This window comes from Lichenostomus cassidix, chromosome 4 (assembly GCF_008360975.1).
Source record: "Lichenostomus cassidix isolate B80296 chromosome 4, HeHo_3.0, whole genome shotgun sequence".
In the NCBI taxonomy this organism is placed as follows: domain Eukaryota; kingdom Metazoa; phylum Chordata; class Aves; order Passeriformes; family Meliphagidae; genus Lichenostomus; species Lichenostomus cassidix.
This window is the reverse complement of record NC_139484.1, coordinates 23,111,496-23,357,862: the sequence shown is the minus strand read 5'-3', so window position 1 is coordinate 23,357,862 and position 246,367 is coordinate 23,111,496. Positions and strand designations below refer to the sequence as shown.

The window sequence follows — 246,367 nt, the reverse complement described above, 5'->3', positions numbered from 1 at the left end:
ATTCCTTTCCCTCACTGCATCTCCCATCACTGACTAAAAACATTGCCATTATCCTGGAGCAGGAGGAATATTGGGTTGGATCAGCCATTTCCCTGCCTGTGTGTGTCTGTGAGATAAGGACACAGTACTCAGTCTTTGAAAAGATGTTCTTCTGAGTAGCTTCTGTCTGTGTGTCTGTGCCTTTCATTTACTAACTCTTGCATGTGACACATGTGTCCAAAAGCCAATATGCTGCATTAGGGCTCAATCCCACACCAGTGACGTCAGTGAGAGTTTTATCAATTACTTTAACGAGCATAGGATTAGGCCTTTGTGATTACACCAAGAACCAATTATTGGATTTTTCTATGAACCCCCATTAAAACCTCCTTACAAATGGGACTTGCAGGGTGGGAATCAGAGAAAACATTGCTTTTCTGTTTCAGTTTAAGCTCTACTTCAGTACTAAGCATATACTGTTTAGGTTTGAAATGCAGTGCATTGGCAGAAACAGACATGCTTTGCCCTCTACTCCATCTCCCAATAATAAGGCATTGCATGGTTTAATCTCCTCTTAGGCATGTCTTGCTTAAGGACCTAGTATTTTCACAGTATCTATATTAAAAAAATTTAAATATTTTAAAACCAACATTTTTTACATTTTAACATTAAACATTTTAAAATCAACAAAACAAACAACAAAACAAGCAAACAAAAAACCCAAACAAAAAAACCTCCAAACCGCCCAAATCTAATCTAGAAAGAAGCCTGAGCCTGTGATTTGTTGGTCTTAGTTTTATTCACAGTCTGGCAAGTATGACAGCTGTGATGAAATGACCTGGCCTACATATTGCATAACACAGTGCTGCAGATCTTTTTATTTTCCTTTTGTTCCTAATCATTATTTATTACCTGAAATTATCAATCACTTCTTGTAAAGCTCCAAAGAGAGCAAGCACATCCTCCAAGTCTTCTTTTATATTTGAAGCGCAAAGAGTGCCTGACTTAATTTTAACTTTCTGAAAGTCATTAGTCCACTGTGCAGGTGAATGTAATTTTCATGTAACGATGGTCTCTGCATCAGTAATTTATGCTTAAAATCAGAAACACTGATAGTAAACAGCTGCCTCTCAGGCACAATCTGTGATGGAGTTAATGCCAAGCTCATGTTTTATCCTTTACCATAAATTCACCCTTGTATTTCACTATGTTCCTGCACATCCACATAAAAACATGGTTACAATAATTATTACTTTTGTCTTGTCTTTAGAAATATTCTGCAGAAGGTAGATAGAAGCTGCATCATGTTTTGTCTTGGAATAAAAGTTTATAGTGTTATTATGCTGGAGTGATTGGAACTGAACCTTCCTGGGGCAGGTTAGTTTTTATCGATTGGCATGATAGGAAAATACTATATGCAAGTTATAAAAGTCACTAAAAGATGCAGTAACAGAATCTTACTGTATGACACATACAAACTGGAAATAGTGTTGCATTCACCCTGGCAAAATACTATTTCCTAGAGCAGCCATTCTGTGCCTGAGCAGGAACATATAGATCTTATTTTAAACTGAGGAAACATTAAATAAAACAGGCTTTATATTTTGGGTCATTAGGATTCAGTGTAAAGCTCCAAAGTAATCTCATGAAAGTAGTGGTATGATCTAGGGGAGAGACAGTGGCTTAGGAATCAGGCAGCTTGTGTTTCATTCCCAGCTATCTGTCTCGCTTGATAGTTCTGGCCTGTTCATCTCAGCTCTTAGTAATGCCATTTTTCACTGGTTGTCTTTCTTCACTATTTAAACTGTAAAATTGTTGTGACTGGCATTATTCTTTGGTGGGCGTTTTTAAGGCGCTTATTGCAGTGGAGCTGTGTGGAATAGATGAGGCATTTTTAGATCTGTTCTACCATAAAAACAAAAGAGTCTCCTCTTTAATTGGACAAAAGGAACAACATGATGATGTCAGAAAAATGCAGGAAGGAAACTCATGCCTGAATTTCTGGTACAAATCTTAAACAGAACAAAGTTTTCTTTCTTAAATTGTATGGTTCAAATGGGGGAATTAGATAGAAGTTATTCATTAAGTGAATGAAGCCAATTTATCATAGCTCAGAATATCCATAAGTCTATTTGTGCTTTTCTCTAGCTGCTGAAATATGTTACTTAGATTAACACCAGTCATTCATCTATGGGTTAATGACAAATAAGCCCAAAAAATTTGGTTTGGCTGCAAGAGATCAGACAGGATTCCTGATAACACCTCAGTTCTTTTCTCCAGCAAGCCCACCAACCCCTCTGATGTGTATATGTTGTCCTTCACAAACAAAATCTAGTACCCTGAAACACCTCAAGTTGCAATTGAAGAAATGCTTTTTTATTCCTTTTCTAAAGGCAGTTCTGTGTAGCAAATAGTTTTGATCACATACATAAATGAGGCAGAAATGTAGCTGAAGGTGATTGACTTGAGACTGTAACTATTCAAATGAAAGCATTCTTCATTGTTTTGACACCTCTAGATTGAAGTTGGTTTCAGAAAATGTTGGCTGAAGAACTTACTCTGTTGACAGACAAGTAGAGTTATTTGTGTCCTACTGTGCATCTGCCTTAATGATGTCTTCTCCCTTCTCTTTAATTTTCAACTTTTTGTTGACTTGTTTGTTTTCTTATTGCCTTTGATTATCTCAGATTATTTTTATTTTTTTATTCTTTCAATTTCCCTTATAACATCTACTTGTGCATTTATAAATTTTAGCATTAATCTCTGGTCTTAAGGCATCATTCTTTTCCAGAAGGACAACAAGATCTACTTGTGCTTTTAGCTACTTTGTGCTGTTCAGCTGATGCAAAGCATCTATAAAGCCATCTTAATCAGTTAAGCCTGATTTATGATAATGAGAACTTGGCCTCTATGCTTCTTTTCTTGTTTCCCTTATTTTTAGTATTATTTTTTCTGTTTTTTCTTGAGAAGATTCCCTTATTCTTCCATAAAATGTAGCCAAGTGATTAAAGAGTATTCCTGAGTTTGAAATAATTTCTACAGTTAATCAATAATGTATTCAATTAACATTTCTCCTCATTACTCAAATAGCCAAATTTCTACTGTATTCTTTTCTCTTAGGTTCTCTTGTCATATTTCACAAATGATTTTCTTACCTTCTATCGCAACAATTTTCTTACTCTTTAAAGCCACTAATGTAGAAGCAAAAACTATCACAATAATCATAATCAAAGTAAGTCAGTATAGATACTCTATTTAGCAAATTAACAACTGATTTCTTACTCTTTGCAATATAGAAATACTTATGCCAGAAATCTTTGCTTCCTATTTAAAAACCAGTGCTAGCTAAATCTAGATCTTCAGAGCCTGAAGAGCTCACACATAATCTTGGAAGTGCCTAAATTTGCTCTCAGAATTTTGTCAGTGAGATCCTGCTGACAAAATTGAGTTGAGTGCCTGTGTGAGCATTTTGTGGGACTGAAGCCAGCAGGCACTGCAAAAGTCCCACTGGATGCCATGCAGCGCACATGTGGTGGAGATGTTGCCACCATAAGCTGATGCCACCTCAGTGATTCCTTCATTCCCAGCCCACAGAGCATTTAACCAACACTTGGGATACCTCCATGCAGTGCTCTCCAGGGGATCTCAGTCACCACAAAAACTATGTAAGGATGCTAATGTGCAAAGCATGTTGGGATGAAAGAAGAGAAGGGCTGCTCTTCTTCAAAAGGCTGTCAGGCTTCAGAATAATTGTACGGAGATACTGATGACAGTAAAAGCCTTATGGATTGAATACGTAATGTAGAAGGCAACGTGGGCTTCTAGCTCCACTCCACTGAGTATTTTTTTATTAGATTTTCAGCAGTGCAAGGAAAACCAAACCTTTTGTCTTCAGCTAAGCACTCCAACCTTTAATTATATCATAGCTCTTGTTCTACATTTATACTCAGTCCACGAGAGGTGGAATACCTTCAATAGGAATGTTAAAAATGGTTCTTTTCCCAACCTGGAATAACACACAATCTTATAGGAGGAATATTCCTGTGCAAACTGTAGGATTCAGCATACATCTAGTGAATCTAACCTTAATTATCTTAATTTTCAGTGGTACTTGATTTTAAGAATCACCAAGTTTAAAGAAGAAAGGATCCTAGCTCTACACTGTTCTGTGGATATAGGAACATCAAGAAGGAATCACCTTCACAGATCCTGAAGACTACTGGTGTCTTTGTCTTGGGACCAGTAAAATGAACATCAGTGGTTTCTGAATTACTACTTCAAGGATGTTTTCCTTAATGGTCAAGGTTGTATTCAGTAAAAATATATTTCATGGTGACTTTTTGAAAATGGGAATCTTTTCCATAGTGCATTGATAAACATTGCTCTTTGTATGGATAAAAGATGCCATTATAGGGACAATGATTCCATCATACTAATTTTTCTGCAACACCATCAGCTCTGGTATCTTTTTTCAGACACAGTTTATCAGCCTCTTAATTCCAAGTCAGTGATCTATATCTGGAACTATCTGTATGTTTCTTTTTATATTGTCTCTTTCTCATCTTGACTCATAAAAATCACCATTACCATTTCTTTCATTATCCACCTATGCTGTGCAGCTTGCACACAAGACTTTGATGTACAGTGCAACCTTTTCTTATTTTTTTTCTCTTTGTCCTTTCTGCACAGATCGCATCCAGCAATATTAACATTTCAGGTCTCTGATTTATCTCATTACACTTCTACATTACCAGCTAAGTCATAATTTCCTTCCTGTAATGTCACTTTGAGCTCATTTCCTATACACTCTGCATGTGTATATAGACAATTATGGGGTTTATTGCTTCCTTGCTACTGGTCTTGGCTTTTCTCCTTTGTCTTCATCTTCCAGCATTCAATATTTATAGAAAGAGCTCTGCACTGAATTATAACATCCCAGTCTAAGTTCACAGCTGCCTGAAATAGTAGCATGACAGCCCTAGTGTCCTGTATTTTCTTGTACTCAGGTGGATGGTTTTTTGATATGAACTGAACTGCCCACCCTTTACGCAAAGCTCAAGATTTGGCCATGCTTCCAGCCCCACGGGAGTCATATATGTGAAACTATGGCCCACCAGTTAAGGTCTCGCTCATTCTGCAAAGCAAGAATGAGGGCATTTGCACTGACTTTGCACTGATTGTTTGTGAGAAGAAACTCCTCATAAACAGTGACTTCCTAGTGGTTTGAAAGGAAATAGGTTGTGAGAAGGACTCCTCTCTCCCATGACAGCAAACCTTTCTCTTTCACAAACCACATGCACCACTGAGGCTTCCTGTGAGAAAACAGCCCTCAGCACCTTGTGACTAGAAGGGCAAATGTGGCCCAACACCAGCTGGAGGCAGTGCCTAAGGGAATGCACAACTCTCTCATGCCTGGAGGCCTGACATGTATGGACACACAGAAGGGAGACCAGGTTATACTGGAGGGCTCCATTTCTCTCCTACCTGGAGGCAATTCCAACCATGCAGCTGCAGGAACGCCCAGGTGTCTGGGCTGCCTGGAGAAGCATGGCCTTTTAACCCTTAGTTCTATACTTTGTCTCAATGCTCATATAAAAATTTGGGCCTTCATGTAGTCCCTATCCTCAGCTGAACTGCCCCCCAAAACTTCATTGCTGTAGCTCCACTCAATGAAAATAAAGGATGGAAGCTCTCTTGCAGACCATCTCTTTTCCAAAAAAAGTGGAGGTGCTGGCATGTATGTCTTTGTCCACTAGAGAGCAACATTGGCTTAAAAAAAAATCAGTGTCTTTCTCGCTTACACGGAAAAGATGAGTGAGGTGACACAGGCACACACAGGGAAAACACACAAGAAATGCCCAGGATTCATAAAATATAAAATAAAAATAAAATGTCTACTGCAATTATAAGGATGTATCTCAGACTGTAATAGAAATGCAATGGAGATGATAGAGGAAAAATAGTTTGTAGAAACATTCTTTTATTCTCTCTCTAGAAACCAGATTTAAGTGTGCTTTTAATTAATCTGAAGCAGGGCATTAGCTCTGTTGTCCTCAGTCAGACTAGACATTATATAGACAGTATTTTAGATATATAGTATGAAAGCTTTGCTGAAGGCTAAGGACTCAGAAATGGTTCCTGCCCTGGAAAAAGCCATTCATATCAAAGGGAAACTGTAGATGGGCCTCTTGGGAGGACCGAGAGGGAAAGGAGGGATGTGTGCTGGGCCCTGAAGAAGTGGATATTTGGGACAGGAACCTTAGAAATGGCATAGAAAGACTGTAGCAAAATGTGGTGGCAGGAAGAGCTAAACAAGAGTTTCTGTTAAGAAGAAAATTGCAGGTGTGATTAGACCCAGCAGTGGTCAAGAGTCCTCCTTGGACTGGTTCAACAACTAGCACAGAAGGGAATTTCTTCTGCTTTTGTCTGTCAGGTTTTGCATATCTTTTATCCCCGCTGAGAGAGACGGCTGCTCTTGGTTATTACCTGCACTGCCACAGTAGGATTGTTATCCCTCTCCCTCGTGATGGTGATGTAATGATGTCCCCAGAGAGCCATGCCTGCAGGCAGCAGTGTGAGCCTGCTGAGCCTCTCCCGGTTGGGCTGTGCGCTCCGCTGGCTGCAAACTGTGCTGCTGCCCACTAAGTACCTATTTCAGATATTCCTGCTGGGACCCACAGGGGCAACAACAGGCTGCATGCCCAGTTAGCAGCTGCATGCTGGTAAATGAATCGGTGTTAGAAGTACCTGAAGACTTTTGCTAACAATAACATGGTTTGTCAGAGGTATATAATTCAGTTTTATAATTGGATTTGGAAAAGGAGGCTAGATTCACACTGTGCTCTGTGGGGAGCATCCCTTTGTGCCAGTCTGGGTCGCTGAAGACGAGTGGGAAGTGTGTTCACCCTGGTTCAGGTGGCATTGGTTAGATAAGCAGCAGTTGTGGCTCATCTGCAGCCTCATTGACCCTGCTGCAGGGCTGCAGTGGCAGTGACAAACACTGCTCAGGTGCCCAGAGACAAGGCAAGTATGTCAAGTCTCACATATCCTGTGTGAAAATCCATACTTGGCCTCTGCCTCCCTGTGCCTTATCTTGCACCATTTCTCTCCCCTGCTAAAACCGGCAAGGCAGGCTGCAGCTGCTCAGAGCCTTCCCAGAGGTGGCGGTGCTGTGCCTGCTCTGCGAGGGCTGTGCGTGCAGGGTCCTCCTGGTGCTCCCCGACTGCTGCCTCCCTACTACACAGCCCTGTGCATGCCCTGTCTGCCACACTGCATTGCCAAACACCTCAAACAGCTCCCTGCGCACCCCCTGGCACTCGGAAATGGAAATGCTTGGGGTAGGGTGAAACTATAAACATTTCTGAGTGGGAAGCTGGCTTAGCTGCTAAGGTAACACTCCCATACACTTTGTCTGAAGAGCCCCTAATATCAGAAGTGCCAAAACCTTTCAAATCTGGAAAAGCCACCCTCTCCTTAAGAATATCTAGTCATAAATCCTTCCACAAACAGCTCAGAAATTCTGTGTTGGCAAGTGTTTTGCACCGTCAAAGCATGCCTTGTCCCATATAGAAACCAGAAAAGCCCCCCAAGATAATACAAATAAATATATCAAAATCTGACTATACCCTGTATTGACACTCTACTCCATCTGTAGTCCCTTGCATTCTTTATCCTTCATTTTGTGGACTGGAGAATGTAGAAATATATATCTTAAAGCTAAAAGCTCATGGTATTCCCACTGATGAGGCAAGATTAATCCACAAATCTAACAACAACCCTGCTGTGTTTGTTGTTCTGGAAATGCAAAGTGAGTGCATTGCTCCATTCTGCCAAGAGAGGTGTCAGGACTCAAGCGTGTGGGGACTGTAAAATCCATGAGTGGCAAATTTGATAGGAAAACATAGCAAAGAAACTGCTTTTGGGACAAACAGATTTGGTTCTTGAAAGGCTGAGTCCCCATTTGCTTGCCTGTTAGCAATTCACAACCTGTATAGGATTTTGAATACTAAATACCTGCTTATCATCTCAGGAATGCAAGATAGTCAGCCAATAAACACACCTGAATACAGACAGTCAGGACAGTTTCCCAGGCTAGCAAGCTTGTTGGAGGCTGCTGCTTGCTACAGCTGCCCATGGCCTTGTGCTCTGCAGAAATGTCATCTGAAGGGGCATCCTCAAAGGCAGGTTTGGCTTCTCCCACTGCCACCGAGGACTGGAGGTGCAAATGGTGCTGCCACAGAAGAAGTGGGACTGCTGTTGCACCTCGTCAAAAGCCCAGAGTTTGAGTGGCCAGTAACGCTGTCTTGTAAGGGACCCTGAGAAAAATAACACTTGTTCTGAGGCTTTTAAAAAGGAGGCAGTAGAGAAGCAATCCAAGGAGTTCCCCATATCCTGCTTGTAAGCAGTGTGGGAATGGCTTAATGTACACAACTGATTTATGCTATCTGCTGCCAAACTGTTGTGTTTATATCAAGCACTCTTGTGTAATATCAAGCACTTCCAGAGTATAATTTAGGGGTCAGATAACCTGTTTAATAGCCTATCCATAATGTTTGATCATGTCATTACTGCTTAGAGAAACTAATGCATAGGGATTTTGTTTCTGCAGCCAATATATTGGGCTCTTCAGATCTGCATGCATAATAATTCTCTGGGCTAATAGCTGCCACCATACATTTATTCCAATGATACTGCCAACTCCTTGTTCTGCAATTCCATTGCATTACGAAGATTGATCTGTTCAGCTACTGTGGTGATATCTTTAAAAATCATAGGCTTAAAAACATAAATGTTATCACAAACAGGGCCAGGATTGTTAGCTGATAGCAGGCTACTGTGAAATACCACCTTAATTTATTATAATTCTCCTCCATTTCTTCTTACTCATACTCTTTTGCTTATGGCTGACGTAGAACCATACCATCAGGAGCCTGAAATCTGCTCTTTTGCTCTCCTCAAACGCCAGTGCACATCAGGTAGTGCAAGTACCCATGAAGAGTTCCCAGAAGCTAACTGGAAATGAGTTCCAGGGGTGTCAGGGCCAGGAGTCATCTGCGGAGGAGGGAGCAGCTGGTGAGAAGCTCCCTCCACATCCCTCTTCCTCCCCACTTCTATCATCACTCTTCTCTCCAGCACAACCTTTTTGCTGTCTGCCTTGGATGTGGAAAAGCTTTGTAGTTTCAGTCAATGCTTTCAAGGGGGCTCAGGGGGACTGAAACCAGTGAAGCCAGGAGGGGAGCATAACCTATGGCAACCAAAGCGACAGCTGCCGCAGCCTTTCATGTCATGGTTTTACAGACTCCAGAGGGGAAACATCTCATAAAAGATAACCATGTATGTATATGTCCAGAAGGTTTGGGGGTGTTTGTGTTCCAGGCAAGATATTCTCATAATCTTCATTAACGGATGAAAACAGAATGAATTTACAGAAGCTGTAACAAAAAGAAAGTTATCTCATGCTTTGCTCTGGTGCCAAAATGAGTGACAAGGCCAGTAAAGGATAGAGACATGCACCCCTGTTCCTGAAGAAAGTTAGTTTCAATGAATACTGGTTCTTATTTCATGTCTGCAAAAATGCTTCATGAAATTTTATGTAATGCCTTTGAAATGTAGAATTTATGCTGCATGTGATCCAAAAAGTAAATAAAAAATGCTATGTGTGCTCTGGGAGGAACCTTATTCCTTACTTTCCATTTGAAATGTACTTCTGCCCAGTTCATATATGGTGGATGCAAGTCACTTACAGAAGAAAACCTGTTTCATTTTTATTTTTCACAGGAAAAATGACAAGGTTTTTTTAAGTGGGCATAGAGCTATTTTGTGTATTTATTTTACACAGAACAAAACTGTTTGCCATAATGCCTATCTTTTTTTTAATATAATTTATAACACAGTGGGACAACAATGACTGAAGTGTCCCCTACCTAAGGCAGAAGTTGACAAGGCATATATCTGCTGAAGCCAAGCAAAGAGTGATCCTAAAAAGTCCTCACTAGTATAAACACTGGTGTTATTGGCAATATTATCAATTACTGTACTTAAAACCAAACTCATACATTTTGTCAAATACCACACAGGAAGTCTCTTTAGCAGTTTTGTCTATAAGCCTCAGTTTCTAAGTGTAGCTTAGTCTGGGTGGTGTATTTAGGCTTTTTTTTTCTTTTAACCAATTGTTAAGTATTTAAGGCAAGACATATTAGGAAATTATTAAATTATAAATAAAACAAAATTAAATTTATAAATATTATAATAGTAACATTAAACTGATTGTGTCTTTCTAACATCCTGTGACTGTCACCAGTGATCCCAATGCTGAACCAGAGGGCTTTGAATCAATTCTGCACAACATACCACTGTGTGCCTGACACCTGTAGCAGGGATACCTAAGTGGGAATATGATATAGGTTGAAATATCTTTGCATTTCCAAGTGCACTGTCTCTTACAGAAAGTTCAACTGGCATTTCATCCCCAAGGTTACATGCAGGCAGAGGGAAAGCTTTGTGGGCAGCGCAGTACTGGCAAGGACACACTGTGTGACCTCCAAAGCTTTCCCGTTTACTTGTCTTGGAGTTCCTTTTGTGTAACTCTTTCCTTTATGAGTGAAATGAAACTAGTTCCTTTGTGAGAGCCAAAAAACATAGGTGAGGAACCAGGTTTGTGAAGAAGTATAAATTTCAAACATGCATTTCTGCAACAGCATCAGAGGAAAAGTAAAACATAAAAGCTGACTTTTTCTGAAACATCATTTTGCTGTGAAAGCCTCTGTTTAAAAAGTCAGTGCTAGGCTACACTCATATAGCAGGGAGGAGAGTTTGAGCATATTGTTTTCTGCTCCCTCAAACAGCATCTTTTTCTGTGATATGAGTAGGGTGATGGGTTTACAGAAGGTTTCTAGCTGCTCCTCCACTCCACTCTGTCTGAGCCTAGTGCCTTCATTGAAGACACCCCAGCTGTGCCAGATGTGGCCTTTCCAGTCCCACGCTCTCACTGCCACCCTGGCTTTGACACAGTCTGAAAAACTCAACCCTTCCCAGCCACCACGGGGATGTCCCTGAGCCTACACCCCACTCAGAGTGCCATCTCTCCCACAGCCTGTGGGGCAGGATAGCATGGGCACCCAGAGGCCAGGCAGTGGCACTCATTGCCCCAGAGAGCATCACTGAGGGGGGATGACATTTAGGAGCCAGGTGGATTGGTTCAGCCTGAGCTGGACACCCCATCACCACCATGGGCACATATTTTGCCTCTGTGGCAGCAGAAACTGCTTCCCAAAACGGGGTTGTGTGACTGTGCTGGGGGACACAGGCAGCAGGCAGAATTTAATGTGGATTGTTTGTGCCACACTTAATTTCCAAGAGCCACACCCAAGATCAGCAGTTGTAACACAAGAAAAACATGGCTTTCCATTTCTTTTGTCTCTCTGCAAGTGGTATGAACATGTCTAGATGGAGAAAATGCAAAAAAAAAAAAAATTACTCTGCTTACTCATAACTGGCCTGGAAAGCATTCACACCAATTTCTTCTCATTCTCATGTAACAAAGATGCACAGTGACATCTGTGATTCATTCAGTAAACCAACTATCTGGTGGAGATAAAGTCAATACAGCTGACATTATCAGCATGGGCCATCAGTAACTATTACTATTATCAGGATTTTGTCCTGCAAGGACCTCAACACCAATTAAACTCACATTTCTCCTACCTTACAGGACCAGCTCAGTGTAAACTGTGTAAATTTACCCATTGCTCTCAGCAGGAAAAGGTTTCTCAGCCTTTGAGCTCATGCTGCGTAATTAAACACAAGACACAGAAGAGCTGCTGTCCCATGGTTTTGGCAAGGGAAAGCAGAGAGATACACTGTGATGGCTTTCACAGAAAATTAACAGACCTGATAAATTTTGAAGCATGGCTACTGGGACCTCTGATCTTTACAATGTATCTTTTAAAATGCACCAGAGGAACTAAAATCTACCGGACAAGATCAGAAGTTTCCTTTACGTTTGCTTTCCCAGGCAAATACAGGCTGTTGAACCTCCCTATCAGCAGTGGCTTTACTGGAGCAATGACTTGACCATGATGGATTATTACAGAGTAATGGGATTGTACTGCTCCTCCAGAGAGCTCCATCTCACCTTTGTTGCTGATTTAGAACAAGTGGAACAAGATTTTCCTGGGCTGTAGCACACTCAGCACGAAATCACCCACCAAGTTCAGCAAGCAGCAGTCAGCCAGGCTTTCTGCACCCCTCATCAAAGCTCTTTCTGGTTCTTCATTGTCCAACAGCTTCTCCAGGTAGAATATAGTTAGTATTTTTTTGAACTAACTTTATTAAATTAAGCCCACTTACAAAAGACATTCACAGTACAAAACAAAACCCACCACAATGACCTATGTCAACTTATGATGCCTACTTTGTGCAAAGAAAAGCCCAAGAAGTAGAAGCTTTCCTCTTTGTCTCATTATTTTCTGTGCAAATGTTTAGTTAGGATAAAAACAAAAACAAACATTACAAAAAAAAAATAAATACAGTTTGGGGAAATACACTGATGTTTATCACTTCTAAGAACTTTCTGGATGCTGTGTGGGGAGTTTGTATGAAATTACCATTATCTTCCCCTCCCGAGACTAAAATTTTGAGTGACAAGTTTTGTGGTGCCCAGAGGAATGAAGGACATTTAGGCAGAAGTAGTAATGAAGCAGACTAATTCTATTCCCTCCATAAGTAATACACTCAGCTTTGAAATGACTGCTTATATTTTGTATTTCAGAGATTTGTGTTTCCCTCCCAAATGAGATCATTACTAGATTTTTAACAACAGAAATATATTTTCTTAAATGTTCAGCTATCATTGTAGCAACATTTTTTCAAAAGTGGCATTTAGTCATCAGCTGAATTCTGTTAGCAATATTAATTGAAAGTGTCACTGATTTTTCTCACTTACACAGTCAAATGACTGGAGTGAAAAAAACACCTAGGAGGCATCACAAGACTGAAGGTTAAAACAGATCAGAAATGATGGAAACACAACACTGGGATTTGACTTTCACTTTGCAAATGTTTGATGTACACTAAAATCTTGTTCAAAGCTAGACATCTAAAAGAAATACTGGTAATAGCTAAAGCAAAATATCTTCTGCAAATGCTTGTGCCGAAGTTTTGCACTGACTCTCAGAGCTGGTCTGTCAAGGGTTCAGGGTGAGCCAGTCTTGGTTTGACGGCTCCAGTTCACTGTGGGAGCCAACCACAGAACTTGAAATTAATTCCCTGAACTCAGGGCCCTCACTCAGGGCTTCATGATGCCAAACACACCCCCTGTTCTGTCACAAGAGAGATCCCCTTCCCCACACCAGGCTGGCTCCCCATCACTCCCACTGCTCCTTGCTTAGGAGTCGAGGCAGCACACCCTCGGCTAATGACAGCCCCAAGTCTCCACTGAGCATGGAGAAGCTGGAAAAAGACAGGAATGGATAAATGCCTGAAATCCAAGGGAACACAAACACTCTGCTTTCCTTGTTGACTGTAATTACTGCCATAGCTGTTCCTGACAGACACCAGGCTGCCTGCTCTGCAGAGCCCACATGCAGCCTGGCCAGAGCCCACATCTGCAGGGCCGGGGCTGCCTCAGGGCCATGGCCGTGCAGCCCAAAACGCAGGCCATTTCCTAAACCCTCTGTATTTTCACTGCTGCTGTGGTGCCATGTGAATGGGCTCAGGGTGAGCACAGGCAGCAATGCCTCTGCCTTCTGCCCACAGCAGTGGGCACAACCAGTGCCAGTGTTCTGCCTACAGGGCTGGGTTTTTTAAATCAGAGACAGTGAAGGCAAAGCAGGGGTGTAAATCAAAGTGTTTGATCTCTGTCTGCAGATTCCAGAAGTAATTTATGGTAACAAACATGGCCACAGAAGTTGCAATTTCTGAATATAATTTTTTAAAAATATTCACGGCTCTGTTCACAATGTATTCTTGCACCCACAGATCTTGAGCTGTACCAAAACGGGATTTTACTTTGCTTGTCATGTTGATGCAAGTGTGCAACCAGATAAAAAGCAAAAGGAGACTGAGATGTCAGTGAATGGCCAAATTTGTCCTTATTCAGAATTATAGGGGAGTATCTTGTGTTTAGAATGTTTTCATTACTTTTACTTGGCAGAAAACAAAAGTAGGAGACTTTAACTGCTTTGAAAGGCAAAAAGCAAGCCTTTAAGCACTGTGCTATATTTGCTAGGAAACTGTGTTGCTTGACATGAAATTATATACTCCTCCACTGTTTTCTTAGTTTTAGTCATAACATTAAGAAACATTTTTCCCAGACCTTATTAAATACATGTCAGTAGAGTAGGTCCCTGCACATGTTTGACAAGGATATAGGAATATTAAACTTACAGGACTTCTCTCTGGCTGTGCTTCCATCTCTCTTACTCCACTCATAACACTGGGTGCACTCAGTGTATTCCTCAGGCATTTCTTTCCTTAGGGCTCAGGCAGTACACAGCAGGACAATAATTCCTTCAGCAAGTGCTAGGATAGCTGTCATGTACAAATATGCATTTGCACTGGGCTGCAAAGTCCTTTTACTGGAGGAATTGCAGTCACTTAGTTTAGCATGAACCATTCAAGCAAGTGAATTCTGAATCGCTGGTGGCCCTTGCTCTGACCCAGTAGCTTTGTCTCTGCTGAGCTACAGATGCAGATCCCATTCCATAGAATCAGTGGTTAAAGTCACAGTAGAGGATTTTCAGTAAGAGCCATCCCTGCACCTGACCCCATCCCTGCTCCATGCCAACTCTGTTTATTTACTCCATAACTACTTCCACTGACTTCATTCCCTTGTAGCCAGGTGAGTGAGAACAGAACCAGACCCTGTAACAGCTTTTGTTACCATCAGCGAAGTAAATAAACAAGAAGTGTTTTGCCAAATCACTCTTTCTATCTTAATGTCACCTGAGATTCATTAAATTAGAACTACCCCTCTTCTACTGAAGCACCTAAGGACAAAAAATACTTAATTTGTTCCTGCCCTGTTGACTGTGAAAAGAGGAAAAACTTCAAGGGACTTAAATGGGAGGTATGGAGCAGTGACCTGTTGTTACGACAGATGAGATCTGTGATTTGTTTATAAACAGGCTAAAATATTATATGCATCATAGAAATGGAATGTATGAAATAAGCCGACTTGAAGGTTTGACTGTCTTTACTCTTTGAAAATAGTGCTAGTTTTTATTTTTGGAGCGGTTTTTTCCACCTTCCTTCTTTTGGTTCTGTTTTAAAAATTCAGTTCTTGAGAGTTTGAAAACCATGGGAAGCCTGTTAAAAGCCATACTGAACCACTCAGGAGGCTGGAGGACAAAAAAGAAAGGAAATGCTTCTAAAGTATGTAATCAAAATATATAGTTTTAAGCATTTAGTTAATTCCAACAAATAACAGACAATAGAAAGAGAATAAAACTTCAGTACATCAGTTAGGAGATCAATAATGCACATACTCAGAGGTATCCAAATGGTCTTCCAGAGAGAATCTGGAAATGACCAGCCAGCAATGATATTTTAATGTACAACAGGACAATGCAGGGACAAAAAAAAATTCCCTTTTTTTACATAAAGCAACTAATAAGTTGACAGGTTCAATTAATAAGGATTCTTTGCATATCAACTCACATTATACTTTTGCATCCATGGTCTTTGTTCAGCCACATCACCAAACAATTAGGACACGTAGAACAGAAGAGGTCCAGGCTTAGCCTCCTTTACTACATCTTACGCATTTTGAATTTTCCTTGGTAGGGAAAAAAGCAAATTGAATCGGTGGGCTTAAAAATACCAGAAAGAAGCATATGGATATAAAGTGACCAGAAATACATTTAAACTGGGAATTAGATAATTTCTAACTACAAGAACAGTGGAGTTATGGAACAATGTTTCAAGACAAGTAGAGAGGGTAAAGAGCCAAACTGTCTTACCGTGGCATTTAGCTGGTTTGTGAAAAGGATGATGTGTCAGGCTTGCCTGTTAGGACCAGGGACAGGACTTGATAATTAAGGAGATTCCTACAGTGAGTGATTATTGTCTTTGTGTCTCCCAGCCAGCTGTGTAGTCTGCTATCACCACCTGACAACTACTGCTAGAAACAGCCAGCTTCCTTTGGTGAGCAGAGGGGTGGGAAACATGGCAAGAGAGAGGACTTCAGGTGCTGGCCAGGTCCAGAAGAGCCCTGCTGAATTTTGCCATGAGAAATGATGTGAGGCTTGTCACAGACTGAAGTGCCCAAAACAAGGGAATAAATGGGAAAACACTAATTGCCTAATTTGGCCACACAACACTCTAAGATACCCAGAGAGGTTTGGAAAACACTCAGTGTCACAGCTCTTGTTCCAATAAACAGACTTTTCTTTCTGTAGGCCTGTTATTTTCAGCTTTCTTTGTGCTGAATAGCTCCTTAACTCCAACAGCTTGTGACCTTTTTACTGTATCTGAATATTACTTTTCTGCAGAAGCAGCTTTACCATGTCACTGAGCCTGCTTCTGCCCTGTGCAGACAGACCTAGGGAACACACACATTCTAATATCCAATTCAAAGACAAGTGTCAGAATGACCATCTAATATTTAATCTGCCAAAGATCAAAATCTGCCAAAATAAGTGCAGATGTACCAGTTTGCCTCAGAGGGAACAGAGCTGAGTGAGACTCTGAACCACAACAAAATTAATCTCAGAGTACTGTGCTAAGAGCAGCAGCAAGAGATAACACTGTCTGAAATATATCCCATATACTGTGAAATACTTCAGGATCAAATACTAAACAGTCTACTAAACTGGAATACACTATGATTTTGCCTGAGACAGATTATCTGCTAGTTGCATGCGATTGCAAAAGTCTGGTTTACCTCACAACCAGTCCTGGGGAGGTATTCAGCCATGAAAGCAGTGATTAAAAAATAGTTGGATAAAATGAACATGAATTTGTCAGGCCAGAAGCAATAATATATGCAACTTCCTTCATATCACTTAGTTAGGGCCTTAGTTTCCCTAATTCCCAAAGAAGTTGATGTAATTACTTCAGTCCAAGATTATGTCACGGGATCCTTGGTGTACCAAAGATGATGCAAAGGGACCATGAATCCTGATGGTTTGGGCTTGGCTAATTTACAAGCTTGGTTTCTGTTCATGAGGCTCTGTTTATAAGATCTGGATGCTAAAATGTCATTTTTCCTCTCCTGCCTCCTTAATTCATTGTCAAATTTGAGCACTTGAGGACTCAGGTCAGGAAAAGCTAATGACAAAGCTGAGCACACAACCTTATTTAGAGTTTGGTGTGGATCATAGTTCACACATACACTTCTCCAAAGGCACATTTTATATTCTAGTTCTGTAGCCCATAGTGTTTAGAGCTAGAAAGTTTCTTTAGTGTTACCCTGTTAGGCTTTAAGTCTAATGATGCCTCAGCTATGGATATTTGCCATAACATCCCACACTTCTATTCCAGCTCTTTTTAATTAGAAATGGATTATTTCTTCCAATGGAGCTACTGAGAGAAATATGTTTTCACTTAGCACTTGGGCCAGAAATGCTATTGTCAGTCCTGCTGTAATTGTCTGCTAGCCTCTATTAGTCTGTATCGATCTGATGATCCACATTTTTGGATGCTTTCTAAATCTTTCTGTTTGAATTCAGCCTAAAGTGAAGTAAATGAAGTAGATTTTATCCCATCTATTTTTTCTCCAATGCAGTCCTGAACCATATAAAAATAGCTTCAGCTCTTTTACAGTTCAGATTTCTCACTTTGACAGACTTAATATTAGTTCACTGCCACACACCTCCAGAACCAAGCCCCTGCAGCACAGCTCAACAGAATAATAAATACCAGGAGAGCAAAAAATAATCATAGTACAGCTACAACTGCTCATTACAAGTTTATCTCTGGTGCTGTTTATCTGCTGGTTCCAGCCTTCTGCCCCATCCCAGCCAAACCTTCTGCATGCATAGCAACAGAAATCACCCCAAACCCTTGTCTGCTGGGACTGCTGTGATGAGCTCTGAACCACACACCCCTATATCACGCCTCAGAAGGCAGTGGCTGCCTTGCTTTATAGACTGCTTGCTTTCCTCCCCATTAGTATTCAAGGGGATAAACGTGCAACTGGCTAACTGCAGGGCAGGTGGAGGCTGCGCTTGGTTATCAAATTCCTTTAGGCTTTTGACTACTGCTGCTTTGCCATCCTTTTCAGAGGTGTCAGTGGCATACCTCTGCAGGCACAGCTCAAGGCTGGAAACCAGGAAACATCAGCTTTGCCAGCAGTCTGCGGCATGACATTGGGGAGCCACTTCAGTTTATTCGACTTTCATTTCTACTCCTGCCCTTCGTTGATTCTGTTTTTGATGAAAATATAAATCTGGCACAGAGATAGCCTCTTACTATACTTACAAGTGGCATCAAGTACAACATGGCCAGCTCTTTTTTGTGTTTCTAGATGTTTAATGTAATATAAAAAAGGAGCAACTTAATTAATCTTCGGTCCTATCAATACCATTAGCTCCCTTAAATCAAGAAATAGTTGGTAGCCCAATGATGTTAAGGTGTGTGATATTCAGCCTAAGGTCATTACCCTCAGAATAGCCTAAACTGCACAGAATCATCTGAACTCAGAAGTACTTTTAACTTCTGGGGGCTTGAGGCAACAGAAGTCTCTTGGTGCATCTCAAAAGACCTTAGATGCTATGCAATGCCTGGCTCTCTCAAGAAGCATTACTGGACAAGAAGAAAATGACTTATGGCCTACCAGGAGAGAGGTATGGTTGAGCTTTCTGGAGCTATTTCATAGCACAGGATCTCACAGCCATCTGGGCTTTGACAGTGACAGATCAAACTTGACGATGCTGCCTTGCATAGCATTTCCCTTCTCACTTCCTTGCAGGGATGACTGATTGCCAAACCCATCTCTGAGGCATGATGGCTTCTTTGGCTCACCCAGAAAACAAGGGCATTGCATGAATTCTTGGCTACATTGGTTTTTATGGGAAGCATCTCATAATTTTGTCTCTTAACCCTCGAAGTGCCAAATGCTGAGGCCATCCACTCTGTAGGACTCAGTGGGTAACCCTAGGCAAACTGAGGGCTGTTAAATCATTTCCAGCTGAAAGACTTTTTCCAGCCAGTCAGGAAAGAAGCAGTACATGCTAATTTCTATCAGCAGGCTCCTGATATAGTTATCAGACCACCTGTGCATTTGCCCAGGGCTCACACATGCTGTGCTGTCTGTAGATTTCACATGGGCTTAGTTTTGTGCACATATAAGGTTGAAAATTATGTTATGGCTTGGTTTTTGTTCGTTTTTTTTCCTGAAAACTGGCTTTTTTTCTTTCATACTTGTTTCCGTTCAATCTAAACTGCCTTTGCTAATTGCAAGTGCACAATATGCATTATATCTGGGCTCATTTAGTTATAGGTTGAACTTTGATTCTTCTGTTCAGCAGCTTGTCACAGATTCTATGTATTTATGAAGGAGGCCAAAGACCACTGGCACACCACTGTCGATGCCTGAATCGCCTAAAATATATATTTTTCTTTTTAGAAAGAAACATCTTTCTAAGTGCCAGCATTTAAGGATATGTATTATCAAGTGTAACAGCTCATTCCTTCTGCAGAAAGGCTACTTGGTCCACAAGCACATCAATGACAAAAATGCTTTATGAAGCAGCTCCCCAGTAAAACTGGCTCATAAAGCCTCTCTGCCAGTCTCTTGCCATCAGCAGGTCCCCCAGCCTGTGCAGGGCTGATTTGCTCATTTGATGTGAGTTCTCTCCCCAGCCTCACACATTGTGTTTCAATGCTGGTGCATGAAGGCAAAGCAGAAGGCAGTGCTCCCTGGTTGTTTCTCCCAGCCTAATAGTAATGAGCTGCTGGATGCAGCTGTGAGAGTGGACCTGGGAGTTCACTCTGGACCTGGGAGCTGGCAGATGCTCCAGCCAAGCTGTAATCCAAAAGCAGCTGGGTACATATTTCACTGAAAGGAAGTTATTGTAAGAAAAAGCATCACAGATAATACTGAAGTGAGGTTTCTTACTTTTAAATTCTGCATTTGCCTGGGGGCCTTTTGTGTCAGAGAAGCACAATTCTTCATAAAAGCAACAACATATATAGAAGGTATTTTCAACTATTATGGCTTTACCACTGCAGAGGTGTCTTAGCAACATGCAAAAAGTTCTGAGCAAAATGTGCTGATGTCTCTCTGCCTTCTTTTGCTGCTGTATTTGCAGCTTAGTGGCTGAACTGCAATGTCCAGGCTCAGAAACCAGGGTGCTTTAGTTTTTCTGCCTGTTGAATGAGGATAAAGACTCGAGCTTTTTCTGTACATGTTTTCTCCACGTGGTGTTATTTAAAAATACTGGCATAATTTGTGTCATGTATGTAATAAACTAGAAAGGTTGACAGGACACAATGCAAGAGCACATATTTGCTTGGCTTATTTTAACTTGACAGTATCGGGGACTGACTCCAGGGGCCATTAGCCCTCATTGACCTAACACAAAAAATGTTGTTAATACACACTTCCACCCCTGAACTATGCTGAGCTCAATAGCAAAAACATGACCACTTCATGTTCAAGTCAACCAAAGCTGAGACAGAGGTTTTGCCAAATGAACTTACAGGGCACAGCAGAAAATGGAAACTGGCTGTGAGCTAGGAGCAGAGACAGAAACAAAAAATGAGGGGAGGAAATTAAGAGTGGATTCCTGACAACAGAGATCGATTTAGTGCTCTGCGAGCTCTGCAAGTGTAATTGCTTGTGTGCCATTTGGAACACCCCACCTCTGTTTAAAGAGGTCTTGTGTACACTGTAAACACATTATCCTAGAGTATGTGCTGGGTCATCTCTTAGGCCAAAGGTGAAAAGAACCATATGCCAAATGTCTTTTGCTTTGACAAAGGAGAGGTTTGTTTCTGCTACAGGTGGCAGTACATTATCCACAGTATTATTCCACAGTAATTAGGAATCCAGAAACAGCAGCTGAGGTGGAGCCCTATTGTGCTAGCTGTTTTCCAAAGCACAAACCAAGAGAAAGTGACCCTTTTGATGACTTTACATTAGTAAGTGCATCCTTGTGTTTGCAAAAAACCCCAAACAGTTAAAAGTCCCAGAAGTTCAGGCTGGATTTAAAAACAAACACCTCAGATAGAAAACCATCTAATCATCTTTCTCAGAGACACCCAGGCAAAGCAGTTAGAAACTGAAGACAGTCCCAGTGCAGTTCTTAACCCAAGGTCTTATTTCCTCACTTGTTTTGATAAACTTTTGGCTTAATTTGTACAAAGGAAATCTTTTACTGCCTCACCTCTATGGACAAGGCTGTAGACAATCACATGCCCTTTGCTGCGCCTTCTGCTTGCTGTCAGGAGCAGAGCTGGGACCTTGCTCTGGATTTTTATCCTCTGTGGGTATCATAGCAATTGAAGTGCTGCCTGCAAAACAAGCACACAAAATGCAAACTCCATTTCAGGCTACTGTCCTTTAACTTAACTTCAATCATGTATCTGGAACTTCAGAAACAGTTTCCAATTTCATCTGAGAAAACAAGGCAGCCAGAAAAATCCACTTTACAAAGTTGTAAGTGCACTGTGGTGGCACTTGCATTATTTTGCCTTTGGCTTCTTGTTTGCCTCTGCACTGTTGTTGTTAATTTTCTGTACTCACTATCTGAATTATACTTCCAAATCACTCCTTACTCCAGCTCACCCACAATTATAAGAATTATATATCACAACAAACCAAAGGTACGTGTAGTCTGGTGTTCAGTCTTCAGTGATGATCCACATCAGAAACCTGTGGCTGCATGCCAGAGGATGGACAACAGAGAGTGATATTTATATATTCTCCCAAATTTCTCTGCCAGATATAATGTCTTTATACATTTATAGCCCACACTAATATCTGGTGCTAGGAACTGCAAATAGAGGCAGAGCTTAATTTCACAGCTTCTGCGTGTGGGAAGGAGGTATTGACTTTTTTGTGACAAACCTTATCAGAAATAATATCGTCCTAAGTTTTTCAGTGGGCTGATTTTAAACATTATTTACTGACTTGCCCATCACCATTGGTTGCAGGTGGTAGGATTTTGATCCATAATTTATGGTGACTCTAACAAATACCTACCACTCTCCAGGAATCAGCTATTTCTTCTGTATTTTTTAGCTTACACAAATGCTGAACTCTGTACAGTTTACTTCTAAACCCATGTTTTCATTAGTCATCTGTTAGGAATAACAGTCCCACATAACCATTTCTACTCATATTCTCAATGTAGATGTCAAAATTATTGATGTTTTTATTATTATTTGATTAAAAGTATTTGCTTTACAAAACTTCTGAATTTTTATATGGTAAGGGTGATCTATATTCAAAAACTGAAATAGAATAACATAGGCTGCAAGTGTAAAATACAACAGCTATTGCTAAAGTAATCCATGTTGGGAAATTTTACTGCAGAATATCTTATCTGGTATAATTAGGAAGCAGATTGAACTAATTCAAACTGGGATGAAGAGCAAGAATTATGAAATAGAAGTGTGCATGCATGATGTGAGTTATTCAGGAATTTCTGCACAGCAGTTCCAAACTACTTCCAGTGCCCCTAGCCTGTGTCTAAACGAGCTCACTCACCAGGGCCCAAATAACACAGCTCATTAACCCATCTCAGCAGCAGAGCACTGTACTAGCATAGCAGTGCTGCTTTTAGCACCAAAGCAAGCTCGGGTATTTCTGTTTCTAGACATGAAAGGGATGTATCACTACATGAAGGGAAACGTTTCATAGAGTAGGAACCAAGATAAACTCAAGCATCAAAGCAGTAAAAAGCCTTAGGGGCGCCTCAGCTGGGAGGTTACTGTATCCATGGCTGAGGCATGGGAATTGGCTTTACTTGCATCTCTAGTCTGTTACAGGGCTGTTAGACAGGTGAGTATAAACACCATCACTCCAAAGAAAAGTTGTTTTGCTGCTGTTTGCGTGGCCCACCCTACATAAAGTTCCAGATGTCAAGCACTCTGCAACCTAACACCAGATTTTCTTCACGTGGCTCTTGCAAATCATCTATCACAGCCAGCTGTCAATTGTGTGAATCCATTCTGTTTTGCACTGCAACGGATTAAGGCTGAACACACACACAGTGAACTAACTTCCTGAGAGGAATATACAGCAGGATAATGAATTACTAATTTACCACAAAGAACTCCCTAGTGCTTAATAATCCTGGCATGTCTCTGCTGTGGATCCAAATACTTGGCAGAGGTTTTATATCAGAAATTAGCAACTTAAATGGCTTTTCTAGGTGATTTTTCAAGGGAAATTTTAAACACCTGCCAGTTTCTGGTGCTAAATGTCCTGCTCATATCTTCCTAATTAGCCATTAGTTGCAAAATATCACATTGGGTGATAAAATTATTTAGTGCTTAGATTCTGAACACTGACTAAGCAGTACTAGAATAAAATCTACTGTTTTCTTTTGAATTATAAACCCATAAACCTTTCATGTATCTATAACTTTCTGTTTAATATTTATTGTCCTGTTGTTCCATCAGCACAAATACTCTACCGCTTTTTTTATTTTTAGAAATAAGGAACTGATAATTGCCACTTTGGGTTCCTTTCACCACTAAAAAGACTCGCTTGTGATACAAAGGAACAAGAGGATGAGTATGGGGTGGGCAGGGTGTGTGGTGTATTAACCAGAACCCAGAAGAACCAAACATTTAGTGACCAGTTCTCAATGGTTACTGAATACCCATCTCAGATTTGATTCTATGAACTTTGCTCCATGAAGCCCAGAAGCTGTAACCCACAAACAACAGTGGAAGAAAAAGAGGAAACAAAATATATCCCATTTAAATTTTAATACCAGTAACAGCCCTTTAGATAAACAGGATGAGCTGTGAGAGTCAAAACACATAATATCCCATGGTTTCTGCAACATCACCTGTTGACAGACCAACCTAATTTTGCCGCTGAGCTGACCAAAGTTTGGAACATCAACTAGTGTTTTGAAGTATGAAAAATGCTTTAATACTCAATAGTTAGTGCTAGCAGTAATTTGTTCCAGTACAAAAGCTTAAAATTATTTGAGCCCAGCTTCTCTCCAGTTACTGAAAGCTTCAAGCATAGCTTAAATTCCTGCTAAAAAAAGTTTATTAACAGCTGCTCTCTAATTATATTTATTTCCTTTTGGAACTAATAGACTGTGGGTTTTGATGAACTGGTATTAATTAATCACACCTCATGAAAATCCCATGCAACATAGAATTTCCTCCTGATGTTTGGTTGGTAATAAATTAGACCAAGGCTGCCATCAATAAATTAATTAAATTAATTAGTCATCATCTAAAGTTCACAACAACAAATAAGTACTGTATGAGTTACAATTCAGTAACTTTGGGAAAAAACTCATAAATAGAAGTGCTAATTTAGAAATTAGCCTTTTATAAATGAACCCTCTTTATTAGCACAGTAAAAGGATTTCTGGTGGAAAAAGTGCCTAGGCTATAACACTATATGAAAAGTAAAGTACCTTACAGACACAACTAATTTTTTCTCAGATTCACAATTAATTCAACAGATTCTTGATAAACAGACTGCTGGCTACTCATACATTCAAAAGGCTTTAACGGGACCCAGTAATAAAGGTTAAGTTTATTAAACAAAGCCAACCAAAATTTTTGGCTAAGCAGCTTGCCTTTCTTGTAGTATAAACACTTCTGAAATGCGGTAGCTAATACAACTTTGAAAATTCTTTTCCTCAAATCATAACAGAAAAATAAAAAGTAAATTTCCAATGGTGTTAGACAGATAAACTAGCAATTTAGCATCCCAAAACACACAAACATTGGGTTGAGCTAACACTGCCTCCTCTGCTGTCACAGCACTTTGCAAAGCCTCAGGGAAAACAGCCCAGGCCAGGTAGAAAAACACTCCTCACATGGTAGTTACAGACAATCCACTTGTACAAAGGATGTACAACAGGTAGATATACTTTCAAACTTCCATATGCTGGCTAAAGAAGTAAAGGTTTGCATTCTCACAAAACAAAGCTGTTCAGCTGATTAGAAAGTAATGTTACAATTGGAGCTTTTAGTGGAGGCATATATTTCTGTATTTCCTCACTGACATTACTAGGCCCTCACAATGGGGTGTTTTCCTCTTCAAGTCCAATTTTCTCTCACAGAAGGAGAGGCCATTTCTATAAACCTTGTAATTGAGATGACAAAAAAAGGCAGCAGGATATTTTCTCCCTGATTGTAGATGACTGATGTACACTACCAAGAGCTGCTTGTCCTCTATCTTCTGAAGCTATAAATCAGCTGCAGAGATAACCCAGAAAACCTACATGAAAGGTTTAAGTAGGACAATAAATTTGCTCAGTTGCATTATTATGGAACATTCACCAGACCAAAGTGTCTGATTTAGGGCAGTGCTCTGCCTTTAAGAGCAGAATTACACTAGACACATACATAATTGCATTGACAATTGATAATTACAGTATAATTACTCTTTTGGCTTTTCAAATTACATTAAATTCTCATCAAGTGAGAAAATATTAGCAACCTAGTCCAATCTGGTCTGGTTTCTACTGACACAAAATTCACCTCAGCATTGTGTTTGTTCTGGTTTAACCCCATCCCTCAACTAAGCACCACACAGCCACTCCCTCACACCTCATTGCCAGTGGCTGGGGAGAAGAAGTAGATAAAAGGTGAAACCTGTGGGTTGAGATAAGAACAATTAAATAACTGAAATAAAGTAATAAATAAATAATATGACCAATAATGGGGGGAGATTGAATGAATAAAGGGGGGGGGGGAAAGAGGATCAAAGCCCAAGAAAGACTATTGATGCCCAATACAATTGCTCACCACCCACTCAGGTCAGCTGTCCTGATCATGCTCCCTCCCTGTTTCTTGGGCAGCTGCTCACTGCCAGAGCATCAGGAACTGAAAAGTCCTTGACTTAGGTTAAGCACTACTGAGCAACAGCCAAAACATCAGTGTGGTATCTACATTATTCTCGTACTAAACTCAATACACAGCACCATGCCAGCTATTAGGAAGAAAATTAATGCTATCCCAGGTGAAACCAGGATAATGACTGACCAAAAGAAAGGCCCATCTCATCACAAAATACACAGCACCATTCAGACCTAATTTTCCCACTTAGTAAAATGTCTTTCACCGATTGAAGTAGAATATATATCAAACAAACAAACAAACAAACAAACAAAGTGACATATTCAAAAGCGCTGGGTACATAAAATAATACTAAAAAATAAAAACCCCATATCTCGTTTTGCACAGCATTTCTTCAGTAGAGTTTATACTGTAACTTCCTAGGCATTTCTACCGCCATGATTGTATGTGCTTCAGGATTTGGCAAGCTCCAGGACTGGTAGCCCTTATAAGCTCTCAGCCTTGTCAGCAAGGAAAACAGTTTTCCACATGATGAGTTTAGGACTTAATGCAATTTCATTCATGCCTGAAGATGCCCCCACTATTGCCTCTCCCGCTCTTCTGTCTCACCCAACTCATGCCTCTTTCCAACTTTCTCCTGTTAAAACTTTACCTTGTGTATTTGAAATTGGTTTTTTTGGGTCTCTGATATGTTTGTCGATCTTTAAGGCAGATAAGCCCATTCTTCAATGCTCCTTGAGCTCCTAGTTTCAGATGGACAATCAGCTATTTGCTGCTACAGGGGTTGCATGAACTGTCAGCCAGGCAGGCACTGGCAGCAAGCAGGAGAGTTTTGGATGCTGTGGCCTATGACAGCATAGAGAAAATCAAGAGGCAAGGCCAAGCAAAAATACCTTTGAAGATATCATGCATGTAAATAGTCAAAGGGAAGCTGGCAGAGGGTGGCCAACCCTTTGGTGTTGCAGTCAATCACACCAGGAAATCCAGTTCTGTTCTAAACCTACTGCAAATTGTTGCTGGATTCACCCTGGGCATCAAATTTAGCTGCTTTAATGTTGGAAGACAGCTTCTGACTAAGTATAGTGAATTTATGCACATTTGCTGTTGTGATAGCATTATCTTTAATATACAGTGTTGTTCTTGCACTCCAGCAGTCATACAGGTCTCTTCTCAGCCACAGAAACAGATCTGCCCATCATTTCCAACAGATGGCACTTTTTAGCCTCTTCATGTGTGCAGGTGAGTGTGTGTGTGTGTACAAACATGTTTCCATAGCAACTGGAAACTGCTTTTTCAGAGCACTGAATACCATAAAGCAGAGAAATTGTAGCTGGGTTGAAATTACATCATCTTATATTTTATAGACACTTTTTTTTTTAAAGCCATAGTGAAAATAACATGATCATTTCACTTTCTTTATTACCTTGTAGTTAGAAAGGCATCCTCATGCAGAAAGAAAAACATTTAAGGGTAAATATAAAATCCATCAAGTATAGGGGGTTTGGTGGAGAAAAAAAATCAATACTACCTTTTTGATAGAATTCTATAGAAAGTCTTTATCATAGATGAATATAGCCTTCATACAAGTACAAATTGAAGTTATCAAAGGTCAATTCCTGGCTTCTTGGAAGGTACTATAAAGGGCTTATAGCCACAGTTCCCAGGTGACAGGCAGGGGAGTGCAGCAATGCTATGCAGTCCTTCCTCACAGCCTCCAAGACGGAAAGACCAAGACCTTTGCTTCTCTAATAAAGCTTCTGGAATGGAAAGGCTCTAAATTCAAGCCACTGGCTAATCAAGGTCTAAAATACATCTGGGTTCCAGAACATTTACTTCAGTTTCTTTTTCTGTTATGGAATTGCTGTCTCATCTTTGTGGATAATTTTGGGGGGTTTGTTTCCAGTGTTTTTATAGTTATATTAAGCTTGTTTTTCTTCTAAGGAAATGATCTTCTCTCTAATTAGAGGGTTTTGGTTGCTGTTTGTTATTCATTACCCATTGGTTCATTGGGCCACTATAGATTTCTCCAAGTTTTCTCCATGCACTGGGCATCAATTTTGTGGTAGTTCCAATTAGGTAGGCATAAAAAGGGACAGAATACAAGTTCTCTAGGGTTTTTTTTCACATTTTCTGCTGATGATATTCCCCAGCTACCCGTACCCCGACTTTGTCATTATCCTTGGTTTCTCCCTGTCGCTCAGATCCAAGCCAACATATCTTGTCTTCTAGTCTTTCCTGCTCTAAAAGATTACCATAGATGTCACTTCAACAGTAAGATATTACATATTAGCTCTGTTGTACTAATTTGTAAGCACGTTCATAAATGTACAAACAGTTTTTTAAAAAGATTTTTTTCTCATTAATTTTAATGACAGCACCACTTCATTTCTTGTTATAGGGAGGTGGCTGCTAGATTGAGTGTGAAGAGGCCAATAACATTACGATTTCCAGCATATCTCTAGCATCTGTTATGTCACAAAATGCCTAGGAGTATTTTGTAGGCGTATCTATTGGTTTCATACTTTACACAGAAAGAGAACAAAGCTGATCCTTCACCCAGTAGTCTTTCAGACTGCATAAGGATGTCCTTGTCAGTGGTGCCAACACTGGAATCTTGATGGACTCCAGGTTTAAGAGGCCTATCTCTAAAAAAGCACAGACAGGCAGATTAAGGCAGGCATCTTTCTTTGCCAATCGAGGTGTGGAGACAAAAAATTGGAAGGGTCAAAACACTTTGTCAACAGCATTTGAATGACAGCAGAGGGGTTGTTTCCCTGGTAACAGGCCTGTGGAGAGTCCACAGGCTGAGCTGCCAAGTTCCAGCTGTCCTGAGAGAGAGGAAGGCAACAGCAGGGCTGGAACTGAACCCTCCTGGCAGGAACCTGAGCCAGTTTCTGCCTCTGCAGGCTACAAGTGTTTTGCTTCAGTAGCAGTGCAACTATACCTGTTCAGCTTTGGGTTTTCCTGCAATTCCAATGGCAGTCAGCATGATACAAAGGGCATATGGATGCAGCTACCAGTTATTTCCCATAATTTGCAAGCACAAGGGTACATCAAACTATAATTGGGGTGCTGAGGGGACATAAATCCTACGAAGGTGTGATGAATGCACTCAATCCCCTTATCCAAACTAGCCATTCTGTGGTACAGGTTCCAAAGGAGATAAAGCTTGAGCTGTAGCTGGGCCAAGAACTCCTCCAGAAAACTCACAAAGGGGCAGAGTGACTCAGTGACCATCTATCTATATGAGCTTGGAATACCAATCAAGTGATTTATGAATAGCGTGTGTTTTTTCCAGGACTGATTTTTATGGACCTGAAGGTGGTCAGGATGGAAATTTATGGATGGCTAAACCAAATCATCCTGCACTTTTCATGCTCTATTTCCAAAACCTCATAAACTCTCACTTTTATGAAGTTAAGATGACCATTGCCAATATCTGACACTGGAGCCTGGGCTGTGATTTTAGTCATTAGACTCTAGATATTTCAAGTTCAAAAGAGTGAGTTTTGGAACAATTCCCCTTCAGTCACTCATCTCAAAATAGATGCACTGCTTTACCCTTTGATGTAGGTTCTCATAAGGAATTGAGAGTTACAGCATCTTCTGAGACCCCTGGCAATACATGTGGCAAGGAGCATTGACTATCTGGTGAATGTCTTTTGATGAAATTGAGGAAATATTAGGACTTGTCTAGTGCGTCCTACATGGAGGCTTCACAATTTTTGGAAGCCTTCCTTTGGCTCAAAAGCCATCCCCAGTGAGCGTATTCCCTGTGAAACTGCTGCAAATTTTTGCTCAAATATAGACTGCTCATCACTACTTCTGTTTCAATGCTTTACCTCTGGGTTGGACCAGAAAAGTAATTTTACATCAAAAAAGGTCTGCAGGAAAAGCAGATAGTGGAAGGAAAATATCACTTAGCCCTCATAAGAAGGAATCCAAGTACATATGGTACAATGGAGAATTACAATTTTTTAGATCAGTCTGCTTGAGAAGCAACTGGAGAGATCATTAAAATCACCTCTGTAGTTCTTTGATCGCTGGTCTTATTTGCATTTCAAAGGAGCAAGTTTGACAGAGTTTATGGCAATTCTCTACTCCTAACTTGTAGCAATCTGGTTCCCTGTTATTATACCGCCTCCTTCCTGATCCTTTCCAAAGCCATAAATTTCTCCTTTTGGACAATAAAAATTATCCTCCAAAGTGAAGCACATTTATAATTCAGGATTGCTTAAGAGCAAGCTGGCATGAGTTGGCTCAGTAAAAAAACACCGAAGTATCAGGCCCTTGTTGCACCCCAAACTGTATTTCAGTGCTGCCACTGCACTCTCCTAAGTTGAGCTGACCAACAATAAATACAGAGTTCAAGGCAAGATCATGATGTATAACTTGATGCTCTGTGTGCATCTTCCTCTCTCCCAAACACACCAAAATTTATTCCTAGGGCAGTGAGCAAGAGTTTAAATCTATCTGCTCACACTTGTACCTCTCTGGGCCTCCTGTTCTGTTATTAAAGAAAAAATAAAATCCAACAATCCAGTACTTTGCCTGCGAGTTCAAACAATTCTTGCATTTATTTCACTGCATTTCATGAACAGGTGGGGGGGCAGCTTATCGACAGCATTATGTTTCCTTCTCATACCTCTTGTTTCCCCTCTAGAACCTTATGGAAACAATGCTGATGGCACACTGTGAAAGAGGTCTTAGCCCAGGAATGGGACAGAAGGGAATGGGAAGATGCTCACACAAAGATTCAGGGCCACTGTGGTTCTCTCAGTCTCTCTGCTTCAGGATGCAAAAACTCCTAGTAAAGGAAAGGGTCAAGAGGGCTGACCTAGAGAAGGGCTGAAAGCCACTGTTAGCTGGACTCTGACAAGGAGATAAGCTAATGGGACCAACAAGAGCAATAGTTTTGGCCCTAAAATAACAGCTCCACCATCAGCAATACTTGAATGAGGTGGTGACTTATGGGGAACATGAGTGGGAGGGGAAGGAGTTTTGAATTATGAGTTAAACTGGGACCCAGAGCAGACAGATCTGGAATATCTGAGAGCTGCTACCAGCATGGTCCTTTCCCAAAACCAAGCAGAACATGGCTCTGCTTGTAGAGGCCAAGAAGGCTGCACCTTCAGCCAGTCTGCTACAGGAATAGCTGACATGCCCTGCTTTGTTTTCTTTCCTTACTATGGACACTGATTTCTGCCAAGGACACCCTCCCCACTCCATCCAGAGGTACATGGTATGCCCTAGAGTACCAGGACATTTAACTCCAGAAAAACCTCTGGGCTTTGCCCTAAGGTAGATGAACTCCAGACAGCAAGACCCACTAGGTTATAATAATGGCTAAGCTTTATCTCCCCAAAATGTTTAATCTGATGAATTGCTTTCTTAAGAGAGTAGCAAAGAGTGGGAGTCACAGCATTAACGACGACTTTCATACCAATGCAAGAGATAGCAACTAATGTTCTTAAGAGCAATTTTTTGAAGGTATCTTTTTCAAACCATGACTTTATTAATCAGATAATACATTGACAGATATATGAGAGAGCTCAGAGAATCACAAGTGTTACATGAAAGGTTCATCTCCAATAGCTTCCCTAGTTACAAGAGCAGTTGAATCATTCATCTTATTACATATAAGACTCTTGGTTTTTTAATGCTGCTGTAGGTAGGTGGGAGAGGGAGGAAAAAAGCTGAAGCAAGCTAGTTAAGCTTAAGTCCAAGTAAAATGGTGGGTTTAAAATTTATGTGCACTGTGTAGCTCAATTCTTTTATTCATAAAACTGCATATTTTCTCTAAATCTGCTGCTCAATGCCCTTAACTTTCAGCACTGTATTTCCATGGGGGTTCCTCCCGTATGGCTGGTTATTTAAAAGGACCTCAGCAGTAAATTGTCTTTTGTTGCTAATTTCTAACTGGGTTTTTACATCAAGCTGTCAGTGTCCTTCTGTACAATTAAATCTCACCCCAGGGGGTCCTGTAGATTCATTCCTAGTAATTCTGCAGAGCACTGAGGTGCCCAGATCAAGTTTCCCAATCTAACGAAAGCAGAATTTTCAAGACACACAGATATTTCAGCCTACTTCATAGCAGCATTTTAAGAGATGTAACACATTTTGCTAGAAGGGTGTGAATGGAGAAGTGTCATAAGGCTGAGAGATTTGCCCAAGGTCAGAGGACAACCTGGGCACAGAGTTGATCTGCAGGCTCTGACTGCCCAGATAAGTTAATCCCTGCCAAAGCTGTATTCACATGTGTGCTTCCCAAAGTGGCACTGCTCACATATATGAGGCCTCTACTGCACTTAGACTGGAGAGGCAGGAATGCTGGTGGCAGGATATTGAACTATTTCGGCCTGCCACAGTGCAAAGCTGTGATTACCCCCAGCAGCATAAGCAGAGCCAGGCCTCTTTCCTGAGAAAAACCCACAGAGAAAAGGAGCAGCCCTCCTAGTGCTAGTCTGGTCTAGAAGATGGATGCCCTTGTGCCTGGGGAAGGAGCTTGCCAGGCTCTTGCAAGGCACCCCTCTTCAGAGAAAACCTTGGCAGCCAAAGTTGATTGCTCTTCCTGTCTTGGAAAGGACCAAACCAGCTTTTTTTAAAATGCCAACTATCCCTCTATAATAAATTCCCATCTAGAAGCCAAGTTCTTTTTCCTGAGAGCCTCATTCATAGTGAACAACAGCACAGCAGCAGACAGAGGCCATTAGAGAGCTATTATATTTTACTGCTAGTCAATCACTGATTGCACACAGGAAAAACTAATATCAAATAAGTTCGTACCAACAGCTGTTGGAAGGAAATGTCATGGTCATTGTGTCTAGACATTGTCAGGCTGCCCTAAATCAGATTGCAAATGCAGGTCAGCACTATCCTAAGTCTTATCAAAGTGGCTGAAGTGTTGGCTTGTCATTAAAGGGGCTTCAGCAACAGCCAGTCTGCCATTGCTCCAAGCACAGTGGCACTCAGGTCACACCATTTTTGGGGATTGCCAGCAGAAAGGCAGACTGAAAAACTCAAGAGCAGAACAGGAACTCCATAGCTTTAGTGCTAGATGTCTTACTCTGGCCTTGGCATGGGCACAAAGAGGATAATCTGAAAGGCCAAGGGTTTGCCTCCTGGTTTATGTGAAACAAGGGCTTCCTCTGCAAGAGATCCTTGTGAAGGGGAACTACTGCTCCTCCAAGCAGGCTTCCACCCTTCCTCCCCATGGACCCTAAAGCAAATCGAGGAACACTCTGTTCAAAGGAGGGGTCAGCCCTGGCAACAGGTGCTGCTGAGCATGGGTAAGATCCACCAAGCTCTTTCCATGCCTGGTTACAGTAGGAGTCGTCCTGACTCACAAATCACCTTCATTAAATCTTATAAGGGTATTGGAAAGAGGCAAGGTGGCACTAGGACAGCACAAGTGAGAACAGCTGCTGTAAAAGACATGGATAAAGACAGAGGTTTAAAAGGTTTCCTGGGCTAATAACAGTGTACACAACTCCCTTTCTCTCCTGCTGTGCCACCAGTGGGGCTGCCAGATAAAGAGTGGTTCCCCAGGGGCTAAGAGCAAAGCACAGTGAGGCATGAGGATGGCTGCTGGCACCACATGGCTCAGCAGAGACCAGCCATCTGCACAGTGAGGCAGCAACTGGAAGCTTGTAATAGCTACCTGTAGGGAGGGATTTTCCTCCAGGGAATTTGTCTTGCAGTCTGCCTTACAAGACTTCCCTGCAGTACCAAGCAAACATACTGAAAGGTTGCAGAGAGCTGTGGAGAATTAATAAGGGTCAGAGTTTGCCAAGTCTTTGCTTACTACAGGATCAGCAGTGAGCTTTTCCCCCTCCCAAATGAAAGCATAAAGATGCTGAGCACTAGTGGTGCTTAGAAAGCACACCTACACATCTGCCCAGAGCCACACAAGGTGCTTTGAAAAGGTTTGAAGGTTCAACAGCACCTATGGACTCACTGCTTAACTCATTTTTCAACTACCATAACCATGTAAAACTGCACCCTGGTGCAGAGCAAAAGTCATTCTGTGCACAGCATGTCTTTTAAAATACAGCACTTGAGCACCATCCTGTTGTGCTAAGAGGACTACATAAACACAGACTAGAAGAAGCCAAAGGAAAACACTGGTACCTGCCAGAGGAGCTGTATGATGTATAAGCTCCTTTTCACATGTTACATGAATGTTATAAAAAAATGACAACACTTCTAATACCGGTAATCTTTAATCTAAGCCAAAAACCTACCTGCAGACTTCTAACACCTGCTCTCATTGTGCTATGTACCAGATCTGCAGATTAATGAAATTACCACATGACACTTCATATTAACAAATCTAAAGGAATTTTTGTTGTGTAGCTATATAGTTTTTCCTATTCCAGCACCCCCATCTTAATACTGGTTCAGTTTTCCTTCTGCTATTTAAATAAATAAATAACCCCCCTAAATTGCATTGGGTCAAATAAAAATAGGCTAGATCCAAACTTAACTGACAAGAATTACTTTGGCAGCCTGAAGTTCAACTGCAACAATAAATAAAAGACTGCTCCTGTCAGCTAAAATTTCTACAGGAGCTATGAAAACCATCAGCTGCTGTAGCTGCATTTCCAAAATACTGAAGTCCACAACTTCATCATAAATGAAATGTCACTGAATAGTGAAAGTCATCATAACCAACTCTGCTGGGCCTGTTGCTTATTTATTGTGCTTTTGCTGCATAATAAGCTTTTTTTCTCTGCTATGGATACACATAATTTGTACCCATCAGTCGAAGTTCCAGCATTAGCAAGGACTGCTATTTTCTACACCTGTGGAATCAGCCATTAAGAATTTCACTTATTTAGTCTCCTTGCATATCAGCATGACTTGGTTCTGAGTAGCTGTGAGGTTTCCTGACACAGGCCAAAACCATTATTTGTTACAGAAAAGGCATTCCAATGACAGCTCAAGGCCATAAACATAACTCAACAATAACTTCTCTATGAAAGTACCACACACTACAATAGTTAAAACTTATTGCACACAGAAGTTTTGGAAAATCTGGGTGGTGGGAAGAAGATCCCAAGGATTATTGTGTTTTATTACCATTCAGAGAGGAGAAGGAAGAAATTTTTTTGACAGGAATAAATAGAATTGCAAGAGGACGTTACAAGCCATGACAATTGAAAAACAGTTTGCCTCCCATCCCCATCAAGTCACCTGAGTAAGGCTTCTTTTTGCAATACAAACTTTTACTGTTAGTGGAATACTGCTGTTCTGGGAAGTCAGCCTCATGCATCACTATACCAGAAAAGCTGACAATAGTTATTCATGACAGAGAGCTGATGATCACTTGAAAAGAGAGAAGTGTTTTGGTTTTTTCCTATTTCTGAAGTGTCAAAATGGAACAGTTCAAGGACATTTCTGATGTTTTTTATCTTCTTCTGGTGAGGAAATTACCTATTTTCCTGTAATGACATTTTAATAAGAAGAAATGCAGTCAAGTATCAGCGGGAGTAGTGAACTGTGCTCTCTCTAAAGACATGCTGGCATCTGAAACTGTTTCTAAATACCTTAAAAATAAAGCTACTTTAGTTTTGCCATTAGATTGCCAGGTCAGGTGAGGAAATTTAAGCCTTTGCTAATAAAGTAGAATAAAAAGGGTTTAATGCTGTTTGATTAAATAAAATTCATTAATCAGAATGCTATCTGGTTACTTTTGAATAATCAGCCATATGTAATTGTAATTAAAAACTATAAACAAGTGGGATTGATTAAGGTCAAGGATCATTAGCATTTCCTAACTTCTGAGAATGTGATTTTTGTATGCTTAGTCATCTTTTATTTTGGGACATATATGTGTATATATATATATATATATATATAGCTATATGAACAGCAACAACAACAAAACAACAAACAAAACCCACCAACTTTAGAGAGCCAGAGTCAGTAGTAGGTAAATAACTGTGTCTCACTCGTTTTCTAAGTATCTTGTTCCATCCTCTATGCTCTTGCATACTCTTTCCATATATTAATGGTTCTTTTCTGTTCACAATTTTATCCTCTTTTTCTCTCTAGCTTTCTAATAAAGGCTTCTCATTTCTATTTCTACATATCCTATTTTCCTTTCCTCATTCAGTCTAAATTTCCCAGCCCTCTTCTCAAACATGCAGATTTCTTCACCTTTTCCACAGGGCCAGTTACCCAGGTTTAAGCAACAAAATTTAGGATTGTTCAAAACATGCTTTCTGGTTTTCACCAGATGGTACCACTGGATGTCTGATTGTATTGTGTGCCTATTATTTGCACAGTGACCTCATAATGCAGACTTCTTTTAATCTGTGGCATACATTGCTAAGACATTGGCAATATCAAGTTATTAGGAATGAAGTATTTACACAAAGAGAATTCCAGTAAAGAAAACAAATAGAAGTGTTTCTGCAGTAATACGTGTCTATAACTGATTCAAAACATAAACCCATTAATTAGAGCTTTAGTTAGGCTGCACAATGAAAGACAAGTTATTTCTTTTCTAGCTATACCTCCTCCTGAAGTGACTGCAACGTCCTCTACAAATACCATTTCAGCAGAAGTGGCAATTACACTTGAACATGAAGGCTCCAAAGCAGCAAAATTTGATCACTCACATACACAGACTGATAAATTTGCCATGGAATTTTGAAAAAATTCTACTCCATCTTATTAATTAAATTAATGCCGAAGGAGCTGGGCTGTGCAAGAGGTGACTACACAGTGGAAGACACAATGTACAACACTCATTACAATACCAGTAGGTTGAAACAACAGTACAGAAGGAAATACAGTTTACCCTTACAGTCACTATGTACACCAGAAAAACATGACAAGCAATGCTGATTACCAAAACAGTTAGAGACTGGCATGCTGCTATTTGAATTTTTAAAAAAACACCTTTACTTCCAAAAATCAGTCCATTATAGGATTCAGAAAGAGTTTGTGAAATAGAGAGCCAGCTTGAGACTTGCGTTTAGTCATTTGACTAAAGGCATTAGTCATTTGACACGTATTTGAGTTCAGACTGTAAAAGTAGTTATCAAGCAAAAAGACTTGGGGGAGATCAACTGCAAAGAGCTTGTCTCAATATGCTTTTTTTTCCACTAGTGACAGGAACTTGAAATGAGAAAAAAAGTTGGGGAACTAAGCAAGGATTGTCACAGGAAAGCTACTTCTGAAAATAGATAGTGCATTTTTACCTTCTTCTTTTTAAAAGGGTTGCTCAGTGTCTTCGTATTTATAGCTGCATTTTCCCTGGATCATCCCTGTATAAAAAGACATCTGAGCATAGTTCTGGGAATAAAGTCCTAATCAATAATCTCAGTTCTATGCTGATTTTCACTGCAAGAAGACATTTCTCCTGCAATGATTTTCTTACCCACAAAAAGCAGACAAAACACATAGATCCATGGGTAGGCAAAGCCTATTCCAGTGGTTCTTTAATTAGTGTTTGTGAAGTGCTCCAAAGGCAAGCTTTCAGAGGGAAAACCATTAGCAGCAGCAGCATCTTTCATTTGACATGCTCATTTCGCTCACTAGAAATTACAGAACAGCACCATTGCAGCTGACTCCAAAGGCAGGGCTGAGGGCAGATGCTCCTCAGCCCATCCATCTTTATCTCAATATAATTAATTGCCATCTGCTCTGATCTCAGTCAAGAGCCAGCAATGAGCTACTTGCACTAATCACAGTTAATACAATCATACCTGGATGATTAGAAAGTTAAAACAAGTACAAAGAAAAACAATATTTAACTTGTAAAGAGGCTTTATCATGCATTTTAATTGTCAAGCAGGCTGATCAGAAACAATCCAACGCCCCCAGTGAGTCAGTAGTGTACAAATCAGCCAAGCAGAGGATTTGCCAGTGTTCACTGCTCAGTAATTCTGTGTAGTTTGTATATATGTTCATTTACAGTGCAGAGAGATGGCAACAACAGTTAACAGCTTGGCAGGAGCAATGCTTCACACTTTCACATTTGTATCTTGGTCTGCTGAGGAGGCACTAAGAGCTAAACACCACAAGGAACTGGGATACTCCAACACCCTGTGGAACACTGAAAAAACCTGAAAGCGTGGTGTGATGTAAGGACTGGTATCTTTTGCCAAGAAGTCTAAAAACTTGATTATCAGTCGGTACTAATGACCAAACATATGAATAACACAAATTTAAGTGTGCATGACTCCTCCCCATCGCTCCTTGCTTTTGCATTCAGAGACCTTATGCCGGTTGTACCTTCCTAACTTTTCTTCATCCATGCTCAGACAACAAGTACTTTGTAAAACACTTCCTGAGGTTTGTTCTCATTAAGTTACCAACAGAAGTTATGCCTAAAGTGATGCCTTCTTCAGGCACCAGAAGCACCGACCAAAATGGAGCACTACAGTTTGTAGTTTTCATAACCACAGGTAGTGAAAGAAGTGAAACAAATATGTAGAGAACTTCAAAACACACTTTAACACTTTCCCCCCACACTTTGGCAGTATCCCTTTGCTGTTGCAAATACATTCTATTCACCTGCTCATGTATATTCATGTATGAATGACTATGTAGTTATTGCTAATAGTAAGAGAATTCCTTTTAAATGCCTTTTCATACTGTGCTGGCAGTCTCTGGCATCTGCACTTGAAGTCTGGAAAACCAAGTGTAAGGGTGAACTGAACAACGTTTAACATGGTCTAATCAAAACCGTGCTTTCTTCTCTTGCCACTGGACAGGAGTAGTCTGCAGTGATTTCAAACAATGCCTGTGTACCTCCCAAACATTTCAGATAAATGGAATTGTAATATTATTTCAGTATACTGGTCTCCAGTAGGTATCCTTTAGCTTAAAATTGGGTAAATTGCAGAGTTATTGGAAGTAGCAAATATACTGTCTGCTAGTATTTTTAAAACAATTTTTTATATCTATGAAGATATTTAGAACTGAAGTTTGGCAGATGTTCTGATTGATTCCATTTTGCATTTGTGCTCAAATCTTGCATTCCTAAAATAGTCACAGAAGATTTGAGTGAAATTTTGAATGCTGTAAATGTTTTCAACTTGATACACTGACAAGTTTACAAGACTCCCTGCGGGGTCTGAGCTTATTTTAGATGTAATCACAAAGATGTATTTAACTAATTGAGTATAATTAACACCAGAAGATATGATTGAAGCTTTTATAATACTGAATTCATGCAAGCTACTTTATGATTTTGTATAAATCTAAACCAACTTAATCCATCTGCAGTATCTCTAGATCAAGAGGATACTAAAAAGAAGTCATCTCTTAGTTGCATTTACTATTATATGAACCATTGTTCTACAAAGCATGAAACAAGCCCAATTGTGCTAATAATCTACACTGAAAAGTAACTTCAGAAACTGAATTTCATAGTAAGTTCATGAACTGTTTTTGTGCAATGCCTGCTAATGATCTTGTGAAATACACAAGCAAAAATACGTGTGCAAATACAGCTGTGCTCATGCTGGAGAGGGGCTCACCTTCTCACACTTTGAGGGGCAAAATGTTTCTGCAAACATTCTGACACATATTGACACCAAAGCACTTTACCAGTCATGCATAAACACTCTGGTCAGTCCTTTCCAGCTGCTTGCAAACTGTAGAAGACAAACTGTACAAAATACCAAACTAAGACTTTTTGTCCTCGTCAGCTCTGCAGTGCAATTCACCCATGCAACAGCAAATAGATATCTTGGGGAGGGGGATAAGGGAGTTTAGCAGGAAAACAAAAATTGGATACATTTGATACTGGCTGGTTTTGTTTCCTCTGATGTTTTGTTCATGCTTTTCCTTTATGTCTGGTTGGAAAACGGGGCACAGTATGGAATGACTGATAAGAGTCTGTGAGGTGTGAGTACAGGAACTGATATGATCAGAGCCTCAAGCTGCACTTAGCTAGTTCTTAACACTTTCGCAGAGTAATATCTTGAGTGCTGTCAGTGCTTCAGGTGCTAAACTTTATATTAATGCTTTGCTAACTTTTTCTCTGTGCCCTATTAGGCATAAGTCATGTGGTGCCAGGTATCAATAACAATAGCCAATTTTCAAACAAAAATAAAACAATCACAGAGCTAGCTAGTAGTAGAAGTGTCTCTCAGGAATGCTTGCTTAATGCAGGTCATGTAGCACAGGAGAGGAAGTACCTTACTCATGTGCAATCTTAGATATGCATGGGTAAAAACATATTGCCTGTTACAGAATAGGCTGCAAACAGATACTTTGCTCATTTAACTAGCTGTGGGCAGCAAGGACAATCTCACTTGATTCCAGGTATCTGAAAGCTGGATTTCTACATCTAAGCTGGTTGTCTAAGCTCCCTGTGCAGCCAAATCCGAGGAGTTCACACCTCCAGGCTGCTGTGCTTCAATGAAGCTGAATCATCCTCAAGAGGATCCTGTAGCTCCAGTAGGATTCCAGAGAATTTCAATGAGTGTCTTTGGAAATACCTGCAGTCAGGTGGGGAGTTAATGACCTGAGCTCAAATACACAGTACTGTTTGTATTCCTCTGAAAAAAGGGAATCTTCTACCTCACTGCTCAAGTTTGTAGTGTTGTCCTAGTCTTGCAATAACTCAGTCATGTGCATAATATCTATTTACATAATACCAAAGGGTTGTTGTTTTTTTTTAATTGTGGAACTTTAAATGTTGAATGCAGAGAGGAACAGTAGCAAGACCTATTAGCAAGATTATGCATTCTAGGCAATATAGGAAGGTCTAGAATGTGAAAGCAATTCTTTGTGGAAAAAGTATAATACTTTCCCTTTTTTTTAATAATAACTCAAGTGATTTATGTACCATTTATTACCAAAATAATAAAAAAGTACCTCATTCAGAGATAACCAGACCATATTCTTGCATTATTTTTTAAAAGCAATATAATTTCAATTGTTTTAATGATGAAAGTAACTGAGAGAACTAAAACTCCAGGTGATTTTTTAAAATTAGTTGATTGTGCTATTGATCATTCTTATTGCTTGCTTTGCCATTTTCATGTATTATTTATGTAAACATTCATAAATACTTGTGGATGGTTTTCATGTTGGCTATTTAATTTGCTAGAAATTGTTTGCTTTAGCATTCTCTTCTTTCATTTTGCATTTGTATCTGTAAACATGAAAGCTGCTCATAAGAAAAAGGAAGATTAATTTATTTGTGTGATGTAGCTTTAATTTGCAGCTACTTCTTTCTTTCCTCCTTCCCCTGTGTTGGTCCATTCTGCCATGTATAATGTAATCCGTCTTATAGTCTTACCTTGGAAGGAATTTTTTTTTTTTTTTTTTTTACATATCATGCAGTTTCTAAACTAGATTTTGCTGCTTTTGCTGATTTTTGAACACCTCTAGCTACAAAAGCAGCAAATCTGTACATGAGGGACTAAGCATGGCCACATTCTTAGTCAAGAGTATCTATTATTCCCATTACAGTTTACAGCTAGGCAGCAGGATTTATCAATGTCCAATGAAGGGAGAAGTTTAATTTCACTGTTTTAGATAGTTTAGGAAATAATTAACTTCAGTGTCAGGCTCTCTAGAAAGGAGGCTTCTGCACAGCTGACATTATCTCAGAGAGAGAGTCCATGCCAAAAGCTTTGTGTGCAAAGATGTAAAAGACACTGTAACTGAATTCTTTGCAAATGCCTTATTTATGTTCTCTCCTGGTTTGTTTTGCTTTACTTTAAAATATTCAGAGCTGGTAGAAATTATTTTTCTGGCCTGTAGTTGTCATATTTTCTTCTGTGACTTTTGTAATAATAATTGTGAATTAGAAAAGGCAGAGAGAAAAACTTTGAAATATAATGTGCTGTTTCATGTTTCCTCAGGTCTGTAATTTTGTTAATTTGGGGAGAAAAATAGTGGATTTAATCCAAATAGTTATGTAAAGACAGAACTAATTTATCTTGTGTAGTTTTTTCCACACTTATCTTTGCTCTGCTTTTAAATTGGGATGGATATGTTTCCAAATATAAAAGTTATTGTTGCATTTATAATGTAATTTAACTTGTCTGTCTCTGGGATAGGACTGAGAAATTGTGTGTGTGGGTGTACATGTAAGAAACACTAATTTATTTTTAAGAATGTAAAAATTAGTATTTAGCACTAGGACATACTGTGGCAGATTAGAATTTTTTTAAGCATCTAGTCTACCCCCCTGTGCAATCCAGGGCAAACTTGAAATTACAAGGGAAGTGCCCAGGGCTTTGTCTAGTTGAGTTTTGAATGCAGTTCCTCTGGGTTCTAATCCAGAGCCTGACCATCATCAAAGTGAATTTTGGTTTTCCATTCATGCAGGCAGAATTTCCCTTGCTTATGTGTTATACATTCCCCACTATATTTTCTTCATTTAATATCTAAAGTAATTGCCTTTTTAAAATATATCTTGTAGTAGATTTCTGACATATAATGATTAGAGTGTTTTAAGCTAGTTTTTCCCACTCTGACATGGTTTTATTTAGGGGTTATATTAAATTGTCCATTGCAAACACAAGAGGAGGGCAAACACAGAAATTCTTATGGGGTTTGTGTGTGTTTGTGTGAAAACAGACCCCAACTACACAACTGTTTGAACTGTTCTCAAAAGAAGTAAGGCTACATTCAGCTCAGGATTTTCTCATTTATTTTTTGGTACAAATTCTCTGAGGTCCAATCCTGCCCTGCAATTTTTTCTAGAGAAAGTTAATTTGCAAGTAGCCAGAGATGAGGCTTCTCTGCAGCTTGTCCCTGCACTATCCATTCAATAAATCCCCCCCCCCAAATATATCCTAAATGTCTCAGAGAGACAAGTCCAAACTGAGATCCAAGTCTCCTAACTATTTAGAAACAGATGGAATAATTTCAGTTCTCATCATAGTCTAGCCACATAAGTGGATTTTACCATAGCATGTCTGGCTTAGTCTAAATTGCTTTCTCTTGTTCTCCTTGAGCTGAAAATTACTTATTCAACAAATATGTTAGTGAGAGAAAGATTTACCATTCCTAAAGAAAAAAAGGCTTTTACCATACTTCCAATGAATAGAAGTAACTTTACAGCTCCTCCTTGAGAGGCAACTTGGTTTTTTACATAAAGTAAAATTGCATAAGGATAAAACCAGAGAAATGCAAAACCAGAAATTTACTTAACATCTTTAACCTCAGAAATACTGACAAAATCAGTGAAACCTATAACAATTTCTCCCCCAGGTACAAGAATGAGAGCTTAAATTGCTGGGGAATGTCAGCATTTTTGGATAACGTTGCAGAATATAAATGGCAATATAGTGGTGATAAAACAGTTTTTTATCTCAAAACAAATATGAAATATTGCTAATTAGTAATCATAGCCATTATCACATTTTGATGATGAAAAAATAAGACTGTGTACTTTTTAGTTACTCTTTGACATTTGCCAAAACGTCTTAATTTTAACCACTTCCTTAGGGAGAAAAATTAAAATATAAAAAGGTTTTGACTTGATTGCATGGGATTAAATCACTATGGTTTATGTAACTAGGAAGGTAAATGGATCACTGACTCACAGGAGTTTTGAAAAGCTGTCCTTGTTGCTGACTGGTGCCCCAGTTAAAGATGTATTGTGTTCTTTGGTAGCTGCTTAAGCTTCTTTTATGTCTTGGCCCCCCATTATGGATGACAATAGGTTCACCCACTTTTTCAGTGTGTTTTCCAATAGTACCTGCAGGTCCCAAGCACATGACACAGTAAAAAGTGACTGGGAAGCTGAAATGGATTCTACTCCCACTAAACTTGGTGAATGTTTGTGGCCAACTTAGAGAGAACAGAGAGCCTGAGTGAGAATTTACCTGTCAAAAAAACCCAACAGGGCAAGAGGGGAGGGAGCTTATCCTAAGGGTCTAAAGTTTTTTCCTTGGTTTGCTGTAACTTGTAGAACACTTCTGTTTCTTGCTTCATTTGCAGTCAACTCGAGCCTTTATTTTGATTGAACAGAAGCTAAATGCAAGCTTCATTTTTATTATTTCAGTTAATGTATTTTATCAAATAAGAATAATAATCAGCATTCTTAGAACCTATAGAATTTGTAAGTTACATTGTTAGAATGATTATTATATTACTAGAAGAGCTCTCAAAACTAACTCTTGAAATCTCTCAATTGCTGCATTCCTAATTCTAGTGAAATTCTAGTATTTTTCCATTAAGAAGACATCAATAATAGCAGTGTCATAATAGTAACATCAGTGTATACACAAATAAATTAAGTACTTATCAGCCAGGCAAGGCCTGTCATTGCTTCCTGGTAATCTTCACCTGAATGGTCTCCTCTGCCATCCCTTCTATTTGCAATTCTATTCACTAAATTAGTGTGCTGCACCTTGTTATCTTGGAGACAACCTCTTGTCTGCCTGTCTTTATCAGGAGAAGTTTCTCCCTCCTGTCAAATGAGAATTATAAGGTGCTCCCCAGCTTCTGGGCAATGGAAGGAGGAGGAGGTGGCCAGAGGGACAAGAACAGAGTGGAGGGAGATGTTGCAGTAGCACTGGGCAAGAGGCAAATGAGATTGACCCTGCAGGTTACAGCTCCACCTAGAGCCATGGTTCAGATGGGCTGTGCATGGCAGTGAGAGCAGCTGGTGTGGAACAAATCTGATGACAGCAACATTTCCTCCCTCCTAGGGTGGATTCTGGAAGGACAGGTGCATGCATGAACCTAGGCACTTATTTTCTTCACAGTCACAACATGTTTAAACTAACTGCCCCTTCTGCCACAGGGAGTGAGAAGAATGCTGTAAATTCTGACCAGCTCTGTCCTCCCAGACAGAGAGCTAGCTCTGACAACAAGAGTTACAGAAGTCAAATACATCCCTTTTTACCCTCCTGTGACCATAAATCAAGTGCAAACTGCTTCACCAAGCAGTCAGACATATTGCTGTGCTCATATTTGTGAGAAGAATGGGACAAAGTACACATAGATTTGACTTCCTTGTTACAGAAAATAAATATGTGATATTCCCATTTCTTTGGATAAAGATTTATGTAGGGATTTCAGGTCATTATCACAATTCTTTTAATATAATTGAGATTAAAAAACTTCGAAGACAGTATTTCCCCTCTGTGACAGTTACTGCATGATCTGATGGAAAAGCTTCCTAAATCAACAATGAAGTGACAAAAAGAACAAAAGCATTTGGCTTTCTGTCTGTTAGACTGCCCCAGAGCAGTAAAATATTTAAAGGATTTGCTGTCTATTTATAGTGCCATTTATATTCACTACTTTAGTAAGAAATGCAACTGTCTCCAAGCAGTGCCCAAGATAAATGACAATGGACTTTCTTAGATGCAACATCTCTTAGAGCCACCATCAGTACATAATAAGAAGTCAAACAATAAGAGGAGTAACAGACTTTGGAAAATGCAGAATGGTGATTAGTTGGAGGGAAGTTATTTTTAATTTCAGAAAAGGACAAAATGAATTTTTACTGGTTTCTATATGAAGAGTAATAATTGATCTTATGACATTTAATTCACATTTATTAAAAATCTAAATCATACATAATACACAGAATAAATTTGCAATGATAATTGATCAGTTAGGATGTCCATGTCTGAGGAAAAACAAATTGGCAAAGATTTGAATGACTGGAATACGCTCACATTTGGTGTGTTGGTTTGCAAATCAGAACGTGTCCTTCTGACATGCAGAGCATTCCTTGTCATGTGGCCAGAGCATCTGGAAGCACAGAGCTGTCATTTTAAGACGATATTGTTAACTGATAAGTTGCTTTTATGTGAAATTGAAAATTCTTGGGAATTGTATGTGGAACCAAATACAGAATAAACAGTAGGCCTAAGATAACTTTTACACACTGTTTTCAGTGCATTACTAGAGCATCCCTAGGCTGTTGTTTTTTTCCTCCGTGGACCTGGTGGGGCTGTCCATCACTGTGAAAGTCTACAATAAATAAAAAGCAGTCACCATGTCATTGTTGTGTATTTGTCAGCTACTGGTATGAAATGAGTGAATGTGGAAAGGTAAACTGGAATTATAGGGAGAAAAATACTGTATTTTGCTCTCGTTTTGTTCTTGATATCTAATATCATGTAAATGTCCTTTTTTTCCCTCTAACTTTGTTAAAGGTAAATATATGACTAAAAAATTAGTATATACCAAACTACTATATCAAGAGTAAGGTATAATAACGTGTTTAGGCTCCTCTGCTGAAGAAGTTGCTCAAACACAAAGTTGCTACCTTTGCACAAACACTGCCACCTCAGTGTTGAGACCTGCTTTGTCCCAGCCCAGAGTTAATTTGCTGTCTGAGAGAGAGGCAGCCATACAGAGCTCCTGTCAGCTCATTTATCTCAGCATTTCTCCCAGCTGTGGTGACTCCTGACATGTCAAAGTGTTCCCTAGTCCTTCAAAACCAAATCAGTGTATGTCCTGAGGATGTTGGAACTGTAGGACAGAGCACTGGAGTGGGACAGAGCACTTTGAGTTCTTGCTGTAGAGTAGCCTGTTGTTAAAAAATTTTGAAGAAGTGCCAAATGATTGTATGAGATTTATAAAAGTCAGGATAACTTCAACAGTTAGAACAGGGATATCCCTGCAAGCTGTTTCCATGGTGACCCTCCATAATAATGGCACACTGGGGCTGTGACAGGATGAAGGGAATGATGTGGAAGTGACAGTTAAATCTGAGGGACAAACAAACAATACTTGAGAAGACAAGCTTTCAAAAGCTTGTCTTGCTTTTGAAAGTGACCCAAAACCAGATGACATGCTTTGATCCAGTGGCAATGTGAAGAAGGGAAGAGAGGCATAGTACAAAATACAAACTACTGTTTTTCTGGAAGCTTCTCTTTAACCAAGGCCCTGTTGTATCATGTGAAACAGAAGCATTGAAAATCTAAATGCATCTGGATAGGATTGCGCTGGAGAAGAGAGGAGGTTAAGAGAGAAAGAAGACGAAAAGGAAAACTTTTAAGATCATCAGTTTCAAACTTAATCTCCTGAGTTTGAATTTTTATACAAGTTTCTCACTTACTATCTGGGTGACTGAGGACTGGAACAGATCACCCAGAGAGGTTGTGGAGTTTCCTTCACTGGCCCTTCTCAGTGGGGCCAAGCAATAGGACAAGAGGCAACAGACAGATACTGATGTGCAGGAAGTGCCATCTGAATATGAGTAACCAAACAGGAGAGGATAACTCTGCCATACATAGGGATCTCCTCTCACTGGAGATATTCAAGAATAATCTGGACATAATCCTGTGCCTTGTGCTCTGGGATGACCCTGCTTGAGCAGGGAGGTTGGACCACTGTGCTCCATTCCAACCTTACTGTGTGATTACATGATAGGTTTTACATCTGGGTGAGAAGCACCTCTTCAGACTATGTTAATTGAAACACTTGCAAATTCATTCGCTAGTAGTTTAATAATAAGATTAATAAATGAAGCCAATTCAGTTGAAATTCCCTTTTCTCTGTTTATGAAAAAATGTAATTCCTCAGTGCAATCTTAAAAGAAAAGAAAGAACATTCAAGGTAATGAAAATTTTGCAAGGAGTAGGGAATCTGACCTGAGCATTGTCAGCTCTGAGCTGGTAAAAACAGGAGCTTTATTTCAACGAAATCAAAAAGCATTCTCTCCTTTTTTATATTTAGCTTATTATGGACTTCAGTATAACACACTGTGCTGGCTGGTGATGATTCCAAGTAGAGGATGGAGAGCAGGATTAATAGCAATCTGGGCTGTGGGGGTGGAGGTTATTGGGTGCACCTGGAGGGACTGCTGCTGGGGTCAGTGGGATGGTCCTGAGAGGGGCAAAGGAGCAGGCATTGTGTGGTGGAGGGTGTATGGTTTAATTAACCTGCCTTGGGGTGCCAGCAGGGTAGCAAGTTGGTACTAAAAAGCTTGAAGGAGTAGGGATACTGTGCAAAGAAAATGCTTTCAATGCTCCATGAAAGAAGGATATGGAGAAAACAGACATGTTCCTATGTGGCACTAAGGGTTCTGAGTCAATATCGACCTTTTTATTTTCATTATTTCTTCTGACTACTGTGAAGGACTGCAGCAGCTCCCAACAGATTTCTTCCTCTCAATGGTAAGTGTGGCCTTGAAGGGGCATACCTTATCAAGTATTTAGAGGGTACAAATAACTGAAGTCGTGGCAGCTTGTTCTTCTCGATATTCTGGCTAATGAGAGCTTTTAAAGGAGCTTTAAAAAAAATAGGGTTCTTGAAGCATGTTATTCAGTAGTGAAAGCATAACTTTAGAATGGCGTGATCAGAAAAATTTTCTTCAAAGTTAACAGTTTTGACATTTGGAATAGACTCTTTGCACATGCTCTGTGATTCATGTCTGTTTGAATTGTACTGCATACATTGTTGGAAAATAGTGGTGAAGTTTTCCACGTACCAATAAAACTAACTTTACCCTCTGCATAACTAAATTCATTTAAAATACCAACTAGGAAAGAAGATTGTTAAAAACAATGAGAACTTGCAGTAAATTTTGTTCTATATTTTTGTATTTATATTACATCTAATTGTAATCCAAAGAGAAAACAAAATGGGAAAAACTGTCTATGCACAGGAAATTTGACTGTTCCAGTATAATGCTCTATTAAAGCTTATTTAAAAAAAAAAGAAAAAAAGCTTAGTTTTATTGGCTAAACTACTTCAGTTTGATACTAATCAACTATCACTGGTAATTAGAGAGCTTAAGAAAGATATTTGCTGAAAGGTCTTTGTAGCTCAGAATGTGGTTGCCATCAGGTCTAGAAATGTACAAGTTAAACCACCTGCAGCTGAATTCTTCTGTTCCCTTGAATAATGCCAGTGCTGCTGTGATGTCCCAGTGGACTTCATGACTTACAAATTATGCTATGGAGTCTTGATTGCACAGGTTTGGTGCCTAACCATGCTGTCTTCTACATGTTAAAATTTTAAGTTTTCCTACTGTTGTGATGGAGTGTTGTGGTGAATACATGCAAACACCATGTATCCATCTCCCTTATCTTCTCACCAGGCAACAGAAATTCTTTTCTAGCAGTGAGTGTGATCTGACTCTGAAGCAGTCACTGTATGACTAGAAAATAGCAGGGCTTAATAGCTTTTTTTTTTCTGGCTAACTTTAATAACAAAGATGGTACCAACAAGTATTAATTGGTTTACTCTTCAGTTGACTGTATACAAATTATTACTGTAGCTATCAGCTTCTATGACGATAAAGTTCACAAGCTTTGTTTTATTTTTTTCTTTTTTTTTACCCAAGGGTTGTATAGCTATTAGCAGAAATTCTTATGTGTAATTTATCAATGCCAGTTTGCCTTTGTATACCTAGATGAAATTATCATCACTGGAAATCATATATGGGAGTTCTCAGGGCTGCATCATAGAGTTCTTCAGGCTCAAAGTGTATTTGACCTTCAGAATGCAAAATAAGCAAATTTGACCTTAAGAAACAAATAAAATGTGTGTGCAGGAAGGAGAACTGTTAAGTGATTTTATTATTTATTCATATTACAGTATGTTTTGCTTCATGCCTAATACCAAGGTTAACTGTATTATTGAAATGTGTGCATGATTGCACATAACTGTCAGAAATGGACTGTGGCATACATTTTATAGGATGTGGCAGAAAAAGGAGAGGGGTAAGATAAACTATTTAGAGATCATAGGCATGACCAAAATTTGTGTGACAAATGTTCATCTGAGTTATCTAATTCCCTCCACTGTGTTTGTTTGAGAAATCTATCTTTACTTGATGTAAACATATGCAAGGCAGTTTGAAATTAAACTATTTCCTATTCCTTTGCATAGAAATGAAAACAGGAGGAAAATCTTCCTAATTCAAAGCTAGCAAGTGCTCTCAGCATTGCAACATAGTCAAGTTTAGAAGAAATGTAATGCCTAGAGTATCAACAGTACTGCTAAGGCATAGGTGGTAATCAGTTTTTCTAATAGGAAATCAATACAGCAGAAATCAAAATCAGATTTCTCCAATAATTAGCTGGAAAGCTGGTAGGTGTCTGTATGTGGTTTGTTTGCCACTTTTCTACTTAGGACATTGCATGTCTAATAAATACGCGCAATTAAAAGTTCATCAAAATATTTATCTAAAAAGAGAAGATGCTAACCTTGGAGGCTTTAGCCAGAAATTTTCCTGGCATCTTTCTAGAATCTTGATACATATGAATAAAGTCAAAACAGAGGAAAAAAAGCAACAGCTGAGCTTTCTGTTTAAACAGCAGCAAGGTTACTGACCTTGCAAAATGTCAGTAAATGCTGAGATGACTTCATGCACTAATAGTCCCATAATTTTGTTTTCACTCCCTCCTTGATAAAGTTCATATATTCTCTCTTAATGCACTCCCACGATCCCCCATGCATGATCTGAGGGGCTGCAGTCACAGACATGCCAAAGCAGAACTACAGCAACAGCCATGTCAAAGATCATGGAAACCGCAGTGAATATTCTCATTACATTTGTTACAGTGTAGAGATCTGAGTTCACCACATAGTAAATCTGTATCAGGGGAAGGGCTTTGCTGGCACAGTGACAGCCTCACCCAACATCCAACTGTTCTGACAGCAGGCAACAGCAAATGACTAGGCAACATTATAAGAAAACAAAGGTATTTATCCTTGCCCATAAAATCATCTAGTCACAAGTGATCTGTGGTGCAAGAAAGTCATACACTCATAGAAAGACTTGGGTTGGAAGTGACCTGAAAGATCATCTAGTGAGCTTCATTTATAAGTTTTGGGTTTGAGGTAGTATCATGATTTATCAGTTCTTGATAACAGACCAACAGCTCTTTTTCATATAGGAATCTTTCTAGTTGCTTTTCTGCATCCATGTAAACTGGTCTTTACAACACATTGCAGCAGAGCTCTCCAGTTTCACTATTTAAGGAACAAAGAAATTTCTCTGCTTTTTTATTCTATCATTTTGTAGTTTTGTTTTATAACCCTAATTTCTTAGAAGCAAAACGAATACTTGAATGACAAACACTGAAGTAATCATTCCCTCTTCATCTTTTCCATCCATTCTTATCACCTTTCCCTTCTGCTTTCCTTTTTCAAGCCAGAAAATTTCTTGCTCTTTCATTCCCATGGTACTTAAATGATCTTTGTATCCCAGATACATGGAGTGAGGAGGTCCTATCCATATTGCAGCACAGGATCCTTAGTTAAGATTATGAGCTCAGAGGAAAACAAGCACAATTTCACTAGCATCCTATGTCCTTTGGTTGGAAGTACCCCTAGGGTGTAACCCTTGATGGTTTGCTCAAATAAATTGTTCTGATTAAACAAACACTGGGCCTGCAGTACCTTCGGGGCTGGACAGTGTCTTTACCTGCCATGCAGGGCAAATTGTAACTTTTCAGCACAGACAGAAAGTATGTTTATGAATGGCAGGTGACCATCCCACAACAGTGCTGCTTGTTAGCTTTCTATGATTGTTCATTGAGACCAGTGGTGAAAGAAAATGCCTGGGATGATGTTTGTTCGTAAGCACAAAGAAACTAGTCAATCTTCATTTTCCCTCTGGCATATTCAGCTCTTCCCTGTGCTCCATCAGTGCACAAGATTCCCTGCAGGAGCAGAGCACAGTTCAGTCCACACCGAGGAATCCACTGCTCTGCACTCAGCAGGACCTACCTCCTGGGTCACCCACAGGGGGCATTCAAAAGTGTTTGCTTTCACAAGGGAGAGAGGAAAGAGTCTGACAATGAATGGAAAGAATAATTTCCTCTAACAGCTCAGCTGAGTGTGTTTCCTTATCACTAGCAATTCTCTATGAAATACACAACTCGCGGTGCAGTAGAGAACCATATTCTCTACTGACCACTACTATTGACTGGATTGAAAAGCTGTGGACAGAATGTACCCACCACATTCAGGGGGATCTCTTGGTGTTCTGACCAGAGTGGATTGTCCTTGAAAAACCAATTGGGTCTGCAGGGATTTTATTCCAATCTCCCCATGGATCTTTAATGGACACTTGAGATCTCTTTAGGCATTCAGACTCCATTAGAGAAACATTTCTCCCCTTTTCCACTACACCCAATCTTTGTTTGAACCACCTGACTGTAGAGATTTATTTTTGCAGTGTTTCAAAGGATTGGAATATCACCATCTCTGCTCCAGTACACAGCAATAAGCAGAAGGTGGGGGTGTAGAATGCCAGATCAGAATATTGATCACTCTAAAAATTCACTTTTTCTCTGATTAACATCAGATATTTGTTTGTCTCTGTGAAAACTTCCCTACCTGGATAGAAGTGATTCTTTTATCCACTAACTGGAAAGTGATGTACACCCCAACCAAACGCTGCCTATCATAAACAAAGAATATTTTCACCCTCAAATCTTTCAACCCTCTCACTACTGGACTGATTTTTAAATACATATTCTTTTATGTTTGACACTAGTATTCATTAATTTTCTGTCCACATACTTAATTCTAGATTTCAATTAAATTTAATTGCAGAGTATTGTGTAAAATGAGAATACTATTTTTTCCTGACGATTCTGGAAGTAATCCTACCACTAAGCTATCAAAAGTTAGTGAATCTCCTATTCAGATAAATGTTAACCTTGTAATAGAAAACAGTAAAATTTATCTCTTAAACCAAAACTATTCTGAGGCAATTACTGTTTCAGCAACATATTTCTTTTCAGAAAATTCAGTCTGATCATCAATTAAAATAGAGCTGATCACAGCCCTTTTTACCACCCCAAAAAAACCTTTTCATTCTTTCCATTTCAGAAAGAAACAGAAGCTTTGCAAACACGCAACAGTTTAGGCTAAGAAAACACACACACAAAAGGACATGAAATTTTAGCACAGAATTTCCAGTCTATCCATTTGCACCACTGAGCGTGCCATTTCTGTCAGTTGAGTCACCACTAACTGTTCAGTTCAGCTCACTTTAGCTCAGTTAATTTTTGTAAATGAAGATCACATTATATTAAGAAACCAGGAAGGCAGGTAGCTGGCAAGATCCCATATAATAATATTTCACATCATTTCAGGAAGGACCACCAGAGTTAACCTGAAGTTTGCCAGCTTTATTTTTTGTTCTGAAAGTCCTGGGGACATAATACCACAAGCTTTTCTCACTGCGGCAATGCAGATGGAATTGATGAAAAATAAGCTTATGAAATGTAACAAACTAAGTACTGTCTGTGCAATACTTCTGCCAGAGATTAAATGACACTTGCGCTCTACCACAGGACTAAAAAGAAATTAGTTTTCCCAGGAAATTGTCTACACCAGATGCTTTTAAATTCATCCAGAAAGCATAATGTTCTTTGCATGACAAGAATTCATAGGCATTTATCACAGCTATGCTATTGTATTCAAAATAAAGCATACTATTCCTCAAGCAATATTAAGGGCATATAAACCAGGAGCTTTTTTCTAAGTTTAATAATTACTAGAGCTAGTTCCAGTACAGCACTTTATGTCAATTTTAAGAGATCAGGAGCATAGGAAAATGGAAACCTGCAAGGAAGGGATGTGTGACATATTAGAATAATATATTCTTGCCCAATTTTTGCCAAAAAATGCATATTAAAGCAAGACTATTTTTGATTATCTGCAGTCACATTCTTCCCATAAAATGTCTTCATTTTAAATGAGACTATTTAATGAAAAAACAGTGTCTCGTTGTTTTATGGACCACATGGACTCAGTAACCACATTGATTAACCCTGGGAGGTAAAGAGGAAGATTTGCAATGGTGAGGATCACTTACTGGGTTTAAATAAGGTATAGCTTTACATTTAAAAAGATTCAGTGAGAAAATGGAACCAACCATGAAATGTCAGATGAAAGGTCTGTCTAGGTCAGTATGCTTTACTCAGTAACACCAGTAGATGATTCCTAGGGAGAAGTAGAAAGAAAATGAGAAATATATTTCCACAGAATTGATACGTAGGTTTTAGTTCTTTATTCTAAAATTTCCTGACCACTGTTGACATCTTTTTTTTAACAGCCTACATAATTTTTCCTTTTATTAATGTATCCAATAAGTTCTGAGCACTAGAAAATTTTAGCATCTGAAACAGCCTGTTGCAAGGAATTACATAGCTTAGCTCTGTATATGTTTCTTTTTCTTCATTTATTTTCAACCTGCCATAATCAATTTCAATACGTGCACATAAGTATTAGCATATCTATGGAGAACAATCCTGACAGCTTAATTTTTTTTTTTTGTTTGCCAAAATTCTTAAAATTCACCCCTATTTTATGCACTCTTGAATTTATCAGCACAGAATGGAGTGGCACAGGATGGTTTCCAGAGTCTTTGGAATGCCTACGTTCTATTACTTCTCTGGTAGTAAATTGTTCTGAGTTGTCACATCAGTGCCATACAAAGAGTTCCCTACCTTAGATGCTGTTGGATGGCAAGTCAGCTTTGAGTGGGTTATCTCTGAAGCATCAGTATAAACCATCATTGTTTTCTACCACATTTCTGTCACTTGAGTTCTCCTTTATTAAAACCACTTTAAATGTGTCTCTTCCCACTCACGTATGTGAGTTTTTGTAAGGCATTGCTGAGATCCTCCTCAGCTATATAAATTACCTTTTTTTTTTTGCCAACGTTCACCTTTTTATTTTCTCATATTATAAATTTGTATTTTCCTAAAATTAACATTATCTGCTTCAACTGCTGTGAGCACCTCTTTCATCATTTCAGTACTACCTTCAGATTTCATTAAACTAGTATCAATACCCTCTCTGAGTGCTTACATAAGGAGACATTTAATAAAACTGTTCCAAATACTAATTTCTAGACAGACTGATGTTACTTGTTGTCTGTTACACTAACTTGTCTGGCTATCTTAAGACATATTACTGCAGCCCTATTCAAGCTAGTTCATACTCAGTTTCAGCTAAGATTTTGTAGGAAATTCAATAAAATTCCAAGTGAATTTTTTTTTGTCCCTACTTTCTCTCCATCTTTTATATTCGTATCTAGAAGCAATAGAATTTCTATTGGCAAGGTACAATGCTATTTGTAAAAAGATGCAAAACAATGGTTATTTTTAGTTTACAGAGGAACTACTAGATATATCCAGTGATATTTTTCACAGGCTGAAACACGCTGAAAATCAGTACCTCAGAAAATCTTTTAGAGAGTAATGTATCATGCCTGTCACGGCCTTGACATGTCTTGCCTGACCCTAAATGTTAGACCAACTTAACCTAAACCAGCCCTAAAGCTGATTTAGTTGAATCAATGTATATTACTGACTAACAGCCTGAAGCATCAATTGCAAATGGATTGCAATTTCACATTTATCCCCTAACAAGTAAAATGATACAGAACAGAATTGAACCATAGTAGGTGACTCACATGGCTTTGAACCCATTTAATGACAATTCTTCAAAATTCTGTCGTAATTGTCATAATGTTATCAGGTACTCTTTCACCTTTCTCATCTCTATTGTACATAGATAGCTCTTCCTTCTTTTCCTCTCCTAGGATCAACCATCTGATTTTTGCACTCTTGGATCAGACACACACCAGCTGTCTGATGTCCATCTATCTGAGTTCTCTTCTTTCCTGGCAGATTGATTCAGTCAACCTGTTTAGTGGAAGGGAACCCACTGCCACTTACAAATCAACTAATTATCTTGTCAGTTTTGATCCCATATACCAAATTCCTCTGTCATTCCATACCTGGTTTCTTCATTTGTACATGGTCATATAAAACCTCTTGCTACCTTCAGAGTGGATGTTCACACAGAGGAGAATTTTCTACAGGGAATTTTGTGCAAAAAGGTTCCACTCACTGTTGATAGCTTGGAAGTCCTCAGGTCCCTTCAGAGCATCAAATTGATGATTCAGTGTCTGAGAAAAAAAAATTGTGGAGACTTGAGTCATCATGGTGATAGGGTGAGGCAGTGATTGCAGACCACTTCAGTTAGGCTTCAACCCTTATATCTAACCCTACACTCTGCAGTAGCCCCTTAAACCAATTATTTTCACTAATCCCTGAAGCAAGCCCCCTACACCTTGAAACTCCTAAACTGTATTCCCATGCATTAACCTCCTAGCTCTGACCCAATTCTGTAGCTCTGACTCTAGCTGGTTTGGACACTGGGAGGCAGAAGTGCAGGAATTTTGAGGTCAAGGGGAAATCCCTGCTGCCCAATTAATTCATAGCAGCAGGGCATACCATTTCTATGCAAAATGGCCTTATCCTCTTTGGATGTGTGAACAACTGCGATGTAGAGTTCAGGTCACTTCTCTTACATTGCAGAAAAAGTGGGATCCCAGCATTTAATTTCTCAAAATGAAGTGAATGTTTCCACATCCTTTAGCTTTCAGTCTGTCACATGGGACCATATTATCTCTACTTATTCAGTGTTGATGGAAAAGAAGGCATGACTGAGTTCAGTGTTACAGAAAAAGCAATTCTTTGGGAAATAGCTGCTAATCCCACTGTAATACAGTCAGCTTGCAGTAAGTGATTAACACTGCAATGTGTTAATGATGTGGATGAAGTGATTTATACAATAATGTTATACATTAAATTCACACAGCTTTTTTTTTTTAATCTTTATTACACCTATATATGGTCAGACTTTTGATGTAAAAATATTATAAAGCACTAGTTGTTCTTTCCAAACCCATGCATCTACTTCAATGCCAAAAAATATTCCTTTCCCCTTCTAAGGGATTTGGAAAATCCCAAAGCATAATTTCAAAATATAACTGAGGTAATGGAGAATGCTCTTAACATAGTGAGCTACCTAAGTCAAGAAATAGCCCAGTCATGGGAAATCTGCAAAGAGTGCAGGTCAAGAGTCCTCATAAAAAATTGATATTCTTGTTATTTAAAGTAATAAGCAAACTTCTCTTTGCTTTTTTTAATTTTTTTTTTAATCCACTGGGTCATTAATCTGAGCAGAATTTCTAATACTGTTCTTGTAACTCTAAGTATAATGTTTTTTCAATGGCTACAAATTTAAAAGACAAGAAAAATCTGAAGGGACATATGGGAGATATGCAGATATGGTGCTTAAGGACATGGTTTAGTGGTGAACCTGGAAGGTCTGGTTATATGGTTGGATTCAATAATCTTAGAGGTCTTTTCCAACCTAAACAATTCTATGTCCTCACTAGGAAACTTAGATTATTTTTATAGTAACTTTCATATTGATTTTGAGAGTTGCAGGGCTCACAGGGGAAATTTTCAAATGTTCTGTAGGAGATGGCTTTGGAAGATATATAATTTTGGCTAAGCCATTTACTAAAAACCTCTAGCATGTCATGATGTAGAACAATATCTTGAAATTTGGTGGTGTTTGTGGCTTGCTACAGCTCCTCAGGGTCATGGGTGTCACATGCTCCTAAAAGACTTGACTGAATTTGACAACAAATGTATCCAAATGTTGTCCCAGAACTTTTCAGGTGTTACTCCTGGCTGCATCAAGTTACTGAGACTGATAATACAAGATCTGAGAAGAAAGCTCTCATTTCTCATAGAGGAAACAACATGATGCAAAGTGAGCCATACAAGTAGAAGAGGCAATTGGACAGATGGAAACCAGGCTACAAGTCAGAAAAGAATCAAGGATTTCAGCCTAAACTAGTCTGAAAGGACTAAAGTCACTAAAATGTTTGAAAAATTGTGCACAGGCTTTGAGAACGGTAATTCTCAAAGCTTGATCATGCAGGGAACAAAAGCAAGGGCAAAAGGAGGGACATTAAGAAGGATGTTGAGGATTTAACAATCTCACAGATGACTGTTGGTTGAGAATACTAGAAATTGCAATCCTGACTGGAAGACATGAACAGAGCTTTTTGAGAGGGTGCACCTAGGTAATGGGAGCACCAATAGAAGTGGTCAAGGGAACAAATATTTGTATTAGGTTACCAGAGGATGCATTTGGGTTTCGAGTTATTGGAGTGAAACTGAGTATTTTTCAAAAACATGTGGTCCTGTCTGCTTAGAGAGAGACCCCCTCCTTTTCCTGAATGAATTCCTGGGTAGAACTCAGTGGTTTGAGATACTCCGAGAAAGAACAGACCAGTTAATCACAACTCTTCCATCTGGCCTACTGGGTATTAGGAAGTAAAAAAAATGAGTGAAAGTGACAGTAAGAATTTAGGGGATTTTTTCAAAGCATTACAAAGAACAACAAAAGGCTGAAGCATACTTATACTGAAAAAAAAATGCGGTAAATGGCTCATTAGGAAACATCAGTTAACACCACCCTTTGAACATGCTTTTGGCTGTATTTGTAAAAGTACCACCAATTAGATTTTAACAGCAATATGGAGAATTACCAAAATATTAACATCTAATAAATACTGATCACAGCAGGAATTTTCTATTGCCATAATTACTCAAGTAAAAACTATTAGCACTGCTTCTTCCCAGCTAAAACATCAAAGCATCTTTTACTTGATTTCATTTGCTTCAGACTCTAGTAAGTGTCAGCATCTTAATTAATTTTAATTTATCTTTTTCTTTGTCCAATTTTAAATTGTGGTTCCTTTCCACAAATTAATGCCATATCATCCTAACTCCATTTGTTGTTGTTAAATCTCAGAACAGTAATGCATGCAGCTATAGAGTGCTAAAGACAGAAAGCGGGGGAGAATACTAAAAGAAACTAGGAACACCAAAATTTCATTCCTTCACAGTCTCTCTGAGCCACCTGTCAGATACTCTGTCATTTTTCCCCCTTATACCAGGTCAGTTTTAGATCCAAAAATTGTTTTGATTCTTGAAGTCTTAAAGGCACAAATGTGTAGTTAGTATCAGTGTCATGGACTGAAGATTGAATTAAAGCTGTAGTTTATTTGAACTCCAGGCGGGGCAAAGTACTTTTTTTTTTTTTTTTTTTTTTTGTAAAAAACCTTTTTTTCATTTTATTGAAGATGGTGGTGCTAGTTTACTTCAGGAATAACCATGTAAATATGTTTTGAACTCTCCAAGTAACACCTTTAGAGGAATTATTCTGTGTATGAAATGTTTCAATCTTGACACTTGCAAGGGTTCACTTGTATGTTTACTTAAAAGAAAAATCGCTAGTGCTGCTACAGACCAGGCAAGAGGCAGGGGAGAAAAAGGATTACTGAGCAATGGTGCTTTTTTTACCCTTCCTATTCTAACACAAACTCATTTCTTTAAATTTTTTTGTTGTTTGTTTAAAATGTGTTATCAAACCTAAATACCTGGAAATGTGTGAAATGTCAGAAAGTGTTGCTAGTCTTTCAGGGCTTGTCAAGGGTAAGTAAAGACTTAGCTCTCTCAATAGTCATATACAAAGAATTACTGTCTACATATGGGATTACACAGAATAAAACAAGACATAAGCTAACTTTCTTGATTTGAAGGAAAGTCAGTTCTAACAAACTAGAATTATTTATTTATGAATTCTTTAAAATCCTTTTTGTCTTCAAGGTAGTGATCATGCACAGTAATGAGTTGAGAGCACACATAAGGCACATGAACAAAAAGGTGTCAGAAAAAATGAGGCGCATCTTTCATGAACTTGCATAGCTTTCTGTGCATCCACATCATTTTCTAGGACACCAGTATTCAGTTTTGCACAGAAATATGTATGTAACTACATGTTTTATCAAATCTTATCACATTCTGCTTCCTCCTCAATCATGCTCCAGTACTAGGGAACAACCACTTCAAAAGGTGTGATCTCCAACTACAAAAATATATATTCAACATGTCCAGAGCTGACCATTCTCTGTCATGACCCCAACACATGCCTGCTGTGTCACAGTAACTAGCCTGTTGCATTGCAACCTCTATCCCAGGCAATGCCTGTTTCTGTGATATGTATTAAATTGAGCATTGAATGAAATACAGAGATTAGCACTGATGTGTCTGACACAGATCATTCAAACAAGTGCTCTTATCTCTGGGCCACAAGCCCACCCTGTTCCAGCTCTGCTTTTTCTTCAGTCCTTCAGTGGACACTGGCCCAGTTTCAAAAGAAGAGTGCAAGTCCAGAGCAGCACCATGGTCCAGACTTTTAGGAAGCTGGAGACAGGCTCAATTCAATACAGCTCCCAGCAAGATATATGATTTCACAGCAATTGCACACTGTGCAGATTAGGACTCTTAGCCAGCTGGCTAGTACGTGATCAGCATTAACAGCAATGGGATTGACTGAAAAGCATAAATTCTGTTACAGAACAATTAGAAACATTGTTTATCATACACTAGTCCTCAGGATAACATTTTGGGTTGTAGATCCAAGTAGAAAAGATCATTTCTCATGTTATAAACTAGTTGTACACTTCCTACAGAGACACAATTCCACATACTCCCTACTTACAGTTCTTAGAATTACTCTGATGCACTCCCTGCTCTTATTAACAACTTTCTAGACCTATTTATAATTTTAACCACAAATCACGTTTGCATTTGATGCAAATGATATTTGTATCATACAACTGCCTTTGTTGACCCTTGCAATAGTGTCATGGAAATGCATAAGAAATTTTCAAAATTACACTGGCAGTAATTTTGCATGAGTTACAGTAGGAGTATCCTAGTCTTCCCAATTGGAGAAATGGTTGAAATAACTGCCTTAACTAGTATACAGAGCACTACAAATGCAATACCTTTTGTTACTGAAACTACTTCTGAATCTAGTCAATTCAATGTCAAATAATTGTAGAAATTACTAGACACACTCACTTTAAAAAGCTCACCATCTATTGCCTTTGACCCTTCAAAAATGAGTAAATAAAACTGAGATGCAGATGCAGACATAAATTAAGAGACCAATTAAACTTTTACAGTGCCCAAAAGGTGAGAGGGGATAAACTGAATTCAGATAACCTCTGAATGGAAAATAAAAATGTTCCCATTCAGAGACTATCTACATTCAGTAATTTTTAAGAATAAAACTCATAACTAAGCATCATAAATAGAATAGCAAGATATTATAAAGTAAACTAAACAGAAAGGTCTCAACACCAGAAAGGAGACACTTCCGGTGCAACATTTGCAGAAAAATCTGTAGAATAGGAAAGGATTCAGCTAATAATTTATATTTAAATGTCACTTAGTTTTTCCCCTTAAGAGACAAAAATTCAAGCACTGAGAAAACCAGCTAGTGTACATGAGCAGTTAGTTCATGTAGAGAATGACTTGGCTGCAGCAGGCATGGCAGTACAGTGCACATCACACATTGTTCTAGGGACTGTTACAATAGAGCCCCCATGCTCTCCTTTGAAAGGAAATCAAGACACATAAAGAGATGGTGCTGATGCAACTCTTTTAACAGAATACATAGAAAAAGCATTAGTTTTTTTTTTGGCAGTTCAGTTTTGATACTGGGCACAGATAAAGAAAAATGTCAAAGAGAAGTAACTGCCCATGCTCTGTGGGCAATCAAATGCCAAAGTTTTCAGTGCTACATTGGGCTCCCAGCCCCACCTAGTCTACAAATTTGGGGCTGCTCTACTCTCCTTGCATACTTGCTTAAAGTAGATTGTTTGTACTTTTGTCCCTCTTCCTGAATGCCAAGTTGCTCAGCTGATGCCCATTTACTTTCCTGGCACTTCTTACATTGCTCCTCCTTTTCCATTGGAGTCATTTTTTATCTCCATTTCTTATCTCCAAAGCAGAGCTAAGGACCTATAATGGCTTCAGCTGAAAAAAAACCCAACAAAACTCATCCTGACCTTTGCCAGAATAAGATCTGGATTCGAATTAACAGACAGTTATTCTGCTGTAGTTCATTCCAAAGGAACTACATGAAAAATGGTACTGAACAGAAAAGAAACTAGGTCTTATAATAACACTGTACTCTCAAGAGCTTAGTAAGGCACTCAGGAATCAGAAGAGCACTGATTGCTGCTATTTTTCTTTTCACTTATCCCTCACAACCATCTTCTAACCATCCTTATAGCTGTTCACAAGGCTGTGGTGTAGAGTGGGGATTGGTGCCAAGGGTTAAGCAGGACACATAAGGTAGCACCTCTAAATTATCTCCAGGCTGTGATTCTTTAACTCCTTGGCAGCACTGACAGCTGTTTTGTGCTGGGCTTTAAGTTCCCATACTCCTTGTTCAAGTTCCTATTTACCTGGAACTTTTCAGCCAATCAACTCAAGGAAAGAAAGCTGTGAAAAGCTGTCACTTCAGCTGTAACAGAGACACAACTGTGTTTTTTTCATTGGCCAACAATGACAGGGATGGAAATAAATTTGGGTTATTTTTTAAACTATAAAAAGGTATTTTATTGTTGGAAATTTTCATCTGAAGTTTCCAAATCCTGCCTCAGTACTTGTTGTTAGTTGTGTTTCTCTAAACATGTCTTACACAAATTTCTACAAGTAGTTGTGTAAGCTGTGTTTGCACAGATCCCTACCCAACAAACTAAACACAAGTGATCATCTTTGGTGCTGAAATAAGGGCCAATTCTAACAATGTATTTGGTAACTTATAACTTGTAGCACAACAGAAACAAGGTGAACAGCTACCATCTTTTCATCCCCTTGAAGAAAAGGAACTTCATAAATCATTCTTCAACTCTATCTTCAAACCAGGAAATTTTATTAATAATTTAAACAGCTGTGTATGGTTGCCATAGGTGGCAGTTCAGCATGACTTCATTATCAGATACTATTTTTTTTTCTGCCCAGTAGTTTGACTCATTGCTCTTCTGCAGTGCTCTTTATTCCTCCTTAATTATGTATCTGTGGAGACAGAAATGCAGCTCCCATTTGATCTTCTGTTATTCTGTATTTGGTCTGTAATATGTGGCTTTAAATGCAAGACATAAGCTCTTTTCTTTAAATACAAATGTATGTTCTGAATTTTTTTCTCTTGATCATGAAAGGGAGCAAAACCACTGCCCAAGCAATCAATGGCTGCTACAAGTCCTGTTATCTTGACTGGACACATATATGGATAGGTGCTATTCCGGAAAAGATGCTTCTTTTCAGAAATGTTGAAAGATTCTGTATTCTAAAAAATTACAAGAATTCTTTAAATGTTCAGTGAATAGCAAATATTTTTAGTCTATAAGAAATTACTATACATTTGAAAAATTTACATGTAAAAAAGAGGTTTCACTTTAATTTCCTGCCATTTTCTGTGGATTAAATTAAGAAAATGTAAAGCCCTACATATTCAGTGTCAAGCTTTTAATGGCCCAGAAATGAAGGGGTTTCAGTGTTCTTCCATGATCTTTGTTTAGAGCAAACTGAAGTAAAAACTAGGCTTTACAAACAATAGAGATAGAAGTTGATTCAGAGGCTGTATGGATCACATAATTGGAATTTTATGCCTTTCATGTTATGTATGGAGATGAGGAGAGATAAATGAATTGTACAATAACACATTAAAATTAATTTTCTAACAGCATTGCCACCAGCTTAAATCTGTGTTTTCCAAGCTGATGTTTCTGTCTACTCTCCCTAGAGCCTACAGCTGCAGGGACACTGGCATTGCAGGGACACAAGACATTGCAAGGGCATCATGGCAGGGTGCTGTCAGAGACTGGATGGTGCATGTTGTGAAACATCTTGCAGTGGCAGTGCCTGTGTCTGCTGGACACGGCTGGCCAGGCTTTGCTGAAGGTGAGCCTTTAGCACCTGCTGTGCCACAGAGCTGCCCCAAGGCCTGGCTGGGCTGTCAGTCATGGACTCTTGGGGTGGCCCAAGTGCTCCCCTGGGCCCTGGCTGGCCAAACCACCAGCAGTCCCACCTAAGGTGCAGCCTTCCCACATGAAGGCTGCAGGACTTAAAGCATGGAGCATAAGGTCAGCCCATGGTCACAGCCTAAAAGCGTGCATGGAGCTCCTCCTGTCCTGCCCCTGCTGCAATCCTAGCGAGTGGTAGCTTTAGGTGTGTCTTTCTAAATCTCTCCTCTCCTTCTGTTGTCCTCTCTGCCTCTCTTGCTTTTCCTGCTTCTCTTTGCCTGGAATTTTTGGGTAATATAGCATTTAGTAAGTTTCAAGGTTTTTCCTGGTTTATGGCTGAGTTTATGCTTGGTAAATGCTAAATTAATGCTGAGTACTGCTCTGATAAGTGGTTGAATGTTGAACGATATGTTGTATTTCATCCTTTTCCAGAGATGGTTGATTTTTGAGCCTTTGATTTTGATATTTTTGTCAGTAAGCTTTAGTGTAATTTTTGCTGCTTGACTGTATCTGGTGGGATTTCTCCTTTGGGCTAACAGCAAGAGCAATAGAACCTTGAGCTAAACCCCTGGATCTCAGGATGAAGGGCTTAAGCTGTGCCACCACTGTCATTTGCACAGGCCATGGGGGCCAAGCGTTGAATTTCACAGGGCCCAGGTCAGTGGTCAGGGTTCACTGGTCAAAGGTCAAGGGCCAAGTTGTCAACCCTCAGAGGTCAGGGTCAGGGATCAAAGGTAGTGTCAATGGTCAGTGGTCAAGGATCAAGGGCACCACACCTCTCACACTTTCACCTAGTCTCCTCAGACTGCCCCCCATGCCGCTGCCCACTCCTCACACTACCCTCAGTGCCACCTCTAACCACACCCTTGACCTCACCCCTAATAATGCCATTTTGGGTTTAGGCTTAGGGGTTAGGGGCTAGGGAGAGGCTTAGGACTCTGTCTGTGGAGAATTTCCTTTCATGAAAGGAAATAAATCTTGGAATCCGAGAAGAAAGTGTAACAAACACTCTGGAAAGGAGATATGATAAAATAAATTGCAATTAAATAAAAGAAGGTAATTTGAAAATGTAGTGAGTACAATGCAATGGATTGTGATGAAATTGGGTGCAGTGAAAAGACTGAAACTTGCCAAAATTTTACTCATTGAAATCTTGAAAGCAGGGAGCTAAGTCAAACAAAAAAGCTGGAGAAGAAGTTGATGAAATTAAATGCTAAAGAAAACCCCAACCATACCCTATACAAGTAATGTCTAACTGGGCTTGAGCTATCAATAGCTACTCCAGGCAGTGTTAATAAAATGGATTATTTAAGAACTTATTATTTTTCTCTTTGTTAATTTCAGTTTCCCTAAATATTTCTTCAATGATCCATTTTCTGTCACTCACTTCCAGCATGTATTAAATTTTCTTAAGTCATGATGCTTAAGATGGTTCTGTGTTCCCATCCGCTCTGTACTATTATAACAGCTGGCAGAAGAGATGAGAAACAAAGGAGGAAGTTTCCATAGCACTATTTCTGTTAGAGGAAGTTTCTATAGTACTATTTCTCACAACAGGAGCAGCTAAGAAATAGGGTGATGCAGCCTCCATATGCTGCCCTTTAAGCAGAACTGAAAATGGAGAAGCTTAAGAAATTGTAACCAAAAGTGCCAAATTGCAGGGATTTGTATTGTCTCTGTCAAGAAGCGATGGCTGTCAAAACTATTATTTCAGGTCTCTGAAACAACAATGTGAACTGGGTGATGGATTTACCTTTAAGCAGACATTGCCACTCCCAAACTGTTTCTCTGTACTAGAAAGACTGGATGTTCAGCTGTTTTTCCAAGACAAAAATATTATTTGTACCATTCAAACAATTAATACTTACAGGAACTGTTATTACACATAAAGAAAAAAGTGACAGGATTTCTATTAGAGTCTCTCTATATAATGAAAATATTGGCAAAAAGAATTGTTTTTCCTCCCTAAATGATATGAGAAAGTCAGCTACTTGGGCCTCCTCATTAGCCCAGAGGAAATGCATCCTATCAAACCCAGTGTGAGATGGACTGGGTCTATGCCTGAGACAAGTCATTGCTGTTGTTATTACAATGATTCATGTGTAATAATAACAGTGAGCACTTGCAGACTGTTTATATCCATATTTTCCAAAAAGCTTTATAAACATTAGTCATTTACTTTACAAAACAAGCACCCAAAGGAAGTGATTATTAAATAAATGCCTGAAGAACACAACCTAGAGGTATTTTCTTTAACCTTTTCTCATGCTTTGACTTTCACGTACTTCTAACATAAATCTTTGCTGGAAAATCATTCAGATAATTACTGTGAATTACTGTTTACAAGTTTATTTTTCTACTTCAGCTGTAGAAGTGAACCATTTAAAAGACAGTCTGTCATACCCCTTTTCAAAAAATCTTCCTATAAACTAGGGTCTTTGCATTTAAACAGCATAAAAGGACACGCAATGGGTGACTTTGTGAAAGGTGGCTGGTCTTCATTCTGAATGCTGTAGCTGTCCTAGATGGCCTGAGCATCTCCAAGCACGCCAATTAGACACCACGGCAAACTTCATTACCAGCAAAACAAGATTATTTCTGCTCTATGTTTCTCACTGCTCTCAGGCAGCTAATTATTTTTAAAATATTCATATTTAGAAAAAAACCTGCCAGCTTTTACAAAAGGGAATAAGTGGCTTGACTAACATTTAATAAACGTTTGACTATTATTAATAAGAGCTTGGTGGTGGAAGGTCCTTCTTTGAAATTAATTCTTCTACTTTTCCAGAGGCTTGCTTCAGTGAACAGCAGCTACACAGTGAGCTCTGTCCTTTGTGCTTCTGTATATCCATCATCTGCTTCTTCTTCAAGCCAAGAGCCTTTACATTTTCTCAGCTCCCCTCCTTCTCTCTAATTAGCACCAATCTTAGAGGTGTCTGGAAGGAGCTGGTAGTGCCACCTTCAGCAAGGAAGTGCCACACACAAGTCACTATAAAGCAAAGAGGAACCCTCCCAGACTGTACAATATATTCATGGATGTCCGTATCAGAAGCTTTGAAAGGAAGGACTGGGGTGTATTTTCACGAGGTGTAAAAACAGACTAACAAAACCAGAACATTTAATCACCAAAAATGCAGTACTCTCTTCCAAGAAGAGCCTCAATTAGATGCTTTTGAGATTATCTGAAAAACTGCTAATGATTTTGTTAACTCCAGTCTCATATACAAACAACAGCTCCTCAGCAGTTCCTTACACAGCTTTGTTACCTTCCTCTGGACTAGCTGGGCTGATAAAGGGCTCACAATTCTACTTAAGCTGCTCTAAATCAAAATTCACGCCCAAATGCCTGAAATGAATGCTATTACTGAACTGCAAATACTGTCACTCTCCTGAAAATACCGCTAACTCTTACTAATATTTGAAAATACATCATTTCCCCTCTTCAGTATTTTCCATTGACTCCCCCAACATCTCTTGCAAAATGTCAGCATTATTCTTCAATGAAAGTATATATTTTTTCCATGTTTGATGTCTTATTGCTGTATTACTTAATTTATTGGTTTTTTTTAAAAAGAAACTCTATTGACCTTTAAGAATTAGGTATGACAGACATAAATGTAAACAGCCTCCTGCCCTTCTGAAGCAAATGCTAGTTTCCCCCCTTGTCATTTAGGCTGTCTTCAGTTTTCTCTTGTCAGTGTAATTCTTAGATTCTTATCCCAAGAGAACAACGATTATGCAGTGAAGGTGTTTCTGGCACCTTTGTTTTCAGATACAAGACAAATTAGAATATGACATTAATCAACTAGCCTGATTATCATAGAATCATGAGGTTGGAAAATACCTCTAATATCATCAAGTCCAACCATTAACCCAGCACTACCAAGTTACCACTAAGCCATGTCCCCAAGTGCCACATCTACCAGTCTTGCAAATACCTCCAGGGTTAGCAGTTAGTGATTCCACCACTTCTCTGGGCAACCTTGTCCCAGTGCTTGAAGAAATTTTCTAAACCTCCCCTGTTTCAAGTTGAGGTCCTGTTCTCTTGTCAAATCTCTTGTTACTTGGGGGAAGAGAATGACCCACACCTATCTACAACCTCTTTCAGGCAGCTTTAGAGTGATAAGGTTACCTCTGCCCGAGTCTCCTTTTCTCCAGGCTAAAGACCCTCAGCAGCTCCTCATAGAACCTGTGCTCCAGAGCCTTCCCCAGCTCCATTGCCTTTCTCTGCACCACAATGTTCTTTCTGTACTGAGGGGCCCAGAACTGGACACAGAATTTGAAATGTGGCCTTCTGGCCACAGACACAAACCAGGATGCCCCTGGCCTTCTTGGCCACCTGCGCATAACTCTGGCTCATGTTCAGCTACTGCTGACCAGCACCCCCAGGTCCTTTTCCACAGGGCAGCTTTCCAGCCACTCTGTCCCCAGTCTGTAGCACTTCCTGGGCTTTCTGTATAAATAAAATCATTTTTGCTAGGTCTCATCATGACTATTAAGAATGGTACCCTAAATCTGATCTCCTGGATAAGTTCCCAGGACACCATAGAACAAAAAGTTAAATGGCACACTGGGGGAAAGTTCTTCAGTTCTTTATCTCTCTCTGCCTAGAAAGCTACAGCTGATCATAGTCATGTAGAGGGTTCAGCTTTGTCTGTCTTTGTACTGGAAAAGACCTGGTGGCCAGCTCTTCACCCAGAAGCCCACCTTTACTGAGTCATCCTGTACTTACCTGAACCATTGAGGCCTCTTTCATTGGATTAAAAAAGCCAGCAGCAGTAGCATCACTCTACTTGAAACCCTCAGTGCCTGTTGAATAACATTTTCATGGCAGTTGAAAATCAATGTAATTTACTTCACTGAGCTTCCTTTCTTTTAAAAATTGAAGGTTTTTATCTCTAAAGCTAATCTCACACATTCTGTGCTAACCAGGAAATACTATCTATAGACCTTAGAATTAGAACTTTTGGATACATGTACTTTTCAAGACTTAACATCATAGGATTGAAGGATAGATTTCTGCTTGACCAATTGCTCAGTGAACTCAATGGAAAAGATAGAAAAGCTTAAAAATAAATAAAAAAATATATATTTATAGTAGCACCTTTGCAAGGGATTTGGAGCTAGGGCTGGTAATAATTTATAACAATAAAATGTATGGTAGATGTATCTAAGAGTCTATGATTCCACCATAGATAAAAGATGCAGAGTATATGCAGCAGAAAAGATGATGTCAGTTTTCTATGCTAGGAGATGATTTCCTGGATTAGATGATTAACTGCATTAGCAAAGCATTTTACAAGAAACAAAGCCTGTGGGATGAAGAGCCATTCTGACAGGAAAGAGCTCGGCTCAAAGGTGACAACATCCATTGATTAGCATGTCAATATGAATTTGTCAGTCATATAAACCTGGAATGCCAGGTTGCACTTTGCTTTACAAAAGGAACAGTTTGCTCTTTTCAAATAAGAGGTGACAGCAGTGAAAAACACATTTGATTGCTGCAGATTGATGGCAGTTGCTGTGAGGGAGCTGCAACTGGATAAAGAAAACCCTTAAGTGAAACATACCATTTTATGTCCATATTATCAAAATGCAATTTCCTGACATTATGACTTTGGGCTGCCAGTAAAGAGATGCCACAAGCTGGATAGTATGCAAAAAATCAGCCATGAGAAATTCCAATATGTATTTTGGTCCTGAATCAAGACAAAAATATCGACATAGAGCTGGAGATTTTTTTCCCATGTGAAAAATCTCAAACGTTTAGATTTAAAAAAACCAAAACCAAACTTTAAAAACCCCACCCCCATGCAAAATGCTTCACTGTATTTCATGAAAGAAACAATTTCCACAGTCTGCAAGTCAAATGCTTTCCTTTGACGTTTGAAGACATGAGAAACATCAGGACTCTGCAGTAATGGAGGATGAATGAAATTCTGCTGCTGAAGGACAGGGATCTAAACAAAGCTGCTCTGTGTTGACAGATAAAACTGCATCCATCATTATGGATGCCTGTCAAAATTCATCATTATACAAACCTTAATATAACCACAGACAAAAGCAGTGTTTCAGTCCTTCCTCCTCCCCCTCATCCTCCCAAACAATTCGGTTCAGTTTCCAATTATCTTCAGTGCTTTCTTTCCAATCACCCGCTTTTCTCCTATTCAGTGATTTTTCTTCTACCCTTTAGTCCTTTCTTTGGATTCCTTCTCTCCAGTTTTCTCTCTTTTTGCAGTGAATGTAAATTGGTTTTAGTAGCTGTCATTGTCTGCTTCCACAGGTTCAGACTCCAATTGCCCCTTGCTTTTCCTTTTAGGGCTTCCCACACATTACCTCAGTAAAGAACAAGAACATGAAGGAAAAACACTGCTTTACAGCAGGGAACATTAGTTCATCTTTCTAAGACAGCAGTGTTTCATCACGGCAATGCTGGAATTTGTATGCCAGCCCAAGATTCTGCTATCTTTATCATTCATAAAAGAAAATGTGTGTTCTACAGCAAGAAAGATGGATGGCCCTTTCTCCAACAGATAAATCTGGAAATAAATCCATTAGATAACACTCTGAATACATGAAGTCAGACACAAGAAATTCGTTTTTTCAGCCTACAAATGCTACCTCTACACATAATTCCTACCACTCAATAAAATGAAATTATCTGAACAATTTAGGGAGACAACAAACATTTTATCAACACCCACCATCTGGTTTTAAAAGAGCAAAAGATTTATAAAATAGCATCAATCCCCAGTGTTTGCTACATGAGAACAAATTATTTTCAGACAATAGCCTGAAAGGAATGTAAGAGATTCAATTGAAAGATTTTTTTTTTCTGTCTGCCTCAGGAAAGGTAAGGAAGACTCACATTTTAATTTTTACAATTCCAGTTCCCTGACCTCCTTTTATAGTCTTTTTATCAGCTACTCTCTTACAAGAGCCATTGCACCAGGCAAGGGTTGTTATATCTGTTTTTCTACAGTGAGGCTTAGTTGGTAAGTTCATAATTCCATAGAACTCGTTTTCATTTGTCACTTGTTGGAGCCAAACGTCTCATTCAACCATAAGACACAAAAATTATCTTCAAAACATCCTTGTCTGTATTTGTTTATGTCTTTGAACAGGGGTGTACGCATGTGTGAAAAATTCAGGCTGTGAGCCTCTTCCTTTGCTGTTTACCTGGACAGAAAAGGCTGTTCATCTTTATTTTAAAAGACATCCAGTAAAGCTAGAAGGCAGTTTTAGTAAGATATTTCTACCTGGTGCCAACCCTAGATGAATGGTATTCTTTAAAGAGAACAATGTTGCTGGCAGATTAATACGGTTAGAGAGATTGCCAGAGGATCAAATCCCATCACTGTTAACACAATTACATATTACAGGTATAGAAATGCTGTCAATCCACCTGCCTTGACTCTGGGATCAGGAAAGCAGTAGCAAGGCTATCTACTGATTTTTTTTAACATTTCCACATAAAAGTTGTTTTCTTGTTCCAAAACCAGCAATAGGATCAGAAGTGGCTTGTTACTTGAGAATTAATAAAAATAATTTTAAAATAACATTATGATAAAAATCTAAGTACCTTTTACGATGTTCAAAACTTGTTACCAAATCTAAATGCCAATGTTTGTAGTCAAATTAATAAGATGCAATCTTTACAAATTATATTTAGTTACTACATTTTGCTTTCATGCTTCTCCCTCCCTCTTTGCTACTGCTTGTTCAAAACTCATCTAGTGATATACGTCATATCCATAAAAAAAATTGATCTAAATCATTTCACCTCAGAAAATTAATTGCCTTCCTTTCTGTAGCCTTACAATGCCTCTGGAACTTGCTGAATTATTGAGAAAGGTTAGGTCACTTGAACTCTTGTTCTTACTTAAATAAGAGATTATTTATCTCTTTCAACATGAATATAGAAAATTGAATTAATAGGAACTCCTTTGTAAATACATGTCATAGCAGAAATAAGATAGTGTAATAATTTGCAGAAAAGGTACAAGAGACTGACCGACTTCTTGAAGTCACAAATTGAATTTCACTGATATGGCAGTAGTTGCTTTTCCTTTCATTCCAATTCCAAAGGAAGAAGAAAGGTCACACAACAGAGAAACAGAACCTTAACATTAGGGAAAAGAAAAAAAATACATTTAGCAACAGATAAACTTCCAGTGAAAAATACTAGTTCTTAAGACATGATAATTTCAATAATTGACTCCATGAAATCTACATAGGTGGCTCATATGGGGTTTTGGACAAATAAATGAATTATTTTGCTGAAAACCAACAATCTAGCAGAACTTTTGGCTTAAGAAACTCTATAGTTTAGAAATACGATATCTGTGATAAAATGTTATAAGAATATCATAATCCTTGCGCATCGGTTTTGACAGTCATTTCCACTGACAGTCACACTGGCAAAAGCACAAGATATGACAAGACATTATCAGCATTTAGGCCACAACAGTGGTTTAGACTGTGGAAAAGCCAAGTTCAGATCTCCTTTGCACCTGCATCTCAGATGGTAAAACTGGATTCTGAAAAAGGCAGGGCACAAATCTTAGAATCCAAAATGTAGAACAGGAAAACAAAGTGTTTTTCACATTTGAGAGAGAATAGCTGAGAATATTTTCATTTTATCCTTTACTTCCCATGCAAAAGAGATATATTTCAAGACACAAAGTTTGCTATGTTGCCAATAGGCTCCCTCCTATATTTATTACACATTGGCAGATAAAGCTTTTCTAAGTCATCATACACCTACCACATAAGCAATTACAAAGTCCACTTTACTCTGGTCCTGCTCTAGCACTTAATTTTTTGTCAAAAGTCATAAGAACATAGTAATATCATGTGTAAATTTATAATTTTTTTCCGTTATTTTTTCTTGTACAAAAAAGAGCAACAAACTATTTCTATGCTGACAGAATACAATCTCATACAAACATTCCAATTAGTCTTCTGAAGTAGATGTCATACTATTTTTTTAGAAATACTTTGTAGCTGCTATTTTAAATCTGTGAATTGCCTGCTTTATATGAAGGCCAATCCATAAAACTTATTGTAGTTAAGGAAGCAAATAGTATAGAATATTATCTTCGTACTACAACGACAGTAAGATAAAATTTCCTGTTATTAAAAAAACAAGTCAAGAAGCCTATGTGTTTCACTTTTCAGGTAACAGTGGAACACAGATGTGTCACTAAGGCTCTGTAAATAACATGGGCAAAGCTACCGGAAAATCTTATTTACTGATTTTACTCAGCACTGAATTGCTGCAGTTCCACTCATGCCTTTTCAACTTGCTCAAGGCCTTAAAATACGCATTTTATAATGTAAGTATGTGTATGTACATTTTTTTATTTGCAACATTTGTATATAACTGAATAAGTAGCTCCAAGAGTCAAAAAGTCACCAATAAAATCCCCCTTAATTTGGATGTTTGTAAGGAAACAAATTGCTGGGAAGAGCCCTGTAGGAGAAGGAGGAAATGGTTTTGCCAGTAGATGTCTTTTCGATTGACTTCAGAGGACTTGCAAACAGGCCCACAGAAATTTCAGGCGGCTACAGCAGCTACCCATTAGTTTCAAGATTGTAAGTTCTGAACCTACAAGATCCAGTAGAACACATTCTGACTTATGTATAATTCTGTTAATTGTAACTTTAAGAAAAGTTATTAAAGCAATTTAAAATATGGGGAAATACATATTGAGTGCACACGCAGAAGTCAGTTACTAATTTATCTCACCTATGACATTAAACAGGCACTTGAGAGGTTGGGGAAAGATGACAAGGAAGAGGTGCCTGGATTTACAACTGCAAATGAATTGTCTCCCACTAGAGAAAATAAAGAATGTCCAGCAGTTAGGGAAAAAAAATATCAGTGAAGGTTTCCCACTGATTTGCGCCAAGGAATGTAAAGAAGAAAACAATAATAGCAGGAAAGAAGACTAATCACAATAACCCAAGGACATGTTTATTATACCATGGCCCATTTCACTTTGCCTTTGCCCTCTCCAAATATACTGTTGGCAGGTAGAAGAACCACTTGAGTCAATCCACTTAATTTCTTCCAGAAAATTGCTACTATCACACTTTGTATAATGTATTTTCCTCTAAAAGTCCTAGCTGACCAGGATAGCAAATGAATAAGAATTACTTTTCACAGAACAACTGTGCCCTAAAAATTACATTTCGGCACAGGCACGTCACTGTACCAGCTATTTAGCACAGGCAGTCATGTCCTATGTGTAGCAGCTAAAGAACAGAGGGCTAAGCTGTGCTGATGACAATGAAAAACACATATATTTAGCCTTTTAGGAGGATCAGAAGATCAAACTCTCAATGGCTGAAGAAATCTTTCTTCAAAGAAGAAAAAAGTTTTCTCATACAAAATAATTTGTGAATATTATCTGAAATTCAAAATAGTCTTAATTTCTATTTACTGTTCATTGCTCATAACTCATCTCTAGACAGATTGAGTTTTAATTTATTCTAAAAGTAGTTCCAGTGAAGTTTCATCTCAGCATCATATTCCAGAAGAAAATTTGTCGCTAATCAGTTCTTTGGCTCTGATTTTTTTCACCCTTCAGCCCCCTCTAGCCATGATAAAGAGCCACAAACAATATTTCTGGTTTTGATCTTCCCCTTTGCTGCAACTTCCTTATTTGCATGCTTGTGAAGCTGTTAAATATCCTACTGAGTAATTTGCAGTTGGTGACAGGAATAAGACTTTTGCATTCATAAACAATTATCAGAAACCACATTCAAACGGAGTTTTCCAGCTGTGTTTTAAGCTACACAAATAAAAGCAAACTGTTCAAAATCTAGGTGGTTTGCCACTGTCATGACAGCAGCACAATGCAAACATGCAACCATGATAAATAGGACAGTGCTGAGCATCTTTAAATTGCATAAATTCTGCTGCCCTAGCTAAACCTTTTCATGACCAACTGACAAACAGGAGATATCAAAGCTGAAGAATAAAGAAAAGCTCCTGCTGAAGGATCATTTATTCTAGCTGGGCACTGGAGGAAGGAGACAGGGAATGAGGTTATTAGGCTCAGCCTAATCAAGCAAGCAAATCCAAAACCAAAAGCAAGCTTCACAATGCCCTCTGTTCTATATACAAAATAAAGGACAGAGGACAGGCCTTGTGCAACTTATGCTAAACAGATTTACTATGCGGGCTGCTATTTTACCACAAATCCTGATTTGTGCAATAACGATGATAATCTCTCTCTCTCATTCCCAGAGCACACAGAAAAATTTAGTGGAAGAACAATTTCCAACAAAAACTTCAAGTACACTAGAAGACCTGTAGAAAATTATATCAAAATTTCATTAATAGCTAAGGAAAGAATAACTTCTAAATCTACCTTCTAGTCAAGATGCTAAGTCAGGAGCTTAGCTTCCATTGTGGTTAAGTAGGAGCCAGCTAAGCTGGAATTGTGAAAAAATAGTTTCAATTTAACACAAAGGAAGATGTAGAGACAATCACAGCTACTTTTCTGTTCAAACCTCAGATATTTCTTTAACATTTCTAAGTGTTTCTGTGAAGCTGGGAAGGGGGAGCTGCTCATAGCAGCAAGTGCAACTACAATTTAGAAGTACCACGTACTTTTACACAAGCACAAAGTAGCAATCAGTGGAAAAGCAAAGGAGCAAATGACCAACAGAAAATAGCAGATGACCAGAAAAAGGTCACTCTAAAATTGAATAGTCTTACAGAGGGGAAAATTAAACATTTCCACTGCAAATATGCATAAGCTGGAATGGCCAAAAGTTAACGTAAGAAATCACATACCTGTAACAGTTCTGGAAGAAAATGCCAGCACAAATACCCTCTATTGTCTGTGAGAGACTAAGAAAAAACCACAGATCTTTGACTTTTGTACCACTCCTTTTGTACCACCCCACCTACTGGGATGCATAAAGTGCATCACAGTCAGGCAGATTATGCTATTCAGAAGTTATTATAATTTTCACCAAAGTTGCTGCAAAACTTATTTGAGAAACTTAATGCTGATAGCCTTCATCTGACTAAACTTCAAGCAGTACCTGTGTAATCAATATAAATTTTATGGAGGAGCACAGCTGACACTACTATTTACGTGAATTTCTTCTACAGAAAAGATCCAATTAATGACTAGCTGCCTAACCTCTTTTCTTATTTAGTTAAGTAACATGTTAGCAAGGCAGGTCACCCTATTTTTTTGTTGCAGCCTTTTGGATGTAGATGAATCTGGTTTTGCTCCAATCGATTGTACCAGACTCCTCCTCTATGGTTTCAGCAAGAATTAAAGCCAGAATGCAGAGGATTTATTCTAGCAAATTTTTAGTCATCTCTAAAAGGAGTCATAAATGCTCCTCATGGGAGACTGATGCCCAGTATTTGTCCTGGACTGTTCAGTTTTCCACTTTTCAAAGCAAAACAACTCCAGATACTCAGCCACGCCACCACTTCTGCCAGTTTCAGAGACCTGCTGCAACACAGCCGATAACTTCCACCTTACTGAGCAAGTGACTTAATAAAAAATCTAGGTTGTCCTGTATGCTAATGGTACCCCACAGTTTTTCTTCTCATGTATGAGGGAGAGGGGATAGGGAAGAGCATAATGTATCAAAATTTCCCTACAGGGATGGCTTACTTCCTCAGAGCACCCATGAAGAGGAAGACAGAATCAATAATGACACTTCAATTTCTACTCTGCAAAGCCATCACTCTTGTTCACATACTGTGTCGGTGGCCTGGCTGATATTTCACAAACACAGATTACAAAAAGCTTCCTGCTTTATATTTAAAGTAAGTCTCAAGGACTCAGTTTACCTATAGCTCTTCTAGAATAAGGACACATTGCCTTGTACCCCAACTTCTCACATTGTGGCTAGGAATGCATTGAGAACAAATTCCTTTGGGGGTATGGTAGATGATTAGGGAAAGACACATGGGAATGGTCTCTCCTGAACACCTGGTATGCAATGGTAAGCAATTTTTCAAGACAGAGCTAGAACAAGCTTCATTCCAGAACAAGAAATTAGACTTCTGCTTTCAAACTCAAAATCCAGCTCCTAGTTTGCGGCACTACTGCATATTGCACATTTTTCAGTGAAACCCATCACTGAGACAGAATTTACACATGTAACCAGAATGGGACTCCATGAACTACAGCAAGTAGTTCAATCATGTATCTTTTATGTTCCCATGCAGGGTAAGTTACCACAGTGCTCTACAGGACACTGCTCCTGTATGTTTGCACTCTGCTGCACCCTTGTTGGTACTGTGTGCAAGAAATAAGTTACCCGTGTCTCTGCTGAAATCAAGGAAAAGGAATAATAAAGCTGAGGCTGGGAGAGCTGGGTGGAAGCCACAGAAGCATGGGGGACACTTGAGCAGCTGCTGTGAGAATGTGAAAAACACATGAGCTTAGTAAAAGGATAAAGCCTGGAGTTCCTATTTTGGGCATAAAGGTGAAAAGGTATAGGGCACAGGGCTGGATTTATACTCTCTGGATCACAGCTATGTGAAGTGAAGCTGCTGGAGCCAAGAGCTGAGTGTCCAAGTGTCTGCTGTAACTAGTCACTCTATTGTTTTTCACTCATTGGAAGCACCACTTGAACATTTTCAGCTCCCAAACTCATAGAGGTTTTCTACTATGCCCTTCTTCAGGCTCGCCTCTAGGGAGAGGAAGAAAGAAGAGGCAGGTGGAAGACTTGCAATTCAAATTGGAACTGTGGGATTTACTCCAGTGCCTTGTCTGTTACAAGGATATGCTGCGCATAGGTGGGTTCTAGACATGCTGTAGCAACAGGTGATTTACAGCAGAGCTTCTGTGGTTTTCAGCAAAGCTTCTGAGCCTGACGTGAGCAACTGCTTGGGCTGGGGTCAGTGGGTAAGGGCTACTATGGGAACAGCCACAATTACAGTCATTCACATTAAAACTGCAGTGAAGACCTCACAATTAGAGTGCAGGCACTGCTTCCACTGGGTAAATACATCAGAGAGGAAATGGTACACAGGAGTATTTGATTTTTGTTTGAAGCTTTTGTTTAAAAAGAACTGAATGTGTCATTGCTGATAGGGACATTAAATAGCTCCCACTGCTGTGATACAATTGATATCTCTGCTGATGACAAGTAGTAGTGCTAAATCGTTGAAACATGAAAGATTGGCACCAAAACACATTTTCTCCCTAAAGACTCCAGCCTATTGAATAACAAAGGTTTGTTAATTGAAGTCCCTTGCAATCAATCCTTGCATAAAACATGCATTCCCAGGGCCAGCCGTTGTTAACATATTGACAAGAAAACTGATTTTGGATGTGAAAACATCAGGTGTTAAATTTCCTCATTTACCCTTTGCTACCATTATAGAAATCACTACATATAAAAATATTGATTGTTCAAAATAATAATAGTACTAAGTGTAGAATAAATGCAAATTAGTAAAAAGAACTAAAATAATTTTTTTAAAGACACAAAGGAAACAAACCCCTAATATTTTGCCCATAAGTGGGGACATCTATGTTTAGGGCTGCATACTGTTTCAGTAAAAATCAGTGTCTGCTGAACATGCAGACAGCTTTATAAATGCTGCTTGATATCAGTTGCATATTACAGAATGAAAAGTGAAATTAGAGAGCAGCAGGATGTATTTATTTGTCTGAAAGAGTCACTATACTAAAACTGCAGGTAACAGAATGGTTTAAAGGAAAGTGTGTCCTAAATAAAAAGACAGCGGCAAAAAAAGCAGATCTGAATTGATCTGGAATAAATTTGTCTGGAAAAAGCTTTAATAAAAAAGACAGCCTCAGTCCTGGGATTTTCAACTAAGCCAGCTGATTAGCCCTGCAAATACAGAGCAAAAAGGCTATTTAAAAAAGGAAGCACAATAATGAAGGTTAAAGAAAGACAATATAAAACAAATATCCCAACACAAATGAGATGAGAATTCATTTTCCCTGTGATGCTCTCCACAGTTCCTGAAAGAGCCTGCTGCTGGCAATGAATGAAATAAAAGGGGAGGGAGAGCAGAGGGAAAGAGGTGTTAGCTTACCAGCCGATGGAGCTTATCGCTCCACTCCCTTCGTGACGCTGGGAACTCATGAGCCTATAAAATGTGTCTTGGCTCCCAGTCCCTTTCTCCTTGAGCAAAATCAAAAGCAAGACGTAGCTGTACAGAGGAGAAGTAGGATGCTGTTCTACTCCGAGGTAGCTCTCCTGACTTGGCTGTTACAGTGCTTTTAACAGTTTGAACAGCATAGCCAAGATTTTTTCTGACAGAGCTCTCCTTCCCAGTACCCACTGTGCTGCCTTACGTCCCTTTTCTTCCTTCCCTCTTCTCATCTGTTGGTGGGGATTTTGGAGGGTTGGGAGAGGGAGGTGGGAGAGGTACATCATTCCTGGAAGAGAGGACAGGAACATCCAAGATGACTACTGTCCCCACAGCCAACTGGAACACGAGCATGAGCAGCAGGTGGAATGTAAGCCTTGCTGAAGAAAGTGATCCCTGGGGACAGGCACTGGGAGCAGCAGCTGGAAATGCTTCTCCCCCTGCAGCATCCTCAGCAAGCAACTTCTCCAATCAGTTTGTACAACCTTCTTGGCGCATTGCCCTGTGGTCTCTGGCTTATGGTGGTGTGGTGGCAGTGGCTGTTTTTGGAAATCTTATTGTCATCTGGATTATCCTGGCTCACAAGCGCATGAGGACAGTGACAAATTACTTCCTGGTGAACCTGGCCTTCTCCGATGCCTCCATGGCTGCTTTCAATACTCTCATCAACTTCATCTATGCGCTGCACAGCGAGTGGTACTTTGGAGAGGCTTACTGTCGCTTCCACAACTTCTTCCCAATCACAGCTGTCTTCGCCAGCATCTACTCCATGACAGCAATCGCTGTGGAGAGGTGAGAAAAGAGAAAAGCTTAGGGGGGAGAGATTATAAGATCAGATTCTCTACCAAAATAAAAATACAGAGATATCAAGCACTGTGATGAGAGGCAAAGACCTCAATGGTTCATTTATTGTGCTCTTCTGTACTTCTTTAGTATCTCTCCCTGATACTTTTTCTCCTTGTCTTTGGTCTTTCTCCTTCAGTCTTTCATTGTTTTTACTCTTCTGCTTTCTTTTACAACAAACATTTCCTCTCTCTGTTTGACTTCAGCTGCTTTCTGTGCTCCATGTTTCAAATACTCATTCTGTAACAGCAGCCATTGCTCAGGATTTTGCTTCCCACTGTGCAAACACTGTCTGTCTCTCAGCCAGTCATCTAATACATACTGTAAGGAGTTGTAGAGATTGTGTGCAAAGGGAGAGGATTTCAAATTTCCCTCCCCCTCTGTATTTCTGCAGCTGGCAGAGGCATTTGCCTCCTCTTCAGAAATCACTTCAGACCTCATTTTTCATAGATTTTCTCACAGACAGCTCTGAGATGCTTTGTTGCTCCTGATTTTAACTAATGAGGCTATTTACATTTACATCTGTGCATATCCGGAGGTCTGGTAAGAACATAGGTTCAAAGTGCTTAGATTTTTTCTCATTTCTTGAAGCAAAATAAAGCTTTGTGACTGTCAAAGAAAAAAGGTCAGGGAAAAACTTTGCCTTTGTACTCCAGACAATAATGGAATAGGACAGCTGTAGAGTCCATACAGGAAAGGGGAGATGTAGTTGCCAGATTTCCTACATAGATGCTTTGATGGACTGTGTTTCTCAGAGAGCACTGTGAATCTCCCCCAGAAAATGTTTTTGTCTCTATTATTGTTTTCACATCTGCTGTGCTGGAAAGATAACTTACGGTATTTTCTTTTAGAAAAACAGATCGATTTGCAGTTCAGATCTTTTATTCCTTTTAGCAATACGCTGAATTTACTCTCTAAACTCCTTTCTACATATTCAAATCACATTATACATCTTTGTTGAATTGACTTGTCAGAACTGCAGAACTTCCAAGTGATGATAATTAAGATTTTATAAAGTTCAGTTCACCTTCTGCAATGTGATTTTTCATTTGCAGGTACAAAAGATTGGAAAATATTGTTGTGCCTTTGTTTGTGCTTGTGGACAAGTTCATAATAATGCTTTTCTGTTTGCCCTACTAATTGCAAATTTTCAGTGGCATTCTCGGCTAGATGCACTTCTGTTCTGTAAAGCTAGAAATGAAAATTAGATTTTTGGCAACTCTTGTACTTCTCTGTTTTGGGGATGGGTGAAGACATAAGGAAATCAGTATACTTTCCTCCTGCCAGTGATGTATCTTCTCAACTGTTAATCCCCATTAAAAGTGGAGAAGATAGTGTGACACCAGTAACTACCTTTAACCAGACGAAGATTTCTTCCATTGTCTTTTTGAGTTTAGCTTAAGATTCCCAACTAGTTTGAGGTTTTCAGAAAGATAAAATGGCTTTAGTTGAAGTACTGAGCAGTTAAAGCTGAATATTTAATAGTTACTGCTGCAGCTCAAGTCATTAGTTGAGCAGTTACTTGGATGCTCTGAGTAAGGTTTTATTTCATTTTTCCTGACAAAATTATCCACAGAGATGTAGTACTTACTACCTTGACAGTTCCTAAATTTATGCTAGGAAACTGGAAACAAAAATAAATACAGTTCCTTAGGACTCCAAACTGCATTTCCAGAGTGAGAGAAAATAGCTCTTCTCCACACTGACTAAAGTGCAACAGACAGATACAAATATATTGGAAATGTTTTCCTTGGTTTAGCAATGCGAAATGCTGGTGCTCAGAAGCGAGTAAATAACTACTGTTGTTCATTCTGATCTACTTCTTGTCTGAAAATCCCCTGAAGAAATCACAATTTGCACCCCAGCACATCTTCCAAGTTCACCTACCCCCAAGGGCAAATAAAAAAATCTTCCCAGTGAACAATTCTGTAGCTGTGTTTAGGTGAGCTCTCTGTAGTACCATGCAGCATCATGTAAAACAAACAGAAGAGCAGTCTATCCCTCCTTCCCTGTTCACACTGATATTTCTTTTCATTTTATACCAAATCACTCATGAGGCATTCAGAACCTTTCAACATTTCCTGGCTACCTCTGCAAAACAGTTCTGCCTAGTTGAGGAAAACTAAGGATCAAAACAGATCCCAAGGAATGTCCTTGGGTGTACAGACTGCCCTATTCCAGGGCAAAGATCTGCTGGGTGGCCATTTTTTAAAACTTTGGTTCCCATTTGCCTTCTGTACAAGTTCAGCCTGTGCTTCAGACAGAAGACTCTGTTTTAGCTTTGACCCAGTAAACTCATCCTTACATATTCTTTAAATTAAAATATTTAAAACAACAAAAGCTACAAATTAGGATAAAGCTGCTGAGGGAACTGAAATAATGGGATCAGATGATTTTCCATTAGAAATTGTCACCATCCCAAAATACTGAAAGGCCATGCATTGTAACTTACTAAAAAATATGTTGTGATATGCTCCACTGGTTGCATTAGAGCATCTGAATTTTCAGAGAGTGTGAATGTGTGAATGATCCTAGACATCACTGAGCAGAGATCATGGGCAGTGCATGTTTCCTTTCGTATCTGATTCTGTAGGACATTCTAAACTGTGGGAACTTGGAGATTACTGTACTGACACAGAGTTTTGTGGACTAGGCAGTTCCTACAGCGGGGTGAGCTGCACCTGGAACTGAGGATGAAATATCAAAGACTGCTGTAAGATCAGCTGGTCACTGAACACACACTCAAATGTATGTGGGTTTAGTCACACTTCTGACCACCCCTTCCTGGTGTTTGGTTGGGTTTTTTTCTCTCCCCCCTGCTTTCTCCTTCTTTTCCAACAGGCTGTTTGCAGTCTACTGCAGAGATGCCACTGGTAGCTTTAACCGAGTTGTCTCAGTTAAAGCTGCGCCAGAAGCAGCACGGATTTTGCACTGTGCTGCTTCATGGGCATTCATTGCTGCATTCTTCTGTAGCTCTCGCTGCAGTTCCACAGAAACATTGCTTCCAGTGCAACAGCTCTTTAGATACCTTATTGGAATAAACTGGTAAATAGTCCAAGATAAACTGAACAGGGGATAATTCTGGAGCCAATACACCCTTGTCACTGACCAGTGCATGATCCTAAAGGGCCACCCATGATCCTAAACTCCATCTGTGATCACTGCAGTGCAGTTCTTGGACATACTAAGGACAGTAAAGTAGGCAGAATTTAAGCCATTGAAGACCTGCTGTCCCTTCGTACGAGATCTTAGCATGCAAAGAAGGTGGTTCAGGTATGCCAGCAATTAATTTTGAGTCCCAGGATTGCCTCATTATACAACCAGTTCTGTGGGTAGGCCTAAAAATTTTCTGCGGATATCTAATGGCTACAGTGGAGTTTGGGGATGTAGCAGTATAGCACAAAATAACATGTCTTCAGTAAAGCATTTAGTATTAATGCATTTTTTCCTGGTTTTAGCACATGTACAGTGTTACTTTCTCAGTTACTTTTCTCTCAGCAATTCCAGAATGATTTTCTAATGTCAATGAATTTAACTCTTTGAAAAAGCAACCGCTCTGGACTCAAAGCAGATATTCTAATACTGATGGTGAATAGTTGCTGATCCTATTAACATATTACCATTTCTTTTCTTTCTAGAATGCAAGCAAATTTTTTGGTCTTTGAAGGAAAAAAACATTTGTTTTACTTTATGTGACTTTAAATTATAGTTAATATTCAGTTTTAGTTCTCCTTTTGCAGTCTTTTCTCTTTTTTATGAACCTTAGCATTATCTAGTTTCTAGCATGTATATATATGTCCTTATTCAACACTTGTCATTCTACTTTCTCACCTTATTTTCTCACTTTCAATATATCGGCAGAAGCACACAGACACTGGGTCAGTTTTCCCTTTTTTATGTGACATTGTTTAGTTACTGATGGCTGTTAATAATCCCTCTATACACACAACAGACTCTAATATGACAGAAGCTTGTAACAGCAGACAGATATAAGGCATAAACGGACGATTCACCTTATAAGATAAAACCCAAACTCATCATACATACAGACTCACATCCTCAAAATATCACTTTGGCTCTTCAATCTCTCCAAGTGTATTCTGTAAGAGCAGTTATTATTGCCACAAAATAGTACCACAAGCCTCATAAACTAATGTTACTGAAATTCTGAAGTAGGCAGTTGGCACACTGAAAAATATCTTATCTTTCCAGTAGGATACATTTTAGTATCAGTCTCTGCATGATTTCCTGTTCCTGGGACAAATTGCTCAAGGCCTTCATGCACCATGAACATTTTAAACTGATATTCCTGCCAAACTATCTATTATATGACTGTTAAGTATCTGTTACTTGCCCTGTGTGCTCAGAAACACTGAAATATAGGGAAATGCGAATATGTAAAAATGATCTCCAACATTCTGGCAGGTTAAGATACGGAGTGCACAGGGCATGACCCTGTGTTGTGGTCATATGGTAGCAGTGTCAGCAGAAGATGCACATCAAGAAGGTCTATTGGTACCTGCATCCTTGAACACGAGCTTGGCACCCAGTGTTTTGTGCTTGGCTCCCCAGTGAATGGAGGAGCCTAAGCAGTAACAGACAGGACACCTGCATTGCCCAGCCAGCTGGCACAGAGATCAGCTCAAACAGAAGTGCAGCCTTTGGCCCCTCTCTCATTCCCTTTCCCTCAAATTTAGATGTCTCAAAGTAAATGGTTTTAATGTAAAAGAAGAGAGAATTTGCACTGAAGACTTGAACATCAGAACGAGAAAAACAAAAAAGCAGATGGAGTTTTTTTCAGGTTTCGCATGCTTCACAGGCTAGACATCTCCCCCCCATACCTGAGAATACTTTCACCAGAAGAAATAGCCTTTCCTAAAGCCTCTGGAGCCACATAAGTACAGAAAACACTACCTGTCATACCCCTACTACCCTGCTAATGTGCAATACAATTTTTTTTAATTAATGGATGACTTCATAATCATGACTTCAGGAATCAGCCTTGGTCACTGCATATCATGAAGGGAAAAAAAATTCCCAAGAGATGCTGTAAAAGTTATCATTATTATTTCTATTCTAACTTTGCCAGTCAAACTATAGAATTCAAAGAGGAAATCCCTTCCCCATTTCTCTGTCTTCCTAAAAGGGTATTTGAAGATAAAGCACATCTTATTTGTATCTACTGTATTCCAGTATCTGGGCTACCTTCTGAAAAATACTAGTCCTCAGAATTGGAGAGAGGAAGTTGAATAGGAGAGCATTAAGGGCTCATATAATCAAGAGCTGAAACATGAAGAGCTCTATCATCTGGGAGCCTAAATTTTTTTTGATTTGACAATTCTCTTTCTTTGTCTTTTAGATAAGAGGTGAAATAGTTTCTGCAGAACATCTTGATGCAATGGCTACAGGATTCAGCATGCAGAGGCCTAGGAAAAATAATCCTTTTCTTGCAATGGTACAATTTGATAGTGACCAGGCAAAAAGACAGGATTTTTTTTTCAGTTTTGGTCTAAATTAACGTCAGAGTCATGTTATTGAAAACATACTGGAGCAGTCTGGGAAAAAATACAGGCATACCAGCTATTTTTTCCCTTTTTGTTTTGTACTGAGTAAATATTCTATTTAACGAGCTGCTTCAATAGGTGCTATAAAAAACAAGGTTGATACACAAATATCTTGAGAAATATAAGCGACATTTACAACACAAACAGCAACTAACACCCAGATTTCTTTTTCCATACAGGAAATACCCAGTAAATTTGAACCTTATGTTCATACAAGACGTTTATTTTAGACAGAGTCTTAGCCTTAAATATATGGTCTTATTTATAATTTAATGAAAACTATTAAAATATGTATCCATGGTTTACTATGCAATGTAGCCTGTTGAACTTTTAAAAGTTAGTCAAGGGTTGGGGTGAGGAGTTTTTTGGGGAGAAAGGTTTGTTTCTTTGTTTGTTGATTTGTTTATTTTCTTAAAAATTATTACCTAAATGCATGCTTTTCTGACTGATTTACCACCAAGGAGAGAAAGTTGTATCATTCACATATTTATGTTTACCTAAAATAATTTCTAAAGAACTGCCGAAACAAGAAGGAAGCCATCCAGATGACAGTGGCAAAAATGTAGACACTTACAGTGATTTATGCAGATGGAGCTGTTTCTACAGACTTTGCACTCATACTGGTCCTTGATAGCCCAGGTAGATCGTATTAAAAGAAAAGGAGAAACAGAAACCCTTCTGTCAGGGGAAATCAATTATTCTATCATTTCATGAGACAGATCAAAGACAAGTCTTATCCCTTTCCTATCAATATTCATAGGTACAGAATGCATTGTGTAAAATCAATTACATATAAAAATCTAGCCCACTGTCAGTTTCCAGATGTTCTTCAAGTAGTAAGCACTGTTTATGAGAGCTGAGCCATCCTAAAGACTTTCAATATTCCTGGTTTTAGGTTTTAGTTAAGAGGTACTTGTAAACAAGGCATTGGAAGCTAGTCCTGATTTCAGAAAAACTTCAGTGTTTCCCCCTGCTCAAAGCACAAATAGCCATTCATCCAGACCAACACACATTCCTCTGGGTAAATCAAGGCCAAGTTATACCCCTGGGATATTGCCCACTGATCTCTCAAATGTACTATGTTTTTATCTGTCATGTTGTCACACATCTTTTCATGGCATTAGTTTTAAGGTGATCACTGCACAACAGACCCTTCAGGCCACCAAAACCACTCTTTCTCAGCAGACAGCTATAGTCCTACAGAAATGCACACAGCCACTCCTCCCGCAGAGAAATTCAGTCTAAATAAATGAATACAAACCTGTCCCACAAGAAAAGAAGGAGCCTTGCTCTAATAGGTAGCAGATAGAGATTAAAGAATATAAATGTTAAAGACTTGGTTTTCATCATACAAAAAATGCCTTTAAAATCTCAGTTCATTCCATCACTTTACTCTACTCTATATAGCTTACCTTTTGTCAGATTTTCCACAGCAATGTTTTAAACAAGGGCAAGGAATCATGGCCATTTCCCTACCAATGTTTCTTAATTACCAGTTGATTTTAAATACAAAGTCTCAAAATCAGCTTCTATATTGAGGAATAACAACTTCTGTGTATTCATGAAAGAAGCATGCTCTGCTGTCTGCTGTTGAAAAGCCACTTATATGCAAGCATTATGATTTTTCTCTCAGTCTCTTCCTTTGTCAAGTCCCAATTTACTGTTACAATCTGGGATGATTACATTTTGCCCCATCTGAGTTTATCAACACATTGTAAACAGGTGAAACAAATCACTTTAGATGATTAAAGGCTTCCAACTGTGTCTCCAGATGGGCATTTGTAGGATCCAATTTTGAACATCATTTTGTTTTAATACCATCTTGTGTATTTTTGCCACAATTTTCCAAATGATGTGTTAAAGATGGAAGATTCTCCTGGCTGTATCAGCCAGGGTATGCTGTTTTACAAAAAGACAAATTAGGTTTATTTTTTTGTCTTTTCTACTGTTGCGACTATAATACACAAACTTCATAAGCTTTTACAGTATGTACCAGTTATTTGTCTTGTGTTACTTAAAAACTTTAAGAGATTCATAGTTATGCTGCCATTAAAACCACTGTCTTAAAGAGTTTATCAATGTTATTCAAAAGAGGACTGTCTCTATTATTGTTTCAGAGAAAACAGATTTTCTTGATTTGGTGAACCCAAGAAATAAGAACAGAAGACTAAATTGTAGACTCCAGACAAACTGAGCAGTTCAGAATGGAACTAGATCTATTCTGACCCCAGCAGCTAAGAAAAGAGTGCAGCAGCAAGTACACCATGATGCACCAGTCATTTTATCATGCAGCCTGAATGATTTCTCATTAAGATCAGTGGAAAGACTCTTGCTGACTTCAGTAGTAATTAGTTAGGGACAACAATTAACACAAGCTCAAGCTGGAAGAAGAGTGATGACAGTGGGATATCATATGGTCACAACAAAAAAAATCATGTGCTAAAGATGGGAATATGAAAATAAAGTCCTACCTAAAAATGCTTTAGAGTCATACAGAGAAGAACATGATGCAGTTGGTGAGCAGCCCACATTCTTGGAAGTGCTGGCTTGAGTCTCTACCTGCACATATTTCCATCCTTGCATTTTTAAATGGGCTTATTCAATCTTACAATTATCTTCCAAGTATAAAAATCTATGTTGGGTGGAATAATAATGCTTGTTGTGATAAATGAGTATAATGAGTTCCTTCCTTTCAACAATGTGTATTTTACATTCAGCATCCCTGCTTTGTTGTGTGGAATAAGCTATCTGTGGCACTATCAGCAGCTCCCACTGGAGTGAGAAAGCATTAGAAGTCTGATCTTTAAATCAAACCACCTCAGTGGGAGTTCAGGGCCCTTTATTCAGCAGGGAGTCCCACTGCTCCAGCCTGGTGACAGACTGAACAGTAAATGTCCAAAGACTGCGAAGCAAATTGGCACAGCACCCCACTGGAAAAATGTCTGTGTGGCTCCAGAATGCTTTTCACTGGTGTAACAAACCTTCAGTTGCTTGTAGCCATTAGAAATCCTTCTTCAGCTCAAATGCCTACCATCTTTTACTGTCCTTAGAGATGAGATGTGGAGAAATACAAGGTCTGTGTATAAATATCACAGAACATGGTGAACCTATGAGGGCCTCTGCATGTGTCACTGGCTTCAGAACTTGCACTTCAGGCTTGCATAAATTTTGGGCACCACAACATAAAGACATTAATCTGTAAGAGAACATTCAGAGGAGGGCCATGAAGCTGGTGAAGGGTCTGGAGGGGAAGCTTTATAAGGACTGGCTGAGGTCACTCAGCTTTTCCAGCCTGGTAAAGAGGAAACTGACAGGAGACATCATTGCAATCTCCTGCATCCTCACAAGGAGAAGCAGAGGGACAGGTACTGATGTTTCACTCTTGTGATCAGTGACAGGATCTGGGGGAACGGCATGAAGCTCAGTCAGGGGAGGTTTAAGTCAGGCATCAGGAAAAGATTTTTCATCCTGGGGGTGGTTGGTCAGTGAAAGAGGCTCCCCAGGGCAGTGGTCACAGCACAGCTTGTCTGAGATCATGAAGTGTTTGGGCAATGCTCCCAGGCACATGCTGTGATTCTTGGGGTGTCCTGTGCAGGGCCAGGAGTTGGACTCAATGATCCTCATGGGTCCCTTCTAACTCTGCATATTCTGTGATGAAATTCAGACCACTTGAAAGAACAGTGGAGTAGCAGAACAGTCATTAACACAGAGATTAGTGCATCCAAGGAGTCCTGCTGTTCCTTTTGCATACAATTTATGGTTTACTGATTATAGAGAGAATAACTGTTTGGGAGTTCTCTCCCACACACCTGCAGAAGCAGAAGGGCTTGCCACTGCACAGCCCCACTGCCAAAATATTCTGGTTTATACCAGTTATTTACCTTGGAATCTCTGGTATACTAAGGCTGATTTTTGTCATGTCTTTTGCCCTTACATGACCCCAGCTTCCTTTCTTATTCTCTCCTCTCTCAAAGCAATTTCTATATGCTATTATTCTACTATTCTCTTTTCTATCTTCTCCTGTTAGTTTCTCATTTTTTCTCATTTCACTTCTATTTTTGCATTCAGCACACTGTTCCCCAGTGTCAGGTCTTTTGCTAGATCCTATATCTCATCATTGTCCCTTTCACTCCTGACCTACTCAAACACTCCTGTTTTTTCTACACCATGTTCAGCACCATTCAGTGCAGAATTCAGACAGCATGTCTGCTCTTCCCCCTTGTATCTGCCACTTTAACATTGTTAATATATGTAAGGATATCACACAGAGCAAAAAAATTGAGCCCTAATGACAGAGCTACACAATGAAACACAACAGTCAGTTGTCAGTCATGGGTAACTGCAATATATAGGGGCAATATGTTATCATACATACACATTATCCAATCCTTAGCCTGCTCACCTCATTGATTTTCTGAGCAACACCTCAGCATGGAACCTCTAGCCTGTGCTAGGAGGAGATTTCATTTCTGCCAGAAACACCCTTGCTGAATGAACAGAGATCAAAGGCAAGAGACAACTGAAAAATTAGCTACTGCTACCTCAGGTTGAGGCTATAGAGATAGACAAACTACCTTTAGATAACTGTAAGGGCAAGATAACATTTACAGCAAATGAAATTATAGGCAGGAGTGTGTGTCTCCTTTGCAAAAGACAGCTAATAGGGCAGGGAGAACTCAGTTCTTTTCAAGGCTTCTTTTGGCTTTAGAGATTAACATCCAGAGTCTGTTCAAACGTGGAGGTAGTTTTTGACCTGCAACTGAGGGTGATTCTACATTTTCTACTGTATTTACTTGTGGAAATGGTGGCTTCTCTAAGAAAATACTACAAAACTTGTATGACAAATCTCAGTGAATGTAACTATTGCAGTTGTAAAGCAACATCTTATTATGTTAATTAAGAAATTTTGTTTCCAAGAAAAGCCACTTAGAGAACTTGTTAGATACCTCACTGTAATTGTTAGTGTACTGGCAAAGTAAAATAACTTGGATTTGTTATCAAAGGCTCTGTAACAGAGAGCTGTCAATACTCTCCTCAGCTAATCTACTCTGTACAAAGGCATTATTGAGGGAATGGTCAAGGTTCTTCCACTTCCTTCCCATCTTGTTTGTTAGAATGACTGCCTGCTATGTTTTTGTAATCAATCTTGTGCAATAGCTAGGCTGTTGGCTTATCACTCAAATTCAAACTTGAAAGATAAATAACCTGCTTTTCATCTGATCCTTGTCCTTTGACTTACCTTACTCAGACAGCCAAAAATTTCCATCAGTACACAGCTGTATGAGTCATTTCACTCAAACAATCCATGTCTTTAAAGGGAAGACAGGGAGATAAAACAACTGAATTTTATTTTAGGGAAAGAGAACTACTGTTGGTATCTATTGGGAGTAAGAATAATATAACCAGGAATACGAATAATGTGAATGTAACAGAAATCTGACAACAGCACATAAAATAATAGCAATGTACCATCTGAAGAAATGTAGCAATTTGAAGGAATAATTCCAGGCTAGGAGGAAATGCCTTAAGAGTCTCACAAGCATCTGAAAATGATTATTTGTTTATGGTTTATCACTTACTACAAGTAAAGATCATCAAACATTTGGACAGGACTTGGCAGTCCACACAAAAACCATGTCAGTTTGAAAGACAGGGCTCATGACTACAAACTTGACTTCATTACCAAGTTGTACTTACTCTTTGGAGGAGATGGGAGCTAGGTCATATAGAGCAATAATCCAACTGATATATATTTTCTTGAGAACTGCTGTTCTCAAGGAAGAGAAGACACCTGGCACTCAAATGAAACTATTTTATAGTATACAATACTAAAGCACCAGGTTAGCTGAAATAAAAAACCAAAAGGCCTGTGAAAGATAGTGGAACTAATTGTTACCCTGTGGAGAGAAAATATCTAAGTGCAGTAAAAACAACAAAAATTGAACAAGCTTGAAATTCTAGATATGGAAATTGATGATTCAGAACTGAAGCTGTTTTAGATCACTCCCTGTTTCTGAGTGTCTAGATGTTTTAAGATATTAGTGCAGTTATCATGCCTACTAGAGTATGGGCAGCACTGATATGACCAATGTTGGATTTATCACATATTTTATCATTAACTAGAAACAGTTAATGAACAAACATCTTAAAGAACAAACATCTGTTCTTTAAGATGAGTAATCTGTAATTATTCATCTGTCAAGTATAAAATTTCCAAAAAGTAAGACTATCTTGAGTGAAAATTATGTGCCATAGCAGGTAAAAATGGACACAGAAGATTCTTTCACAAATTCTTATCAGGAACATTACCTTATTATATTATTGTTATTGTCTCATGGCTAATATCTGTACCTAAAAATCTTGGGCAAGTCTGCCAAGAACCTAGATGTGTACTGTAACAATTAAGATATATCACACCTTCCTTCATTTCAAATGAGGACAAGTCTTAATTGCAGCAAACAGAATATATTCATCAAAAAAAGTTGATACAAATTTTCTGTCTCCCATGTTCCTTGTATCTATAACAGAGATCAAAAGACAGAAAAAAGACTTGTTTTTCTATTACTGTCTGTCTTGATGCTTTTTCTCTTGTTGCTTTTTTATCTTAAGCTTTTACATTGAAATTACTTAAACTTTTTGCATGTTCTTCTAAGGTTACCATCATACACATATTGCCAATACAATTATGGGGCAGCAAGAAGAATGCTATCCTACCAGGGTACACAGGAAGTGGGAAGGCAAATGAGATGTTTTCTTCCTTTATGCATTCTATTTCCCTTGGTGCTTTTATGAGTTCTAAACTGGCTGTTCTCTCAGGCTTTGTATGAACCAGTTGCTCTGGGGTTCTCTGGCAGGCAATCTGAAGTCAATCTCAACTGAAATAAATGCATGTGGACTTATCAGGTTCCTTTAGCCCTGGGACAGATGACTAATAATCCTGACAGCTTGGCTGTTAATTTTTTAATTAGAAATAAATGTGGTATGACCTAGCAGAGTAACAGAGGATCCGGCTGTGTTGCTTTTCAATCAGGCTGTACAGTAACAGAGTGGTCTAACTCTTAGCTAAATGGTTGCTCTACTGATATACATTTGATTACCTGGGCGTCCCATAGCTGCAGAATAGTATCTAATGAACCTTCTCCTTCCAGCGCTGCCTTCATTGGAGCTGAACCACCCAAAGAGCACAATGACAACAGAACTGCTGGAAGACAAAGATCTCTGCTTTTATCCTTCTCTTTTATCCTAAGCTTTGGTGGATTCTAGATTCATATAAATCTCTGAAGATTTCTTACACAAAGGTTTTTGCTTTCTTTTACAGATATATGGCCATTATTGATCCCTTGAAACCCAGACTCTCTGCAACTGCTACCAAGGTAGTCATTGGGAGCATATGGATTTTGGCTTTCCTGTTGGCCTTTCCCCAGTGCCTATACTCCATAACCAAGGTGATGCCTGGGAGAACTCTTTGCTATGTAGCATGGCCAGGTGGTCCAAAACAGCATTTTACGTAAGCTTTTGTTCTTTTAAACTTGTGTGTGGTGGTGTCTAGCCTTGCAATGGACTTGGCAAAATCTGTAGAGTGTCATGCAGATACTCTACATGCAGAATAACTGACAGCTTTGATCACTGAGAAATGTAGAGCCAGTTTCCTAAGCAAGGATGTTGGAGCATTACACGTAATAAAAGGAGCACACTTATTCTCTTCCATGTCTCTGAATGTGCTCCCTCCCGTGCTGCATGTTTACCATCATTGCTCCACCTAAGATGGCTACTTCTGTACAGACAGAGATGGTCAGATTTGGGAACATAACATGCAATACAAAGCAAGCTTCCTTTTTATCCTAACCAGGAAAACAAGGATTTCTGAACCCTCCTTAGAATCATTTAGGTTGGAAACAACCTCTAATTCATAAGATGAAAATGTCCAAGCATTAACCACTACCCAAGTCTACCACTAGACCATATCCCTAAATGCCACATCTACACATCTTTTAAATACATCCAGGGAGGGTGAACCAATCACTCCTCTGGGCAGCCTGCTCCAATGCTTGACAACTCTTTCTATGAAAAAGCTTTTCCTAATAGCCAATCTAAATCTCCTCTGGCACAGCTTGAAGCCATTTCTTCTCTTGTTACGTGGGAGAAGAGACCACCCACCTCTCTACAATCTCCTTTCAGGTAATTGTAGAGAACGTGAAGGCCCTAACCAGATTTTTTTCTCTACACCACTTCATGAGAGGGTTGGATTTTGCCACTTCATCCAGTAACACTATTGCAATTCCTTATGTCAGATATTAGTCCAAAAGAGAAAAGTGGATGACCTATAAATAGTTCCAGTTTGTGGAAGTGAGAACAGTCAATTAAATTCAATATATTCTGTTTGTATCTCTGGTGGAGTTAGGAATAAGTGGCTACCTAGGCATCTGTTCTTTCATGTCTTCACCAGCATTTAAGAACATTGTGTTTGAGGCTGAAAGCCTGTGTAACCACCCAAAATTAAATTTGACCTTCTGCTCTTTCTGAGGCAGGTGAAAGAAGTCCTGGTCATATGTAATTTTTATCACTTTGGGAGCCATACACAGACATCTTTCTTTAGGGCAGGAAGATCGGTGAAGAATCCCCACCTGTCACACTCAGCGACAGCTGGGAATTCTTCACTGATCATTCACTGGGATTTTATCTGAAGTTGGCATTTAACCAGGAACTAAAAGGAGGCAAAAGAAATTTTACCTCAGCAGTGGTGACTACATTGCACATGGGCTACAGATCTGTGTTGCCTATGTACAACAGATCTGCCATAGGAAGAACACTGGGTAATCAGACTCTTATCAGGATCTTTGCATTAATATATCACAAAAAACCCCTTATTTTCCTCTTTCATTTATGGTCCAGAAAAAGCTCCAAATGCCTAGCTCACCTTCATGATCCTTGTCTGTGCAACAATTAAATCAACTCAGCTAGTTATAGACAAATGTACCTTATCCTGGAGTCACTAATAATAATGACAGAGTCATTCTTAATACATGCTAGTGCAAGCTCAGCATTCAAAACCCCATAAAAAACATGCCTTAAAATATTAATAAATGTCCAGTACAATTCAAGACTTTGAATTGTAAAAAGACAGTGAAAACACCAAGGACTGGCCAGTTAATATAAAACATGCTTTGTGCTAAATCAGCAGCCTTGACTTCTGGCAGTCCATTCCATTGGTATAGTTCCTCTAAAAGCATTTACCACCTTAATACTTTTTCTTTGCAGGTATCACATCATTGTGATTGTGCTGGTCTACTGCTTTCCACTGCTTGTCATGGGCATCACTTATTCCATGGTGGGAATTACCCTCTGGGGCGGAGAAATACCAGGTGACACATCCAACAAATATCACGAGCAGCTCAAAGCTAAGAGAAAGGTACTGTTCCATTAAATCCCATTAAGTGAATCCTTATAAAATCCTCTGCAATTGTGTTGCAGCCTATCACAGTAAATTCTTTGGGAAACACCAAATCACTTGAAATAGCAGTAATGACAGATCTGCTTCAATACAAAATTTGACTAAGCTTGACAAGTTGTCTTCTATGTTCACTAGCTTTTCTTTTTGTAACTTCAATGTTTGTCATTAAATAAAGGTAACGTTTGGGTTTTCACTTCTTACTCCACATATAGCAGCATATACTGTGTCTACTATGTGGAAACTATTACAAAAAGTTTAGCCTTCACAGAGTTAAAATACTGAGTTTTGAACAATGGTCTAGCAAACTGTTAGCTCTTGTTAGGTAAGATTCTCATCCTCCTGAAACAAAAGTGAGTCTTGCTGTAATTCCCAGGTGATTAAGGTCCATGCATATTTGAGATAAGCACTGATCAGCCTGTTTGTAATGAATAATTTATATTTTTAAACAATAACTTTTTTGTAAGAAATGCAAACTAATTTTCCCAGATATTTTCTTTCAATCTCTTTCACTGTAAGTATTACTTAATCTAACTAGACTGGTGATCGCTAATGAATTGAATATTTGACTATCTCCAGCTCAGTTTTCATATTGTTGCAGTGCCATGAAGGTTTCTTTCTAATAACATTCTTTCTCTTAACTTTTCTTACTTAATAAGGTGGCCTTCTGCTTTTTATTTCTGTCTACTTTTTCTTTTTTTTCATACTAAAATGCATTTAACCCTTCAGATTTAAAAAAATGGTACCCTAACACAGACTTCTAATTCATAATGATGAGCACATTTTCAGTTGCTCAGTTTGCTTCCTGATACTGTGAGTATGCTTGAACAGTGTTACATGCTACTGTGCTGTAGCAATAGCAAAGTGGGGCATACTAGGTCCTGAGACAACACAAGATCTGCAGATTCTGGAGAACACTAGAATTTTCATTTCTTTCAGGACACTGCAATGAAGGAACATGAAAGTGGGTTTTTTTCCCCCACCATACTACACAGAAAAAATGGTCATGGTAGAGGATATTTGAAAAGATATATTGGGACCATTTTCTCCTTCATACATCTTCAGACTCATATATAAGTGCCAAGCTGCCATAAGTTTCAGTTGTCAGTACAGTAGAGATGCCTAGACAGCTTTATGTTATGACATGCAATGCTGCCTATGAAACCAAAAGTGTTATTTGTTTTTAACATAGCCTTTTTTAGGAGGAAAGAAATGTTCACCTCTCTTAAGTAACCAGAATGCAGCTTGACCAGTATTATCACTGCTATTGCCTTGTAACAGTTTAAAGGTGATTTGGAATGAAAACAGAGAGAAAATTACAAAAATTAATCATAGAAAGCTACGCAATATGGTTTGCATATTTGCCTCAAAGCAAAATCATTGTATTAATTTCCAGAAATACTGAAAGCATTTCAAAAGCTCAGCATTTCCCTCTTTCAGATTACCCAAAAAGTTCAACATTGCCATTGCAGTCTTTACCATGCATGTTGTCACTTACCCAAAAGTGCATTTTCAAAGTTATGAGATTACCTTTCCTACAGAACATAGGCAGAAAAAGATTTCAGTGGTCAACTGGCTGTGCTATCATCAATGCTCCCCTTTCAGCCATTGGAAAAAAAAAAAAAAAAAGAAAAGTAAATACTCAGTGAGCAGTGACAGGGTTCTAATTGTAAAGAAAAACAGAGAAATCACTTTCTGTAACAGACACAATTTGCAAAAGCAAATGTGGAAAGAAAATTATTAAATTATTCCAGCACCAGGACGTCCCAGAACTTCAGGACCCGTTATCATAATGACTAAGTAATATAATAATCTTGTGACATAGAAACTAGAGGTCTGTGAAGAGAAAATCTGGCTCTTACTATATGGAAGAGAGAGCCCAGATAAAACCCTTGAATGCTTTAAAAACAGCACCTGCTTAGAATTCTAAATATATACAAGCAACAAGGAACAGCATCCTTAATTAAAGGATTTTAAATGTGAGAGTACAGGAATGCATACCTTCAACAGATGCAACAAGGGAATTAAATTATGTGCAGATATATTATAACTGCATCAGTGACTTTATGGGTAGAACTCCATGACAGCATTTTAGCTACACTGCTGTGCTCTCCAGCAGGATTTATGAAATAACTGGTATTTGGAAAGATGAATCATAATTGGTTATTCATGGAGAGGAACTAACAGAGTGGAATCCAAATAAAGCCATAATTCAGCCTGCCTCTGATAACAGAGCTAGCGCTTTGCCCTTTTCAGGCAAAGAAATCATGTGGTTTTCTTGTTGTTTAGCATATAGATATCTAGACATATGGAAAATCTGTGCACTTATAATGAAGGAGAAATATGAAATATTTTACTATGTTTCATATCATGCAATGATACACTGCAAAGGTGTCTGATTAGGGTTGTTCAAAATTATATTTAATATCAAGAAGGTAGTGAACAGTTCATGTAAACCTTTAAAAGAAAAAATGTTTGCCAACAAAAGACTTGAATCTTGAGAAAGTTGTTAGTATCTCAACAGATAGTCTCATAATTTCATGTATGTGATTGTGCAATACAGTTCTGAATCCTGAAAGCAACATTAAGGAACAAAGGATTCAGAGAATTTCACAATGCACACTGCAGGTTGGATGACACAGAGTCCTTCTTAGTACCTTTAAGGGTCAAAGACAAAATGTTTAGAAATTCAGGACTAGATGAAATTACATCACTACTTCCTTTTTTTTTCACTTTTCTTTTTTTCTTTTCTTTTTTTTTTTTTTTTGACAGACAGAGAGCCAGCTTAAATATGTCAGGGACTGACCCATTTAAATTTGCCTGATAACAGACTTTTGAACTTCTGAACATTTGCTACATGTGGGGACCTTGCAGCCATTACCCCTTCTTCTTAAAGCTCCTGGCATGAGACTGACTGATGTTCAGCTGAACATCATTTTTTCTCCTGCAATTCCCATTTTCACAATATGGAATTATGGTCTCCATGCTGTCATACATAAGTTTATAAAGGTGTCTCATAATGTTCCTATCAGATTTACGAGGTCAAAAGGTTCTTTATATTCACTGCAAATACTTAGAGACTTGCTCTCAGATGTTGTCTCCACACCCTGTTTTTGCTATGTAACAAGTTCTAATCACTCTTTCAACTTTATTTAACCCATGAGAGGGAATAATCATGTACTGCAAGTAAAATAAGTTACTATTTTTTTAATCAAGAGATACAGTTCTGATACAACTGTTTTCTGAAAAAAAGAACATTTATCTCAACAGAAGATGCCATTGCCTGGCCGCAATGGGAAGAATATAGATGAACAGAAAATGTTCTCCTGAACTTTTATATTTTCTTCACTGTTGCTTTTACTTATGACTGTTAACTTTGTGATAATATGTCACCAGGCATCTTTTGCAGTAATTTTCATTCCTCCACACTTATGCATCTACCTGCATTTTTTGCTTCTCCTAATGCAGCTTGAGGTGTCATCCCAACTTATTTAGCAACAAGGATTGATTAAAAGGCACATTGTTTCAATATAAAAATTGTTTCTCAAAGTTTGAGTAAAAAACAAGAAACCCCCCCATATGTTTGCTAGTGAGTCACAGTCTCTGTGAGAACTCCTGTATGAACATTTCACTCATATTTCTCTGGTTTGTTCTCTTTTTCTTTCCCTTCCCTTTCATAGATTTAGAGAAAGTCCAAGGAAGGACAGCTAAAAATTATTAACAGTCTTATGAAGAGATTAAAGTGGTTTGAACTTTTCAGTTTGGAGACAAGGAGGTCAAGGGATGAGATATCAGGTTTTAGAGAAACACAAAGGTGGTAGGTGAAGTGACTGAAGAAGTGTTGACCACGAAATCCTGAAATACAAGAACTAATAGGAGAGCATCTTAAGACAGATAGAAGAGAGTACTTTAAGAAAGGGTAACTTGAGAGTTGTTAAAGAGCATCTGAGATGCTCTCCTGACAGATGATTATGATTATGACTTCAAAAGACTCAGAAAGGTTTTAGACAAATTAACAAATAAATTCATAAGTCATAGAATTGTTAAGGTTGGAAAAAACCTCCAAGACCAATGAGTCCAACCTCTGACCAATCTCCACTTTGTTAACTAGATTACAGCACTAAGTGCCATGTCCATTCATTTCTTGAACTCTTTCAGGGATGGTGACCCCACCACTTCCCTGGGCAGCCTTTTCTAATGCCTGACAACCCTTTCAGTGAAGAAATGCTTCCTGATGTTCAAAAATTGTCCCTAATGTCCAAGTAGATACTGAAAGGATGAATCAGGGATGCAGTCCTCTTTAATACACTTTTGGGTGCTGGGGCAGTATTAGGAAAATAGAAGATGGAAAATGGCCAGGTTCATGGGATTTCCCTAAACAACACCTCTCACTGCCTCTGAGATGGAATAGTAGGATAGATAGGTAACAGTCTGATCCAAGAGAAGCTGTCCTATGTCCTTATGTTCCCATTTTTACATAGTAGTGCAGCTATAAAGATACTCCTGACTTCTCACTGAATTTCTGTGCAACTAAAACCGCAGATTTTCCACATATGGAAAAACAACATGAAAATACATTAATATAACGTTTATGCTACACTGTAAAAAGAAAAGCATTAGTTTGAAATAGTGATACTTTTTCCGGCATTCAAAGGTAGCTGAGCAGGTCAGAATGAAGAAAAAAAGATGAATTGTTTCACTATGGAGTAGTTTATTACGGAGCAGAGGCAGGAAAAAAAAAAAGAGAAAAGGAAATGGACAAAAAAGCAGCGAGTCAAAGCCTAAAACACTGCAGTGCAGCCTCAAAACTCTTAGAACACTGAATTAATTAGGGGCTGACACAGATCTTAAAAAACAAGGCCATAATCATAATATAAAGCTTATTCATCATAAATAGGTGATGAGAATATTACACTACGAACTCACATGTCACATGATAACCGACAATTAACTCTGAAATCAAAGATCCTTTTAGTTAACAAGCAACCACTAAGTCTAGACAGACAGACTAGGATTAGATATTGCCCCACTCATAAAACCTTCTGTGAAAGTTTGCATCCAGCCATGTGAAACAAAATGTTTTGACACTCTGGATCCAAGTCTTTGTCTTGCATGTGATTTCCTACACCATCTCAAAATTCCACTTTTATCCTATATATTTGTTCAGACTTCTTCAAGATTGGAGAGTAATTGCTTCCTCATGGGACTGCATAAACACATGGTAACTTTAAAATCTTCCCAGTTATTTAAGCAATCCATCTTCTCCCAGCTTTTCCCAGCATGAGGACCAGCATTGCCATCTCCAATAATTTATACGTTTCATGCCATTTTCAAAATGACATAAGGGAATCAAAGTTTAATACAGCAGACAGTAAATATATAACTCGATCATCCTAAATTCAATTAAACGCCCCCCTTGGAATCAGCCACTCTACACAATTTGTACTACAGACTTCAAGGAAAACCCAAATCTTCACAGCTGACGCCCTTATCTATACTGAATCATCACCTGTGACTAGTTTTTAGAAGTCAGACAGCAATAAACACAGAATTGTTTGGCCTTTATTCAACAGTCTACCAAGGCAGCACATATGTCAAAATATTCACTATATGTGTTAGGTGTGCAAAGAGAACCAAATCCTAGAACACACTGTATGCAGAGTGAAAGGCATCAGGATCACAGATCACCCAAACTTGCCATGCAACAGCATGTAGAATAGAACTTATATTGCCATTCACACCATTTATTTATTCATGGGACGTGAGTGTTTCCACCTTGAAGATTCATTTGTGCTTGCACACCATGGACAAAAATGACTGCCACGGTGCTGTTGGAGCACTTTGCTCACACATTGACAAGGTGTCCACTCCAGAACGGTGCAAACATACAAAAAGGACCATGGTCACTTTCCCCTGGGAAGCCATCTCTTCTCTTTAGCTGATTTCACATTTCTGGAAGTGATAACTGAAACAACCTACCCATCCTGTTGAGGGGTAATGAGGTGCAGAAACTCAATTTGCTATGAATACTGTGTATCTCCTGCCAAAAAACAGGTGCCTGTATAATTTTTTGGTCCATCAGTACTCACCTTCTGTAAATGGGCTTATTCTTTGTCTTTGCAGAGATTGACAATGAAAATAAAATGTAAATCAGAATAAATAAATACTAGAAGAGAACTAACAGAGACAATTAAATTGGAGAAATAAACTCTGTTTTAAGAACAGGTGACCTCACTGATCTAAATAGCACTATGGCTTATATGATAATGCGTGGGTGGCTGTATTGCTTGACTTGCTGAAACTGCATACAGATACAGTTAAATTATCATTTATCCAAAATACCAATGCATTGTGAGCACCTGGCAGGCCAAAGCCCTGTTGTGATTGAAAGCCACAGGTGTACTTCAGTGCAGCCATTCACAAATTTAGCAATCATTGTGCAGCACATTAAAAAGTAAAAAGACTAAGTAATATGAGGATGAAGAACAACTTACCCCAGATAGCACTATTTCTGTACACTCCACTGCTTTGTTATCATCCAACAATCAAGAGAAGCAGAGATGCTTTTTAAATATTCCAGTCCTTGCATGGAAATGTCTGCTGATTAATTCCTCAGGCAACTAAAGGTGTAATAAAAATAACACCCAAAGTGGCAGCTTGTTATGCTCATACACTGTGTTTGCTCTATATGAAATACAAAGAATTGAACTAAAAGTTTCTGAAGTGATTAGTCTGACTTTATGATTTCATACTTTTAAGTCAGTCTTCTCCAAGGTTATAATCATGTAGTCATATCTCAGATGGTGTGACACTACTCTAAAAATTAAATCTTTTTGAGGATTTTCATAACAATGACTCATGACAAGGTTTAAACATGAACTTTTTCTGTGGCTGTGTTTGAGAATGTCACATTTCTTACTTAATGTAAAGAAAAAAAACAGGAAGAAGGAATTATCAGATGCTTATAAAGGTTCTTCCAAAAACAAACTCATCCCTTGTTTGCCAGACACTAGAAGATTTTGAACTGTGTCCAGTGCTTTGTCCATTTATTCATGGAGTGTCTGTTTGTTTCTTTCAATATGAAAATGTTAAATAAAAACAGGACAGGAACCAGCCTTCAGGCCTGTCACCACTGGCAACTCTAACAGAATTCCTCTAATATCATCTTAAACCTCCATCTTCTAAAAAATCTCACCAATCCTAGAGTTCAATTTTCCAGGCTAAATTTCTTTATATACGGCTCTATTTATGCCATTATTTTCAGTTAGCTTCATTAAATACTTAATACCCCTCACTGGTGTCACCTCTAAGGATGTTTTTATATCCATTTCCTCTCTTCGTCCTTAGATACGTTCATTACATAAACAAAACAAGTGCTTCTGATCATCTTTTGTATAACAACAACTTTATGCAACAAGTGACCCAAACCAGGCAAGGAATGCCAGCAGTGTAGTGTCATCATAGTCCTGCACAGCAATAATTCCTCTTCTCCACTGAGAATGCCTCATCTGGAGCATCCTAATATCTCATTTTTATCTTTCATTAAACAGATGACCTGGTCATGCTATAGTCAGTCAGTAACATCTGTCTCCTCCTCATTTGTTCATAAGGGGCAAACAAATTCACAGCAGATAATTTTATTAGTCCTCAATTGAGCAAATCCCAGAATTTGTCTGAGTATGATCCTACCTATGGAAGTACAGTGTGAACAACCCCCAAAACTAGCACAGCACCAATCTAGCCATTTCTATGTGTTCTGTGATATCTGTCACTGCCACCACCCCACTTACAGACTCAATCACTACTGGTACCACACAAAGTATATGACCAGCACTGTGAAGTTGCATTTGTGCTCCCGCAGCTCTTCCACATTCAACTTCTCTGCCTTGCTTCTCTAGCAGCAAAGCTTCTCAGAAGTGTTTCATCATCAAGTCTATTCAGCATACCTTTATTTTGCTGTATAAATACATTAAATGAGGCAGATCTCAAGACTGGTATTTAGATAATGTATCCTGGTTTGGTTTCGAGGGAGATTAGTGTTAAATGCTTTCTAATAAAAATATTTTTTTCTTCACTACCTTTCCAGTGCAAAGTGTTTCCCAAATCATGCTCAATAGTGAAATGTAAAAGGTGAAATTACTTTCAAAAATTAATAACTAAAGATAGGTTTCCCCTCATTCTGCTTCTGACCACCTCTTACTGTGATATCCTTAACTTTGACAATTTATGGGAAGTATGAAATAGCCTTGTCAATATGGTAGATGCAAACCAATCCTAACAAAGCTAGAGCCTGACTTCACAAACTGTTACACATGCCTAAATTTTTGTAACCCTGCAGGTGAAGTTACTCAAGGATATGTGACATGCTTCTTAGTATGCTTCCTACAAAGCACAGATGCTTATCTTGTCTGCTGCTCTTCTCTATGGCTCTGCATGTGTGAGTCAGGACAGGCCATTAAGAAGGTTATTAGATCAGACTGCAAATGTTGGTGTTCCACTAACATTTTGAGCAGTTGCTCTATAGCCATAAAGACATATACCCTGCCAGACTCACCAGATTGCTATTAACACAATAGTCAAAGTCACTACTTGCAAGTAATTGCTATTACAGCTAAAAGTTTGCAGAATAGAATTTTTTTTTAAGCTTATTTTCTCTTAAGCTTAAGAAAAGCTTCAAAAGGGTAATGAGGATCAGAATATCATATTAATATCCTTCTGGTGAAAATACTAGCAGAATAAGATATCTTTTCCTATTTTTATCAGTAATACTTTCCCACAGTTATCAAAAATCTCAGCAAGAATACAGAGTATGGACAGGAAAGCCTGATTTTGGCATTTTTACTTGCCATTAAGTTCTTGCACAAGGATCACATTAATTACAATGTATAGCCCCCTCACTAAACACATACACACAGAGAGGCACTTTTTTCTTAGTAGGATGAGGCAGAATAAGCAATAATCTGAGAAAAGTGGGAGGTTTTAAGTTTTAAAAAGTTCTGTTAAACTCTATCACCAAGTATACAGACTAAAAACTTGCTGAAAATGTAGGGAATGAGCAAAATAATTATTAATATTGTGAATCATGTTTTTATTTCGCAGTCTCACTCTTCACAGGTGTAGAAGTTACCTAGGGAAAGACTGGGACATGAGGTACAGGGGAAATATTTTTATAGCATGTTAGACCCAAAATATCTTTTACAGAGCTATTTTATGGTCTTAGAACTTCAGAAAAATAAGGGTTCACCTGTTCTCCTTTTCAGGATCATTTTTTTTCCTAGAAATTTGTTCTCTTTTTAATGATTTGCCCACAATTTCGAACAAGATTTGCTATTGAGGTAAATATAAAGTCAGACCTCTTGATCATTTTCTGAACACGACTGACACACTAAGTATAACAAAATTACTGGAAGCTGCTCCCTATCTCCAAATAGCTACAGAATAGCTACAGTACCAGCTTCCATTCATTGTCTCAAGCTCCTAAAACTCAGGTATGAACTGTGAACACATCATTCCACACCCATCATCCACACTTCAAACAGCGACCACGGGGAAGTAAAAGCAGAGTAAATACTAAACATGGCTTTATACTGTGCATAAACCATGCCTGTTTAAGTATTTACTGGCAAACTGATGGACATTTTCTGGTTAGAACTTTTTTATAGAACAGCTGGAAACATCTCCATGTCAGGAGCAGATTTAAGAGACTGGCTCTGCGTGGTCAGTGATCAGACTCAGAATTGTGCACTCACAGTTTCTGTGATGTTTTTCCTTGTTATTTTTATATTTCTGATCACTTGTGGCAGAAAATTTATGTGAAATATTAACTCTAGGCACAGCCCTAGGGCAAAAATTTCTGCTTACTAATGCCCAATATTTTTAAGAATGGAAGTAAGACTAGGTTAAGAGACCAAAAATTTCAACAATGCCTCACTCCAATGTTAGTGAGCTCAGCGTGTTTTTTCAAATGCATTGCTGAATTCAACTATGCATGTTCTTTAATAACAAAACCAAGATACCCACGAGAAAGACAAATGAAAACCAAGTGTCTCTTTTTCAACATTCAGGTTTTCAGCATGGAGATTATGATCACCAAGTTTCAAATGATGGAGTTGGATTTTTTAAGATAGACTTCATTTTCTCTGTGCAGCTCCCCCCAGGTTCAAGTTTGGGACCTGATCCTCCAGAGACATAACCTTAAAATCCCACATTCAGGACAAAGTGTGTTCTTTAAGTTGTATGCATTTTTTTTTCACCAGTGTATAAACAAACCTTGGAAGAAACTTCAAAAGTTCTTTGTTGTCTCATCTAATCTGTAGCCAAAATTATCCCATTACATATCCAAAATTACAACCTCATGAATAGTCCTGTGTGCACCCTGTGTGCATGGGTGTGTAAATATACTCACACACACACACATAAAAGAGAGTGCATAAGAAGCCCCTTCCTCATTGAGTCCCTGTAGGGAAGTAATGAAAAAAATTAATTTTAGCATAGCATGAGTTTTCAGTCTGTTGAGCTTTCTGGAGTAGTGCCAAGCATCTGTGTGGTGAAAAGCCCAGGAAATCTGATGCAGATCAGTCATTTTGGAGGACTACGGAGCCAAGACCTGTATATTCAACAGAACAGAGCTTCAGTTCCAGTATTGCACTTAGACACTTTTGCATTCATTACAGGTTGTTCTTCAGGTAAAAAAACCCCCATAATTTCAGCACAGGTTTTTTTTTCTGAGTTAAAGCAGAAGTCTACACACCTACACACAGAGGGCTGCCTGTGTTATGCCTATTAATGCCTTCACCCAGCAAATTTAATCCTTCAACTCAAGCACTTCATTCTTTAGAAGTTTCTGTGTTGCAATATTGTAAATAACGTATTCAAAGCACCTTTATTTTGCTCATATTCAAAGCACTTATTTTCTGGGGTGGATGGAAGTAGTTCTTTGATTTCTCCAGGTTTTGGAGCAGGTTTCCTAAGAAACAGTTTCAGCCACCCTGACATGGGTCAGTTTAAACTTTATTTCACCGAATTGGGATATCACAGGAGTATCAAACCAGTGCAATAATGACCAATGTGTGACCATTATGGCCAAGTCATGTGGATACTTTAAGGCTTGAAGCAATGCTTGTCTGTACAAAAGTAGATGCTGTCAGGAGAATGACACTCCTGATACTTTTCATCAATAATTGACCAGAGCATGTACCACTTTATATTGACCAATTATTTCCAAAATGTTCTCTATGTGAGTTACAAGTCTCCTTCTCCTGATAAATTCACAACCTTGTACAGTAATTTATGGAATGACAAAAATAAACGAGGTGCATCAAATGCAAAATATAAACCTCAACATCACTGACACAAACAGTTTCCTTTGAAATCAGTTTAAATGAAAATAGACTGGGGGACAATATTAAAGTTTTTTGCCTTTGTTTTTTTCTTAAGTCGTAATAAGCACTTTCTCTTCAACCTTTGAAAGGAAAGATGCTATTACCATTGTAAATGCATAATTACGATGGCAATAAGAAGATAGTTTTAACTGTGCTTTTTTCCTAACAGAATTTTGCCATACATTTTAAGCAAGCACAGTCCAGGAATAATTAATAGCTTTTTCTTATCAACAGAAAAGAGAAGAAAGAGGTTTTTCAAACTGTGTAGTAAATAATCTGCATTCTTTCCCATGATGCTCTTGTGCTAAAATTACAGAGAAATGTGGTAAACCTTCAAATAGCTTCTAATTATATAAACCACTTATTTAATTCCCCTAGATGGATAAGCTGGAAATAAAACAATTCAAAAAGTAATCTTTCCATATAAAATAAGAGCCTTTGCTCCTATTTTGAAGATAATTAAATGTACCCATCTCATTTTAGGTTCAGGAAGACAGTTCCCATTATAAGAAGACCACATAAAGTAAACCATGGGTAGGATGGCATGCAACTTTTGCACAATTCATTGCCATAATTCATCACAGCATTAAACTAAAATTACTTGGAGCACTGGAATTGGCAAGTACCTTATCTGGCTGAAAGACTTACAAGCTCTCTCATACTTTCTCCTCCTAAATGTGCATTTCCTTCAGGTATTAAGAATCCATCCTTTCCTATGGGCTGAAAGAACACCAAAAATCCCTTAGCTTCTCAAACATTTGCTATCTTAGTCAGTTCTATCGCTGTACTATTGCCAGTAGAGTTACCTTTGAATCCAAATTTTCTTGCAAAAGAGAGATAGTTTACTCCAAATAAGCATTGTGGAGAAGCAAAGGCATATTGGTGTTCCTTTCTCTTTGGTGCTTCCTGCCTAAGTGCCATGTATGTCCCCAGGACTGGGAAGGGGATTTAGTGGTTGCATTCTAACATGTTGGGAGAAACAATTTGTGAAATGTTTCACTTCTCCAAAAGAGCACAGAGCAAATCTTATAATTCCCAGGGATTATCTGTGAACTGCGTTTAAATTGTATTCATGAATAAATAATATCCAGGAAAGGGTAAACAAAGACATTGTTACACTCCATGGGTTCTTAAATCTGCATAACATCTAGGAGTAAAAGTTCTGAAAGTAATGAAGTTGTACTGTGTGCTATAAGTGCAAATGAAATCAAAAACCACATTCCTGAACTCGTAGAAGCAGCATTATCAAAGATGACTTAAAAAGGCAATAAGGAGCAGCAGAGAAGACTGAAAAGAAAATGATTGCATGGTCCAAGTCTTTGGTATTGCTGGAAAATCAATGCCTTGCAATGTGAATTGCTATATTCCCCCAGCAGCCACTGAGTCTCTTAGAAAAGTATATTTTATTCCTAATCTTTCAAGAGCTGCTTTCAATGCTATATCTAAAGCAGACTATTTTTCTAGCTATTTTTCATGCAAAATAAAAATAGGATGAAAAAATGTACTTGCTTTTTGAGTGTAACAGAACCTGCTACTTCCTTTTCACTTTTACTGTTTCAAATGTTTCACAGCAAAGGCAAACTCCAATTCCAATGAACTTACATCTCTTTTGCTCTTTTAAATATATTTTTTCTCATTACATTCATTAATGAAAGAATGCTTCTTACTGAGACAGGATTTAAAGGAATGGACAAGACCACAAGCACATAAATTAACTTTCTTTTCTAGGCATAGTTTTTCTTAGACATAGGCAGCAATACATCAATATCAACAGAACACATTGATGAAAATCAATGTATAAAACAAATACTTTGATTTTCCATATTACAAATCTAGCCTCAAGACTTGCATAAAGGTCACACAACTGAGAGACTCAGTACAACTTATTTTAACAAAAGTATTACCTAGAACAGTCAAAACCCCTCTTTCCTCAAGCCATGCTGCCTGCAATACACAAAGGGAGATTGAACAGAACAGCAGGGGAAAGTGGTGCCAATGGGAGAAAGGTTAGTGATTTTCACTGCAATTCACATTTTGGACAGCTCCATGATGAAATGGTGGCAGGACCTAGAAGGCTTCATGGTGAAACGGTGGCAGGAACAGAGCTAGACTTTAAGTTAAGCAACTGAATTCAGTAATTTGCTTGCCTTTGTTTCCTAATGCACAACAGCAACCCCTTTTTCTTAGGTTTCATGGAATGGGTAACCAAAAGTATGTATTCTATTACCATCTTCATAAGTGTTAAGAACAGGTGGGGCAATGACTCAGCCCTGATAACACCATTGGGGGGCTATCTCTGCTCATGGGCCATCAAGGTCTCTGGGTGTAACTCGTAAGGTTACACCATCCCATTGTGAGATGCCCTGCCCAGAGGGGAGGAACTGAACATTCCCACCTGCATATAAGATAAGATTCTGGAACACTGGGGAGAATTTCTACTGGATTCCCAGATGAGAAGAGCTCAAGAGTCACCACTGGACCTCCAGAGACCAACTAGACTTTTTCTGCAGAATCGCCATTCCAACCATTACTCCAACAGGACTGCAGCCACCATTTAACTGGACTATTACCACCACCCTGACTAACAGGGTGGAAGGTTGTATTCTGACTTTGTCAGTTTAAACCACTGTTTCTGTATTATTGGCGTGTTATAAATACGAGTAAAGAAGTGTTATTCCTTTTCCCATACCTCTTGCCTGAAAGCCCCTTGATTTCAAAGATTAGAATAATTCGGAGGGAAGGGGGGGTCAAATTCTATATTCTAAGGGAGGTTCCTGCCTTCCTTGGCAGACACTTGTCTTTCAAACTAAGACACCCTTATTAATGAATTCTATGTGACACAGAACAGAGGGTAAAGCAATTGAAAAATGGTAATATCTCAAAAAATTGAAACTGAAAAGGCCTATTAAAAAGAACCTTTTCAGTCACAGCTTTAAGTAGTAAAAAACAACCCCAACACAGAAGGTTGTCTTTTATACTCTGCAGTTGAACCTGTAAAGTGGCACTGGAATCTCTTTAGCGAAACATCACAGTATAATGGGAAGAGACAATCAGGTTTTCGTGGTAGATTCATTGCTGGGCATTTTTAATTTATTTTCTCTGTTGGTTTATGAGAACTTGTGCATCAGAATTTATTCCAAGTAAACTCAAGGTGCCCTGGGTTTATAGACCTTGAAGTCACTTTCTGTTCATAATTATTGATACAATCAAGAAATGAAACTTTATATTGGAAAGACCAGCATTATGGACAAGAAGTACAGCCATAAACTGCAAGGTATGGCCTTGAACAGTGTATGTGCCTCCCTCTGAAAGAGAAAAAGAAATTGGGAATAATCTCCCTCCTTCTTCTCTGATTCTTTTTTTCCCCTCTCTTTCTTCAACACATAGTCATCCTTAGATAATGAAATGAAAAGAGACTAGGGCTTTTTGATTCCTCTCACAACTCCTGCATTTGACTTCAAATTTAACCCTAATTGCCTCGCGTTTCCATCAATTTTACACCACACAGACTTGCAACATCTCACTTATCTTCTCCTAGGAAATATGTCAGTGAGTGCATTGTACTATATAAATACTCAATATGACAACCTTAACTTTTCTTACGTGTGCCTTTTTCCAGGAAAATTTGCACTTTTTTGTTCCAGGAAAAAACATTTTAGACATTAATAAGGAAACCCCATCTTATGTCTGCCCCAGGCACACATTTATCAGTATATTACCATTCCCGTCAGTGGGACGCAGCCTGATACAGCCTCACCTGAGAGAAAAATAATACTGTACATTTTAGACAATTTTTTATATTTATGAAAAACAGCTGCCATCCTGAATGATTAAGAATGTAATATGCTTCACTGTGTGTCATTCAAGTGACTTGTTACCTCACAAATTAAATCAAACAGTAATCATCTAAAATCATCTTTAGCTTGTTGTCTAGTTTGACTATTTGCTTCAGAAACTTCTGCTTTCAGGATGATGATGACTTAATATTTAATCACGGATTTCCAGACAGAAACAGCAACAAGAAAACCTTATGCTAATCTCACTGTTTTAAAAGATGAGTACTTTGTTTTAAACAAAACAGCAAACTTGCAGGAAAAGATGCAATTCTCTGGGGGTGATCTGGTGTTTTTAATTTCAAAACTTAAAAACGTTAAAACATCCTGAATTAGAATTGAATTGCCTGAAATTGTGACAAGAAAAATTGTGGATTTTCTTTGCAGGATAAAAGTTATTTTGGAATTTCTAGAAGCACTGCTTGCCTTGCCCTTCAATATTACACAGAAAACAAAACAATAATGATTTGGATGTTAGAAGGAAGGCAAAAAACTTTTGGAAAATGTTGTTAACACAACTGAGTATGCCGAACTGGCAACTCTTTCTGTGATTTCTAGCAATTCTGGGGCATGAGTGACACAGTGTTCAACCAGATTAAGCTACATTAGCTGCTGGGAAGCTCTACTGTTTTGGTTCTCAAGCACTGCACAGATGAAATGTACAGTGTAAACACAGATTTTCCTGCTTACACTTTGAAAATTTGGACACAAAAATCCTTCCATTTAGTACGTATGATATTCCAATGATGAATAATTCTAGGAACGATTTCACATGAGCAGCTGGTACTGCAAGACATACTAATTAAATATCAAGATAAGTAATTAGACTTTCAAGTGTTCTGAAATTACAGAAGTCCTGAACAGTGCTGAGGTAACATTTATCATTCCTGACAAATCTATACAAACCTAGCAACAAGTGCACCTGTTAATCAGTGGACAGAGAGCTTAAGTATCACAGTGAAATTTTGGAGTTAAGTCTTCTATATATACAATGTGTGCAAGGCAGAGGTGTAAGTCCCCAGCAGAACAGTGGAAGTTATGTTGAAAGCAGTGAAATAGAGAGAGATGCCATTTAATGATAGACAGTGATGTGACAACATATTTTTATGGCATCACTTCACATACAGAGTTGAGTCCAGAAATGTCCACCCACATAAAATCATAACCTCTTCTCTCCCACCCCCAAAAAAATCACATATATAGTCCCATAAACTTATAGCTATGCCTAGATATGGGCACAGATGTACATGTGAAAAGTGAAAGTGATATTATGTTTTGGTGTGTTGTCTTCCTTTATAATAATACTGATCTTTCTGATCACAGGATGATTTATAATTAACTGATGAAAAGTGCTTTAGAAGAACCAAATATTAATGTTTTATATGTGGCCAGATGCCCCTTTTTTACCTTTAAGCGATGATCAGAGTAATATATATCAGCAATAATAAGTATTCTTATAAGCAAAATCTTGCATATTGCAGTCCCATCCAGCAGGAAAGATTGTTAACTTGTACCATATATTAAATGAAAAATTGCTTTATGCTTCCCATAGGAAGATATAATATGAGATAAGGAGGACACCATGACATTTATATGTAAAATGATTTAATTGCGTTAGTTGGAATTTTATAAAAATATTAACCAAAGACATGTAAGTATGGCAAATTTCAGCTCTTTCGTTTTTTACCCTGGTGAAACCAAATTTCAGCTTTTTGGTTTTTTACGCTGGTGAAACTAGAAACAGTATGAAATGGCACAATATTATACAGAGAAAATAAAGGAACTATTCATAGTGATGCCTGTTATTCCTCAGTATTCACAAGTACAAATGAACAAGAGACTTCCCAGCATAGATCTATCATGTCTAGTTTCATTTCAGATACAAAAAGAAAACCTGTGGTGTAAACATGTGACATATTGTGCTGAAAATGGCAGCTGGACTTGTATTTGATATAGCTGAAAAGAGAAAGACAGGAGTGAAAATTTTACATGACTTGAAAGTTTTCTTCATGTGTTTGGAGCACAAAGCAGAGCTCCTCTTCGTTTGTGCTTACTGGAAACTATGGTAGCTAACAGATGTGATGCCTGCAGAAACAACAAATAAGCATCACCAGCCAAGGGAATTGTTAGGCTCTGCAATAACACAGGATGCTGCAGTTGCTCATTTCCTACAACCTAGTGTTATTCAAATCACATTTAATGACTGAGGACAAGAAATAGACTTGCAGACCACAATAAAAAGAGATACCAAGGTCAATAAAGGCCAAAATGAGGTGTCTGAATAAAACACCCTGTAACCTTATGCCATGATTTGATGTACAGAAAAAAAAGTGATATTTTAGATAGCCAAAATATATAAGTAAGCAAATACATTACTTGGAAAAATCAATACAAATAAAGTTAGGGAAGATTTTCATGTTATTTTTCTTAGGAAAAAGAGGATCTCCAGTCAAGAAAAAAAAAAAGAGTCAGATTAAAAGGAAAACTAGATAAAAGCATATTTAGCTTTCCTCTGACTAACTTTAAAAATTAATTACAAGAAAATTAATAATGGATGTTGAAATGCTAGTCCAAATAAAAAAGGCTAAGTATCATTATTGCTTCTTTCTTTCAGGTGGTAAAAATGATGATTGTGGTTGTGCTGACATTTGCCATCTGCTGGCTGCCCTACCACATTTACTTCATAGTTACTGGGATCTATCAACAATTAAATCGGTGGAAATACATTCAGCAAATCTATTTAGCCAGCTTTTGGCTTGCCATGAGCTCTACAATGTACAATCCCATTATCTACTGCTGTCTTAATAAGAGGTAAGAGCTGGTTATGAAACGACGTGTATAACTTACACAAGAATATATATGGTTTAAATGGAATAAAAGATACAGAACTTTCACTTTAAAAGTTCTCAGTTAGTGGGAAACAAAATGAGAAAAAAACACCTTTCTTTTGGTTTGTACTAGAAAAGAATCCCAAAACCCCCAAAGGTGTATTTCCAGTAAACACTTTGTTCTACTTAAAATTTCAGATCAAATTTCACTTTTCAGAAACCAATCCTTGCCATGTCCATATGCAAAATTCAAAAATCTCTTGCAGTTAAATATTTTTTGGCTTGCAAAATATTAAAATAAAGAAGATGGTCATTAGTGATATAAAGTGAGAGCCATATGTTCACTAATTGTAACCCCAATTTAGTTTTGCTGGAAGGATGCAGTATAAAACATGATTTACTGTGTTTTGTATACCTCAATCAGGAGATTTTTATTGTGCTTTGAGGTCTGCAATAGGCTAATAAATGTTATGTAAGTACTTATGTTCTTATTACTCAATACTAAATTACAATGCTTTTTTATGGTAATGCATTCTACTCAGAATTTCAAAGGCTCTGCACCTGTTGAGATTGGTGAGATTTTACAGAAAATTTCTGGTCTAAGATTATGGCATTCCAGAATGGACTCAAGTTTTTTGTTTCAGCTTGTAGGACCAGGAGCTAAACAAACATTATCCTGGCCATCCTCTTCTCCAATATTTCTTCTGGCATCATTGGATAAAGATCACCAAGAACAAACAATTACTTCACAAACACAGTATGAATCAGTATTGAATAATATTAAATATTATTTTAAATCTATTTTGACTCAGCAGCCAGTGCCAAGTTTAATTACAAAAAGAGTCTAATAAAAAATGAAGGGAATAATCATAAGTTTTTATTGGTGTAAAAACACAGGACTCTTCCTCCTTGATGAGGATAACTTATGACAAGAACGTTCATGATCTTTTTAAAAGACAAGGAATGACTAAATTCGTACAGCCTTCTGATTCTTTTCATCATTTACAACTGTTTAAAGATGAGGTAAAATTTTGGCATGCCAGAACAAAACCATAACTCAAATGGCAAATTTTCCATTAATTTCAACAGAAACCAGATTTTGGTAAGTGTCCAGGCTCTGCAAAATCAAAGGCAAGGAAGAATAAGGCCTCATATTATTCAATTACTACCATAAAACTTATAAACCAACCCCATTTTCTTCAAAAACTTTTTATGGCACAGTTACAAAATAAGTTATTAATAAAAAATAATATATCTGATGTGGCTTATGTTGACACTTGCACACTACAAAATTAAACATCTGGATTAAAGAATACAGCCAAAGAAAAATTAATATAGTTGAGACACACTAAAGGTCACCTTGTTCAGAATTTGATGAAAGAATGGAATACTGGTGACAGTTTTCTTATAATTAAGTTCCATATTGCAATCAAGATGCCAGAATGTCTGCTTCCTTTTCATTAAGTAGGAAAATAGAGCTTGTTGCTGGGAGTCAGATCAGTTCATGCCTCTGCTGGATCTAGTATCAGACAGGGTTAGAACTGATCCCCAGCCTCATCTTCCAGGCTAATGAGGATATTACGTATCTAGATAAAGAGAGTGTTATTTCAAGATGAAGAAAAAACATGCCCTGAATCAGAAAGGGGATAGAAGGTGCCAGGAAAAGTAATACAGTTTAAAGATGTTTTCGTTTTACAGTTCCCATCATTAAATCTATTTCTATCAGAGGTTCTTTCAGTATTTTTCCAAAATATGGATTGCATGTAAACAGAATGCTGAATTCAAAAGAATGTTGAATAGCAACCCACTTGCTTGACTGTCATCATGTGACAACTCCATAGCAAACTTAAAAATTTGAGGAAGGAAAAGTCACTTCTGTGAGATCAGTTAACTTTAACTGAACACTTCACCTGAATTTTTATCTGCCATCATCACTGTGGTAGTTGAACCATTGCTCAAAAAAACTTACACACAAGAAATAACAGAACTGATTGTTGAAGCAAAACAAGAGAAGCGAGAAGTGAGAAAGTCAAATAAGCTTTACCTTTAGGTGAAAATGTGTTCTTTTTCCAGTTATACATAGATATACAGGCAATTGCTTTTCTAAAATATTGAACTTCTATTCTGGAAATGCATACACACAAAATGTAACAATAGTCTTCATGGTAAATCCCTGCCTTTGAACTGAAGTAAAATAACTCTGGATGAGTATTGCAAGCACTGATGTTCCTAAAAGCCTCAAAATGCCTGGTTTTTTATTGCTCACATTCAGATTTCAAATTTCTAGGATCCTCTTTAATTATTAAAAAGTATTTTCCAAATACCCTACACGAACAATTATTAGTCATTACATCATTCACATACAAGCATCTCTATTAGAGAGTAACACAGAAGGGATATTGAAATTTGGAAACTGGGATGGTATTTCAGAGAAAAGAATGTTACAGGTTTTCTTGCTGAAAGAAGATGAAAACATAAGTGCATATTTCATTAGAGGTCAAGTCAAAACATTTTCTATGAAGACACTTCTAGCAAAGTTGGTGTTTGTTAATTTAGGCATGGGTGAAGGACAGGAAATATGTTATAAGGAAAATACCAATGATAATACACAGGGAAAGCAAATAGAAAATCAGAAACTAAAATGAGTTGTTACTACTATCTTGTTTACTTTGCTCAGACTTCAGTCAAGGAAACTCCCATAGATTTCACCACACCCAGGCCTAGGGGCAGGGTAACTAGCCAAGTCAGTGTCCTGCCAGCTCCGTGTATATTTTCAGATGAAGGCCTGGGGCTGGCTCTCTCACAAGCCCAGACTTTCACCAAGCTTCCTTCCTCCTAGATTCCGAGCTGGCTTCAAGCGAGCTTTCCGCTGGTGCCCCTTCATTGAGGTGTCCAGCCACGATGAGCTGGAGCTGAAGGCAGCCAGGTTTCACCCCACACGGCAAAGCAGCCTCTATGCTGTGTCCAGGATGGACTCCAGCATGACAGTGGTGATAGACACTAATGATGGAGACAGCATGCGTGCCAGCCATAAGAAAAGAGCAGCTCCAAGGGACCTGAACTTCAACGGCTGCTCACAGAGGAATTCCAAGACCGTCTCCACAGCCTCAAGTCTCATCAGTTCACTGCACACATCAGCAGATGTTTATTCCTAAACAATTCACGTTGCTATAAGGGCAGCACTGGACGATGTTCTCTTACTTTGGGACTTGATATTCATACCACTGGGAAGCAAACCAGATCCCACTGACAAACCCTAGCTGTAAATATTGTGAGACTTTTGGGAATCTCTTATTTTTTTGCTTTAGAAAGAAAAAGGAATTTGAGGACTAAAGTAATGCCTCAGTCCAAAAGCACAGTTGCACCTTAAACACCATAATGTTTGTAGGAATTATCAAAAATAAACCAATGGCATAAAAAACTGTTTCAATTGTATCTAACCGCTGCATGTATGTTTCACTTACTGAAATGTAACAGGCTCCTTTACTTATTGAAGCAGAAACGTACAATGTTTTCCATTATGAGTGTATTCATTCTACAGTAATAAAATTAAGTGAGATTTGATTATAAAAATGTATTTATAATGAACACCTAATGAGCCCCAAGTCTATTAAGCTGTTTTACAATTAGCGCCATTCCCAGACAAATAGATAATATTAAGTTCATGTGAGTGCAGTTCAGCTCTGTCTGCAACAGTACAATTTTGCAAATATATATCAGAACAGGAGAACATGACTAAGAGACTAAGTTCAATTCTACCAAAGTTTGCATGTTAGGAAACATTAGACTCTAATGGGATCTGTACTTCCAGGAGAATATATTACTTTGATGAATGTCTCACAGCTTTGTATCTTAGTATTAAGGGTTAGTATTAAGGTCTGTCTCCAGTGACCTTAACAGAATCTTTCCAATTGACTTTAGAAAGGTCAAAAGATTTTAAACTGGAGATTCACACATGAAAAAAATACCACTGTGGCGATGGACTCTTGTCTGCAGAAGATAAAGCAACAAGATTCATGATAAAATTGTCCAGTGGGGAAAAAAAAAAAATTGGGCTCTTTTCACAAATTTTCCATAGCTTGATGCAAGTAAAAACACTCCTGTGCCTGCATCTGACAATATGCTATGCATTCTTACACAGACACATGCCCACCGAATTCAGGAAAAAATCCACTGACCATCACTGTTGCAGAGAAAGCTGACTGTAATAAAAAAAGGGACCAGAGAGCAGTCTTTTAGTTAAATGACTGTGTCAGTTGCATGGATAGACTAGTTGTGTGAATGTTTGTTGTCAGTTAATAAAAACATAAGCAAAAGAGTACAAATGTCTTCCTGAGATAGCCAAACCAGCACAGGGCAGTGTATATCTGGCTGAACCCAACATAGTACCAAAGCTGAGCAATTGACAAAGAGAAGTTTGAGGAGAGAAAGACTTGAGCTGGCTTTAGTCCACATTCCTTCCCAGTGACTGGGGATGATCAGCATTGTGACAGTGAGCATATCATACAAGACTAGCAAAACAAGAATCATGTTTGTATGGTGATTCATGTATATAGTCAATTGTTATGGTCTGCTAAATGTAACTTGTATGTGTATACTGATTTCAGTGCACTGTGGTATCGCTTACTAAATCAAAATCATGCATAAGGTAAAATATCCTCAAATACATAAACCTGCTACATTAAACTCTCCACATGTGGAATAATTAAAGAACTTGCCTGTTACGAGTACTCTGTAACATAGCCTCTGGAATCACTATTCCTAAGTTTCACAACAAGTTTTTCACTGCAATATTTGTGATGCAAATGGAAAAAGGGACACTAGGAACAGTCACATGAATTGTATTTCCTGAGCACACTTACTATGAAAATTCATGCTGCCCAGCTTGCTTTGATTGACATGCTTTAGATTTAAAAACAAACACAACCATCTAATAATTTAATCAGTTGGCATTCACCAATTAAGTCCTACAAATCTGCCAACACTTGAAATGCTCAGCAGCTCTTCTACACCATTGCCCACAAATTCAGATGCAAATGAGAGTAACAATAAATCAAGTCTGTAGATACTATGCACACCAAGACTTCAGGCAAGTTCCTTCCTGAATGGAAGGGAAAGCTTCCCGGACAACATCTCCATATTTGCAGAGGTTCTGCCAGATAAGGTCTGACCAAGGACAGGGGTAAGTTCTAGCATCAAAGGACTTCACAGACCTTTCCAGCCAGCAGTCCTGTTTGTAATACTGAAATCTATTTCCTGTATAAGAACTGAAAAACTTAAGACAGCCAGCAACACCTCCAAGATCAAGGGTACAGCTTTGCCTTGACCTGAAGCTCTACTCAGTAGGGCCTTACACTAGACAAAGTAAGCTTTTATTCAGAAGTTTGTTTTAATAAATTCACAGCCTTCATTTATCTGGTTGCGTTTGGAACCTTAAAAACATTCAGACAAGAGCATCACAAAGAAGGGATTGGCCAGGTGAGGTGACTCACCTGGAGGAGTGCTCCTGGGCACTGGTAATTTCAACAAGGCAGAAAGGAACCATTCTGAGTGATCAGAGAACCATTATGATCTTCACGTCTCACTCTATGTATGCCCTGCACCGCAGCACCCCCAGGGCTACTAAGTCATGCCACTGCTGCCACCCATCCAGGCAAATGTGTATGGGGTAGCAGGACCAGTACTAACGGAGGAAAGAGCAAGCCTTCGAAAATCATTCAGCACAGCTGCCTATGAACAATTTAATTCTAACCTCCAGTCTATAATTTTAAACTTTACAATTTTAAAAAATGTTACCTTTAATTGTCATGATTAATTTACTGTCAAGTTGGTTTTATTATTCAAAAATATAATTTCTAGCTTTGATGAATTATTGTCTAAAGGCTAAATTGGTACATTTATATTCAAAAGCAGTTCAGAAGAAAATTCTTATCCAAAACCAGTAAAACTGTTGCTACTGAACTATCCAAAATCTGTAGCCTGCCTCTTAGCTTTCTGAAGTTTTCCTCTATTGCCACTTTCTTACTTGCTCAATCTTTCTTACCATATACAGATGCAAATCCAATAGAAAAAGAAGCTGAAAATAAAAAGTGAACTCACAACAATTTCTTATGAAGGACTCCTTGTTGATGTTCACAAGTGTCTGCTGAGAAGTTACTGTTTTACCAGAGTAGATTTCCATCAGTACACCATGTTCTCTTCTATGCTGGTGAAGTAACCTGAAGACAAAAATTAAAAGTAGAGGTGGGGATTAGAGCCAGTATAAGCACAGCTACAAGTGCAAGAAACAAAGAACGATGAAAAGGTTTTTTTCTATTAAGCTACTTATTAATAAATACTAATAAATATTAATAAATTTCTGTTCAATGGATTTGAGATGTGAGCAGGCTCTGTATTTATTTTAAGAGTCTGTAAGCCACATGCCTTCTGTTGGGATCCACATACAAGCATTAATTCAAACCTCTGGTTACAAAGACAGTTTATCTCCTAACCTTTTCTTCTATTTACACTCAGTTATATAAATTCTTTTCACAGATTGAATTTACTGTCAGTGGGAAGCAGTGCTTTGTGTAGTACTAGTAACTCTCCTGTTGCCCAGTTAGGCAGCAACAACAAATCACATAACAAACTTATCCATAATTACTAAGCTTTAGCAGGGAAAGGTTATCGATAATGTAAAGTTTGGTGCTGCTGTGGGTTTCAGATAAGCCACTGTACTTTCTATCGGTCCAAGATCTGTCCGTAATAATTGAAAAAGCTAGAAGAACAAATAGCTCAGGGTGAAATTTGACATAAACCAGTAAGTAGTCCTTAAGACCCAAAGCTTTATTTTAAACAGACATTCGAAGGATATGGCTAACAGGGCTGCAAACAATGGAACAATCTTCAGCTTTTGTGTTCCAGCACCTGCTCTTTGTAGAGCAGGTAACAAACAGAAGGTCTCTTTCTTCACAAGTATGTTGGCAAGGGTCAGTTAGAAGAAGATGAGCCTGGATATCATCACCTGAGCTGACAAACTAAGAATTATTTACAATTATACATCTGTTGTGAACGCTAGAGAAGAGCGGAGTGTTCATAAGTCTCTCACTAAGTGACTTTAACTCGAGCTCTTTTTTCATCATAAAAGGTGGAAATAAGAAATGTGATTCCTCTTGGCTTCACCTGGAGTGCTGCAAGAAAACGCTCCTTAGGGATTTTGTAAATCTGCAATATGGTCAGCCCTGTACTGTCCAGTAAGTAAGCAGTCATACTGATACTAGAGGCTGACGTGACACTGAGGCTGTAACTCAGTGTCTGCTATCATGAAGCTATTATTCAAGAGTTACAGATTCAGGCAGAGCATATTACACCAGTGACTCACACCCTGAAGATTTATGCCTAATCACAAGGATTATACAGGTGTTAAAGTAAAGGCTACACTCATCACTAAATATCCATTTATGTGCCATAAGACATAATACTTCTTTAACAATAATAATTTGGTCCTTTTTTCCTCTCCCGAGAAAAAATTTGCATTCAAGCATTCTGTTACATCTTGAATTGGAATAGACCATTGTTCTTCATGCACATTAGAAATATGCAATTTTAAATGTATGGCCAAGCTTTCAGCCCTCTCTCCAGCATTCATGAATGGAAAGCACCTTGATAGGCATGAATTTTTTCCTGAACAAAATGTTACTCAAACTACCTAAAACGAAAAAAATTATGCATAAAATATCAATAACCATGAGAAGGAAAGGAAATTGAATCTTTCTTGGGCCAGTAGAAACAAAGAAAAAAGTTACTTAAGCATCATCCCTCACCCCACACCCCAAATCCAAGTGCAGGGACTTCTAACCCCAATGATTAAAAAAAAACTGTGCATTTCCCTTGGTTTCTTCAAAATAGTTCAAGTGCATTCTTCCAAATTTTAATGCTGGGGGAATATATGTGCTAAAGCTTTTTCTTAATGACTAAAGAAGAAATAATGGACAAACAGATTCAGAAAGACACCAGCAGAGAGAGACCTAGTTTGCTATAATCAATGTCCTTGCACTTGATGCCATGCTGGTACATTTAGTGAAGGATTTAGATCAAGGTTGTCTCTCACCAGAACAAAGGCAAAATTCCTACCACAGAATTCTCAGGTGTGAGAAATTGTAGCATTTCTTTCATTTTAATTTTATATTCTTCTAAATCACCTGTCTTTTACAAATGTTCTGCCTCAAACTGTCAGCATTATATTACAGCAATAATAAAGTGACTTATTGCTGACCTGTTATGTTTGAAGTTCCATAACGTCAAAGAGGGCTGAAAAATGGATTTATTACATCCACTTCCCTTCTGTGAGAATAGATCAGACTTGTATGAATTATCAATTCTTTTTTCCAACAAACCAATCATCATCTAACTTATCTGCTCCTAAATCAGTTCATGACTATTTCACATAACTACCCACATGAGGAAAAATTCTATTAAGAGATAATAAGAAAAATAATTTAAAATGTGCGTCACACAAGGCACAAAACTGTTTAGCTGAAGAAAAGTAGATACCGATTAAAAATAGAATAAGGAAAAAAAACCAAACAAACCAGGAATTAATTTAAATATGCAAAACCCAGAAAAACAGATGTCATTTGGACGATGCTCTCAAGCACAAGGTGTGACCCTTGGGATGTCCTGTGCAGGACCAGGAGTTGGACTCAGTGACCCTCATGGGTCCCTTCCAACTCAGCATATTGTTTCTATGGTGAGTTGCACTGGAGTCTTTGTCCACTTTCTTTCCCAGAGCAATGTTCATACCAATTTTATATGCAAAAACTGTTCTGCCTTTTCTGTTAGAAAAAAAAAATAAATTGAAGAGAATGGTCTCTCCATTCAGTAATATGCAATTAGACCAAACACAGTCAATGTCTCTAGCAAAATTTTGTAGTAATATATGTCAGATATTGCCTCATTGCATTTCATTAGAACATTGAATTTCATGAAAACATTACTTGAATTGAGGTATTTACTTATACTCAACATGCGGAAATAAACACAGGCCAAGCTGCTAGAACATATCATTGACAGAATGATTGCTTCAATCATTAGTTCATGGACCCCACAGCTTCAGGCTAGAAGTTCCTTCTCATTACACCTCTGTGTTCATCAATTCAGAAAAAATTTACCACTACACTTCCATAGGAAATATTAGTTTGTACTACATAAACTTACTTGCTACAAATTTTGTTTATTACCATAGATTCAGACTGGAATTAGAAAACTGTCTTGCAACATTTCCTACAAAATAATATTCTGCAATGCAGAAGAGAAGTGCTCTTTACCTTTAGTTACTAGTTCATGGGGTTAAGTTGCTATCTGCTTTTTTTTCTATTGGCCTGTCCATGAAGCATAAACTATAGACAGAAAAGAAAATATTCCTCTTCACTCAAACCAAGTCTCACAACATGCCTGTCAGCGTTTACAACACTGCTATACAGTTAGTGTGCAGCAGCAGCAGCCCACCAAGCTTCAGAAGCTTTTCTGGTAACCATCTGGACAGTCTTTGTTGGCAATCCAGGAATTTATTTGTTTGAGCTTTCTCTCTATACACAGCTTTACATGTATTGACACAAATTTCCCATTCCAGAAAATGCAGGCAAACACCACTGCAATAATCTATCAGCTGTCAGGTATTTTTTCACTCTGGCAAGCAACTGACAGCACTTCATATAATTTTAGGTTTATTACATATAATGTGTTGGCCATTGAAGCAAAACCTGAACTGGGATTTAAGTTTCTCCTATACTGTCAAGAGTTGGACCCTTGACTATTCATCTTCAATTGCTGCTTCATATCATGGCTGGTCTCCAATAGCTTTTCTCCTAGTATTTTGTGAGGCACGTCTAGAGAGTTGACAACACTAAGTACTGAAGAAGCAGCAAGCCTTCCACTCTAAGGCCAGACCCTGTGCTTTGTCTGTAGGATGATTTGCACAATCTTTAGCAACAGAATTTTAAATGTTACCATCAGCCTACTACACAAAGGTGGGGGAAAGATAGGGTTTCATTCCAAGAAACAGAGCTTGTGGGAAAGAGTCTATCCCTTTATCTTGCCAACAAATAGTCAAGGGGTGAAAGAGGAGTGGCAGAAAAGGATTAATTCTTCTTTTGCTTACCTAATCTCCTTCAGTTTACTGAACAGCTTTTGTATATTCTTCATGAAGAACTTGCATCTACTATAGGTTAAAAGAGACTAAAGACATTTGAGGTGAATACAAATCAGATAACTTCATTCAGAACCAGCCAAATCAAGACAAAAACAAAAAGCTTAAAAAAATTCTGATCACTACCTAATAAACACTTTGCTTCAGTTTTCAATAATTTAGTGGAATTGTTATCAAGGCAGGCTGTGATGTACCCAGAAGCTAATGAGACCTTGAGAAAGAAAAGTGAATCCATTGGTTAGGTGGGACCCAAGACGATGCTTTAGACTTCTTCAGACTTCTTTACCTTTGATTAAGTAATTTCAGATTTTACCCAGGATTCACTGCAATATTTAAAACAAAAATTCAAACAGGAACTTGAAATGCTTCAGAGACTAAAGAAAGCTGAGACACTTCTCAGACAGTGTCCAAAACGATAGTGTTCTATCTGCCAGTTCTGAACAGAGGAGCATTGAATTTGTCTACTGTGCAACTCAAATGTCAGCTCAAGGTTTTCCCAATACCACGCGGCTTGGTGCAACCTGTTTAGAGTATTGTTACTGTTATGTTTTGGTTAGGTATGAGAAATTATTGACTGAGAAATAAAAGACTTTGAATCTTATTCTGTGTTCCCTGACTGTACTAAGACAGATCCTCATCCATAGTTATAAGGAACAGATAGTCTACATTCCCTGTACATTATTATAAAAGAAATAATTTCTTAAGGGAAAAAAAAAAAAAGGCAACAAAGTAAGCATTTCAGGGGAGAAGCAACAGATGCTTTAGATAAAATCATTATGTTTTCCTTTCAAAGGTCTAAAATTCTACATTCATATATATGCAATTTGGGAAATGATAGCATTCAACAGAACACATCAATTTAGGAAATGACCTCTTTAAATAAATATTGCTGATACAGAATTGCTGCAGCTATTAGGGGGAATAGCCATCCCAAGACCAAATATGCCTTTTGGACTCAGGAGATCTTGCTATAATTCTCTCTTTACTCAGAGGCTTTCTGTAAACAGAGACTTAAAATTATTTAGGTAGTCAAAATTAATAGAATAAAGACATTTAAAATAATCTCAGCTTCAGTGTCCCATTTTTCAGCTCTTTGTCATCTAAGCATTCTCCTGCTTCACCAGTGCTGGGAGGGAATAAATATATCAGGGAGTGAAAAGTGTTCACATCATTGTGAATGCATTATTATTATGTATAATAACAGGCAGTACATATAATTTGGAGTCTTATACATATTCCAGTGCAGAGGAAACAGCAATTAGAGCCTTACTACAAAACACTAAACAGACAAATAATAGTATGGCTATCTATTAAAGAATTCACAGTGCCACATGCTGATCCTTCCATTATTTATGCACAGCCATAAGTCTAAGAACATAAGTAGTCCATTGACTGACTTATGATTCCAAGAAGTGTTTCCACAATCAAACCCTAACTATTTGATGACAGGCAACAAGTGGATTACCACCCAGACAGGAAAAATAATTTCTGAACCATTTCTGAGCTGAAGCACGTTAATAAAATCCCCTTTAAAACATTTCCATTTTGATTTCCCAAGAGACTACAAAGTATCTATGCACCCAAACTTTGATTTAACAGGATTCTACTAACTAGCAGTCTCCCAAATGCAATCATGGAATTCTGTATCAGAGCAGCTAATTACCCAAAATACTGCTAATTGTGACTCTTATGCAATGCAAGTCAAAAAGAGTTCTAATTAATTCACATTGCCCTGGAATCTGTCTGCACGCAAGCAATGAAGGAAGAAAGATGACTTGTTGCATGAATGAGCGTGAAAGGAGAGCTACAGCACCCCCAGCTATTCATCCACAGACAAGCTCTGCTCTTCAGGACACAATGCTTCATGGGGACTTGTCTGCTGATATTTTGTTGACACCAGTATAACCTTTAGGCACCATAACCAATGGTCAGATGTCAAAGCCTATCAAATCTCATAATGAGGAAAGAGGCTAGGAGCTTCATTATTAAGACTCTTTATTGTTCTATTTATGCTCATCAAAAGTGATGCAATCCCTAATTTTCAGAGCAAGATTTTTCAGTAAGACCATTTTAACACTAACATATGTTCACATAATATAAACTATGGGCAGTCATTTTTCATAATTTTTTAATGCATAGATGGTTTAGCATTTGTCACAGGGAACCATATTAGTGTATAGGTTCTGTGTCTGATGATGCTCCAGTCAACCCAAGAAATTCTATAATATGCAGTTATCCAGGAGCATCCATATACAGATGCTTACCTCAGGTTAGTTTATGTCACCAGGTACAAGGTTTTGAATTTAAGCTAATTCAATTGGTCTTCCCCCAGCTTTTCATCACCAACCCCATACCCCTCACTTTCTCTACCTTCTCAAAATGCAGTTTACACAAAGCCTTAACTCAGCCTATCACATTCAGGCATTTCCTTGCTTTCCTTCCTATCTTTCAAGTCAGTATTTTATCCTAATCCATTCAAAATACACTCTTTATTTGTTTGGGTTTTTTTGTTCCAGTGAACACAAAAGAACTACCCTAAAAATAAGACCTCCAGGCTTCCATCTTCAAGTGTGACACTTCTGAAATACAAGCTCACTCAACTTGTTGCAAGATACAACCAGTTTGTGTATATGATGACCCACTGAAGATTTTTTCATTTATATTTTTCACACTGTTGCTGCTTTTCATGTAGACCATTAGTCTGCTTTTTTATAGTATTTACGTCCCAAATTACCTCTTTTCAGTTAAAAGTTACTGAAATATAAGGAATTAGGGATGGAAAATCCTCATACATCTGAATATACTACTTTAAGTGTGCATTTTTATAAAAAATAAGAGAAAAATTAAATGTAAATAGCTTACTTCAGAGTTAAGTGCCTTGACAACACAAATGCACCACATCTTCCTTCTCCTGTGCTCTCCCTCTCCCTGTTTGGCAATTTTAATCTACAGACAGTACAGAACCACACCAAGTGCAGTGTGGTCCCTGCAGTGGCAGCATAGGTCAGTAGAGAGGACTCCAGAGCCATGACTTCAGGACTCTGAGATGATTCAGGATGAACCTCCCTGGAGTTCATTCTCATGGCTTCTACTGCACCATGATCTACAGCTCAGTGAATCCAGTTTATGCTTTACTGGGACACCAATCAAGCACAATTCTGTGCTTACACAATCCTTGCTGGGACTGACATGTTTGTTCTCCTACCCAACTCAGACACAGGGCTGAGATCTTTGAGTGCCTGTGGCTAACTCCCCAGATTCCTTAGCAGCATACAAGCCATGCTTATGTTGAGGGAAGCACTGCCATATGCAGAGCACAGAATTTTAGGGCACTCAGCAGAGGGAGTGTAGTTAGGAATTGGGCTCTGCATCTCTGAAAGACTTCAGAGTGGAAAACTCTGCAGCTGACTCAGCATCTGTTGATAAAAAGACTAGAAACTCATGGAGAGACTATTCTCTTTTCAAGCTTAAGTTCAAAAAAATCTCTGTACATTTAAGTTGCAACAATTTAAATGTTGCTATGTTTTAATATGTTAAAATAATTACACCCAAAAGCATCAAAAGTATAGTCTCTTGAAAATATAGCAAGTTTACTACATCAAAAATATTCACAGTAGTTTTTCCAAAGAATATTCTTGAAAACCTTATGAATTATATATGTTTTCAGACAAAAACTGTGAGAAAACAAAACCGAGCAGAAGGGTTATAAAAGACTCGCAAAGCAAAGTTCTACCAAGTACAAGCTAATGTAACCTCATTATTTATCTCACAATTTTTATCAGATTTTTGAGCTTCTAGTAGGGAAACAGAAACCACTATCTGATCTGGATGTTTCAGAGAGCTCCTTGTTTAATTCAGAACAGATTTCTACTCCGTGTAATTACTCCATCCAAAAACCTCAGTAACGTACATTTTCTGGAAATACTGAGTTCTCAATACACCTCCCTCTCTTCTGGGCAGACAGAAAACCAGGAGCTGCAGTAATCAGTTAAATGTTATAACACTGCTTCATTTAAAATTTACTCCTTGCATCTAGCCCTAAAATACCTTACCTTCCAGTAAGATCAAACCATGATCAGCTCCAATTTCTGTCTGCTATCCAACCTCTCCTAGTGTGAAAATTCAGAAGCATTTAGAATACCATCCCTTCCCACTAACCAACTGAGAAATAGGTTATACAAGGCCACAAAAACTGTAACTGAAAAGTAATTCAGTACCAACATTGCCAAATAATCACTTACAAAGACCAACACAAAACTTCCACCTTGTTTTATCCATGGTCAAATACAAATAAACACACCAACTATACAGCATTCTAGCTGCCTGCCTCTATAATGCCAGTCATTAATATAACACTATGCACAACATTCAACACATACTCTGTAACAATCCATGCCAAGTTCTAACCAAGTATTTGGCATAATCTGGCTGCTGTGTCGATCAAGCTGAATTGAGGCTTAAAAATGTGAGAGAAAAGCCTAACTGTGAGCTTTCAAACACTTCATTTTCTTTGCATATTTATTAAAGTTGTATTTGGTAGTCACTCAAATGTGGAAATGAAATATGCAAAAAAACCTGAGCAGCAGAGTAGGTGCATCCTGCTTTGACAAGCCAAGAGTCAAGCTGCTGTCTTAGGAGGCGTCTTGCTGAGGAATACAGGTTACTTTTATTTAGCACAAAACTTGAAAATTCTGCTAAACAGGTGATGCAATTTCCATTCCTTACACAAAGTAAAACTAAATTGGAAAAATCAGAAGCCAGATTTGTGTATTAGCTGTATGTTCATGCTTCAAAGCATAATACAATCTGAAGCTGACAGTGCTTATCTGATATACTTTTAATGTGTCCAGGAAAGCAAAGAAAAACACATCATTATATTGATTTTTCAAAGTGTTTTAGATACCTGTCCACTCTGAACAACTTATCTTCATGTGGCATTAAAACTGCTGGAAAACAGTGTTCTGCTCTCCTCTCCCTATGCACTACAGGGAACTTCACAAAGATAACATGAAGGAAAAGACAACTAACTTTTCATGAGTCTGGATCAAAGCTTACTAGACTTTCACAATCTTTTGCTACAAACTACACAGAGACTTTAGAAAGCCAAGAAACAGCAATAAAGCCATTTTCCCAAGTCACAGATAGTCAAGCAAAACAGCACTGGAGGAACAAAGAAAACAGCAAATCAGACTCTGTGGCCAAGAAGAAACACCTGAGTTTAACACCACTTTAACACAACTACTGACATCTTAGTCTTTGCTCTCAGCAGCATGCAACATTTTTAAGAACCAAACCAGAGCCAGGGATGATGACAAAATGCTGTCACATCAATCAGATTTTGGCAGGGGGTCTTCACACTTCTTTCCAAATTCTTGGGGCCCTTTTTCCCAGACTCTTTTATATTACACTTTTCAACTTACCTACTATTACTATAAAGACTCATCACAGCTCCAAGCTCCAGCTGAAGGTCTCTTTGAGATCTGTATGCCTTAAACCACCACTGGACATGAATTCATTAACAGGAGCGATGGGAAAGCAACTAGTATGTAATCACCACTACTAACTCTATCTTGCCACACTTCCATGTTCCAAGGCAAGATGACACCACTAATTCAACTTAGTAACATTTTTTACCTTGTGTGGAGACCAAAATCACACAGCTATGAAAATGCAGCAAAGCAACACAACACATTTTTTTGCTAAGCTACATGTATAGAGAAGAAAGTACTAACAAATTAAAAAGGCTCTAGGCTGCAGACAAAAACACAATACACACACACAAAAACCCCTGTTGTGTCTGTATGTGTTCTTTTGATAAAATGCATATCTAAATTTGCAGATCTGACCAAATATCCTGCCAGCTTTACACAAGATGATTTGGCAAGCACAGAGCCTGAAAGCTGACAGCAGATAAAAACACATCAGCATTATTTCATATTTTACTGCTCTTCTGAGAAAACTCAGTTTGTATTTTCCTTGCCTGCAAACTACAAACCCATGAAGTCTCTTCAGGAGACTTCCTGGGAAACAAAACATTCTTTTTTGGGTAGGGCAGCGAAGAAACTGGATGACAGGCAAGTAATATGAAGATCTTTTATTCCTGCCTAAGTTCTAATCAAAACTAGGTTCAAATTTGCTAGAAATTACAAAATTGAGGATAACTTTTCCTTCCCTTCCTCATCCCCAGGACCCTTTATGGCTAGTCTTTTTCAGGTTTCCAAATACACAGCTGAGTGGCTATGCTATGCCACGTAAACTGCACGTAACACATTTTATGCAACTGAAGAGCAGTGAAGGGACCTATCTTTCCCATTCTGTAGGAAAAAATTAACTATATTATACATTATACAGCGTATAATGGATAACAAGCAAGAAATGCTGTTGGGAAGTTTATCTCAACACAAAAAACAAAAAACCAGTGACTAAGGATTGAGCAAGACTCCTAGTAACGTAGGAAAGATGAGGCTTTATTTGGATAGGTAGATTAGCAACGAAGTATTGAAACATTGTTACCTCATCTGTCCTTTTGAAGGATAACCACTTTCTGCAAAAAGGCTGGTTTATTGACAAAAGGCAAGGAAAGAGAGAGTAAAACCTACACAAGCAAAATGAAGCAGTCACTGTAAAATGACCTTATTGGGTCTCCTGTTCTTTATGATCACACTAGTGAAACACCCAAAACCTATATTCATGGTGGTACATTAGCTGTTCACTGCAGCATGCTGCTTCACTGGAATTATTTTCATGCTTAAATTTAAGTGAGGGCTGTCTGACTGACCTCTCACAAGCTGACATTCTACCTGGTCTCTGGACAGTCCTGCTTAAATTCAGCCAAATGTGATATGTGTAGCTGTATGGGTGCAGCTTTCAACCACAGGCTGTGTACTCCTGAATGAGGGTTGCTAGCCCAGGCTCAGAGCCACACTCAGTGCAGGATATTGTTTTGGACAGCTTGAAGGGCACATGGGGTGAGATTACCTCTCCAGGTAAATGACACCACAGACAGAGTATGATGTTAGATTAAGACCAGAGATCTGGCAGATCTGAACTCTAGCTTTCATGCTTCTTGCCTCACAGGTAAAACTGTACACACCGTTTTAAAATTTATAGATGTAAAGCCTCCCTTAAAAGTCTTGGAAAGTTATCTGTCACTCCTAGGACAAAACTCATGATGGTTTTAACTTTCTTGATGGAAGTACTAATCATTCATTTGGCTGTAAATTATAGTTTTAAAATTGCTACCTATCAGTCAATGTTCAGTGCTGCTCTGCGCTATCAGAAATTGCTGCAGTGCCCTATGAGTAGCATTATAACAGAGATACACAACAATATATATCTCACATTCAAGGAGAGCAACCAGCAGGATGATAAGCTTATGAGCTGTTTGACTAAACAATCACCACGATCCACCACCACTAAAAAACTGCTGATGTAGTTCAGGGCAAATTTGAACTGTGGAAGGATCTATCACACCAATTTCCCTAAATTAAGGGGACAACATAACGCACACAAGCAAAGATTTCAGCACTTAAAAGAAACCAAGAGGTTTAATTTTGAAAAAAAAAAATTGAAATCATACAAGAATTAATCAAAATTATTAATGACCTCCGTGATTGCGTTAGGGAATCTCAGGAAAATTTAAGAATTGGTTTCTCTCAGTTGGCATTTTAAGAAATCCACTGTGTTCATAAAGGAAATCAGGATCCATAATATCAGAAGAACATACCTAGAAAAAGGGCTCAGAACTAGAGTGTGCACAGAAAGAATTTAAATTATAGGTCAGAAAGATCACAGCAATCACCTAATACTGCTAGTGCCATTTCTCAGCATGACTTCCAGGTTAATGTCTCATACAGCAGAGAACTGAGGAAAGCAGTTCAAAATGTACCTTATACCAAGCCCAACCAATAACTGTGCTTTTTCCTGCCACTGAAGTCCTCCATGAGGTCCCACGGGGAAAAGTGTGTCAGCACAAAGAAGATATACTAAATAGATTTTTTTTTAAATTATTGGGAGAGGGTGCTTTTTTTATATTGATCTTCTGTCAGTGTTCTTTTATTCTACACCAATTTAGAATCAGGTCTTAGCCATGCCAGAGTTGACTATTAGGCAGACAAATTAAATTCATTGCTGAGATTCATAGGCGCAGATGGGGCCTGACATTTTTAAAGTAAAACAAAAGTTAAGCACCTTCAAGTGCAAAGGCTTCAAAACAAGCTTAGACTTCAGCCTACACCCCAAACACTGAAAGATAGAGCAAAATCTGCTCTACCCCAGCTCTTGAGCAGAAGTAGGGTTCTAAATTATTCTGAGAGACTATAACCAACATGAATAAGAACAGAAAATAATCACATCATTCAAACTCAAACCAATTGAAAATGTTCAGAGGCAGATACCATCTAACCAGGGGACAGCTGTGGAGCAAAGAATGACTAGGATAGAATCATCAAATAAATTTTCACATCATAATGGTACAAATAAATAACATCTGGCCACCCATATCTGTAATTGTTGTGGAAGAAAAACATTTTCCTTCCCATTACTCTCCACAGAAAGAACAGTGTTCATATCACTTTTAATGATTCTTTTATGTTCTGGGACAGTATTCAATATTTGTACAGACAAACCAAGGATCCTTAATATTGGATTAAGGGATTACGTGCCATGGGTTTTGCAGACTTTTTCATTTTCTCACTCCTATCATACCAGTATTTACTGAATTGAAGTGGGCTGGAGGCAAGTTCAATTTCCATCTCTGCTCAGGGGAGTGATTAAATTTAGCTGATGCTGAGAAAAAAAATTCAGTGTGATGAACATAGCAAGACTTGACTGGCAAGCCTGTGAGAAAGGATTAGTACCACAAGCAAAGCAGAGCTATCAAAATACCTGCAGAAAGCTTACAAATGGGGGGAGAAAGTAGGAAGGAAATGTAAATGTAATTAAAAAAAAAAAAGCAAAACCTAAACACTATCAGCCCAGCATTTAAGCACATTAAACTCAATTCTGTATTTCAATAGCAAAGAGCATTCTAGTAAAATTTTAGTTTCATGAGAATCCCCTTTAATTTTGACAGAGTTTGGAACATAATTTGAGATTTGGATTGTGTGGCTAACATGCATCTTTTAACAGAACCTAAATGAAAACCTAAGTGAGTTCCACTAGTGTTTGGAGCTGATTCAAATTTTACGGGATTTATTTATTCCTGGCAATAAGACATTAAATGGCTGCCTCTGTTAGGGAGGCATTCAACCATTTGCTTGTGGCAAACTGGAATAACCTTTCCTATGAACTGATACTTTCCCACCAACTGAAACAGCAGGAATCTCTTCCCTCAAGGAGACCAATGAACCCTTCAAAATTAACCATTGCACAAAAAGGATAATATCAACTCATACAGCTGATTGAGCACCTTATTTTGGAGTTACATATTAGTCTGATTCTTTTTGCTGTAACTTCATTTGTTTCAACTGAAAGCACCACCTTATCAAGATTAGAAAAAAGTGTATTGACCCAGCACAACTATATTCCAAAATTTTCACTGTTTTAACATTTAGAAAGAGCATGGTGTCATCTCAAGAACATGATGTTATCCCTCTTGTCAGAATGAAGGATTAGAATGTGTTTTCCAAGACTGAATCAAACACATGAAAATAAGGGATTTTTTTTAACCCTGCTTTTCCTCAAGAAGGAAAACACAAGGGTGTTTTGGGATTCTTTTGGCTTTTTTTGTTTTTTTCTTTTTTAAGAAAGCAACCAGATCCTCTAAAAGTGAGGCCTCATAACCTGAGTAAAATCTAAGGAATCAAACATGTCCAAAATTATTTTATTCCATTTTCATTAACTGTTGATTTTGAAAGCCCTTTTGATTTAGAATTAGGAAAAAATTGTAACAATTATATAATAAATATTATATAATATTTAATTATATTTTTAATGAAACTGAACTACTCATAACTATGTCAGATCCAAATATATGAACAGAATACTGTTCATCACAAATTGCACAGAGCCATTTCTATTTAAAAGCAGCTCAATTTGATAAATTACCACCCATGTGTGTGGATTCATGCGTGCTTTAAAGAATGACTGCATATACAACTAATTTACAAGTTTACTGGTTTAACTAATTTACTAGTAAAACTGTATGATTGCATGACCCACCTGCCTAAAGCAGTTTTATGTTTTGTCTTTTCGTTTATTTGGTTTAGCAAATTGGTATGGGAAAAAACAATTAGCAGAGAACAGAGTTCACTTCCAGTTCTGCTCCTTCCAGATGGATAATGTTAATATCAGCACATTAATACTATCTGTTCTTCATATAAGACTCAAGACTTAGACTTGAAGATGCTTGAAACACTGACCATCAGTTGACCATAAACCAACTCTTGCCATCGTTTTGAGAAAGTTTCAAGTGAAAAGGCTTTAATCTTGGGAGTAGAACAGACAAGTGATAGAAATTATATATATCAAATATAAAACATCTTCTACAACAGAAGATGAGTTTATTAGAGTATCTATACACTTAAGTCATATTAAAAGTGTTCCTGCCCTAAGTACACAACCACAATGCAAGAAAATGCCCCACACTAACACAGATGCCAGTTGTCACAGCAGCTGTTGCAAGAATGAATCCCTGCCTTCTACAAGTAAAATGTGAGCTGGTGTTCCTGTCTGCTTGCACATTAGCAAAAAAAAAAAAAAAAAGCAAATACACTTGTAATCTCAAGATGCAATTACTTAATAGCAAAAGGATAAGAGCTCCTTTTGCACACAGAGCCACCTGAGAAACAACGTTTGTTCTTGTAGCTCTCCAAAAGCTAGAATTTTCATAACTGCCCTCTATATGAAGTTCAGAAGTACATCTCCCAAAAAATGTCTCTAATTTCTGCAATTCATCTTGTTGGAAAAGAATAAAATATTTAAATAGTGAAATCTTTCATTACAAACACCACCACCAATGAGATCTTTCTCTCCTTATTTTGTTTCTCACCTGTGTCTCATCAGATGGCATATAGATAATATGCCATAAATATCTAGGTCTCAAGTAATGTAAAGAAATCTTTTCTGCTTTTTCCAAGAGATTGAGTGAACTGTCCACTGGTGAGATTTTTACAGCATCAATATCTGTGACCATCAAACCAGACAGTGAGCAAATGCTGCCCTGGTGTGCACTATTTACAAGTCAGTGAAGGACAGAAAACATTACTTTGGTTTTAGATTAGCTTTCAAGTTACAAAACTCATTCAGTCACAGCAGAATCAGCCCACACCTTTAATTCTACAGCTAGAGTTAATCCTCTACAGGGCTTCACTCTGTTTAGGGATTCGAATCTCCCATGTAAATAAAGCACAAGATTTGCTACTCTGTTACTTCCTCACATTAGGCAAATGAGCAGTGCCCAGTTTAAGGGAAACACAAAACAGTGATTACAAGGTTTGTCCTCACAGTCCACTCATGACTTCATTGTAATTGGCTAAAAATCTAGAATAAATAAAAACAGTATATAAAAAATTAAATAAAGGCTGACATTAAATCCATAACAAGTAAACATTCTCACATACAGCTAATCCCTGTTATATTTACTCCTGTGTATATTAAATGAAAATTGAATACTTCCAAGCAGCTGATTTGTGGGGTTTGAGTCTTGGGAATCAAATAATTTACTATGCATTGTTAAAATGTTTCCACTCTTTCCCTAAAGGTATTAGCAGAAAATTCTTTCAAGATTTTCCTTTCAAAGGCCCTTCTTCATAGATGAGATGTAAAAGTTCCATTAACACAAGTATTTGATACTCAGAAACTAATGAACTATTATTTAACTTCATCCTAAGTGTCAGAAGCCTAAAGCAGCAATGCTTAATTAAGATTATGTGTGCCCCAAGTCTTCTCCCAGGAAACTGGTGAATCATAGCAGATTCCCTTCATTGCCAAATACATCCACAGAATTATCTGAACACATCTGTTATAAATATATGAATGGCATGAAGTCTCCTGCTGTTAATTCAGATTGATTACTTGTTAAACACATTTAATTGAGGCAGGAGGGAGCTTAACTGATGTTTACATAAATACATTTAAAATAATGGAGAAAAATTAGTTGTGGCATTTCAAGAGAGGTTGAAGGACTGTTTGAACATCAGATCTTATATGTGTTCAGAGGCAACACATGAAATGACCGTAAGGAAACTAATGTTTCCTTCTTATTTTTTACTCTTGTGAATCTACTGATTTAACAGATTTTTGCTAAAAAGTGCTCTTCTCTTTTTCCCGTGATTCAGGCAGTAACTTCTGTATAATTTAACTAGAATAAAAATGGGCAAGCTTTCTGAATGATTTTTCTGTTAACACTGAACCAAAAATCTCAAATCAGGGCAAAAGCTAATTTGTGACCTTACTGCACTAATTTCAGGAGGAGATAAGAGAGGAGAAATGCCATAGTCCAGTAACTGAGTTCTCCCTAGCAGGAAATTATTTATTAAACTTCCATTCTTCTCCCCCTTCACCCCAGGTGAATGTGTTCATTTATATAGAACTCATAGACCCTAAGTTATGAGCTCGCAGAGTCCCTGAAGAGAGTTCCACAGTCAGGAGGAAGAGATGGAATGGAAGATAGCTGTAGGTAAATGAATTCACAGCACATGTTTAGAGGAAATGAACAGTACATCAGCTGCAGATGGAAGATACACCTAGGTCAACAGAAGAATCTTTAAAAAAAAAAGCCTAGGACCACAACTAAAAAAAGGAATGGGTAAGGCTTGGGAAAGAAATACAACTTCTGGAAGAGATCCAGAATTTCAGAAACTACACTGCTTCCCAAAAATAGGATACATAGCAAGTTTAACCATTACCGTGTCTTGATTCCCATTATATTTAGATTTCCATGTTTCTCATAATACAGTCTGATTGATACAGACAAAAAGCCTGTAAAATGTTAATCTTAAGAGATGTAAAATTCAAAGTATTAATACTTCTACTCAGAAGCCTTTCCTCCCCCATTTTTGTCATACTTCAGCATTAAGCAATGAAGAGAAAGGCAACATGAACTCCACAATTTAAAGCTGAACCCAATTTTTTTTGAGAGCACAATTTTGCAATAATTCAGTTTTATTACTGCTTAATTATCAAAAGTTAAATTTCTGATCACAAAATTATTTTATACACAGAGTGAAAGGCTGATTAAGAATACACATCAAGAATTGCTCAGTAATCATGCAGAGATCAATACCAAATCTATACTTCATTCAAATAAGTTTCAAACTCTGGATTACATGCTAAAAGCAACTTTGAGGCTCTAAGATCTCAGGCTAAAGAAGTGGCTCTTAAAACAGGTAGAGCATTCACAAACCTGGTAATGAAACCAACAGGATGCTATTTTATTCTCCGCAGAAAGAATAATATTAATATTCTGTGTGATCAGGCGCTGGGTAAGCAAATTTAGAGTCAAACAGTGCATAATAAAGCCTGTTAACTCAGAAGTCCTCAGCCGTGATATTCTTTTGAACACAGATAACAAACCGTCTAAACCTATACACCAAGGTTCTGATGGTTGTTTCAAAGCAGCTTATAAAGCAGTACCTCACAACACCAAGCAGTATTAATTAATAATAATCTCAACCTAAAGCACCAACTACCATGAGTTGTCAAGAAGAGTGGAAACGGAACATAGGTAGCAGGCATGTTAAGACAGCAGAAGGTTTTCCTGTTATGATTTATTTTCATCTGTAAATACATCACCACGAAAAGAAGAGGCTTGGTTGGGTTTTTTTTCTCTTTTAAACTTGAAGCATTATTCTTATTGCTTCACACTTATTTATATCTGTGCAAAAAGTTGGGGGGGGTTAATGCATGAACTTAGGATGTCCTTCTGTGAAATATCATAAATTTAAAAACTGTAAAGCCGATTCCTTTCCATTGTGACCCCTTTCCATTATAAGAAAGGGGTCTTATAAAAGAAAGACTAAAGCCTGAAGAGATGCTTCATTTATAGCATATGATGACAAAACTCCCACATCATTCACTTAAGCAATCCTTGCTCAATGCATTGATTGTAATGTCTTTTTAAATTGCGAACATTTTACCCCATGTATGTTAACTCTAAGCATCATGGAGTTCTCAATCTCACTCTAGACAGCTGTAAGTAAAATGTTATAGCCCCAAAGTTTTACATACTTTAGGGCACCTTTTAAGATGTCCTTATATTTCCTTACAGGGACAGAATCATTTTTCATATTTTGACAAAGGAATGCAAAAAAATTATGGTTTAATATGATTGTTTTGAACATTTATTAACACTGACAGCTAAAGAAGCTGTTTTCATTAAGAAATCATAGATGGAAGCAAGTTTCAAAGGCAGGTAAGATTGTTTAGAATGGTTATATAAATATTTTGCAAGAAAAATACAGACTAATAGAATCTATTCTACTATCTAAAATCATAGTATATTTCCTATGGAAAACTTATTTATATGTAAAACAGGATGGAAAGTCAAGATGTTGCAGAATTGTTAATAGAAAATAAGGAGAAACATATCTCTGAGACACTTCATAGGTACTCCAGTTTACTTCCCCTAAATACAGTATTTTGATTGCTGATGCAAATTTTTGCTTTGTTTTTCTTGTGCTTTTCGTAGAGGAGAAAAAGGACATGGAGACTAAATAACTAACTGAAAATAAAAGCTCTATCCAACATAATAAAAACAAAAAGAAAGAAGAAAACAAAATTAGTTTTCAAGTGAGCATGTTTGTTACTAGGAAAAGGTTGTTTACAGGAAGCTCTAAATGTCTGGAAAAAAGAAAATGGGACTAAATTAACTGCAACAATGGATACTGAACATAGACATCAAATTTACAATGAAAGAGTGTTTGAACTTACAGAAATTATTTCCAGAGAAAATAATTGATCTAAGGTCATTTCATGAAATCTCAAGGAGAAACATGGATTTCTCCTTATTGGAAATGAAAGTGAACTTCATAGGTTTGCTTCCCTGCTACACTTTAAGTATTACTTCAAATTAAGAATGCAATTGCATTATTAACTCAGTGAATACAATTAAACACACTATTTTGAGTACACAGCTATCCTTAAACATGCCAATTATTACATATCATACAGTCAAAACACCATACTATAGGACAACTTGATTGAGTGGTGTTGAGAAAAAAAACATGGCCTGGAAAAGTTGTATTTTTTAAAAGTCATATTCAATTGCATTAATTTCCTGACAGGACTGCAATATAAAAATGGATATTTGAGTAGAATTTCATATTCATTGAGTCTAACATGGCAAGCCCCTCCTGTAAAGAATTAGGTTGAATATACATGTATGACTAATGTTAGTGAACTACTTAAACCTCTTCTGTATATCCCTAAGTACCACAAAACCCCCTAGCCATTTCCAGTTTCTAATGGAAACAATTCCATCTACACTCCTGAAGTATTTTGATTTTAGAATATTCATTTTATAAGTATTTGATAAATAGCAAAGAATATGCTTGGAAAGTCCTTCTCCTAACCATTTGAAAGGGGAAAGTGTCCTATGTTTCCTCATGTTTTAGATAGTTTCGGTAAAGTACTGCTGTATCATTATACAATCAGTTTTACATAGCTGCTGCAGACTACAGGGCTTACCATAGCAGGGGAAAAATAAAAGAATCCATTCTCTGTACAATGAGAAGTGCTATGACACACACAGCTAGAGAAAAGCAAAATAAGAACTGAATGAAATCTTTAATCATCTTGAAGTAACTGCACTTGCTTAGCTTCATGTAAGAATAAAACCTTTATATATAATCATTGTAAATTGAATGCAGTATCTAATAAATATGGAAGCTATCTCTCAGAAATACAGCAAAAGTTCCAGATCCGCAGAGTAAAAAGTGAAACTTCCTTTTAGTAATGACAATGAATCATTACTCCGTTTTACCTGTCATTTAATTGACTCTTCACTCAAACAAAATAGCCAAGAATTTCCGCAATGAACAAAACCTCCCCTTGCCTAACCCTAACCCATTCCCCCACAAAGGATAAATTTACAGGCACAGCAAGGAGAAAACAAGCCTATTAAGGTTTCACAAGCATTCAAACAGACCAAGCAGAGGAGGGTTATTTGAAGCTAATTCCACTACACCACTGCTGCCTGGTAACACTGCTGCAGCAAAGAGCCTAAACTCCAATAGTCCCATTTTCCACTGCTACAACACAACAATTATCAAGATCTATACTGCTCTGAGGAAAAAAATTGTGTGTCTTCAACATGAACCACTGAAATCGGTTCATTTGATGAGAATAGTACTGAAACACACAACTATGCAGTCAGAACTTTCCTAGAGAAGACCCCATCCCACACAGACATTCAGATTTCTCTGTGCACCAGTCAACAAACACATGGAACAGAAGCTGAGCTGGACCTACATGGATCCAAAACAGGCCCATTTGAACTCCATATGATATTTCTAATGTGCTAGCAAGAGTCACTCTGCCTTGTATCCCACCCTATAAAGTGTCACACCACACAGCTCCAAAATCTGCAGTTGTGATCTAAGAGACTTGTAGGGAAATGGAGAGTTCTGAGCACCAGCACAAAGTACCTCAGCTGGCACTGCTTAAACCCAGCATTTACTTAAAAGATGCACAACTGATACATTCTCTTTGCCAGAAAATTAGGCTTTCTCCTCAAAAATATCAATACCCACCATAAAACATATCAACATAAACAAAAATTATTATAAATTACAGATACAGCACCCAGGAAGCACTAATCATGCTGTCCAGTGCAATTTTTAGTCAGTTACACAATGACCAAAGCCAGAGAAATACCATCACCTTCAGTAACAGAAATCACATACACAAAGGCATTACGTTCCAGAGTCTAAAAATCTATCAGCTTCAATTTCCTGCACTTCTCCTAACAAAAATCCTCACCATGTCACTGTAATAACATAGTTTGAACAAAAGCATAGTTTAAAACAAAGCTTTAGAACTCAGATTACTAGGTGATAAAAAAAATTTTACCCCCTTGAAACTTTACTGGTCCAATGACGCTGCTGCCACTGCATCATTACCTGTAACTCATGGTTATTTTCTGAACTTTGGGAATGTAATATACTGAATTCACACATCAGGATGCAAAGTCGCACTCAGCCTTAACCACAGAAACTCTCCACCATAAGTCAGAATTAAAATCAGTTTGTCTCCCAGCACATATCCTCGCCTATGTCAAAACATGAAAATGAAATGACAAAGGACTTTCATCTCACTGTCACACAAGTCAGCAGCAAAGCTCCTGCTGACTTCAATAAGAGCAAAAGCCAGAACTAGATCTCCAAAAATCATTATTATTTTCTCCAGAGCACCATATGCATTTTCTATCAGCCCCCCACAGAAGGATGATGGTCTCTCAGCTTCCCCATAACAGTGCCTCACATAGAAAAGCATCTCAGACTACCAGTGCTAATCTAATGTCTATGACCACCTTAGGAATATAGTTTGACTTCAGCATACAATCAAAAGAAAAGGAAAGAATCAAGCCCTATGGAAGAAGAAAGAGGCATGCCTGCAGTAGGGTCTAAGTGAAAACCTTGGAACCAACAGAAAAAAGTCTGCCATATTTTATGGAGAACTTGTATGACTATCTATTCCTCTCTACAAAATAAACACTTAAAATTTAAAGAATAATATTTACTCTTATATATACAAGAACTTCCTTAGATATTTAGCAGGAAATTACTATCAGAAGTGACATACAAAGAGGAATTTCAATCAGACAGAAAACTATATCCTGAAAGTGATGCAGAAATACATTTTGATTCTCTTTGGTTCAAAAAAAAGGAATAAATGACAAAACTACATCAGACAGCTAAAGCACTTGTTTTATGTTTAAACAACCATAGAAATTGCATGAAGGCTTTTTAGAACTGCGGGACAAATGAATGTCCCTGGCTTCTGAACTGAACATAAAAAGAAGATTAAGAAGTAGTTATGCAGTTAAGAGTATTTTAACAATTAACAAAGGTAACACGACAAAATCTGCACTTCTCAAGTACCTTTCCTCTTGAAGTCATTTGGAAGCAGCCAGAGCAAGCATAAGTATTTCATTCATAAACACAGTGTGAAGAAAAAGCTAAAGATAATCTTCAGACTCTCAGGCTCTTGAGTCTTGACCATTCCTATGCTATAGGAAATCCAACATGAATCTACTACTTACCTCCTCCTCTTAAAGTGAGCTGCCAGCACACCTGGCAGCTGTTTGATGGAACAATCTCTGAGTAGAAAGCAACAACAGATGGTTCCTATTGTATAGGCTGGAATTAAGTTAAATATGCCCTGCCAGCTACACAGGAAAGACCAGCTTCACCTGAGTAGTTACAGGTGTTACTAACTAGCCTCGAGATGAAGGCATTCTTCTAGGAAGACACACCTGGGACCAGAATCTGGGCTTTCCAATTCAATACTTATTTGCAAAGAAATCAACAGAGAACAGAAGAATTATCAGCTGAAAAGGGCAGCTTTATTCACATTGCCTGTCATTCCCTTGCCAGTGCAAAATTCACATGTACAAAATTCACAAATGAAACTGTAAAACAATGCAACAGATGTCCAGTTCTATGTGCAACATTTTATATCTTTGAATCTCCATTTCAAAGCCAGTAACAGGCAGGAGTTCAGCCAAAAAAACCAAACCAAAACACCACCAAAAAAAAACAAACCAACCAAACAAAAACCCCTCAAACCCAAACCAAAACAACAAAAACCCCACCCAAACAAACAAAAAACAAAACAAAAAACCAACCAACCAAACAAAAACAACAAAAAAACCCACTAGCTAGTGAAAAGCAGAATTGATTCCATAGAATAAGAAACCATGGCTACCTGGCCACAGCAGAAACAATACCAACCATTAACATATCTCGTTTTGAAGGGGAAAACATTAATACTTCAGTTACTGTTCAGCTAATTAACCCATGCTACTGACAATGATCCTCAGAGTGTGATTATGCTGCAATATGGCACACACCCAGTTTCTACTTTTCTGTATCAAAAAAAGACTATCACAGCACCTTGCTGAAACATCCTTCTGCACTGATGTATTCTTTGTCCTGAGCCCTTACACATTTTACGTGTCCTAACTTACACAACTGCAATATAGGTGCCCCAGTTTTCCTTCTTTGCTGAATAAAATTGAAAAGACAAAGCAGTTGCCCTTTCTTGAGCAGCTACTTCACTCAACATCACAAGTAGAAAGGTAACCTAATTCCACACAGTTTTAATAGAAGTGAATTGCTAAACAAGCTTTCCCTCCAAATATGAGACATGGAAATCAAATGAAAAGGAATCCACAAATAATTTGCAAGTACTGTATCGCCCTCTGCAGTTAAAGTGTAAGTTCTGCAAAACGAACCTAGACACGTTCCTTGCAAAGATCAATTAAAAAACCCTCTACAAGCAGAAACCCAGCATAGCTAACATTTTTTATGATAATGTCTTACTTGTTGGAATCACACGAACACAAGGCAGAAACTTTTTAGTTCTACGTATAAATGCTCCACCTGTTAAGGATGTGGCAAGGGTGTTCTGCTGCTCTTTCAGAATGGGTCAGATTCCTCAATGATACTTCTACCATTTACTCCCTTGGAACTTGACAGAAGTTTGCCATATTTTATGGAGTCTGATGTTTTTTTTTTCCTAGTTGCTTCTAATAAACATCCAAAATAAACCACACCTTTTAAAAGTTACATTAGCTGATCCACCAATGACAGAGTAGTATATTTTACAGTTCAGGTATTGCACTACTTTATTTAACACAACTTGTAACTTTAATAAGGCATTTTGCTGAGATTTTTATAGCACTGTAATGGTTTTACCCTGGCTGGGTGCCAGGTGACCACCAAAGTCGATTTTCTATCACTCCCTCTTTTAAACTGGAGAAGGGACAAAAACCACAACAGGTTAAGATCAGAGCAGGAAGATCATTCACCTATTGCTGTCACAGGCAAAAAAGACTCAACTTGGAGAAACAGACTGAATCCTTTACCAGTGAAATCAGAGTAGGATAATGGCAAATAAAACCAAATCTTTAAACAATTTAGTGTTTGAATACTGTTGCAAACCAAAGTTACTCACATTATGGCTGTCTCTTTAATTCTTCACTTTCTCGACCTGTGATAGGACTCGAGCAAACAGCATGAAGCTGAGTTGAGGAAGGTTTAGGTCAAATATCAAGAAAAGGTTTCTTTGGATCAGAGGGTGGATTCAGAGGGTCGTTGGACATTGGAATAGGCTCCCCAGGGAAGTGGTCACAGCACTGAATCTGCTGAGTTCATGAAGCATTTGGACAATGCTCTCAGGGACATGGCGTGATTCCTGAGGAGTCTTGTGCAGGAATTGGACTTAGTGATCTTCATGGGTTGCTTCCAACTCAGCAGGTTTTATAATTCTCTGATTAACAGTGATAGCACTGTGTGACAAAACTGCTTTCAATGCAAGCACCTTCATTCCAGCTTAACTTACATCAGCTTGGAGTTTTTCCCCATTGGATCTGTGAATAGAATATTTTCAAGAAAATATCAGATTTTAAAGTATTTTTCTTCTCTTAAAAGAAAAAAGCTTTGTACTTTATGAACTACATATTGCCACTAAAATGTGTATGAGAGCAAAGAAGGCAAATTAACGTCTTTTTAAAGATTAAACTTTAGAAGACCCACTCTTCTGCTCTCAGCAGATGTCTGAAAGATTCTTTTACCACAAAAGTTCACGGAAAAGCATTAACAGCATTTATGATTTTCACACATGGACTGGTTTGGATCGGACTGAACATCACCTACGTGTCACCTGCTGCCACGAGAGGGACGCCACTCCCTAGCCCAGGTGGCTCAGGGCGCCGTCCAGCCCGGCCTCGAACACTTCCCTCTCACCGTGACCCAGTGAGAGTAAGAAAGAAAGCAAGAAAGTGGGGTTTACAAGCCCCTCTGGGAAGAGGAGAGGTCGCTCGGGCGGTCACTGCTCTTGTCCTGCCCTGCGGTTGCGCTCCCAGCGTCCCGGCCGCGTTCCCACGGCGACGCTCCGCCCGCCGCCGCTGAGGGCCGCGCTGTCCCCGGGCCGGGCCGGGCCGGGCCGGGCCGGGCCGCACCCCGGGCTCCAGCGAGTCCCCAGCGAGCCCCCAGCGAGCCCCCAGCGGGCCCCCGCCAGGCTGGCCCGCGGCAAGGGCAGCAGCGAGGCCGCCTGTGCTCCGGCCACAGCCCCGACTGTGGGGGATCAGCGGGACCCCGGGCAGCCGCATGCTGACATCCTCAGCCGTCGGAACCGGGACCGCCTGCCTGGGGATAGCGGGAGATAAGGCGAGGGTCTGAGCGGCCACAGGGACTGAGCAAAAGCGTGTCTCAGCCGCACCAGGAGCTCCGCCAAGCAGAGGGTCAAAGGGGAAGTGTCGGCCCGAGCTGTGCACCGGGACAAGCGCCGTGCCGGTTCCAGAGCGCGGCTGAACGCCTCGCTGGCCAGCGGCAGGTGCCACAGCTAAACACCAGCCGGGACAAGGCTCCCATCAAGGCTCCCATCAAGGCTCCCAGCCGGCACAGGGGGCAGGCACAGCATGGATCCGTCACCAGGGCTAGACCCTTCACAGGAACCAGAAAGTCCCTACCCACAGGATGCCTATGAAGGCGGGCATGGCCCTTATCAGCCACACGAACCGGGTTATGGTCTTGATCACCCAGGATACAGCCCGTATGAGGATGAGATACCCGATCCCGAAGCCCGCATGCTGGCAATCCAGAGTGCAAAAGACTATCTAGTGAAGACTAGCACGACATCTGGCCTGAACTTGTAAGTCTGAAAAGGGATCACAATCAAAAAGGGTAGGGAGTATGAGTGGAGAGAAAGGTAGTTAGTGAAAGGGCAAAGTTATGTTAAGAAAAGGAGGTATATGTAGAATAGGATGATGTTACACATTATGCAATATTTCATCACTAGTAATACTTGCATGTGTCCAACATCTTTCAGAACCAAAATTCACAGTGGAATTTTATAGAGAGTTCAAAAAGAAACTAATTTGATAAAGAGTAAGTTTAAATTTAGCTTTGGCTCGTAGATAGATGGGGTATATACCAGAAATGGAAGATGGCACTGCTCCTAAGTATAATCAGACTTGTTTTAAGTCTAATTTCCCTTAACACTCCATTATCCCTTTTCTTCTCACTATTCCAATGATTTCTCCAAAGCTCCAGATGATTAGCCTTTACTTTTGTTACTAAAAGCATAAAACTCTAAGACTTTTGTATAATAAGCCAGAAATATTTATATTTGTATGCCAGATATGATCATCTTGTTAGTACACTAACAAAGATCCTGGATGAACAGCCTGCAAATGCAGTTGACATAATTGAAAGTATCAGCAAGAATGTGAAGTTTCAGGAAAAAATGGACACCCTTCGAGACGAACATCTGATTCTTCCAACACTTGACGCTGCAGAAAAGTGTAAAGCTTTGTTTGTCAGGGAAGACGCAAAAGAAGAAGAAGAAGAAGAAGAAGGAGGAGGAGGAGGAGGAGGAGGAGGAGGAGGAAGAGGAGGAGGAGGAGGGGGAGGAGGAGGAGGAGGAGAAGAAGAGATGGTGAGTTATAGTTGGAGTGAAACATACCATATATACCAGGGAAGGGGTGGGTGGATGGTAAGAATGGGAAAGGAGGAAGGGAGAAAGTTGTGGTGTCTTCTGTAGTGCTACCTCTCATGACCATATAAATAATTGCAGTCACAGTACCATGTGCCTTCTTCACAGCTGAGCTGGTCCCTTGTCTAGTTCTGCAGAAAAAAAAACCACCTGGCTACTTAGTGGAGATTTTTTAATATAGTAAATCTGATATCCTGAGCCTTTGAAATCATGGATGTTCTAAAGGTGACAAACAGAAAGTAAGGCTTATAACATCTCCCAGGTTCCAGTTTGGCCCGGAATATTGCATCCAAGTTTCTTTTCTTTACATAAAAGGGACATTCCTTTCCCTAAAGTGTCCATAATTCTTGATACCAGTTAGACAATATTGTGCACAGCTAGTACTGTAAAATAGAGAATGCAGAATTTTGTGATCCTTTGAGTTCCAGCTGTGGTTCCAGTCTGTCCTTCTCCAACTGAAACAAAATATGGTTTTAATGAAGAACTAATACAATTGAAAAGCCACTTCTTAAAACAGGATTTTTCATTATTCAGTTGATTATATGCAGAAGCATTTGTACCCAAGGAAAAATTGGAATTCTTATAATGAGAATTATAAGAATATAAATGAGAATTATAAGAATATAAATGAGAATTATAATAACCAAGGGAAATCAATCAACAAGATGTTGATTTTCATATGAAGATACCAGTAAATATTCAAATGAATAACCAATGCAAAGTACACATGAGGTAACACAGTGTCACTGTTTGCAGGCATCAAGGCCTCTTAGCTGACATGCCCTAGCACCCTAGCACTGAATCCTTTGAAAGTCTTGTGTAAGAATCCTGACTTTCCTTATGTTGCAGTAATTAGGAGTTTGAATTTTGAATTCCTGTGTTCTAAAAGCTGCAATTCATCTGTGTTCACTTCTTTACCACTAAAAGATACTTTCAATTTTTCTAAATAGTAGTACAAAAAGTAGTGAATGAACGTCTGCAAAGTACTTTGAGATAACGAGTGGCACTACAGGAAAGTGAAGTATACTGTTCAGTAGATAACATGTTTAATTTTTAAAATATATAATTATACTATTCTTTAGCTCTAACTTTGAATCTTCTTTCCTAGGCGCAGCCCTTTCTACAAAATGTGATGGAAACAGCCTTTTATTTTGAACAGGCTGGAATTGGCCTGAACAGCGATGAATCCTATTACATCTTCCTTTCCCTTCAAAACCTAATTAATGTCCAGCCAATCCAGACCTGTCGCTTCTGGGGCAAAATTTTGGGCCTGGAAATGAACTATATTATAGCTGAAGTAGAGTTACGTGAAGGGCTACAGGAGGAGGAAGCAGGAGAGGAAGGAAAAGAAGCTATTGAAGAAGGAGAGAAAGAGATGCATGAGGGTGAAGAAGAAGAGGAGGAGAAAGAAAAAGAACCTGAACCACCAAAGTCCACCTATAAACCCCCACCTGAGATCCCAAAAGAAGAAAATGGGACTGGGGCTAATAAATATGCCTACTTTGTCTGTAATGAGCCAGGTGAACCCTGGGTGAAGTTGCCTCCAGTGACACCAGCCCAGATCGTGTGCGCCAGGAAAATCAAGAAGTTCTTCACTGGTCGGCTGGATGCTCCTGTTGAGAGCTTTCCTCCTTTTCCTGGAAACGAGGCCAATTACCTGCGTGCACAGATAGCTCGGATCTCAGCTGGAACCCATGTCTCTCCCACTGGATTTTACCACTTTGGAAACGAGGACGACGAAGAAGAAGAAGAAGGAGATACATATGAAGAAAACCCTGATTTTGAGCCTTCTCCTGTGGCTGAAATGGTGGATTCCCTCACCATGTGGGCACACCATATAAAGGGCATTCTACAGCAGGTATGTGCCAGTAGAGCTCACATGGACCTTGTATACCATTGACCCTCCTCACCTGCACATGAAAAGTATTCATGAGAAACAGTATTGGACTTAAAGATTTTTATACAGAAAATATATTTTATATCACATATAATACCTAAATATCTTACCCATAAAACATACATTTTGTATGGTATATAATATGTAGATATCTTGCACATATTTACATATACCATATATTTTTATGTATATACATATATTTAGAAATGTTCTAGGTTTAGTACTTTTTCCAGTGATGTGTTCTTGAGATTGAAGCCTGTCTTTAAATAACAGTATGGAGTTAGGACCTGATCGATAACAATCATTTTGTGCAATCTTCTGTATTAGGTTTTCTGCTTTGAGATCCTTCCTTGACAAAAATGTTTAAAATTTTCTTTTCTTGGGTAGGATGCTAAGACACAGACAGCTTACGGGTGTATGCTAAATGGAAATTACTTGGTGTTTTCTTCTGGTTTATTTTTTGTTTCATACTTTCTGCTGTGAATTATGCAAATGAAAAAGCTTAAAAGCATGTGCTATCAGACTAGTGCTAGAAAGAGGTAGTACTCATTTGATTTTCATTGCTGGATGGTTTGATGGCTAGTCTACCAATTCAGGAAGGCTAGTGTAAAATAACAGCAAATGGAAAACAGCAAATGTAAATAACAGCAAATAAACCTTAGGAAATAAGGTTTAAACTTACTACCAGCAAAACAATAGTTGTAAAAAAATTTTTTTATGCATTAGAATCTTAAGAATGTTCTGTTATGTTTCTCTGACTAGTAGCTAAATAGCAAGGCATATTTTAGAAAGAAGGGGTAAAGTCCACAGTTTGTAGTAACTGGTTATCTAGCAAGGATAAAAGCCAAACTAGCCAGGAACTGAAGAATACAAAATGACAAAGAGCTGATGATAGAGGTATAAGGTTATTCTCCATTACTAAGCAGGGATGAGGAAAGAATGAGGGGAACATTCCACCAAGAGGATACAATATTCTGTTAAAAATATACCAGTTATGGAATACATATTTTTCTTGTCCTCATCCCTTAACTGTGTGTCTGAGCCAATTGTTTGAACTAATTTTAACCTGCATTCTTTCAATGACTGTTACATGTATTTATTACTTTTCCACATCAATTATAGGGTCGCTGTGTTTGGATTAATCCTCAAAAATTAGAGGAAAATGAAGAGGAAGATGAAGATGATGAAGAGGATGAAGACAAAGAGGATGAGGCAGAAGGGCAACAGGAAGAAACAGGACCACCCCTTCTTACTCTAATCTCTGAAGATGAAGGTATTCTTCATGGAATATGAAGTTTTTGATAGAGAGCCACTAGGAATGTTGTCATTTAGCAGTAAATATTTGAAGTTATAGAACTCTGACACTTCTTGGAGCTTCTTGGAGTTTGCCTCTGTAGGATAAACACATTCTTTTACAAAATCAATCAAAAGCAAAATGATTAACAGTATTGACATTAAAACTGAAACAATTAGGCTTACTAGGTAACCATCTTGTTGAGATTAAAAGGAAAAAATAACTTAGACTTGTCAGGTTATTGCAATTTCAAAACAGCTCACTACATGAAATACATTCAGCTATTTTTATCTCATCTTTTTAGTAAAAAAGAAAAGTGTGTGTGCATGTATAAATAAATAGAATAATTAATATGTACACACATGCACTGATATACATTATTTCTGTAAGAAGTTAGATCTTTTAGCATATCACTGTGGCAAATCATGGAAATAAGGAAGCTTGGATATTTGATTTCATCAATATTAGATTATTTTCCTACTCTCCATTCTTTAATCAAGGTGAAATATAACTATATAATTTATCCATAAGTGATAAGAAGTCCTTGACAAAAGAACCAGGGTTGAATGTGACTGAATTTAGGTGCATGATCTTTTCTGTATGTGGGGTTCTATCAGCATTCTTGTGCTACCTACCCATACATCCAAACTACTTGTTTGAAAATAGTGCCTACACTTACTGTTTCTGACTTCTGGCTCTTCTGTCATGCAACTTAATATAAACCTTGCTTGAATTCTGTGGAAGTCTTGTAGCTCAGTCTAAAAAATATTTTGTAGAGGCTCGTTAAGTCCATTTATTCATAGATAGTGTGTGTTTGGCTGTCTCCAGGAATGAAAAACATCCCTGCTTGGACAGCTCAGGCTTCTACAGACCTGATCCCCCAGTATTCTGTTGCAATCCTGCAGTCTAACCGATGGCCTGGAGCTTATGCCTTTGCATCTGGCAGGTGAGTCTAGCTGACATGGTTACAACAGTGACTGTATGTGCTACTCACAGGTGCCTCTCTAATGCACATAGAGTTGCTTTATTATTAATTTGTTGACTGATTTCTAGCTATTCCAGAGACTGATTCAGAAAGCCACTTGAATATGCACAGCAACAGTAAATATGTATTTAACACTGAAAACAAATAATCATTGGTAAGACTGGCATAAAGTTAATGGATGTAAATGCCCAGTTAGTATTTGAGCACAGTCCTTGATTTAAAACCCATATTCTCGTGTCTGTGGGACTTTTTATAAAACCAGCCACATTCTGTGGTTTTAATGTTTGTTTGTTTCCACTGCACATGGTTATTACCTCCATGTGTATTTCCACTACACAGTCATTACCTCCATGTGCTTTTAAAAGAGCACTGGAGTTGGTTTCAGAATATTACCCATTGTTACCCATGTGAAGTTGGAATCTATTGCAGTGCAGTGCAGTGACACTTCATTTTAAAAAGAAGATGTGTTAATGACCATGAGGGCAGTTAAAAAGAGGTGCCATCTTTAAAATTCTTCTGCCGTAGGGTATCAGCAGCACAGTGACTTTTTGTGCAGCAGAGTAAGGATGCCTGACAGTGTCTCTGCTAATATTTTGTCAGGGGATGAATGTGTGATCTTTCATTTCCCTTTCTCAGGAACTTTGATAACATCTACTTTGGCTGGGGTCACAAATATAGTCCAGAAAGCCACACTCCCGCGCTGCCCCAGCCAACGCAAGAAGAATACCCTACTGGGCCAGAAATCACTGAGACAGTAGACCCCACTGTGGAAGAGGAAATGGCTTTCAAGACTGCACAGGAAGAAGCTCTGGCTGGTGCTGACGAAGCGGAAGGTGACGAAGGGGAGAATGGGTAAAATATGGAAGAAAACAGATTGTTTTAGAAGTTTGAACATGAACAGCATTTTCAAAATGTAGTCATATATTTGCTGACCTGAAAAGAAATGCACTTGGAGCATTCCTTTTTTTTGATTTCTGTAGGCTTTTCTTTGCATCTATCTTACTCTCCTTCCCCACCCTCAAACCCACCTGCACTGGCATGAAGCCTTTTTCTGTTTGTTTGACTATGCAAAAATAGTTTGCTTCCTAAAATGATACTGCTTTGACCTAAGAACTACCATCCACCAAATGTTCACACTTGTTTTTCTCACCCTCACTTCAATACATATATACATTTTACTTAAATAAATAAAATTTTTAAAGTCACATGACAGTGTCAGTTTTATGTGTGAAAGCATACTATTCAGATCCAGTAGGCAGCTTATTGAGGTACTGGCTGAGTGCATGGTAATGATACTGCTCATCACTGGCACTGGTGGACTGCAGCTCCCATCCTGTGCTTAGTTTTGGGCCCCTCTCCACATAATTCCATGATGTAGGAACAGCTTAGTGAGGTACTGAAATAATGTTACTCTTTGCCATGGTTTTGTGGTTGCTCCAGTTGCCTGCCAGTGTCAACTGACATCCACATTTCACCACAATCTTTTACACATGCCATGTACAAAGACAATAAATACTCACATGGAAGTTCCTCCTGAAGGAAAAAAAAAAATTCTTATCTATGAGGTCTAAGCATGTGTGGCGTATTCCTGTGTCTGTCACACCCAGCCTTTCCAAATCCTGGGCTGCAGCAACCCTCGGGCTCAACAAGAACTGACAGTGATTCTGGCAGCCAACGCTGCCCTCCAGTGTGGGTTGTTTTAACTTCACTCTCAACGGCTTCCTTTTTTTGGTGTTAATAAATGCCTTTAGAGTGCACTAATGAGCATCTCACCCCATGACTTAATCTAACTTCCAGAAAATAATTTTAAAATCTGGTTTTCACAAACCATTACGTACCTTTTTCTACTAATTATTTAAAAATATAAAGAAATACTTAAATATAGGAATATTGCTTTTAAAACTTACATTTTGTTTTATGTTGTGTGTAGTAATTTTTAAAAGCTGTACAGACCCACTGGATCAGCTTCAACAGGAATCTCTTCAGTGAACCTTGTGCGAGACAAAGGACTTCATGCTTTCATATACTGAGCATTCAAACTATGATCTACCACAAATCACACAAAATACAAAAACATGGTGAGGTTAGCAACAGACAGAAACCTTTTGCCAGAACCTTGGCAGATCTTTAATACACCGTCAAGAGTAATCAGAATGTTGTCAAATGATTATCCCAAGAGATTTCTGATAGTCCATACACTATAAAAAAGAACAAGATTCTTTCAAATCAAAACACCATCCAGCACCCTCAAAGCAATTAGGAGCTGTTCATCTCTAACCTTATGCAATTCATCCCATAAACAACATGAATATACACAAACATCTCAATCTCGTTCAGAAATAAGGGTCATTTCAGGCATAGCTAATACTGAATTATCCTTCTTCTATCATTCATCTAGAATTTACTGTGGAATTTCAATCCATATTGCATTAAAAGACAGCATTAATACAACATCGAGTTGGTATGCTCAAGTGCTACCAATCAACAAGTTGCAGAAAGGTCAATTAAGCCACATATTCTCTGTCTTCACTCCCAGGTAAAAGGGGTAGGACAAGAGGAAAATAGCCTCAAGCTGTGCTGGAAAGAACAGGGTATTTTTCCATGAAAGACTTGCATGTTTCTTCTGGACCCACACCCCTGTAACCTCGCTGCACTTTGCCATGGAGAACATCCCAAGGAGTCCAGGAACTGCACTGGATTTACAAAAAACGCAGACAGTGGGCACGTTCTGTATCCCATACACTTCCCGATCGATGCCAAGACACACGAGCAGCAGGGACACGCCGTGTGCCAGGCGGGATTTGATGTCACCCAGGTGTGCCAGGTGGGATTTGGTGTCACCCCGGTGCCCTCGGCCCCAGGGCTGGCAGAGTTCCAGGCACAGGGCTGCTCCTCCCGCCCCCTTTCCCAGCAGCCCTCCCGGCTCCATGGTGTCCAAAGCCATTACCCCGTCGCTGGTAGCTCTCTACCTTTCGCGACGCACAACTCCCTCACCCTCCGTGGCACCAGCGGCATCCTGGCTGCCTGCCTGACCCCTCTGCACCCCCAGCCTCTTCCCGGGCAGCTTTGAACCCCTTTCTGAAGAAAGGGAGACATTTTTCATATCAGAGCATCAAATAACCTGAATTATTAAAATTAAATTAAAAAACTGGTTAGGATGGAGCAAACCTAATTTATTTACATACTGTTTTTCATCATTTAAACACTTGACTTTATGTGGTTGGTTTATGGCATTTTTCACTTTCATTTTCTGGACCAGAAATGAAATAGTTCATTTAAAAATAAGACCAAGACATACCCACCACTGGCCATGACTGAGCCCATCAGTCATGGCAGTAATGTCTCTGTGATAAAATATTCAAAAGGAAAATGAAAAAGGTATGGCCCAAATTGCAGAAGAGAAGAGACCACAGTGCCAAGAGACAGTCTCAGGGAGATTGCCCGTGGGGATGGATAAGAGGAGGGCAAGAAGCAGGAGTGGGGCATCAGCAGCAACTCCTCACAGCAGCATGGCAAGCCAAGAGAGCTTCCTTACAAGTGCCAAGTGGCCAGAGATCCTCACAGCACTTATCTTCCCACCAAACACAGCTGCCAGAAGCCTCCTGTGCACAGCAAGGAGCCCTTTTATTTAAGTACTGCAAGGCCAGGAGGAAATGCCTCTTAATTGTCTTCGTAACTCCAGCATTAAGCATGGGAAAATGAGACACGGGAGGTTATGTCCTTTAAAACAACACTGTACGTTTAAGAAGGATGAAGAAGAAAATTTTAGAATAAAACTTTTATCTCATTAACAAATAATTTATGAAGTTCGGGTTGCAGAGGCCTCAGTCCAGGGGTTCTCCTGCCTGGACTGGGACACACCCTCTCTGTGTTCCCATCAGTGCTCAAGGCCCACAAGATGTACAAGTCCCAGCATTGAATTTCTTGCCACCTTTTTCCATGGAAAGCCCCTGAGCCTTTACACAAAGCAGCTGTGCCTCTGGCTCTGGTCCCTGAGGGCTCCCTCAAAGGCTCCTTCTGAAGAGGGTGGGGCCCTGGGGGCTTGGTGGCACAGGGCTGTGCTGGGCCCCAGCCTTGGGGACAGTCTGTGTGCTGCTGTTGGGAAGGGCTGGGCTCCCCCTGGGCAGCAGGGTCTGTGGGCAGGCTCCAGCAGGGTTCTGTGCCCTCTGACCCCTGTGGCACCTGGACACCATCACTGGCTGTGGCCTGGGATGCTCTGTTGACACCTGGGCCTTGCCAAAGGCAGAACCTGGCCTTGGGCAGCTTCCGCAGGCTGCAGCAGCATGGAGCACACTGCATCTGCCATTCTGGGAGGCACTCCTTGGCCACAAAGCCTGTTCACAGCAGCACTGCCCTTCTGGGAGGTCCGTAAGGCCTGCTTGTGCCAGGTAATTCTCCACTTGGCTGCAAGGGGGAAACACGCCAGACACTGATGGCTCTGCTGCCTTCCAGCACTGTGCATCAACAGGAACAGCTTCAAATCCAGCTTCTTCCTCTTGCCTCTGCAAGCTGACAGTACACTGGTAAAGAAGTCACTAACCAGGGAAATTGCCTTGAAGGCTGTGTTTATGTATTTATTTATTATTATTATTATTCTCCAAGCTGGAGTGGGACAAATTACTTTCAAGTGGAGATTGTTAGGTTGAAGGAGGGCTTGCTGCTGCTTTGGCTTTAAACCTAAGTGTCTTTGAGGAGCAGGAGAGCCAGGCAATGTCTGGGCAAGGAAGGTGATATGAGCAGCACAAAGCCCCCTTGGTTCTGCCCCTTGTGCTGCTGAAAGGTGCCAGCACTGAGAAGGAGAGGGTTGAGGGGAGACCCAGCAGATCTGTGGCAAGGGAAACTGGGCTTTTCCTGGGCAGTGCCCTGCAGCAGATGCTCCAGCTGGGGCCTGGCATTGCCCCGTTTGGAGTGGGAGCAGCTGCGAGGGACTGCTTTTGAACTGTCACAGCCAGTGACTCCAGAGGAAGGTGGTAAAGCCAGTGTGGAAAAACTCACATCCAAAAGTGGAGCCAAAGCTGTTGATTTATTATTTTTCCAGTTTTAAAAATCAAGGCCATTATAATTACCATGACCTTGTCTATATATATATTTGTATATTATGTGTATATAAGTGCAGTGGCCACTAGAATATTTTAATACTTCAAGGCCAGGTTGGACAGGGCTTTGAGCAACCTGGTCTAGTGAAAGGTGTCCCTGCCCATGGCAGGAGGGTTGGAACCCTCCTGAAAATCGTTAAGGCCCCTTCCAACCTAGAACATTGTCTGGTTTTATGGTTCTGTGGTTCTACAAATACAGTGTCTTCTGTCACTGTATGTTGAGTTGTCCCTTAAAATAACTGAATGTATGCAAAGACACCAACCTTTTCCCATGAGAATATCATATAAAGATTAATGACAGCAATATTGAAGGGTGAAGCTCTTGAGATGGGTACATTAGGTTTAAGTTTCCAAACAGCTTCCAAGCTTCCTTGTTCCATTAGAGTAGCTTTTTGTCTGTGGCTGGATGGAGAAAGGCAAAAATAAGAGGAATATCAAATATGTCCTGCTAAGGGATGCAGAAGTGAGTCTGGCCAAATACAGCACTGTCAAAACCTTGTAAGAGTTTCCATCAGGGTCACTTGGGTACCTACTTTCCCCTCCACAGTGAGGAAAGCTTGTGCTCAGAAACACAGCTTGGTTGCAAAAGCATTTGTGCTTTGCAGCCATGGGCAGCAATGTTGTCTCCAGGGCTGTGGAGACTGGGAGAGCTACAGGGTTATATGAAAAAATTGGGCATTTCAGTAGACAGCAGATGCTTCTGCCCTGAATTAGGAATGCCATGTAGTGCAGTAGAATTTATTTATTTATTTTAAATAACAGCCCTCAGTATGAGATGAGGCAGCTGGGCCTCTGCTCTAGGGATGATTAAACTTTTGGAAGCTGATTATTGGTGTGGTATTTGGGAATGTGTCACTGCTGGGGCAGACAAGGCTCTCCCTTTGCAAACTGGGGTACTTGGGAAGTTGGATTGATGAAGAAGAATCTAGGAATTGTACGTATACAGTATACTGTGCAGTAGAGTAGAAATAGATACCTGCATCGACTATGCCTGCATGACCACACACCCAAAACAAAAAAAAAAAAACACCCAAACCACACCCCAACACCAACCACACCAACACAAACCAAAAAAACAAAACAAAAACACCACCACAAACCACACAACCCACCCAACACACAATTTTCCTTCCCCAATGTCCACAAATATCAGAGCTGAGGTTTCCCTTCTTTTGCAGCAGTCTTTCACAGAGGAGGGATAGTTTAAAGGATCTGATTTTCCATGAGGTGACAAAACTTTGTCAGTGTTTTGATGTGGGACTGGTGGAATTGAGTACATGCATATGTGGCCAAGGAGGAACAGGGGGGTTTGACCAGTGTTTTCTGAATGTCTGAGATCTACTTTCTGATTACGTAGATGGAATTGCTTTAAATGAAGCTACATGACAAAGTTCAATGTTTGAAAGTGGCAACACCCTCAAATTTACTCAGGAGTAGCAATTCCTGTGGGGGATGTGTGCTGTACCTTGTGTGTCTCATTGCTCTGTGGCACAGCACACGCTGAACAGACCCGATTTGTCCACTGTCACCATCCTGTGGATTTCAACACTGCTTTCCTGTTGGACATGTGCCATTGTGTGAAAGCCCCAATTTCTGCATGGAGTATAACCAGTGGTTCAAGTGTTAACTCTCCTTTCTCTGAAAGCTGGTACAACAACAGAGACTTGCTCCGCATTCTGGACCCAGATAGGCAGAGGAGGCAGGGGGCTCCAGAGGAGAAAGATCCCTTCTTGGAGAAGACTCCCCTCTTTGCAAAACCCTACAAGGTGATGGGAGTGGGGTACAGGCTGGAAAGAGAAAAGAGGCCTGGGGTAGAAGAGGAGAGCTGTGTCTTCTGCATGGGCTGTAGCAGACTTGAGCCTGATCCCTCCAAACACAGCATCTTCTCATCTGCTCCACTGAGCTTGCCTAACTTCCCTTGTGGGGGTTCATAGGGATTCAATGAAGAAGAAGATCCTGAGGAATGTCTCTTCCTAAGCTGGTTCTCTTGCTTTGCGTGTTTTTGAGATTTCCAACTCTGTTCCTCTGTTGCAGACTGATGAAGAAGATGAGCTGTCAAGGCACATTAAGAATGTGCCAGGAAATGGTAAGGACTTCAAGGTGCCCCTGAGCAAGAAGTCCCCTCTGAATCCCATATGGATTGCAAGAAAGTCCAAGTCACGGACCCACAGTCATAGGCTGATCTCCAGTACAACAAACCCATATGAGGACAACTGGAGAAAACCATCACCAGAATCACCAGATCTCACACCTAACCCTGAGATAAACTATGACAGCAATGAGGGTCCCTCCAATTAGAAGGCAGAAGCCATAGCTACACAATCCAAAATCCTTCCTGAGCCTGGCAAGGTGAGTGCAGTTGTTAGGGGTTCTGTTGTTGGCAGTTCCTGCCTGGCTCATGGCTCAGCCCTCTGAGAGCTCAAAGGCACTTGGTTCCCAGGTGCATTTCGGGCTTTTGCCAGGCTCATTGTTCAGCACTACAATACTGCTGTGGCCTATGGAATGTGGGACCCCACAGTCCTGACCCAAAGCAGCTGGGCCAGGAGAGCCCCCGAGATGGCTTTCAAAATGTGTTTTACCTTTGGAATAAGAAGGAAGAGCTGAAGGGTGCAGTCAGGTTTTCCTGGAAAAGAGTGTTGATCAGCTGCAAAGTGTGTGGTGTGTGTGGCGAGGGAGGGGAAGGAGGGTGTGCAAAGAAACAGCGTTTCTGAGAGACAGCTTGAGTCCCTGCTGGCTTCTCCAATTAGGTGCGGGTGGACTCAGCTCTTTGGGGTAGCCCAAAGCCAACTTCTCTCCACAGTGTGTCTCTGGGCACCCCTGCAGAACATCCGTTTGTACAAAATTGGCTGCTAAATCCATCTGGTGGAGTGAGAAATAGTAGCTGGGGATTTGCAAATCCTGCAGAGGGGAAGAACAGAATAGAGGAAGTCAGCCAGAATGTCAATAAACTGTGCTGTATCTTTCCAGATGTGTCAGAAGCCAGTGTCATGTCCCGACTGCTGGGGACTTCAGAACAACAAGGAGTTGGTTTTTATTTGGGTGATTGATAAATATTTCTCCTCCTCTAGAAGTGGCTGAGAAGAATTACTTTAAAAAAATCGAGTTAGAAATAAAAGTTCCAAAGGAAGCTTTTTTCACAACTCTTTTAAATGCAGAGGCAGGCTCTGTCTTTAAAGGCAAAGCTTAGCTGCTTCAAAGCAAAATTCCATAAAGGGAGCAGACTGCAGGAACATACTTATATAATAATAATAACAATAATAATAATAATTAGTAGTAGCAGTAGTAGTAGTAGTAGTAGTTTAAGAAAGGAAACAGTATTCCCTGACTGCCAGTTGCCAAAGAGAAGACAGACATTTTTCTCAGAGGAAGTGGCTGTGTGGATTTCAGCTGCTTTTCTACCTGGCCTCCATTATCAACTCCCCTTCAGATCGGCCTTTTAATCCTTACTAGCATTTTATTATTAATGGACTTGCATGATATTTACAGAGCTGTTGGTAAGCAAATGCTGGCTGAGTACACATCTGTTAGTAAAAAATCCAAACAAACTCCTTCTGCCTCCCTTGTTCTTGTTTCAGAAAAAGAAGCCCATTAATGTAGCATCTACTAAAGAAATTTTGAAGGTTGGCGCTCTTCAATAATAGATCTCTGTATTTGCATATGTTTTGCATACATTAAGGAAATAGCTGGGGAAAAATACATTGCTCAGCTCCTGTTCACTCAGCAGATGTTGCCCTCACTAAAAATGTATTTTGGTGTGGGCTGAAGAGAAGTAAAGTTAAAAGTTAGAGTTGTAAGATTAGTCTTCCTATCAGTCCGTGGGTGTATCACAGTCTAGTGCAGTTCAAGAGTCAGACTGATGATGCCTATATAACTTGGGTCAAAGTTACAAGATGCTTATATAGCTTGAGTATAGGATACCTATATAACCTGGGTCACAGCTTTCTAGAGTGTGATTAATAGCTAATATATGGTTAACTAGTTGCTTAGTGTTTGAATAGATAAAACTTACCCGGTAGATGGTCTCAAACAGACAAGTGTAGCTATACTGGGAAGCAGCAGAATGTGCTAACAAGAAGTTGGTAGATATCGTAAAACCAGTTAGCCACAAATGTGGAATTTAGACCAGTTAGAGCTGGAGAGACCAAGGAACACTATTACTGGGCATGCTTCAAAGACAAAGTTGAAAAGTTCAGATGCGAGGAAGACCTGAGCCTTCATCAAGGAAGACCCCCAGAGTACTGAAGACCACCTAAAATTGAAACAACACAGGTGCAGTACAGTAGAACTGTTATAGAACCATGAGATAACATTATGCAAATTACTTCCATACTTGTATGCCATGATGCTATAATGATGATGGCAATATTGAGCAATACTGACTGTATAAATAAAACACAGCACTTGACAAGAGCTGGGAGAGACAGGTGGAAGAATCCTCCTCACCTCCAGCACTGCAATAAAAAAATACCTGCTCTACAGACACCAGTCTATGGGGTTTTATTTCTTGCCTTCCTTTTGGGTATCACTGACAACTCATCTGTCGTGGTTTAGCCCTTGCTCTGCCTAGTCTCTGATCCTAAATGCCCTTCAGATTGAGTTTTTAATCCTTACTGGCTTTTCATTATGAATGGACTTGCATGACATTTGTAGAGCTGTTGGTAACAAACGTTTGCTGAGTGCGTGCTTGTTTCATATCAATTAGTAAAATACAAACAAATTTGCACTGCTTCCCTCTTTCCTGTTTCAGACAATCATGCACATTGATATGTCCATTGAAGGAAAATTGAAGTGCTCTTAAAATAACAGATCTCCTTGGGGAAGCATGCACAAATCCGTGAGGGGGTAGATCCCTCTGACTCTTGGAAGGGTGAAACTTCCTCTATGTCCATCAGCAAAAATCCCGACAGCTGCTTCTCTCACTCTCTTTTCTCTGAGAAAAGATTTTTTTGCCTGTTGATGTGTGTCTCATGCAGCTTGCTTCCAACTCCTAGAAAAGATGGAAACACTCTACAATTAAAATATTGTTGGAATTGGAGGTAAGGACAGTACTGAGGTCCTGTAGCCAGGACACAAGAGGGCACCCTTATCTTAGGTAAGTTTATGGCAGCAAAATCATCTCAAATCTCCTGGTGCCTCAATGGCCTTAGAGGTGCTGGACTGTCTGCATCACTTGCTCACCCTTGACTGCAGTGAGAAAGAGGCTGCTCACACAAGTCCTGGTTTCAGAATCTGCTGCCAGTCTTGTTTTTATTTAATTACTTTCCCACTTCTCTACAAGAGTCTTAGAAGATCACAAGCAAGAGAACCTCCTTGGTTTTGATGAATAAATTGTTTCTGACGTGTTCAGTCTACCCTGTGGGCATAGTATGTTAACCCTAGCTGACGCTGCAGTAACTTCCCCCAAATCCCACTGTACCTGAGAGAAGATCCTGGAGAATGGCAGGGATCCCTCCAGCACCTGCTAGGATCACTGTTGCCTCTTGCTGTTTCTCTGGTGCAGCATCCCAAGGCCGATGGTTGATGCCCACTGGTTGTGTTGATAAACACATGGTGTAAGCAAAGCTCTCTGCATCTCCCTCTGCAGGCAGTCATTCCAGTAAAGTCATTTTCCCAGCTGGTGTTCACACAAGAGGGAAGTCTGCAGTCTTTCCAATGGGACTAGGAGTGCACACATGCATTTTGCTTGTATTTTAAAATCTGCAAGTATCACATGACTTCTAAAATTTTCTGTTCTCAGCTGAGTATTTTAACAGTATGTTGAACCCAAAGAGTTTTGCTGCAAGCATGGCTCTATTAGGAACAAGATTCCATTGGGAAGAGGAGTATTAAAAATATATGAAGCTAGGAAAGTATAACCAAATGGACCACAATCCCCTCTGAACATACGTAAGGTGAGGGAGGTAGGGCCTGCTGCTGCTGGGGGGATGCTCTGTCCTTCAGCATGGAGCAGGGGGATATTCTGTGTCATCCCTGTCCCCTTGCCAGGACTAGTGTTGAGTCACAACAGCTTTATGTGCAGGTAGGTCACTGCAGTTTGTCACCACAGTAATCCTATATTTTTATTTCTTTCTTTTTATACTTTGTCGTCATTAGGACACTTCCAGCAATAGTGTTTCTAAAAGCAGTTCTCTACAAAATATATTTAGCTGTGGTGCCATCCAAGATTAACAATGTGGGACACCACTGTTCTGGGAACAGAGCTGTTCCTTGTAAACCCACTTTGCAGTTTTTGTGCCAGTCCTTAATGATATGCCTCCAGAGGCCCGAACATGAGTGTTGGGGAGGGGGTGTGCATTGAAATACAAATGAGATGCCTGTTTTAGGATCCTGTTCAGAGCTAGTACCATGTGACTTCCAGCTACAGGGTGACAGCAGAGCTCTTCCCACACAGCAGAGAATCCCAGTCTTTGCTGTAACCTGATTTCCCTGCTGAACACTTGCCCCTCTGGTACCTGGCAGGTGCTGTCTTCAGTGTGGTCCAGGCATGTGAGGTCCAGGCTGCACCCACGGGTGTCACACTTCCCCACCAAGAGGAGATATGGATCAGCTGGCAACCAGCACTGACAGGCTACTTGATTTCACAGTTAGGGTCACTTGATAGAAAATTTGGGGGTTTTGTTAGCCAGGACATCCACAGAATGAATTTGGTCCCAGAGAGGGAACCTTTATCCCTTCCCTTTCCACCCCTCAGTCAGATCAAGAGCTACAAGGGTAACCACATCCTGCGAGGAGGGCAGCAAGGTGGGGCAGCCCATGGCTGTAACACAGGATTCTCTCTGCTAACAGAAGCTTCCTGTTGAGAAATACACACTGCAGAAACCAAAAAATACTCCATGTCGTAATGCTTCCCAGCACCAGCGTGCTTCAGACATACAATAAACGAGGTGCTTTGAAATACAAATGTTTTATTGCAATGTTTCATTATTTACAGTACCGTTCACTTTGTCCCTGGGTGCTACCAAAGTGCAAAGCATTTTGGGCAGGAAAGCTAAATGATGGTAATTCAGCAGGAAAACATGGCTGTACCTCATGCTCCTGCTCTCCTGCCTCTTCCCTTGTCCTGAATGCAGAGAAGTTTGCTGCTCTCCCTGGGCACTCGCCACAACCTAGTAATTGTGAAACTTTGGTCACAAAGGATTGTCAGTTGTTGGTCTGTTCAAGGTGATGCAAGAATAGGAATCTGCAGTCTTTCCAGCTGGACTTTACTCAATATTCAGGGTCTGTCATAGCATAACAAGATGTCTTTATGCTCAGTACTGTCAAGTTGCTATTTCAACTTTTGATGGAAGTACTGGTTTATTCCCAATTACTTTTCTTGCTGACTCTCTTTGGTTCATTTAAGGTTTTGAGATTATCAATCTGCTATGTTAATACCTCATGCCAGTACCTCAAGAATGTTACCAGAGTTGCTACTGGATACTGAAACCAGTCATGTCTTCCAGAGTTGCACTTAAGAAGTTTTACAGAATACCACAAATTTTGTAATGCACTTCTATTTCATTTAAGAATGGTGATTCAAACACCACCAAAGCCTACATTTTCACACACCATCATCTCAAAGTAGCACAAATTACATAAAATTACAAATTGCTTCAGGAAGGACCTCTCAACAGAAACTCTCCTTTGGAGAGGGGGGTAGTAACTACAAATTTTATTGAAGACTAGAGAATTCCAGTATCCAGTGGCTGAATTCAGGTCAAGAATCTTTCCACCCTGCTAACAAGTTTATTTGCTTGAGCAAGTACTTTGACAGTTTTCAGACTGAATCCCTGCAATTTTGACTGCTGCTAGCATTCCCTTGGGAGGTGAGCAGTGAACTTCTCTGCCTCAGTTATCTCAGAGTGCATCAGGGATGTCATTACCTTCTAAAACTTGAGACACCTTCTATTACAAAACTCTTGTACAACTGGGAAACGTTTAAGACTCCATTCCAGAAGTAAGTTGTATGAAATGGCACTCAAGCCCGCCAGAGAGCACGTAAGCAGGACTGTTGGGGGAAGCTCAGCAGCAGTAGCTGCTGCTGCTCTCCTCACCACATGCCTGATTTACAGTTCAATAATGTGTCCCTGCAACAGCTGCCTCAAATGATTCTGAAATTACAGCTTCTAAAAAATGGGATGATTGCAGCTCTTGGCAGGTCTGTTCCTGTGAGTTACACATATTCCATGTTTTCACAGGCTTTTCTGTATCACTATTGATAGGAAGCCACCAAAAGCTTTACAGTTGCAGAAGATACCATTTTCACAAAGAAAATGTATTCCTTAACCTACCATACAAAACACAGTGTTTAAAAGCTCCGCAGTGCCTCCCTAGTATCATTCCTTTGGAATTTGGAGGTGACAGAGCTCACATGCAGTCCACAACATTGCTGGATCCTTGGCCCACATCCCGGATCTGGCTGCTGAGACAGGAGCACACGGCCACACCTGCCCCTGCCCTGCAGTGTGACACTGAGCCCACGAGTTCCCACCTATGGGAAATAAGGAAAGTAAGTTCCCGCCCTTTCTGAGCAAGCTGGAAGTATTTTCTGTGCCTGAAATTCTATTGCACAGCCTAGTTGCTCAATCTGCACAAAAATGCTCCCCGTTTAGTGCAAAATTAGATTGAAACAAGCAGAAGAATGTAGATTGTTATTGAATGAAGGGGCAAGGACAGGGGATGGAGAGGAGCAGCTTAAATATTTACAAGATCGCCCTAGTGATGTAAGCATCAGTCCTGCATTGATAGTCACGGATATTACTCAATTATTACCAGGAAACAACAGCTAGACTCCTGCTGCACACTGTTTCTAAGCTGCTGTATTTTCATAAAGGCAGATTTCCTTGTCTTATTAAGCCAAACAAAAAATTTTAAATTACCTGTTCACTATGGGATCAAATGCTTCCACTGTATTCAGGTACACATTGCCATTATGACCTCCAACTGCAAAAATTTTTCCCATCAGTGTTGCTATGCCAACACCACCCCTCGGAGTTGTCAGCTCTGCCACATACTCCCATTTGTTACAGCGTGGGTCGAACCGCTCCACTGAGCTCAGGGGCGAGTTGTCATCAAAGCCACCTGCAAACAACCATCACAGGGTCAGTTTCTGGCACTTCTGGTGCAGGTGATGTCCAAGACTGGCATTATCAGGGCATTCTCTGCATTCAGGGGTCCTGTCCAGCTTTCTCTTTACCCGAGCTTTACAAGCTCCCAAAAAATTAATCTAACAGCTCTCCCTCTTCTCACTGTACAAGCTTTGCCAAGAGCAACAGTTTTCCTTCTCCTCGAGTTGCAAGGATTCTAATTTTATTATTTTAATTCCTAAATTCATCATACTTGCAATGAAACAGTTTCCCATTTGGGAAGAGAAAGAAACCTAACACCAGCAAAAGGATGGCCCCAATCTTAAACTTATTTTACTTTATGCAAAACACACTCTTGCAGTGTTCTAAAATTACAGCATTGATTAATATTTTGAGTAGGGGAAAAGAATCCTCATTTAAGACTCAGTGATCTGTTCCCCTTGCAGGGGAACTTGTCAGAGGAGTATTTTGTTCAATACCTATTTAAGCACTTATGACAATATGCAAGTCAGAGCTTTTTAACTATCACTGTGGCACATCTACCTGGCATCTTCCTCTCTCAGGAAAGCAGGTAAATACAAGGTAGCACACAAGACAAGAAGCTGTGGAATAAGTGCAAAAAAAGCTACTGTTGTCTACACTCAGAACACAACTAGAGTGGCTTTGAAAGCATGTGAATTTAAGAATAATTTCCTACAAGGAAACTCGAGTGGTGAGTCTTGAGAGGATTTTCAATACAGACATATTGTCCTGAACAGATCAGCCCTCCTGAAATGTGGTTAGGAGCTGCTTTTCATTTCCTTGCTAACATACCTTCATTTAAGCATGCCCTGGTAGTGCTTGCTTTCTTCTGCTGCCCAAGAACACCAAGTACAGGTCAGCTCTATCTGTTCCCAGTTCCTCCAGCAACAACAGCCTCTTCTAAAGGCCAGCACTTGGCAGCAGCAGCAGCACTACAAAATGCCACATCCCTACTCACCCACAACATACAAGCAGCCGTGGAGCTCACTGACACCATTCCCAGCCCTTCGTTGACCCATCTCTTTCACTTCTATCCACTTATCCAAGTGGGGATCGTATTTCTCCACACTGGAAAGAGATGCCACACCGTCATTGCCACCCACAGCGTAAACATGGTTCTGGAAAACAGTTGTATAGAGATTATTTGTAATATAGTTGCCTTTATTCAGCTTTTCATAGGCAGTGTTAAAATTACAGGAAAATGTGATATATCCACTTTTATTTAAGAATTCCAACAACAAAATTATCTAACAAAAATGGTATTTCTTCCAATGAAAGAAGTGCAAAGGTTATATAGTGTTGCAGCTATTTTTCAGAGCACAGGTACATAAAATACAGCATGCATTTGGTACCTTCAAACACAGTGACCACGACAAACCAGTCTGCTGAGTGAGACACGAAGCACTATCCATATTAGAAGGGTACTGCTGCCAGTACCTCAAACACTGTTCAATTTGATCCGAATATTATCCGAAATATCCTCATTTTTCGCTCAGGATTTTGATGACCAGCTGCATTTTGTTTAAGATCCTGTGTTGTGCCTTGTGAAAGCAGATTTGGAAAGCAGGTGGGCTCCCCAGCTTGGGAGGAAGCAGTGACTCACCACCAGGGCTACAGAGCCCACTCCACCGCGGGGAGTGTTCATGGAGGCCACGGTGCTCCAGCGATCTGAGTCAATGTCGTAGCGCTCCACGTCGCTGAAGCACGTGTTGTCATCCAAGCCCCCGATGGCGTAGATGGGGCCACCCAGCGATGCCAGGGCGATGCCTCTCCTAAGGAACCACAGCATCAACACCTCAGTGCAAATCCTTAACCAAAGGGAGCCACATACCAAGTGCAATGGTACATCAATGCCACCTGTTTCAAACTAGGGGCAAAAGAGTAATAACAATTTAAAAAGTGAAGTTTAGAGTAAATAATGTGGCTGCCTCTCTACACACCTGTGTCGTTTAGACTGAATGTCACCTCTAAGGCCACGTCCCCTGCTCACACACTTGGATATATGACAATGTCTTAGATATTACTTCTCTATCTCAGTACTGAACTTTTACACCTCCTATTTTCTTTTATTGAATCTGATGATGAACCAAAACCTGCTGGTTTTAACTTTGTTGGTATAACTGCCTGCTACTATTTGGGAATGACTGGGGGTGATATTAATACATATTAAAAGGCAAGCCTGTGCTGGATATTAAATAGCTGAACTCTAACAAGATTTAATTGGAATTTCTCCAATTCCATTTTTTTTTTTTTTAAGCATTAAAATGGTTGTCAGATTTGTTTCTACTGAATCTACCAATATAAGAGTATAATCAGTGCTACAAAATTAAAAGTATGGTCTAGAATGTGAGCATTAAGTTTCTGCTTTAACTACTAAGACACGTGGTTTACCATGCCACTGACAACATTCTTGTCTCATTAAAAAGGGCAGGTTCACAGATAGTGAGGCAGGAGCAAGGGAGGCACAATCTATCTACAGAACAAACATTGTGATAATATCCCGGGCTTATCTTAAATTGCCTCAGCAGAAAACACAGACACCACTTATTGGTGGCAGTTTTTTTTCCTCCACTAAGTATTCCAACACCTCCATGAATGGCAGGAGTGGAGCTAGGAGGTAGCCAAGGCGCAGCAGCCCTTTCATTTACCCAGTACTGAGTAATGTCACAGAAATCTACAGCTGATTGTTGCTGAGATTATGGCCTGGGGTGGTGGCAGGAAGGAGGAAGTGGAGCAATCCACTGGGTCTGCTACTTTAATTAGGTCACAGCTACAAATAGATAGCTTTAGGACTTAGCCATGCTTAATATTTCACTCTTACTTGTGCATGATGCTTTTAAAAACAACAAATAACAAAATGGAATGCAGTATTAGGGACATTGATTTAAATAACAGTGGAAACAAAAAATTACAGATCTCTGAGTCCAGTAACTCCTTAAAAGAATCTTAAATGTCAAAAGGCAAGAAAAGTCCTCAATCTGACTTTCAGATTGAGTGCTCCTGGCCTTTTGTGTGAAAAACATAGGCAGCTATTTGTTTCCTGGGCATGAAGTATTTCGCTTTTCATGTTATGCTGGCAGTTATCCTGGTCATTCTTGAAAAGAGCAAAAAACCCACAGAACCAGTTCACGAGTTCCAAGTTGTTAACTGAGCATAGCAGAAAGGCCCCAGATACCAGAATACAAGCATAGCTGGAGTAGAAGAGATCTCTGCTCCAGAAGCCAGCTCCTCCAAAAAAAGATAAAAGGGATAATATATTTATAACATAAAGCTCCAAAGTAGGGGGGAAAAATCCTAGAAATTGAACAGTTTGAAAACCCCCCAAAAAAGGGCAGCACAAACATGATGTTTTTCAGCATCAGCAAGAAATGGCATATCACAGACTAGGACTTGGAGCATGGGACACATATACCTCTTTGTGTTCATTGATGCCTTCATCATCCACTTGTTTGTGAGAGGATCAAATACTTCCATGCTTCCTAAGTGCTCATTTCCATCATGTCCACCTACTGCGTAGACTTTACCTGAACACACACACATCTTTTGATACAGAGATTGCTTGGCAACATTTCAATTTTCATTTATATAATATCCCTGCCTATGTGAAGACAAAGAGGTCAAATAGAGGTTTAAGTTTTTACATGTTTTCATTATCAGAATTTTAGTAAGTGTCAACTTCATCTTTTTATATGAACTCAACCAGGAATCTGTTCCAATGAGGACTTTTTACATAAAGCTTGAGATAATGTAGACAAAAAAGTCTTCCCATAATTTGAGAACTGCAGGTCAAATCAGTTTGAATGTATGTACCAGTCCCTCCAGATTTTCTATGGAAAAGATTATCTCTGTTCTGCTGCAGCAACAGAGGGGCTACCATGTACAAGGGAAAGCTGCATTATTGGTGCTAAACTGCTCTGGACTGCACAGACCTGTTTTCAGAAGACAGAAACCCAAAAATACAGCTAGGTCTGCTCTTGGAAGAGTTATGGTCTTAGTAACTTTCCAGTATGGATTTAAGTAGGAACAGAGGCAGTATGAATACTAGCAAATTCTGGGTGACTGCTGTGTAAGACCATTTTTTCATAAATGGATTTTAAAAAAGTAAACCACCTATTTAAGGCAAGAGGTTATGTACAGTTCAGTTGGGCTGGAAGGAACCTTTAAAGGTCATCTAGTCCAGCCCCTCTGCAATGAGCAGGGACATTTTCATTTTCAAGTTGCTCAGAGCACCATCCAGTCAGATCATGAACACTTCCAGAGATGGGACATTTACCACCTCTCTGGGCAACCTGTTCCAGGGTTTTACCAACCTCACTGTAAAAATTCCTGCTTGGTATCTATTCTAAATCTACCCTCTTTTAGTTTAAAACCATCACCTCTTGTCCTATTAGAACAGGCCCTACTAAAAAGCCTGTCCTCATCTTTCCTGTAAGCTCCCATTAAGTACTGAAGTAAGATCTCCATGGAGCCTTCCCTTCCCTTCCCAAGCCTGAACAGCCCCAACTCTGTCAGTCCCCAGCAATGTCTCTTCCATAAGCACAGTCTCAGACTGGTCCAAGACCAAACACTCCTTCAAGGGGGAGAAGCTGTACTAAACTGAAGACTATACAACAATTAAGCAATTCAAGTAGTTTACTACTTGTACAGCTAGCAAAAGTACCAATTCAGCAAAAAGAGCAAACAAGGGCCTTTTGCCTGGGGTTGCTTGAATAGGGTTACTGACCTCCCACGGAGATCACACCCACATGCCTCCTCCTGCTGTTCATTTCAGGGCCGAAGAACCAGTTGTTCTTACTGATAGAGTAACACTCGATGCTTCGAAAGGGGTCACCTGATCCGCCTCTGCCACCGACACAGAACAGCACACCTGGAGAACACAAAACAGGTTTCCAGAGGACTAGCAGGAGGATGGGCAAAAACAGCTGTACAGCAGAGCAAACTGGAAGTTATGTAATACAGGGGAAGTTGTATTTCACTTCAAGGAGCACGGTCATCGCACTTCATAATTGGACATGGGATTTTGGCCTTTGCTTGACATGCTGCTATGGCAATTAGCTATCTATGCTCTTGTGTAAACAATGCATATTTTAAATAAGCTTTTTGTGATTTGGCTTAAGGAGATAAATACATTGTTAAATATAACGATGTAAAAATTTGGTTTTGCAGTCTAATATTTATCACTTACTTTTGGTGTAGGTTAGTCAAAGACTTTAAAAGTTAGCTCAACCTTCTTACATACACCAAAAGATAGCTGTCCACAGTTTTTTCAGCTTTGAACAGATTGCCTGGTCATAACATATTTAACAGCTCTGGCTTTAATACAGGTAGAGCCAATCTGGATAAATTAATAATGCTTGAAAAAAAGACAATGACTGCAAAAGTTCTGCCAGGAAAATACAGCACATGACCTAAATACCAGAGAAGTACATAATGGCTTTCCCAATTTTGCATTATGTCATTAACAATCCTCAATATGAAGCTACACCTCCTCGATATCAAGACACCTGCACAGATGTGCTGCCTTTTCTCCATACCACTCCCTACTGGAAAACCAGACACACATTTAATTACCAGCAGTCTGCTTCCTTGGTGTTGTGCGAATGGAGTACTCAAAGTCAGGCACTGCCCTGCTGCTCAGGTGAAGGTGGTAGTTTCTTGCTTCATCCAGCAAATCCCTACATTTTAGATTCTGCTTGACAATCTCTTCCTTTGCCACAACACCCATAAGGAAACAAACGGGCAAGAGAGGCAGCCGTACCTGACACAGAAATGAACACAGTTGGAGAAACTGGCTGAACTGGCTGAGTGTCACCATGCAGTGATGCACAAGCACCAGATGGCAGCTCCAGAGCCAGCTGGCAGCCCCCACACTCTTCAATAAAGAGAGCGGCTCTGAGTTGTTCCAGACAACAGTGATATGAACAGTTCTTTTTAGTGATAATGTTTGCTACAACCATTTGCACCTCAGGCACAGTGGAGAAGTGTCCTTGGTCCAAGCTGCTGCCTGTGCTGCTACCTGCCCAGCCTGCTGCAGGCAGCACCCGAGGCTTTACCAGGGCTTCATCAGATTAGTCTGCTGAGGGTATGAATTTTCAGCTCACTGCTATGCCAGCGTAAGAGGGCTTGTGCTAGAATGGTTCATTTTCTTTGGGTGGCAAGTCAAAAAGGAAACACTGTCACTATGAACTAAGTGTCTATGAGGGAGGTATTGCTAGTGCAGTAATACCTTTCTCTAAGGCAGACTTGACAGGCCTGAAGATGTAAAAAAAGTAATACGTGTTGAGAGCGAATTGTTTCCTTCTCTAAATCCTTCCTGACATTTACTTCAGCAAACCTTTCATTCTTCATTGTAAGACAAACAGTGCAGCATACGAAATACAGTTGTTAGTGGGGGGAACTGAAACAAATCTCCACCTGACTTCCTAAGGTTTGGAGTCAGTGCTGTCAAGCAGCTCTTGGTTGGCTCAACCACAATGGTGAAGAAGTCCAGTAGCTCCAATGCTTCTCAGAGCAGCAGGATGGGGCTGCTACAGCACTGACAAGCACCTCTGTCTTGAAGCAAGCATGTGTTTCTATCCATTCTTCCTTACTTCTTTGTTTTCAGTCCCACCTCTTCCTTTATTTTGGCCTGGGTTATTTTAGGCTGCTTTAAAGCACCACTGTAGCCTGCTGACAGGCTCCTGAGGTTAGTGATGTAATAAGAACTCCAGGCTGACAGCTTCAGAACCTCATTACAACTGTGAAATCAACTGTAAGGCTGATTATGACACAGAAAATCACTGTCTAGAAGCCAAGCATGTTTTCTGCCAGCAGTTATATCCAAGTCAGCTGATGGGTCCATATACTCTGGCAAATAACCCATATTTACAGAAGGGGTTTACTTTTCCACTGCTTGAATCTAGACTCCGGTTTCCATCAACAGAATAAAACTGTTAATCTCATCTGCTAGCACAACTGGGCAATAAATATCAATACTAATTTTCTTAAAAATCTCTAATTATATTGCTTCTAAGTTTAAGTATAGTGTACTAAAGAAGGGGATTTTGTACCAAAAACCTCATGCTAGTCTAGATGAAACTAAAGGTTTTTGGAAGACCGCTAATAACCAATTCTGATCTTTTACTAGGAAATGTGAAAAATGGTACATGAAGACAATGACAGCAGCATCTTAGTGAACCTTTCCTTACTCATGTAACACCAATATTATCAATTCAGCCAAATGCAAAATAATCAAGTGGAGTTCAATGACAATTAAAACTGCACAGCCAAGCCTACCTGCTAAGACATGTAGAGCATTTTGCAGCACATGGCATGCAATCCTTCCCAGCACAGGCCCTCCACACCTGTTTCAAATACTGTATTTTAAACCCCCATACTCAGCACACATGGAGCTTGAATAACTGAAGTACTTAATGCTTTAACAGGACAAAGTCTGGCATGTGTTCAGGTAAGTCCAGCAGAATGACCTTTTGATACCTGTGTTTTCTTTCAGAAGCAGTAAGCTGGCATCAAGTCTAGACAATTAAACTGCAAACTCCTTTTGGCTCCTATGGTGGTGGACCAGTGAGCATTAAAAAGTCTATCATATTTCATAGCCTACTAGGGCTAACACATCTTGGTCTTTTGTTAATGAAATGCATGAAATATTCTAGCAGTAGCACAACTTGATGTGACACATCTCTGTTAGTTTCCTTTCCTAGCCATGTAAGAAAACTCAACAGCTTTGCCTCCTTTCTCAAGTACAAATACATAACAGCAAGGGCAGTGAGCAGATCAGGCTGTAGGAGTGGCAAGCCAAGTGAAGAGCTGGCTTTATGTTCTTCCTTTAATGAAAATAGTTTCTGCTCTAGCACAGATGCAGCTTTTTCTTGGTTACCCACCTCCCAGCCATGAGCATAGAGTACTCTTCTCTCTACAGAAAGAGGAGAATATGACTTCTTCCTGATATTTAAGAAATGTAACTTACTTCCACTGTCAACTCCCAACCATACCAAAATACTAAATGAGGCACCAAAAGCTAAGAGTGCTTTTCACCTTGAAATCTACCCAAATAAAAAGAGCTGATTACACAACTAAACCAGTGATGAGACAGGCACTTGGTGCCTCAGTCTGCCCTACCTGTGCAAGGATCTCATCCAGCCACACAGCATGATGCTGTGGATTGGCCAGCAGCCACTTGATAGCAGCACTGTAAACCTGCTTTTCATTTTCAATATTCAGGTCACTGGAGGACAGGAGTTTATGGAGGTGCTGTGGTGAGACACTCACAAAGTCCTCACACTCCATCACTTCTGTAAAATGTTCACAAGCAAACTGATCAGCCATGTCCATCAGGTCGATGCGGTTGTGGCTCTCAGCAAACGCCCTGACTGCCAGGCAGTTGGAGGGGTGGAAATGCAGCTTCATGTATTCACAGCAGGCCTTTGCCACCAATTCCACCTGCAGGATGCAGGCAGCGTACAGGAGAGGCTGAACGTTATCCACTGTCAGGGTGAGCCGCGAGGAGTATGCAAACTTCACCAGGTCCTCGATGGCATCGCCGTCAAAGTCCCTGATCTCGATCAGCTTCTGCTTGGCTTCAGCCATTTCTGAAAGAAACATGGCTCGGAAGTAAGGGATGACACAAGCCAGCACCAGTTTGTGGCAGGAGATTAGCTTTGAACCAACCTGAGAAAGAACAAAAAAAAACCAAAAACCAATGTTTTACTGGAATGTCAGTTTCAGCTGTGAAAGGAAGAACAGTGAAGCTGAAATAAGAATTCTGGACTCGATGTGCATTGAGCTATGATATTTTGTCCACATGAATTAACTCCATTTGCCCTGCACTTCTGACATTACATCCTTGTATCCCAAGGAAATCTAAGTTGTAACTTGGCCATCAGAGTAGAGCAAAGCCGTAACACAAGGAAGCAACAGCACTGATGCACTGAACTTGCCTTTTTTTAAAAGCCTTATGAAGCATCCTTAGGAAGATTCTAGATACATCCTTGAGACAGGAGGAGACTGCTAGACACTTGTACTCCAAGACTTTAGAGGGGGGAAAATTAGAAAGTAGCATTTTTAGACTACTTAATTTTTAGACTTCTGGATTTTTACTACTGTTGAGGAATTGATGTTTATAGAAGCACATTTATGCAAAAACATAGTAATAAAAGCTATTTCAGGGGTTATTAAAAGTTACCAATCACTTCAACATTTTTAGAATATGTTTAGCCACAAAAGATAGTGTGTTCCCCATAAAGGGAAGGTATTTCTCCAGAAAATATAAAATAAGCTTTTCATGTAAAAAATTCTAGAATTCAACTACATTAAAAAAAGAATGTAAGTATTGAAGGCAAATGAATAATCCACTGCTTATTTATGTTCCAGGAGTGCTTTACTACAGCCTTTGTCTGCAGTAGCATAAAGGGATGGCTGACTTCAATAGCCAGTTTCCCTGACAGACTCAAATTACAAGTTCATTTTCAGATGAAGGTGTTACAGAGAGCTGTCTTGCACTTAAAAAAACATACTAAATTATAAAGGATATTTTGAATTTTTTTCTAGCTCTGATTCAATACACAACTACTCTACCCTTTTAAAGAGTACGATCAACAGAAGTTTAACCTACCTGATGAGCAGTGAGCTGAGAACAGAAAGCAAACACACAAGCAAGAGTATCCAGATTAAAAAAGAGGAAAAGATGGATGGTTCAGTGTGATTACATCAGATCATCCCAGAAGGAACAATTCAGACCTACCAAGTGATTAGAAAGTAAACCAACAGGAGAAAAGCAGATGGTATTCATCTGCCACCCTCTGCCTTCTAACAGCCTTCTCAGACTTTTCATATGACAGCAGCAGGAGAGTAGGTGAAATTCCAGAATTTAACTCTTTGGAGCAGAGGAGTGTCCCTATGTGCTCCCATGGCTTATCACTGTTACAGCATCACCACTCCAACTAACTACAGTACTTATGCAAAAAGATGCTACTAGTGGTCTGCTTTATCAGGGAAAAAGCTCCCAGGCCATTCTCACCTTCAGAGACTTTTATTCTGCCCATCATCTCACTCTCTAATTAAACCTTTCTTTTGAATTAAGTGGCTTTACTATGTACCCAAATCTGCTTAATCACAGAATGGTTTGGGTTGGAAAGCACCTTAAAGATACCCTTGTTCTACTCCCTTGCCATGGGCAGGGACACCTTCCACCAGTTATCTAGCATTTCTTGGTATTTTGAAACCAGAGCTCCCCTCCAGTTACTAACTATCATATTTTAAGAGCCAGCAGTTAAATCAATAATTAGTCTGATGAGAGCTATGCCAGAATTGTTCACTATCACAGGTCACGCAGAAAAGCAGGAAGTTCAGTAGAGATCTGATTATCAAAATATGAGAAAGGCCTGAGCACTACAGGAAGAAAAACCAAGCTGCCCTGAAAATTCTAATTCAAGTACAGAGTTGCCAGTTACTTGAAAATCCCTGATTTAAGAACCTGTACAAAGAGGTGTCCATGGGTTGCTCGCGCTTTCACTGGAAGCCAAGTCATGCCATCTACCATTCTTAAATTACCAAAGGAGTGTCACACAGATAATACAAATGAACATTAATACCACCCTAACTTAGTGAAAGTTAAACTGCAGCCCCAGTGAAGTGTTTTTTCAAGGCAAGTTTGCCTAGCAGGAGTATACATTTAATTATGTTTATAAAATAAGATTTTCTGCCTTCTTTTGCAAGGGTAGGTGGAATGGTGAGAATGAGGTCAACAAGAAAAGGGATGAGGAGAGTTGGTAAGACCAGGGACATCCATCTGTTAAGATTTTCGCTATTCATATCTAACAGTCAAGGTGGCAGGCTCACAACTTCTCCTAAGGGCATCTGTCATTTGTTCTTGGTTTAGGAGCTGTGCTTCATCACTATTCCTTAAATAACTATCTTGCACTAGTAATTTTTTAGCTAAGCAATACTTAAAATCTGCAGGTGCTGGCACTCACTTTTATGGATGCTAGATACAAATACAAGTAATATACAGCTGAGTTATAAATAATGTATTAAAGCAATGCTATGCAAGAACCATAAAATTTGCTTCCTCCCTCTCCTCCTTTACTCTTTGATCAGCTGTAGAACACAGCGCTCTGGGTTTTTTTCTTTCTTTCTTTGAAGAATGCTAAAAGTTTGAGTTGTTCCAGAAATCCTATTCGCTGAGAAAAATCTAGCAAAACTGCTAAACTGCTAACATTTTCTGCATCAAATGCAGAAATGGAGGTAAAACTTGGGGTGAAATTTGAGATGAAAGTGTATTGTGTACAAAGTGGCTAAAAGGAGCTGGAATTGCACTGTTATTTACTGACCAACTGTGGGAACTTTCCTAGAAGGCAAGTTGGATGAGGTCAGTCATGTCCTTCCTCTCTTGGATTGTGAATATCTAAAGTGTTTAAATTTCAGCTGTAAACTTCCTAAATAAGAAAAAAAAATATGATCATCTCTAGAGATGCCTCAGATCCAAGAGGTATTCTGTGGCTTCCATATCCCTGCCAATATTCACAGCCACCTCCCAGCACACTTATTTGCAGCCTTATCTTCAGACTGTTACATGCAATGGATGTGTGACAAGTATCACCTTCAGTGTAACATCACAGAGCTCTCCAGCTTCAAAGAAGTGAAGAAGAGAGCTGTGAAAATCCTTCCAAGCCTCATTTGCCTCAAACTCGAAGACATCATCATCCCCATCATTGTTGGAAGATCGACTTTGCTGCTGCTGCTGCTGCCGCCTTTTTCCCTTTATCAGATGTTGTTTTGACTGCTCAGGGACCATGGATTCTGAAGCCATTGGTTGTTTCTTCTCTCACTGCATTAATCTTCAAGAACTCCTGCCGAGATAAAATCCAGCCCATCAGGAGTTAGGTTCTAAAATTCAGTTCTGTTCATCTTCCTGCTTAAAAAACACACAAAAAAAGAAAATGAGACATTAGGTAACACTAGTATATAACACTTTGATTATGTTATAATACTACCTATGACCTTAGCTGGGGAAGGTGAGAGGAGAAGGGGCAAAAAAAAAAGACACACAGGTAAGAATCCTATGGAGGCTTTTAGGAAAAGCTATTATTTGTGAACTTGTTGTCCACACTTATTGAAAAAGATATGAAAAAGAAAAGGCAAATATGTATCATAGAATAGTTTGGGTTGGAACAGACCTTAGATATTATATAATTCCAACCCTCAGCCATATGCAGGAAAGTTTAGCAACTTTCCACTAGACCAGGTTGCTCAGAGCCCCATCCAGCCTGGCCTTGAACACTTCCAGGGATGGGGCATCCACAACTTCTCTGGGCAACTTGTGCCAGTGCCTCACCACCCTCACCACAGCAAAGACTTTCTTCTTAACATCTAATCTAAATCTCTCCTCTTTTCACTGGAACTGTTCCCATTTGTCCTATTACTACCTGCCTATGTAAAAAGTCACTCTCCCTGTTTTTGTTAAGCCCCCATTAAGTACCAGAAGGTACTCCAGAGTATATTGAGAAGCATCCTCTTACACTGACTACGTCTGGTTTCATGGCTTTTTAGTTCATTTGTGATGCATTCATTATTCATGCTGTGCTAAGAGCTGATGATTGCTATAGTTCAGTAGCTTCTGCTCATGAACTCTGGTGTTGGAGAAAGTGGACTGACCAAAAGAACAAAGAATTCTTCTGCAATAAAAATTTAAGTCTGACAACAGAGCTGATTTTCCTTAGGGAGATTTTGAAAGTGTCCATGCCTCCTGCTAAATTTACAACTCTTCATGCATCAGTGCCAGAGAAAAAGCAGGAAGTGACCTGAGACAACCATACTTGTTCCTGCTGTAGGTCGCAAGGTTGCTGCCATCTTGACATCCTGTGTGGTGACAGGGCTGATGGCTGCACTGGGCCAGGCAGGCTAAAGTGAAATTAAACATGCCTAGAATATTTGCCCGTGGTGCTTTAAGCAAGATAAGTATACTTCCTTTAAAACATATCTAAGAGGAAGATCTTACTTCTTCCAAAACTGCAAACTAACTCAATGATACTATGTATCATGGGATTTTTGTACAGTTTATAGCAATCAATACCTTTTTCTGCTGAAAACTTCACTTCCATTATGCCATTTTTTACAAACTACTAAGATGTTTTTCTAGTTCATTAGGATATTTTGGCTCTCAGATTAATCCTCCACGACTAGTTTAACATGCCCTTCAAAGAAGTCTCTATTAGCACTGACATCTGAAGCTGACACAGAGCTTCAGATAATCTCCCAAGGTTATAAAAATTAACATGGACGAACAAGAGGAAAAAAGACTGAAGTTGAAATGCTGTATAAGGGTGTTGAAAGGCATCATGTGCTATTCATTCACATGATAATGTAGATAAGATATAGGATCTCCAGCCTACACTTGTAGGGAACTCATGCTTATTTTGGTCTGTGACTGACACTCTCGCTTCACCATTCCTCAGTTACTCACACCTAACCATTGCTAAAGCGAGTAGAAATGCTGCTTTCAGACAGAACTGCCATCGACTGCTAAATGAGAGTTCACAGCTCCCAAGTCATAAAGGTTTTTCCATCTGACACATATGCTACATTTATCCTCATGCTTTAACTGCAGCTGCACACGTATTTTCCTCATCTATTCTGTGTCTCATGGTAAAAAAGGCTGATAATGGACATTTTACCTATTCTGGGTATGCTGTTGTAAACATCAACATAAAACACAGGAGTCTTAAAAGAAATCAGTGTTGTTGGGTGAATTTTTTATGCTATGAATGAACTAAGCAATAACACAAAAGCCAAACATAAACGATTTTAAGCAATGCTTTTCATCCATATCTCATGCTCATAGCAAATAAAACTCCTGGAGATGCTCTGAGCTCTCGCCTGTAAGAAAAGAAGTTGAGTGCATATTCGGATTTACATATTTGATACACACTAACTACACACTTGATACTGTAGGGGAAGAAACTAGAAAGGACACCAGAGGAAACCAATGGCACTACTCAGGCACACAGCCACATATAAGAGAATCACACGTATGAGGGAGTGCCCAGCATTGCGATATCAAATATGTGTATGGGAACATGAGGGCAAATCAATTGCTGTTCCTCAGGTAAAGAGAGGTTTCTGCAACATGTTAAAAATTAATGTGTAATACAACCTTCAGGAAATGTTCAGATAGCAACAGACTGATACACTTCAGCTTTCTTTTGATGAGACTTTGTGACAGGTATCACAGATTTTTATTTTTGCCCCAGGTCACCAATTCAGGAACATCTTGTTTCTGTCATACACCTCAGTCATGCAAATCTTTTTAGATGCTTATCCCCAGATCCTCCACTGGCCTTAATTACAGCATCTCGCACTTTGAGTCTTCAAACAAATTATCATCTGCTATGGAAAGGACCAGCTGTAACCATGCTTCATTTGCAGAAAATACTGGCTTGAGCTCATGTTTAGCTACAGGCATTTTTTATTCTCAGACTTTAAATTAAAAAAAAAAAGAATTTTAGTAGCACTTTAGAATAAAGATACTAAGTTCTAGAAATCTGGAGATCACTCCAAAGTCCTGAAAGTCAGTATATTTCAACTCCACAAATTAAGAGAGAAGAGCCATTTACAGATTTGCTCCCCAAATCAACAGTAATTCAACAACAACATGCAACTACTTGAGGTTAGTTTAGTACTGGATGAATGCCACACACACACAGAGTTCTTCCCCTCTAGAACAAAACACTGTTTTCACCTTGCCAATTAAGTCTTCCAGCCTTGATACAGTCTAATATTTTGATAACATTAAGAGCATAAGTGACCATCACAGCAAGTGACTGAGTCTAAAGCTAAAGAAGTGCCTCATTCATAACATCATTTGTCATTCCTTGTAAACAGCTGCTTGACACTTTCCATGAAGGAGTAGCTGTCTGAATAAAAAAAAAAACAAACAAAACCCACACATATTTGCAGCTCACCATCATTTGCTGAGAGCCAGTCAGCAATTTTCCTGTTCAAGCTAAATATTTAGAAATATTGATGATGTCTGCTATTCTTAAGAGTGCAGCTGTTCCAGACCCCAAAGTCTGTGTTCAGGTCATCAGTGCTGGCCCTCAGGCAAGGGACTGAGGGTCCCCTCCTAGTTGTTCCTCAAATTTATAAAAGCAAACAAGGATGGGAGGTCAGAGCACACACACGTTATCTTATAGCTGCTGCAATTCAGATAACAGCAACATCCAGAAGCAAAGTGATTTTGATTCAGACATTCTAGCCAAATCTGAAACTGAATTAAGTGTAAAATTACTCAAGTCACATAGAGTACTTATGTTCAGTACAGACAAAACCCCTCATTTTTGAAGCAAAAAGGAATTGAAGGCATTAGACGGTGGCAGGATATGAATAACATCGCTCTGTTTTCCCCTATCATGAAATTAAATCCCAGGAATCCTGGCTGACAAGCCAATCTAGATGTTGGAATACATGGCCTCCTTCCCTTGTGGAGCACCTTGGGAGATGGTGTCCCAGAAAGAAGGGATCATCCTAATTCTTTCTCTGACACATGGGAGGAATACACTTCAGTGATACAAGACAAGCAAACCCATGATTCCCACTATAACCAAAACTAGGTTCAGATGAGAGGTATTATGATACCTGTAAATCCAAAGTTCTTTATGATGAGGGGTGTGGAAGCTGGAAAAAAGGTGGCAGAAGTGCAGGAGAAAGCAAGAAACAGATGAAGTTTCACCAACTATCCAGTATGTAAATTTTATTTACCTATCCCCAAGATGAACTAATATCACATCATGATCTCTGTAGAGAAGGACAGTCAGCCTCCCTCAGGAAACAAAAACGGCCTTTTAGTTGAAGGAGACAAGAAATTTGCCTTTGTATGTGTGGCTGTGTAAAACTAACTTGTCCAATACAGAGCCTGGTGAGTGTGGGTAATGAAATGCTGTCACTGCTGCCCACAGAATCAGAACAGCAGAGGCAGCAACAAGATCTTCTTCAGTTTAATCCAGCTAACAGAGCAAGTCAAGTTGTTGTCTTGTGTTGTGCTAAGAAAACTTGAACATTTGGAAACAGGACAGCTGGCAGAGCTAAGGAAGACACAGAGGGAGGTAAGTGAGAAGGGCAGGAGGCAGCTGCAGTGCAAACTGCAGACAGGCAGCAGCTTTGGCAGGGACTGTGCAAGCAGCTGTTTCACTGCTCAGTCTGGTTACAGCTGCATCATCGAGAAGGAACACGGGGAGAAAAAACTCATAGACCAAATAGTGTAGAAAATCCTCAGTTCTCTCCCATTCTCCATTCACCAATTCTATCAAAGATGATGTGGAAACTTTATGCAAAACTGTTCAGATACCCGAGCTAATTAGGTCAAATCAGACAAGGTCAGAAAACATGGGAAAGTTCAAATTACATACTGTATTACAACCCTAAGCCTACTGCACTTTTCAGCAGGAAGTTATGTAACAGAAAGGAAGAAAAAAAGTCAGAAACCACACATCTAACTGGTTTAGCTTGTTTAAAACCATCAGTTTCTTTTGTAGAAACACATAGAAGTTTCTTAGACAAAACTAATATAGGATTTCTAAATCCTTTCAGCATTTCAAAGGTTCTTCGCAGCAGAAAGTGGTATTATTGTTTTGTGTTACTTGTCACATAGGTAGCTCAGCAAACAGTGAAATGGGTACAGCTGTCACCATTTCTCATCTGCTCCTATAATCAAAATCCCATCAGTGCTGTAAACACACAAGCAGTGAATGGGAACTGCTCTTCCTTGGAAAAATGCAACAGAAAAAGTGTTTTGTAGAGCATGAAAAGCATAGTCAGATAAAATTTCGTTTTGGAAATAATTCTTCCTGGCAGTCCCTCCATGCTGTCTTGAGACAGCTTCTTCCCAGCTCCCTTCCATTCAATGCTCAGTAAAGTTCTGCTCAGGTTTAATGCCAGTTTCCATGAAACACCAGAAAGGCCACCTGTCTCCTGGGATTTATAGAATTACAGGTTGACAATTTTGTTCAATTCTGCATTATGAAAAACAAGCAAAAACCTAATGTACCATGATTTATTTATGCTTGATTTCCTTTTGCTTCAGAACAACCAGCAAAACCCCTCAGAAGTCACAAAACAGCAGAGCAGGATTCTGCTCTGAAGATACAGAGGTAACTAAGATGTGGTTTATTTATCCAATGTAACCTTGGAAAGGCAAAAAATAGACCACAATAGACAAACCACTTAAAATCAGTGCAATGGGAGCATAGCGAAGTGTTGATGGATAGATAAAATTTAACTAGCCTACTACATGCACAAGAACACAGAATAGTCCCTTACCAAAGAGGGACACTGTTATCTTCTCTGATAGACCATATTAAAAATTACAATAGATTAATAGTCCAGCCATTCCTGGGAAGTATGAACAGAGAGCAAAATGATTGCTAAGTCATTTGCCAGCTTCCTTTATCCTGGACATATAAAACAAGACATGGTACCCACCAGAGCATTTCAGAACTGTAGCCAAAAAATGTTTCCCACACACCCAGCAGTCCCTTCTTCCCAGGACTCACTGCACTAGCTGCCAATCACTATCATATTCTCTCATTTAGAGCTGAGATTCACTGCAGCCTCATGTTACACTCACAAGTCAAACAGCTCAAACTATAAAGCAGTGTCATCTTCCTTCTGTCCCAGAGCTGCAAGGCTCCTTCAAAATCTGAAACCAAGAGGTGGCAGAGGGAATACAAGACAAAAGGCTTCACAACCCCAGATGCTACAACTGTTGATGCAGGAAATTACTATTACACAATCTGTTTGGTGAAACCTGCTGGGGAAGAACTAAGCACTGGCTGATGCGGTACTGTGCTGCCTTGCATCAAATCACAGGCAGTCATTACACAATGATCCTGTCTTTGTGTGACCACGATTAAATTTGCCTTTACAAATAAATGGCCAGCTAGAAAACTGAATGCCAGGCTACTGACATACCACTAACAATTAATGAAATAAATGAGGTCATGAGCACACTGGACAGAAATCCCAGGCATAACTTTGCTATGTAACAACACAGTCACACTCCTCTCACAGCACACGAGTTTGCACAGATTACAGGGGACTCAGCCCAAACTGACTCAAAAACCTCAGACCTCATTGCTTGAAGAAGGTGGCAAAACCTTTTGCAGCTTAACCTCCATTACACACAAAGACATATGAGAGGCGTCTGTTGTGGTTTTAGTTTGACAACACTTGATGAGCTGTTTTACTCACTTTGAGCTATTTAAAGTTGTGGTACTTTTCTGGAGTGTGATTTGTTTCTTGATCATCCTTCCAGAAGCCTTTGCAAACAGCACAGAAATAATAGAAAGCCAGGTATCTCTCAGTTTTGTAACTTCTACAATTGTAGGATATATAAAAATTACTTATGCAAAGAAGAAAACACAGATCTACTTCCCAGCAGCCAGTAAGCAATTGCCTTGAATGGAGATGGGAAGGGGGAACCTATCAAAGCAGGAAGCCAAACAGGCAGTTTCAAGAGCTGGGGGAGCTGTGACATCTTAAATTTTCATTTATTTGAGAAGGAAGAAAAGGCTAAAAAGCTCCTGAGGCTCTCCCCAGTAGCAACGGGCAATTTCTTGCTGTTTGTTTTTGGTTTTTTTTAACACAAATATTTGCTTTGGGGTAAGCTAAGTGACTACTCGTTATCCTTTACAAAACGCCAACAGTGAGCTGAATGAGGAACTACCTTTGGCTGCAGTCTGCACACGGAGCATCTCGAAACGCGTGGAATGCCGGCTCAGTTAATTTTTAATTAACATTTACCTCCTTCTCGAACGGAGCGGCTGCCAGGGCTCTCTCTGTGGTGCCCCCGCAGCACAAGCCCCCCGATGCCGAGCCCGGGCACGGTGCCGCCCCAGCGCTCTCTGGGCACAGCCCAGTGCGGGTAACCATTAGCACCGATTGCACCTTCATTGCCCACCCAGCCGCGCTCGGCCCGGCTCCCCAGCTCCGGCGCGGCGATCCCGGTGGGCGATGCGGGAGCAGGGAGCAGGGAGCAGGGATCAGGGCCCGCCCCGCGGCCCTCCCGGGAGCGGCTGCGGGCCGTCCCGCGCTAGGAGCCCATGGCGGCGCGCCGAGGAGCGGGCAGACCCGCGGCACGGCCCGCCCCGCCGAGCCCGCCGAGCCCGCTGCCGGCACACCTGCGCGGAGCATGAGGGCAGGGGGCGCGTTACATAAGGACGGGGGAGCGCCATGGCGGCCAGCGCGCTTCGAAGGCGCGGCACGGCGGGGGAAGGGCGCGGAGCGGGGCGCAGGCCTCCCGCTGGCGGGGAAGGGGAGGTGTGAGGTGAGAGCCGCGGTGAGCCCGCCGTGCTCCCGGTGCCGCCCGGTGCCGCCCCGCTCACCTGCGCTGCCGCCGCCGCCGATGGTACGGCGGAGCGCCCGCCGCCCGCCAGGGGGCGTGCGGCGCGCATGCGCCGATGGGCGGGGCAGGGCGGGAGCCCGGCGCGCTTCCCGCGTTCCCGCCCCCGCGGCTGCCCAGGGAGACGGGCTGTCCATTTGCTTAGCTGTGTGTGCAAAATAGGCTTTCCAGGCTGGTTCTTGGTGCGTACAAGAGCTGACCTTCAGTGCGAAGCAGAAGCATGAAAGAGCAATTCCTGAGAAATACCATCGCCCTGTCCCCCCAGCTAGTACGCTGGAATAATCCTCCTTCTGGAGGGGAAGCTGGATGTGGAATGGCTGAGGTCACTTGGTCTGTTCGGCTTAGAGAAGAGGAGACTGCGGGGACACCTCTTCGCAGTGACAACTTCCTCGGGAGGGGAGGAGGAAGGGCAGACACTGATCTCGGTGGTGACAGTGACAGGACCCCAGGGAATGGCCTGAAGCTGTGTCAGGAGAGGCTCAGGCTGGATGTCAGGAAAAAGTTCTCACCCAAAGGGTGATTGGCACTGGAAGAGGCTTCCAGGAAATTATCACAGCACCAGCCTGACAGAGCTCAGGGACTGTTTGGACAATGCTATCAGGCACGTGGTAGAACACTTGGGGATGTCCTGTGCAGGGACAGAAGTTGGACTCAATGATCACTGAGGGGGTCCTTTCTAATTCAGCATGTTCTGTGATTCTGTAATACAGATCAGAGTGATCCTGCTTCGGGTGTTGCAGAAACTGCTCTCCATGAGTTCAGAGAGAGAAGGATGTAACAGAGTAAAAGGCTCCTTCCTCCCCACCTGTTCACCAGCTCTAGCCTCTACAGTGTATATTTATAGATATGTGTATATGTCTCATACAGACAGATACATACACCCTCTCCTGTGCACAAATACATTTCCCCAATACACACTTTCACCCTGGTTTGATTCAGTCTCTTTGTTAGTAGTGCCCCTCTGCCTGTGGAACAACAAGTGTAAGTTTTGGTCCCATTTGGTCAAAGCTTGACTTCAGAGCTTGAAAAGAATTGGCCTGGAAAGTTTTGCAGGCTGTTAAAACAAAAGAAAGACCATATTAAAGAAATAGGTGCCCTGGGAAGTACAGAGTCTTCCTTGCACAAAGCACAGGTCACCAAGTGAAAATGCCCTCCACCTCCAGCCCACAGCTAAAGAGCCCAACAGATTTCCCAGTTCCATACTGTAGAGCTGAAATCTGGACTCACACTGCATGCCAAGTTCACCTCTACAGACATGCATAATAATTCTAGGATTTCCTTTTTTCCTGAACCCAACACAATTCTGCTGAAAAGCAGGAAGGTGTTTTATAAATCCATGCTTATCTGAGAACCAGTGGCTGGAGGTTTGCAGTTCCACACAGAGTACACATATACTGTTTTTATGAGGAGATGCACATCTATTTAGGAGTCTTTAAAGTCAAAAATGTCCAGCTAAATAACACTGCTATTTGACCTGGCCTATTGGAGAAAGAGCCAGAACACTCTCCATAAAAATATGGGGATCCTTGTTATTATCTCAAATATGTCTGTTTAATGGGTTTGGATTGTTATTCCCCAGCCCCACCTCATTTATTCCACAGAGGTCAGAAGTGGTGAAAATTCAGTAGCAAACAGCTGAAATTATTATATGATATTATCAAAAGGCTGCACTAATTGTGATCAACCCTGCACATTTTAGGTTTGCATAAATACATCTCAGAAAATTCCTGTTCAGCAATGTCTTAGTGGCTATTTATCTGAACATAAAAAGCCTCAAGCAATCCTCCCCAAATTCATCCATGTTTTTGAAAGGTACTAACCTGTATGTATGTGGCAGAGGTTCTGCTGTCCATGAGAAGTGTCCATGAGAAGCTGTGATCGAACAAAATGACCTGTACAAACTTGTGTTTTGCAGATTCTTCCTTCCCTTCTATCGCAGGCTTTTATTCTCTATTGGCCTCACAGTTTCTACATCATATATCCACCACGTCCAGCCTGGCAGCTGTTTTACTTCTCCAGATTGGTTCTCTTCAAGATGAAAGCCTGACGCTCAAGAAGTGCCAAGGGAGGAAATCTTACCTCCCAGCTTCCCCAGACTAGTACTGGGGATTGAAGCAAAGTTATTGCTCTGTTCTGTGAAAAGGTAGGAGGAGTCAGTGGGCAGGCTGCTGTTCTGGATGAGGAACTAATGCCTTTGTGCTCTTGCTTCTTGGCTTTGAGGGTTAGTGATACTGCTTTTAATGTATTGTGGCTCTCATCCAGTGGCCCTGGAAACCACCAAAAAGGCTCCCATTGACTTCAGTCATAGTTTGATCAGGCCTTCAGCCCACAAAGATGCCATTGTTTGGCTTAGCTGCCACTGGGGTGCTTGGCATGGTGCTGCTCCTGCCCTCACATGCATTCAGATACATACATCCACTAAGTCTTCACAGGCAGTGAGGTAGCAGCAGAGGTATAATCCCTGATGACAGAAAGAGGTTACCTTTTTCTGAATGTGGGCAGACTTTGAGGCTAGATTCCTGGTGATCTATTGTGACTGTTCTGGTAAATGCTTTACCTCTGTTCTCTTAGTAAATGTAAAATAACTATTTGTCTGGATTCTCTTAAAGCCTTGTGTTTAAAACTGTAGTAGCTCTTTGGATGAGCAATTTTAGAGATCTGTAAGACTTCAATATTTTATCTTCCTGCACTTAAGGCAACAAATTTAAAAATAGTGCTATTCCCTGATAGTAACAAACCTCAAAAGTAAAAAATAAAAAAGCCAACAGTGAAAACTTCAAATAGCTGGATTTTTTCATGTGTGTGGTTTTGTTTTGTTTTGTTTTCAGCTGCTTCAGAGGGAAAAACAGGAAGTTCACTTGGTCCAAAAGACAAATCATGACCTGGCAGCTAAGAGACAGGGCATAACCTTGGGTGGAAAAAATCTTTGGGTGTTGAGTGACCATGGCTTTGTGTGCTAATCTCAGCTAAATCAGTATGTGACAGATATGCCTACAAGGTGAAAACCCACAGGAGTATAAACACCAACCTTGAGGAGGCTTCAAAGAGAAACTGAATGCCAGGTAGCTGTGTCTTGCCAAGAGGATGTCATGCACTGAGTACAGCTTTGGACCATGTCACTTGACATCTTCCAGAGATCCTGGTTTAGCTCCTGAATAAAGAACAATCCCTTTTCCAAACTCGTTAGCCCAGAACTGCACTAACACAGGAATACCCATTGCTAGGCTCCAAGGTAGCAGGTAATCATGAGGCTATACATACATGCAAAATATCTTTCTCAGTGCCTTTGAGCTAGCACTGAGGTAGCTCAGCACTGCACAGCACAGGCCTTATCTAATATTGCCTTTAGAGTATTGAGGATCATGCTTTAGGATTTGTCTGCCTGTGATCCATATTATGTTTGTAAGCACTTGAGAAGATCTGTGTTTAGTGTAACTGTGTATGAAGCATTCCAAGTTTCATGACTTCCAAGACTTCATATGTAAAAACACTGTTGTGTGTGACATAGCAAAATTGGAACAATCTGTGTCTTGAAAAATAACTATCTGAAAAAATCTGTGCTGCTGCTTTCTTATACAGGCCTGTGGTGTACATGGACTTAAGTCATCCTGCTAAGGGAGAATACACCTCTGGCATATTTCTTCCCATTTATCTGTTCCCTGCTCCTGAGGAGAGGGAGCATGAAGTGAGCTACAGCCTCTCCTGCCCCTGAATTGGTTACTGATTAACCATATGGATTAGGCACAAATCTGTGTGAGTCAGGAATTCTTTATCTAGAAAATTAATATGTGAACACTGAGGATAAACTATGTTCATAAAATGTTGCATATTAATGATTCTCAGTCACTCATTCCTAGTGTCACATCCATTACAATTGACCTATATAAAAGGAGTCTCCTTTCCAAGTGTGTCCATAGTCTTGTGCAGAAAATCTCAGTGTCTCAGAAGATGTTAGCTGTAATTGTTAATTAGTGTGCTGATTGATTTTGGTTGGTTGGGGTTGGGTTTGTTTGGTTTTTTTGGCTGAAAATATTCACTAAGTGCACAGGAACTGACTGTAGCTCTGAGTGACCTAAAAGGGCACTTCTAAGGAAATAACCAATTAATCTAAAATGTTTTATCTTTTTTTGGCCCATACCACTTTCCTTGCTATAAATCATGATGTAGCCTCCTTCCAGACAAGCTCATTAAAATCCCCTTAAAATTGTACTTGTGTTTAAAAGGGCTCTTGGTACAATTTCATGTCTAAGAGAGAGGGGAGAATGGAAGTGGAAATGTGCCACATGAACAGATGTTCATCTGGGAAGATAGCATTAATGATCTGTGCAGCCAGAACTGGTGTTAACAGCACATGCATGCTTTAAGGACTTAGAGAACTGAGCTACACATAAATGGTTTTTTGCCCTTCATTGTTTTTCATGCCAGAGAGACTTGAATATTGTCTTTTGCTAGTATGCCACTGTAACTACACAGAAATCACTGGATGAGAATAAATGCAGGCTACCACATCTGCATAATATAAAAACCAGCTATTACATGGTTTTCAGTGTTTGGCCTCTTAGAGTGCAGGTGTCAGTTCTGTAAGGCTCAAAGAAGTCCTTATGTCCTGTATTCCAGGTCAGCTCTTCAGAAGGAAGCAACAACACCTCATCATGGAAAAGCTACATGGCCATCAAAGGATTAGTGCAAGCTTCTGCTCAGGGTTTGGGTTTTTCTCCCATTAAGAGACTACCTCATGACTACCAAGCTAATCATGGTGAACATGAGTCTGGAATTCCTTTATATGGAAATACAGCCACTATTGTCACCAGTTTTTTTTTGACATTGAGTGCATCTTCCTGTTGCAGCATCAGTTTAACTAGAATGTTTCTTGAAAATAATTTTGATTGTGATGTTTTACAAAAAGATCAACTGCCAGCTGTGGACATTAAAAGGCTGAGAACACAGAGGGGAAACAGTTTGCAGGAGAGCAAGTTTAATTGTAGTAACACCTGTCTTCTTGGATAAATGTAAGCTTATTCATACTCTGGTAGAAGTTTTTTGCAGCAAAGCTACAATCCTCTTAGTCATGAGCTCAAACAAAGCAAGAGACCTGCTTGGCAAAGGAAAAAATGCATGGTCAGATAACAGATGCAGAATGAAAGAATCTGAAAGATTGAAGGTACCAAAAATTTGAGTCTGAATTTTTGCAGACAGTTTTGCAACATTGTGAACCACTGGTGATCTCAGATGCTTAATTTCAGTGGAGAAGTAGAAAAAACCACAAAACAGTACAAAACCCCCTTTCACTGAACTGCTGGGTTCAGGAGATTCTGTGCATTTAGAAATCCATGTTCTGAAATGCTGACTAAAATTGCCTGGGTTTTTATGCATACTGGCATTACCTGCAAGCATTGGAACACTGAGTATTGTCCCAGTCGTGAGACTGGGGCCTTGGTGCTAGCAGAGAGTAGCACTAAGAGGTACAGTTATGATTTTCATCTGTAAGTGGCCTAGGTCTGTGCCAAGAAACACAGGTTGAGATGATTCTCCTTGCATCCCGAGTAGGATTCAAGGACTTTGGAAAAATGCAGCAGAGCCAGCCTCCAAAGAAGTACCCTCAAACTTTGCTAAAGAGACAGGCCAGGAGGCAGTGCTGGGGGGTAGCTTTAATCCATGCCATTAGAGATTCTCTAAGTAGTTCACCTTCGTGCCTCTTGCTCTGGGGAGCAAAGCCCCTCTCACCTGGCAAGGCAGTGACAGTGACAGCAGAAGCATCTGCCTGCTGGGTACACAGCACCTCAGGGAGTACAGAGTGCACCTGGCACATGATATGCCTGTGGGACCCTCACTCTCCTCTGCTTTCTAACAGTGGAACAGCTGGAAGAGCTGGAGAAGGAGCTCCACAGATGTCTAGCCAAAATCATGGTTCTTTTAACTGAGATGTTGCTCATCATATTGGCAGGAGACTGAGTTGACTCCAGCACACAGATGAAGAGCTAGGCGCTTCATACTTTTCTCTTGGAACTTTTTTTCTCTGCTTAATTAACACATTAGCACAGCTCAGCAGTGCTGTCATTTTCCTGGCACGGGGCTCCAGCCAGTGCTGGGGCCAATGCAGAGGAGGCAGGGAGGGCATGGAAGCATTGACTCCAAGAGACACCTCAGCAGGAGGCTGAGCAAGGGGCCAGAGTCACTAACCTGACTCATAACAAGTGCTAGGCCAGGCTGTGAGGTTTTGGGACTCTTCAGATTTGGGACTTGGCTGTAGGTGGTTGTATGAAACCTGCTCATGTGACTCCTGCTGGGCACCCAAGAGTGAGCAAACTTTGGGATAAGCTTCAGTTGAGTGTTGTGGCAGAAAGAGAACTGAGGAGCCTGGGAGGCTTGATGACTCAATTCTGTCTGTGGTGTTTAGGAGATGAAGGCTGAATTGCTTTTGCATATGTTTCTTTATGGCAAGCAGAAGACTTGAAAACTTGAGCAACATGGAGAAGAACAGGTGGCTCTCAGTTGTGACAGGCCTGTCCTGAATATGTACTTCAAATAAAAGCAGGACAAAACAAGGAACTTCTTTCAGAGAAGACGAAAGCCATTAAGGCACTGTTCTCAGATTTGGGGGATGCCAATGAGGCAGGGAAAACAGGCTTTCATAACAACTTAGTGAAAATGCAAGCAAATTGTCCTCCTTTATCCTTCAGGACTCAAAGCATGCTTCTCTCAAATGCTTTGGGGTTGGAGGGTCTTGGTTTTAAATACAAACCACATCTAACACTCTTTAATCAACTTTTAACTTTTAGGTTTTTTTAATTCTCTGAAATTTGCTTACCCTTTTTTTCTTGGCTACAGGAATCTTGCTCTATGAAGCAAAAGATGCAAAGCTGGGAACTTGAACTTCACACACCCTGAGTGTCCTGTTACATGAATGTTCCATGAGTAAAAAGGAAACTATTTTTGTGTCATTTAGCACATCTAGCAACTATTTGTGCTGATGGCAGCAAAACATTTACTTGTTGCCAGCTAAGAGCAGGAGGAGTTGGGTGCTAAGGGCTCTCCCTTTTCTGAAGAAAAACAATCTTGGTTTACAGAACAACTTGAACTGCTGTGATGAACAGGACAGATTCCAACTGTGTTGAAGGTGGCAGCGTGATCAGTCTTGATCATTGCTGGCTGCAGGCCAGCAAGTGCCTGCAAGAGGATGGGAGTTGCACAAGTGGGTGCACAGATCCTCTGTGCTCTGGGGGGGTCTTTGACCCATGTGTCATCAGCTGCTGCTCTCTCGGACCACAGGCCAAAGACCTTTAGTGGTTCCACCTCCTGTTCCATCAGAGCAGGCCCTCGGCTTGTGATGAGGAGCTGTGCAAAGGCTCGTCTGGAGCATTCCCCTGCACCCTCTGCTCTGGCATCACCTTTAAGCCCTGGCCTTGGCCCTGGCTCCTGCATAGGCTGCACTTGTGGCATCCAGTCATTTGTAGAGAAATACTGCACTGTTTTCATGAGAAGGTGTTTTAAAGATGTCTGGAAAGTGCAGAGAAGCAGTGTAAGAAATGATACAGGGAAAGGTATATTCCTTGATACCGTACCTTAAATGCATCTCTGGGACCTGATTATGACTTCCACTGCCAGGAGACACGGTGATCTTTGTGTTAAAGAACTTATACGAGAGTTAAAGAACTCATTAAAGAATTTATTCGTATAAAGGCATATTGATGGTGCTAATGCATAATTGATAATCAATGTGATTAGGTATATTACATATACAACTGTATTATTTCAGGTATTTGCTACAAAAATATGGGAATTTCAGTCTCCATTAGAGCATTTTTAATTTAAAAATATAAATTGAGATGAAAACAAGCCACCCACCTTTTCTGGAATTCCAGCCAGTCTCAATGCTATGAGATGGAGGCAATGGGATGTACATTCAGAGCAGCCCTTCTAGAGGTGCATCTCTGCTTTGCTAACACTCCCTGTTATGCAGGTGAGCTCCTGCTGCAGGTGTGCTTGGGAATGGTGGCCTGGAAGCACCTGCCTTAGTTCTACTCTGAATCAAGCCAGCTGAACTATGCTCAGCACATGTTCTGTTTTCACTGGTGCCTCTGGGAAGTGAGAATCATTTGTTGCATTTCACTGGGTACTTCTCTGCCCAATGATTGCATCAAACTTAACCTCACTCATCTTCTTCAGATGATTCATGGCACGTTCTGGAAATATCCTGAAAGAGACAATAGCATGAAATTAGAAGTGGGATAGAAACTTAAATTACAGGAAAAGGTGGCACTGCAGGTGAGGGAAGGGCTGGTCTAGCAGCAAATTGCATGCACACACATGAACTGGGACTAGATCTTAAACTGGGCATTATTTCCAAAGACTATGTCACCCCCATGAATCTATGAAAAGTTTTAACTCCAATCCCACTCATCTCCTTTTATGACAATTCCAGGAAAGGTGTGAACCAGCCATGATTTAGGCTGCAATATTGCTGCAGAATCCAGAAAGTTTTTATACTGAACATAGACGTGCATTTGCTTTCTCTTTGCAACAGAGCCCTTTTAAAGCAATTTTCAAGCCTCAGTGGCCTCAGTCTTTGGTGTCGATATAAAGAAACAAACACAAATAAGCAGCAGGTCCTCAGCTCTTTCAGGAACTGTGCTGGGGCTGCTCTTCCAGAGAATGTGGTGGCCTGGATAGCAGTGGAGCTCTGCACTGACAACAGTCAGCTGAAGCAAGTCATCCTATACAAGGCCCTATGTGAGGGCACAAAAAAATCTGTGGGTGATGACTCCAGTTGTCACTAGAAAGAACCCCTGCAGTATTAACTACCTTGTGATATGTTCTAAAATAAAGTTTAATCTTGAATCAGATTTTACAAGTTTGAAGGTGGTACACACAGCAGGTTACAGCTGATACATTTTTTTTCCTACTCACCTTTCAAACAGTAAACCCATCCTTTGATGTGATGGAACAAAAACCATTTTCTGGTTGGTCACTATTCCTTCCATCAGAGCCTCTGCAACTTCTTCAACCTCCAAAATCTTCCCAAGCCTACAGAGGAAAGCAAACATATAAGACCTGCAACAGTGCAAAGGGGTGGTACCAGCTGATGTAGGAGGTTCCAAAAATGCACAACCTCAGGTAACCCAAATGCAACCATCACATGGGTTAAAGAACACTGCAGATTTTCTTTAGCCAGTGATACACACTGTTATTATTGTGCCAGTTGGAAGAAAGGCCTAAAGCTGGGCATCATACACAGTGCCTTGATGCAAAGAAGGAAGAACAGGAGAGTATTGGGAGTTACCTGGTATTGGGGTTTTTGACAAATCCAGTGTTTATAAAAACTGGACAAAGGCATGTTGTTTTTATTCCATCCTTTCCCAAGGCAGACAGCTCATCTGTCAGAGCTTTATGAAATCCAACTGCAGCAAACTTGCTTGAGCTGCAGAAAGGGAAAGAAGTACAAATGAGAAGGCAGAAATCCTATTTCTACACTTCTACAACTGCAAATGGCCTGAACAGTCATACACATACAGTACAGGTTAGGAGGCAAAACCCTCCAAATAATATAATCCATCTGAGAGACAGGCCAGGAACTGTCTGAAGTCTGTTCAGACTAAATTCTGAAAGAATTCTAACTTTCTCTTTGCCAGAGTATAGTGCTGGATTAGACACTGAAACTTGTCCAGTAATTGTGGAAAGCAGACAGGGTGTGAACAGGCACACAAAAAAGAGAGGAAAACATCAGGAAATCTTAGAAGGCAATAACTACTGTGTGTCAATAGATGCATATCCATTTTTTCCCACACGAGAAGATTCCCAGAAGGATTGCAGCCTTAATGTCTAAATTTAAGAAGGATGGGCAGGGTAAAAATGGAGAACAACCCTTGACTATTTATTGTACCAGACAGAAGCATCCCAAATCAACTGTGTTGGCTTTGAAATAGAGGAGCTTTATGTCAGCAAAATGGAGGAGAGATGTGACATGAAAGAAGGAGTGGGCCTTAAGTTTAAATTGCAAAGAAAATAGAAGAGTCACATGACTATTCTTTCATACAAGCATTGATATCGATTCAGTCAGCGCTAATAACTTGGTACTTTCTGATGGAGAAGATACAATGAAAATTTTAAAAACTGAAGCAAAATGTCTTCAAAATCACTTACCAGTAAGTCACCATGTAAGGAATTACAAAATGACCTGCTGATGAAGCCACTGTGACAATGTGCCCATAGTTGTTGTTCATCATGACTGGCAGAAAAGCTCTTGTGGTCTTGGAAGTCATTTAAACCAACAGGCAAAAACACAGTGGGCAGGAAGGACAAAAAGAACAATGGTTTCTAAGGCATATATTCAGCACTGACCCTGAATGTCATTCACTAGGTGACCAAAGCTATCCCTAAAGCTACATGCTGCACAGCACCTCAGATTCCCAGAGCCACAGGGATACCTGTTCCCTGACCAGTGGCACAGCTGGCAACCTGCTCTCCAAATGTTTCAGGAGCTGACTGTAAACAGGATGTGGTTTTCATACCTTTCCTTTGATGCTTTTAAGGTTTCAGGTGTCAGCAGAAATGCTGGCAGGATCTCACCCCCAGCATGTACACTAAACCACTTGTCAGCCTATGGCTTCTCTTTTCTTCTGCCACAAACAAGCATTGCTGAAACTCTCCCACCCTGTCAGCCCCACAACAACTCTCATAGAGACCAGCCTGTGCTGCACATGACGCTGTCAGCAGCCAGCTCAGATCAGCAAGAGGCTATTCCAGTTTCCCAGCAGACAGGCTGCTTGGGTGCCCCTGTGCTGTACAGTTCATTTGATAATTCACTAGTAATAAGGGCTGGTCTAAATATGCCTCCTCAACAATGATCCCAATGTAGCTATGGAGAGGGTGGTGGCTCTTACCCACATGTGACCAAGAATGTTGACTTCAAACATCCTTTCTATCTGGTGATCCTGAGTTGAGAGAAAGTCAGCAGGTGTAATCGCACCAGCATTGTTCACCAGGATGGTCACATCCCCAATATCCTTCTTCACCTTTTGGAGAAAGAAAAAAAAAAAAAAAAGCCCAAAATTGTGTTTGTCACTCAGGGAAAAACAATATGCAAGGCTGGGGAACATGAGCCGTAATCAATTTAATTCTTAACATGGCACATTTAAGGGAGAGGAAGATCATGCCATAGATGATCTTTTCCAGATGCAGCAGGAACATTGCAGTAGAGCCATGAAGTCTCTTTAGATCTGAGTCTTCTCCTCTAATTACTGCCAGTATTAATTGTGTTCCACACACTGTGCACAGTTTGGATTGTGTAGTCACAGTTGGGACCACGGAGGTACAGAGTGTTTTGAGCCGGCTGGAGCACAGCCATTACAATAATATGTTTCATATGTCCCCAGTGCTGTCTATGTTCCTTCAGAGGCTGCAACCCTAGAGAGCAAACTTGGCAACAGGGTGTGATATGCTGCAGCCTCCCAAACAGGATGATACTGGCTGTGATCTTGGAAATGCTACAGCACTCTGTGTACACAGAGCAGCGTGCAGTGAGGAGCTTCCAAGGGCTTGCAGGATTTACATACAGTAATTCTTCTTTAGTTTTCCTGACTTTTCTGGAAATCAAGTGTGTTTGGGAAAGCCTGTGGCCATGCCCCTGCTGCCCCACCTTGTCTGCAGTGCTGTAGATCTCCTCCCGTTTGCTGCAGTCCACCACGAAGGTTTGGACAGTGGCTCCCAGCTTCTGGCATTCTGCTGCTGTCTCCTCAACGCCGTGCTGCAAGAGGCAAAGAGAAAGATACCCATGCACAGGTGTTCCCTGGCCATGGCAGAGCAGCCAGAGACTGAAGGTGTCCTGGGATTGAGCAACCACTGCCCAGCCCCAGTTCACGGCTACCCAAGGAAAGAGCTCTAGCTTGAGAGTATAGACATTCCAGCTGTAAATTCTGGACCTGTGTAGAATGACTACCAGAAAGGAAATCATAGACTCATAGAATGGTTCAGGATGGAGGGGACCTTAGAGATTATATAGTTCCAATTACCCCTGCCATAGGCAACACTAGACAAAGTTGCTCAGAGCCCCATCCAATCTGGCCTTGAACACTTCCAGGGATGGGGCATTCACAACTTCTCTGGGCAACCTGTTCCAGTACTCACCATCCTCACAGTAAAGCATTTCTTCCTAATACCTAATCTAAACCTACTCTTTCAGTTTGAAGCCATTTCCCCCTGTCCTGTCACTACATGCTCTTGTAAATACTCTCCATCTTTTTGTAAGCCCCCTTCACATACTGGAAGGCTGCAATTAGGTCACTCCAAAGCCATTTTTTTTCCAGGCTGAACAACTGCAATTCTCATAGCTTTAGGAATGTGGAAACAAGAGTGAGTTTGGCTTGGTGAGGCGTACAAAGCAGTTGAAAGAGGGCACATGGTGCCTATCACAGCACAGCAGGCAGCACTGTGAGTGTAAACAGAGCGCGTACAACATGGGCCTGGCTGACACTGAGATATGGAGAGTGGCTCTGTGTGTTTCTGTATTCCCAGGCTGGGTGTGAGAAGAGCACTCCACAATTGTATTGGGTCTGGCTAAGAAGTTCATTTCCCCATGAACACCCTCAGAACACCCTCACAGTGCTCTGCTTTGCTCTGGTCGCTAGGCAGGGGTTGATAACAGACCCATTTTTTGGCTGTTGCTGAGCAGTGCTAGCAATGCATCAGCGCTGTGTCCTCAACATTCCCTGCCCCATCAGTAGGGCCTGGGAGGGGACACAACTAGGACAGCAGAGCCAAACTGACCAAAGGGATATCCCATATCATATGATGACAGCTCAGATATAAAAGCTAAGAAAAGGAGGAAGAAGAGGGTGGGCATCTGGTATTCACAATGTTTGTCTTCCGGAGTAAGCACTTCCCAGAATGTGGGTGGACATAATTTGCTCATGGGAAGCAGCAAATAAAGTACATTTTTCGGTTCGCTTGTGTGCGCACAAATTTTCAGCTTTGCTTTAGCAAACTGCTTTATTTCAACCTATGAGTCATCATTTCCCATGTTATTTCCTCTCCCCAATCCAGCTGAGAAGGGGAGTGACCAAGCAGTTTGGTGGGCACCTGGTGTGCAGCCAAAGACAACCCACCACAACAGTGCACAATGAAAACAGACTTTCCTTACAGAATGACACTTCACACGCATGGAACAGAAGCTTCCCTATATCATTATATGAGCTCACTAAGCCAGGGCAGAAGTGACTTCACTGTCATTTTGTACCCAGGTGCAAGAAGGCCATTTCAGTGGGGCCCTGTGCTGGGGTCTGTTTTGCAGCTTCAGTATGACACAATTAACTCCTTTGCTGACCCACTGTGTCAGAAACAGAAAGTGTAGCCCTTCACCTTCCCTGTTGCACCTGCACTCAGGACTTGGCCTTGATCCCGTCTGAATGTCATGCCGCACTGTTTGCATCTGCCCATCCTCCACTTGCCAAGGTCGTTTACGCGTGTAGCTGCCCAGAGGGCAGCCGGGCTCACACACAGCCCAGCACAGTGATGTTGTTGACAGGAGTGCAGAGAAAACACAGCTTCCAGCAATGCACACTAAATACCTGAGGCTACTGAGAGAACAAGTGAAGGCAAACCTGCTCCTCTCTGGAAACAGCCTGCTGGTCTCAGCAGGCTTTCTCTGCCAGCCCAGGCAGCGATTCCAACAGCAGCTTCCTGAGCACTTCTTTCCCTCTCGCAGCTGCTCTGCCGGGTGGTGCCTGCTCCATCCCAAGTAGCACCGAGTGACTGTGGGACCAGAGCCCCACATCCTCTGCTGCAAGTGGGGCCAAACCCTCTCCTGGCGCTCAGCATCCCAGCCAGAGAGCCGAGCGGGAGCCAACGGGAACGGGCTGGAAGGAGGCGATGGGGATGCCATCTGGGGCTGCCCTCCTTACACCCTTAGATCCCCTGTGGCCTCGGAGGTTACGGAGTGAGGCCATCAATAATCATTACCTTATTGATGTCCCACAGAACCAGCCTGCTCTGGCGCTTGGCGAACTCCAAGGCGGTCGCTCTCCCGACGCCATGGCCAGCGCCCGTGATGAGCACCAGCTCCCCGCTGAGAGACTTTCTCCTCACGGGAATGAACAGCTTCACAAAAGCCTCCAGGTAGGAGTAGATGAGCGTAGCCAGGAACAGGAGAAACTCCAAAAACAGATTCATTGTTTTCGCGGAGCTCTTCTGCGAAGCGAACTGAACTTTAATCCCTTTTGAGGGGCCGCGGGTTGTCGATTAACCGCTGCCCGTCTCAGTGCGCTCCCCCGGTCCCGTCTGTTCCCGCAGGATCCTCCTCCCCACCAGCCGGGGCGAGAGCCCGGAGTGGCTGCTCCGCCCAGCTGTCCCACCCTGAGCTCCTGGTGTCCCTGTGCTAGCGCCGGGTGAGTGAGCGGTGCGGAGGAGATGCAGTCTGCATTCCAATTTGTCCTGCAGCTGACAGGACGTGCCGGGCGTGGATACAGAGATGTGGCTTTTAGGGCATTTTCTGCCCTCTTGACTGAGGAAAACACAGACGGTAGAGGTGTTCAAACCCCTCAGTGTTTTGCCCTTGGTTGTGATCCTGCCAAATGGCATCTGTCAGTTTCCACAACTGTTCATTCCCTGCTTTATTTGTCCCCACATAGGTGGCAGTGCTTTGCTGTCCCTCTCTCAGGCTCTTGTATCAAAGAAGCAGCAAAACCTGTCCTTGTTCGTCATTTGCTGCAGGTGGAAAAGAGACAGAAGTGGCAATAAAATTGCTCTTCCAGTTACTGACAAAAGCATCTTAAAGTTCCCTTCAGCTCTGTATTGTAATTCTCCTCAAATACTGCTTTGTGACTGTTCAGTTGCTCAGAGCCATGAGGTCCTTGAGGAATTTTCTTCATGGTCCTTCCTTCCATTGCATATCTGTGCATTGTGAGCAGATTTTGCCCCCCACCATCCTCTTCCAGGTCATTTAAGGAAAGCTGAATGAGACAAGTCCCTTCAACTTCTGGAACTCCATGGGTGAGCTCTTGCCTGGCTGTTTCTCTTATTATGTCTTTTATTTAGGTATCCATACTCAGACCTTCCATCTTATGCTATGGCTGCTTAGTTTCCATAAATGGAAAATGACACCGAATTGCATTAATTGGGTCATTTTTATCTAAATGAGTCTAAATCACACAACTCACACTTGGACTCCCTTTTATGTAATGGAGTATCCAGAACCTTAACCAGACCAGGAATGCTTAGAGAAAATGAAAGTATTTTCAGGTGTTTCTTCCAATTCTATCAATGTACTTGCATGGTCTTTCCTGGAAAGGATTGCTGTCCTTAATCCTTTGCTTTTCAGTTAGAAAACCAGATGTACCACAGTCATGTTCACCGTTTTATTTAAGGATATTTTTAAGCTGCTTGGGGAAGAGTGAAGGGTTCACAAACATCTATCAACTCATCAAAATCAGGGTCCTGTTAAGATTAGAGTTTTTGAGAAACATCATTCTAGTCCTGGTGGTTTGGCTGCAGCTCACCTGGGTCAGTTCCAGCACAGAAATTTTGAGCTAGGCGCTTCCTACTTTTCTCTTGGAACTTTGTTCTCTGCTTAATTAACACATCAGCCTCTGGGCCAGACCCCAATTGCACAGCTCAGCAGTGCTGTCATTTTCCTGGCACGGGGCTCCAGCCAGTGCTGGGGCCAAGGCAGAGGAGGCAGGGAGGGCATGGAAGCATTGACTCCAAGAGACACCTCAGCAGGAGGCTGAGCAAGGGGCCAGAGTCACTAACCTGACTCATAACAAGTGCTAGGCCAGGCTGTGAGGTTTTGGGACTCCTCAGATTTGGGACTTGGCTGTAGGTGGTTGTATGAAACCTGCTCATGTGACTCCTGCTGGGCACCCAAGAGTGAGCAAACTTTGGGATAAGCTTCAGTTGAGTGTTGTGCCCAGAAAGAGAACTGAGGAGCCTGGGAGGCTTGATGACTCAATTCTGTCTGTGGTGTTTAGGAGATGAAGGCTGAAATCCTTGCTTTCACATATGTTTCTTTATGGCAAGCAGAAGACTTGCAGCCATAGGAGACACAAAGAACTATAGCTACATATGGGGTACTGCACAAGTTGCCTTGCCCAGTAATTGCTCTGAGCTCTGAGACCCAGGACTAGATGTGGCAAAGCAGAAAAGAATACAGTGTCCCCTTCCTTAGAAGCAAGTGTGCTAAGAAACAGACTGCAGGAGAGTGCTGTCATTCCCTAGATGGATTTTTGACTTCCAGTTTAATGCTGCCATCAGAATCTAAATGATGCACAGGGCCAGTGGGAATGGCATGCCAAGAAAAGCCAAGTATCTTGTCTGAAGAGTCCTACTGAAGCCAGTCCTTCCCCAGTCGAAGAAAAGGGTCAAGTCATCAGATGCTGACTTTTCTCCAGGGTCTTTTTAAGGTTTTTCTTTGGAGTCACTGGATTGTACCCTTCCTTTGAACAAGGGATCAGGTAATGAAATAGAAGAAATGTGGAAGGTGGGTACCAGGGGAGGCTAACTTGGGTAGGAAGTTAAGAATCTGTGCCAGCCACAAAAGACACAACTGTCCTACAAATCAGTAAAGTAGTGATTTAGCCTTTATGTTCCAGTGCTAAGGACAAATATTTTGGTCAGTATGCTGGTTTCTTTGACAGGTCTTCTGAACTTTTGAAGCATCTGTATTTTTAGACTTTTGGACTCCACACTACGAAAAAATAGGTGGAAGTGAACATAATCAAAAAACAAAAGAGATGTGCCTTGGCTTCAAGTGTCTCACATATGTGACAAGTCTGTCATGGTAGCAAGAGGGCAAGATGCAGCTCAAAAAGAAGCAGGGATGCAGTCCCCCACATTTTGGCTTTGTTTTTAAATGGAAAACATGCCTAAGTGTTCTTTAATTGGCTTATAACTTTTTTTTCAATGTCTTGAATTTTGCAAACCCCTCCTTTCCTTTCCTGTCTCAGCTGCAGGAATCTTCCACTATGAAGCACAAGAGCTGAAGCTGGGAAGTTGTGCTTTGACACACCCCGAGTATCCTGTTACATGAATGTTCCAGGGGCAAAATGGAAAACAGTTGTGTATTATTTAAGCTGTCAACAGTGCAACCTTCTACCTTTTGCCAGCTAAGAGCAGCAGCCAGGTGGTAAGGGCTCTCCCTTTTCTGGAGAGCCTGTTTACAGAACAACTTGAACTGCTCAGACAAACAGGACAGATTCCAACTGTGTTGAAGGTGGTAGTGTGTTCATGCCTGCCTGGGATGGCTGCTGGCTAGCAAGTGCCTGCAAGAGGGTGGGAGTTGCATAAGTGGGTGCACAGATCCTCTGTGCTCTAGAGAGGTCTTTGACTCCTGTGTCATCAGCTACTGCTCTCTTGGACCACACGCCAAAGACCTTTAAACCTTTGCTCCCGTTCCATCAGAGCAGGCCCTTGGCTTGTGATGAGGAGCTGTGCAAAGGCTCATCTGGAGCCCTCCCCTACACCCTCTGCCCTGGCATCACCTTTAAGCCCTGGCCCCTGTGTGGGCTGCACTGCCTAGCCCTGTACCTCACTGATCCTGATGTGGCTTCCCCGTGTGCCCAGGGACCTGCCTCATCCTTGCAGCCTGGGCTGGTGTTTGGCAGACTCTGGTTGATTCTTTCAGCATTGCATCACCTGCTTCACCGTCCTTGCCTGGACCTGGTTACTGCTTTCATTGCTGAGAGACACCTTTGGGTTAGAAAAACGTATTTATTTGCAACAAGGAGTGTTGATGGTGCTACTGCATAATTGATAAATGTCGTAATTAGGAATTACATTACAAACAAGGCTGTATTATTTCAATAATACAAATAATTAACTCAATGATGTTCATTACAAATGCACACAAAACTGTAAATGTTGATTAGAGCACATTTTTCAAAATTTAAAATTATTAAGTGAGGTGAAACAGGCCACCCACCTCTTCTATAAATTGCTTCTTGCAAGATGCTTTTGCTCAGGGATGGGTCCCGATTAACATATTCTCAGGCAATCCCTTTGCACTCAATTAGGCAGCTGTGTTGTCCCAAACACAAGCTTTGTGGGAATTCCTGCCTGCCTCAGCACAATGAGACAGAGGTGGTCGCTTGTACATTCAAAGCAGCCCTTCTAGAGCTTTTCTAATGCTCCCTGTTACACAGGTGAGCTCCTGCTGCAGGTGTGCTTGGGAATGGTGGCCTGGAAGCACCTGCCTTAGATCTGGTCTGAATCGAGCCAGCTGAACTACGCTCAGCACATGTTCTGTTTTCACTGGTGCCTCTGGGAAGTGAGAATCATTTGTTGCATTTCACTGGGTGCTCCTCTGCCCAATGATTGCATCAAACTTTGGAATGGTCAGCTTCTTCACAAAATTCAGGGCGCGTTCTGGAAACACCCTGAAAGAGACAACAGCATGAAATTAAAAGTGGGAAAGAAAAATTATGGGAAACAGTGGCACTGCAGTTGAGGGAAGGGGTGGTCTGGGAGCAAACTGCATGGACACACTTGGACTGAGACTAAGTATTAAACTGGGCATTATTTCCACAGCTCTCATCAATCTCTGACTAATTAAAGTCCAGTTCCAGCCTTTTAGGACAGTTCCAATGCTAGGTATCTATGGGCAGTATGTGAGCAGCAATACTCCTGCAGGATCCATGAAGGTTCAATATTATACAGATGTAGGTGTGTATAACATGTTTCAAGCTCTGAAAAGCAGCATGCCTATGGAAGAATGAGATGTTAAAACCAAAGTGTAGTTTCCACTCCGAAGATTCCTTCTCTTATGAGTTTTGTCTCTTTGCCCACCTGTCCCACATCACAACAAAAAAAAGCCACATTATCCTAAGCACTTGACAGCATCAGTTTTGACTTGCCTACACTTCTGCAGACTTTTACTCTCAGCAAGAAGCTCCTGGAGTTGCAAAAAGACTTACAATTTTTTGCTGCTGTCTCGTGTTGGGTTTTGCAAACAAGGCATTACCAAGTGTTTCATGAAATACTGTAGGAGTTAACTAAGAAGTTAACTTAGTTGTTCAGACTTGAATTCCAGATTTGGAACTTGAGCTCAGGTAAAAACTCCTCAGCAGAGCAGCTACTCCAGATGGTTAAGGTGTGTGAGAGGATGAATCTTGCTTTACATGGCACAGAGCAGCAGAGCCCTTTTGAAGCAAAGTTCCCAGCATCTCTGACCTAATTCTTCAGTGCTGATGTGAAGAAACAAACACTGATAAGCAGCAGGTCCTCAGCTTTTTCTGGAAAAACGCTGACTCCTAAGCTACAAGTCTGAACCTTGTCTCCTCAGGTAGTTAGTATTGTTGTTTCCATACCCATTGTTGAATTTTCTTTCTACTTACATTTCAGAAAGCAAAGCAATGTTTAGCTGTGGTGGAACAAAAACCATTTTCTGGTTGGTCACTATCCCTTCCATCAGAGCCTCTACAACTTCTTCAACCTCCAAAATCTTCCCAAGCCTACAGAGGAAAGCAAACATATAAGACCTGCAGCAGTAAAAAGGGGTGGTACCAGCTGATGTAGGAGGCTTCAGAAATGCACAACCTCAGGTAATTAAAATGCAACCATCACACAGGTTAAAGGACACTGCAGATTTTCTTTAGCCAGTGATACATACTGTTATTATAGTGCCAGTTGGAAGAAAGGCCTAAAGCTGGGGATCATATGCAGTGCCTTTCTTTGCATATGCAAAGAAGGAAGAACAGGATTGGAGAGTATTGAGAGTTACCTTGTACTGGGGTTTTTGACAAATCCAGTGTTTATAAAAACTGGACAAAGGCATGTTGTTTTTATTCCATCCTTTCCCAGGGTAGACAGCTCCTCTGTCAGAGCTTTATGAAATCCAACTGCAGCAAACTTGCTTGAGCTGCAGAAAGGGAAAAAAGTACAAATGAGATAGAAATAGAAATCCTATTTCTACCTTTCTACAACTGCAAATAGCCTTAACAGTACAGTACAGGCTAGGAGGCAAAACCCTCCAAATAAAATAATCCATCTGAGAGACAGGCCAAGGACTAATTCTAACTTTCTCTTTGCCAGAATATAGCGCTGGATTAGATACTGTTTCAGAGGTAATTGTGTAATGCATAGCAGATGTCTCCAAAAAAGGCACTTTAATTGCAAACAAACATCAGGAATTCTTAGAAAATTGCAACGAAAGTGAATCAATCAATGGACATCCTGCTTTTTCCCATGAGAGGAGATTTCTAGAAGGAATGCAGCCTTAATGTCTAAAATTAAGAAGGATAGGCAGGGTCAAAATGGAGATTAACCCTTGACTGTTTATTGTACCACACAGGAACATCTTGTAACAGTTTGGTGTGAGTTTTGAAATAGAGGAGCATTATGCTATCAAAACTGAGGAACAACCTGCCATGGAAATAAGCGTGGGCCTGGAGTTTAAATCAACTCCAAAGAAAGGAGAACCACGGAATCAGTTTATTGACTTCTATTGATTTGGCAGTGTAATCCCAGTAAAATCCCTAGCTGGGGAGTTCTCACATTGCTGACAGTGAGTGACTCACAAAGAAGGAGTGTTCCCAGGAAAAGACTGCTGCAGCTGGAGGTGCCTTTATAGAAGGCTAGATGTGATGCAGAATGACAATATGCAGTCTTACAGGTTTTCTGTGCATGCACCATGATTTTCCCAACATGTTTCAAGTAGGAAAGTAGTATTATATCATGATGGTAGAAGGTCAGGGGGAAGGCCAGCAGGGTGGGCACCATGTCTGTTACAGACCACCCAACCAGGATGAACAGGCAGGTGAGGTGTTCTACAAGCATCTGGCAGAAGTCTTGTGGTTGCCAGCGCTTGTTCTTGTGGTTGACTTCAACTTGCCAGATGGCTGCTGGAAATACAACACAGCAAAGAGGAAGCAGCACAGGTTCCTGGAGTGTATGGAAGACAACTTCCTGACACAAGTGGTAAATGAGCCCACTAGAAGAGGTGTCCTGGTAGACCTGTTGTTTGTGAACAGAGGGCTGGGGTGATGTGGTGGTTGGTGGCCATCTTGGGCAGAGGGACCATGAAATGGCAGTTTCAACACTGGGTGAAGTAAAGAGGGGCAGCAGAACTTATACCTTGGACTTCCAGTGGGCAAACTTTGGCCTGTTTAGGACATTGATTAACAGAGCCAGTCCTAAAGAGCAAAGGCATCCAGGAAAGCTGGACGTGCTTTAAAAAGGAATTGTGAAATATTCAGGAGTAGGCTGTCCCCATGTGGTAGAAAGACAAGTTGTCATGGAAAAAGACCAGCCTGGTTAAACAGAGAACTTACGCTGGAACTTAGGGGAAAAAAGACAATCTATCTTCTCTGGATAGAGAGTTAGATAACTTGGGAGGACTATAAAGATGTTGTAAGGTCATGCAGGGAGAAGATTAGAAGGACCAAAGACCAATTAGAATTTGATTTGGCCTCTACAATTAAAGACAACAAAAAAAGTTTCTATAAATACAGTGAAAGGAGGGTCAAGGAGAGTCTCCATCATTTGTTGAATGCAGAGGGTAGTGTAGTGACAGAGTATGAGGAAAAGGCAGAGGTTCTTAATCCTTTCTTTGTCTCAGTCTTTAATATTGTCCAGGATACTCAGCTCCCAATGCTGGAAATTAGGAACAGAGAGATGAGGGAAGGGCCTATAATCCAGGAGGAGCTTGTTAGTGACCTGCTGTGCCAATTAAACACAAGTCTATAAACCGTGATGGAATCCATGCCAGAGTAATGAGGGAGTGGTTAAAAGAACTTGCCAAACCACTTTCAATCACCTACCAGCAGCCCTGGGTAACTGGACAAGTTTCATCTGGCTGGAAATAAGCAAATGTAACACCCATCTACAAGAAGGGTCAGAAGGATTATCTGTGCAATCAGAGGCCTGTCAGCCTAACCTTGATTCTAGGTAAGGTCATGGAAGAAATCATGGAAGAAATCATCCTGAGTGTCATTACGTGGCACATGCAGGACAATCAGGGGATCAAGCCCAAGCAACACGGATTTATGAAAGGAAGATCCTGCTTGACCAGCCTGATCTCCCTGTAGGACAAAATGGCCCACTCAGTAGATGAGGGGAAGGCTGTGGATGTGTCTGTATGGGGTCTATCTAGACTTCAGTAAAGTGTTTCACCCCATCTGCCACAGTATCCTCCTAAAAAACTGGCTGCTTGCAGCTTGTGTGGGTGGACTCTTCAATAGGTAAAAATCTGGCTGGATGGCTGGGCCCAGAGAGCTGTGGTGAATGGAGATAAATCCAGTTGGCAGCTGGTCACTCATGGTGTTTCCCAGGGCTCAGCTTTGGGGCCAATCCTGTTTAACATCTTTGCTGATGCTCAGACAAGGGGATTGAGTGCACCCTCAGTAACTGTGCAGAAGACACTAAACTGGGTGGAAGTGTTGATGTGCTCAGTGGATGGAAGGTTCTGCTGGAGACCTGGATAGACTTGATCAGTGGGCTGAGGACACAACTGCAGGAGCTGCTGAGGACACAACTGCAGGAGGTCCTGCACCTGAGTCATAACAACCCCATGCAATGATATACAGGTTGGGTGAGGAGTGGCTTGAGAGCTGTTCAGCAGAAAGGGACATCTGGGGGCGCTGGTTGACAGAAGCTGAACATGAGCCAACAGAGTGCCCACGTGCCCAAAAAAGCCAGTGGACTCTTGGTCTATATTAGCCAGCAGGACCAGGGAAGTGTTTGTTTCTCTGTAATCGGCACTGCTGAGGCCACACCTTGAACACTGCATTCCGTTTTGCGCTCCTCACTTTCAAAAGGACTTTTTAGATGCTGCAGCATGTCCAGAGAAGAGAAATAAAGCTCATGAATGATCTAGAAAACATGTCTTATGAGGAGTGGCTGAGGGAGCTGGGTTTGTTTAGTCTGGAGAAGAGTAGGCTCAGGGGGGACCTCATGGCTCTCTACTACTCCCTGAAAGGAGGCTGTAGAGAAGTGGGGTTGGTCTCTTCTGCCACACCTGCAGTAAGAGGAATAGAGGAAATGGCCTTAAGCTGAGACAGGGGAAATTCAGATGAGATTTAGAAAAAATCTTTTCACTGTTAGGGTAGCCAGGCAGTGGAATAAGTTCCCCAGGGAGGTGGTGGTCACCATCCTGCAGGTGTTTAAGAGGCATTTGGAACTGGCACTAGATGATGTGGTTTAGGGGTTACAGTGGCAGTGATGGGTGGATGGTTGTACCGGATGGTCTTAAAGGTCTCTTCCAAGCCTGATGATTCTGGGATTCTATTTCTATATTCTACAGTGAATAAAATGGTAAGAAGATCAAAAGCTACTCAGTAAGGTTTTACTTTACAACACTACAACAAATCACAGAATAACTACATTCTAAGAAGGAAAGAGGGTACCTTTTTTGCTATGCAAAAGTCTGCATTGGTGGGGGAGAGAAAACACGAGAATCATTAGTAGATGTATCACATGACTATTCTTTCATACAAGCATTGCTCCTGATTTAGTCAGCGCTAATAACTTGGTACTTTCTGATGGAGAAGACACAATTAAAATTAAAGAAAAAAGAAGCAAGATGGTTTCAAAATCACTTACCAATATGCCACCATGAAGGAAGTCACAAAATGACCTGCTGCTGAAGCCACCGTGACAATGTGCCCATAGTTGTTGTTCATCATGACTGGCAGAAAAGCTCTTGTGGTCTTGGAAGTCATTTAAACCAACAGGCAAAAACACAGCGGGCAGAAAGGACAAAAAGAACAATGGTTTCTAAGGCATATTTTCAGCACTGACCCTGAATGTCATTCACTAGGTGACCAAAGCTATCCCTAAAGCTACATGCTGCACAGCACCTCAGATTCTCAGAGCCACAGGGATACCTGTTCTCAGACCAGTGGCACAGCTGGCAACCTGCTCTCCAAATGTTTCAGGAGCTGACTGTAAACAGGATGTGGTTTTCATACCTTTGCTTTGATGCTTTTAAGGTTTCAGGTGTCAGCAGAAATGCTGGCAGGGTCTCACCTCCAGCACGTACAATAAACCACTTGTCAACCTGTGGCTTCTCTTTTCTTCTGCCACAAACAAGCATTGCTGAAACTCTCCCACCCTGTCAGCCCCACAACAACTCTCACAGAGACCAGCCTGTGCTGCACATGACGCTGTCAGCAGCCAGCTCAGATCAGCAAGAGGCTATTCCAGTTTCCCAGCAGACAGGCTGCTTGGGTGCCCCTGTGCTGTATAGTTCATTTGATAATTCACTAGTAATAAGGGCTGGTCTAAATATGCCTCCTCAACAATGATCCCAATGTAGCTACCGAGATGGTGGTGGTCCTTACCCACATGTGACCAAGAATGTTGACTTCAAACATCCTTTCTATCTGGTGGTCCTGAGTCGAGAGAAAGTCAGCAGCTGTAATTACACCCACATTGTTCACCAGGATGGTCACATCCCCGATATCCTTCTTCACCTTTTGGAGAGGAAAAAAAACCAACCCAAAATTGCATGTGTCACTCAGGGAAAAAAAAATGCAAGGCTGGGGAACATGAGCCATAACTAGTTTAACTCTTAATATTACATATTTAAGGGAGAGGAAGATCATGCCGTATTTCCAGATGCAGCAGGAACATTGTAGTAGAGCCATGAAGTCTCTTTAGATCTGAGTCTTCTCCTGTAATTACTGCCAGTATTAATTGTGTTCCACACACTGTGCACAGTTTGGACTGTGTAGTCACAGTTGGGACCACGGAGGTACAGAGTGTTTTGAGCCAGCTGGAGCACAGCCATTACAATAATATGTTTCATATGTCCCCAGTGCTGTCTGTGTTCCTTCAGAGGCTGCAACCCTAGAGAGCAAACTTGGCAACAGGGTGTGATATGCTGCAGCCTCCCAAACAGGATGATACTGGCTGTGATCTCAGAAATGCTACAGCACTCTGTGTACAGAGAGCAGCGTGGAGTGAGGAGCTTCCAAGGGCTAGCAGGATTTACATACAGTAATTCTTCTTTAGTTTTCCTGACTTTTCTGGAAATCAAGTGTGTTTGGGAAAGCCTGTGGCCGTGCCCCTGCTGCCCCACCTTGTCTGCAGTGCTGTAGATCTCCTCCCGTTTGCTGCAGTCCACCACGAAGGTTTGGACAGTGGCTCCCAGCTTCTGGCATTCTGCTGCTGTCTCCTCAACGCCGTGCTGCAAGAGGCAAAGAGAAAGATGCCCATGCACAGGTGTTCCCTGGCCATGGCAGAGCAGCCAGAGACTGAAGGTGTCCTGGGATTGAGCAACCACTGCCCAGCCCCAGTTCATGGCTACCCAAGGAAAGAGCTCTAGCTGGGGTTGTTGAGAGTATAGATATTCCATAATCCAGGGACCGGTCTGTAGTGACAGCCAGAAAGACAGGGTGGCAACAAGAGTGAGTTTGGCTTGGTAAAGCATACAAAGCAGTTTGAAGAGGGCACATGGTGCCTATCACAGCACAGCAGACAGCATTGTGAGTGTAAACAGAGCTTGTATAACACAGGCCTGGCTGACACTCTGAGGTATGGAGAGTGACTCCGTGTGTTTCTGTATTCGCAGGCTGGGTGTGAGAAGAGAGGTGCCCTCCACAGTGCACAATGTAGGGAGACTTTTCTTTCAGAATGGACTTTGACACACAATAGATCAGAAGCTCCCTGAAGTCATTACACCAGCTCACTTAGCCAGAACAGAAGTGACTTTGTTTTAGCCCTGTTCCTAGGTTCCAGAAGGCCATGCCAGTGGGAACCTGTCCAGTGAGAAACCCCAGATCACAAATAGCCTGGGCTGCTGCCCTCAACACCAGCTGCTGTTTAATGCTGACACCCCCTAAGGAGGCAGCCTTATCAAGGTAGTTGGATTGGAGGAGGATACTCCTAAATCCTCTGGAATCCACCACTTCCCTCGGCACAGTATTTCAGCTCCTGCTGACACCCACACTTACAATCTATTTTTCAGCACCAAAGCCAGGTGTCGCTCACTGCTAAATATATACCTTAATCCCCCCATTCCCCTCAGTGAACATGAACAATGCTCTGCTTCACTGCAGCCCTGTACACATCAGGAGAGCAGTGCCATGCCTCTTCCCACTGCTCCAGTGTCTGCTCTTAGCCATAATGGGTAGCATCAACAGACACTGAAAATGTTCAACATGTTTTTTTTCCCCTGTTTATCCATCCTCTTGCTCAACTTCTCTTGGATTTGTTGTATTTTTGCTTGTTTGTGGTGGGCTGGGGTCTATTTTGCAGATTCATTATGAACTCCGTTGCTGACCCACTGTGTAAGAAACAGGAAGCATATCCTCTCATGCACCCTGTTGCACCCACACCCAGCACTTAGCCTTGATCCCTTCTGAACGCCATTCTGCGTGTTTGTATCTGCCCATCCTCCACTTCCACGGCTTTTTTGCATTCCAGTCAAACCATCTGAAATAAAGAGCTTGAGCCAGCGCAAACATTTAGAGAAGAACCATCTACGCGTGTAGCTGCCCAGAGGGCAGCCGGGCTCACACACAGCCCAGCACAGTGATGTTGTTCACAGCAGTGCAGAGAAAACACAGCTTCCAGCAATGCACACTAAATACCTGAGGCTACTGAGAGAACAAGTGAAGGCAAACCTGCTCCTCTCTGGAAACAGCCTGCTGGTCTCAGCAGGCTTTCTCTGCCAGCCCAGGCAGCGATTCCAACAGCAGCTTCCTGAGCACTTCTTTCCCTCTCGCAGCTGCTCTGCCGGGTGGTGCCTGCTCCATCCCAAGTAGCACCGAGTGACTGTGGGACCAGAGCCCCACATCCTCTGCTGCAAGTGGGACCAAACCCTCTCCTGGCGCTCAGCATCCCAGCCAGAGAGCCGAGCGGGAGCCAACGGGAACGGGCTGGAAGGAGGCGATGGGGGTGCCAGCTGGGGCTGCCCTCCTTACACCCTTAGATCCCCTGTGGCCTCGGAGGTTACGGAGTGAGGCCATCAATAATCATTACCTTATTGATGTCCCACAGAACCAGCCTGCTCTGGCGCTTGGCGAACTCCAAGGCGGTCGCTCTCCCGACGCCATGGCCAGCGCCCGTGATGAGCACCAGCTCCCCGCTGAGAGACTTTCTCCTCACGGGAATGAACAGCTTCACAAAAGCCTCCAGGTAGGAATAGATGAGCGTGACCAGGAACAGGAGAAGCTCCAGAAGCAGATTCATTGTTTTCGCGGAGCTCTTTTGATTCCCGAGCTGCACCGGCACTCCGCCACAGCCGCCCGCCTCACAGCGCGCCGAGGCCACGCCCCCGGGTGTTCCGCCCAATCAGAGCGCGGCTGATGCCGGGGGCGGGGCTGCGCTGTGCCCGGGAGCTGGGAGCGCAGTGAGCCCTGCTGTCGCTGCTGCGTCCCTGCTGCACAATAACGTGGGAAATGTCGACTCCTGGGCTGGGAGGAGGCAGTTTGTTAAAGTCAAAGATAAGGAAATTAGTTTATTCTGCATTTCCCCGCGGAAGCAGGGTTTCTGCACGCACATCGGTCGCTCCGGAAGGCAAACACTGAACATAAAAATTGCCCTCCCCTTCCTCCTGCTCCTTTCCTTAGTTTTTTTATCCGAGCTGACGTCATGTGGCATGGAATAGCCGTTTGGTCGGTTTGGTCAGCTGCCCTAGTTGTGTCCCCTCCCAGGATCTTGCCCAGTGATGGGGCTGGGACCGGTGGGGGCACAGCGCTGATGCTGTGGGAGCCGTGCCCGGCAGCAGCCACACCACGGGTGTGTTCCCAAGCCCTTCCTAGATCCCAGCGCACGGCCCGGCACTGCGGGGCTGCTTTGGGGCCGGAGCTCCGCCCCAGCCGGGCCCGGCACCGTGCGCTGCCATTGGCGCCGCTGCCGCCAATGCGGGTCGGGCTTGTACAGCGCGGGGCGGGCGGTGCTGCCCGCGGGCCGGCCGGGAGCGCGGTTCCGGAGCGGGATCAGGGAGCGGCATCCCGGAGCGGGGTCAGGGAGCGGCATCCCGGAGCGGGGTCAGGGAGCGGCATCCCGGAGCGGGATCAGGGAGCGGCATCCCGGAGCAGGCTGCCTCGCATCGCCGGCCCAATGCCCCCGTCGCGGCCCCGGGGCTGAGGCTGAGGCGGTGCGGTGGTGGCGGGGCCGATGCTGCTGCCGGCCGGAGCCCTGCCTCGGGCGATCGCCGTGCTCTCGTTGTCCGTCGCGCTGAGCGCCCGGGGCGCTGCCCAGCGCCGCCCGCCGCACAGGTACCGCGGGCTGTGGCGGAGGCGGTGGCGTGTGTCGGTGTGGCCCCGGTGTCGCTGCCGGCCGGGCGTGGCCTGTTCCGCCGGGAGCTGCCGCCTCATGGCCCGGCCGAGGTCCCGGGGCTGCCGTGCACCCTCTGCCCACCGAGCGGGAGCTTGGAGGGGTATCCGGCGTCCCCCAGGGTGTCCCTGAGAAACTCCAGCCGGGCTGCCCTTTAAAACGATGGAGTTACTGAAAAGTACAAAAGCGGCATTGCCCTTTCCCACGTCTCTGTTAAAGGGTTTGTTTGGGAACTTCATGTGCTTTGTAAGTTTAATATTAGGAGGAATTCCTTTACAGAAAGGGTGAACAAACATTGGAATGTGCTGCCCAGGGAGGTGGTGGAGTCTCCGGCCCTGGAGGTGTGTAAGGAAAGACTGGACTTGGCACTCAGTGCCATGGTCGAGGAGACACGGTGGAGTTTTGATACAGGTTGGACTCGATGATCTCAGAGGTCTTTTCCAACTTGATTGATTCTGCGATTCTGTGAAAGAGCTGAGTCTATTCTGCTTGCTATAATGTACTTTGCAAATCCGGGATTAAATAGCAGGTTAAAGCTTAATGAATGAGATGGGGTTTTTTTTTCTTTTAGTAATTTATCTGCAAACTGTTGGTCCCAGCTCCATCCTGTGAATATGTTCAACAGTTATAATATGAAGTTCCACCACAGCAAAGCTCTCACCTCCCCATATCCAGGATCACATGTTGAGCGTAGCCAAGTGCCTGAAGATAAAGTGGGCTGGCTGACTGAGTGGAAAGATTATAATCCTGTGGAGTACACTGCAAAGTCTGTTTTGGCTGGACCCAGTTGGGCAGATCCCCAAATCAAGTGAGTGGAAATGGTGGCTCTTTTCCCCTGCGAACATGGAAGCAGGAAATAGTCATGAGCTAAGTTAACAAGATCATCATGTTGAGTGACATGTGATTCTGCAGTGACGTGTGAAAATCAAGATTAACAAAAGTGGTGGTTAGAGAACTGAATTGTTTGGGTTTGTTGTGAAGATCTTTGACACTTGATTTTACTGAGTTGAGGATTGAGATTGGAATAATGGACAGCTGTTGATGCTGTGCAAATGTTTCTCTGTGTAGTGAGCTAAATAAAAGTCTCCTAATACTCCTTAAGAATTTGGGAGAACGTTTTAATGATACACTTGTTTGTTCATGGTTTGAATGCAACATGAGAAAAGAAGGTATAATTGTAGTCCTTGAATTGAGTACTCTAGCTCAGGAAATGTGAAAGGTTGAATAAATGACAGTAATTTTTTTGTGACTATATAACAATGGAGCTGTTGGTCTTTTCTCTCAAGTAACAAGGTAAAGGACAAGAGGAAATGGCATCACATTGTGCCAGGGGAGGTAGAGATTAGATATTAGGAAAAAATTCTTCACTGAAAGTTTATCAGACATTGGAACAGGCTGCCCAGGGAAGGGGTGGAGTCACCATCTGTGGAGGTGTTTACAAGATGTGTGGATGTAGCACTTGGGGACATGGTTTAGCAAATGGTCTTGATAGTGCTGGGTTGAACTGGATGATTTTAAGGGTCTTTTCCAACCAGAATGATTCTGTGATTCTACAACTCTAACCTTTACAAAAATACCTTTGAAACGCTTTGCTCAAATGAAAATTTAGAGAGTTGCAATATTAAATACCTTAGTTCTGCACTTTTGCCTGCAGAACTAAATACAGAGGGACTGTCATCACTAAAGGTTAGGACGTCATAGTGTCCTACAGAAAAGGGAGGACCTGCAACTCCAGTTCTGGGAAAAACTGCTCATGGGTCAAAGGGGTGTTTCTGGTCTGATGGCTGGCACACAAGCTTTTGCATTTTATCATTTATTTCTATTAAATTCTTTTTGCCATGCAGTGATGAAGGGTTTTCTCCCAAATTCAATGAGAGAGATGGAGAAGTGGAGAGGAAGAGTCTGAATGGCTTGTACGTGGTTGAAAATGGGAGACCCCGGTGAGTGGGGGTTTTTTGTTTGCATATTCTTTTCAGTGATGTCATTTCAGTGCTCTTACAGGTCTGTCAGTTCTGATATATGGTACCTGCTGGAACAAAGCCAAGAGAGAAGAAGAAAGACATGCTGTGTTTCTTGCCCTCTAAAGCACATAGTGACACCAAATGTGTTGCTATCCTTCCCTTTTTTGTTATTTAATCTTGATTTGTGGGGTTTTTTGTTTGGGGTTTTTTTTGTTTGTTTGCTTGGTTGGTTTTTGGGTTTTTTTTCAGAATACTTGAAGCATATTTTGGATGTGGGGAAGTAAATATGCTTAATGTATTATCGTGTTAAGGGTATAGAAACATAGCAGAAAATAAACTCCCTTGTGTTTCAGCTGGTTCTCAGAGATCAGAGGAGCTGGGTGTGGCTGGGCTTAATTTCCAATTGGAACCAGTTCAGGACTGTATAAATCATGTACTGTGGCATTTATTCCAGGAATCCAGCGGGAAGAACTGGCCTCACTGGCAGAGGATTGTTGGGGCGCTGGGGACCAAACCATGCTGCTGATCCTGTTGTAACCAGGTAAGGGACAGGTGACTGCAAGGTCCTGTGCAGCAGAGAAAAAACACATGCATTTTGCTTCTTTTCTGTATCTCTAGACAGGGCATTAGTTTTCACGGCCCTTTTCTCTGTGTTGTCTATGTGTGAGCCCATTCAGCTTTTGTCATGTAAGAAACTCTAATTTGATTTAGTATATGGTGGGAGAAGATGGGGTTAAGAGCCTCCTTTGGTCAGTTCATACTTTGTTTTAATGTGCTTTTCCCAGCAGGATGTGTGTGTATGTGCTAACCATTTTATACAAAGCATTCAGAAAAGATTGTGTGTTTAACAGAAGTGCAAGCTAGAAAGTGCCATGCTGAAGGCAGAACCATTGTGAAAAATCATCCTGATGCATTTTAGTTCTTCCCTTTTTCAGAAGGATGCCAATGCTACTGAGTTGCTTCCTTGAAAGTAAAAGAAATGCTGGCACTGGTTTTGTTTTATTTTTTGTTTGGACGTTTTTTTGCTTTACCTATTTATAGTTCTTAATTCTCTGCTGAAGGCGATGGTGGCTGTTTGTGGCTTTGTCCTGGCACTGCTGCAGCCTGTGTGATCATTCTGTTCCAGCAGAAACATGCTCGTCCTCTCAGTATGGATTGGCACAAGTGCAGCTCAGAGAGCTTTCAGAGGAGCTGCTGCTACCAGCCTGGCTGCAGAAATGTTGCTCATGGGCATTTTCTGCTCTTTTGGCTGAGGAAAACCCTCAGTCTGTCCTTGGTTGCGATCCTGCTGGATGGCATCCATTGGTCCCCTCTAACTGTTGATTCTCTGCTTTATTTGTCCCTGCGCAGGTGGCAGTGCCTTGCCATCCCTCTCTCAGAGCCTTGCATCAAGAAGCAGCAAAACATGTTCTTGTTTGTCCTTTGCTGCAGGTGGAAAAGGGACAGAAGTGGCAATAAAGTTGCTCATCCAGTAACTGGCAAGAACATCTTGCAGTTCGTAGCCATCAAGAGGAGAGACTGTGGGGAGTGGGCCATTCCAGGGGTAAGGGCAAAGCTCCAGAGGCAGCTGACATTTCCCTGCTGGTGAGGCCATGAGGCAGATATGGCACATGTATGATGCAGGTGATAAAATATTCTAAGAGCCAGGAGTTAAAATGTGTAGAATCTGAGGGATAATCAAATTTCTGTTTTGTTTTGTTTTCCCCCCTCTAAGGGGATGGTGGACCCAGGGGAGAAGATCAGTGCTACCCTGAAGCGAGAATTTGAAGAGGAGGCCTTGAACTGTCTGCAGAAATCGCCTGAGGAGAAAGCAAAACTGGAGAAGCAGCTCCACAATCTGTTCAGCCAGGAACACTTTGTGGTGAGTTCTGTGTCTCTTGTGGTAGCCTCTTGAGCTATGCATGTAGCACATTGCCATAGAGAACCTGAAAAATTGCAGCTGAAATGAAAATAAGTTGTGATGCTTATGTTCTTGTGGTGTAGGAAATGGAAGGGACTGTTGAACACTCTGTAAAGGCAAATGTGTTAGAGGAAAAGAAAAAAAGTATGACTGATTCCACCTTGTCTGTTGTGACACTGAGTTTGTTGTGGTTTGTTTGGGGCCTTATAGGTGTACAGAGGATATGTGGATGACCCTCGTAACACTGATAATGCCTGGATGGAGACAGAGGCTGTAAACTATCATGATGAAACAGGTAAATAATATCTCCAGGTGTGCTCTTAGTTGCCTTTTACTCTATATGTTGGTTTGAAATTGAGACTGTTTTTGAGCTGAGAATGGCAATGAAATCAGGACAGCATGAAAGTCAGGTGTGAAATACTGGACTGGATTCTTAAACTGACCTGTTATCTTGGAGTCCCATTTTTCACCTGTAGGATAAATCAATCTAGTTAGGTGATTCTAACGTGTTCAAGCCACGTGTTCATGTAGTGGCATTTCCACTGTATTTTGAGTAGTAGATGCCAGTTGTGAAGTTTCACATGTCACTGGTCCTAGGTTTATCAGCCCCTAGAAGTAGTGGACATAGTGTTTCTTTTGCCTTTGTTTCCAATACAGAATAGAAAAGTGTTTTCTTGGTTGTTGTCTATGAAGTCCTGAGATTCTTTTCCAGAAATGGAGTAAAAACTTCAGCAAAAGAGCAATTCAGAAGCCTTTATGCATCCCTTCTTAAAGTAGCATTTTTTACTGTGGGACCTTCAGTTAAATTTTAATTATTTTGGGTTTTTTTGTATGTGCATATAGGTTTCAGAATTCAGCTTGTCCTGTAGAATAGTATGTGAGAAAAGCAGCAGTCAAAAGTTAAGCAAACAAAATTTCAGACAGAGGGATTGCTTAAACTTGGAGTTGTGAGTACGTCATCAGGTTTCCAGTAGCATTTCATGCTGCTGTTGATACCGTAGGAGTGGTGACAAGGAGTTAACTCGGATTTGCCTTCAGATAGTGCAAGTATGAAAGAGGTTTCTGGCTCAGAATCAGTGAGAAACTTAGTTGTTTTTTCTCAGAGATGCAGTTGAAGCTTGCTGCCTGTGAAGGAGCATTGTGGAAGGGCAGAACTGACAGGAGGTGAGAAGGAAAAAGCAGGAAGAAAAGATGCAGTAGCATGTCCTAACTTTTGTTTTATCAACAGGTGAGACAATGGATAATTTGCCTCTGGAAGCAGGTGATGATGCTGGAGCTGTGAAGTGGGTGGACATCAGTGATAAGCTTGAGCTGTATGCAAGTCACAGCTACTTCATCAAGCTGGTGACTGAGAAACTGGGAGCCCACTGGAGTGAGGATCCTGGATCTGAGTGCCACGAGTGATGGAATCTTGGAACTGACAGACACTGAGAGGAGAATACATTTTCCAGCCTTGAAACAGATGTCATTGTCATCCTTGGTGAAATTCAACTGGGAAAAACAGTGGACAGTGATAAACAGAGGCTTTTTCAGAGACTTCAGATTGCTTCTTTTAATTTCTTAGCTAGTGTGAAATGAGAAGAATGTGGAGCTCTTGCTTTGCTTTCTTGGCTTCATTATTTGCAGCTGTTGCACAATGTCTGCAGATCTGCATGGCAGCACTGGAATTCTGACTGGGGGCTGTTCACCTTAGCTCTGTATTTTTGCACTGATTCCTTGTCAGGACTTTGAATCCCTAAGGAATGAGAGACTTGTAGGATAACCTCAATAATGACTTAATTTAAGTGCTACATAATAAAATGAAATTTCTTTTCTGAGTCATTTCGCTTAACATGTCTTTGCAGTGATTTTCTATTTTGAGAGATTAGTTTTCACATGTAATTACTTTTAGGTTTACAGTATGGATGGTATTCACATCTGAATGTGTGACAGTGCCTCGGTGTGAAAAGAAAACTGTTGGAGGATGAAACTTTGTGACTGATTGGAGGAGCTGAGCTTTGAGATTCCTCTCTTCCCACTGCTTATGGCAGTACAGATGTTTTGGAGACTATACCATAAGCAGTCACTTGAAGGAGCAGCCTTAAAATACAGCCTTGTAAAATGTGCTGGTTTTTTACCCTTTAGGTGATGTGAGTAATTTGCAGTCAGGAGGCTGATGTGGGATTTCTATGGCATTTATGCTGCTAGCAGGAGCTGCACAACAGTTACTGACATTTCTCCCTGTGTTTTTAATCAATGTCTTTTGTGTTAATTGTGTACTGTTAATTCTGTTAATTGTGATACTGTTGTGACAGTATCAGCTAAAAGCTGATGTTGAGACCTGAGGATTTCAGGAATTTTGATCCATGTGTTGAAGGAAGGTGTTGATAAATGTCATGGTTGGGAATTAGCTTGTGTGGCAGTACTGTGACGCACTCATGCGCTGTTGAGACTTTATCCACATCCAGCTTAACTAATGAATGGTTTTAGGGCTTGCTCCTTTTCAGCTCTACCCCTGCCTCCCAATTAGCTTATTAAATCTGAAGGAGTAATGTGGGTTCATGCAGGAAACCCTGGGAATCTTACAGAGCTATTAGTATGTTCCTTTCAAAAGATAAAGTAATGCCAGGGGATATTAATTTTTCTTTCAATCCTTGCTCACCTCTTCCTGCCCATCTGATTTCTTCTGTAATGTGGTAGATCATGCAGAGCAGGCCCCCAGCAGTGCAGTTGGGTTTTGAAAGCATGACCCACAAGAGCAGACCCTTCTTGCGGGGTCAGGAAAGTGGATCTGAAGTCTGTATGTACAATTTTTAGTATTCTGGCTTACCTCAGAAAACCACGAGATATCATGAATCATGCTTTCTTCAGACGTTTTGGGTGATTAGTTTACTTCTCAGCTGATAAAAAAGACTGGTGTTTTTTTTTGTAATAACCCTTACTAATCCTCAGAGGATTGACAGGCTTGGCAATGGAAATGTGTTATAAAAGGAATATTTGTCGTGTATCTTTTCAGTATAGATATTCTGACTGTAGTGATGCTGGATGGGTACTCAGGTGATAATATTGAGAGTACTGAACCTGCTGAGAGCCAGGGTAAATACTGACTTTTTCCTGAAGAAATGGGAACCTGTGAATTAAAGTCCCTATGTTTTGAGGCCAGCTGTGTGCTGACAGTGTACTTGCAGTTTGAGAGCTGAGCTTTCTTGCCACCAGACTATGTGCAGGTTAAACAAAAAGCTCTTGAAAGAGCTCTTGAGTTTCAATTCTTAAGTTTTCAATTATTATCCTTCAGTTTAGTGATTATTGTACTAGTAAGTAAGTAGGTTTGAGTACGTGTGTCTGGGGAAAATCTTGTAGGATGCAGTTTGGAAGAAGTTGGCATCATGTTGGCCAACTGAAGTCGGAGGCCACTGACATCAATAGCTCATCAGGTGGGATGTTCATCTTCTTCTTAATACATTATGTCCTTCACATATGCTCAGCTGTCATCATCTTGGCAATGGTCATTATTTGCCCTTCAGAACTTGGACTGTTTAAAGGACAAATATTCCCTGTTTGCCCTGATAAATTAATTCATTGTATCTTTGCCTAGTAATGGGTTTGAGAAGAGCAGTGGTGAGCATTGTCTCAGTGGAGATTAAGTCAATCCCTTTTGAGTTATCCTCATGTGAACTATATTTGATTGTTTTAAGGTGGCTGAGTCTTGGCCGTGGAAAGAGCAAATAGGTAATAGACTGCAGCCAGGCAGGAAAAGTGCTGTCAAAATTACCTTTTCCCTCGAGACATTTGAAGTCCCAGAGAAAAGATCTTTTCCAAATGGAATTAGCACAGAGAATATGCTTTTGTACATGCAATCCAGGTTAATTTATTAACACTGCTGTGTTATGTTAGAGAACGTGAAGTGAGCAACAAGTCAGGCTTATGGAAAAAAACAGGCAGTGAAACTGGTTTTGCTGGGAAGTAATCCCAGGTTTGTGCAAGAAGTTCTTGTGCTGAAAATAGTCATAGCTTAATCCATTTTATCCCAGGGCATCAGGCTGGCAATGGACTACCATTATCAGCCCTTGGTTCAAGAGCAAATTAACAAGGGGAGAAGGGACTCCCTTTATTTGAGCTACCAAAATAGCATTTCTGAATCCCATCTTCTTTTTGTTGGAGGGGTGACATGGTTCAGGTGAAAGGTGTTTGGTGATCATCCTTTGTAGGAATGGCATTTGGGGCTTTTCCCGTAAAGCACGGCACGACTGGAGTGTTTTCAGTGAAGTGCTTACCTTAAAATCACAAAGTTGTGGGGATTCGGGAATAATCTCCCTGTTTTTTTATTCTTAAATTTTGCCTCTCTTGAGGCAAGCAAAAGATGGGAAATGGTGAAAGAAATAGAATTTTCTTTGACAAATTTCTGACAAAACCCATATATCCAAGTAGACTTCTATTTTATTTAGAATTTATTAGTGATTATTGTACTAGTAAGTAAGTGGGTCTATGCAGAGTGTCAAGCTGACAATACAGTAAATAAAGGAAACAAGTCCCACTTCATTGTGTGGTAAAATCTACATTCTATAATTCTACTGAAGAGTTTTGTGAACAGCTTAGTCATTAGGTTAGTAGTATTTATTGGTTCAGAGAGATCATGGATACATGTGGGGGAAACTGGTTGTTTAGCTATGAACCAATTGAAGTAGTTAAATTTTTCTGCTGTTACTGAATGTAGAAATTTCCTGCACTTGTGTTATTTGGTAAGAATTCAGTGAACCTTATTCCACCTTCTTCTTGAAAGCCGTGAAGCCGTTAATTGCAGAAATAAGCAGGATTCACTGATTTTAGTGCAGCACTGGGAGTCTGTTCAGCTGGGCTCAGAAAAGGAGGTTTTCATTTATGTCTTCTGCAACAAAGAAGAAGACAACATTATTAACATTTTATGCCAAAGAGACATTTTTATGCTGTATCATTATCAATAAAGTGACTGATGCTATGAATGAGCAGTCACCGGCAGAAGTACATGTGTATTAAGATAACTCCTTGCACCTTTCTTCCACACGTGTTTCATGACTCGTAAATTGTCATCAGAAGAGCTGGAAAAATTCTGGAAAGAGTGAAGGCTCTGTGTGTCTGACCTCTGACCAGAATCAGCCTCCTCTTAAAATTAGGGACCTGCCAGTAGGATTTTGTGCACATTTCTTCAGTCTGCTTGTTTGGCCCAACCAAATGCCTTCTGTCACTCAACTCTTCTGAGATTAACCTGTGCTGCACTGTTAACCCCATTCACCCTTTGCAGTCTTGTTCTTACTGTTCTGTTTTCCACTCAGCACAGTAGCCACGAGCTTCTGTTTACAATTTCTTTGCCTTACTTTGAGTAATGTTCTTGATAGGAACATTCTGTCAGGTATGTCTGCCTGGTTTTTTTTCAGTTTACCTTCCTTAATCCCAAAGCAGTGGCACCATTCCTTCAAAGCAATGAGTTTGTCCTGGTCTCCATCACACTCTTGGAAGAAACGAGTTATGCAGTGTTCCATGGGAACAAGGGAGGCTCTCAAAGGTGCGAGCTCCGAGTGTGTTAATAATCTGAAAGAAAGAGCAGGCATGGAGAGCTGTATTTCCTTAATAAATCAGCAGGATTATCAAAGATGAGCCAAGCTGCTAGAAAACAACCAAGGTGGCTTTATCAGGGATGCCCCAGTGGATTCTGCTGTGGTGCTTCTGTAATGATGCTGTCCAAGGTCATTATGGAGATGTCTAATACCTGATAAACTAAAATGCTTTTGCTGCTATTTGTTTGCTAACATTTTTTTCCTACAACAAATACTACTTGTGTAGTAATTACAAGTATTGCAAGTAGTAACTTGCTGACAATTCATCAGTTACTGATTTATGGCATTAACACTCAGGACATACAGCTTGCAAAAGTGCTTGGCTATGTTCTAGGGCAGTTGATGTGAATGTCCTGAGGTATTGAAGGTCTGAATTTGGTAATATGGATCCCTTTTCCAAGTGACATGATCAAAACCTTGAAATCCAAGTCATGTTCTCAGAAGCTGGAGGTTTCCTCTGAACTGTTACTTTATCTTGCTCCTTAAATTGTGAGACCTCTGTGGTGTTGGTTGAAAACTATGGATACCTCACTGGTGGATTATTGCTGCCAGGGCTCTGTCCATTGTACTTATCCTGTTGCTCTTGGCTTCAGTATAAAGGTTTCTTACAGGTGGAGGGCATTAGTAGCTATGAAGACACTGTAGAGCTTACAGTGTAATCATACATGATCATGCAAGGCAAGAGGATAGCAGGTTCTGACCTAGGACATGACCAGGAAAACAATGAGGGAAAAAGTTCTGTGTCAGGAAGAAGGAATACTGCCTTCTAACAGCTGAGGGACTGGTTCTATATGTAGAGAATCCTTTGAGCAGTTTATTCAGCAAATCAGAACTGAACCCACAAATGTTTTTTTACCTGTCAACAGGGTGCTGATCAAGCTGGTGAAACTGCCAGTGCACAGGATACACGTACATGTGGTAATTTTTCTCAAAGTCATGCAGGAGCAGCTCAACTGGGTGGTCACCAGCCACAAGGCGCTTGTCATTCTGGTAGATCTTTTTGATCTGAACACAACACAGAAAAAATAACACTGTTAGATTTTATTTAGGCATGAAGATCTGTCCTGAAGAGAACTATCCAGAAAGAATGTGTTTGGGAAGAATGTAACTGGATAATAAAATACCACCAGGGAGATGGGTTTTAGTGTTTGTGACCCTACAGAGCATGAAAAGCTTGCCTCAGGTGGTCCAGGAGATTTTTGTTGCTATCCATGTCAACTTTGGCAGTAACTAGAAAGGAAGTGAAATTCTTGTGGCTTAATTGTCAGACTCAGCTAAGGAGGGCAGTAGCCTCAGCTTAGTAGGAGATTAAACCAGTTTTATCACATCTTCTGTCCTGAGGCAAGCAACTCATGTTTTGGTGTGAAATAAGCCACCTCACAAGTCATCTAATTCACACCATTTAGAATGAGATGTTCTGGGCAGGTCCATGTAACTGCATGGTCTTATTTGAAAAGGATTGCTGACCTTATTCCTTTGCTTTTCAGTTAGAATCCCAGAAGTGTTGAGGTCACGTTCATAATATTGAATAAGGATGTTCTTAAGCCAGTCTCGCATCCGGAGGGGAAACTGATCCACTTCATAATCAGTGCAGGGGGGGATGTCTGTGCCAAAGAGAAAAGTTTTTGTTAACAAGTCATCTGTTAAGTCCCCAGTCGAGCATTTCTCAGCCCAGTTTGATTTGACTCTCAATATCAAACTTCCAGTCAAAATTGATGGAGCTGTTAATACATAAAATTGTGGATGCATCTAATGTGTTCTATTATAAATCTACAATTTTTTGGTGCACATGTTTAACAAGTTTTGCAAGCCACAACCTTTATATATCTGTGCAGTTTCTGAGCATATTTGTGTAGTGAAGCTGTTATCAGCCAGTTGCATGAAAGCAGAGTTTTTGACAGCAAAGGAATATTCTGGCTGGGAATGCACTTTCCTCCTACCATATGCAGCAGTTGAAGAGGCTGGAAATCAGTTCTGGCTTTTAGATCCTGAGTTCTGCATTTGGCTTCTAAGTTTAGTTGTTGTTTGTCATTTTTTTGATTTTTTTCCATGGGGATTTGAGATGGAAATTTTCATTTATTACCTCTCTGCAAACACTGTTTTTCTGGTCAAAGATTTACAAAAATCTTCAGAGGCTATGGCAATAGGAACATGTGAGACAGTGCAGGGTGAAAATAAGGTCAACAACAAATTAGTGTAAGCACAGGAGAGATGTCTAGGTTTCAGATACTTTTAAAAATGTTTAGGGTTTGAAGATCTTAAGTAACAGATAATTGATGCACAAGTGGCAGATTACAGGAAGAAAGGTAATTTAGGGCTTGTTGATGGGTTAAGGCTACTGGTTTTTTATATCTAGGTGAATTCTTCATAGAAAAACAAGCCTTACATTTGCAGGAGCCCATATAGTCTAGGTGCAGCTGGCGTCCCATTTTTGTCCCTTCCAGTTGACATTTGGTGCCAAAGAGCTGACATGTGCCTTCATAAGTCTTGTTATCTGTACCACAAACCTAGAGGAGGAGGGAAAAGCAAAACCACACCCCCAGACCACTGTGTTGAGAAAAATCCTTGTCACTCATAGAGGCATTACAGTAATAAAAGAATCATTAGCAGGTGGTGAATACCTACAGGGAGTACATGTGATCAGAAGGACTGAAAATACTAGTTGTTGTCTGCCCATGTGAGGATTAGTTGTCTGTGTTTGCACGCCTAGTTTTGCAACACTTGAGTTTATTTTTGTTGCTGTACTATAGTCTGTGAGATGCTGGGGGATTGTTTCACTCGTTAGGTACTAGTACTGAGCATGTGGTCTAAAACCACCAAATGGATAAACAGAAGTTTTAGTGACAAAGAAAAGCTACAATCCCTGAGAGACTGAGTGACCCAAGTCAGCCACTGTGTAACTACATGGGTTCATACTACTCTCAAGCCATAGTCAGTGAGTTTGGGTGCTTTACACTTTTGCAACAACTGGAATCACTCCAACTCCCTTGCATGCTTTTTAGGTTAGAATCATTCTAAATAATAGCAGGGGAATTTGTTATCTTGTGAATACTTTAGGTGGCTTTGTGGGTGAAATACTCACATGCTCATAGTCTTTGGTTGGAGGGCACGCAGCAGGATCTTGGCAAATGCAGTGGGGTTTCCCTTGTTTGTCTGCATGGCAGACTTTGCCTCTTTTGCAGTGGAAGTTCCAACATGGGTCTGGCAATCCTAGCAGGAAAGAGGGACTGTTAGAGGTGATAGGATGAAGCCAAGTGTTTGTCAGATACTACTGACAGCCAAAGCAAAATACAGCCCAATATTCACCGAGAAGTTCAAGTGCATTTTTAAATTTGCTAAAATGAAGCTGGATCTTGCATTGAATAAACCAAGCCAAACTTTAAATGAGGATTTTTGTAAGACTTCTAGCAGTCCCAGGTTTGAATTAGATGGGGAAATAATTTTCTCAGAAAAAGCTGTTTCTTCTGTAAAGACTGACGTTCACTTCCAACTTCCTTTGCTGAAACATATCCCATCTTTCTTTGCTGAATCAAGCATTGGCATTTGTCCCATTCCTACTTGAATTCAAGCTACTGTTCTGAAACTGAAAGCTCTCAGTGCAAGGTAATTCCCATTTCTGTGCCACTGACACAAAAAATTGTGCGCTGCCTACAAATGATTTTCACAAACAGATTACTAAATCCAAGGCTGTATGAAGGGATTCTCTGGGAACACAGGATTGGGCACAAGCACAGTTCAGTCACATGAAATCCTGTGCTGCAAAAGGCAGAAAAGAAATGCAGACCAGCAGATTCCCCAGCTGCAGGGGTGGGAATTACATGACAGCTTTTCTTGGGGCTTACCAAGGAGAGCCTTCTCATTCCTGTTGCTGACACTTTCCATCTCACCACGGGAACTGCCTGTAGTCTTAACCTGTACAGTCACAGAGGCATAAGCAGAAAGTTGTGGTAAATCTTGGGAAGAAAAAAATAGTTGGACAAATTTTTTTCAGGTCCAAATGTAGAGCTGACTGAGGCACAGTTTCCTCTGCTTGCAGCAGAGAGAGGTTGCTATGCAAAATGTGTGAGAAGAGCAAAAAGCCTCCGGTAGTATTAACACGCTCTTGTTATTTGGGAAAAAAAATTGAGTAGGAGGTGGAGAGAGAGAGAAATGGGAGCTCAGTAAGGCCTGAGTTTCTTATAATTATTCTGTGGACTCTAGTCCTGCCTTTCCAAGATGTTCACTTTTGTGTAGTAGTGTTTAAAATCTTTGTGAGAGAGGAGTGAACATGCTGTCCTAGTAAGCTTGAGACTGGGTTTCAGGTTTTGTGTCTGTGTATCTGTATTTGTGTGTTTCATTACACACCCAGTTGGGGCTGGAGCTCTTACATGAATGGTGTTTACTTCCTTTCTGGTCCAATTCACCTAAATGCTCTGTGTGCAGTGACACAGCATGAACCAGAGGATTAGTGAATAAAAGAGGAGATGAGACTTCTGAGTATTAATAAGTTTTTACACCTGTTTTTCCAACATGTCATTTCAATCATCAGGAATTTAAATTCAGAACTGGTCCCTCTCCCCACTTTTGTAGTATTCCAATTTTATTTTAAAGATAATTTACCTTATCATCACTTTCCATTGGATTAATGCTCTGAACAGAACCACTCATTTTCGGTTGTTGCTTGTTGTCAGAATTAGGTGGCTCATGATCATCATCTTCTTTGGGGTGAGCAAGGTCTTTAATCTTGACAATTTGGTAATCCTCAGTCTCTCTATGAGCTCCAGTGCCATCTTCAGTGGTTCCTTCCCCTTCATGCTCAGTACTGGTGCTCTCCTGGTCATTACTCTGGATTTTCTCCTCTTCCTCATAGGCTGCTTCTTTCCAGGTATTGCTGAGATACTCCTCACCATCAATATCACCACTGTCGTGACCATCATCATCACTACTGTCTTCCCTATCTTGTATTTTCACCAATGTGTCATGATCACTCTCATAGCTCACTTGAGTATTGTCTTGTCTCTCTTGACTTTGCTGTTTGCCATCCTGATATTCACTCTGCATTTTTTGGGAGATGGGTATTTCTTCTTTATAGGGCTTCTCCTGGCTGTTCTCCCTCTCTACTTCTCCTAGGTCAAATTTCTCTCCATGTCTCTTGGTTTTCCGGGTTGGTTGGTTGGAATCTCTCAGGAGTTCATCCGACTGCATGCTGTTCTCATGTTGCTGTCTTTTGTATCTGTCACCTTGGCGTGTCCGGTGGCCTTTGTGCTTTGTGTCTCTGTAATCAGTTTCTTCGCCCCATTCCTCATCCTCTTCTTCCATACTTTCCTCTTCATTGCTTTCAGTGTTTTTTTCAGAGAGACCAACAGCATTTTTGTTGTATTTCCACATGTTATGCTCACGATCCAGGCTGAAAGCACCCACTGGGTGTTCTGCGTTGCCTGGGAAGTGCCTGTTTGCCGTGTTCCCATGTTTCTCATGCTTCCTGAGCTGGTCATGCTCAGAGCTGGACTGCTCTCTGCCACTACTCCCAGAGTCACTGTCCTGGTTATCAGAAGCCAAACTTGGTTTATTGTGCAGTGCAAGGAAATCGATGCTTTTCAGGCTGTTTTTCACTTCATGCTCGCTGCCAGCTCTTCCTTGTTTCCTAGTGGTCTCATCCCTGTATTCAATGCCTGGTACTGGTACCTCTGGTTTTAAGTTTCTGTGACTGGGCAGCAAATCACCCTTATCTACATACCCTGTGTTCTCTTCCTTTGAGGCTTCAGGATGAATATATTCGCTCTTAAAAAAAAGAAATTAAAAAGAACAAGTAAATTAATAAATTTTAGGATTTATTTGAAGTTGATGCAGTGTTATTTTTGCCTTGTATTGCAAAGCATGATGCTGGCTTTATTTGTATTCTTTCTATGTGCTCCTCTTAAACCAGCCCAGAGCATGAAATTCACAGCTGATGTCACTTCTTTTTCTCAGCAAATCTGTTTATCTGTCCCTTCTTTTATTGCTGGAGTTTCTGAAGAGGGCTATGCAACTCTGTTTCAGAGACAGATGCATATGGGTGTCTTGTGAAATCTCCAAATGCTTAATTAGTGCTTGAGTCATAACTCCTGGCACTTGTAGGCTGCAGTGATTATCCCTTACTTCAGGAAAGGGGGATGTGAAATTTAACTTCCTACACAAATAAGCAAAAAATTACGGACCTGGGAAAAGAGGAGCAGGGGAAGAAAGGGCACCTTTCACAAGGTGTCATGATAGCAATTCCTGAGGAGTGCCCTGAACTGATTTCCTAATCCCTGTATTCATCTACTTGGAGTCTGATACATCATTGCTTCCTGGCTGAACTCACCAGGAGCTATTGTGTGTGGTGACAATTCCTGTATCATAAGATCAACAATAGGTATTTGAGTGGCTTTTTTTTTAATGCTGTGAAGCCAATAGCAAAACTAGTATCTTCAGTCGAAAATGCTTGAAGAGAAAGTGGGTACTAAAATGACTGGCAGGTCTTGCTGCAGCAATTACTTTTGTGCTGCTGTGTGTATTTCTGAGCAACACCTAAGGATGTCCAGTGTTGCTTATTGCTTATACAGCAATATAGCACCTGATGCTGATTTTTTCTTAAAGCTTTTGGGGAGTTTAATTTGGGAAGAATGGTCCTTTCAGCATCCAAGATGCTGGAACAGCTTTTCCTTTAGTTTGGGCAGTCTAATGACTGGCTGGAAACAAACACTCCACTCACAAATGCTTATACAATCTTTTTATAAAGGTAGGATTAGAAATATTAATTTGGCTCTTGTAGATCAGTTATATCCTATTTCCTAATGTCAAAGTGGTATCTTAATGTTTTACAATTTTGCCTTCTGCCTGGTGTCCTTGCTGATATGGGAATAGTACTGGGAAATATATTCACTGTATCAGTTCCAACTCTAACTTTTTCAGGGGAAGGCTGTATATTTGCTCAAGTCTAACAGAAATACACTTTGGAGCTTTTCCAAAGTTCTATAGATTCAGAAAACCCAAGGCCAGGAAGTCTTTAAGATTGTCTGTTGTGGGTGCCTGTGTTTGAAGCAGCAGTTTGAGAAAGATTTGGCTCATGAGTTGACAGGAAGCCTTGTGCCTGTGTTTGAAGCAGCAGTTTGAGAAAGATTTGGCTCATGAGTTGCCAGGAAGCCTTGTGCTGCACCTGTCCTGCAGAGATGTGCCTGGATATGGCTTCCAGATACTGCTTTCTGTTATACCTTTGTCCCCTGGATAGAATCAGCTCTTGGAACTCGGGTGCTCATGCAGGACCTTGGGCAAATTTCAGCCACTGTAGCTGTGATTAGATACTGTTGGGAGAGAATTGGCCTTTGATAGATGATGCATACACTTGGAACTGATGATTCATTAACTACTACAATTTTTAAATTTTAATGCAAGTATCTTCTGTGTGCTATTTCTGTTACACAGCTTAGGCCACAAATTAATGTTTATACCTTTTCCTCTGCAGGATACTTCATTAGAAAAAGGTAATTTTTTGTATTTCATAGTGCAAAGACCCATCCGGATTGATATGAAGTGTATCTGGAAAGCTGTACAGAGCGGGATACAATTTATAATTTAAAAAATAAAGGTTAGCATAAGAGTTATGATTTTGAATCTCTTAGTACAGAGCATGATCTGAGTTCAGTTGTTCTGAAACATCCAGTGGCTTGCAGCCAACATCCATTGTGTATGAGCCACAAAGGCTCACCAGCACAGTGCAATAAAAAGGAATTTGGGTCAGCCATGAATGCAAGACTGTGGGCTCTGTCATTAGCACACATATGTGGCACGGGGTGGGCTGGTGAAATCCTCTGTCTCATTGCCATCAGGGCACCTGGCTCAGCAGCCTCAGAATACTCTGCCAGCACAAGCTGTGTCTAATGATCTGCACTGTGAATAATGGAACATATGGGGGCTAAAATTCTTACATGTTTGAGACTGCATATGATCCCTTGGTGTGATAAACTGAGGATTTTGTCCTCCTCCTGTACTGGAGCTGTGGAAACTACAATTTTGACTGTCATTGGAGCTAATTGCTTGCACAAATATGGGTAATGGTGATATGTGGGGATTCATTTATGGTAATTTTGTCAATAAGTAAAACCTCCATTTTGAGCTTTAGATTTTGTCCTGCTTGCAATTGTTTAATATGCAAGGCATGAGATACTTGGCACTTATTCTTGGGGTGAGAAGGCCTAAAGTTTTTTAACATAAATTAATTTGCCAACCAGTATGTATGTGCCAACATGTTTTTATATTTGAGATGAATAATGTAAGTTACTTCTTATTGTTTAAAGAACGAGAAGAGTACCTTTTCTGGAGTTTTCTGTCTGTGAGTTCTGAGCTTGTGGTTTACAGGATGGGTCTGAAAAACACAAATGTATGAATACGTGCATGTCCGTAAAAATCTTGTATAGGTTAATGGGATAACATAGAATATTCTGAGAATGGGAAATTAGGTGCCTGGTAATAGTAGCATGATGAGGACTTACTGGAATAGCAAGAGCTGGTCCTACAAGACAAATGAAGAGAGCTGCAATCTTCATGATGTCCGTGTCTTGTAGAGCACAATAGTTAATTGTACAGAGGTAGGGCTTAGAGGTTTCCTTTCTGCAAGAAACATGAAAACAAAACAAGCTAGGATTTAGTTATAGTGACCTAGAAATGACTGATGGATGAAATGTAGTGGCTGCTGTAACTTGTTTAGTCTGGAGACTTACAAAATTGCCATGCAGTGTCCTGTAAAACAGATGTTACACCAGCTTAATTTAGAGGACACTTTAGTCTCAGTTCTTTGACAGGGAGTAGGCTGTAAAATGTATTCACAAACTCCAGTGGTGTTACTGAAAGTCAGAGCTGTGAATGGACAGAGGTTGAGTCCTGTAAGTATTTATCCACTCCTCTGAGATACTACTTTGTGAAAAATGGCTCTTTTTTATTGAGCTCTGAGCACTGCCTGTTTGTGGCATCTCTGTGGCTGAGGTGTCTCCTGGCTGCTCCCACAGACACAGAGGTGTCTGTGGTAGGAAGAATTAAGTAGTGAAGTTCCGCTCAGCAGGAGCCAAAGCTCTGAAGTGCTGCCCAAGCTGCTTGAAGAATGGGTGCAGTCCTGCTTTGGATGCAGTCCTGTTTCTGTGTTTTCTCAGAAATTGTCACCCCAAGTGTACGCTTGTGGAAGATCCCCATGTTAAACATTATTTAATGTCAACATCTTTTAGTTAATGAAGATCAAAATACTCATTAGTGGGGCATATCTAGTATGCAATCCATTTTTTCTTTCAGTTAGCTCATTTAGTCTCCAAATTACATCTTGACTAATTATCTTTTATCTCTTTGGCATTCACAGTTAGTTGTTTAAGATGTTTTCAGAGGGAAAGGCAGAATACAACAAAAGCCATTAATGAGCACATGCAAAATGCCTCACTGGGCTGGGCATGGGCAGTCACCTCAGATCAAGGCAAGTGTTGTTAGACTGAGGGTTATGCAGGCAACTTGTCAGAAATGCAGGGAAATGATCCAATTTCATGTAAAGCCCTAAAAACTGCACACTGTGCTTTTTGAGGGCCTGGCAAGTGACTGAGGAAAGAAGGATTTGAATGTCAGGTAGGCTTGATTTCTGGTTTTTTCTGTTCCTGGTGAGCAACACAGATCTGGGCATGTCACTTAACTGAGTTTCCTTTTTTAAAACTCTCATTTGTCATGTTTGTTTTGGTAAACTAATTTGAGAGTTATAAACGAAAATCTCTGTGTGTTGTATTTTATTTATAATTGCAGTTTTCTAGTTTGGCTTGTGTCTCTGTAAAAGCTGCTTCTACAGCCTTTGTCCAAATCATGAAGAAGTAGTGGGAACAAATTTGAGTTAAGGTGGCAGGACAGGGGTTTTGTGGTTTTTTTCCTTCTTAGTAGCAAGCCCACAGGAGCCCATAGGAAGCATAAGTCTTGAATTAAGCGTTAAGTCTGGAATAAATATTGAATTTTTAGGGAAGCTTGACCACACTGAATGGAGTGTCATATGATGTACTGTGAGATTTTTTTTCACACTGAAATCTAAGTGGGAAGACACTTCATTCTGACTTTAATTTCCAAATATGTCCTATAGAAGAGAATTTTTAAAAGCAAGATTTTGTAGCATATAAATTTAATAGAACTGTCAGAAAGGAACAATTATGCAAGAAGCTAATTTTAAAAGCAAGGAGACATCTCCCTGGGGAAATAAAGTCATTATACTCTGCAGGAGAATCTGTAGGGAAACTTAGCCAAAAGGTGAATAGGGCATTTCTTGAGTACAGTGGGGTTTTTGACCAAGAAATGAGGAATTTAACTACATTTTACCTTGAGTTATTGAGTAAGCAATGCTGACTAGGGGTACTGAGTTTGCATGGCAGGGTTTTGGTTGCAGGATGCTACAGGGCTGTCATTCTAATAGTCTTAGCAGTCACTTGAAATACTCATAAATGACATGATTTTTAAATAAAAACTTAAGTGTGATACTCTTAAATTACACCTGGTATAGCACATTCCTGTGTCTAGGTCTGTTTCAAAAGCCCTTGTGAGAGCATATTATAAATGTACAAAGTGATTCATGTGCACGCACATTAAACTAAAAGGCAGAGTTTGAGGCAGACATCTGATCTGGGTGAAGAGATCGCAATAATAAAATAAATATTAAAGCATATAACTATTTCCCTCATTCTGCACCAGCAAATAGTATGATAATATATAATCAAAATAACAAGAATTGATCCCTCTGATGCTGCCAGTTTTACAGCTGCAAAAGCCGTTGGGCATAAGTCCTTGATGGCTGAATGCAAAAAAATCAAAACCAAACCAATAGTATTTCAGGACATGTTAAAACAATTTTTAAACAAACCATTCATATTAACTTAATGTAATTGTTTAATCTCTTATGTTTCCCTTCTACCCTTTCATTTTATTTTCTACTTTAGATCTGAGTTTTCCAAGTTTTGGGGTTTTTTTACCAGAACTCTCTGTAATTTAAAAGCAGATCAAGTCAAAATGAGCTGCTTTGATTTAACTTGAGGAGGGTCAAAATGAGACTTATTTATTAGGCAGAATTATTTTGATATCAGTTGGTGGGTTTTGTCCTCTCCCAGAATTTGCATTTCTTTCACGGGCTCCCTGTTTGGTACATGTTTTCACTAGGTCTACCAACACATTTTTAAAAGGTTCCTCCAAGACCAGCCAGAGTTTCTCTCTCCCTTCTCCAATATGGGAAAAGAAGGGGGAATCTGGCTTTTGAGCTCTTCTATTGGACTAAGGTTCCTAAACTGGTATTTCAGGAGATTGTGATAGTTATTGGGAAATCAGGTCACACCACGGCTTTCAGCTGGACCACTGTACAGTTCCAAAAGAGGTGTGTACTTTTCATGGCTCTTCTTGGCCATAATGCCTTATTGTTTTGCAGGATCACTGGGAAAATAATTATTCCAGTAATTATTCCAGTGGTAAGATAAGGGTTGTCTTCCTCAACACAATAACTACACAGTGTTTTCTCTTACAAAGGACATTTCTTTCCTTTCTAGACATAAACGTCTGAAATGTGTTATCCTTAAAACAGATTATACGGCAAGAAAGCTTCTTCTATTTTGCAGTAAGTGGGAAAAAATTGCAGAGGGTTAGATATAAAGCATTCTAAGGTTTTAATTAAGAATAAAGAAGAAACAGTACCATAGCAGTAGAAGAGGTGCTCCTTCTGGACCTGCCACTGGTGAACTGGAAATCCTTGAGCCTTGCAAAGTGTTGCTGCTTTTCCTGAGAAGTGCTTTGGTGTCTGAGACAGACCCTCTCAGCAAGTGCCTTGTGCTGCAAGCCTCAGTGAAGGAAGATGGTACTCTTTGGGTCTTGGTGGAACAAGGAATCCTAGGCTTCCATGGGATGAGGTGGGGGCAGTGGGCTAGTGGAATTCTGCTGGATTAATTGAATCAGAAAGACAATTTAGTGCTCATGGGCTCCGGGCCAGTGGAGCTCAGCGGCTGTGTGGGAAGGACATATTTAGTGTTTTGCAGGGAGGGGAGCCAAAGGGAGAGGGTGCAAGAGTTTCTGCTGCATCAGCTGCTCCCAGAAGAGCTGAACTAAGGGATCTGCTGGGGCAGCCACACTGTGGGCCCAGGGGAAAGTGGAACAGAGGGGATGCCAGTCCCTGCTGAACTGCTCAGTTTTGTGTCAGTGTGCTGCATACGGTGCGTGTGAGCCTGCAAAAAGGTAGAAACTCTAAATTAAAGGTGTAAACCCCAGTATTGGTTGGAGAATCTTGCATAACTCTGAGGAATTTGGGAGCTGTTGCCAAGGCTGTGCTGCCTGTCTGCCGTAGTGATGGCACAGAGTGAGCTGGTGAAGAGTGTGGAAACCTCTAGGAGCCTCTGCAGCAGCGACTCTGGGGCTTTTGGTTCTGCAAGCACTAATGAGTTCATTCTTTTTTCATGATTTCTTCATGATTTTTATTTTCTCGTCTCATTATTCCATAAAATGCTCCACCTGAGCTCGGATACTTTCTGGACGATTGTCCAGAAGCAGTGGAAGGGATGCACCAATGTAGGAGCAGAGGCATTTCCAGTGCTCTATGTGGTGAAGTCAGCAGATCCAGCCTCAAATTCCCCATTCTGCCAATATCCTCGCTTGCTAAGGAGGACACTTTGCATATTGTGTTGGCATGACTGGAAGAGAGGTTGAAGCTAAATGAAACGTAGTGTGTGAATGGTAAGAACTGTAATGCAAACGCTGAAAATTCCATCACTTTAGATATTTTAATATGGTTCTTCTAAAAGTTACAGTTTTACTTGCTTCTGCTCTGTTCATCCAAAAAGGTGATAGACATTGGAGGTTGATTAGACAAGATACAGTGAGAAATGTACAATAATTGACCACATTTTATGTGGTAAACTGTGAAGTTTACGGTTAATACACAAAAAAAAAAAAAAGCCTGAAATCACAGCTGAGCCCTCACTCTGTAGACCAAGCAGAAAAAAACCCCTTTGACAAAAGCCCATGAGAAATTCTTTAAATCCCTTCCCCTTTTATCTCTGCTTCTTTGCCTGGAAACTAATTCATGCCTATTGGAGTTGAAATTCTGCTGGTCTGTCAGCCATTCAGTGTCTGAAAGGAGTGGGGATATTGCAGAACTTCCCGTTTGTTTTTTCTTTTGTTGTGCATGCTGAAAAGATGATTGGTTTTATCTATTCAAAACTGTTTTGTGCTGTGCTGTACCATCAGATTAGCTTTATTGGGTTATCAAAGATAAATGGTTTTCCTGTGATTTATAAAATATTCTAGAAACAGATGGACCCTCAGCTGACAGAAGAAAATTGTTCAGGTAGCTCCCCAGAAATTAGGACACCAATGTTAATCTTATATTAAATATTAACTCTTTTTATGATAAGATTTTCAGATAATGGCTCTTAACATTGCCTTGAAGTTCTTACTTCACCAAAAAAAAAAAAAAAAAAGCGCCAGACTGTGAAGAACTGTGCAGAAACTTGAAGAGGAAATTTGTAGGAGTTTGAAGGTTATTGTTGGAAAACTGTATGTGATTTGTAGGCTTTGCCTGTTTCTGTGTTTAAACAGCTTTCTTAGGACTTGCAGGGCAGTGGGGAGGAAATGTTTTTGTTTTGAGGATATTGAAGGATTATACATTGTTTATCAGAGCTGGTACATATTTACAAAATATTTCATTGAACAAAATTTTCTGGCTTCTTGTTTGGTGACAAAATGTTTTGTTTGAGAAGACCTCTGGTTGTTTTCCAAGGCCACCAGGACGCCTGAGTTTGTCTTGGAGCCGTCAGTCCCAGTGCTCCAGTCCCATTGTGTTGGACTGCATGATTTTTGAAAGTCCTTTCAGTGGTGGTTTAGTAATTCTCCTGCTAGAAAGAGGTGCTGTGCCATCATGGGGGAAAAGGGGAAGCCAGGTAGCTGCTGAGCTAAGTGAAAGGGAGGATAGCCAGCAAACAATAAAGAAAGGTTAAACATGGAGGAAAGAAGACAGATGAGTACAGGGAGGTGAAAAAATTTGTTTTATCTGTCTTGCTGTGACAACTGCTAAACAAACACTGTAAACCAAGAAAGAAGAGGAAAAGCTCAGAGAAATTAGCATTATATTTATTAATATGCCTGCCTTGCATTGTGTTCTCTGGCAGAAAAGATCTCTGGGTCTGACTGACTGTGGGGGAGATGGAGTTAGACTCAAAAGACATTTGTTTTTCTGGAGCTCTTTGCACCTCTGCATGCTCAGTCCAGCCAGAGGATTCAGGTCTCTGCCCACAAGAGAGTGGTGTTGAGCCATACACTTCCAGACAATGTGCCAGGGTTCCACTTACAGGCTTTTAAAATGTAAAGTACATTTTAACCTTAGTGCTAGTTCTGATCTACAGATAAAATTTGAGTTTTCCATCAAATGTGTTTTATCCCAAAATGAAAAATTGTAAGCAAGTTGGAATTCAAGTGTTTCAGAGTAGATAAAGAAACTGTGCATGTACACTGGCTATTATATCAACAATATAATGCCTAGCTATGTGTCTATGCTTTTTCTTTTTTCACTGAAGAGGAAAAACAAGACCAAAAATAACCACAAAACAGCAGATAGATGTGAAACCGTTTGAGTCTGATTGCTTGCGCCATGGAGCCCCAGGTAGTGCAAACCACAGTCTGCCAGGTGGTGTTGAGAGGGCTCTAAGAACATCTCTGGTTGCCTCTTAGCCATTAATTAACAGATGATCAGGAAATGTACGGAAGTCTCAGTGTAAATTCCTTAACAAAAGGAGCATCTGAAGCCTTTCATGAGCCTGTGAAATGGCCTTCATTTAGATAACTGTATAAATTACTTAGGTTTTGAAAAGATCACAGCCTGTAGCAACTCCCGTTGGGAATGTTGGCAAGTACTGCTTGTCCTTTCCTACTGGAAATAAATTATAGGGTTCATTTGGACCATAGAGGCATTTCATGGGGAGTTTAGTTTTCTCTAGAAAGGTGGAAAAACTGGTTGGAGACAGTCCTGGGGATAGGAGGGAGCTGGTGCCTCTGACCAGCTTGGTTCAGTTGTGTCACACCAAAGGAGTGCTGGAGGTGGGGGGCATTCTGTGCCTTATTTTTGGGGAGGCAGGAGAATATCAGTTGTGGCTCTTTAGGTATCTTATGATAGAGATTATGATCAGGAAGTTTTGCCCAAGTATTTTTGCATACATTTATTTCTAAATCAATTTATTTACCAAAAATAAATCACTGATAATTAGCATATAATATATGTGTGTATATAATACATAGGTATGTACATATACAAATATCTATTCCATCCTCTGGACTAAGTCATATCAGTACATTACTGCTTTCTTCCATTTTACCTCAAAAGAAAGAAAACTTGACTGCCTTCTGGCATCTCCTTTTAGTGAATTTGGACTGAAGTTTTTATGCTCTGAAAAACGAAATTTTGGCACAGCTTTTTAGACTCTAAAGGCTGCCCTTCTCAATTAGACACCAGCAATGCCTGGAGTCCTTTCAAGATTAGCAAGCATCTCTGGAGCATAACAATAAATGCATATGAGCTGCTGATGAGTATTTTGAAACTGAGTTATCTCCCAAGGGAATTTTAGAGAGAAATCTCAAAAAAATTGTGGCTTATCATTAAAAATGTTTAAAAAATCACAGAGACACTAAGTTAAAATCTTCCTATGTGTTCTTTTTGGCCTGCTACTTTGTCAGTTTTGCATATAAAAACTTGTTCTCTTGAATACAGACTACATGGCTGCACAGTTTATCTTTTGGACTAATCCAGGAGCTCCCCCATCACCAGTGTTTTATTCCATGCACCAGTAATTCTGTCTCCTTGCACATTGCAATTCCTTTTTTACATTGCATTTTCCAATTCTCCAGCAATCTCAGTTTGTCAAAACCCTACTGTGGCTTTTTATTTCTTGTTCTATCTGCATTAAATGCTGTACTGGATGTAATTCAGTCTGTGACTTTCACGATGCCTGGGAAGAGAACAAGTGGCAGGCAGGACTCCTGTTGCCTGGATGTATGGAATGAGCACCACTTGGGGTGAGCAGGAAGTGACTCCAAGTGGGGCTGAAGCTCCAGCACGGCTGCCCCTGTGCTGCTGCTATATCAGGCTTGGTCTGTGATGCAGTCAGGGTGTCAGAGACTCTCATCCTGTCTCCTCTGAGCTGCTGCTCTGGGCTGTGTCATGCTTGACCACAGTGCCTGCATAGGTTGAAATTAAATGTTTAAAAAGGAGGGAGAGAAATAAACATTTTGCCCAGCTGGGGAACATTTGAGTCCCGTTGGGGAGGAGCTATTTTAAAGCGCAGACTGAGGGATGGCTATTTTTGTCCTTCAGCCAGACAGACTCAGCTAATGGTCTATATTGTTCAAACCATTTTCTTGATCAAATTCTTAAGAAGAGGAAGGAAAAAAAGAGCAGGAAGAGTCCTAAAGCCGGCAAGGGGTAGACATGGCTCAAACCTGAAAAGATCTTATCTGCACCCTTCTGCTCTTTGGGGCTGCAGGGATGTGCTTTATTTTTATTGTTCAAGTGTGCATTTGCTTTAACAACGAGGCAGAGAGACAAAGTTCAGTGTGAGGATTTTAAGAGCAATTCTGCTGAAAACACTCACATTGTACAAGTTGTGTGATCTCCTCGTGTGTCTCAAGAGCAGGTGGTTGTTTCATTTAATCATTTCAGACACACAGTGAGGCCAGAGACTTTCAGGGAAGCATAACACAGTTGAACAACAGAGACTGCTTGCTGTGGCTTATCTTCCTCATTTCTGCTGAGTACTTGGCTGTGTAGATGGATTTAAGTCTCAGGGCAGAAGGGAAATGTTTTATATTACGGACAGGTACCATTTAATTAGATTTTCAACCTGACTGCCACGTGAAGTGGCTCTGCAGCTGTTTGGGAGCACCATGAAGCAAATATAAGTGGGGAAAAAAACCAAGTCCACTTGTGATGGGGAATCTGATGTAAAAACTGTGTCAAGACACACAAAGGAGTTTGTCAAGGCTGTTTATTTACTAAGTGCTGTGATCTCTGGTGATGACAGATGGGCAATGAAACTGGTGAAGGGTCTGGAGCACAAGTCTGATGAGGAATGGCTGAGGGAGCTGGGAGTGTTTAGCCTGGAGAAAAGAAGACTCAAGGGGAGCCTTATTACTATCTACAACTGCCTGAAAGGAGGCTGTAGCCAGGTGGGGGTCAGTCTCTTCCCCCAGGCAACCAGGGACAGGACAAGAGGACATTGCCTAAAGCTGCCCAGGGGAGGTTTAGGTTGGACATTAGGAAGAATTTCTTCACAAAAGGAGTGACTGGGCATTGGAATGAAGTGCCCAGCGAGATGGTGGAGTCACCATCACTGGAGGTGTTTAAAGAAATAATGGATGTGACATTCAGTGCCATGGTCTGCTTGACAAGGTCATGGCTTGGACTTGATGATTGCAGAGGTCTTTTCCAACCTAAGTGATTCTGTGATAAGCAGCAAAACCTTTGTCCGTAAGGAGACATAAAAATTGTGCAACATTGCAATTAATCTGTTCCTTGTTGTTTCAGGAAGAGCATGGTCTTAACTTGAAGTGTCACCCTCTCCTGTCACAGTCCTGGTTCTGCTGATATTCCACATAGTGTGTAAGTGACTGGTTTCAGCTCTAATGTTCAGGAATCAGCAAAACCCAAGAGTGATTTTGTACAGCTAAACCAGCCCTGCCCTGCTCCTGGGCCCATCTTACCCTGCCTCCAATTCAGCATTTCAGGGAGCTTTCCTTGTCCGTGGGAGCTTGGGGACAGCAGCTCTCAGGGCATTTTGGCTTGGCTAAGGGCAGTTAGGCACCTCTCTGAAGCAGGCAGCTGCTCTTAGTATTTGCAGGGCACAGGAGGTTTTGGTACCCCCTCATGGGATTGTCCCCCAGCTTCTGCCCTGGGTGACTGCTCCCCTCTTCCCTCAGGCTTTTCCCATTGCTGTGTGCATCCTCAATTTTGTGCAACTGCCTGCTCCTCAAATAGAAATAACTACCGAGGAGGCTGTTATTCAGGCCAGCACGAAGGTCAGGCTCCTATCAAACCTGCCATCTGCGTGTGTGATGTCTCGCAGCCTCTCGCAAGACAAAAGCAGGGCTGTGGGTGGGTGGGTGTAATGTCAGCAACGTCTGCTGTGCAGCCAGCCAGCAGTTTAAAAATACCACGTGTGAATGACCTGATGGGAGCAGTTTTAGAAGGCAATCCACGCCCAGCACGTTTCAGTTTTCTGATGGGAAAGGTACTTGAAGAGATGTTTATTTCAAAACAAAATTTACTAAGCAAGAAGGGAACAGGACACTGAGGGGAGATAAATATCAGTGTTGGGGTGGCTGGTGGTTTTCCCTGCAGTTCCAATGCTTGTTTGGGGTGGCTCAGGGTACTGGATTTGAACTGAGGAGAGAGGAGCAAAGGGGTGAGCTGGTGGGGGGCAATAAGCAGGCTGGTTCCCTACTTCCCAGGGTGTGACAGGGACCTTCTGGCAGGAAAGGAGGAGACAGGAGAGAGAAACACTCTTGTCCCTTGTCTCCTGCTCCCCAGCACCAGAAACTCAGAAGGCATTTGCACGGGCTCATCTCCTCTTCTCTTTAGGCAAAGGTTTGGGTTTAGAGAAGTTCAATGTAGCTGATGTAGCTGAGCTGGTTTAAGACATGTCCTCAGTCAATTCCTTGGATTTTTATAGAGATACATCTCACCTCTTTTGTATAGGCATCAAAATACTTTTTGAGTGAAGGCTTCCTGGATGATTCCAGATGGTCATGTCTGGTTATGCTCTGTGTAGTCAAGATTTGCCTCACGTAGTAAAACCTCAATTTCTGTTTATTTAATTTTCTTGTTCTTATTTAAAGAAATTTGTTCATTTCCTTGCCACTGCAGAAACATCTGGTAAATTATGCAGTACAGTTATAAAAGTATTTCTGTTGCCTTTTGCCTAAATTAAGTGATAGTAAAGGAGCAGGGCATTCTTTTGATAGGTCTTTCTTTTTATATGTCTGTTTTGGCATGTTTCATTAAAAGGGTTTTTGACATCATTCTTTTAATCAAAGACTGGCTTTCACTTCCAAGCACCCTTCTCTAGTGCTGTAGCAACAACTTCCTGTCTGCATGAGTTATGCTAATTTCAGTGCTGAAAAATCCAAAAATAGCTGAGGAGAGAGGAATCAAATTATAGTTTTTCCATGGGATGAGGTAGTGGGAAGGAGAAGGATGCTGTACCTTCTCTGTGTGGGCACTCTGTGTGGTGCCTGTCTCCCCATGCTCAGGGGGAAGCAGGACCCAAACTGGGAGCAAGCAAAGCACTTGTGCAGAAACACCACCTTGCAGATATCCATGACTATTTCCTGCTTTTCCCTAGAAATTCATCTCCTGAGCTACACAGCCATTAAAAAACAGCCTGTCAGCAGCACCACACATTGCGTAGAGCAAGATCTCCACGGCCACCACATCAGGATCTGATTGCTACAGAAAAGGAAAGAAAGGATAATAATTTGGAATATTTCTACATGTAAAATTCTCAATAATACTCCATATTTTCCAGTTTCTTTGTTACCTCCAAAAGCCAGAAGCTCCATCCCAAGCGTTGGTGAGCTGTAATCACCCAGGGGTCTGCAGGGCCCAGCCCATGCCCATCTCTTTCTCCCACACCTGGACCCCTCTGTGCTGCATCCCACATCTCCATCATGGCAGCATTTCCCTGTGCTGCACCATTGTGTTGGAATCATGGCCATTGGAACTTGTTGGCTGTGGGGCTGTCCTGGTAAAGGACAGCAAGGGCTGGGCTTGTTAATGGGAAATGGTTTTTCTGGAAAAGATCACAAAATTGAGTGGGTTTTGTTGATGCCTGTTTGACTGCACCATTTGCATTAATGCTCAGCCAGCTCACACTGGCTTTATTTTGGGTTTTGGTTTCATTGAAAGGGAAAAAAAAGGGGAAGTGAATCAAACTGAGACCTCCCTTTATTCCATTTATTTTTCAGCTGGGGGGAATGGAAAGATTTGAGCTTACCTGCTGGAGCACATTAGTCATATGACGAGATGATGGCTGTGGGCAAGGATGAGATTTGAACGTGGGCTGGGTTGTGAAGTGCTTAAGCTTACAGTGCTGGGAGGATTATGGGTGAGATGGATCAGTTTTTGTGATTCTGGCCTGGTTTCTTCAGCAAGGAGTGCCAAGACCCTGCTGAAGGCAAAGGATGCCCTAACACTTAAGCTGGGGTGATGCTTCCAGGGATCCTCCTGCTCCAGCATGGTTGGGCAGATGAAGGAAGTCCTTTCATGGCTTTGCATTCCCGTTTGGGCTGCTTCTGGAGAGGAGCCTGGCGGAAGACAGAGGTGGTGATGCCACTTCCTTGTAGAAAGCCACAGAGTGTACCTTGCAATTACATCTGGGCAGAGCAGGGCTGCTCCCCCAGCACAGTTACATACGTGACTGGAGCAGGCAGTGCCAGAGTTTGCAGACATGTCAGGAGTCACAAATACTAGAAACTCTCAGGAAAGCTTTTGCCAATAACTGGAGCACTGAAGTTACTAAAAAAAGTTGGAGGGGAGCTTTGTGTTCCTGCTCCTGCTGCGAGACCATGAAGGCTGGGAACAGGCAGCAGTTCTCAATCCTGCTTCCCCAGACAGCACCTTGCTCTCATTTTTTTTTGCATCACTCTTTCCTGTTTGCCTATCAAACATATTTTCACATATTTTTGTTTGTGACTGGTTATGCAAAATTGAATTCTATGCATAAGGGTCAATTCTTATCCAGTATTCATTTCTTACGAGCATTTTTTGTAAGATTCCTGCTTCTTATCTCCTGTGCAATATTCTTGTATGCATTCAGAAAAAAAAGCACTGAGTGACAAGAGAGGTTTCCAGCAGAAATAGTGAAGAGACTGAGTCAAAAGGTAGTGATTGGCATGTGCAATCACACGTATGCAATTCCTTTGAGATGTACCATTGAATTCTGCTGGAAGTTTAACAGAGTGTGAATACACTTGTCCTGTAGAATTAGTCTGTTGTGTAAGACTTCATCTGTCATTTACAGCTGCTCATTTAACGTGATTGGTACAAAATTACAAAGAACAACTGGGTGGTTAGGGGAGTTGGGGGAACTTTATTCATTAATAGATCAAACAAGGAAGAGTGTTAAAATCATCATGGTGTTGAGAGTGAACACTCAATCCAGCTTTATAACTGCTGTCTGAATTGGGTAAACTGATTACTGGGGGAGTAAGTTGAAGATCTTATAAATGGAGGTCTTAAAAGCAGTCAGCTTCATTTGCTACTCCAGTCCCTGTGAAAGTGGATCAGAAATGCAGATCCCTGCCTTAGGATCAGGGGTGGCTTCTGTCAGGTGCTGTGCTGATGTTCCTGAGCTGCCTTTTAGGGTGCTGGCAGTCAGCTGAGCACAGCTTCCCTAGGAAATGCACACCAGCACTTTGGCTGCTGGCTGAGTGCTCATACAAGTTTGTGACCAACAATCTCATGTATTGTTTTCAGCAAATTACTTCCAATAAACAATTCCAGATTTTTGACTGTCGCTCTGATATTCAAAACACTGCTACACTGCTTAACCTTGGCCCACTTCTCACCCCAGTATTTAACCACCCTTTTAGGAACTACAGAAAACCAAGAAACATCTTGGATTTAATACTTTTTTGTTGATAAAAAGCAGTTCATCATAAGCAGATAGAATCTTGTATAAAGTATAGCATCTTCTATGGTATTTTTATTGTATAGATCCTTGTGCAATATGGAATATTGTGAAAGATGTGGGTACAGCACTCACATAATAATAGCTAATTAAAAGTTAGATTGTGAACCAATTGAAAGTCACTAAATGTGTGATGTGGTCCTCCAGCTGGGCCTGGGCTGGGTTTTGAACAATGAGGCTTAATTACTTTGCAAGTGCCAAAGAGAATTTGCATATAAAGAAATAGGTCTTGGACTGTTAGAAAGTGCTTCTACTCCCCCAAAGATTTTAATATCTTCTGACTTGCTTTTATTTCCTGTGGTTGTGTTGGTTGAGACTTCTGGTTTTGTGAGGTTTTTTGCATGGCTTGGCTTTTGGTAATGGGGGATTTGGGGCTCTTTTGGGGTTTTTTTGTTGGTTTTTTTTTTTTCCCTTATAGTATTTTTTAAAGGTTATTAGGATTTTGAGGATTAAGATATCCTTTGGAGGTATGAGCCAAAGTGCTGCTGGTCTGTTGCTCAGAGCTATGTTGATGATGTCTATGCAGTTTTTCCAGGCTCCCAGGGGACTGTGGTAATGCTTCCTGTCCAGCTACACTGAGCAGCAATAAATTTAGCCCAAGTGAGCCACAATGACAGCATAGGAATCAGAGAAGTGCTGACCACTCTCCAGGAGGGTCTGGCACTCCATACTGACGTCTTCATCCCTCGAGCTGCCAGCCCTGTCCTGACCTCTCTGCCCACTCTGGGCAGCCTGTGCCTCCACATTACCTGCTTGCACTCGTGCAGTGCCTGTTTCAGAGAATCATTTCCATCAGTCATTTCCTTCTGACGTTTTTTCCCCTCCAAAAAGGAATCAGGGTGCTGTGACTCAGGGGACAGGCACACACCTGACCTGCACACACAGCACAGCTGCCCCTGTGCCACCCTGAGCAGCCTTACTGATATGAGGGCAAGGCTGGCCTCTGATCACTGCTGTGTTCTCCTTCCTGAGAGCACTGACACCGTGTGGCTTTCCATATCTCTGCAATTCCAGCTGGAGCGGGAGCAAGCACGGGGTGAGAGCTGCAGAGAGCCTTTCAGGCTAAGGCTGTGTTATTGTTCCACTTCCAGCTTGTGATTGACAAATACTTCCTGCTCCCAGCTCCCAAGGGGCTGAAATGTGAGCAGGAAGTGATTGTAAAAGATATGGTACTCTGCATGAGATTTTAGGAGCCATAATTACCCACTGGTGTCTCTATGATTACTGCTGTCAGTGCTGAGCTATTGACAGCCCAGTGGCACTGGAGCTGCTGCCAGCATTGTCCAAACCAGTCCTGATGTGAGGCAGAGCTAAGCTTTTGACCAAGGATAGCAAGATGCACTAGTGCCTGCATGCAGGAAGATGTGCTGGATCTGACAGTGGCCAGGCAGAAATGAGACATCCTCACCCACATCTTATGAAGTCACAGCCTCAAATTAGTAAATTCAGCCAAGGTGACTGATGAATATGGATATATAGGACCTGATAATCTGGTCACAACATCTGGCAGGGATGGTACAAAGTACCTGTACAGCCATGAGCTCCAGCTGCAATGGGCATGATGTGGATAGCAGTTATTGCTCCATGTATTTTGCTTTGGCAAGAGTGGCACAGAGCAGGTACACCAGCTGTGAGCCTTCCTCCCAACAGACCATGGGAGCGATGTGCTGGTATTGCTGGAGCCCATTGCTCAGAGGAGGGAGGTAGAAAAACACTAGAAATAGAAGGATATGGAGTGTGGGGCTGGCACAGGAGGTGGGGCGTGAGGGATTTTGGGAGCTTGCCTTGCATGTGTTTTGGGAAATGGCATGGTTTACCTTGTTGGTAGGATAAGATCAACACCTCCTTTCAACAGTGTCACAGAGACTCCAAACTGTCTGTGATGCATGAAATAGGTACCTTAAACAAGGCAAATGACTGGTGCCTTAAAAGTACCTGTTTTCTCTTGCTGTAACGGAAACTCCATGGTGGACACAGAAGGGTGGGTTAGTGATCCCACCCCTGTGCTGTCAGGAGGCCAGGGGAGAGGCCTTTTGTTGTTGTGCACAGGTCTAGCATTAGCAGGTGCCCTGTGTGTGTCTGTAATTCAGGGCCCCAGGACCCAGGCTCCTATGAGATGTTTTTTTCCAGTGAGAAATAGCAAATTTTAGAGGCTTAGCAGAAACCAAACCTGTGCATGCCTCCACACTGTGACAAACACACTGGTAATTCCATACCACAGCATTTGTGGCTTTGAGGCTTTATCCCAGGTGGATTTGGAATATCTGTGCTGTTCTTCAAACACCTAAAACGTTATCATTAGCTATGGGGTTATGTGTCACACTGATGCTGTGAAACATAGACAATATTTACTCAGGTAACAGAATGAAACCTCAGCACTGCATTGTAATACCTGTCACCAGAAAACATGTAGCAAAGGGGTTTGGATTTGAATCCTAAGGGAGGAGCTGATGTGGAGTGTTTGGATGAGTGCTGAGGACATGTGCCTTGGGTCCTGCTCTCATCCTAGTCTCTCCTGTTCTCCAGCTCATTCATTGGACCTTTTCCTTTTGATGCTGCTGTCAAAACCCATAGGTCTATTCAGGAGAGAAATGCACCAGCAACATTAATACTCTGAAAATACCTTGGACAGGAAAGAAAAAGAGGGAATGGTGGAGTTTTTGGAACAATATCAATTTCCTGAGTTTTTGATGCTGAGCTGTCTCGATCAGCAGAGCAGAGCAGCTGTTATGTTCCTCCTCCATCAACTGGCTCTCTGCACTGCCAGCTTTTCTCTCGGCTGTGATCTCTTATCCTGCTTGCTGTCTGCACTCATTTCTTTCCTCTGCCCTCATGAACACCAGGCAGTTCAGACTGTCAAACAGAGAAGTGATATTCCTGCATCTTTTTACCAGCCCTGCCAGTCTTCTCGTTCTGACTTGGCCACCTCCTCCCTGGTAGCATGAGGGTGCCAGCTTTAGCCTGGCCAGGTTTCCCACATCTTCCTTCCAGGGATTGAGCATCTCTGAGTAAGACTTGGGGAAATGCCCAGTGGCATTTAAAACCCATCAGACTGCTGCTGTTCCCACTCTAAATCCATTTCTCACCTCTGATGTAACAACAATAATCCTTAATATTTTTTTTTTCTTTATGAGGTTAATTGTAAGGTTACAATATGTGGGCTGGCGTTTATTTTCCTAGCAAAACACAGGCAGATCTTCCTGGGCAGTCTGGCTAATGCTGTAGGATGATCTCTGGAATGGATTTGGCGGACAGACCTCGTCGTTTGATCCAGGGCTACTGGAGATTACAGGAGCACGGGATCAGGTTGGGGTGCTGGCAGCAAGCACTGCTGGGTGTGATGCTGCTGTGGGTGTTTCAGGGCCACTAGAAAGGAGGCAGTTGACCTTGGGGTGGTGGCTGGTGGAGCGATGGGTGGCCTGCGTTATAGAAGAGCCAGGCATGCAGAGCTTGGTGTTTATCTCCTTCTTGCACCACAGCACCTGGACATGAGGCAGCACCAGACCTTTGGGGTCTGAGTTAAATGTAGGTTTGACATTACAAAAAAAATACAACAAAACATGATAATTGTTGGAGGTGCCTAAAAAAGGTTGGCAACATGAACTCATATCTGGCTGGGGACAGGGATATAATTTTGTTGCAGGTCAAAAGGAAAATACATCCCACAGTATCTGCAGCAGGGGTCAGGTAGGGAAGAAGAGGAAAAACATCTGCCCAAGGTATGGGCACAAGAGTGAGTGGCTTGATGGTGACAATCTCGAGGCCAAGGGGCCATGGGGAAAGCAGTGTGGCTGGGGTGGCACGGGGGCAGGAGGAAGGAGAAAAATGATGCTCATCACACTCAGCACCTTGCAGTCCTCACAGGGCA

The 246,367-nt window shown here is 40.5% G+C and overlaps 7 protein-coding genes and 2 long non-coding RNA genes across 16 annotated transcripts; 4 read left to right on the top strand and 5 right to left on the bottom strand.

The window, feature by feature from the left end:
• Positions 1–21,312: 21,312 nt before the first annotated feature.
• Positions 21,313–140,931, bottom strand: LOC146438053 (uncharacterized). 3 transcript variants are annotated; one of them, XR_014851647.1, is made up of 6 exons: positions 140,784–140,931; positions 118,656–118,774; positions 78,603–79,441; positions 55,705–55,762; positions 53,720–53,787; positions 21,313–21,435 (listed from the first exon to the last, which is right to left on the bottom strand). It is a non-coding gene; the product is annotated as an uncharacterized LOC146438053 (long non-coding RNA). The 3 variants fall into 3 exon arrangements; XR_014851648.1 differs by lacking the exons at positions 21,313–21,435; positions 53,720–53,787; positions 55,705–55,762 and adding an exon at positions 62,540–62,597; XR_014851649.1 differs by lacking the exons at positions 21,313–21,435; positions 53,720–53,787; positions 55,705–55,762 and adding an exon at positions 71,947–72,084.
• TACR3 (tachykinin receptor 3) lies at positions 78,976–117,281 on the top strand. Its single transcript, XM_085058299.1, has 5 exons — positions 78,976–79,451; positions 92,385–92,573; positions 94,325–94,475; positions 112,343–112,539; positions 115,396–117,281. Exons 1-5 carry the CDS (start codon positions 78,976–78,978, stop codon positions 115,709–115,711), a joined length of 1,329 nt encoding a protein of 442 aa, XP_084914425.1. The 3' UTR covers positions 115,712–117,281.
• A 2,899-nt stretch (positions 140,932–143,830) lies between the features above and the next one.
• Positions 143,831–150,784, top strand: LOC146438052 (radial spoke head protein 4 homolog A-like). The gene is made up of 6 exons (XM_085058307.1): positions 143,831–144,558; positions 145,047–145,344; positions 146,510–147,259; positions 148,421–148,571; positions 149,421–149,538; positions 150,214–150,784. The coding sequence occupies exons 1-6, from the start codon at positions 144,326–144,328 to the stop codon at positions 150,431–150,433; spliced, it is 1,770 nt and encodes a 589-aa protein (XP_084914433.1). The 5' UTR covers positions 143,831–144,325; the 3' UTR covers positions 150,434–150,784.
• A 2,268-nt stretch (positions 150,785–153,052) lies between these two features.
• On the top strand, positions 153,053–159,148 carry LOC146438051 (uncharacterized). Its single transcript, XR_014851653.1, has 3 exons — positions 153,053–153,965; positions 156,319–157,022; positions 157,641–159,148. It is a non-coding gene; the product is annotated as an uncharacterized LOC146438051 (long non-coding RNA).
• Positions 159,149–161,561: 2,413 nt separating this feature from the next.
• On the bottom strand, positions 161,562–185,406 carry KLHL8 (kelch like family member 8). 5 transcript variants are annotated; one of them, XM_085058305.1, is made up of 10 exons: positions 184,970–185,406; positions 175,356–175,605; positions 171,878–172,426; positions 169,331–169,517; positions 168,483–168,626; positions 167,172–167,283; positions 165,363–165,531; positions 164,718–164,877; positions 163,532–163,733; positions 161,562–163,143 (listed from the first exon to the last, which is right to left on the bottom strand). In XM_085058305.1, the coding sequence occupies exons 2-10, from the start codon at positions 175,563–175,565 to the stop codon at positions 163,020–163,022; spliced, it is 1,857 nt and encodes a 618-aa protein (XP_084914431.1). In that variant the 5' UTR covers positions 175,566–175,605; positions 184,970–185,406; the 3' UTR covers positions 161,562–163,019. The 5 variants fall into 5 exon arrangements, with proteins under 5 accessions (XP_084914431.1, XP_084914428.1, XP_084914432.1 ...); XM_085058302.1 differs by having other exon boundaries at positions 175,356–175,667; positions 184,970–185,404; XM_085058306.1 differs by lacking the exon at positions 184,970–185,406 and adding an exon at positions 183,133–183,204.
• Positions 185,407–190,799: 5,393 nt separating this feature from the next.
• LOC146438049 (17-beta-hydroxysteroid dehydrogenase 13-like) lies at positions 190,800–197,397 on the bottom strand. The gene is made up of 7 exons (XM_085058310.1): positions 197,103–197,397; positions 194,785–194,892; positions 194,030–194,161; positions 193,290–193,396; positions 192,430–192,567; positions 192,057–192,173; positions 190,800–191,343 (listed from the first exon to the last, which is right to left on the bottom strand). The coding sequence occupies exons 1-7, from the start codon at positions 197,310–197,312 to the stop codon at positions 191,256–191,258; spliced, it is 900 nt and encodes a 299-aa protein (XP_084914436.1). The 5' UTR covers positions 197,313–197,397; the 3' UTR covers positions 190,800–191,255.
• A 3,429-nt stretch (positions 197,398–200,826) lies between these two features.
• Positions 200,827–210,339, bottom strand: LOC146438048 (17-beta-hydroxysteroid dehydrogenase 13-like). Its single transcript, XM_085058312.1, has 7 exons — positions 210,057–210,339; positions 208,153–208,260; positions 207,413–207,544; positions 206,673–206,779; positions 202,855–202,992; positions 202,469–202,585; positions 200,827–201,511 (listed from the first exon to the last, which is right to left on the bottom strand). Exons 1-7 carry the CDS (start codon positions 210,264–210,266, stop codon positions 201,424–201,426), a joined length of 900 nt encoding a protein of 299 aa, XP_084914438.1. The 5' UTR covers positions 210,267–210,339; the 3' UTR covers positions 200,827–201,423.
• A 387-nt stretch (positions 210,340–210,726) lies between these two features.
• Positions 210,727–217,037, top strand: NUDT9 (nudix hydrolase 9). Of its 2 annotated transcripts, none has more exons than XM_085058309.1 (8): positions 210,727–210,815; positions 211,927–212,163; positions 213,200–213,295; positions 213,771–213,857; positions 214,748–214,859; positions 215,031–215,177; positions 215,427–215,511; positions 216,445–217,037. In XM_085058309.1, the coding sequence occupies exons 2-8, from the start codon at positions 211,970–211,972 to the stop codon at positions 216,618–216,620; spliced, it is 897 nt and encodes a 298-aa protein (XP_084914435.1). In that variant the 5' UTR covers positions 210,727–210,815; positions 211,927–211,969; the 3' UTR covers positions 216,621–217,037. The 2 variants fall into 2 exon arrangements, with proteins under 2 accessions (XP_084914435.1, XP_084914434.1); XM_085058308.1 differs by lacking the exon at positions 210,727–210,815 and adding an exon at positions 210,923–211,297.
• Positions 217,038–219,683: 2,646 nt separating this feature from the next.
• SPARCL1 (SPARC like 1) lies at positions 219,684–232,981 on the bottom strand. Its single transcript, XM_085059888.1, has 11 exons — positions 232,472–232,981; positions 229,276–229,393; positions 229,095–229,148; positions 225,386–226,546; positions 224,629–224,698; positions 223,869–223,996; positions 223,173–223,293; positions 222,254–222,390; positions 221,643–221,791; positions 220,612–220,760; positions 219,684–220,080 (listed from the first exon to the last, which is right to left on the bottom strand). The coding sequence occupies exons 2-11, from the start codon at positions 229,327–229,329 to the stop codon at positions 220,052–220,054; spliced, it is 2,052 nt and encodes a 683-aa protein (XP_084916014.1). The 5' UTR covers positions 229,330–229,393; positions 232,472–232,981; the 3' UTR covers positions 219,684–220,051.
• Positions 232,982–246,367: the final 13,386 nt, after the last annotated feature.

Coding starts and splice junctions, on each gene's coding strand:
- SPARCL1 (XM_085059888.1), bottom strand. CDS start 229,329: ATGAAGATTGCAGCTCTCTTCATTTGTCTTGTAGGACCAGCTCTTGCT. Junction 229,149..229,275: donor GACCAGCTCTTGCTATTCCA/GTAAGTCCTCAT, acceptor TGTGTTTTTCAG/ACCCATCCTGTAAACCACAA. Junction 222,391..223,172: donor CTATATGGGCTCCTGCAAAT/GTAAGGCTTGTT, acceptor TCTTTGGCACAG/ACATCCCCCCCTGCACTGAT.
- LOC146438052 (XM_085058307.1), top strand. CDS start 144,326: ATGGATCCGTCACCAGGGCTAGACCCTTCACAGGAACCAGAAAGTCCC. Junction 144,559..145,046: donor ACGACATCTGGCCTGAACTT/GTAAGTCTGAAA, acceptor TTTGTATGCCAG/ATATGATCATCTTGTTAGTA. Junction 149,539..150,213: donor TATGCCTTTGCATCTGGCAG/GTGAGTCTAGCT, acceptor TCCCTTTCTCAG/GAACTTTGATAACATCTACT.
- LOC146438049 (XM_085058310.1), bottom strand. CDS start 197,312: ATGAATCTGTTTTTGGAGTTTCTCCTGTTCCTGGCTACGCTCATCTAC. Junction 193,397..194,029: donor ACATTCTTGGTCACATGTGG/GTAAGAGCCACC, acceptor ATGACTTCCAAG/ACCACAAGAGCTTTTCTGCC. Junction 192,174..192,429: donor GTCAAAAACCCCAATACCAG/GTAACTCCCAAT, acceptor TTTCCTCTGTAG/GCTTGGGAAGATTTTGGAGG.
- NUDT9 (XM_085058308.1), top strand. CDS start 211,197: ATGCTGCTGCCGGCCGGAGCCCTGCCTCGGGCGATCGCCGTGCTCTCG. Junction 212,164..213,199: donor TGGGCAGATCCCCAAATCAA/GTGAGTGGAAAT, acceptor TTTGCCATGCAG/TGATGAAGGGTTTTCTCCCA. Junction 215,178..215,426: donor TCAGCCAGGAACACTTTGTG/GTGAGTTCTGTG, acceptor GGGGCCTTATAG/GTGTACAGAGGATATGTGGA.
- LOC146438048 (XM_085058312.1), bottom strand. CDS start 210,266: ATGAATCTGCTTCTGGAGCTTCTCCTGTTCCTGGTCACGCTCATCTAT. Junction 207,545..208,152: donor TCTACAGCACTGCAGACAAG/GTGGGGCAGCAG, acceptor CCTCTCCAAAAG/GTGAAGAAGGATATCGGGGA. Junction 202,586..202,854: donor GTCAAAAACCCCAGTACAAG/GTAACTCTCAAT, acceptor TTTCCTCTGTAG/GCTTGGGAAGATTTTGGAGG.
- KLHL8 (XM_085058305.1), bottom strand. CDS start 175,565: ATGGCTTCAGAATCCATGGTCCCTGAGCAGTCAAAACAACATCTGATA. Junction 169,518..171,877: donor TGGATGAGATCCTTGCACAG/GTAGGGCAGACT, acceptor TTTCTGTGTCAG/GTACGGCTGCCTCTCTTGCC. Junction 168,627..169,330: donor ACCAAGGAAGCAGACTGCTG/GTAATTAAATGT, acceptor TGTGTTCTCCAG/GTGTGCTGTTCTGTGTCGGT.
- TACR3 (XM_085058299.1), top strand. CDS start 78,976: ATGACTACTGTCCCCACAGCCAACTGGAACACGAGCATGAGCAGCAGG. Junction 92,574..94,324: donor GGTCCAAAACAGCATTTTAC/GTAAGCTTTTGT, acceptor TTTTCTTTGCAG/GTATCACATCATTGTGATTG. Junction 94,476..112,342: donor AGCTCAAAGCTAAGAGAAAG/GTACTGTTCCAT, acceptor TCTTTCTTTCAG/GTGGTAAAAATGATGATTGT.